This window comes from Capricornis sumatraensis, chromosome 6 (assembly GCF_032405125.1).
Source record: "Capricornis sumatraensis isolate serow.1 chromosome 6, serow.2, whole genome shotgun sequence".
NCBI classification, from domain to species: domain Eukaryota; kingdom Metazoa; phylum Chordata; class Mammalia; order Artiodactyla; family Bovidae; genus Capricornis; species Capricornis sumatraensis.
Window position 1 is genome coordinate 17,529,623 of NC_091074.1, and position 224,073 is coordinate 17,753,695.

The 224,073-nt window shown below is 43.7% G+C and overlaps 1 protein-coding gene and 1 non-coding gene across 2 annotated transcripts; both read left to right on the forward strand.

Annotated features, from left to right (window-relative positions):
- Nucleotides 1–18,226: 18,226 nt before the first annotated feature.
- KIF13B (kinesin family member 13B) lies at nucleotides 18,227–205,916 on the forward strand. Its single transcript, XM_068974383.1, has 40 exons — nucleotides 18,227–18,353; nucleotides 24,510–24,603; nucleotides 75,925–75,937; nucleotides 81,532–81,592; nucleotides 83,213–83,305; nucleotides 84,522–84,702; nucleotides 88,881–88,968; nucleotides 91,120–91,254; nucleotides 93,165–93,277; nucleotides 94,413–94,524; nucleotides 101,813–102,025; nucleotides 103,568–103,678; nucleotides 109,287–109,421; nucleotides 116,987–117,117; nucleotides 121,675–121,761; nucleotides 124,037–124,227; nucleotides 124,948–125,158; nucleotides 126,219–126,381; nucleotides 129,830–129,976; nucleotides 131,362–131,511; nucleotides 131,794–131,922; nucleotides 135,880–136,050; nucleotides 137,592–137,749; nucleotides 138,715–138,847; nucleotides 142,935–143,081; nucleotides 143,688–143,717; nucleotides 145,208–145,307; nucleotides 145,865–145,991; nucleotides 146,831–146,886; nucleotides 148,921–149,045; nucleotides 150,503–150,679; nucleotides 153,481–153,573; nucleotides 159,767–159,919; nucleotides 161,172–161,249; nucleotides 162,856–162,909; nucleotides 172,992–173,100; nucleotides 179,626–179,759; nucleotides 198,282–198,344; nucleotides 202,036–202,885; nucleotides 205,630–205,916. The coding sequence occupies exons 1-40, from the start codon at nucleotides 18,227–18,229 to the stop codon at nucleotides 205,914–205,916; spliced, it is 5,730 nt and encodes a 1,909-aa protein (XP_068830484.1).
- TRNAM-CAU (transfer RNA methionine (anticodon CAU)) lies at nucleotides 55,642–55,714 on the forward strand. The gene has a single exon. It is a non-coding gene; the product is annotated as a tRNA-Met (tRNA).
- Nucleotides 205,917–224,073: the final 18,157 nt, after the last annotated feature.

Genomic DNA, 224,073 nt, shown 5'->3' on the forward strand with positions numbered 1-224,073 from the left:
TTTAGAATAAGTAGGTCTGCAAAGGGTCTGGGCAAAAAAACCCGAGGGCCCTTCTTTTCAACACAGCCAAAATTCAACTGTCTTGACTGCAGCATCTACCCCATAAATATCAGTTGAGTTCTTCAGTCCTTGCTTTGCAAGACAACGTCCACAGGAGTGCCTCAGATACAAGTTTTCTCATAGTTCGAAAGAGAGAAACCTGGACTTTCCCTCTCTCCTGGAGGGAGTCTGAGACAGCACTCTCAGCCAGGTGAGGGGAGCTCTCAGGTTACCTGGTGTGAAAGCCCCCAGGGTCTGGGCTGGGCAGCAGGTTGCAACTTGCATCTTAGTCTTTCTCTCTATCTCGGGAAACTTTCCCTGATAAGATAAAGGCATTCCTAGTCTCTGGCACTTGCCTCACCTTTATTGCAGAAGTCAAAAGAGGGAGATGAGTGTGAAATAGAGGTCAAAAGGAAGTGTAGCTCATAGAGGTGTTTCTCTCCAGTCCCTTGGGAAGCTTCTGTCATTTCTTCCAATCAAATGTTTCAGGACAATTCAAATGGTTTTGGAACTTTAGAGAGAGTCCTCACCTCTGCCTTGTTATATTCCCCCAGCTCTTCAATTCCTCAGGGGCTATATCCTCTTGGAAATTTGAGCTTAAATTGAAATACAGTGTTTCTGCAGAAACTGGAAGACTTCTCTTTTTCTGCCTTCCTTGTTTCTGTTCAAAAAGCTAGATTCAAGTTGTCATCAGAACTGGCCTTTTAAAAAGAAAATTTATGAGTTGATCATTTCAGCTCAGTTCAGTTGCTCAGTTGTGTCCAACTGTTTGCAACACCATGGACTGCACCACGCCGGGCTTCCCTGTCCATCACCAACTCCCGGAGCTTTATCAAACTCATGTCCATCGAGTTGGTGATGCCATCTAACCATCTCATCCTCTGTCCTCCCCTTCTCCTCCTGCCTTCGATCTTTCCCAGCATCAGGGTCTTTTCCAATGAGTCAGTTCTTTGCATCAGGTGGCCAAAGTATTGGAGTTTCAGCTTCAACATCAGTCCTTCCAGTGAATATTCAGGATTGATTTCCTTTAGGATGGACTGGTTGGATGTCCTTGCAGTCCAAGGGACTCTCAAGAGTCTTCTCCAACACCACAGTTCAAAAGCATCATCTTGGCACTCAGCTTTCTTTATAGTCCAATTCTCACATACATACGTGACTACTGGAAAAACCATAGCTTTGATTAGGTGGACTTTTGTTGGCAAAGTAATGTCTCTGCTTTTGAATATGCTATCTAGGTTGGTCATAACTTTTCTTCCAAGGAGCAAGCGTCTTTTAATTTCATGGCTACAATCACCATCTGCGGTGATTTTGGAGCCCAAGAAAATAACATCTGTCACTGTTTCTATTGTTTCCCCATCTATTTGCCATGAAGTGATGGGAGCAGATGCCATGATCTTAGTTTTCTGAATGTTGAGTTTTAAGCCAACTTTTTCACTTTCCTCTTTCACTTTCATTAAGAGGCTCTTTAATTCTTCTTCACTTTCTGCTATAAGTGTCATCTGCATATCTGAGGTTATTGACATTTCTCCTGGCAATCTTGATTCTAGCTTGTGCTTCATCCAGTCCAGCATTTCTCATGATGTACTCTGCATATAAGTTAAATAAGCAGGGTGACAATATACAGCCTTGACGTACTTCTTTCCTGATTTGGAACCAGTCTGTTGTTCCACGTCCAACAAGATGGTAGGCGCTAGAGTGGCAGTCAAGCAGGAAATGGCAAGAGTGAACATCGACATTTTAGGAATCAGTGAACTAAAATGGACTGGAATGGGTGAATTTAACTCAGATGACCATTTTATCTACTACTGTGGGCAGGCAAGAATCCCTTAGAAGAAATGGAGTAGCTCTCCATAGTCAACAAGAGTCCGAAATGCAGTACTTGGATGCAATCTCAAAAATGACAGAGTGATCTCTGTTCGTTTCCAAGACAAACCATTCAATATCAAAGTAATCCAGGTCTATGCCCCAACTGGTAATGCTGAAGAAGATGAAGTTGAATGGTTCTATGAAGACCTACAAGACCTTCTATAACACTGAAAAAAGATGTCCTTTTCATCATGGGGGACTGGAATGCAAAAGAAGGAAGTCAAGAAATACCTGGAGTAACAGGCAAATTTGGCCTTGGAGTACAGAATGAAGCAGGGCAAAGGCTAATAGAGTTTTGCCAAGAGAACTCACTGGTCATAGCAAACACCCTCTTCCAACAACCCAAAAGAAGACTCTACACATGGACATCACCAGATGGTTAATACCGAAATCAGATTGATTATATTCCTTGCAGCCAAAGATGGAGAAGCTCTATACAGTAGCAAAAACAAGACTGGGAGCTGACTATGACTCAGATCATGAGCTCCTTATTGCGAAATTCAGACTTAAATTGAAGAAAGTAGGGAAAATCATTAGATATTTCAGTTATGACTTAAATCAAGTCCCTTATGATTATACAGTGGAAGTGACAAATAGTTTCAAGGGATTAGATCTCATAGAGTGCCTGAAGAACTAGGGATGGAGGTTTGTGGCATTGTATAGGAATCAGTGATCATGACCATCCCCAAGAAAAAGAAATGCAAAAAGGCAAAATAGTTCTCTGAGGAGGCCTTACAAATAGCTGTGAGGGGAAGAGAAATGAAAGGCAAACGAGAAAAGGAAAGATATACCCATCTGAATGCAGAGTTCCAAACAATAGCAAGGAGAGATCAGAAAGCCGTCTTCAATGATCAGTGTAAAGATATAGAGGAAAATAACAGAATGGTAAAGACTAGAGATCTCTTCAAGAAAATTAGAGATACCGAGGGAACATTTCATGCAAAGGTGGGCACAATAAATAACAGAAATGGTATGGACCTGACAGAAGCAGAAATATTAAGAAGAAGTGGCAAGAATACACAGAACTTTATTAAAAAGATCTTCACAACCCAGATAATCACAAAGGTGTGATCACTCACCTAGAGCGAGACATCCTGGAATGGAAAGTCAAGTGTGCCGTAGGAAGCATCACTATGAACAAAGCTAGTGGAGGTGATGGAATTCCAGTTGAGCTATTTCAAATCCTGGAAGATGATGCTGTGAAAGCGCTGCACGCAATATGCCAGCAAATTTGGAACACTCAACAGTGTCCATAGGACTGGAAAACGTCAGTTTTTACTCCAATCCCAAAGAAAGGCAGTGCCAAAGAATGCTCTAACTACTGCACAATTGCACTCATGTCACACGCTAACAAAGTAATTCTCAAAATTCTCCAAGTTAGGCTTCAACAGTATGTGAACCATGAACTTCAAGATGTTCAAGCTGATTTAGAAAAGGCAGAGGAACCAGAGATCAAATTGCCACCATCTGCTGGATCATCTAAAAAGCGAGAGTTCCAGAAAAACATCTATTTCTGCTTTATTGACTATGCGAAAGCCTTTGTGTGGATCACAACAGACTGTGAAAGATTCTTAAACAGATGGGAATACCACACCACGAGGTGATAAACGAGATATCAAGTGAACAGTGGATGCCCGGGAACCTCGGCACATTTCAAACCTTTATTTGTTATAACTTGCATATTGTGAGGTGGTTAATAGGAAATATGTTTCAGTCCAGAATAAACTCTGGTAATCAGTCTAAGGGCCACAACAATGTGTTTTCAGTGTTCCTCTGTCCATGGGTTTCTCAGGAAAGAATATTCGAGTGGGTTGCCATTTCTTCCTCCAGGGGATCTTCCTGACCCAGAGTTTGAACCTGCATTGGCAGGCAGATTTCTTTACCACTGAGCCACCTGGGAAGCTGTTTTCAATGCCAAATAAGGACAAAAGGGTAGGAGTGAGGTTTTTTAAGCCAGGAAATGATTTCAATATAAAAATACATTCTATGTGAACTTTTTTTTTTTAAAGAATGATACTGATAGTAAAGAGCAATTTGTTGGTCCATTAATTTTTAAAGAATTTACTTAGTAAAATTGAAAAGCTGGAAAATCTAAATTGGTTCTCCTTATTTGTTTACTGGGCTGTGAAAATCCAAAGATTTTGTCCAACACCTACTGCTTCTCCAGCTGAGAAGATCCTCTGAAATCTCAGAGGCAATGCCCCTAAGAAAGAAATTCCCTACCTGTAAAGAGTGCCTCTGGGGTTCCATTTTCTATTTTTAATCTTTTTCCATCCTTATTTTTAAATTGAGGTATAATTAACATATTAGTTTCAGGTGTAGAATATACTGATTTACTTTTTTTAGTTGTGGTAAAACATACATAACAAATGTACCGTTTTAACCATTTGCAGGTGTTCAGTTGAATGGCATAAAATACACTCATTCTTATGCAGCTATCACCACCATCCATCTCTAGAAACTTCTCTGTTTTTTTGGCCATGCTGCATGGCATGTGGGATCCTAGCTCCCCAACCAAGGACGGAACCTGTGTCCCTTGCCTTGGAAACTCGGAATCTTAATCACTGGATCTGTAGGGAAGCCCCTGTTGCTGCCGTCGTTCAGCCATTCAGTTGTGTCTGACTCTTTGCGACCTCCATGGACAGTAGCAAGCCAGGCCTTGTGATCCTTCACCATCTCCCAGAGTTTGCTCAAACCCACGTCCATTCAGTCGTTGATGAACCTTTCTAATCTTCCCAAACAGAAACTCCAACTTCCTATTCCCCTTCCTCTCAGCCCCTAGCAACCCCCATTCTACCTTCAGTCTCTGAATCATGATTTTAGGTACCGCATATAAGCGCAATCATACACTGCTTTCTTTTTTGTATCAGGCTCATTTCATGTTGTGTTAATTTCTGCTGTACAGCGAAGTCAACCAGTCCTATATATTTATTCTTTTCCGTGATGGTTTATCATAGGATACTGAACATGGTTCCTCCTACTATACATCTCTTTATTATACTAAACATCTCTCAGAGGTGTTTTTAAACTTTTGGACAACTCTTACTTGTACTGAAGCGCTTTCAAAAATAGGACGGCTGGCCCAAGGGTAAATCTTGCCAGCTTTCTGTGTTTATTCACCTGTAAAACTGTTCTGAGTTCTACTCTATCATTTAAACACATCCAAGCAGATCTGCCTCTTATAAAGGCGGCCACTGCTACTCAGGTTCTATCAGTATTCCTAATATGTAGCGTAGGCCCAACATTGCATGTAAAAACTTCCCAATTTTCATGCATTGGCCAGTTCCCTTGGGCCAGATGTGGCACATTTGTAGGCCCCATCTTGCCCACAGGCTACCAGGTAGCATCTCTGCTAGAGCTTAACAAACACCACATTTTAGTGTGACTTCATTGATTCACTGATGTAATAAATGTTTACTGAGTCTCTACTACAGGCTAGGTTACACATATAACATATAGTTTTTAAAATACAAAATAGGAGAGACCGTGTTGCAGCATAAATATTACAACTGAGCAAAACAATGACTTTTATTAAGCACATATGTGCCGGAAAGTTTTAAGAGCTTCATCTATATTAACTCATTGAACCTGACTAAGAACCTATAAAGCAGGCACTCTCATTGTCTTCATTTTAAATATGCAAAAGACAAGCATAGAGTGGTCAAGTTGCTTGTCTGGTCACACAGCTGGAAACTTAAGGATGGATTTGAACCCAGGTTGATGCCTGAGTGCAAGGTCTTGACTGGTCCAGGGAGTGGCTGGTATAGGATAACCTGTGGATTTATGAAGCTCTCTGGAAGAGGTAACTTTTGATTTGTCTTCAAGGGTGATTTCAGCAAACAAGGTGGGGAGGGCAATCCAGGCAGAGGAAATAATTTGAGCCTGGGATCAAACAGAAGATTGGCAGGAAATGAGTCTGAAAGAGGTAGCAAGGTCGCCAATGCCATTTTTCAACTGTTTGTTTTCAGGTGAGGTATCAGCTCATCGACAGCTTATGTCTCAGTACTAATCGCAAGGGGGAGGATGGTGTTGAAGCAGAAGGGCATTTACAAGCTCCAGAGACGGAAGCGCGCCCGAAGCTCTGCCGGCCTACCCAAGACCACCGACAGGGACTACAAGTCCCGTCATGCAGCTGGGGCGCGCCGGGAGCCCCGGGCCAGCCCCGCCCCTCCATAGGCCCCGCCCTGGCCCCGCCCCTCTCGCCCGTAGCCCCCTCCCGCCCGGTCAGCTCCAAAGAGTTTCCCGGTGGCCGCGGCAGACGGAAGCCGAGCGAGAACCTCGGCGGCGGCAGAATGGGAGACTCCAAAGTGAAAGTGGCCGTCCGGATCCGGCCCATGAACCGAAGAGGTGAGAGCCCAGATCGCCCGGGGCCGCCGCGGCGGAGGCGGCAGGTGCCTGGCGCGCCTTTCCCTTGGCCCCGGCCGCCGTGTGGGGTCCGGCCGGCCCCGCCCCTGAAACCCGCGTCTGGGCGAGGGGGGCGGCCGGCGCGCCCCGAAACCTCGTCCCCCGCTCCCGCCCCGCCTGCGCGGGACGCCCCTCCCTCGCCGACACCGAGTCCCTGGGTGCCGCGGGCCCCACGTCCCATCCCGCTGCCCTTCCGCCGGTGCTCCCGCCCCGCTGCCCTTTCGCCCTCCCGTCTCCCTGCCCTTCCAGGAGGGCGCCCGCATCCAGCGCCCCGGGCTCGCTTCCTCCTTCCCCACCCGGCCCCGGGTCCCGTGCCCCGCGCGCCCCCGCTCGCGGCCCTCCAGCTGTCAGAGCGGCCCCGCCCCGGGGGTCCTCGCCCTCCGGCCTGGCCGGGACAGCGGGGGACCCCCAGGCCTCACGTCGGTGGCCCAGGCGTCCAGACCCCGCACACCCGTGCCTCGCGGCAGGAAGAAGAGCAGGGAGTTGGGGTTACTCCTGAGAAAGTGCTCTAGAGAAAAACTCCTTCCTCTTGGTGTTTCACTTTAATGTCCCTTTTAACCTGGACGGTCAGAAAGACTTGTAAATACTTTGATTGAACTTGGGGAGAGGAGTTGCCCGTCCCTACCCCACCCCCCCCCCCGCTTTTTTTTTTTTTTTTTGACTGTTGAGAAAGTTTTGCTTTTGCTTGAAGTCATATTCGTCATCTCTCAACAATAAATAGCTTAGGTGCCAAGATTCTTGTGAAATTGTATCTTTCAGGCATTCTCTCAATTCTGCAGGGAGGGTAGAGAAAGCAGATAAACCGAGTACATTTTAAATTCTCTTTAGAGAGTCAGATGGAGCAGAGAAAACCTGACTCAAGTCAGAAGAGGTGGGCTGGGCCTTGGCGTTAATGCTTAACTAGGCTTGTGACGGGACAAGTTACTTTAAATGAGATATTGAAAACACCTCCTAAACCAGGTAATACTAGTGGGGATCATTAGAGTCCCAGGAGATGACTTTTCAATTGGTAAGGCTCTCAGTGCGAATCATTCGTGTAAGTAACAGAATCATTAAGTCGTTTTCACAACTTATTTGTTCATAGTTCAGTGTGGTTTAGGTCTGTGTAGAAATTGGTTTGCTTTCTAGTTGTCTTTGCTGTATGTTAAGACACACAGATCCAACAGGTTGACGTACTGGCTTTTTTTTTTTTTTTTTTTTGCGTTGGTGATTCCTCTTGTCCTTGCTTGGTTGGCTAAAGGATGTCAGATGACACACAAGACTTTTCCCCTAAGAACTTAATTACTTTACCTTCTCAAAGAGGGCATGTTTTGGGTCTTCAGTCTTGGCCTCACCAGCTCCACACTCTGACAAAATGAAAGAACTTAGATGAACTATGGAAGTTTCCTAAAGCTTCTGGTCTTAAAGCAGTTCGGGCAGCTTTATTTCAGTTCATTTCAAGTATATTACCATCACAGTGATTTAGAAACAAAACAGAACACTAAGCCACAGAAAAGGCAAAGTAGCTGGGATTTGATTCTGAAAGGGTGATTTCAGCACATTAAAAAAATTTCCTGTTCACAGAAAACTTGGGAAATGTCAGTGCTAAAAAGAGGCAGCTAACTCTCAGTTAAAATTCTTCATTCTTCCCCTCCCCCTGCTTTGAATTTCAGTTTTCCAGGGAAAGTACTATCCTTTTTACTTATACCTAGTCATTGATTAGATTGTAAGTGTCAGTATTAGAGTTTCAAGGGATGCATAGAGTAATACAGTTTTAGAGTAGATGTTAGCTATTCTTTTGAACTCATTTTAAAATTAAGGTGTATGCATAGTTCCTTTACCCTTTAAATAGAAGTGCGTTATTTGTGGTAAACTGCCTCTTTGATTTAGTGCCATCTCTTATAGCTCCTGAGTGCATGTGGACTTTTTTTTTAAGTGATTGCTATAGATAATTAAAAGTGGTTTTATTTCTGTTTTGTCCTAAAGGAGTCATTTACATACATCTCGAAGATCTAGTGGAATACAATGGAGTGGAATTCTAAAGCCAGTGATTTTTAAACTGCTGTTTAGAGTTTGCTTAAAAAGGCTAAAACCAAGCCATATTCCTTTCCAGTAATTTTGAAAAAAATGATTTGACCAATTATTACTTCTGGGAAAACTAATGTATTAAGTAATAGTATATAATTATGATGAATGGTAAACTTTTCGTCATAATTGTTTCTCCCTTGGCAGGTTAGTGCAGGAAGCAATCTCAGAAATGACTCTTCACCAGCGAGAATGAGATGAGAATGGGTTCCTGTGATGATGTAGTTTTACTCTATAAAGACTTACTTATTTTTGTGTAATATTTTTCTCTTTTATAATTCTTCTATTTAAAAAAATATATTTTTAATTGGAAGATAATTGCTTTACAATATTGTGTTGGTTTCTGCCACGTATCATTCTGAATGATTCTTGGAATCCCATTAGCTCCCTGTTGAGGAAAATCTTAAATTGGCACGAAGTTTCTAGTGTACCATTAAGTTCTTCATGCGATTCAGTATCTGACTGGGCTTAGGTATTAAGGTGGATGGGTGATTTCTTTGCATTTGCTAAACTTGATGTGGGCTCGGGGAACTTAGTTATTTGAACATTCAGCTTTAGGTCTACTTGAGTAACAGCAAGAATTGTAATGATTAATGAATATGCATTTGTCAGGAATATTTTTCTTGTTATACATTTTAGCATTATTCTAAGAAAACAAAAAATAAAGAGGAAAAAGTCTCCAACATTCCTTCGCCATAACAATTCACACTCATTTTCTTATTTTCATTCCAGTTTGTATTCACATGCCTGTGTAATTCTACATAGTTTTAATACTACGACTTTTTTTTTCCTTCTCTTCCTCTGAAGTTTGAACTTGAACAGCTGAAGTCAAAGGGGTTAAGCTTGTTTTGTCATGAGATCTGGGAGTTCTGTTTGCAGTTCTATTTGTTTGTCTTTTCATGTCATCTCTGAGACGTGTATAGCTCACCAAGGAACCTGGCTGTGTTCTGTGTACTGTAAGGAACACCTGTTCATACATTATTAACCAATCTAATTATTAAATGAGCCAAAGTTTTACACGAATAACTGATGGCACTAGTTAGGTCAGCGACATCTCCTGTTCAGCAATTTGATGTTTTATAGCTTTAGATGGCTTAAAAAATATTTAATATTCATTGAATGCCTGCCAGGTGTCCACCTTATATTAGATACTATGGGATTTTATTTCCTTCCCTCAAGGGACTTTCTGTGGCTTAAATATGTGTGAGATTAACTATCAAAATAAATCTAGGTAAAAAAACTGTTTGGGAAATATATTTGCGGTCTACCTAACCTGAGGTGTGATGAAACCAAAAATTATATTAGAAATTTAGCTAGAAAGAAGAAAAAATGGTGAAACGGGTTATTTTGGGTGTTAGGAAGCATGGTCAGTACTTTTATTTTAGCAGGGATTTCTCAAGGGTTTGGTTTGCATTTCAGTACTTGATGCAGTGACAGTCACAGAGAAGAATCATCATTATGGTGAAAGACACAAAGACTAATGTAATGTCAAGTAGAAGTCAGTGCTTAAGTGAATTGCAGTCCAATATCCCAGTGGATAAGATGTTTATAGACGTTAAAAGTTATGAAAATCAAAACCATTTAACAAGGGAGACTTCCTATTTTAGAAAAAGCAGAATGTAAAACAGTATGTGTAACTGTATGGTTGGACCTACTATTATGATACTACTATGTAAAAATACCAACAGGAACAGGCAAGGGCTAGAAAGAAATGTGAAAAAATGAGATTGGTGGTTCTTGTTGGGGGAATTTTATTTCCTAAACACTTTTCCTTACTGTTGGCTGCTATTAGAGCATTCATATTTTTAAAGTGTGCTTTACAGGGGGGCTTCCTGGGTGGTTCAGTTGTTAGGACTCCGGGCTTCCTCTGCTGTGGGCACAAGTTTGATTCCTGGTCAGGGAACTAAGATCTTGCATGCTGCACGGCATGGCCAAGACAAACGAAATAAATAAAGTGCACTTGATGTTGTATTGCTCATGAGGAAATGACTGTGCTATGAAAAGATAGGATTAAAAGGTAAAAACACCTGTAGCAGATTGCTAGTGCCTAAATGCCAAGTGTATGAGAGGGAGATGTGGGAATTTAGAAAGATCCCTCAAAGCCTGGTGATTAGGGAAGTCTTCTCTGTGGAGGGAGGGAGCTTATGGTTGGAATAGGTTTCCCGTGGGAGGAGAGAGGCGTAGGGGGAAATTGGTTCTTTGAGAAGGAAGTACGGCCTGAGAGCAAAGGCACAAGGGTAGGAGTGAGCCAGGCAAGTTTAGGCTCAGAGTTGAGATAAGCCTGCCAGGGAGGAGGGTTCTGTCAAGGGGACAGGAGACGGGTGAGATTAGAAAGGTTAGGCGAAGCTGCAGGGGGCCCAAAAGTCTAGCTTCAGGGTGGCCGGTCTGTGTGCCCCGGTCAGCTTTTTATTAATAGAGCTTTGTATGGGTCTCAAGACACAAGCATGATGAGAAAGATCGCCAGATCCCAGGGCAGGCTGCAAAGCCTGGGTAAGATAAACTGATTCAGGGCAACATTGGGCAACGTGGTGAAAAACGAAGCCACCTGAAGAGGAAGAGGAAGAGGAAGGAGACCAGTCAACACCAAGTGAGCAGGCGTGAATCCGAAGACAGGTGAGGGAGGGGGGTTCAAAAGGGAGAGGACATATGTATATCATATGATTCATGTTGAGGTTTGACAGAAGGCAGCAAAATCCTGTAAAGGAATTATCCTTCAATAGAAAAAAAAAAAAAAAAAGGCGAAACTGGGACTGTAGGAGGACCCTGGTGGAAGGACTGATGGAAGACCCTGGTGGTCAGTGAGGAAGAACAGGGGGTCCCGGGGAAGTCAAGGTGCAGTGTGGGGCGGGAGAATCTGTTTGAAACAGGAAGGTATTTTTTGACTCGGAACCCACTGCTGGTTCTTAAGCCTTCTCAGAGAGAGATAACTGGTGTTGGAGTTAGGGATTAGGGGTGACTGTGGATGGAAATTTCTGATATATTTTCTGAAACAGAAGATTCTTGTTCTGTTAACATCTGCTCGATATGCTAATAGAGGACGAGACGCGTCTATCACAACATTCTTCTTTTTCTACTGTCAACTCAGTGACTGAAAATGGGATTTATACTCATTGGACCAGAGGCTTTCGGGGAAGAAAGTACAAGTTTATCAAATCAAAATCCGTTTGAATTGGCATTTATGTTCACCCCTCCCCACTGCTCCATTCCGCCTACCCCCTGCCTCTACTCGCACCTCCATAAAACAGTGACTGGTGTCAACTTTTCCATTTCTTAAGTTCTGAAGATGGAAGAAACCACCGGCAAAACCATTGGTTAAGCAGATGAATTGAGCTGCTTACTGGGTGGAAATGGACTTGTTATTGATCTCTGTGCTCGCTGATCAGTTTCCCTTTGTGTTCAAAAGAGCATGTTCTTAAAGCTTGGCAGGCAGAAGCAGTGTAATCATTAGGAAAGTGTGTGAAACTGGCTGGTGTAAGGGACACGCAGTCCACAATGTAACTGGTACTGGGCTTTAACTCTCAGAAGCTGTTGGTATCTTTAAAAGCTGGTATTGGCTCAGAAGGTAAAGAATCTGCCTGCAGTGTAGGAGACCCGGTTCAATCCTAGGGTCAGGAAGATCCCCTGGAGGAGGAAATGGCTACCCACTCCACTTTTCTTGCATGGAGAATTCCACGGACAGAGGAGCCTGGCAGGCTACAGTCCGTGGGGTCACAAAGAATCTGAGACTGAGTGACTAATAGCCACAAGCATTAATGAATTAGCCTATTCAATTTAACATGTGTTGATTGGAGGAAAAAATAATCGCTACTTTTTGAGAGTTTTCTATTTGTGAGCTGCAGAGTTCATTCCTTTTTATACATTATTCTTGAAACAAGTTTGAAAGGTGGTTATAGAATTTCTATTGAACACAATCTCAGAGAAGTTAGGTAACTTGCCCAGAATTACAAAACCCGGATTTTGGAGCCTGAATTTCTCCTGTTTTGCCATTAAAGCTTGTGCTTTTACTACTATATCAGACATGATGATCTTCGGAGGGATGCTGCCTTCCTGAGTTTGCGTAATTTTCAAAGATGTGCACCATATATGAGAAGCATAAGTCATGATCTTTGACCGACAGAACTTACTGTCTGGTTGGTAATAAGAGGTACACAAGGTGAGTCAGTTATAGAGATACAGTACATGCGTGCTATATGCTAAGTTGCTTCAGCTGTGTCCAACTCTTCTCGACTCTATGGACTGTGGCCTGCCAGGCTCTTCTGTCTATGGGATTCTCTAGACAAGGATACTGGAGTGGGTTGCTGTGCCCTCCTCCAGAGGATCTTCCCGACCCAGGGATCCCACCTGAGTCTTTTATGTCTCCTTCACTGGCAGGTGGGTTCACACAGACAGACATGAGAATATAGTACACAAGTCAGCAATAGTGCTTTTTTTTTTTTGGCCGTGCCACATGGCATGTGGAATCTTAGTTCCCTGACCAGGGTTTGAACCTCTGCCCCCTGCACTTGAAGCATGGAGCGCCAGGGAAGTCCCAACAGTGCCTTATGAATTAAAGAAATGGGGGTAGGCCTTGAGAATGATGAGGAATGGGCTGAAGGCAGTTGACCAGGAGGAAGACAAGGCAAGTGGGGTGCATAGCATGAGGTGTTGAACTTAGCAAAAGGTGGATGCAGGAATTAGCCAGATACTTGCAAGAACAGTGGGAAAGTTAGCTGTAAAAATTCAAACAGCAGGAAGCAGACAGTATCTGTGTAAATAACAGTTTAAAAGAGTGCTGAACTAGATTATTTTGGTCAATCTTTCCAAAAATGCTAGGAGAATTTGTACGATAACTCATTTTGCAGACAAGAAAATGGAAACGTAGAGTTTCCTACTTGCACCAAATCACATGCTTATCAGGTAGAGGAACAGAGGATTGGAACCTGGGCAGTTCAGCTCTGGAGCCACAGCCCTTAAATTCTGTGCTTTCCTGGAAAAGCTGGAAGAATGTGGCGAGTAGGGGATGAGAGGAGTGATGGGAGGTGGCTTCACTGAATTCGAGAGTTTTGTGGGGAGCAGAGCAGAATGAAGTTACTGAAGTGAGGTTCAGGCAGATTCAGGGGGGATCTCGGACAGGATAAGGGGTGCAGTGACTGTAGATTTGTTGTAGGTAAAATTGGTATGTAACATATTACTTCCAGGTGTACAGCTTAACTCTTAAAAAGTGATCACTACAGTAAGTCTAGTAACCATGTCACCAGACAATTAGTGACATTTTCCTTCACCCATTTTGCCAGCCTCCAGCCCTCTTCTCCTGTATAACCACTGGTGTCCTCTGTGTCTGTGAGTTTTGTTTTGTTTTATATTCTTCATATTTAAATTTTTTATACAAATGAAATCATACCGTGTTTGATTTGCTTAGTACAGTACATTCCTCGGAGTCCATCTGCGTTGCCGCAAATGTCTAGGTTTTTAAAAGGGGCAGTGGCACTGTTACACAGATGCTCTTGGAAGAGAAATTAAGGTCTGCGTCTTTACCTTGCTCACAAGCTGGTACGTGAGCTTGTTACTGTTAGACGGATGCTGGTGAAAGACGCAGGACTTTGGGGTCAGATTTCGCCTGCAAATCCCACAGGAGTGACGTGGAGGGTCCAGACGGATGCTGTGCCAGCAGTGGGTTGGGGTTGCGACTGAGGAGCACTGAGCTGGGGAACCCCATTGCTCTTAAGCGGTGAGCAAACCTGATGTTTGTCCTGAAGGTAGCTGGCTGGGACCGCATTCCTGAGAGGTGGGCGAGGCAAAGTGCCTTTGAGGCCTTGCATTTCAAGGTGGTGTGAAAGCAGCCAAGATTTAGGAAATATAGTGAAAGTTGCTCAGTCATGTCCAACTCTTTGCGACCCCATGGACTATACCATCCATGGAATTCTCTAAGCTAGAATGCTGGAGTGGGTAGCCTTTCCCTTCCCCAGGGGATCTTCCCAATCCAGGGATCGAACCCAGGCCTCCCGCATTGCAGGCAGATTCTTTACCAACTGAGCCACAAGGGAAGCCCTAGGCAATGTAGGATGACTGCAGCGCTTCCAGTTTAGACGACTATGTGAACGAGTGCTGGTGTCACCCTGAGATCAGAAATGCGGGAGAAGCAGGTTTTAAGGTAGAGGTATGGGCAGTTATGAGCTCTATTGTTGGACATTCAACAGTATTTGGTCGGCGCTTATCACATGCCTCCCACTGCACCTACAACTTCAGATAAGATGTAGTGTATGCCTGGGAGAAACGTAACAGACTTGTTGAGTTTTAGGTTCTGAAGTGGAGCCAATGGGTGGATCGAGAAAACTGGTGTACAGGAGGCTGAAAATAAGGGACTGGAGATTTGGGTAGATTTGGAAGTTGTTACTATATTTAGAAGATCTTATAGAACACCAAGGAGATGGCGCCCCACTCCAGAATTCTTGCCTGGAGAATCCCATGGACAGAGGAGCCTGGTGGGCTACAGTCCATGGGGTTGCAAAGAGTGGGACATGACTGAGCGACTTCACACACACACACACACACACCACCCCCCCCCCCCCCTCCACATCAAGGCATGTTCCTGAAGGAGGAGGTCACAGAGGCTGAGAAGACAGGCATAAGGAAAAGCAGGTGAAAGTAATGTGGTGGCCCAGGGTGAAGAACGGCAGAAGAATTTTGACTGAATGAATGAATTGCTGTTGGTGTGTTGGTAGTGGGCCGAGAAATCAGTGTGTGTGCTTATATGGAGGCAGTGAATATATGTGAGTTTTCTTTCAAGAAATGCCATATAGAAAGGCATGGCAAAGAATGGTCTTCTGGAGATGAGCAACAGGCCTCCCCCGCTCCCTGCCAACCCAAGTCTGGGAGTTGTTTGAGCCTTTTTATCAATAGAGAGGAATAGTCAATAGAGTGGGGAATTTTTGAAATATAGAGGGAAGAGGATAATTATACAATGGGGAAGCCCTAGAGTGTTTGATTTTCTTGATGAGCTAGAATGTGAGGTTATTAATTGTGAGAATTGGGCTGGTTGGCTTTTTCAAAGCAGTGATTATTTAGAAGTGTGGTTGAGGGACTTGAACTATAGTGTACATCCATTGATGGTAGTGGGACCATTCCTTCTGAGCTATTTTTGAGATGTAATTCACCTATCCAAAGTGTATAATTCAGTGGCCTTTAGTGTATTTGCAGAGTTGTGCAATGATTGCCACTATTGGATTCCAGAACATTTTTTATCATCCCTACAAGAGACACTCTCTGGTTAGTGGTTACTCTCCATCCAGCCCACTCCCATCCCCTCCTCTCTCCCCACAGCCCTTAATTTACTTCTTGTCTCTGTGGATTTCCCTATTCTGGACATCCATATAAATGGAATCACATGATTTATGGACTTTTGTATCTGACTCCTTTCCCTTGGCATAAGTCCTTTAAGACTTATCCATGTTGTAGCATGAATCAATACTTCATTCCTTTTTAAGGCTGAATAATATTCTGTGGGGCTTACCTGATGGCTCAGATGGTAAAGAATCCGCCTGGAATGTGGGAGACCTGGGTCCAATCCCTGGGTTGGGAAGATCCCCTGGAGGAGGGCATGGATACCCACTCCAGTATCCTTGCCTGGGGAATCCCCAAGGACTGAGGAGCCTGGCAGACTGCAGTCCACGGGGTCACAGAGAATCAGACTGAGTGACTAAGCACAACACAGCAGTATTCGGTGACATGGCCATGCTGCACTTTGATGCCCATTCTCAGTTGGTAGGCATCTGGCTTGTTTCCATTTTTTGGCTATTTATGAATCATGAACATTTGTGTAATGTAATAATAAGTTATTGTGTGTTTTCATTTCTCTTGAGTATGTATACAAGTGGAATTACTGGGTCATGTAGTAACTCTAACTTCTGTGGAACTGCTCGATGGTCTTCCAGAGTTGCTGCACTGTTTTACATTGCCCCCAACGATGTGTGAGGGTTTCAGTTTCTACATGTCTTCCCCATCAGTTTTATTGTCCTTCTCTTTGATCGCTGTCCTAATGGATGTGAAGTGGAGTCTCACTATGATTTTTGATTTGCTTGTCGCCAATGTCTAATAATGTTAATTAAGCATATTTTCATGTGCGTGTTGGCCATTTGCATATATTTTCAGAGATCTCTATTCAAACCCTATTCTTATTTTTAAAGTTGGATTATCTTTTTTTTTTTTTTTAATTATTGTAGAATTCTTAGAGCTCTTTATATGTTCTGGATGCCAATCCTGCAACAGATATGAGGTTTGCAGATATTTTCTTGAGCATGTGGGTTGCCTTTTCATTCTTTCAGTGGTGTCCTTTGAAGCACAAAAGTTTTTCATTTTGATGTGGTCCAATTTATCTGTTTTTTTTTCTTTTGTTGCTTGTGCTTTTGATTTGGTCTCTAAGAAACCAGCGCCTAACTCGCAGTCATGTGGATTTAGTGTGTATATTTTCTAAGAGTTTTATAGTTTTAGCTCATGCATTTACTTAGGTCTTTGATTTGTTTGGAGTTAGTTTTTAAAATTTATTTTTGTTGGCTGTGTGGCTTATGGGATGTCGGTTCCTGACCAGGGATTGAATCTGGACCCTTGGCTGCAGAAGCCCGGAATCCTAGCCATTAGGACACCAGGAAACCCCTGGAATTAATTTTTGAATGAGGAGTGAGGCAGAAATCAATTTCATCTTTCTGCATGTAGATACCCAATTATCCTAACACCATTTGTTGAAATGACTATATTTTCCCCATTGGATTGTCTTGGCACCCTTGTTGAAAATTAGTTGACCGTAAATGTGAAAGCATATCTCTGGATTCTCAGTTCTATTCCATTGATTTATATGTCTGTTCTTAGGTTAGTACCCCACTGTCTGATTAGTGTAGCTTTGCAGTAAGTTTGAAACTGGTGACACTGGTCTTTCTGCTTTGTTCTTCTTTCTTCAAGATAAACTTGTTTATTCTGGTTTTGCCTTACAAGTTTTTAAAGACCAACTTCCTATCCCTGTGAAGTTGATTAGTTTCTTGAAAATAGACTCAAGAGTATTTCAGTTGTTTTGGTATTATCATCTCTCTTCCCCTTACCAGGCGTCTTGTCTAGGATTTTCCCTCAGTCTTCAGTTATTCCTTTAGCCGTATTAGAACTCAGTTATATTTTATCTTTTGTTTATTGAATAGACTCTCATGTTCAGTGGTAAAAACATAGAAGTAGGTGATTAGGACATTTTATATAATCTCTTACTAGAAAGCAGACTACTTCTTTGTTTTTTTTTTTCCTGTGTGGCATCACATCCCTTTTTTCTCCCTGGGTCATTGTTTGTGTCCTGTTGTGCCCAGCTCTTTGTGACCTTGTGGACTGCAGCTCGCCAGGCCTCCCTGGCATCACATCCCTTTTTTCTGCTTGGGTCAGTGGGCCTCAAAAGGGTCCCAAGCCACTTGTAGTTATAGGAAAGAACTGTAAGTCTTATCTCCTATTCTAATAAGACTACTACATTCCCTTTGGGAAAACAAGCACTTCATATATGAAATATTAGTTATGAATATTATGAGCATACACAGACATGTAAAAATGCTAAGTTTATGACACAGATTATTGCAAATAGAACCATATAAAGCATGCAAAATTTGCAATCTAAGATGTGACTCTTACAGATATCAATAATTTACTATCTTCCTTTTAAAAATGGACACTTGTGAATTTAACAGTAAGTTATAGATAGGTAAAGGGAGGTTTATTTGTATTTCTGAGTAGTAGGTGTGGTCTGAAAATTATTATTAATTTTCTGGAGAATTTGAAAGGCAGATTACTGAAAGGACAACTCAGAATTATTTTGTCCACTCTGAGAATGATGCATCTCCCCAGACAGAACATGAGTTATGTAAAGGGAGTCTCCCAGGCCCTGCCCATCTTTGACTATGATGTCATTGGAGACAGGGCCATCGCTGATTTATGCATTGAAGAAAGACTCATTTCAAATTATTGTTCACTTTTACAAGGTGACTAATTTGCTGGCTGAGTAAACTGAATTGTCAGCTGTTAATATTGTATTCATCTTAAGGAACTTAACCTAGAAAAAGATCCTGTTTGGAAAATAATATGGAATCTTCAATGTCAGTGGAGTAAATTTCTATCTGTCTGTCTTTTTCTAAGGACCATGGATACATCAAAGCATTCATGGTTCTGAGTACTGTAAAACTTGATTAGTCATAATATAAACTTACAGCACTACTTAACTCTCATTTTTTATTGGTTTTCAGACATAGTGCTGATTAAATACCAATCTTATTATTTTATGCTTCCCTGGGAGTAAGCTGTTGTCCATGTGTTACTTATTATACTAATGATGAGTATTTAGTGCTGTTTATTTATTGTGGTAAGATAGATAAAAAATTGACCATCTTAAACCACTTTTAAGTGTACAGTACAGTGGCATTAAGTACATTAACATCGTTATGGAACTATCACCACCATCCATCTCTAGAACTTTTTTATCTTGCAGAACTGAAACTCCATACCCGAGAAATACTAACTCCCTGTGGACCCTTTAGCCCCACCCCTTTCAGCTACCGTCACACTTTTTGTCTCTGACTTTGACTACTCTAAGTGTCTCATACAAGTGGAATCCTGCAAAACTTATCCTTTGTGACTGGTTTATTTTTCTTAGTACAGTGTCTTCAAGGTCTACATGTTTTAGCAGAATTTCATTCTTTTTAAAGATTGAATCATTTTCCATTGGGAAAAAATATCTATACATATACATATACACACACCACATTCTGTGTATCCATCCATCCACTGATGGAAAGTTGGGTTGCTTCCTCCTTTTAGCTGTTGTGAATAATGCTGCTGTGCACATGGGTGTTCGTGTGCGTTCTTGTTCACTTTCATGCTATTAGAGCATAACAGCTAGATTTTTATCTTTTTAACCAAAGTGTTGTTCCAGACTAAGAGGAAGGTGTTTATCTTTTGGATTTTTGGTAGGTGTTTAAATTTTTTTCTTTTTTTAAATCCAGCTTAAATTTGAGGCCTAAATTTGGCATTGCAATTTAATCATGGCTTTGCTTTCTAAGGGGCTTCCCTGGTGGCTCAGACGGTAAAGGGTCTGCCTGCAATGCAGGAGACCCGGGTTTGATCCCTGGGTTGGGAATATCCCCCGGAGAAGGAAATAGCAATCCATTACAGTACTCTTGCCTGGAAAATCCTGTGGATGGAGGAGCCTGGTAGGCTACAGTCCATGTGTGGCAAAAGAGTTGGACACGACTTCACTTTCACTTTCTTTGCTTTCTGAGAAGTATAGAGCAAGAAGTTTTCCGTGGAGAAGGTGTCATAATTAGAATTTTGAAGCAGTATAATTTATTCAAGCATTGATGACATTTAGATGTAAAATGCTTTTCATATATTTGACCCTTAATTTTTTGTTTATGTTAGTCGCTCAGTCATGTCTGACTGCGACCCCATGGACTATAGCCCACCAAGCTCCTCTGTCCATGGAGTTCTCCAGGATACTAGAGAAGAATACTAGAGTGGGTTGCCATTCCCTTCTCCAGGGGGTCTTCACGACTCAGGGATCGAACCCCTGTCTCCTACATTGGAGGCGGATTCTTTACCATCTGAGCGACCAGAGAATCTGACCCTTAAACTCTCTTCACTGCTCTTATTTGCTTGGGTGTGTGTCCTGGATGTTCCACCCATATTCTAAACAGTCTTGTGAAAAACCTTCTTGTAACAGCACTGGGGTGGAATTTTATTTGATAATAAAAACTGAGCAATAAAAAAGTGAAGATAGTTATTTATAATTTTAAAGGCCACCTCCAGAGGGTTAAATGTATAGACTTTTGTTAGGGTTGCCCTCTTTAGGACAAAATGAGCTTAGGTTGACTATATTAGCTGTTGGATAGTTCTTTGAATTATAAAGGATTTTCTGGGAATTGGTTCCTTAATCATGCCATTAAATGTTTTCAAATTATTAATGTATCTAGTGAAGTCTATGAGGGGTAAGATGGAGGAGCTGTGAAGAGTATAGGAGAAAAGCCTACAAATATTGAAGGAAACTGAATCCTCTCTCAATTCCAGATCATGTGAAATGAAGGCAAAACTCTGGTGGGGTGGGGGAAGTATTTGCTTTACAGCTTTGCAGGCATGCATTTTAGATGTGCACTCCTGATACAGAACTATACATGCAGCTCCTTTGCTCAGACCAGACGTTCTTGCAAGAAACTAATATCTGACTTTGTGGTGAGTGGTGAGATAGCAGATTCTGAGTCAGTACAATTTCCGGAGGCTTGATAATGCATTTGTGTATAATATACACATATGGGGCTGGCAGTACAGCATGTCAGAGGTCATAAAGGGGTGGTATTAACAAAGTACGATGTGTGCAAACTTTTCTTGAGCTCTGGGCCTAAGGAATGTCATGTGCATGCTTAGTCGTGTCCAACTGTTTTGTGACCCCATGGACGACTGTAGCCTGCCAGACTCCTCTGGCCATGGGATTTCCCGGGCAAAAATCCTGCAGTGGGTTGCTAATTTCTTCTCCAGGGGATCTTCCCAACCCAGGGACTGAACCTGTGTCTCGTGCATTGACAGGCAGATTCTTTACCTGGGGACCTCCTGGGAAGCCTGGGCCTAAGGAAAGGAAGAAGTAATAAGGGCTTGGAAAGTTTCTTCATCATGACTAAGGCTTTCTTGCAGCATTTCTGTGACAATATAGAGTGGATTTAAACTCAAGTATTAGAAATAGACTTTACTACTAGTTGAAATACAGGCCTTCAGGGGTTAGTCTTCCACACCTGGATAAAACATAGGTCTGTTTTCTTTTCACTTCTCATTGCCTAAAAACTGTATTGGCTAAAAGCCCGACCACTAAATTTTTCGTACTTATAGATTATGTCTTTGCAAACGAATGTATTGATAAAATAACTGATCTGAGAAAAGTTGAGTTGTGGTAGGACGGGAAAGGAAATTTTTGTTTTGTTTGTTTTCCATTCGTCTCAGTTACGTAACTGAAAGCAATCAAACAAAGCAATAAATCCTCTTTCCTGGCAGTGGGAATACTCTAAAGTTGTAATGAGTTTGACATTGACATTTGGGCAAGGTTCTTAGAAAAATACAAAATGACTCCAGTGGAGCGCAGTTTCTTTCGTCAGAGCATATCTTTGCGTAGTAGAGATAAGGCAAACAGAAACTGTTGCATACTTTGGGTCAGAAATGTAGAGGAATATGAAAATAAGAGAACACGATGTGGCCTATATACATTAAAAAAAACCCACAAAACTTTAAGATACAGTTCACATTTCATACAGTTCAGCCGCATCAGTCGTGTTTACTGCACTCATGCAGTTGTGAAAACCATCAGCACAATTTTAGAACATCTTCATCACCCCCAGTAGAAACCTATACCCGCTGGCAGTCACGCCTCAGCTATAGGTAGTAGCTAGTCTGTTTCCCGTCTCTATTTGCCTGTTCTGAATGTTAGAAATAAGTAAAATCTTACACTGTATGGTCTTTTGTGACTGGCTTCTTTCAGTTAGCACAGACTTCATTTGTGTTTTAGTATGTATCAGTTCAGTTCAGTTGCTCAGTCATGTCCAACTCTTTGCGACCCCATAGACTGCTGCACGCCAGGCCTCCTGGTCCATCACCAACACCCGGAGCTTAATCAAACTCATGTCCATTGAGTCAGTGATGCCATCCAACCATCTCATCCCCTGTCACCCCCTTCTCCTGCCTTCTATCTTTCCCAGCATCAGGGTCTTTTCCAATGAGTCAGCTCTTCGCATGACGTGGCCAAAGTATTGGACTTTCAGCTTCAGCATCAGTCCTTCCAACGAATATTCAGGACTGATTTCCTTTAGGATGGACTGGTTGGATCTCCTTGCAGTCCAAGGGATGCTCAAGAGTCTTCTCCAACACCACAGTTCAAAAGCATCAATTCTTTGGCGCTCAGCCTTCTTCACAGTCCAACTCTCACATCCATACATGACTACTGGAAAAACCATAGCCTTGACTAGACGGACCTTAGTCGGCAAAGTAATGTCTCTGCTTTTGAATATGCTATCTAGGTTGGTCATAACTTTTCTTCCAAGGAGCAAGCGTCTTTTAATTTCAAGGCTGCAGTCACCATCTGCAGTGATTTTGGAGCCAAAAAAATAAAGTCTGCCACTGTATGTATCAGTACCTACTTAATTGCTAAGTAGTGTTCTGTTTTATGGATATACCACGTTTGTCTATCGAAGGACACTTGAGTTGTTTCCACTTTTTAGCTGTTATGAATAGCCAAATAACACTGCTATGAACTTCTGTATATAAACTTTTGTAGAGACATAGGCTTCTCTTGGGTATATCTCTATGAGTGGGAGTTGTTGGGTCATATGCTAATTCTATGCGTAACCATTGGGAACTGCCAGACTGTTTTCTAAAGTGACTGCACCATTTTCTATTCCCACCAGTACTGTATATAGGTTCCAGTTTTTCCATGTCCTCACCTATACTTACCTGGCTTGTTTTGGACATGATCCAATTTACATTTGTATTATTTCTTCTTTTTTTAATTGCAATATCACTGACAGTGTTTATATTAGTTATATGTCATTTTGCTTAGTTATGCTAGTGGGTATGAAGTGGTATCTCGTGGTTTTCATTTGCATTTCCCCATTGTGTAATGATGTTGAGCATCTTTTCTTGTAGTCATTGGCCATTTTTGTATTTTTGTTTTTTTGGAGAGGTGTCTGTTCAAATCTTTGCCCATTTTATTTTCTTATTTTGACTGTTCCATGTGGCATATGAGATCTTAGTTCCCCAGCCTGGGATTGAACCCGTGCCTCCTGGAAGCATGGAGTTTTAATTACTGGACTACCAGGGAAGTCTCAGTCTTTGCCCATTTTAAAATTATTGAGTTGTGCGTGTTCTTTATATTTTCTGATGCAAGTCCCTTATTAGATATATGATTCACAAATATTTTCTCAATTCCGTAGATTATCTTTTTACTCCCTTGATGGTATCGTTTGAAGCACAGAAGTTTTTCTTTTTTTTTTTTGAAGTTTTTCATTTTGATGAGGCTGTGCTAGCACCATTTGTTGAAATGACTGTACTTACCCCATTGGATTTTTTTGGCACTGTTGTCATTTGGCCATAAATCTGACTGTAATTTTGGACTCTCTGTTTCATTGATCCATGTATCTGTCCTTCTTTTATTAGTACCATGATAACTGTAGTTGTGTAGTAAGTTTAGAATTGACAAATGCAGTCTTTGTATTTTGTTCTTCAAGGTTTTTTGGGTATTCTAGGTCTCGTGCATTTCTACATAGAATCAGCTTGTTAACTTTTGAAAAAAAAAAAGTTGGCTGGGATTTTAATAGGGATTCATTGAGTTTTTGTATTGGGGAGTTACTGCTATCCTAACAGTATTAAGTCTTTTACTTCATGAATATAATTTCCTTCTATTTTAAGTGTTTAATTTCTTTCAACAATATTTTGGAATCTTCAGTGTCTATGTTTTGCACTTCTTTTAAGATTTTACCTAAGCATTTAAGTCTTTTTGAATAAATGAATCAAAAATGTTATAAATGAAATTTTCTTAACTTCATTTCTGGTTTTTTTATTGCTGGTGTATGGAAACAACTGATCTTTGTGTATTGATTGCATATCCTACAACTTTGCAAAACCTGTTTATTCTAGTAGCTTTTTAGTGGATTTGTTAGGATTTTCTATATATAAGATCCTATCTTGTGCAAATAAAGGTAGTTTTATTCTTTTCAGTTGGGATGCCTTATGTTAGTTTTTCTTGCTTAACTGCGCTGACCAGAAATTCTGGTACAACCTTGAATAGGCTCAGTAGTAGACATCCTTGTCTTCTTTTTTTTAATTGGTATATAGGTGATCTAAAATGTTGTGTTTCAGGTGTAGATATCCTTGTCTTATTTCTGATGTTAGTAGGTAGGCTGTTCAGTCTTTTACCATTAAGTGTGACGTTAGCTGCAAGTTTTTTAGATGCCCTTTATCAGGTCAATTGAGGAAGTTCCTGTGTATTTCTAGTTCGTTGAATGTTTCTGTTTTGAAAGAGTGTTGGATTTTTTTTTTTGGTCAAATGCTTTTTCTGACATATGTTGCTTCAGAAATGACTCATTTTTTGTTTTTCTTTTTTCAATCTGCAGAAATTGACTTGCACACCAAATGTGTGGTGGATGTAGATGCAAACAAGGTTATTCTCAATCCTGTAAATACCAACCTTTCCAAAGGTGATGCCCGGTAAGTTAAGAACCAGTGTTATGATCAGTGGGTTTTTAAAAGACAGAAGGCACCAGTGTCTGCTGAACTGAATTCAGTTGAACAAATGTTGAGTGCTTTCTGTGTGGAGACATATTGCTGCCAGCTCGGTGAGATGAGGTTTGTTATTATAATACGGAAGGACCGAGTGCCTGATCGAGCGTCATGGGTGGCACAGTGATGGTATTAGAAGCGCGGAGAAGAGAATGTTGGTGAAGTACCTGAGGAGGTCTTCCTGAAGGAGACGATATTGGCTGGAGGCTTAGCTGAGATGTAAATGGGAAGAAGTAGGGAGAAAGGGAAGGCTTTTCAGTGGCTCCTCATCATGGGGGGTTTTTACTTCTGCCAGTTCCTATCCTAGCCTATCAGTCAGAACGCATTTCAAGTGTTCTTTTCTTCCTGAAGACTTTCTTGCAGCCCTTAGTAGATTCCTTTCCTTAAAGTCCCTGTGAGCTATAATCTGTGCCACCTAATTTAATTGTGGTGTCTTGTTTTGAATTATTAATTATAGCTCAACAGTAAATTTTAAGGTCTTGGAAGGAAGGGACTCTCTGTCAGGAGTTGGGGATGAAATACTTGAGCCCCACTTCTGGGTTTGAGTGATCATATGAACCAAAGGGAGAGCAAGAGAGTATAAAGAAAACGAACGTGGACAGGAAGGAAGAGATTAATTCAGTTTTTCTTAGCAAGTGCAGGGAAATTACCAGGTAAGTTAGAGTCAGTTTACAGAACGCTTTGGAAGCAGATGAGATTTGGCCTCTCTTTTTATGGGAAGTTGTCATCTTAGACAGTTTTTGAATTGTTGTGATTAAGGAAGTGGATTAGGAAGATTGTTGGATGGCGGTGTCAGGAGTGGATCAGAATGGGGAAAGACTGGCTTTGTGTAGAGATCAGCTATCAGAGATGTTTTTGTGCCATTCCTGAGAGTGGAGAACGCATGGTGCCCACCATGATGCTTTGTGCCAAGTAGATGCTTCAGAATACTTGCAGAGACAGTGTTGTTTGCAAAAGTACACCCAAAGGCACTCCATGAAAGTTCTTTTGAGTTGAATTAAGTTGAAAAGAGCACTTGATGTGGAGTCAGAAAATATGAAATCGAATCCCTACTTATCTTATTGTAGGTGGTTTGTTGTTGTTTAGTTGCTCAGTTGTGTCCCACTCTTTTGTGACCCCATGATTTGTAGCCCACCAGACTCCTCTATCCATGGGATTTCCCAGGCAAGATTACTGGAATGGGTTGCTATTTCCTACTTCAGGGGATCTTCCTGGCCCAGGGATTGAACCTGCATCTCCTGCATTGGCAGGCAGATTTCTTTACCACTGAGCCACCATCCTAAGGGATGATGCTGTGAAAGTGCTGCACTCAATAGCCCAGCAAATTTGGAAAACTCTGCAGTGGCCACAGGACTGGAAAAGGTCAGTTTTCATTCCAATCCCAAAGAAAGGCAATGCCAAAGAATGCTCAAACTACCACACAGTTGCACTCATCTCACATGCTAGTAAAGTAATGCTCAAAATTCTCCAAGCCAGGCTCAACAATATGTGAACCATGAACTTCCAGATGTTCAAACTGGTGTTAGAAAAGGCAGAGGAACCAGAGATCAAATTGCCAACATCCGCTGGATCATGGAAAAAGCAAGAGAGTTCCAGAAAAACATCTATTTCTGCTTTATTGACTATGCCAATGCGTTTCACTGTGTGGATCACAATAAACTGTGGAAAATTCTGAAAGAGATGGGAATACCAGACCACCTGACCTGCCTCTTGAGAAACCTGTATGCAGGTCAGGAAGCAACAGCTAGAACTGGACATGGAACAACAGGCTGGTTCCAAATAGGAAAAGGAGTACGTCAAGGCTGTATATTGTTACCCTGGTTGTTTAACTTCTATGCAGAGTACATCAAGAGAAATGCTGGGCTGGAAGAAGCACAAGCTGGAATCAAGATTGCCAGGAGAAATATCAATAGCCTCAGATATGCAGATGACACCACCCTTATGGCAGAAAGCGAAGAGGAACTAAAAAGCCTCTTGATGAAAGTATAAGAGGAGAGTGAAAAAGTTGGCTTAAAGCTCAACATTCAGAAAACTAAAATCATGGCATTTGGTCCCATCACTTCATGCCAAATAGATGGGGAAACAGTGAAAACAGTGTCAGACTTTTTTTGGCTCCAAAATCACTACAGATGGTGACTGCAACCATGAAATTAAAAGACGCTTGCTCCTTGGAAGAAAAGTTATGACCAACCTAGACAGCATATTCAAAAGCAGAGACATTACTTGGTCAACAAAGGCCTGTCTAGTCAAGGCTACAATTTTTCCAATAGTCATGTATGGATGTGAGAGTTGGACTATAAAGAAAGCTGAGTGCCAAAGAATTGATGCTTTTGAACTGTGGTGTTGGAGAAGACTCCTGAGAGTCTCTTCGACTGCAAGGAGATCCAACCAGTCCATCCTAAAGGAAATCAGTCCTGAATATTCATTGGAAGGGCTGATGTTGAAGCTAAAACTCCAGTATTTTGGCCACCTGGTGCTAAGAACTGACTCATTGGAAAAGACCCTGATACTGGGAAAGATTGAAGGCAGGTGAAGGGGACGACAGAGGATGAGATGCCATCCACTCAGTGGGCATGAGTCTGAGTGAACTCCGGGGGATGGTGATGGACAGGGTGGCCTGGCGGGCTGCAGGCCATGGCATCGCAAAGAGTCGGACACAACTGAGCAATTGAACTGAACTGAGCTGGCAGGGAAGCCCTGTAGTTAGTTATTTTTACCTTTTTTGAGCCTTGTCTGTATGATACCTGCCTTATCTGTTTCATAGGGGGGTTTCCTGAAGATCAAATTAGTAATCCTTAAAGTGCTTTGTGAAGTGTTCTGTAAATGTTGAGGTTTATTATTGACGTAGTGATGTTTCTTAAGCATCTCTAGGATATGCTGTTACTAGGGTGGGAAAGATATGAGTCAGAGGTGCAGGGATTTTGAGCCTGCTAATGTAATGACCTACTGTCCTGAGTGTTAACTGAAAACACTAATTTGGGGGAGTATATATTGCTCTTAGAGCTTTCAGTCTGAGTACTGTTGTTTTCTTTGGAAATATGGGCAACTCTGAGCAAACTTGGAGGCAATACCCTTTGGTAGAAAAAAATTTGGGGTTTGTGTACGGACTGACGATTCAAATTCTGCCTTTGCCACTTGCTGGCATGGTTATCTCCCTGTGTGTTTTATTTGTAAAGTGTTTCCGTTTTCTATTGCTGTATAACAAATAAATGATCTCAAAAGCTTCGTGACGTAAAGCAGCAGTAACCATGTACGTTTTTTAAGGTTTATTTATTTTTGGCTGTGCTGGGTCTCTGCTGCGGTGCGTGGGCTTCTCATTGTGGTGGCTTCCCCTGTTGCAGTGCACAGGCTGTAGGGTGCACAGGCTTCTGTAGCTGCAGGGCGTGGGCTCAGTGGTGGCACCTGGGCTTCGTTGCCCTGCGGCATGTGGAGTCTTCCTGGATCAGGGATCACGCCCGTGTCCCCTGCATTGGGAGGGGGATTCTCAGCCACTGGACCACCGTGGAAGCCCAGTGATCATTATTATCTCACGGTTAGTGTGGCTCAGGAATTCAGGTAGGGCTTGGGGGGATGGCTTGGATGAGTCCATGCTGATGAGGGTTCACCGGGAAGACTTGAAGGCGAGGGCCCGCAATCAGAAAGCTCACCAGGTCACTTGGGTTGGGTGGTTGATGCTGCCTGTTAGCTGGAGATGTCGCTGGGGCTGCAAGCAGAACGTTGCTTCCAGTCTGGTGGCGGGTTCCAAAGGCAAGTGTCCTGAGAGCGTGAGAAAGCGAGGTGGGAGCAGTATTGTGTTTTGTTTTTTTAAAAAATTGGAGTGGAATTGCTTTACAGTGTTGTTTCTGCTTTACAACAGAGTGAATCAGCTATATGTATACATATATGCCCTCTCTCTTGAGCGTCCCTCCTTCCCCATCCTTGACGTTGTAACCTTGGCAGTCACACAGTTCTGTCACATATTCATGCTGAAGGCTGGTGCAACCAGAGGAAACATAGACCCATCCGTCTATGAGTGGAGAAACACGAGCGTCGCCTAAGGGAAGCATTTTTGGTGGGAAGTATATTGTTGTGGCTCCATCCACAAGTGTGTAATGTCTTAACTGATGAAGTAATTGTGAGAATAAAAAGAGCACATAGAATATAAAATAAATGTTTTCTTTCCTTTAGAGATCTTTAAGTCTCAGGGGTTTGTGAAAGAATTAAATAGCACTTTTTGGTTCCACAAAGTATCTTAGATGACTCTTTTACATGTGCTGAAAATACAGATTGAATGTTAACTCAGTACTATAGAGTGCTGTCTGATTTAAAGAAGACTTAGAAGTGATAGCTGTCAAAAAGAAACAGGTGACATCCGTCAAAGCTGGTATGTCATGGCTTTCGGTGGGATAAAGTTAGGAAGCACCACTTCTTAGAAAACAACTCTTTATTGAAGTATAAACTATATGCACAGAAAATTATATATAGCTTGATGAATTTCCATAAGTTGAGCACAGTCCTGTAACTGGTGCCCAGATAAAAAACAAGAACATTACTAGTATGACAGAAGACCACCTCAGGAGAAGTACTTTTTCTTTTAAATGTCAAGGTGAAAAGAGAAAATGAAAATTTGGGAACGTAGCAGTTCGGTAGTATATGTTGACTTCATTAAAAGAAAGAAATAGTAAGGAAAGCACAAATTACAAAGTTAAGATTAATTACAGTCTAGTTTGGAGAATGACTAACCCATAAACCAAGTTACAGTTTTATAGGAGCTATACTTGTTGCTGAAGCGCCAGGGATTTGAAACTAACATAAAAGAAGTGGTTGGAGTCAGTTTCAGTCAATAGTCAGAAAGACTCAAATTAATATTTTTCCTTTAAAAGCTGCAATATCCTTCTTTTAAAAATAGTGTCCACCAATCTTATTAATCTAAAACTGTGATTAATTTTACATGTGTACTTAATAACCTATGTTAGTATACTTTGAAAGTGAATATGTATACTTTTAAAACAATAGTTGTATATTTTTCTGATTAATTTTGCATTAACTTCTGAAAATTTCGTGGTTTCATATTTATGCTTATTAAAGGCGATAGGAGCCATTTAAAAATGAATAGGTAGACAATTTTCAGCTTAACAGCTTAATCATGGGTATTTGGGAAACATTGGTATGTGGAATTTCAAAATTGTTTTGGAAAATAAGATGCTTAAAATTGAGAAAATTGATAGTACACAGCTAACCGGAGATTAAAAAATGCTGACTTTGGAGACAGACTGAGTCTCAGCTCTGCTGCTGTTATTGTTGAGTCGCTTAGTAGTGTTTTACCCTTTGTAACCTCATGGACCACACAGAGCCCGATAGCCTCCTCTGTTCATAGGATTTCCCAGGCAAGAATGCTGGAGTGGGTTGCCATTTCCTTCTCCAGGGCGTCTTCCTGACCCAGGGATCGAACCCAGGTCTCCTGCCTTGGCAAGTGGATTCTCTGCTGCTGAGCCACCTGGGAAGCTCCAGCTTTACTGTAGGGTTGGCCAAAAGGTTCGTTCAGATTTTCCCATATGGTGTAACAGAAAAACCCGAACAAAACTTTTTCACAACCCACTACTTAACATGTGTGGTGTGAAGCAAGTTGCTTAATTGTCCTCTGTCTCAGTGAAGTGGAGATTATAGAAGTACCTACCTATCGGTTGTTATGAGGAATAAGTGAGTTAAAATATGCAGAGTGTCAGTGCCTGATGTGCAGTAAGTCTTATATAAAAGGTAGCTATTTGATTCTTACCGATTCTGTTACTCAGTTCAGTCCAGTCGCTCAGTCGTGTCCGACTCTTTGCGACCCCATGGACTGCAGCATACCTGCAGACTGTCCATCACCAACTCCCGGAGTTCACCCAAACTCATGTCCATTGAGTCACCGATGGCATCCAACCGTCTTATCCTCTGTCGTCCCCCTTTCCTCCTGCCCTCAATCTTTCCCAGCATCAGCGTCTTTTCAAATGAGTCAACTCTTCGCATCAGGTGGCCAAAGTATTGGAGTTTCAGCTTCAGCATCAGTCCTTCCAATGAACACCCAGGACTGATCTCCTTTAGGATGGACTGGTTGGATCTCCTTGCAGTCCAAGGGACTCTCAAGAGTCTTCTCCAACATCACAGTTCAAAAGCATCAGTTCTTCTGCGCTCAGCTTTCTTTATAGTCCAACTCTCACATCCATACATGACTACTGGAAAAACCATAGCCTTGACTAGATGGACCTTTGTTGACAAAGTAATGTCTCTGCTTTTGAATACACTGTCTAGGTTGGTCATAACTTTCCTTCCAAGAAGTAAGCATCTTTTAATTTCATGGCTGCATTCACCATCTGCAGTGATTTTGGAGCCCCCCAAAAATAAAGTCAGCCACTGTTTCCGCGTCTATTTGGCATGAAGTGATGGGACCGGATGCCATGATCTTAGTTTTCTGAATGTTGAGCTTTAAACCAGCTTTTTCACTCTCCTCTTTCACTTTCATCAAGAGGCTCTTTAGTTTGTCTTTACTTTCTGCCATGAGGGTGGTGTCATCTGCATATCTGAGGTTATTGATGTTATTATGGCCTGTATTTTGAGGTGTGTCCAGGGATGGGAGAGCCTGGTGGACTGCCATCTATGGGGTCACATAGAGTTGGATACGACTGAAGTGACTTAGCAGCCGCAGCAGCATGGTATGTTATGAACTATATTATAACTTCATAAAGAAAGTAAAAAATTTTGAAAACAAAATATATTCAGTACTTGAGTCTATATGCCTATCAAGAAATCACTTAGTTCTAGAAAAATTTCAACTTTGCCAAGGCAGAAACTTTATCTAGTTTGCCCAGAGTTCATGGGGCTCATAGGGACTCACATGCCATCAAAGAGACTGACCCCTGGATTTTATGTTTAGAGTGAACAAAATATTAATCCCTGTCATCTGGGCTTCTCCTTAGCCTCAACTATAGTGCTTGCGAAGCCAGGTCAAAACTTTGCCTGTGAACATAGAGAGGGATGTTTTACTAAATACAGAGAAGATTTTCTATTCCACAGCACTCAAACACCCTAGTGACTGAAATGCTTGTGTCCTCCAGCGTGGTCTTCTTTTTCTCTGTGTAGTACGGAATACACATGGATGGATTTGATCTTTTTTATTTTCTCTGGCAGAGCCATACTGCCTAGATTACTAGTGCAGTAAGTGTGTTTTTGGAATTACACTTTTGCACTAAATCATTTTAGTTTTCTGGACTGGTCCTTGGGGTTTCCCAAATCTTCAGCAGCGTATTTGCAAGTCATCTTTTAGGGCTAATAAGTGACTAATTCATTATCTATTCTTAGTAGATTTCTGCAAGTGTAGTTCTCAGTGTGTGATCTTTAGCATTTAGGAGCACTTTAAGTCCCTTTTATCACAGTTAGAATAGTCCTCCTTTAACAAAATCTTTAAGCCTTATTTTGTTTGAATTGTCTTAAAACCTAATAGACTTTTATCTTATAATAAAATGCTAATGATAGTGCTTGTCACCATGGTAGGGCAAAATAGTTTCTTAGGCTGTTTTATATTCTGTCTTTTGCCTCCTTCCCTTCTGAAGCAACAGTTAGAACTGGACATGGAACAACAGACTGGTTCCAAATAGGAAAAGGAGTACGTCAAGGCTGTATATTGTCACCCTGATTATTTAACTTCTATGCAGAGTACATCATGAGAAATGCTGGGCTGGAAGAAGCACAAACTGGAATCAAGATTTGCAGGAGAAATATCAATAACCTCAGATATGCAGAGGACACCACCCTTATGGCGGAAAGTGCGGAGGAACTAAAAAGCCTCTTGATGAAAGTGAAAGAGGAGAGTGAAAAAGTTGGCTTAAAGCTCAACATTCAGAAAACTAAGATCATGGCATCTGGTCCCATCACTTCATGGGAAATCAATGGGGAAACAGTGGAAACAGTGGCTGACTTTATTTTGGGGGGCTCCAAAATCACTGCAGATGGTGACTGCAACCATGAAATTAAAAGATGATTACTCCTTGAAAGGAAAGTTATGACCAACCTAGATAGCATATTCAAAAGCAGAGACATTACTTGGTCAACAAAGGTCTGTCTAGTCAAGGCTATGGTTTTTCCAGTGGTCGTGTATGGATGTGAGAGTTGGACTGAGAAGGAAGCTGAGCGCTGAAGAATTGATGCTTTTGAACTGTGGTGTTGGAGAAGACTCTGAGAGTTCCTTGGACTGCAAGGAGATCCAAGCAGTCCATCTTAAAGGAGATCAGTCCTGGGTGTTCATTGGAAGGACTGATGTTGAAGCTAAAACTCCAATACTTTGGCCACCTCATGTGAAGAGTTGACTCATTGGAAAAGACTCTGATGCTGGGAGGGATTGGGGGCAGGAGGAGAAGGGGACGACAGAGGATGAGATGGCTGGATGGCATCACCAACTCGATGGACATGAGTTTGGGTAAACTCTGGGTGTTGGTGATGGACAGGGAGGCCTGGCGTGCTGCGATTCATGGGGTCGCAGAGTAGGACACGACTGAGCAACTGAACTGAACTGAACTCCTTTACCCACCAGACTGGACTTTACTGATCCCTCTGGCTAAAAAATGTTTTCAAAGGGAATGAGGTGTGATTTCCCATGGAGAGTGGCCGCTTTCACTTTATGAAACAGTTGTGTTATGAGAGTTTTGTTTCTTTGACTTTGGAAATGGGAATGCATTTTCCTAGAGGAACTGACAGTTGTTTCTAGTAGAAATGCTAGTCTGTTAAAACAAAATGGCCAGTTTGGCCCACAATTCATACAGTAAAGTTTGTTTTTGCTGTGAGTAGGTGAGATAAAGAATACATTGACTGTAAGTAACCTGTATAATTTGGTGTCACTGAGCCAAAGGTGCCAGCAGTTTTGTTGGTTTTTTTAAACTTTTTATTTTGTTTTGGAGAATAGCCAATTAACAGCAGAGGGACTCAGCCATACATACATATGTATCCATTCTCCCCCCAACTCCCCTCCCATCCAGGCTGCTGCATAACACTGAGCAGAGTTCCGTGTGCTGTACAGTAAGTCCTTGTTGGTTACCCGTTTTAAAAATAGCAGTGTGTACATGACCATCCCAAACTCCCTAACTATCTGCCGTCATTTTTGCACCATCAGTACAAATATCAACACAGTGAAAAGGGCACATGTCTTAGGATTTTATGAAAATAGTCTTGACCGCAGACCCACTGATAAGTTCTAGGAAACGCTGGGGAGTCCTCAGACCACAGTTATAGAACTGAAGTTAGACTGAACGGATGTCTTTGGTTTATTTTTAAACTACTTGCCATATGATAAGCACATCATATGATTCACCCCTTTAAGGTGAACAGCTCAGTGATTTTCATTATATTTGCCAGCACCATTATCTACTGTTATGACATTCTTATCACCTTGTTAATATACGTCTGTCTCTACATTGTCTCTACAATATGCATCTGTCTCTACGTTGCCTCTTCTAACTCCCGGAGTTTACTCAGACTCATGTCCATTGGGTCAGCGATGCCATCCAACCATCTCATCCTCTGTCGTTCCCTTCTCCTCCTGCCTTCAGTCTTTCCCAGCATCAGGGTCTTTTCAAATGGGTCAACTCTTCGGATCAGGTGGCCGAATATTGCAGTTTCAGGTTCCACATCCGTCCTTCTAATGAATAGTCAGGACTGATTTCCTTTAGGATCGACTGGTTGGATCTCCTTGCTGTCCTCTGTGATTGGCTTCTGTTTACTTAGGTTCATGTTTCTGAGGTTTGTCCGTGTTATAGTATCTATCAGTACTATTCCTTTTCACGGGGGGATACTTCTTCATCGTACTCTGTTTTGTTTATCCATTCATCAGTTGATGGATATTTGGGTTTTTTTCCCACTTCTGGGCTTTTATGAACAATGCTGCTGTGAACAGCAGTTGTTTAGGTCTGTCAGTGGGCCATGTTTCCCTTCCTCTTAGGTAGATGTCTAGGAGTGGAGTTGCTGGGCCATACGGTACCTCTGTGCTTATCATTTTGAGGAATTGTCAGACTTCTCTAAAGCGGCTGCAGCCTTTTACATTATGAGGATTCCAGTTTCTTTGGCTTTCAAAGAACTCTCCTTCACTGTAAGGAAAATGGGGGTGACTCTGGCTAATTGGTGAGTGCATGCCTTGCCTGAAGGCATTCGGATTACAATTAAAAAGCAAAACAAAACATCGTGCTGTCCAAACTAACAGTCTTGGCTGGATTCAGCTCTTGGCTACTGATTGGGAACCTCAGACTCCAGCGTATTTTTCTGTTGAGTAGTACTTCTTCATTAGGTTTTAAAGAAATTGAGCAAAGTTTTAAAAAATGTGTTAAAAGTTGAAAGATTAAAACACTTTTATGTACCTGTCATTCAGCTTAACAAAGCATCATTACCAGTACAATTTAAGCCTTTTGTGAATACCCTCCAGTTTGAATGCCTTTCTTATCCACCACAGTTAACAACTTTTCCTGAATTTGTTTTTTTCTCTTTCCCTTGTATTTCTTTACATTTTCACTATGTGTTTGGAAGTTGTTTGTACAGTACTGTCTCCATAAATGCCTTTTTCTAGTCAAAAGTCAGAGAGATATGTGACTCAGAAAAGATTGACTACTCATAAAGCATAATGCCTGAGTTTTAAAGGCAAAAAAAATTGTATTAAGAGGAGCCAAAAATAATATCACAGGTTTAGCGTGGAGAGGAAAGCTAATTGTTCCTATTTTATCAAATACCCTGTTCCTCCTTTTTTCCTCTTAAAAAACCGAAATAAAAAAAAGGCTCCCTCTCCATCTATTGTTTGCAGTGAATTCTAAGCAAAAGTGGCAGGAGAATTGTTTTAGTGGACTTCCAACTCTGAGAGACTGAATCAGTGAGTTCTGCCTGTTCAGAGGTGCTGTTTTAAACAACAGAACTGAAAGGGAATAACCAGTTTAAATTTAAACCAGTTTAAATTTGTGTGTGTGTGTGTGTGTATTTGTATGTAGACTTTCTTTTATAATTCTTTATTATCCTGTCCCACCAAGTGTAAGATTTTATTATTATTATTATTGGTCGGGTGGCCTGACCATGGCCAGAACTCGTGCCCACGGCAATGAAAGCGCAGAGCCCCAGCCACGAGGCAACCAGGGAATTCCGCAAAGTGTAAGGTTTTTAAGACCAGAATTCCCTGAAGTAGAAAACATTTGGGGAGTGAGACCTCAAGATCATCATGAACCTGAGCGCTGATTCCTGTGGTGGTTTGTGAAATTACCTGTTCTTTAGTACATGTTGGAGAGACGTTCCAACATGGATGGAGTTAGCTGTAGATGACATATAGATATACAGATTTTTTTGTGTTCTTGTAGAACTATGGGGCTTTCCTGTTTGGGTATGCTTAACCTAATAATAAATTGATAGTTTGAAGGTTATAATGGCCAGTCCAGTGAAAAGTATGTCTGAGATGTTGCTCTTAACCAGTTCTTGTCAGAAAGGTCATTAAAACATTTTTATTCCTTCTGATTGTTTACCAGACACCAGATCTTAAGTTATGATTATTAGATAATTAAGGAGTACCTAATATAAGCAGAATATATCCAGTCCTTCTTTGGAGGTTCAGAGTACTCTGTTCCTGGTAGATGAAAGAACATATGCAGAATAAATATGTATCAGATAGATGCAGAATTATGTGGAGTCGACCTGCACATTTCTCTGACAAATGTATTGTGTAATATTACTGAAGGGAGGGCCTAATGCCAGTAATTACTTTGAAATATATGAAGTCATTTTCAGACTAATTTCTTGTTAGTAGAAGTCATCGTTAGGTCATATTAGATAATGAGTTTTAAAATTTCTCTGCCTCTGTATGGATGCTAATTTAAGTAAAGATTTTAACTGAAGAAAGTCATGCAAAATGTAATTATGGTATATACAATAGACCTGCTTGTTCTCTCTGCTGTGAAATGACTTGAGAGAGGCTAATAATCCTGCCCAAATAGAATTTATTCCTCTGGAGAATAGTATGTGGTATGTTTTAATTTCATAAAGAGGCTCTTCCTGGGGGAGTCTGTCCACCCTGATTATGTCAGTAAAGTGGGGAGAACAGTGTTCTACATACTCAGAAATTTCAGAGGATTCTTCCCCCTCTTTTTTAAAAAAAATACTGCAGACATTGAGTGTACTACTTTGGAATATAGTTGTGAAAATGAATCAGGAACACTCTTAAAAGCTAAAAAGGTAATAAAGTATGTGTGGTTCAATTCATGTCGCTGCATAGTTAATAGAGGCAGATAATCAAATAGCAGTAGACCCAGATTTTTCACAATTTTACCAGCAAAAGCTTGGGTTGCTAAAATGAACTGTTTGATAGCTGATTAGTAAACTTAACAAGAATTAGACTGTTCCGGTAGAATTTATAAAATCTTAGCCTTGTCATTGGTTATATAAGTATCTTGTTCCAAAAATAAGGAATACTTTTTTTTTTTTGTTAATTCAAGAAAAGAGAGTCATTATACCTGTGGTTGAAATACTGCTTAGCTACTAATATTGGATATAATGACGACGCAGAGTTTTGTGTGTGTGGCTACTAATTAGGTTGAAGTGAAGTGAAGTCGCTCAGTCGTGTCCGACTCTCTGCGACCCCATGGACTATAGCCTACCGGGCTCCTCTGTCCATGGGGTTTTCCAGGCAATAGTCCTGGAGTGGATTGCCATTTCCTTCTCCACTGATTAGATTAAGTTATAGCTAATAGGAATTAAATGTGTTGAATTTCCCCAGAATTCTGGATTTAGCATAAAATTATCTGATCCCATATGATATAATAGATAAGATATCTAATTACAAATAAGACTTAGGTAAAACTACCAAGTCTCACTATTGATGTTTTTAAAATTTGTCTTTATTTGGCAATACTTTTTTTTTTTAAGGATTCTCTTTCTAAGTCATCAGTGTAGGAGTTGTTGCTAATAAAACACATATTGTGTAAGAATCTAGATTTACATTCTAAAGATGGAGGTAGAGGTAATCTCTGAGGAAATGTGACATGAGAAACCATTCTATCTAAAAGGTTGCTGTATCATAATATCACAATATCTTAGGAATCTTTCTGATCCATTTAGCAGCTGAACATCAACTCTTTGCCAAGTATCAAGCTAAAAATTTAGGAAAATCTTTATTTAGTCTTAGTTCCTTTAAATTGTGGTTAAATTATTTTTAGCACGTAATTTGTCTGTAAACCTACTAGTAAAACAAAAAGCAAAGCAAAACAGAAAAGAAGAAAGAGAAGGTGAATTATTGTGGACTTTGTAAGCCTAGAGTTTTGTGGGCTCAGATTTGAAATGATTCCATTGTTTAATTCTGGTCATTGTGCATGTTCTTATGAGAATGATATTTAGCTAAAAGGAAAAGTGGTTTCTTTTGCAAATTAATAGTGTAGTGTTCTGGAGCCTTTATCCTATTTCCTTAGAATTTGTTAAAGAAGAAATCTTGTGTAATGGTGAGTTTTACTTTTTATTAAATCTAATTTTGTGTATGCATAATTTAAAAAATCCTATAGAATGGGTAATAATTAAGAGTGACAATAATCTTTGTGTATTGACCCACAGATGAGAAAAATCTGTAATGTTTTTGTTCCACTTTTAGGAAAACTGAAGTAGAATTTACATAAGTAGGTTAAAGTGGTATTCGCCATTAATTTTTAAAAATGTTTTGTTACAGAGAATTTAAAAGATAGGCCCCAGTAGCCATAATAGTATACTGAAGCTCCACGAGCCTGTTCCTCAGCCTCCAGAGCCATCAGCCCATGGCTAATCCTTTCCTGTCCACTCCTTCAACTCTTCCTTTTCCCCATATTATTTTGAAGTAAATCCCATTTACCCACAGATATTTTAATATATCTTTACTATTTTTTAACATAGCAAAATGCCATTATTACACCTTAAAAATTAACAGTAGTCATGTAGTAGCATCACAGTTTCAGTCAGTGTTCACATGTCCAATTGTTTCATAAAGATTTTTCCTCAGTTTGATTTGAAGGGCATCCAAATATGGTCTACTCGTTGAGATTGGGTTATGTCTTTTAATATATTGGTTCCTTGGTTGTTGAAGAAGTGGGATCATTCCTTCTGTTGATGGGTTAATAAGTGTACTTATTTAGTCAGATGGCAAATATGGATTTTTCCAGCAGATATTTTTCTTTTTTAAATTATTTTTTTAATTGAAGGATAATTGCTTTACCGAATCTTGTTGTTTTCTGTCAAACCTCCACGTGATCAGCCATAGGCATCCATACATCCTCTCCGTCTTGAAACTGTCTCCCATCTCCCTCCGCATTGCACCCCTCTAGGTGGATACAGAGCCCCTGTTTGAGTGTCCTGATTTATACAGCAAATTCCCGTTGGCTATCTGTTTTATATATGGTAATGTAAGTTTCCATGTTACTCTTTGCATGCGTCTCGCCCTCTCCTCCCCTGTCTCCATGTCCATAAGTCTACTCTCTATGTCTGTTTCTCTATTGCTGCCCTGTAAGTAAATTCTTCAGTACCATTTTTCCAGATTCCGTATATATGCATTCATATGCATTCCGTATATGTGCATATGCCTGTCAAGAGGCAGGTCAGGTGGTCTGGTGTTCCTATGTCTTTCAGAATTTTCCACAGTTTATTGTGATCTGCATAGTCAAAGGCTTTGGCATCGTCAAGAAAGCAGAAATAGATGTTTTTCTGTAACTCTCTTGCTTTTTCCATGATCCAGCAGATGTTGGCAATTTGATCTCTGGTTCCTCTGCCTTTTCTAAAACCAGCTTGAACACCTGGAAGTTCACGGTTCACGTATTGCTGAAGCCTAGCTTGAAGAATTTTGAGCATTACTTTACTGGCGTGTGAGATGGGTGCAATTGTGCGGTAGTTTGAGCATTCTTTGGCATTGCCTTTCTTTGGGATTGGAATGACAACTGACCTCTTCCAGTCCTGTGGCCACTGCTGAGTTTTCCAAACTTGCTGGCATATTGAGTGCAGCACTTTCACAGCATCATCTTTCAGGATTTGAAACAGCTCAACTGGAATTCCATCACCTCCACTTGCTTTGTTCGTAGTGATGCTTTCTAAGGCCCACTTGACTTCACATTCCAGGATGTCTGGCTCTAGGTGAGTGATCACAGCATCATGATTATCTGGGTCGTGAAGTTCTTTTTTGTACAGCTCTTCTATGTATTCTTGCCACGTCTTCTTAATATCTTCTGCTTCTGTTAGGTCCATACCATTTATGTCCTTTATCGAGCCCATCTTGCATGAAGTGTTCCCTTGGTATCTCTAGTTTTCTTGAAGAGATCTCTAGAATACAATATTTATCTTTCTCTTTCTGACTTACTTCACTCTGTATAATAGGTTCTAGGTTCATCCATCTCATTAGAACTGACTCAGGTGCTTTGCTTTTGATGGCTGAGTAATATTCCATGGTGTATATGTACCACAACTTCTTTATCCATTCATCTGTCAGTGGACATCTAGGTGGCTTCCATGTCCTAGCTATTGTAAATAGTGTTGCAACGAACAGTGGGATACATGTGTCTTTCTCAGTTTTGGTTTCCTCAGGGTATATGCCTAGGAGTCAGATTCCTGGGTAATACGGTGGTTTCATTCCTAGTTTTTTTAAGGATTCTCCATACCATCTTCCATACTGGCTGTATCCGTTTACATTCCCACCAACAGCTCTTGCAGATATTTTTACCCTGACATGCCTCTCTGTTCTGTCTGAGGTTACCCTAGTTGGGACCATAATTGCCTTCTAGCTGGTTTCTGGAACCTTCCTTCAAGCTTGCTCATGCATCCTATAATCTGTCTTTTGAATTTGGAGCATTTATTATTTCTACTAATTAAGAAGTGTCAGTGTCTGGGAGATGTCTTTTATATGTTCATCTCTTCTTTTTTTTTTTAATATTTATTTTTTATTTGGCTGTGCTGGATCTTAGTTGCAGTACGTGGGATCTAGTTCCCAGACCAGGGATTGAACCCAGGCCCCCTGCATTGGGAGCGTGGAGTCTTACCCACTGGACCACCAGGCAAGTCCCTCTCCTTGTTTTCTAACTCTTGCACTGTTTTGCTGTTCTGCTTGTATTTTGGGTCCCCCACCCCTTTGAAGCTGTGACCTGGGGTCACTTAAACTCTGCGCCTCATGTGGTGCTCTGCAGGCAGGAGTGCTCCGTGAACGTCTCTTGACTGGTGGTGGTCCTGCAGCGCTTGTTCTCTGAAGCTCCCTATCCTCTCATTAGCCCCAGTTAGTAGCTGGAAAGGTGGTTTGCGAGTCTGGGAGTTAGATGTTATGGAGACTATTTCTCAGGACAATGGTAGGACCCGATGAGGCATCTGAAACCCACCCCACCACGCAGGGTGCTCCTTTCTGGAAAGAGATTCCTGTCCAGTAGGTCCGATTGCCTGTTAACTCTCATGACACTGTATTGCTTTTTTTGCTTTTCATGTTTTGGTAACAACCTTCTGTTCCAGTGCTGTTTCATTGATTATATCTTAAGTATGCTGCTTCCTGGGGATCTTAGGACCATCTGTGGGATAAATTTCCTTGGGAGGAATTTTCAAAGATTCAGTTCAGTTCAGTTCAGTCGCTCAGTCGTGTCCGACTCTTTGCGACCCCATGAATCACAGCACACCAGGCCTCCCTGTCCATCACCAGCTCCCGGAGTTCACTCAGACTCATGGCCATCGAGTCCGTGATGCCATCCAGCCATCTCATCCTCTGTCGTCCCCTTCTCCTCCTGCCCCCAATCCCTCCCAACATCAGAGTCTTTTCCAGTGAGTCAACTCTTCGCATGAGGTGGCCAAAGGACTGGAGTTTCAGCTTTAGCATCATTCTCTCCAAAGAAATCCCAGGGCTGATCTTCAGAATGGACTGGTTGGATCTCCTTGCAGTCCAAGGGACTCTCAAGAGTCTTCTCCAACACCACAGTTCAAAAGCATCAATTCTTCGGCGCTCAGCCTTCTTCACAGTCCAACTCTCACATCCATACGTGATCACAGGATTAAACAGTTCTGTTTGTGACATACAGGTGTTGCAGACTGGGGGTGTTGCAGGCTCCATTTACATATAGATGTTTATTTGGCCTGCAGTTTCAATACCTAAAAATCAAAGAGTTTCACATAAAAATTCACATTTGTAGTTTTTCCTAAACAACTTGAAAATCTGGCATCACTGAGCTCTGTCTCCCTGATAAGGTCATGAGCTGTTTAGGTCCCCAGCTGGTGGGTGCAGATAAATAACACTTATGTTACTTGCCTAGTCCCTGTAGACCTTTCCATGTAATCCTTGGTGTAGATCCTTACCAGCTTCTGTCACCAAACATGTCCTTTCCTGACCTGGGCCCCAGGGTAGGGGCCTTTTTGAAACTCTTAACCTCTGTACTGGTACTGAAAATGTTATGTTCTCAATTTTTCTTTAGTTTATTGTTTGCGTGCGTGCTCAGTCATGTCTGACTCTTTGTGACCCCAGGGGCTGTAGCCCACTAGGCTCAATTAAAATAATGCTATTTTCAAAAACAAAAATACATAAATATAAACATATATTTACTGAAGAGGAGCATCATTTTATATTTTTGCAAATCAATGAGTTACATTGAACACTTGATAATTTATAAAGTCATATCAACAGTTAGAGAATTTGCATGGTTGATTTATTTTTTAGTCATGCGAACTCAATAATTATTGATATGACTTTATAAATTATCATAGCATAACACATTGATTTGCAAAATGTAAAATGATACTCCTCTTCAGTAAATATCTTTATATATTTTTTCTTTTAAGAATAGTATTTTTCTTAAATATGTTATTTATGTAATAAATCTTGCCATTTTAAATGAATTGATAACATACTTAAGAGTTTTTCAGCTTTGATTTCTAATTAACATTTTTTTCTCTAGGCTATAACCCATGTAAAAAGAAGCATTTTAGGGTCCTCAGTTGTTGAAGAGTGTAAAAGAGTCCTGATACCAAAAAGTTTGAGAATTATCTGATCCTAAAAGACAATGTGTTAGCCCAGGTCAATCAGAATTGTTTAAGGTACTCACCAAAATTTTAGAACATAATTACTTTTTCTGTCAAAAGCAATAGCATATGAATCAACACTAGGTCCCTGCAAACGTCTTTTGAACCCATGATATTTCTGAAGTGTATAATGCTGTTTAGCTAAGACATTTAGGCAAATGATTCTGTGAATTTGGACTTCTAACTTAGAATGCCAAGAAATTTAACCCTGTATCTTTTGGGGTCGGAGGCCAGGGATTCCCTGGTTCTATTAATTAAGCCTTTCTGGTTGTTCTCTTACTCATGGTAGAGAGAGTTTGTTGTATAAACAGTGGGAAGAGCATTTGAAGATCTGAGATGGAATTTTGTTGTGACTGGAGATTTTAGTGGGGAGACTTTCAAACAAGACTCAGATGCTAGAGGGCTAAAAGCATGAGCAGTTATTGAGAAGAAAACTGGGGTTACTTGGAGGTTAGAGGGACATGAAGTAGTCTCACCTGCTTCCCTTTGTGGGGGAACAACCTGGAAAAGCAGGTTCCTGCAGACATCCCCTCTCCCAGTTGTATCTTTTCATCCATCCACCTTTTACTGGCCCCTGAAACAAGGAGGGGATCCTTTTCCTTTCTCTCTGTACTTTGGCTTGCTCTGTGTTGTCATAGAGTCTTCACCTTCCATTACTGGAGTAATTGAACAGTTAAAGCAAGATATGGGTAGAGAAGAGGAACCGTTTTGCTGTGGTGACATGGAAAGAGGCGGATGGATAGGCAGGATGGAGAGAAATTCCCAGCAGCCATAGCGAGGGCAGGGGATTCCTGGACCAGATCGGTTGGGCAGCTGTTCAAGTAACAGTATGTGTAGCTAGGACACACGGCTCTCTCTTGTTCTCTAGTTGCAAATACCTATCTTGTCTCTCCAACTATTTTTTAAATCACTTTGGTTTAGAAGTTGAATCCTATCTAATTACCCTTCCGATTTAAAGGATTTGTAGGATAGAGTGTGTGTGTGTGTAGGATCTAGCAGAGGCTTAGGCTCCAAGGTGCTCCAGCAATATTTTTAGACTGGAAAACACAATGTATATCACCAGGTATGTTGTCCTGTTGCCCTACGAGGAGAGAGGAGAGCCCTTAGCATGCGTCTCATGAAGTGCTGTAGCACTGGAGCAGGCTCTGAAAGTCCTGCTAGAGTTTATGCAGAGAAGATAAGATTAGATGAGATTCTGACTGTAGTTAAACCGGTTTACCTTACTGTTGGAGGGGCTTTGGCCTCAGTCTTCACTGCCTGAGGGGAGCTGGTTCTGATGGTTGTCTTGGTCTCTGCTCTGCCTTTCCAGAAGGAGCTCCTAGGACTTCCCCGGTGGCCCAGTGGTTAGGACTTTGTCTTCCAGTGCAGAGGTTGTGGGTTCGATTCCTGGTCAGGGAGCTAAGATCCCACATGGCTCTCGGCTGAACAAAAAGACTTTAAGAATGATTTGCATCAATAACATCTTAAAAAAAAAAAAAAGAAGGAACTTCTCTGGGTGTTAGACTGCCAGGGTAGGTCTGTTCTCCATAAGGTAGGTTGTGTGACACTTCTGTGTCTACCAGGATATTTAAAGGAGACAGAAAAGGCAGGAAAGGAGTATGTATTTTTAAAAAAAGTGTATATTTCTGTACATGGATAACCAAATGACTTTCCTGTACATCTGAAACTAACACAACATTGTAAATCAACTGTATTTCAAAAAATTTTAAGAATTGATCTGAAAAAAGCAAGAAATCTTCAACAAAGCAAATATCTGGTTACTGTCAACAAGGTGGGCTTGCTTGATTATAAATTTATATGTCAAAAACTTTAATAAAGTTTAAAAATATTCCTAAGTAAAAAGATAATTGTCAAGATTTTAGACATTAGCAGAAAGTAGTCACTGTGAGGGAAAAAAGGAATGCAAGACTAATTTTATTTTTATTTTTACTCAAAAGTACAGTAATTCAAATTTCAGGATACCTGTCAGTTTTTATGTAGCTGGCAGGTCTTTGGAAGTTGACTTTGTAATGCATAAGCAGTTTTTACTGGAGTTCCTTGTTTTGCAAACTGGGATTTTTATAGCAGTTTTATGCAATAGTTCATATATATCTAAGTCTGCATTAAAGCAGATCTTTTTCTCTTTATTTTTTAGATGAAATGAACACTTAAATAATTATTGTTATGTAAAAATTTATTTTTTTATTGAAGAGTAGTTGAATTACTATATGTTAATTACTGCCATACAGCAAAATGACTCAGTTATATATATGTGTGTGTATGTGTGTGTGTATACACATTCTTTTTCATATTCTTTTCCATTATGGCTTATGACAGGATATATATATATATATATGTAGATACACACACACTGTGCTATACGGTAGAACCTTGTTTATCCATTTGAACATTTTAAAAAATAAATTTTACCCTATGAAATGAAAACCACCGTGAGAATCGGTACATAGTAGCTTATAATTGCACTTTATTGTTTTGTCAGACTTAATATATTCCTCTATGTAGAAAACTGGGCGACTTGATGTTTTGGTCATGTGTCACAGACTTCCTTGCTCAACTTTATTCTCATCAGATGTTACCACAACAGAAACCCCATATGTAAGCAAGATCTTTGTTCAGTTTTTACTTCCATTTAGTCACTAGTCTAGTTGGCCGCCCTTGCAACCTGCTGTGTTCTTCAGGGGCTTGGAAACTACCTTGTAATGGGAGGAACCAGACATTGAGTATACATTTGGTACAGTTTCACATGAGTCATTCTAATTAAGTTATGTAAGTGGTACAGGAAAACCCTATTGTATGAATGTCCTTTCTCTGAAAGTTAGATTTAATAGGACTGGGCACACGTGCTCATGTTTTTATCTGCTCATATCAGGAAGGATGCTTAAAAGTAGGGTGTTGGGACAGAGACTGGTTGAGTCAGACCTTGGCACTGAACTTGGACTTTGTGCCTTGCCATTTCCATAGGCTTTCCTTAAGTTTTCTGACATTGATTTCATCTTTATCCTCTGTATCAGACACCTCTTCTATGCCACTTCAGAACCTCTTGGCCTCACTCTCCCCAGAGCCTCTAATCACTCTTCACCTCTGGCTGCTGCCAACTCAAGCTGGACCCAGACCAGCTTGACAAGGACACAACCTGACGCCTCCTGCCTCAGTCCCCTGGCCCCTCTTCCCTGGGGCCACAATCCATGACAAGCCTGAGGCTTTGGTCTCTGAGGAATCCACGCTAAGAACATCCTTTTTATGTGCCCTTGGTCTGTATACTAAACGAGTTCTCTGTATTACATTACGGTTGGTCTGTTGTATTTTAACCTGACTCTGAATTTAAAAATTAGGAACAGGTTAGGTCTGTTCTTCACAGTGGGGATTAATTTTTAAATCTGTCCACCTCAGAAGCATTAAATAGGATCTAGGACTGCGGTGCTATCCGTGGGATTAGCTGTCGTCACTGCTTGTAAGGGTAAGAGAAGGCAAGAGTTGGCTGAAGGGCATCAGAGGAGGACGACTCAGGCTAAGGTTTGCATTCTGGATTTCCCATTACCAGTGGTGTGCCTTCGGGAGTTTTCATGATTTCCCTGAGCTTCAGTTTCCTTTTCTGTAAAATCGAGGTGAGGACACCATTATATGGATCTTGTCAGATCGCTGTTGGCGTAAATGAGTTATTTATGTTGAATGCCTGTTACATGGTTAGGTACTTAGTAGGTGGTAAGTGCTATTATTCCTTGATTTGTTTGTTCTGATCATTTTTCATTATAAAAATTTTATTCGTTGAAATCCATCATATTTTAAGTAATTTTTTCACAGGCAACATTGGTCCATACTTATTGGCCAGGTTAGACTAATAACCATGCCCTCCTCCAGGGGATCTTCCAATCCAGTGGTCGAACCCAGGACTCCCACATTGCAGGCGGATTCTTTATCATCTGAGCCACCAGGGAAGCCCAGGCTAACAACAGCAATAACAAATCATGCCCTTTTGCTTCTTAACTGGCAGTGATAATTGGCAGTTATCTTAGGTGACTTAAGCTATAACTGTAAGTGTGGTTTATTAACCCTCCAGATAGCAAGTACAAGATGTTTATTTCAGGCATTGTGGGTTTCCTCTAAAGAGCATCAATTTGCATAATATTGCTCAGAGTTGGTTTCCTTGTTCTGAGGAAAGAGCTATTATTATCATAGTCAAAGCAACTTCGTGGTCAAGGTCTTTGAACACTTAGAAGGTGTAAATAATGCAGAGACAGCTAGGATAGTGTTCTTGGAAGTACAAGAAGTGAACAGAGAATTTAGTTCTGGGATCTTCTCGTTGATGATAAATAGCATTTGTAGGCATTATTATTTCTTGTAGTGTGTTGGGTCCTTTGCCAGTGGTTTTACCTACAAGTTCAGTAAAAGCACTTAAAACAGAAAATATAGGCACCGTGATTATCTCAGGTTTTTCAGAAGAGGAATGAGGCAGGAAGTTGTTATATCACATAGTAAGCGGCAGAAGTAGGACTTGAACTCGGGTCTGCATGAGCTCATCTCTCCAAAGCCACCTATACTCACTGCCTCTTACTGCTTTGTGGGATTTCACAGAAGAGCCTCTTCTTGATCTTCAGACGTATGAAAAATGTAATTGCTTTTAGAAAAGTAAAAAAAAAAAGAAAAATATAGTTGCTAAATTCAGATTAGAGCAGAACTGTGGGCATTCAACAATTATTGATTGGTATCTAATATATGGTGCCCTGGCAAGTGCCTGAGAAGAGAAAGATAACTATGACCTGCTCTTTTTTTTTTTTTTTTAAGTATTTCGTTATGTTGTTCAGTCACCAGGTTCTGTCTGACTCTTTGTGACCCCTTGGACTGCAGCATGCCAGGCTTCCTTGTCCTTCACTATCTTCCAGAGTTTGCTCAAACTCATTGTCCATTGAGATGGTGGTGCCATTCAATCATCTCATCTTCTACTGCCCACTTCTCTTGCCTTCAATCTTTTCCAGCATCAGGGTCTTTTCCGGTGAGTGAGCTCTTTGCATCAGGTGGCCAAAGCATTAGAACTTAAGCATCAGTCCTTCCAGTGAATATTCAGTGTTGATTTCCTTTAGGTTTGATCTCTTAGCAGTCCAAGGGACTCTCAAGAGTTCTCTAGCACCACAGTTCGAAAGCATCAATTTTTTTGATGCTGAGCCTTCTTTATGGTCCCTCTCTCACATCCATACTTGACTACTGGAAAAACCATAGCTTTGACTAGATGGACCTTGGTTGGCAAGTGATGTCTCTGCCTTTCAGCATGCTGTCTGGGTTCGTCATAACTTTTCTATAAGTGTATATACTTGGCTAAGCTGACTCTTAGTTGTGTCATGTGGGATCTGGTTCCCTGACCAGGAATTGAACCCAGGCCCCCTGCAGGGAGCTGGGAGTCTTAGCCACTGGACCACCAGGGAAGTCCAGACTTGCTTTTTTTTTCTTATTCTTTTAAAGGAATTACATTCGGGAGTTCAGGAAACACATACACAGCTAAGGATATTACATTTGTTAATGCATTCAACAACTATTTGCTGAATGCCCTGTAAGTGTGTCAGTATAGTACTGACCCTTAGAAAACGATGACACATAAAAGGAAATTTGGTCCCAGGCTTCATGGAGCGTCTTAGTCTATCACGGGTATTACAAACTGGTCTAAGACATTTGGGTCATTTATAATCAGACATTAGCAACCTCCAACGATGAGAGCTGGGGCTTTCCCAGGTGGCACAGTCATAAAGAATCCACCTCCCAATGCAGGAGATGTGGGGTTCGATTCATGGATCAGGAAGATCCCCCGGAGGAGGGCAAGGCAGCCAACTCTAGTATTCTTGCCTGGGAGATCCCAGGGACAGAGGAGCCTGATGGGCTAGTCTATGGGGTCGCACAGAGGCGAGCACAACTAAGTGACTGAGTGTGTGCACACAGACACACACACAGTATGTCAGCCATGAAGTTCTGATGAACACACACACACACACACACACACACACATGGTATGTCAGCCATGACGATCTGACGAATGCTATCTCTCTGTCTCTCACACACAGTATGTCAGCCACGAAGTTCTGATGAACACATGCGTGCACACACACGCAGTATGTCAGCCATGATCATCTGACGGATTCCCTCTCAAAGGTAGTAGCAGGTGCAGCCTTAGTCATACAGCCTGTTCTGTGAGCTCTGTGAAGTCACAGCTCTCAGACAGATACCTTGCCCAAAAGCTTCCCATGAGACCAGTGTAGCAGGATTCAGGACCCTCTGTTAGAATTACGTGGCAGAGTCTGAATTCAGGTCTGCCTAGAGTCCTAAGCAGAGAACCCCGGATCAGTGGCACAAGATGCCAGGGTTGCTAGGGTCTTAAATTTTGTCTCTCAAGAATGGAGGTACCTGTGTGAGATTTCTAGTCAGCGTGCAGAGTTTTAACATGGCATATTTTACTAGTTAAAAATTATTTCTGATGTTCTGTGTGCTGATTAATGAACCCTGGAGTGTTGTTCAGAAGAAAAGATAGCCGGACCTGTTTTTGCATGAACCCATTTGGCTATCTGATGAAGTCTGTAGACCTTTCTCAGCATAATCTTTCAAAAGCATAAAATGCAAAGGATTACAAAAGAAGCCAAATATAATGAAATACAGTTTCCAGAATATTTTTAAAGATGCGTAGTGCAGTAATCTGTGCTTCTTTATTACTGTATTGACTATGAAGATCTAGTGTTGGGAGTAATTCATTTCAAAGTTGTGATGAATATAAATACAACAGTTGTAATGATAAAATAGCTGTAATGTTTGTTGGTGACAAAATCACTGCCAATTCTGTAATTTATTGCCTATATTAATAGTTGAGGGTAATGGTTAAATTGCTGTTAGATAGTAAAACATGAAAGTGTAACTTTTTCCCCCAACCATTTTTGCAGATGCCCATTCATTCTATCAGGGTTAAGAAGCGCTACTCTAGAGAGTACATTTTAAAAATAATTATTTATTTTTAATTGATGGTTATAGTATTGGTTTGATTTCTGTCATGCATCAGCATGAATTAACCATAGGTGTACATATGTCCCCTCCCTCTGGAGTATGCATTTTTGATTAGAATCTTCTGTCACCTGATGAAGCCTGGAGTGTGTATTTGTGATTAGGATACCAAATGTCAAGAAATTACCCCTACATGTGGATTAAAACTTAACACTTGCCTTTATTGCTATTTTTTCTTTTAAAAAATCATTAGTAGGGATAATGAGACTGTACAAATAACAAATTCAGTGTGTGAAAGTTCCCTAGGAGAGAGCTATGAAGTGCTGTGGGACTTTTCAGAAGTATCTTCAAATAAAGGCAGGAGAATCTTAATAAAGGCAACATGATAAGACGATTTAGATGGACATGAATGCAGTGTCAGGAAGAAGTTGGGAGGAGGAGTGAAAGTTGCAAGTACTGTAATTTATGAAGGTAGAAAAAGACATTGCAGAAAAACATGATTAGGACTTTCTTCTGTCTGGCTCAAAAATAAAGATATTTCAGATACAAAGAATAGCATGATGGTTGGCATGGACGGTGGGAGAGCCTGGAAGGTTCTTCCACACATGAGTGACATAATTGTCCAGTCATGGTTTCAAGCACTTTATACATGTTATGTAATCCTCACAGCAGTCTTATTATTATTTGCGTTTTTTTGCGGATGGAGAAACAGGCATGGAGAGATTAAGAATCTCGCTCAGAGTCAAAACTAGGGCTTGTCTGGCTCCACTGGACTCAGAATGACTCAGTATGAGATTACACTGATGACTGTGGAGGGTAGATTAGGCAGGAATGCAAGGGGAGATTGGAAAATCAGGTCAGAGATGATTAAAATGATGTGGCAAGAGATGCTAAAGGTGGCCTGAACACTGAGTGTTGAGAACCGATTAAAAGAGTTTTCGTCTTGGAAATCTGCACATTGATGTTTTCCAGTGAGACGACACCCACAAAATAGGAAATGAAAGTCTAGTGTTTCTGAGTGGAGATTTTCCCCAGCCAGTTTAAATATGTACTTGGCTGAATGAATGCTTGAGTTACCAGTTCTCTCCCGAGTGCAGAATATTCATTACTGGCAGGATTTTACTATAATCACCAGTTAGCATTTACAGTGAGCACCCCCGTAGCCACTTGCCTACCTAGGATCACCAGGGGAACAGTTTGCCAGTATTAAGCTTACAGGTGTAAAAGGTACCAAGGCCTTGTCAGAGCAGAGGAAACATTCAGAACCTGGCTTATTTGCTAACATTTCAAGAAAACTCAGAGAAGTGGGAGGAAAAGCTTTAGATCAAGGGCTGACTAACCACTCATTCAGGGTATGGAGTAGGGTTGTTTCATCTTTGAGGTGAAATACAGCAAACACCCCCTCAGTCCTGACTTTGCTAAACCCTGCAAAAGAGGTTTCTGGCAGCTTAATGAGTTCTCCATTAAACAGATTCAAGAGGGCTCCAAAAATGTGAACTTCCATGGATAAATAACCAGGGTCCATAGTTCTCCACGTAATAGATCATCAGAGCTATCTGAGAGTTTATAAAACATAACTAATCCACGTTCAGCATTTACAGAGAGGCGGAGTCCATTGGTTCCTGGACTCAAAGCTTTCCATTGGCCGAGTCCATATTCAGCTCCTCACTGATTGGACAGACGTTCCCTAGGAGCCTGTGGGCGGGCTTCCTTCACCCACACAATCCTTCTAGCCCTTTCTTCTTCACTTTTGCAGGCCCAGGAGATATCTTTAACTTCAACTCCCTGATATTTTTGGTCAGGAATATCGTTGATTTGTTTTTATTCTGCCGCAAAGCAATGAGAATTTTCGGGTCATTCAATATGAAGTGTTAACACTTTCAGCCTCATAGTCACTCAAATATGCGCTCTTCTCCATTCCCATTTTTTGTTTCCATATTTTTATTTTTCACTTTCCAGTTGACAGACTAATGGTGTGATTTAAGCTAAGGTTTCTTAATATAGAACTTCTGTTCAATTGTTAATTGTAGTTATCAAATTATAGGTTTCCAGGCTGGAAAATAGAAACAGTTCTTTTTTATTCTTAATACTCATCCCTAGGACAAGGCATTCATTGGAAGGCAAAGTACTTTCAAAACAGCCAAAGCAGGCAAATGGGAATATTTTCTTTTCAGGATGCAGTGGCTAAATGCACAGATACAATTTTTATGCCATTTTCTCTCCTTATTGAATCTTTATTGAGTAAGGTAGCTGAAATCTGCTTGTTAAACTGAAGTATAATTGATGTCCAGTGTAATGTTAATCTCTGCTCTGCAGCAGAGTGACTCGGTTATACATGTGTATGCATTCTTTTAACGTTTGTTCCATTATGGTTTATCCCTGTACATTGACTTATAGTTTCCTGTGCTGCACAGGACGATCTTGTTTATCCGATCTGTACATGATAGTTTGCATTTACTAACCCCCAAATTCCAAGTCTGTGCCTGCCCTCCTCTCCTCCCCCCGACAGTCACAAGTCTGGTTCTGTGTCGGTGAATCTGTTCCTGTTCCATAGATAGATCCATCTGTGTCGTTTTAGATGCCACGTACAAGTGATACCATAACGATATGTCTTTCTCTTTCTGACTTAGTTCACTTCGTATGGTAATCTCTGTGTCCATCCATGTTTCTGCACATGGCATTATTTCGTTCTTTTCTTTTGAGTCAGTAGTGTTCCATTGAAGGTAATAGCACCCCACTCCAGTGCTCTTGCCTGGAAAATCCCACGGGCAGAGGAGCCTGGTGGGCTGCAGTCCATGGGGTCTCGAAGAGTCGGACACGACTGAGCGACTTCACTTTCACTTTTCCCTTTCATGCATGGGAGAAGGAAATGGCAACCCACTCCAGTGTTCTTGCCTGGAGAATCCCAGGGACGGCGGAGCAGCAGCAGCAGCAGCAGCAGCAGTGTTCCATTGTATTTATGTATCCATTCAACTGGTGATGGACATTTAGGTTGTTTCCATGTCTTGGTTGTTTTGAATAGTGCTATGACCAGAAATCTGTGAGTCAAATCATAGCTTCATGCTGCGAACATAGGAGTGCATGTATCTTTTTGAATTATAGTTTTGTCTGGATTGATGCCCAGGAGTAGAATTTCTGGATCATATGGTAGCTATTTTTAGTTTTCTGAGGAACCTCCATGCTGTTTTCCATTGTGGCTTCCCACCAGTGGTGTGGGAAGGTTCCCTTTTCTCCACATCCCCTCCAGCATTTGTTATTTATAGACTTTTCAGCGGTGTCCATTCTGACCAGTGTGAGACGGTGGTGGCGGTTCAGTCGCCAGGTCGTGTCCAGCTCTTCACGACTGCACGGACTGCAGCACACCAGGCTCCCTTGTCCATCACCATCTCTTGGAGTTTGCTGTTTCATGTCCTTTGCATCGGCGATGCCATCCAGCTATCCTATCCTCTGTCGCCCTCTTCTCCTCTGCCTTTAGTCTTTCCCAGCAGTCAGTTCTTCACTTCAGGTGGCCAAAGTACTGGAGCTTCAGCTTCAGTCCTTCCAATGAATATTCAGGGTTGATTTCCTTTAGGCGTGACTGGTTTGATCTTGCAGTCCAAGGAGTCTCCTCCAACACCACAGTTCAAAAGCATCGATTCTTTTGGCGCTCAGCTTTCTTTATAGTCCAGCTCTCACAACCATCCATGAGTACTGGAAAGACCATATCCTTGACTGTATATAGACCTTTGTCGGCAAAGTGATGTCTTTGCTTTTTAACACACTGTCTAGGTTTGTCATAGCTTTTCCTGCATTTCTCTAATAATTAGCAAATTGAGCATCCTCAGAGTTTAGTATGGGGGTGTTCTGTAACCCCACATGTACCAAGGGATGACTGCACTCTTCTGTTTCATTAAATATGTCGGAAAAGTCAGATCTTGATTTTATAAGGTTAATGGACTTTTTTCTCATTCTTATGTAAGTATTAAAAGAAAGCTTAATATACCAATTTAATATACATGTTAATCCACGAATACCATTTCATCATACTCCTTGTTTTGTAAATAATTTCTAGTTTTAGTTACACATTAAATTTTATTACAGATCAATTAATGAGAAGCAACGTATTGATCCATCTTTTATCTGTTTTAAATTACTAGATGTATATAATTTAAATACTTGTTTAATTACTTTCAGTAATCTAGCTTACAAAATGTATTCTGTAATATAGGCTTCCTTGAAATGAATGCTAACACTTTTATTAGAATTAAAAAATGAAGTCAGGTTGTTTTGTATGGAAAATGTGTTTGACTTACCTGATTAATTTGATAATAAGATAATCAAGATTTGATAAGAAATGTAAGATACTGGTTTAATAACTAAGTCCCATTCTAGTTATAGTGCAAACTTTTCCATAAATTGAATCAGCTAAATGTGTAGCTTCAGTGTTTTGATGACAATATATTGAAAGCACATTGTAAGATGAAATAATTTTGCCAAATAATATTCTTTTGTCAGAGGTATAATGAAGTTAACAAGATTTTATTTGTTTCAATCCTTTCTGAGTTTTAGAGGTTAAGCGAAGTTCTGATAAGTGAAACAATAGCAGGTGTGATTAACTTGAGAGGTTATGGTAAAGTCTTTGGCCTCTGTCCAAGAAACTGAGAAAATGAATGCTCTGTGACCTGGGCTACAATTCCTTTTGCCAGTCGGGTAGTTTCCAGTTTTTGCTTTCAGGAGACCTAATTGATTCATTAGCTTATAGATCCTTAAAAATAATGTTTGATATGAGATCATTCTGTGTGTTTTTTTTTTTTTTTTGCTGTGTATCACGGCAGGAGTGTGAAGATTTGAGTGATGTTTCTGTAGCAAACCTCCTTCCAGTTCAGTCCTCTTCCGTATTTCGGCAGGGTTCTCAGCGCTTTGCGTCTGTGCTCAGTCTCCTCTGACTCTGACCCCATGGACTGTAGCCCACCAGGCTCCTCTGTCTGTGGGGTTTCCCAGGCAAAAATGCCATTTCCTACTGCAGGGGATCTTCGACCCAGCAAGCAAACCCGCGTCTCTTGTTTTCTCCTGCATTGGCAGGCAGCTTCTTTACCACTGGCGCCATCTGGGAAGCCCTTTCAGTGCTTTACTTCTGTACAAAAGAAAGTAGGAGTACCATTAATGCTCAATGCCAACTCATTTCAGTAGTAAGTTATAGTGATCCCATGGACTTGTTTCATTGTAAGATGCTTTTCCATTACAGTTTTTACTTTATTGTGTTTATCAAAATTTGTAATATACTTATTTTGCTCTAGTCAATTATGTGTTACTAATAATTGTATTGATAGCTCAATGCAGAAGAAGAGTAACCAGAGAAATTTAAAGTTTTAATTTATATAGATATTTTTGCAGAAATGCATGATAGAGGGTTAACAGGGTTTACATTAGGATAAAATGTTTTGTGCAAACTATCAGTAGAATGGAATTTGGAGACCAAGTGTTTCTTTTTCATTGCCTTCAAAATTTCAGATCAGTTCAGATGTTGGGTAGATGACTTCACATCACTGGGTGACTTGATGGGAAAGAAGTAAAGGTATGAAATTATTGGCTATTAAAGAAAAGAGTTTTTTCATTAAAAAAACAGTGGATTGTATCAACAATAAAATATCATTATTTAAATTTATATAAATTTATGGTACTTGGATTCCAGTGGATAAATTTAGGAAATTCTATTTAAAATTTAAAAATTCAGGAATTCTTTGCAACTATTTAAACCCATTTTTGAATGACTTTATATGCCAATTTAAATGTACGAGGAGTGTTTTTTTGGGGGGGTGCATGATCAAAAAAATTTTTGAAAACTATTCTAGGTATGTGGATACCTAGATTTATTAATCTTAGGCATATATTCATTGACTCCCTGAAGAAGATTTTAGCTTAAGATGTACCAGCTTTTTACCTCTTCTCCTACTGTTTAATTTTTATATTTAATTTCTTCTACCACCATTTCAGGCTGCCTGGCTAGCTCAATTGGTAGAGCATGGGACTCATAATCCCAGGGTCATGGGTTCGAGCCCCTCCTTGGGCGTATGCCCAAAGAATCTGCCTGCAATGCAGGAGACCTGGGTTCAGTCCTTGGGTCGGGAGGATCCCCTGAAGAAGGAAATGGCTATTTCCTTCAGTATTTCAGGAAATACTTCAGGAGTGAAGTATTTCCTTCACTCCAGTATTTTTGCCTGGCAAATTGCATGGACAGAGGAGCCTGGTGGGCTACAGTCCATGGGGTTGCAAAGAGCTGGACACAACTGAGTGACTAACACTTTCACCCTTTCGTAGTCATTTCTGTGGTGTTTTTACAGAATCTATTAACTTGTACTTTGAATGTTGTCTCTTCATTCCTTGTTTACCAAGAAGAGATCCTGCCCTTCCCCTTTCTATGTCCTCTTATAGCCCACTTGCTTTATCCATAAGTTGGCATTATTATATACATATATATGTGTGTATCCATCCATCCTTCCATCCATCTGCTCTTTCACTGGCTTCTCTGCCCATCCATCCACCCGTCTATCCCTCTGTCTCAGTGCTAGACCAAATGATATGTTAGACTTCCTGTCCTTCTCTGGGATTATCACAACTGGTTCATAGGCCATTTGATAGAGTTGTTCTAGCATAAAATTAAAACAAATTTCTCTTTTTCTTAAATTCAGTCAATTGCATCGGATTGTACCACATTTTAAACCATTACTCACTTGAGTAAGCTTTTTATTTTTCCTGCGGTTTTGTTTACTTTTTAACTCTGTCTTTGGTGATTTAGTCGCTAAGTTGTGTCAGTTCTTGTGATCCCATGGACTGTAGCCTGCTAGGCTCCTCTGTCTGTGGAGTGAGTTGCCATTTCCTTCTCCAGGGGATCTTCTGACCTAGGTATCAAACCCAAGTCTCTTGCATTGCAGGTGGATTCTTTTACCCCTGAGCCACCAGGGAAACCCAATTCTGTCTTCAGCATATTCTTAAATTTCTCCCCTTCAGATCCTTAGCTATCTGATTCTATTAATTTCCTCCAAAGGTCTTTGTCTCTGAGCCTTCTGTCTTAGTTACTCCCTAGATAACCTGAAATTCAGTGGGGAAGAATGAACATTTTCAGGCTCTTTTACATTTTTAGATCATGGTTTCTTAAGAAAACTGTAGTGTAGAGTCTGATGTGAAACAGTAAAGGAAGGACAAACGTTGACAGACAGTCTGCATAGGAAAAGTAGTGTCTGGAGATGTGAGGAGAGGCCTTGAAAAGTGAGAGTGGAGTCGCTCAGTCGTGTCCGACTCCTTGCGACACTGTGGACTGTAGCCCACCGGGCTCCTCCGTCCAGGATTTTCCAGGCAAGAATACTGGAGTGGGTTGCCATTTCCTTCTCCAGGGGATCTTCCTGACCCAGGGATTGAACTCAGATCTCCTGCATTGCAGACAGGCTCTTTACCATCTGAGCCACCAGGGAATCCCTGGAGAGGGATTATTTATCAGGAGAGATTTTATTTTAGGTAGGATATAGTGATGGTTAACCTAACTCCTAGTCTGTCATTTCAGTAGACATTCATTGGATGCCTACAATCTGGAAGGGCTAAATTTAAGCATTGAGACGCAAAGATGAAGGAGCTGGGGTGGAGGCTGGGGTGGAGGCCTCCGGCTACTGGTGTACCTGTAAACAGTTCATACAGTGTAGTGCCTTTTATAAGGAAGCATATTCAAGGAATTCTGGGAACCTTGTGTTTTCATCTTTAATTTCTGTAATTCTCTTATGCCTTCCGATAAGCATGATATAACTGTGCTCATAATATCCGAAGACACAAGGGTGTTTTAGATAGGAAACAGGTTTCTGAACATCAATGGGGACTCAGTTGTTACCCATAAGAGAGAGGGAGTAGGAAGAGATGGTTTTAAAAAATGCCACCAAACTTTACCATCTAGTTTTAATGAATGATAGATTCGAATAATATAGCAAAGTACGATGAACCGTCTTGGGGGGAATGTGTCTTGACAGCCCTCCGCCCTGGGGGAAAAAAAAATCATACTATTGCAGGTGAATTTTTGATAGATGGAAGATCTTAAAACTAGGCACTCTTAGTGCCTTATCGCCTCTGGACCAGCTCTTACTCTGGAGTTTTTTCCAAACTAGTTCACCGAGGAGAAGAATAAGACCTTTGCACCATCTTGCCTCCGTAGCCGAAAGGCATTCATCATCTCCTACTTTTGAGATCTCTCTGTTGAGATTTTAGGAAATCCATACACAATATCCCCTCTTCACTTGGTACTTATTCTGTGCCAGGTCCCGTTCTAATCCCCATAGCGATCCCTGACATCAGTTCTCTTATTGTCTGCATTTTACAGATAAGGGAAACTGGAGCACAGACTGGTTGGCTAAGTTTCTCAAGTCACATAGTAAATGGTGCAGTCGGGATTCAAAATCGAGCAGTTTGATTCCCGAGCCCAGTCTCTTTACCACTGTAAACTATGAAAGGTATGAAGAAATACTGACTTAAACTTGTAGAATGCTTAAAAATTTTTTGGCAGTTTCAGCAGTTCTCCACAAGCACATTTCTGAGGCAAGTCTCTCTTTCAGCTCTCTGGGAAATGGAAATACCGATTAATATTTGGACATATTGTCTGGTATTGCTGACACACTTGCGTATGTGGGTGAGTGTACAAAACGAATGTGCAGGCATCCCTCCGGTACACAGTGCCTGTTACTGTGGTGTGCAGAGTGAATTTTAAACTTCAGTTCGTATCCTCATTTACTATTTTATTTCCAAGAGTCTAAATTTGCATTCAGAAGCTTCCAGCGCTTTTTTCTTTGTCCTTCAAACTAGTGCATTCTAAGATTGCCACTGCTTTCTTTAAGACAGTTTAGTTCAGTTAAGAATACCCTAAATTCTGAAGCCATACTGCTTCTTAAGAGTTAGTTGGTTATATCTTAGAATATGAGATAACCAAAGGATATAGCTGTTTTCTTTTCTAAGCCATTTCCCATGTTGTGAGTCATCCTTCTACCCCACTCTGTGTTGTACAAAAAGTGCTGTATTTTGCCTGTTTGTTAGGTAGGCTTGACAAGTCTTCTCTCCCTGCACCCCCTTGCAAATGTACAACTCAGTCTCCTGGGACTACAATGTATTCCTTAAGGTTTGTTTGCCTCTTCAGGAAACCAGACTTCATGAAGGAGAGAACAACAGAAACAAAGCCTTGAAAAAATAATGCGGAGAAGGTTGAGCCATGAAAGAAGGTTCAGGATTGATCTCACGTGACCTACATGTTTTTGGTTGTGTCACTTCAGCAGAGTATTGCTTCTGCCTTGGTTTGAATCTTTAATTGTTGACTTGAGCAAGCAGCTTGATCTTGCTGAGCCTCAGTTTCCTCACTTGTAGAATGAGGATAATGGAATCTATTCTTTAGGGTTGTTGTGTGGAGATTAAAGAAAATAATACATGGAATGCAGTGTGGACCTGATAAGAGCACAAAGCTGTATTGAATCTAGGTCTGAACCCCCGTCTGTCTAGTTCCCAAGCCACGTTTTTTCCATACCACACAGGGTATTGCACGGTGGCCTGAAGCAGGTTACATGGGTGATTGCCTGGTTTCTGAAGCAGCAGAGAGGTTTGATGAGGTTTGATGCGCTTGTTGGTGGCACTGTGCAGCGTGCAGCATTTTACTTCCCCGACCAAGGATGGAACCCACGCCCCTGAAGTGGAAGCAGAGTCCTAGCCACTGGACCACCAGGGAATTCCCAAACCTGGGCATGCCGTGAGGTTCACCGTCTTGTTAAAGAAAGGTTTAAGTGACCGCTGGGATCACAAAGCTAAAGCAGGGCAGAGTGAAAACTGAACGAAGGGTTTCTGCTTGTTAGTGTAAAGCACTTTTCCTTACAGCGTCATGCCGTGGAGACAGCGTCTTCAACATGATCTGTTATCTTATCAACTGTATCGCAAGCTTCTTAGGGGTTTCAGCTCTGAAGTCCTTGGTGCCATCCAGTTATAGGCCTGGAGTAGTTAGACGCTCAAGGCTTCATGCAGTAAGGGTGACTTGGGCATGATGACTGCAGCGTATGTTTTGAATCACTCAGTGTGGGCATTAGAAATTAAATAAAATTTACTAAAATTTTTACATACTGAGCTTGATCCAAAAAAGATAGACCTAAATTTCAGATGGGCAGTTTTGCACATATGGGTCATAAAGCAGACAGTACATATGAAGTTAAATTGATGCTGAGCATATGACCCCGCAGTTTTACTCTTAGGCGTCCGAGAGAGAAGAATTAACGTCTCCACGAAAACTATGAAGAAAATCAAACGTGGTTAAAGAGGTAAAAGCCGTGAATGGAGTAATAATTAGAAATGGTGCAGAGGAAGAGGCATGAATGAAAAGGAAACTGTGTGTATTTGACCAGGAGTTTGTCAGTTCTTAGACTAGTCTAAAAACAGGGATAGAGACTGGATTGTGAGGATTTTTCTGTTCTTTTGAGTGAAATAGAAACACATGTTTCGACTGTCAACCTGTTTGGTCATTGTGGACATACAAATGAATATCAGCAGGATGCCACATCACATGCACTTGAATGGCTGTAAATGTGAAGCAGACGCTGCCAAGAGATGGTGAAGGTGTGGGCACCTGCGGCTCTGACTTGCTGCTGGTGGGCATGTAACCTGCCGCACACATTTAGGAAAAAGGCTCCATTGCTTCCTGTAAAGATAGATACACACTTGCCCTGCAGTGCAACAGTTCTTTGGTTAGGTGTCTATATTTGCATCGATTTGTAGAAATGAAAATAAACGTCTGTACAAAGACTTGTTCTTGAATGTTCATAGCAGCTCTGTTCATCGTAGCCCCAAACTGGAAACAATCTAAAATGCCTGTCAACTACCAGGAATAAAAAGGAACAGGGAACTGATAACAAGATGGTGAACCTCACAGCATGCCCGGGTTTGGGAATTCCCTGGTGGTCTAGTGGCTAGGACTGTGCTTCCACTGCAGGGGCCGTGGGTTGCATCCTTGGTCGGGGAAGTGAAACGCTGCATGCTGCACAGCGCCACCAGCGAGCACATGAACAGAACCATGCCTGAGGGATAGACAGCAGATGCAAAAAACACATACTGTGTAATTTCATTTATAAGAAATGTCCACAAAAGAAGGACTGAAAGCAGATGTAATTGCCAAGTGGTTGCTTTGGGCTGGGAGAAGGACCTGGGATTGAGTACAGCCAGGCTTGAGGAAACTTTCCAGAGTGACAGAGTTGTTCTTAAACTAAATTGGGGTAGGGGGCTCACAAGCCTGTACATTTCCTAAGTCAGTGAATTGTTCCCTTAGAATGGATGACTTTATGGTATATAAATTATGATGTCAATAAAACTGTTAAGACTACATAGATATGTAGAATATATTAGGTAATTTAGATCTTAAAAACTGTTGCATTTTTAAAAGACGCCAGAATTGGTAACTCTTAAATGCCAAGGTTTAACTGAACTCTCCCTTCTCTGCCATTTATTAGTACTTAACAACTCATCCAATCTTCCTTCAGCCACCAGTTGAGAGCCAATTTCTGCTACTGTTAACCAGCTGGCTAGTTCAAGAAACCCGGGTTACTGTGCTGATGCATGTGGTTTAAGGAGTTCTTGCTGTCTAATGGGATTTCTGGCTTTTGCTGGTCCAGGCATATTTGGTTCCTCAAAATATCTATGTCTACAGCTTCTTTTCTTGAGCTGTGCTGTGCGACATGTGGGATCATATTTTCCCAACCAGGGATCGAACCCAACACCCCCTGCATTGGAAGCACAAAGTCTTAACCACTGGGCCACCGGGGAAGGCCCATACAGCTTCCTTCTTAGGCTGTCAAATGTTAGCACTGTATGCTAGTGGCCTCTACTTACGCTTTAATTCTTAATTCTTTTGCTGTTTCCACATCCTCACCCTTTTCTTCAAGATCAAGGCTTTTGTTAATTCATTTTACCTTCCCTATTATTCCTTTGCCTATTAAAATCAGCAGTGACAAACATGGAAATGATGGAAGCATGGTTTATTTTGGGTGACATAAAGCATTTCTTTGGGGAAATGTTAAGAGGTAAACACAATTCCTGCTTCCAAAAAAAAGCAAAAGGCTACATAATCGTACACCGAGGAATAGGTGTCTTTTTTTCCTTTGAATTTCAGGCTTTACTTTTAGTAAAAAAAAAAAAAAGGTAGACTATTTGTATCTGTGATATGGAGCAGTTAAAGTCAAGTTAGTTTTGGGAGAAGAGATGACTATTAATACTGTAATTAAACTTGATTGAAAATACAGTTTCAAATTTGACTTGAAATCTTACGGTGAAAGTGCTCTATTCATCCTGTGACGTTTACTTTTGTAATTTTCTAAGTTACAGCCAAATACCGTATTTCTTATTGCTTTGTTCTCTGACATTTAGCATTATTTTAATATTTAATACTGTTTTCAGCACTTCCCTCCTAGGGTGCCCTGCATGAAGTTTCTTTTAATGTAGAGCAGGAGTGTTGTGGTTCGTTAGTGATGTTCGCTGTGTGCTTGACCTGGGAAAGTGGCTGGTTGAGTGCCTTGAATTTGCCACCAGCACCTTGAATGTGTGCTTTGAAGCAGGCAGACACCAGTTTGAATCTTAATTCCAACTTCCACCAGCTGTGTTAATTTCTGAATGCTGAGTAACTCACATGTATCATGAGGATGTCTTATAGGATTGCTGTGATGAAAATGAAGTACTTAATGTAGGGCTTGGCGCTCAGTTATCATTCCATGAGAAGAAACTCTGTGAGGCTTGTGTCTACCTGATTCCATGTCCGAACAGTCCAAATTCACACTTCTTGTTGGTGTGAGCGAGACCTTGGAAGCTCCTTGTGAGTTATTTACCCCTGGATCAGTTGGATCTTGGCTTGCTGCTGAGCTTTGTTAGATCGGGGCCAGAAGAGCCTTTATTGTAGGGCAAGTGTAGCACTCCCCCTCAACCGTGACCTTTCTGGGCTCTAGACCCAGCCCCTCCTGGTGTTCAGGGAGATCTTTCCATTGTGGCTGGTTGTGCCTCTCGTCTGAGCCCTGAAGACTGTTCAGTGTACAGCAGCTCCTCCCGCAGTAGTTCTTTCCTGGATGGTTTGTATGGCCTTTTGGGGCCTTACCCTGGCATGTGCCATTCAGCACCGAGTCAGACATGGGAGGAAACTCCTTGCAGATCCCTAGAGCGCTTCCTCTGGGTTGCCTTCTTCTCTCTGGCCAGCAGATCCCCACCGCCTGAGCTCCTCAGTCTCCACCGTCCCGCTCAGGCCGCCACGTCCTGCCTTGGGCTTCCTCCTGGTGTCTCAAGCGTCCGTAGGTAGGAAGCCTGGGCAGCTGCAGGCCCAGCTCACTTGCTTTCCTTCTCTCTGAGTTCTTCCCCCACACTGCCTCTTATCCATTGTCTGAAAGCATTTGCTCCATGTCTTTTGTGCAGTTTTCTTGTTTATGGCATGAAAGCTAGAGCCAGTTATTCTGTCAAGGCTAGAGTTTTGGACTACATCGAGCGCTGATCCTATAGCAGACAGCTTGGTGGCTCAGATGGGAAGGAGTCCGCCTGCAGTGCAGGAGACCTGGGTTCAATTCCTGGGTCAGGAAGATCCCCTGAGAAGGGAATGGCCACCCGCTCCAGTATTCTTGCCTGGAGAATTCCATGGACAGAGGAGCCTGGTGGGCTACAGTCCCTGGGATCGCAAAGACACGACTGAGAACAAGCAAAAAGGTCACTTGTATTATTTTATTTTGAATCACCATTGTAAGAAAAAGTCTCAGGGATCCATTTTAATAAATATCTTAAGACCAAATGTTTTCCTTTTCAGTTCTCAGTTGTTTAGTGGCTAAGTCATGTCTGACTCTTGGGATTCCCATGGATTGTAGCCCCCCAGGCTCCTCTGTCCATGGGATTTCCCAGGCAACAGTACTGGAGTGGTTTGCCATTTCTGACTCAGGGATCAAACTCAAATCTGTTGTGTCTCCTGGATTGGCAGGTCGATTCTTTACTACTGTGCCTACTGGGAAGTGCATTACTCCTCTTTGTAAAAATTGAGATGTAATTGATTTTTACCATTATATTAAGTTTCAGAACATTATATTAAGTTTCATCATCATTTGATGTTTGTATATGTTGCAAATTGATCACCACAGTAAGTCATTAAAACTACATCCATCAGCACACATAGTTACAATTTTGCGTGTGTGTGTGTGTGTGTGTGTGTGTGTGAGATGAGAACTTTTAAGATCTATTCTTTTAGCAAATTTCAACTATATAATACTCTGTGTCTTAATTACACTTCTTATTCATTCCTTGGTCCACTGTAGTCTGAGATACTGATGCCACTGCTGCCTGGCTCTCACAGGGTAGGTCAGTGATCCTTTGAGTGCTGACCCTGGATCCTTCTCAGCTCCCCCAGCTAAGACACAGAGCAGACATGAGGCTCATCACCCAGATACCTGCCCAAAGCTTATACCTCATCTTGTTGATGAGCTGTAAGGGAGCAGATCAGCCCTGGGATTTCTTTGGAGGAATGATGCTGAAGCTGAAACTCCTGTACTTTGGCCACCTGATGCGAAGAGTTGACTCATTGGAAAAGACTCTGATGCTGGGGGGTACTGGGGGCAGGAGGAGAAGGGGATGACAGAGGATGAGATGGCTGGATGGCATCACTGACTCGATGGACGTGAGTCTGAGTGAACTCCGGGAGTTGGTGATGGACAGGGCGGCCTGGTGTGCTGCGATTCATGGGGTCGCAGAGAGTCGGATATGACTGAGCAGCTGAACTGAACTGAACTGAAGGGAAAGAAGTGACATAGGGTATCTTGTGAGTTGTATTATATCCCACTTGGGGTTTCCTCTGTTGTTGTTGTTCAGTTGCCAAGTCCTGTCCAACTCTTCTTGACCCCATGAAGTGCAGCACACCAAGCTTCCCTGTCCCTCACCATCTTCTGGACTTTGCCCAAGTTCATGTCCATGGAGTCTGTGATGCCATCCAATCATCTCATCGTCTGTCGTCCCCTTCTCTTCCTACTTTCAATCTTTCCCAGCATCAGGATCTTTTCCAATGTGTTGACTCTTCACATCAGGTGGCCAAAGTACTGAAGCTTCAGCATCAGTCCTTTCAATGAATATTTAGGGTTGATAATCACAATGGTGTGGTCACTCATCTGAGCCAGACATCCTGGAATGGTCAAGTGGGCCTTAGGAAGCATCACTATGAACAAAGTTAGTGGAGGTGATGGCATTCCAGTTGAGCTGTTTCAAATCCTAAAAAATGATGCTGTGAAAGTGCTACACTCAATATGCCAGCAAATTTGGAAAACTCAGCAGTGGCCACAGGACTGGAAAAGGTCAGTCTTCATTCCAGTCCCAAAGAAAGGCAATGCCAAAGAATGCTCAAACTACTGCACAATTGCACTCATCTCACACGCTAGTAAAGTAATGCTCAAAATTCTCCAAGTTAGGCTTCAACAATACATGAACCGTGAACTTCCAAATGTTCAAGCTGGATTTAGAAAAGGCAGAGGAACCAGAGATCACATTGCCAACATCCGTTGGATCATTGAAAAAGCAGGAGAGTTCCAGAAAAACATCTACTTCTGTTTTATTGACTATGCCAAAGCCTTTGACTGTGGATCACAACACACTGAGCCACCTGGCAGCCCTCATAACTGTGCATCACAGTTACAGTATTAGGTCTGGAGGCTCTAGTCTCGTGTGTGGAGAGAAGCTCGGCTTCTCTTGTGTTCTGTTTCTAGAAGCACTTTTGCTTTTGTTTCAGGTATATTCTGAATAGTTGCTGTGTGTGTATGTTAGTCGCTCAGTCATGTCCCACTCATAGTGACCCCATGGGGTATATAGCCCACCAGGCTCCTCTGTCCATGGAGTTCTCCAGGCAAGAATACTAGAGTGGGTTGCCATTCCCTTCTCCAGGGATCTTCCAGACCCAGGGATTGAACCCTGGTCTCCTGCATTGGAGGCAGATTCTTTACTGTCTGAGCCACCAGCGAATCTGGTGCTAAATGGAATTCTGATTACTAGTCTAAAAGGTATATTACTGTATATATCTAATAGTTAAGACTTTTTGGGTGAGTGTCAGGAATTACAGAGAGGCTGGGACAGGGTAAATCAGGAGCTAACTTAGCTACTGAGCAATTGAGACAAGCTCATCACGTCTTGGTAAATTCCAGCAAGCGCTGTGGAGTGCCTACTTCACATCAGGTGCTGGGGAAATGGAGGAGAATGAAACTGCTCTTTGCTCTCTGGAGCTCACAGTCCACGAGGAGGCAACACAGCTGCAGTACTTGCTGAGAAAAAGAAGGCCTAAGGGATGTGATAGTTCCTAAAAGAGGACAGAGAAGGTGAATGTTTTCTGAAGGACAAGAAGGTTATCACTAGGGCAAAAAGTGGGAGAGGTACACAGGTAACCAAAAGCACAAACGTCACTACGCCTGCAGGACCGACAGCTATAAGTGTGTGTGAAGCATGAGGTCTTGGGGGAGGAGGACAGGTGGGAAAAGGTGACATTGTGAAGAGCTTTTCTTCCTTACAGCTTTCTCCCCCTTTTTCACTTTATTTTTTTCATAGCACTTATTACACATTCATTCATTCATTCTGTTGTAAAATAATTTAAGCTCTTAGCATTAAAAAAAATTAATTAGCTTTAATTGGAGGCCAATTACTTTACAATATTGTGGTGGTTTTTGCCCTGCATTGACATGAATCAGCCACGGGTGCATGTCCCGCTCCCCACCTCCCCCTCTATTCTTCTTGTCTGGGTTGTCCCAGAGCCTATTTTACAGAGTGAAAGAAGTCAGAAAGAGAAACACCAACACGGTATATTAACGCAAATGTATGGAATTTAGAAAGACGGCAACGATGACCCCTATATGTAGGACAGCAAAAGAAGCACAGATGCAAAGAAAAAGCTCTTGGGATTTTTAAAAAAGCCTCTTGGCCCCTGTGTGTGGGATCTTAGTTCCCCGATCAGAGATTGAGCCTGCACCCCCTACATTGGCAGTGTGCAGTCTTAACCATTGGGCTCCCAGGGAAGTCCTGCTCTTAGGATTTTGTGCAGCGCAGTTTCTCTAGCACCGCAATTAGCATCCGGCTTTTGGCAGGTACTCAGTAAATATTGCTGAGTGAAAGAGTGAATTTGAGAAGGAAAGGGGATGGGTTGGAGAGACATTTCACAGATGAAAACCATATCCTCAGGAAAGTGGTAAACTGCAGTCTTCAGTTAGTTAACCAAGCAGTTTAGACCTTTGTGAGTAGTTGAAGTATTTAGCTGGAGAATGCTTGGAAATTGAATTTCCACATAAGGAAGTTAAAGAAGTCTATAAGGAAGTTAAAGAAATCTTTGCTAAGCAGTGAGTTTGGGGAGTAATTATAGTAATGGGTTAGAAATCTTACTTTTTCTCAACCCTCTGGCTGACTTGAACCTCAGATTAACATTGAATCGTGGACAACCTCCCAGTAATGACGTGTCTAACATTCTTGATGCAGGAACGTAGGTGCACGAGTATTTTGTGTTTGCTTTTCCCCCCTTGAAGCCCCCAGGCTTTCCAACCTAAGTCTGAATTGTAGACCTGCCTCTGCTTATAGTGAGGACAAGAACTTCACCTTTAGCTCTGCTGCTGCTGCTAAGTCGCTTCAGTCGTGTTCGACTCTGTGCGACCCCATAGACGGCAGGCCACTAGGCTCCTCTGTCCGTGGGGTTCTCCAGGCAAGAGTACTGGAGTGGGTTGCCATTTCCTTCTCCAATGCATGAAAGTGAAAAGTGAAAGGGAAGTCGCTCAGTCGTGCCCGACTCTTAGTGACCCCATGGACTGCAGCCTATCAGGCTCCTCCGTCCATGGGATTTTCCAGGCAAGAGGACTGGAGTGGGGTGCCATTTGGCTCAGTGGTAAAGAATCCACCTGCCAATGCAGGAGACGTGGGTTTGATCCCTGGGTTGAAAAGATTCCCTGGAGAGGGAATGGCAGCCCACTCCAGTATTCTTGCCTGGGAAGTCCCATGGACGGAGGGGCCTGGCGGGCTACAATCCATGGGTCACAATGAGTCAGACATGACTTAGTGACTAAACAGCAACAATTCTAATGACATTACTGTTCCAAGTGACCTTTGTGTTTAGGATTCCTTTTGGGGATTTGATACTTAGGATTCTTTGTTGGGATATTAAAGGGGTCTGTATTCTTCACTGGACTTTCCTGATGGCTCAGACGGTAAAGCATCTGTCTACAATGCGGGAGACCCCAGTTCAATCCCTGGGTTGGGAAGATCCCCTGGAGAAGGAAATGGCAATTCACTCCAGTACTACTGCCTGGAAAATCCCATGGACAAAGGAGCCTGGTAGGCTACAGTCCATGGGGTCGCAAAGAGTCGGACATGACTGAATGATGAGAAGATCTCCTGGAGAGGGAATGGCAGCCCACTCCAGTATTCTTGCCTGGAAAATCCCTGGCTGGCTACAATCCATGGGTCACAATGAGTCTGACACGACTTAGTGACTAAACAGCAGCAATCCTAATGACATTACTGTTCCAAGTGACAGTTGCATTTAGGATTCCTTTTTGCAATTTGATACTTAGGATTCTTTGTTGGGATATTAAAGGGGACTGTATTCTTTACTAGGGTGGGGAGAATCTGTAGGGTAGTCCTGATCAGATTGTGGTGGCCCTTGATTTTAGGTTCTTGGAATTAGATTTGGAAACATTGTCTTTATTGGTATGACTTGGTAGATCTGTTTTCTTTGAGTGTGAAGAAAACCCTCTTCTGCTTTCTTCATAGCAGGAACTTAAAACTCAGCCACCTGCCTACCAGCAAATCATGTGGAAGGCGCAGCAGTGCAGGTCTAGCCGGGGTCTGCACGTGCACATTTAGGCCTAGCATTTCCACATCTTCTGAATTTTCAAGAGGATTCCAGTGTGAAATCTTCTGATTTTCTGTTTTTGGTCAATATTGTGAGGATTAAGCAAAATACGGCTGTGTTTGCCTGTGAACACTGAGTATGTGCCCTCTGGTTTGGAGCCTGACATATGGATCTGGGTCTGAAAGGGTAAGAGAACTGGAGAGTTAATTTCATACTCAGTAAAAAAAAAAAAAAAAAAAAATTTCCAGAGAAATCTAATCACATTAATCCATTCAGGGAAACTGGAGAAATATAGACTCATAAAACTGAAAACCAGTGATAACCAAAAATACCGAAAGAAGTAAAAATTTATAAGCATTTTCTTGGAATGAGTGCTTCAATAATCTAGCCTAATCTCTGTGTACACCTTGATGTTATCTTCACACCTAATTTTTACAATAACTGTGTATTTCTTTGTTAACGTAGCATGTGAAATGTATTTTATTAAACCCACAAATGAATCAAGATTAATATAATTCTTTGGTTAGATTTTAAACTTTCTTGTAGTAAAAGTGGACAGTGAATTAAAACTTACTCTGCTTGTGTGTTTAACAGATGAGAGGAAGCAGGTGATTTGCAAACGATTAATTAATAGTGTATTCTTTGGTGCAGTTTCAATATATGGTAATTTGAAATTATGGAATTTATTAACTGGAGTTTTCCTCTTTCTAAAGTTCTGTGATTGGGAAATATGCCAGTTGTGGTTCAGTGACTGTGTTCTTGGAATGTCCCTCTGTTCTCAACCAAGTATCGTTTGTGTGGGTAGAAGATTTTAATAGAGAATAGTCAAAACTGTCTTTTCTCTAGATTTAAAGACGTTCTCTGAGGATGTATATAAGAGGTTGTGACTTGAATGCGCTTCCTGTTTCTTAGGTGCCCCCCTCCTCCACCTTCTGGGATGCTCAGCGCCACTCATTTCTGAACTTTCCTCCTCTTCAGTGAATGTGTTTTCTGTGTCTTTGTGTTATAGGTTTCATGTATAATTATCTCCTAATTTCATTGAAGATAGAATTCGTATTTGTTTCTTGTTTCCTTTATTGTTTGGGGGATGATTTTAGGGAGCCTGGATGGTGGTGAAAATGTTTTTATTCTATCAGGAGTATTGTGATTGAGAGTAACATGAGTGACTTAGGTCGACTTAGATTGGATGTTTAGGAAAGATACATGTAGAGAAATAATTAGCTAAGAAATGACAAATGAGTTTAGTCTCAAGATTTCAAGGTCAAAAAAAACCCATGAGAGAAAGCCCGTAGACCAGAAAACTTGTGCACCCTGGGCCGATTAGAAGAAGGCCAGTGAGGGTGAATGGAAGATGGACCAAGATGTGGTTGAGATAGAAGGCGAGGCCAGGTCACCAAAGGATTGTAAACAACATTCACCAAATAAGCAGAAAACCTTGTGTTGGACACTGATAAACCCTGGAAGACACACTCTGTCCTTCAGAAGCTTATAGTCTAGTTGGGGAGATAATCCATTTATATTAATATTAGAAAGTTAATATCATGTGACATTGATAGGTAACACATGATCTGTAGGGAGTTTTTGCTAATAGAAATGGGGGAAGGCAGACTCACTTTTGCTTGGGGTTCTTGTGGAGGGAATCTTGAGGGAGATGTAATTTGATCTGAGCTGTTCCCGCAGGAGGAGGAGTTGTCAGAGGGAGTGGCTTTGCCTGAATGCAGGCATGTGGGATGCAGGAAGATACTATCTCGCTGGAGAGGTGGGACCTTCTAAGGGAGTTGCGTGGGAGGTGTTGCTCGAGCTATAGCTCTGATGTGCTGATGCTCTGCACCGTGCCCCTGATAGAAATACTGAAATATAACTTGTCGAATGCCTGATGCTGATGTTGGCTTTCTCATTGTAAACACAGAGCTGTACAGATAATCCAGTGTAGCTTCTCATTCCTTCTTCAGCATCCTCATCAGGTGCTTTCCTGCTCTCTCTGCAGATAACTCCGCTACTGGTGAGCTGGCAGGTTAACACAGCGCTGATCACTCTTCTGTTGAAGAGCCCTCCCTTTTTTCTTTTCACCTTTCTTCCTCGGATTCTACCTGAGGTGGCAGCCTGTCGTCTTTCAGTCCTCCCTGGTCCAGGCTACGGACTTTTATTCTTTGATTTATCCTTTCACTGGCATCCTTTTTAAAACCCCTCTACATCCAAATACTGTTCTCCAGAAAACTTTATCAATCATGCTTTTAAAGTTCATTCTTCACAACTGAATGTAGTACTCCAGATTTTGAGGAAACAATGACTAGGGCTTTTAATTGTCCACCTTGACGTTAGCCAGATAAGCAGAGATTGATAAGCGTCCTCTATGAATCTTGTCAATGTCTGAATTTTCAGTCAGACATTTATTCCTGACGTGAAAAAGACTGACAGTGGGGGAGGGGCGACAAAGAAAAACGAATGATCGTCACACAGATTGTTGTTTGGTTGCTGGTACTGCCAGCTTAAGTCCAGAAAGGAAACAATATCATTACGTACTATGGCCGTGTTAGAATAAACTCTTTGTGATGTAACATAGCTGTTATAGAGTGGATTGGAGAGGGATCTTATTAAAACAGATTCCAGATGTCGCAAATTGTGAGAGTTTCAGAAACTTAAATCTTTAAAATTAATAGAGTCAATGGGATCTGGATGTCATGTTTGATTTTGGTAGTTGATAGGAGTAATTGATTTATAACTTATCATGCTGGTATAGCTTGTTTTACACAAAACACAGTACTGTCTGGCTTATTTTTGGGCTCAAAATTTATTTTTTCCATGGTCAGAAGTTTTAATAAAAATTTCCAAATTCATATAAAGTCATCAGTAAGTTTCTTCTTCATACTGTGGCAGTCTAAGTTTAGGACTATAATTCAGTTTGATTTTATGGTGTACTTCATTATTAAAAAGAAAAGTGAGCATAAGCCCCTAACCCAGGCCAGTAGAAAGAAGGAGGTGTGTGGCTTATTCATAGGAACAGTTCTGTCCAAAATATATTATCAAATCATTTGCTGTTTCCCAAGCCACCCTCTCTCTAAAAAACATGTCTTCGTATGTTGCTTCACCTGGACTGTTAACATCTTAGTGACTAGACCGCATTTGGGGAACAGTAATTGTATGCAAGATTCATCAATGGTCACTGAAAAAAGCTACAGTGGGAAACTAGTAATGTTACACTGGAAAGGTGGATACAAGTGTACCATGATTAGAGTTACCATCATCAGTAGTGAGATCTGGATATCATCACGTGCCTTCTGGTATTTTTTAAAAATTGAAATGTTGATTTACAGTATTTCAGGTGTACAGCCAAGTGACTCTTTTCCATTATAGGCTGTTAACAAGACACTGAATATAGTTCCCTGTACTGTACAGTAGGACTTTGTTGTTTATTTTGTATATAGTAGTATATATTTGTTGGAGAAGGGAGTGGCAACCCACTCCAGTATTCTTGCCTGGAGAAACCCATGGATAGAAGAGTCTGGCTATAGTCCATAGGGTCGCATAGAGTTGGACACAACTGAAGCGATTTAGCAGTGTTTATTTGTTAATCCCAGATTCTTATTTGTACACCCCTCTTCACTTTTGGTAACCACAGTTTGTTATCTGTGCCTGTGAGTCTCTTTCTGTTTTGGAAGTACACTCATTTGTGTCATTTTTAAAGGTTCCACATATAAGTGATACCATATGGTATTTGTCTTTCTCCTTCTGACTTAGTTCACTTAGTATGAGAGTCTCCAGGTCCACCCATGTTGCTGCACAGGCACTACTTAATTCTTTCTTATGGCTGGGTAACATTCCTCTGTATGCATGCACCACGTCGTCTTTATCCGTTCATCCGTTGATGGACATTGAGGTTGCTTCCGTACGTTGGCTGTTGGAAATAGTGCTGCCGGGAACATGGGGCGCGTGCATCTTTTCAGGTTAGAGTTTCTCTCTTGTCTGGCTGTATGCCCAGGGACTGGGAGTGCTGGACCATATTTTAGTTGTTAAGAAAGCTCCGTACTGCCCTCCATAGTGATGGCCCCTCCATAGTGATGGCCTTCTGTTACTGATGTACTTAGAAGGGCTTCTGTGGTGCCTGCCACAATGCCTAACCTGAATTTAGTCTGGAGGAAGCATTAGACAGACCTGTAGTGAGCACATTCTACAGGATAACTGCCCGGAACCCTTCAGGTGTCAGCGTTATTAGGGACACCCCGCCCCCAGTTGGAGGAGGCATGGCAACTCTATGAATGTGTGACCCCAAATCAGAAAAAGGACATCAGTGAGGGCGGTTGGGAAGAAATTTATATGAGGTTTGCTCTAGATTCTTTCATAAATCTTGTGTTGATGGATAATTTCCTGGTTTTGATCACTGAAACTGCAGTTTTAATAAGACGTTATCATTTGGGTGATAGGGTGAAGGGTACACAGGAGTTCTTTGTACCGTTTTTGGAACTTTTTGTAAGCGTGGAAGTTCAAAATGAATTTAACAACAACAGAAACTCAGAAATTCAGACTCTCCTCCTTCTACTTTATGCCATCTTTTCTGGTCAAGGGACTGGTTTTCTTTGCTTCCTAAATCTCCACTGTGATCTGGATAGCTGAGGTTTCTAAATAAGGGATTTTGAAATAGTGAGGCATTGCCTTATCGGATTGCAGATACAAGTTGGAAGGTTTTGTTTAATTAATTAATTTACTTGTTTATTTTTGTACAGAGCTGTAATTACATCTTTGGGTTTCCAGTGACTCCAGGTTATTTGAGCATTGCTCTTGTAGCCACCAGGAGCCATAGCTGGAAACTTAGCTCTGTAATTAATTTACTGGTTTGTTTCTCTTTTTATTATCATGTTCTGGATTCAGGTTATCCCCACAGATTCTTCTGCCGTGTGTCATATATTGTTGAATTTCGTATTTGTCAGTTGTCTTTTAGGAAGAGCTGGTTTTTGTATAAAAATATTTTACCTAAAATGGAAATATCACACTGAACATCTTATTCTTCCTCCCAGCAAAGATTGTCTGGAGTTTTTATAAATATAATGAATAAGTAAACTTACACTGGCATAAGCACCGCCTTTTATTGGGTAATAATTAGAATGGAGGAAATTAACACATTGGGAAATGTTTCTGTTACTGGTAGCAGTTGTTAATGTATGACTCACGGATTCTTAAGTCTAGGAGCAACTTGATGAGGCTGTTTTGACCAGTGTGGCGGAAGAAGAAGATTCCCGACTCGGGAATCTGAAGACCTACTTTCGAATCCCAGATCTGTCACTGTTTATTATTGTGAGTTGGACAGGGCATTTGACTCTTCGGAGCCTTCAGTTTCTCATCTGTAAAAGTGGAATGATAATAGCACCTTTCAGAGTTACTGTGAAGATTCAGTGAAGTAGCTTGCACCATACTGGGCCAACCCAATACCTGACCTCACAGGCATCTCATATATGCTGGTTCTGTTCTTACCTCCAGCTGGGTTTATAACTGGGCCTTCTGAAATTGATGAGGTTCTGCTTTGCTTATAAAGACCTATGAAAAGGTGGTAGCGTGTGTCGGTCACCTCTGCTGGTGTTTCCCAAGTGTTTTTGTTGGGAAGTTTCCCCATATCTCTCATCCCAGAGAAGTTATTTTCTATCATGTGCTAGTCACATTGGCTGTTACTCCAAAATCTGTTAGACAAGGGTCACTCATTTGCTGCTTTCCTTGGCGTTCTAGTGTTCAGACCCGAAATCTTTCCATACAAATGAATATTAAATTTAAAAGGAAATCTTACGCAACAAAGGCACAAGGTGTCCAGACAGTTGAAAGGAAGCGTTTCCGTGCACCATTTTCTTTCAAGTTGCAGGTCTGACTTGGCTTTTTGATCCTCTGAAAGACCAGTTGTTCCTGTGGTTGTGGAATGAACATCATTGTTTTTCTGAGTTAACATGAAAATGTTTAGGGCTGAGGGAGCATGTCTGTACCTTACCCTCAGGGTGTGTGTGTGTGTACCTTACCCTCAGGGTGTGTGTGTGTGTGTGTGTCCGTGTCCCTTCCCCTCAGGGTTGTGTGTGTGTGTGTCTCTGAACAAGAGGGGGGAGGAGGAGGGGGAGAAGGACCCAGCAGCTGTGACTGTGTTAACCGTTGGTGAGCTCGGGTGAAGGGAGCTCTTTGTGCCTCTCTCACAGCTTTTCTCTAAGTTTGTTGTTGTTTAGTCTGTAAGTTGTGTCCAACTGTTTTGTGATCCCATGAACTGCAGCCCACCAGGCTCCTCTGTCCATGGGATCGCCCAGGCAGGAATACTGGAGTGGGGTGCCATTCCCTTCTCCAGAGGACCTTCCCTACCCAGGGATGGAACCTGAGTCTCCTACATCTTCCACGTTGGCAGCTGGGTTCTTTACCACTGAGCCACCAGGGAGCCCTTCTCTGAGTTTAACTATCTCAAAATTACACTGGATTAAGTTACATAATTGATGCTTTTGAACTGCGGTGTTGGAGAAGACTCTTGAGAGTCCCTTGGAGTGCAAGGAGATCCAACCAGTCCATCCTAAAGGAGATTAGTCCTGGGTGTTCTTCAGAAGGAATGATGCTGAAGCTGAAACTCCAGTACTTTGGCCACCTGATGCGAAGGGTTGACTCATTGGAAAAGACTCTGATGCTGGGAGGGATTGGGGGCAGGAGGAGAAGGGGACGACAGAGGATGAGATGGCTGGATGGCATCACTGACTCGATGGACAAGAGTTTGGGTGAACTCCGGGAGTCGGTGATAGACAGGGAGGCCTGGTGTGCTGCAGTTCATGGGGTTGCAAAGAGTTGGACACGACTGAGCGACTGAACTGAAGTTATATGTAAACCCAGTCGCATTTTCAGAGGAAGGGAGGTTGGAGGCACCTGAGTCAGCACAGAGGAATAAGCAGTGAGTAATTCAGTTAGTAGTCACTCAGTCACTGGCAAAAAATTAGTTCCTTTAACCTTTTTTTCCTTAGAACAGAACTTTTTTTTATAGAAAGTCCTCTATAGAGAGAGAAAGCTGTGGCTTTATCAAAGTAAAGGAAACTACTTGGAAGTGAAATCATATGCTAAGAAGTAAAGAATATTTTTATAAGTCATAACAAGGATAAGCAAAATGTAGAAGGCAGAAATATTAGGACTTTAAAAATTATCTAGTGCTCAGACAATCTTTCTTCTACCTGAAAGATACAAGTTTCTTCTCTATAATTAGCATTCTATCTTACTAGTTAGTAGACATTAATTATCCTTTATTTCAAGTTGCTGTTTGATTTCAAAGTTAATATTTTGTGTTCTTAATAAATATCAAATAAATATTTATTATCATTTTACCCTTCAAAAGGCATCTTCTAACTAAAAATATTTTTAAACTCTTTTCTTTCATGTCACCGATGACACCTCTTTTGGGAACTCAGAAGCCAACCAAAGGTAAGAGATTTGGTTTATTACAGGATACTTGTTCGAGTTGTATGTGTGTATTTTTTTATACTGGTATTTTCTTCTGAAAAATAAAAATATTCTCTGTCACTTTTAAAGTAAAAAAAAAATAATGGAAGCTGTCAGCCTATTCATAAATCCAAAGCCATTTATTGGCGTAAGAAGGACTGGAGGTTTATGGAAAAGCTGTTTTTGTACTTTGACCAACTCTGGCCAGTCTCCTGGCAGCTACAACACAGATTCCTTTTGTGCCCTGCTGGTCACCACAGATTGGCTGGGAACTTCTCGTTCCAAACTGCGGTCAGAACCAATACTAGGCAGACTCATCCATGGTGCTCCTGGGACAGCTGGGGACACACTCTCAGGCCAACAGAAACCTGCCCTGGCCCGCAGCTTCCTCAGGGAAATGTGCTTTCATCCTAGCTTTGAGCCCAGATTCTCAAGAAACCTTGGTTCCCGTGTCTCCTAGGAATGCAGTTGTGCCAGAGTAGGGGCAAGGACTGTGTTTTTGTATTGATCATTCTTGGGATCTTTCCAGGAAATTTATATTTTTATCTGCCTTCTTGGAGTTTTGTTTTAGAATCTGTGGTGGAACAGTAATCCCATTCAATATTACTGTTGCTGAAGTATGTATAGACTTGGCTACTGGGACTCTGAATTAGTAAAAAAAAAAAGTTTAATATGGCACTGACTTCTTCATACATAATAGAACTAATTTTATAGTTTTATCTTTTGTGTGAAAAGATGGCTGGATTATCTTTGTTTTCTTTCTTTCTGATGGAGCAGAGGTTGGATATTGCAGTAATGATGTGAAGAAACATTACGTGACTGTTTTGAAAATATTCGTGTTTTACTTAATTCAACTCTGTCTTACTGTTTAGAGAAAATGTGTTGATGTCAAAGATGTGGAAGGGCCAACACTACATTCTTAACAGTGGTTCCCTCTAAGGAGAAATATGTTTGGTGAATGGGAGACCTTTATCCTTTACGCTTCTGTGTTATTTGCCTTGCTGTAATGAATGTGTGTTTCTTCTCTGTTACTTGAAAAGAAATTTTCTAAAAAAATAAGGAAAAATGTTTATTTAGGGGAAAAAAAGGGAGCTTGTCTGCTTTAGGAAATCCATGGCTGGAAGATACCTGTAATAATTTACAAAACAGCTGAAACTTAAAGAGGACCATTCAGTGTTGTTAGTAAACAAGACCTTAGCATTCCTAGTTCCCGCCTTTGTACCAGGCTCTGGCGCCTTCCTGTTGCTGAGGAGGAGAGCTCAGCCACTCTGTGATGAATGGCCTGGTGGGGAGCAGCGTGGGTCCTAAGTCGCTCAGTCATGTCCAACTCCTTGTGACCTTATGGACTGTAGCCCTCCAGGCTCCTCTGTCCATAGAATTCTCCAGGCAAGAGTGCTGGAGTGGGTTGCCATGCTCTCCTCCAGGGGATCTTCCCAACCCAGGGATCGGACCATGGTTCTGAAGTCTCCTGCAGGCGGGTTCTTTACCACGGGCGCCACCTAGGAAGCCCAGGTGGGGAGCAGACATGGGCTCCAAGGCCGAGTTCAGCTGCCAGCTCCCCCACACCGTTAGCCACTAGGTCCTTGACTTCTTTGCATCCTAGGGCCTCCTGCGTAATGTTAGCTGTTGCCATTACTTCTCTGCTGGAATTGAGAGTAAGAATTGTTAAAGAAATCCCTAAATTTAAAAAAGAAAAGAAAAACCTGTAGTAATAGGGAGAAGAGAGCAATGTAGAGCCTGATCTCTGAGAAGTGCACTCGGGTGGTTCTAGTGTGAGCTAAGCTTATAAGCAAGCAAAGACTTGGGATGGTCTCTACTTAACATTGGTAAGAGCAGAATCAAAAAAAGTGATAAGACATGAGAGCTGAAAGCTGGAGCAGAAGAAACTTAATCTGAGCTTCACATTGTATTTAATCTCACCCTGCTGACCGATGTACTTTAAAAAGCAACTCCCACCGGAAGTTTTGATCCACAGTCCTTTGGGACCATCTTCCTTCTTTCTTTCCTCTCTCTATTGTTGTTCAGTCGCTAAATCATCTCTGACTCTGTGACCCCATGGACTGCAGCATGCCAGGCTTCTCTGTCCTCTGCTGTCTCCCAGAGTTGCTCGACGTGAGTCGATTGAATAGGTGATGCCATCCGACCATCTCATCCTCTGTTGCCCACCTCTCCTGCCCTCAGTCTTCCCCAGCATCAGGGTCTTTTCTAGTGAGGCAGCTCTTCACTTCAGGTGGCCAAAGTATTGGAGCTTCAGCTTCAGCATCAGTGCTTCCAATGAATAAGTCAGGATTTCCTTTAGGATTGACAGGTTTATCTCCTTGCAGTCCAAGGGACTCTCAAGAATCTTCTCCAGCACCACAGTTCAAAAGCATCAATTCTTCGGTGCTCTCACATCCATACATGACTACTGGAAAAACCATAGCTTTGACTGTATGGACCTTTGTTGGCAAAGTGTTCTGTGTTTTAATATGCTCAGTTTGTCATAGCTTTTCTTCCAAGGAGGAAGCATCTTTTAATTTTATGGCTGCAATCACCATCTGCAGTGATTTTGGAGCCCAAGAAAATAAAAACTGTCACTGTTTCCACTTTTCCCCATCTATTTGCCATGAGGTCATGGGATTGGATGCCATGATCTTAGTTTTTTTGAATGTTGAGTTTTTAAGCCAGCTTTTTCACTCTCCTCTTTCACCCTTATCAAGAAACTCTTTAGTTTCTCTTCATTTTCTGCCAGTGGGGTGGTATCATCTATATATCTGAGCTTGTTGATATTTCTCCTGGCAGTCTTGATTCCCGCTTGTGCTTCATCCAGCCCGGCATTTCACATGATGTACTCTATGTATAAGTTAAATTAGCAGGGTGAGAATATACAGCCTTGATGTACTCCTCTCCCTGTTGGGGAATTGCTGACGTAGTGAGCCTCGACTGCTGATAGACACATGGTCAGCTCCGGGGAAATGTTGAGGATTGGTAATGTATGATGTAGTGCTGAGGCTGGGTGGTAGTTGCCGGACCCCAGGCCTCCCACCTCTTTGCAGGTGCTGTCAGATACTGAACTTCTGTAACCCCTTTTATCCTTGCTCTGGCATCACTGTCCCACCCTAGGGAACAAATGCCTGGTGTCACTGTTTTGCACAGATGTGGGTGTTCTGATCCTTCCTTGCTCTAAAGGTGTTTCTAGCCAGTCACCCAGTTGGTTGCCCCCAGGGCTGCGACCACTCATCTGACTTTCCCCTGGCTTCCTCCCGGAGCTGCTCTCGGCTTTGCAGCCATCTCCTCCCGCAGCTATTTATTTGCCCTGTGCTCTCTCCACGGTCCCCACCCCACTCTACCTGCCATCCGTCTCATTGCAGCTGTTTTTCAGGGGTTCTCAATTTCTGGTCCACTTTCAAAAACTTGCTCTCCTTGCCTCCTTTCTTTCCCTTTTTGGCTCTTTCCCTCACTCCTGCCATCATTTTGAATTAATTTCGGGTGGAGGTGGATATAGATAGGCATGCATACTTCATTTACCAACCTAATCTAATTTCCTTATTTAAAAACCTTAACTTTTAGATTTAGGGTCCAGATAGCCTTGTGAGTTCACCTAGAAACATTCTTCTGCCAACTCCAAACTCAGAGCAGGGACAGATAACATATTTAAAAATATTAAAAATCATGTCCTTGTATTCAGAAACAACACATGTCACTTCGAGGGCTTGCAGAAGGCTGGGACTGAATTAGTGTGTTTCCTGGGCCGTGAGATCAGACCCAGGTCCTCAGAGGTGCAGCCCTTGCAGACTAGAGGGGACCCTGATGTGTGGTCGAGGACCTGAGAAGTTCATCCATGTGAAAACTGATTTGGGTGAGGCTCCATCATGAAAGAAGGCTTAAAAAAGGCTTTTGGCCACCACCACTGAACTAATTGGACTTCCCTGGTGGTTCAGATGGTAAAGAATCTTGTCTTCAATGCAAGAGACCCAGGTTCGATCTCTGAATTGGGAAGATCCCCTGGAGAAGGGAATGGCAACCCACTTCAGTATTCCTCCCTGGAGAATTCCATGGACAGAGGAGCCTGGCAGGCTACAGTTCGTGCGGTCACAGAGTCGGACACAACTGGCCATGCACACATATGCATACTGAGCTAATTTCTGTATACATAGGAGGGAATAGAGACACTGGGCTTTGAAAAGACCCAGACCTGGGCTTCAGTAGCTAGGAGTGGCAGTGTAAAGGTGGCCAAAGGAAGAGGAAAGAAACAGGCAATCACGTAAACCATAAAACAGGCTCCCAATTCAGATGTGCTTGCAAACTAATCTATAAAGCCAAGAGGAAAACTGCCATCAGGACGTGAGGGAGCACACTCCAAGTGGAAGGGTTTGAAGGGCAAACTGAAATGAATTGAAAAGCAACTTACCCTTAAAACTTTTTAAAGACTAAATTATTGAACCTGAAATCCAAAAAAATTAAACTATAATCAGTGAAAAAGACTTAAAAGATCACTTTAAAAAAGAGCATATTTTAGAAAGTAATAAGCATAAAAGGTCAAGGCAAATCATTTGTGGTATCTCACAAAGTAGCATTATGTATTACCAGTACGTCCATTGTATAGTCTTCCTACTTTTGATACCTGTCGATTTTTGTACAAAGATGGGATCTTGGTCCAGACTTTTTCGTGTGCTGTGCTTAGTTGCTCAGTCGTGCCTCACTCTTGGCGACCCCCTGGACTGTAACCCTCCAGGTTCCTCTGTCCATGGGATTCTCCAGGTGAGAATACTGGAGTTGGTTACCATGCCCTCCTCCAGGAGAACTTCCCAACTCAGGGATCAAACCCAGGTCTCTTGCATCCCAGGTGGATTCTTTACTGTCTGAGCCACCAGGGAAGCCCCTCTTCTGTGTTCTTAAAGCTACATAGTATATTGACTATGGGTGTGCTATAGTTTATTTAAAGAATCTGCATTTGCAGTATGCTGTGGTAATCATCTTTACATTTTTAAAAAAATTTGTCTTCTCTGAGGAATAGTAAGACTGTAGAGAATACATAAAAACATAAGGAAACAAAGATATCAGTAATCTTACCACACATTAATGAACTTTATATATGCAACTCTGTGTGTTTAATGGCCATCATATTATACATATTGCTTCGTGACCTCCTCCCTTTTCACATCACATTGTAAAGAGTTTTCTGTGTGAATTCAAGATCTATATTATGTACAGGGTGCTTTGTCTTTGTAAGACTGTCCTGTAAATAACTAACCTCCATTGTAAGAGTGAGTTGTTTTTGTTTCAGTATTATGAACCATGTTATCAGAGTTATGCCATTGTTATAACATCATGAGTATGTTACAGTTTTCCTAAAAAATATTTATTTTAATTGATTGGTTTACACTATGGGTTTCCTTTCTGTCATATGTCGACATGAATTAACCATAGGTGCACGTGCGTCCCCTCCCCCCTGAATCTCCCTCCAGCCTCCCGCCCATTCCCACCCGTCTAGGTTGTTACAGAGCCCCAGTGTGAGTTCCCTGAGTCATGCAGCAAACTCCCATTGGCTGCATTTTGTTTTTAACACGTACTTCATTATTTTTATTTTTCAACAGGTATTTGCATATGATCACTGTTTCTGGTCTATGGATGAGTCTGTCAGAGACAAGTACGCAGGTAAGAGCCCAACATCCTGTTAACTCCTGATAATATAGATGGGTGTTTTAAGATGTTTTCTGTGCAGTTTCATAGTAGTATGATTTTAGAAACTATACAGCGACCGTGCTCCAGTCTTTGCTGTTGGAGTGTTTACCCTAATTGGGAAATGGGAGATTAACAGTGCACTGTTGATGGTGTAAGATGATAAAGTTAGATGAACAGGGCTCACAGTTGAGGTTTTCTTAAGCGCAGGCCGGGCCTTACGTGGGACCATAGCAGTCCGTAGCCCCGTCGCTTCCCTTAGATGTTGGCGATGTGGTCAAGAGAGCCAGCTTGGTGAAATGAAAGAACTCTAGCCAAGAAGGAAAGGAAACCCTGAGTTTAATCCAAGCTCCAGTCCTGACTGTCTCTTTGAATAAATCACTTAGGCTTTCAGTGTTCCTATTTCCTCTTCAGTGGAGAGGAATATGCCATATTCCCTCTAAATTTGTTCTGGGATTCTGTTCTTTTATTCTCCGCAGTGATGACTGTCTCAGGCCCCTTTTCACTACAAGTTTAAGACTATAGCAACTGCCAAATTAAAAAAAAAAAAATCTAAAAAAGACTAAGTGGCAGCCTTATATTTTCTTTATTCCTAATTGCTTGTGACACCTGTTTCCTAAGAAATTTTTTAAATATTGAGTGTCTTATTGACCTTTATCGTGAGAAACAGTTCATTCTATAGCTGTTTCAAAAAGTTGAGGTTAATTTGGGCTGGCTGAGCCCAGTGATGACTTTAAGGATTGCTTCAGGGAATTCCCTGGTACTCCAGTGGTTAGGATTCCATACTTTCACTGTTGAAGGCCCTGGTTTGATTGCGGATCACTATAATCCCACAAGCCATGCGGCATGGCCTGGGAAAAAAAAGATTGCTTCAGTATCAGAGTTGTGGTGATGCACTAACCTGGTAAATTAATTAGGAAATGAGGCATAATGGAATGCTATTTATAGCATGCAAAATATAACAAACATAACAGCATCCAATTTTTCCATATTTTTTTCAAGACTCAAAGAAGTTGAATCATTTGTCAAGGTCACTTGGTTATTGACACATTTAATTTAGCCTGTGAAGGCGATCTGACCGTACTCTTTATGTTCATGATTGAAAGCTAGAAGAAATGTCCCAGACCTTCCTCCCTCTCCCAGCTGATCTGTAATTAAACATTATCCTTGAGGGAAAAAGAGAGGGAATTTGACACATACCATTGTTTTGAACTTCAGCACACGCTCAGGAGAGGCATTGTCTGAGTGGTCCATAGTTGAATTCAGGTCCACCGAGGTCCTAAGCATATATATCAGATTCTTTATAAAATAGAAGTTCAAAAATAAAATAAAATAAAATAGAAGTTCATTGGTCTACTTTTTTGGCCAGTGTTTATTCAAGTTTATATCATCAGGAACTTTTCACTCATTTTCTGACATATGCTAACTAGAAATGACTGCTTCCAAAGAAGCATTCATCAAGTTTAAAAAATCTTGTTTGGTAGATAAACAAACTGAAAAAACAAAAGGTACATTTTTGAGGGTTTGTTTGTTTTTAATTGTTCATGTGTGGTTTTGGCTTAAAACATCTGTTTTCTCTGTGTTTTTCTCTTTCAGGTCAAGATGATGTTTTCAAGTGCCTTGGTGAGAATATCCTGCAGAATGCTTTTGATGGCTACAATGCATGTATCTTTGCCTATGGACAGACTGGTAATTGTTAAATAATCTGGTGTTTTTTTTTTCTTTTAAGCTTTAACAATCCTAACAAAGAAAATACCAAAAAGAATACCTATCGCTAGCGTCTTAGCAGTTATGATTGATAAAGGAGTCTTTTGACTTCTGTACCTTTGTGGCCAACAAGAAAGGAAGAGGACAGTTAGGGAGTTTGGGATGGACATATACACACTTCTGTATTTAAAATGAATAACCAGTAAGAACCTACTAATGGCACAGGGAACTCTGCTCAATGATATGTGGCAGCCTTGATGGGAGCGGAGTTTGGGGGAGATGGATACATGTGTGTGTATGGCTGAGTCCCTTTTCTGTTCCCCTGAAACCATCAGCACTGTTAACAGGCCATATACCTCAATACAAAAAAAAAAAATTTTTTTTAAATTAAAATAATAAAGTGAAGGAGTCATTTTTATCTGGAGAAGGAAATGGCAACACACTCCAGTATTCCTGCCTGGAGAATCCCTTGGACACAGGAGCCTGGTGGGCTGCAGTTCATGGTGTTGCAGAGTTGGACTGAGCGACACACACAAAAAAGATTTTATCAGGATTTATTGTATAGCTTGTCCAGTTGAAAATTGTTCTTCAAGAGAAACATGCCTGTGATATATTCAAGACTTAAAATTCTTTTTAGCACTATGAGTGATTTAATTTTTTCCTTTCTGTTTTCTCATGTTTTGTAAATGTTCTCAAATGAATACGTATTTTTGGTGCAATGGAGAAAATAAATTTGTACTAGGAAAAAAATGTCTCTGATTTCTATGCCGTTGCCAGAGCGTAGTGGTAGAGAGTTAATTTGCTCTGGGGCCTGCGGAGACGGCATATATGTTTTTTGTGCTATGATTAGTGGTTGGGAGCAAGCACATAGCATTCATCATATGGATCTTTCCAGTTCAATTTTAGAGAACTGTTCAGACCTCACAATTTTTTAGTCATTGTAGGTAATTTTGTTTTTTTAGTATAAGGGTGGTTAAAGAAGGTTTTTGTTTTTCTTCCTAAAGAATGTGTACCAGTGACTTTTACATGTACAACTAGGAAAGCTAGTCTGCTTATGAGTGTCATCATGGCATTTGGGTACATTCCTTATTTTGGGCATTTTGCTAAGTGCTAGGGCTTTATTATGAGCAATGGAAAGAGGGCTGTGTATTTAAACTTCTCAAGGAGACAGTAATAACTATGATTTCCACTTTTTTAGGATCTGGAAAATCTTACACCATGATGGGCACGGCTGACCAACCTGGATTAATCCCAAGACTCTGCAGTGGGCTCTTTGAGCGAACCCAGAAAGAGGAAAATGAAGAGCAGAGTTTTAAAGTAGAAGTGTCCTACATGGAAATTTATAACGAAAAAGTTAGAGACCTTCTTGATCCCAAAGGGTAAATGACTTTGAGGTTTGAATGTTATGATATTAGAGACTAAAACAGACTTCGTGAATTGGGTTAAGTGAAATGCTTTATACTGAACTTTGGTAGAGTTATTTATCTAGTTCCTGTCTTTGGGATTTGTTTTTGATTCTATTAAGTGGCTTCCTGCAGCCAGTTCTGGGCTTGTGAACTTGGGCTGAGTTGGGCTGGGAAGCATGGCTGAGCTGCATCTGTTTGAGCTGTATACTGCCTCTCTCAGACATATTCAGAGCCACAGAGAAAAAATATGTAATGATAGTTAACGTACTGCATATCAGGATAACTGGTATCCTTAATCAAGTAGGGTGTTTCTTTGTTTTAAAACGAGAAGTTTTGGATGGAATTCATCCATTTGTTTGCAGGCTGTGAAGTGAGGGAGAGGCATAATCAGAAACAGTGAAACCTGGACTTTTATAGGGTTCGTTTCAATGATTCTCAGAAGAAGAGACTGTCCCATTTCATGGCCTCGACTTTGGTTTCTTTCCTTATGTATTTAAATTGGTTTTATTTAATACAACAGCGCTAACCTCATAGCCCTAACATTGTGATTTGTACTAAGGACTTTTGACCCTCATCATTTTTGTGGCATAGACTTTGAAAGAAGTGGCTTCAAAGTGTTAGAAAGCCTTCGAAAATGATGGCTTCACTCTGCAGTCATAACTGAAGCTAATGAGGAAGATAAGGGGCTATCTGAGGAAAGTTGCTCATTGCACAGAGTTCTCAGAGTTCAGATTTTCAGGAAGTGCAACAATGGAGAGAGAGAAACAGATACTAACCGCAGCTTGTGGCTTATTGCTGTAAGAACAGCATTGGGGAGGTCAGAGAGCCATGTGAGCTGAGGCTTACAGAAAGTGTGGAGGATGCCTAGGGCACATCTAGTTATGTTTGGGTGAAAAAGATGATCAAGGAAAGCTGGTCTTAGAAGCGGTGAAGTCAGTGGCCTTCCATCAGGAGAAAACCAAACTGATCAACTCCTCACTGGCCTCTTGATTTCTTTAACAAAGATAACCATCTGCAGGCCTTTCTGAATGAGACTGAATTGGTACTTAGTGTTTCTTTTTTTTTTTTTTTTTTGGCTTCACCACGTGGCTTGTGGGATCTTAGTTCCTCAGCCAGATATATAATAGAACCTTGGCCCCTGCACTGCCACGGAATCCTTGGCACTTAGGTTTCTATTCAAAACCTTACATAACATTGATCGAGCAGCCCCTGGATGCCAGGCACCATGCAGTCACAGACGAAGAGCTCACAGTGGGCAGAATGGGAGTTTTCCCTTTTTTTCAGACTTTAAACTTGTTGTTTTGTATTGGGGTATAGCCGATTAATGGCGTTGTGGTAGTTTCAGGTGAACAGTGAAGGGACTCAGCCGTACATACACATGTATCCATTCTGCCCCAAACCCCGCTCCCATCAGGCTGCCACATAACATTGAGCAGAGTTCCATATTCTGCACAGTAGGTCCTTGTTGGTTATCCATTTTGAATATAGCAGTGTGTACATGACCTTCCCAAACCTCCTAGTGATCCCTTCCCCCTGCAGCAACTGTAAGTTTGTTTTCTGAGTCTGTGAGTCTCTTTCTATTTTGTAAGTTCATTTGTAAAATTTCTTTTTAGATTCCACATGTAAGGGATGTCATATAATATTTCTCCTTCTCTGTCTGACTTACTTCATTCAGTATGACACTCTCTGGGTCCATCCATGTTTGTGCAAATGGTATTATTTCATTCTTTTTAATGGCTGAGTAATATTCCATTGTATATATGCACCACGTCGTCTTTATCCAGTCAGATTGGGAGTTCTGGAAACAAATAGTTATGTAATCAATGCAGTAAGGCTTTTACATTGTAAAGGAGGCTTACATAAAATACGTGAGAGCAAAGAGGGACTGACTGACTGTCTTTGCCCAGGAGAGAAGGGACGATTTCACTGAGAGTGCTTGATGAATTTTGTGCTGAGTAGGAGTTTGTTACTGAGAAGCTGGGTGAGAATAATTCAGGCATAGAGGACAGCTGTGCCCGAGCGTGGAGTTATGGAGAAGTCAGGGATTTGAAAAGGGACCCAGCTGTTCAGTGGACTGGACGACAGATGTACAGATGTCAAAACAGGAAACCAGAGTCCAGAGGGAGGAAAACCATGGCCTGGGTACCCACATTTGCTAAATACCGTGCCCCATACTTTTCCTGTTCTGCCTTCAGTACTTTTTCTTGCACCTTCATCTCTGAAGAGCATCACTTTCCTTGAGACCCTAGACCTACTCTTTCCAGAAGTTCTTAGCTGACTTCATTCTCATGTTTTATACTCCACAGTGCTTGTGTGAATAGCTTGAACTTTGCGTGCATGCATGCTTAGTTGCGTCTAACTCTTGGAATCCCATGGACTGTATCCCACCAGGCCCCTCTTCCATGGCGTTTCCCAGGCAAGAATACTGGAGTGGGTTGCCATTTTCCTGCGCTAGGGAATCTTCCCAACCCAGGGATCAAACTCCAGTCTCCTGCATTGGCAGGTGGATTCTTTACCACTGAGCCACCTGGGAAGCCCTAACTTGAGCTTCACTATCTACAATTTGCTAAGTCTTTAATAATATATGCTTGTCTTGTGTATAGTGTAGTAATTAACTGCATGGGCTTTGGAATCACCTGGCACTGGATCCCGGTCTTCTACTTGTTACCTGTTGAGCAGGTTCCTTATGCTTTCTAGACCTCATTTGTCCAGAAGGGGTGATAACATTACATAATATCTCAGAGGGCTGTCGTGAAGATAGACTGAGATCTTAGAATATTTACTGGCTCGTAGTAAGTGCTCAATAAGTGTTAGCTGTGGTTGTTTCCTTCATGAAAATTTCTCGAGAATTTCTGTAGTGTTTCTGAAGAGCCAAAGTGAGTGAAGTAAAAGCTCTATGATTCCTTTTCAATGAAGGATTGTTTGAGAGAACCTCGTTACTTGACTCAAGTACTGACTTTATTGATTCACCATGTACTGTGTGTTGTGATGTAGTTATATTTTACTCAAGAGATAAGGCAGTATGCATTATCTTTAAGAAATAGGGAAAAATGAAAGGAAAAATGTTGTAATACAGTATGTATCCAGAGATCAGAACTAAGGTGAATACTCTTTATGCACTTTTATATACAGTTTTATAGTAGTAAGTTTTGGTGATTGATCCTAGGATACTGTAGATTCTAAATTATTAGAAAATAATGATTTACATAGAACAAGACTCATTTCTAAACTTATCATCAGTAGTCTTTTTAAAAATTGCAGTGTTTAGGAAATTCCTTGGTGGTCAAGTGGTTAGAACTTGACCCTTTAAGTGCTGGGGCTTAGGTTCGGTCCCTGGTTGGGGAGCTAAGATCACAAAAGATGCATGGTACAGCCCCCCAAGAAAAGTAATGTTTACACTTTGTGACGAGCTTTTTCGCATAGAGTTAGTCAGTGACACATATCCTTATTATTTCTTGGTTGATGCCATTAAGTACACTGTGAGCTGCAGGGTTTTGGCAGGTTCCCTTTACTGGTTTTATCAGTTCCTTGTTCGTAAGGTTTATTTATTTATTGTTTAACTCATGAGTATTTAATTTTACTGAATCACTTTTCAGTTTATTGAAATCACTTATGGAAATGGTATTTTTTTTTCCTCTTTAGTCTTATCATTTTGATAAAAGACGTGAATCTTTTCTCAATATTGAAACCACCTCGCAGTCCCGGGCAGTCCAGTTTTATGGTTTTAACTCGCTGTTCTATTCACCCTGCTGTCTTTGTCTTTGTCTGTGTTTGTCTTTATTCACGATCGAGACTGGTCTGTCGCTTTCTTTCTGGCGCAGTTTACTTTTATCTAGTTTTCTGCTCTCTGTGCTGCATTCTGTGATGTGACAAGCAGATTGTTTGTATTTATTCAACTCTGCATTCTTTGTGGTAGTGGACATCCCACAGTGTACCCTTTTGAATTATGTGATATTTTGCCCCATTATGAAGTTTTTCTTACTAGTCAAGAATCTTAAGTTTTGGTTTAAATTCTTCTGGGATCAAGTCTGTTTGTTCTGTTTATTTGGGATCTTTATTGAATTCAGTCTGTATTTTTATGGAGCCGTGGTTGAGTCCTTTCCTAAACAGGTTATTGTTTGAAAATTGTTTCTTTTGTTTTTAACGAGCAGAAGCCGTCAGACGTTAAAAGTCAGAGAACACAGTGTGTTGGGACCCTATGTGGATGGACTGTCTAAACTGGCTGTCACAAGCTACAAGGTAACAGCATCCTTTATGTCAACTACTAAGATTCACGGTAGCAAATTTTGTTGTTGCTAAATTTGTGACCTTTTTTTTTTTGCAATAGAAAAAGTTATAGCATCACTTTAATAAGTCAACGTTTTAACAGAGCTCTTTATTAAAAAGCTATATATGGTTATTAAGTCGGTTTAATTTTAAGAGAAGGTATACATGTTTGCAAGGCATACCTGTTCATCTGTTGTGAGACATTTTTTCCATATTTTTTGAGCTCTGAAACTGATATTCCTTACGGTTATATCTTAAAATGATAAATAGCAGAATTTTTTTCTTCCATAGTAGTACATAAAATAATGATGTTGCTTATGATTTTGGTGATTTAATGAAATTAAATATGAGTTGAATAGTTGGAATTCAAAGCCTGTTTCTAATTTGAGAGAATCTCTCAGTGGCCTTTAGTTACTAGTTCTCTTCATTTTCAGACGTCACAGTTATGCTTTGTGTGAACCTGTCAGGCTTCCCTCTTTGGGGAAACGGGGGTGGCGTGAGCCGTGATGTAATAGACACTGAATTGAAAGTCAGAGACTTGATTTGGTGACAGTCCTCTCACGTGACTCCTGTATGACTCTGGAACGTTTACTCCATCTCACCAAGCGTCTCTGTCCTAATTTTTAGAATGGAAGTTAGTTTTATTGTCTTGACTATCTTTCGAAGTAGAGTCAGTAGTTCCTTTGTTCATGAAGCAAATTCTGTCATTTGGTCAATGATACTTCATTTAGTAAACACTTATTGAACACCTCTCCTGTGCCAGACATTGTGCTAAGTGCTGAAGAAATAATAAATGAATGAGGTCTGTTCCCTCAAGATGCTTACAGATGTTTTAAAGGTATTATAAAAAAAAACATGATTTTAAGTGCAGTGCGAAATGTGTGTTTCAGATTCATGGTAGTTTGAATGTGGAGTTCCTAACTTAAATGGATATGTAGATATCTGGGGAGAGCAGTATCCAGGAAGGCTTCCTGGAAGAGAGCAGATGAGTTGATGCATGTGAAAAGTCCTCAAAAACTCTAGGGTATCATATAAGTGTTAGGTACTATTAGGTAAATTGTCTCGTTTGCAACGGCCTCTGAGAAGCGCAGTCTCTTGGTTCCACTGCAGTGTGCTCAGCTAAAGATGGGGTTCCTTTACTGGAAAGTACAGGAGACTGGATAAAAGGAAGCACTTAGTAGGCTCTCTCACAAGTGTATCTTTCTTGTTTCTCATTAAATCCCTGGAAGGTAGATGATGGTATAGCTGTGTTGTTACTTGTGTGCTTGCTAAGTCACTTCAGTTGTGTCGGACTCTTTGTGACCCTATGGATTGTAGCCCACCGGACTCTGTCCATGGGATCCTCCAGGCAAGAATACTGGAGTGGGTTGCCATTTCCTTCTCCAGGGGATATCTTTGACTGAGGGGTCAAACCCACATCTCTTAAGTCTCCTGCATTGGCAGGCAGGCTATTTACCACTAGTGCCACCTGGGAAGCCCCACTGTGATGAAACTTGTTTCAGGTTGCTTAAATAAATTTTTTAGAGCCTTTAACATTTTTTAAAAAATGAAGATCCCATAATCTTTCCAGTATATTATGCTGTCTCTGTTTTAGCTATAATGGTAAAGAAGTTTAGTAAATCCATGCAGAAAATTAGTCTGGTTCTCATTTTTAAAAACAGGTCTGGTAAGATATACACTAATTTAGTGATCCACTGCTATGCCTGCAGGGAGGGGTTACAAATTATTTTTGTTTGCTGTTTAGTCATACAGTCTAATTTGATTTAATAACTTCTACCGCTATAACTAAATAAGCTAAAGATTTCCTAATTTCTAGGTGAGATGAGGATTGGCAAGGCATGTTTGTCCATCCTGTGGGACTTTGACATGCAGCTTCTACTCTTTTCTAACTCTTGGTCAGAGCTGACACTTTATTCTACACCTACAGTAAATGTATTTTCTTTGTGTTTTCAGAGATAGTATCGGTTCTTATACGCTATGGGGCTTCATGTTCATTGGAAAACAGAATATAAACTCCAGCTGTGGCCGACTAAGCAGTGAAAATTGACATGCATTTCGTAGCATAGCAGAGTTTTCATATTTATTAGATAATAAGGTGTGTGTCTGTGATTTGTTTCCATGTAGGATATTGAGTCTTTGATGTCTGAGGGTAACAAATCCCGTACAGTTGCTGCAACCAACATGAATGAGGAGAGCAGCCGATCACACGCAGTGTTCAAAATCACCCTCACACACACTTTATACGATGTGAAGTCTGGGGTAGGTATTCAGATGCATGACTTTTTTTTTTTTTTCCAATTTCTAAAGTGAATTATGGTTTATCTTATTCCTTCTGGTGTTAGATGATTTAAAGTTGTAACCAGACATGTGCATCAGTTAGGACTCAGGACAAGAAATAGAAGCCGCTCTAGGTAAGCAGAAAGGATTGAATGGAGGGAATTGGATGATGATATTGTTGATATACCTTCTGAGAAGTGGTTTCTGAACTCAGTCTCTAGAAATAATCTCCAGAACAGTGCAGATCTCATCCAGTGAGGATAGTACTACCTCTGTGGCTACCCCCAGACCTGTGAGTTCCAGGCACATCCCAGAGCTGTGACCCAAGATACAGGAGTCAGTGAGGCTGCCCTCTTGGAGCCCTGGAAGTTGGAGAATGTGAGCTGGGACACTGTTTGGAAAACTCATATACCCATGCTCCTGCTTGCCCGTGGAAAAAGCCAGAATGTGCTTGACCTCTACTGTGTTTCTGCTTTTTAAATTTGAAGCAAGAATATCTGATTGACAGAGTCTAAATCACATCCTGAACACTGGCTGCAAGGGAGTCTGAGAAATGTAGGTTTTAGCTCTCTACTCTCTTCACCTGAAGGAAGTTGGAACAGAAGCTATACCAACTGATGGCCTATAGTCTCTGCCACAGCATTTTTTGAACGTTAAACTCTGATGGCAAATTGTGTAAGGTAATAACACCCTAGCTGATATAGTGAGATTTCCTTTGAAGTGTTACCTTATGCTAAAAAGCTGAGTGTTAGAAGGAGTAAGTTTTACTGGAGAACTTGTAGTCTAAGATTCTAGATTCATAGAATCATTTTTGAGCATTTGGCCTTAACTTATGAAGATCAACAGAACCAGAGATATGTGCTTCTACCACACTGAAAACTTCTTGTTGACTCATACATTTGTGTTTTCCTTCTTAGTTTGTATGTGAATTTTTCCATATTTTATTATTACCCTGCAGTGAATCCGTTTCAAGTACCAGAAGCTAAAATGATCACCCAGGCAAAGTGCTGTATTTTGGCAAGATTTTCATTTGCTGAGAGCATAGTTTTCTTCTTTTACCATCACAGCAAGATCAGTGTAATGACAGAAAGTTCTTTGTTTTCTACTTCCTTTTCAGCATAAAACAAAAAACATTCTGACATTTTTTTTCCAAACCAAAAGTACTTTTGATTTGGGAAGCTGAATTCCTTTTTGTTAGTAACATGTTTACTTATGGAAATAAATATAAATGTATATTTTAAAAGAAAGTTTTAAAAAATGATCCAGAAATGCAGTTTCTCACATTTCTTATATTTGCTGCTAAAGTACAAAATATCAGTTATGTCTGTGATTTGATAATAGAATATTTTTGATAAAGGAAAATGTCAGCATATATAAATACCTTAACTAGGAAAATATGTAAATTATGGAAAAGAGAATTATTATATGAACAATATGAAAACATTTTACAATGCATTAGGTTTTTGAGGGATCTTTCTGTTGGATAAAGTCAATTTCTTTTTTAATATCATAAGAAATGCAAATATTTTCCCTCGAGATTATTAGTCTAGATGAAATTTTAGGCACAGTTTCATATATTAAAATTTACACTTGTAATGCTCTTATGTATTTCGCTGTGAAAGTTTTGTTAGGTTCCCTTCAAAATGTACCATTTTGGAGTCACAGTGGTTTTTTGTGGAGATAGTTTCCTCTCTGGGTTAGTAGCTGTGTACAATTTTATATGTCTCTCCCACTAGGCTGTATAGTTTTCTTACATTGATTTATAGCAGTGCAAATTAATTTTAAAATGAAAAATACACTTTAATAAAGGATTCAGACAGTAAATTCATTTGGTAGAAATGTACCACTTTCTGTGTTCTTAAACTTTGAGTATTTGTCGATTTGCTCCCTAGACTTCTGGAGAGAAAGTGGGCAAGCTGAGCTTGGTCGATTTGGCTGGCAGCGAGCGAGCGACGAAGACGGGAGCGGCAGGTGACCGGCTGAAAGAGGGCAGCAACATCAACAAGTACGTTGTCCGGAAGCCCGCCGCACTGCTTCAGTGACTTAGTAGCCCCAAAAGGGACTGGTATAGTTTTTTAAAGAATAGGGTTCTGGAATGAATGAGGCTATAAAGAATAACTAGAACTTTTTTCATAGTATTTTTTAAGGGCCGAGCCTGTTCTGTGTTTTATTGAAGTGTCTGCTGAGGCCCAGGAACACAGCCTCAGTCAAGTCAAAGGTTCCCCAAGGGCAGCCCTACTGAGGTTCCAGCCCGGGAACTCTTTGTCCAGGGGGCAGTCCTGTGCCTGGTAGCATGCCCCTGACCTCTGCTCACTAGGTGGCGCTGGTACCTGCCGCCCCAGCCCCGGGTTGTGCCAACCTGGGTTATCTACAGATATTGCCCGTTGCTCCCTGTGGAGACACAGTCACCCTCGAGTTGTGAGCCGCTGATCTGAGCTATAGACGAGAACAAGCATAAGCGGAGTGTCAGACTCTTGGCATGAGTGTGTCTGAGCAAACAACAGCATGGGTACTGACCACGCTGGACTTTTCCTTTTATGACAGCCGTGGTCCTTATTTATACTAAGATTTTACTTTACCAAGTAATATTTGGTGCATCAAGTCCTACGTATGGTTACATATTTTCTTACCTTAAGCTAAATTGCGAGCCTGTGTTAGTGGGCAGGAATCTTTTCCATCTTTGTGGCTCCCAGAAGGACATAGCGAGACAGTCATCAGTAACCAACTGAATATCATAGAACAGCATCGTCCAGATGCTATGCTGTTATGTATTATATACGTAGAAAGGTTTTTGCCTTGTGCTATGTTTTAGTTAATTACATTGTGTTCTTGGCATCCTTTCTTAAAGATATATGGCATTTGTGCCATTATTTTGCCCTAGTGGTTTACAGCTTACATTTTCTTTATACAAAAATGAAAAAAAAAAAATTGAACCAAGCGATTTTATAGCTTACAGTAGTAGTATTAGAGGGCTGTCAGCTTTTAGAGTTTGTGTGTTCTTAACCTGAGCAGCACAATGCTGACAGAAGTGCTGTTCTCAGGGTGGCACAAAGGCATCTTGATGTTCAATCTTTGTGCTTAAATGTGACATTTGATATACTCAGGTTTTTACAGTTATTACGGTTTGTTGCACCATGCAGGTCCCTCACAACCCTTGGTCTGGTTATCTCAGCCCTAGCAGATCAGGGTGCTGGCAAAAGCAAGAATAAATTTGTTCCATACCGCGATTCCGTTCTCACTTGGCTGCTCAAAGTAAGTTGTCTTCAACCCCCTTTCTGGGATTCTCTTGGTGGTTGGTAAAAAAAAGAATAATAAAGAGTAGACTCTTGATTTCTCCTGATTATAATTTTCTACATCAGTGTTCAAATTGATAATCATTAGACTCTTACATGGTAGTTATAATTTTAATGGATTAAGCATAGATTTCTTCCTGATTTCACCTGAACCTGGAAGCAGTGGGGTTTGGGGCACATGGAATCAATTGCACTATCACCTCTAAAACTTGGGGACCAGAACAAAGAGCTAGTGCTAGTCTCACAACTGAGTGAGTCCTAAGAAAGGGGTTTCCACCGCCTTCCAGGCTCAGCCGGACTGCTCCAGCCTTCTTACTGACCCCTTTTGTCTGATGTACTTTTTGGACCTTGTTTTCCTGTTTAACTTCCAGACTACTCATGATCATTTTAATTTGCTTTTGGCTTCTTAAAGGTGTTAAAGGGTAGAGAGTAGAGCACACAGTCATTCACTGGTTAACTGATTCAGCGTGAATGAGAGAGATGGAAATGAGGAAAGAAAAAAAAATTGTATGAAGTGCTCTGAGGAGGATATAAGGAAATGCTGGACACTTCTTGTCCTGTAATCCCTCAGAGTCTAGTAAGGGAGAGATGTGTGCACAGAACACTATACCACGAGTTGGTGATTCCATGGGAGAGACGGAAATGACATGTAATAGGAGTGTGAAGGTTTCTTCTAGTCTTCAGGGTTCCCTTTTGTCTTGATAGAGTCGTCATGATGGACTGCGTATTGAACTGGAAGTTACAGGATATAAAATCTAGTGACAGTTTAACTCCTTATAAAGTTGCCAACCCAGAAGAAGATATTTTACCTCAATGCTCTTTTTTTTGGTTTGTTTTCAAGGAAGTCTTTTTAGCATTTTTATTTTAAAATTTTCTTGGCTGTGCCACATGGCATGTGGAAATTCAGTGTCCCAACCTGAGCTTGAACCCACGCCCCTTGCACTGGAAGTCTGGACCACCTGGGAAGTCCTGTACCTAATGCTCTTTAAAAAAATGTTTTTAAAATTGAAAAATAATTCTGTAAGCCCTGTTTAGCTTTATGTTGGCCTGTTCTCTTGATTTTCTTGGTCAGGAATTTATTGAATACCTGTTTCTGTACTAGCAGTTGAGCATGTAAAGATGAGCTGAGTGCAATCAGCATGGTAAAGCCCACAGCTTCTGAGTTACTCTTGACATGTTTAGAGAACTGTGCTTATGAAGGAAGAAGGATGTCCTCCTAGTTTCTACATCCTCTCAAAGGCTTGCTTAATGTTCAGCTTTGCTTTCTAAAACTCTTAACACCATTTGAGCATGCCTCATTAAGTGAAATTTGCCACAGTAGAAAATCAGGTAGATTACTTCTTTTGGCCAAAATGCAGTAAAAATAGACATTAAAAACAAAAGGATAAACAAAATTTGATATTGAAACCACTTGTAGGCTGATTCACATTGACGTATGGCAGACCAACACAATATTGTAAAGCAGTTATCCTCCAAATAAAAAAATTAAAAAAAACACTTGTAAATAACTCTTGAATTAAAACCATATGGTATAATATAAAATACTTAATTACTGAGGAAATAATTGTCTGGTCTTCCTGTGTTAGCAGTTTATCTTGAAATCTCATTTGTTTCATTTCCAGAAGAAATTCTCAATGAAATACTTCTTCCTCACACTTTTGATAGAAACATCTGAACATTTATGATAATTTCTGGATGTGCCTGATTTAAAAGAATATTCATTGCTGTGTTGTTCTGATGTTGCTACTTCAGTCCATTTAACCTAACAATAAGAAAAATCTTCAGTCAATTGACATAGTTAACATGGCCTAGGTTAATTATTGAGTGTCCATCCCATTGATAGGCTGGAAGTCAGGAGAGTTTGGGTCAGGAGAATCATGTACCATGCCTCCTTGGAAGGCAGGTAATAGTGTTCCCATTTTACAGATGCGGCAGCATATGCAGAGCCAGCAAGTGAGGGAACCGAGACTGGGATCCAAGATTGCTGCCCATCTGCTGTTGCCTAGGCTGTGCTCTTCTTACCAAAGGTTTCTTTTTATTAGAAAGAGAAGCACTTTTTTTTTTTTTTACCAAATGTGGTAGAAACTGTTGAATATAATTGAACTTGAGCAAAACTAAACACTTCTTTTTTTTTTTTTTTTTTTAAAAGCTCAATTTATCTTTGATAAAATTAGGCTGTAATTGTAACTTTTATTGTGTAATTTTATCTGTTTACTTTTGGGTTGTTGCTCTATGGGCTTTTCCCAAGTTGTGGTGAGCAAGGGCTACGCTCTCGTTGCGGCGCACAGGCTCCTCATCGCAGTGGCTTCTCTTCCTGCAGAGCACGGGCTCTGGGCGCACAGGCTTCAGTGGCTGAGGCATGGGGGCTCAGGAGTTGCAGCTCCGGGACTCTAGAGCATAGGCTGAGTAGCTGTGGTGCGTGGGCTTGGTTGCTCCACAGCACGTGGGATCTTCCCAGGTCAAGGGTGAAACCCATGTGTGTTGCGTGGGCAGGCAGATTCTTTACCACTGAGCCACCAGGGAAGCCCTGTAATTGTACGTTCTATATGTTCATCCGTGGGCTAAAAAAAATGCATAGTTTCCTTGATTGTTGGCATATCTTTTCTAAAAAACTACATGATTTTTTTTCAATAAAGGCATAAGTAGCGCATTTATGTAAAGATATACCAGGGTTTAAATGGTTTTCCCCATAGCCTCTTAGAACCCACTGATACACATATCATTCTCCTTTGAAGTGCCTTCTATGTCCCTGTTGATTTTTCCTTCTTTAATTCTTAATTAGTCAAACTCTCCTTCATCCTTGTTTAACTGGTACAATTCTACTTTTCTCTAACGTAACTTCCATGGGACTCATAAAATTGCTTATCCTTTATAAGGTTTGCAACTTCTTTTTTTTTTTGCATTGTATATGCATTATAATTATGTTGTGCTCTCCATGTTATAGCATCTTAGAAACCGATCACACTTGGTGATTTGAGGGGGGTTGATGGATGTGATTGCTTTTTCTCACAGGTGTGTTTGAATGCTTACTCATTCGGTCAGTGGTCACTAGAGAACCATTTCGTATTAAGATGATTTTTGCTTATCTCTGCAACTTTCTACATATTTCTCTTTAACATCAAATAACTTCTGGTAATGAATGCGCCAGTAATGAATATCTTTCAAATTCATCTACTTTTAAAAGATTATTTATTGTTAAAATTATTTATGTATTTACTCGGCTGCGTCGGGTCTTGGTTGCAGCCTGTGGGATCTTCGTTGTGTCATGCGGGATCTCTCACTGCTGGGGCACGGACTCTCCGGTTGTGGCACGTGGGCTCAGTAGCTGTGGTGCATGGTCTTAGTTGCTCAGAGACACGTGGGATCTTAGTTCCCTGACCAGGGATGGAGCCACTGTCCCCTGCATTACAAGGCAGATTCTTAACCACTGGACCACCAGGGGGAAGTCCTTCAAATTCATCTGTTTTTGCATCCTTACTGCCACTTCCCTAATGAATAATGAAGGGTTTTTTCTCTCTCCTGGATGATTGAAACTCCTTTCCTGAGTTTTCCTAGTCCATCCTGTTCTTTAGTGAGGTTGCTGTCTTTCAAAATCAATGTTCTTCTTTTTTTTTTTAATCAGTGCTCTTCTTAAACTTAAATCTCTTCAGTAACTCTCCAGAGGGCCTTATGTTAGTCCAAATTCTTTAAAGACTTGTGGTTTACTCGGCTCCTCCCGACTTCTCATTGTTCAGCTTTTGCTTCTTGACGTGATCAAGTCTAGCTGAGTGATGAAGACTTTGCTCTAACTCTGCCGGGCACATCCTTCCTCCTCTCTTCCACCCCACTTCATACTTTCCTCTCCATCCCCTTTACCCCAGTGATGCTTATTCATATTTAGGTGTCAGATGTCACTGTCTCTGGGAGTCTTTCCTAACCTTTGAAGACTGTGCTTTCTGCTCTTTCTCTGTTTTCCCGGACCATATTGTATTCATCCTTACTTTAGTTCGTAGCCGATAGTATTTGCTCACCAGCATCACCCTCTAGATGATAAACTCCACGAAGAGCTGAATGAATGACTTCAGCTCTTCTCTGCGCTAGCATTATGACCTTTGGTAAGTCTGTAAATCTTCCTGAGTCTCAATTTCTCATCTGTAAAATGAAAAAATTTGATTAGGTGACTTCAGAGAGTTCTCTCAGCTTTACAAAATTGCGACTTGCCCAAATCAGATTTCTTTCTTAGGTCCATTTAATTTGCCATTGCTGAAACAAAGCTCATCTGATTTGCCTAATTAAACAATTAAAGAGTAAACAAGAGGCATTCCACTTTCTTCTTGAACGCGTGCCAGTTCTTCTGTTGCTGTTTCCTTTTTGCTGGTGGCGTGAGGCCATTTTTGAATATAAGCATATTGTTCCTCGGGCACAAGCTCTTTTAAAATATCAAATATTTGTCCTTTGCCAGGTTTCCTTTCCTCAGCACAAACTGAAGCACAATACACATGCTTTTCTCCTGTGGTAGTCATTGTTAGCAATCTGCTTTTCCCCAGTAGCATTTGCTACTGGTGTGGGCTGAGAGAATGCAGTGCTTCTAGAAGGGCAGTCTTACATGGTGCTGCTTGTGGACTGAATTCCAACCAGAGATGTAATTCCTGTGATCTTGGTATATAATATTTGAACTGCATTACCATGCATGGGATTCTTCTTGACATTTTTTCTGCAAATTGCCAGGATGGCACCGGCAGTGCGTGGTCAGTGTCTAGAAGAGGAGTGAAGCAAGCGGTTCCATCCAGACTTTGTAGAAACTGCCTTTGCTTCCTAAAGCCCAGATTACTTTTATTTCCTTCCTTTTCATGCACTGAAGAGTACTTTCTTCAAAGATGTAATTATCTTAGCTATGTTTCCTGTGGAAAACCAAAATCTTAGTAATGGATGAATAAGTGGACATATTGTTAGTGATTATATTGAACCATTAGCAATATGTTGGGAGTTATTTTGTTTCTGGCACTAGGACAGAACAGTTTGGAAAGGTTTCAGGTCTGAACTCTGTGTTGCCAAGGGTTGTTTTGTTTTTGTGCTGTTGTGGGCAGCTAGAGGGGGATAGAAATCATAATGGGTTGGAAGGTAGAGTACAACTGGGCTGGAATATTTTCTGTTTGCTAGTTCTGGATCTATAGGCCGGCTGTTTAGCCTCCTTTGTCACAACGAACCTCTGGTTCTTCATCAGTAAAATGGGGATAATAATTAATTCACACAAGGCTGAGGACTAACTCATCTACGGGCAGAGTTTTATAAATCACAGGTTGTTCAAACAAATTTTAGGTATGTTGATACTGGAAAAAAATTCCTGTCTTCAAAAGTGAGAATTTGGGAGACCTCCCTGGTCTGGTGGTCCAGTGGTTAAGACCCCATGCTCCCAATGCACAGAGCACAGATATGATCCCTGGTCGGGAAACGGAGACCCTCCATGCCGCACGGCTTGGCCAGAAAAAAAAAAAAAAAGAATTTTATATTGGTTGATGCTGCCCGAAGAGAGGGTTGGCTTTCTTATGTCCTAATGAATTCTTCTTAACTGGGCTATTTAAATGTTCTCTGTAATATTGTAAGTCTGTAATTCAGTGATACTTCACTGGTGAAAGGGGGGTTATTGAATGAAGTCTTCTGGGTAGCTCTCATCCAGGGCTGGTGTATACCTATAGCTGTGTAATACCCCCAAGACTTAGCAGCTGAGGACAGCCATCATCTGTTATCTCAGTTCCTCTGGGCAAGATTCCGGGTGCCCCCCAAGTATTCTGGCCGGGGTGTCTCCCGTGGCTGCAGTCCTTGCCAGGCTGCTGGGGTTGGATCTGCTCACCTGAGTGCTTGTGGACAGGCTTCAGAAGACGTGTTCCCAAACACCGCCGTGGTGTCTTTCTGGGGCTGCCTCACATCATGGCAATGGTTTCTTTCAGGGTGAAAAACACGCACGAAAGAAGCCAGCCTGTTTTTGTTTTAAATTATTTAATTTACTTTTTACTGCACTGGGTCTTCGTCACTGTGTGCAGGGTTTCTCTAGTTGTGGCAAGCGAGGGCTTCTTGGCAGGACGCGGGCTTCTCACTGTGGTGGCTTCTCTTGGTGTGGAGCACGGGCTCCAGGCTCACAGGCTCTGTAGTTGTGGTCCACAGGCTTAGTCGCCCCATGGCATGTGGGACCTTCCCAGACCAGGGATGGAACCCGTGTCCCCCTGCATTGGCAGGCGGATGCTTTATCACCGGACCATCAGGGAAGTGCCGAGAAGCCAGTCTTTTGTAACCTAGTCTCAGACATGGCAGGCCATCACTTTTGTGTTCTCTTTCTCAGAGGCAGATCAGCAAGTCCTGCCCACACTTCGGGGAAGGGGAGACCCTGGGGTGTGAATTCCAGGAAGCGAGATCTCTGGGGGTCATTTTTGAGGCCGCCTCCTGCAGTTGGAGTTCATGTAGCCTTTATGTGGTAAAGTGGCGTGGGGTAGATCTGACTTTCCAAGTCTCATTTTGTAATGCCAAATTATATCTAGTTATTTTTAATGCTGTCAAGGGAAAGTCGGTTTTTGAATTGGTTGCAGCCCATTCTAAAGCTTATTTATTTAGTTAGCAGTTTTGTATAATGGAGATGAATGTCTTTTTTTTTTTTTTTTTTTAGCACCCTTGTCTGAACTCTAGCAGCGGTTGTACAGAACTTGAGGCCTGTTTTAAGTAGTGTTTGAAGTGCTGTCAGAGGGAATAAGTTGTAGTACCTTCAGTGTATCTTTTGTTTAATAAGACCGTAATTGTTCCTTATGGCTTAAGACACTCCAGCTACGTGGTGTTATGGAATAGATTGTAGGTAATCACTCTTTGATCAAATGCTATTAGGGTTGTTCAGTTCTTCTCAGGGAGATTTTGCAGGTATCTAAGGAAGCATCCTTTTCTATTCTGAGCAGTCTGCTGACCTATGGTATCATGTTGCCTGTTAAAAGATGACAAATTTACTTAGAATGAATTTTTATTAAACTGAAATAAAAGGGGGCTTCTTTGTATTACCATTCCCTCTGTTCTTTCTCAAAAACCAAAGCTCCTTTTTGCAGACAAGTGGCTTGCCAGAGAAGAAAAAGCAAGGAACTGAGAGTCAGTTCACCTGTATTTAAGTCCTGGCTTTGCCCTTAAATCTGTGTTTGACCTGGGGACATTATCTCACCATTTCTGACTTCAGCATTCCCATATGATGCTTTCTTCCAACTTGTAAAAGCTATTCAGTTTCTCTTCTCCTCCAGGACAGCCTTGGGGGTAACAGCAAGACCGCCATGGTAGCTACGGTGAGCCCCGCAGCTGACAACTACGACGAAACCCTTTCAACCTTACGGTATGCAGATCGTGCCAAGCACATCGTGAACCACGCTGTGGTGAATGAGGATCCCAACGCACGAATTATCCGGGATCTCCGGGAAGAAGTAGAAAAACTCCGTGAGCAGCTAACCAAAGCGGAGGTATAAGGCCTAGCTGAGCCATGCCTGTGGGTCTAGGGAAGTCTAGTAAAGCTAGAACTGGAATTGTCTTCCCCTTGGGGCCTAAATGATGAATATTACTCAAAATGTTTGGATTTCCTATAGGAAGAGAGGTTTGAGATGAGTAATAAAGGAAGACGGATAAATTGTCATGCTTGAAATTTAGATAGTTTTTACAGGTGTTAAGGATTGACTAGAAGGAGAGAGTAAAGGTAACTGAGAAAATGTTTCTTTGCACTGAACAGGCGACAGACAAGAGGGAAGAGGTAGAATAGGGGAGAGAAAGAGAGGCGCTTGAAACAAAAACAGATACAACTTAATATTAGTGCAGCAAATGGTGGCCAGTGGGCATAGGCTAATTAGAAGAGGAATCAAATAGGTTTTTGTAGAACCATATGCTTGCAGGTTGAAGTCCAAACAGAAATACTATGGTCTTGCACAATATAATAATCTAGCCTTTTCATGTTATGGGTTAATTATGTTCATAAGAAAAAATATTCTAGAGCAGAAGTAGCCGTCTTTTTCATAGTGCTCTATGTCACTATCCTTTGTGTTGAAACATGCTATAGTAAATAGTTTTGTTACTGAATTTGAAGCCTACACAATTCTAATCACCGATCTGTTTTAGTTTTTGAAAGTCTGTTGAAGTATAGCGTGTCTACAGTGCTGTGTTAATTTCTGCTGTCCAGCATAGTGATTTAGTTATATGTGTTCTTTCCCACACTCTCTTCCATTATGGTTTGTCATCGGATATAGTTCCCTGTGTTCGACAGTGGGACCTTGTTATTTATCCATCCTGTATATAATAGTTTCAAATGCTTTTTATCAAAAGTGGGATAAAATGTCAGATTCAGGATCCCTACTTTAATTAGCGTTTCTGTTCCTATGATTTCTGAGCACTGTGGAATTCTTTCCTGGACCTGGGACCATAGCCTCTTCTTTCTCATGACCATCAGTAAATTATGTGGTCAAAATAATTATCTTGATTGTATTTTTTGCCTGTTGAATCTTACTCTGTTTTTATAGGAATAATTTTACAATTCATCAAGATGCTTTGAAACTTTGTCTGTCTTCCTGGTATAATAATGCCATCCAGTTTGTAGCATGTACGTGTTTAGGCTGTGTATCCTTGAATACATACCCAAAGTCATCAGTGAAGACTAGGATGAATCATGTGTCTTGAGTCTAGACCTACTGGGATTAAAAAAAAAAAGTCCTTGATAGTTTGAACTCTTTATCTCCCTGATTGTAGTTAGACCTCAAAGTAGCAATAGGTTAGAGGAAAAGGAAAAAGTTAAGTCTTCCTTCAAGCCCACTGGATAACTGGATGAGTCTGTGGGACCCTCGTAGTCTGGATGCTGTGGGTGAGTGACAGTCCTTGTGTCTTAGGTGGGACGGGAGCCTCAGCGAGCTGTAGAGCTTCGAGGAGGCACATTGTTCCTCTTGTCCTCTTGGGTTTAGTGAAGATGTCCTTTTTCCAGGACCTCGTACACACATTTCATGAAATAAACATTTTGCTTGTAGGCAATGAAATCTCCAGAGCTGAAAGACCGACTGGAAGAGTCAGAGAAGCTAATCCAGGAAATGACTGTGACCTGGGAGGAGAAACTAAGGAAAACCGAGGAGATTGCCCAGGTTCGTGATTCCTCCTTAAGGGGAGAGCAGCCTTGTGGCAGCTTGCGCAGTGCAGTGCTGAGCATATTTCTGGTTCCCTTTTAAAAAATGTTTATTTATTTTTAATTGAAGGATAATTGCTTTTCAGTATCGTGTTGGTTTCTGCCAAACATCAGCATCAATCAGCCATAGGTATACATATGTCCCCTCCCTCTTAAACCTCCCTCCCATCTGCCTCCTCATCTCACCCCTCTGGGTTGTTACAGAGCATCAGGCTTGAGTTCCCTGAATCATACAGTGAATTCCCATTGGCTATCTATTTTATATATGGTAATGTATGTTTGACTTTTAGCTTTGAATGTAGCAAATCTAGCAATTCAGATTTGTTTATTAAAAAAAAAGAGCTGTTTGGCTTCGCTGAGTTTTTGTGGCAGCATGCAGGATCTTTAGTTGTGGCTTGTAGAATGTAGTTCCCTGACCAGGGGTTGAAACCACGTCCCCTGTATTGGGAGGGCAGAGTCTTAGCCACTGGATCACCAAGGAAGTCCCAGATTGATTTAAATAAGACCTAAATCCAGGAGTCTGTACTTTAACAGAGTTAATTTGAAGTTTAAGGAAAACATAACTATAGTTAGTTGAGTATTCATTATGTAAGAAATACATTTGTAGGGCCATAAAATTTTTTAAATGATATAACTAGCCACTGGCTGTGAACACCCAATTCTGTTAAATGCTTTGCAAACCTCAGAAACTTACCCAGCTACAAAATTATTAGTAGCGGATATTTAGGCTGTGAGCCTCTTGCTTCCTTCCATATGACAAGTCAGTAAAAAGTAACAATGAAGTACCTAAGTCCCAAGTGACTGTGTCTCACTTTTAGACCATTTAATATAGAGCTGTGAAATATCTCAGTGGGAATATTAGTGTTTGGAGAAGATCCTAAAATGTCCAAGTCTCTGCTTAGTAAAGATTTGCTCTATGGCTTTCCTGTTAGAGGCTTATTTAGCCTGTTTAAAAAATATTAATATATATGATAATGTGGAACACAGTACTACATTGGACAATCATTTCATGGTTGGGCAACTCTGATAATAGTAGCTATTTAACCGAAATCTTGTATTCTTCCATTTTTGCTCACTGGCCTTAGTTTGTTCTTCCAAAGCTAAGAGAATAAGCCCACTTAGGCACAGTAACTAATAATAGCAATAATAACCAGCACTTATTGAGTACACTTACATGTTGCACCTGACACTAAGCACTTAAAATCTTTTTTTTTTTAATTTTGTATTGGGGTGTAGTCGATTAATAATGTTGACTAAGCACTCTTAAATACAGTATTTTATTTAATCCTCCCAATAGCCCTGCAAAATAGGGCCTGTTATTACCTAGATATTTAAAGTCACCCCTGCCTCCTCCCTTCCTTTTCTAAAGTTGGAGAATCTCTAGTGTTCACTGTTCCTGGTATTCATGCATGTGTAGAACTGCTGCTCCTTTCATTACGCAGTAAATCCCATCTCTCAGGGTGCTCTCCAGAATCAATGGATAGATTAGATGTTGTAGGACAGCACTGCTATTATGTAGCATACAGAGGATGTTAGATTTGTATTAGTGCACACTAGGATTTAAGTTGATTTTTAAACATTTTTGTTACAGTCCTTTTCAAAACAGATGAAAACATGAGTAGAACAAACCCACACATAGCCATTACCCAGTTTCATTGAAGGCCAACATATGACCAGTCTTGTTTTATCTGTATCCCTGCACTGGGTTATTGGAAAGCACATCCCTCACATTACCCAGAGAATACACCAGTGTCTGAGCTTTATTTCTCATTACATGTTTGACTTTGTTTGTCATAGGTTAAGGTCATTCTGATAATTGTCCGATTTGGGACTAATGGATGCGAGCCATTTTGAGCTCCTCTGGAAGTAAGACCTTGACTCTGAAGTGCTGTCGTACTTGGGTTGCCTGCTCTGACACACAGCAGAGTGGGTCTAAGTGACAGGGCGGTGGGGGGCAGCTTTCCTGTGGCATCTTTCCTTCCCTGAGTGTCCTCTCCCACTGTCAGATGCCCCTTTTGCAGACCGCCTGGTTTTTATCGAACACCGCATTCAACACCTCATCTTGCCTGGCTTCAGTGCTTCCAGCTGTCTTCTCTCTGTCACTGGTTTATTGGTCAGCAACCTCTTTGCTGTACAGACTAGCTTTCCCTAAAATGTATTTCTGGCAGCATATCCACCGGCTGTTAATACATCTTTGGAGGAGAAAAGAAGTGGTGCACGGTCAGGTAACTTTGGGGAAATCTGGGTGAACTGAGTCAAACGGACTTCTCTTGGTAAGAACTTTCTGGGAGTCTGTTCCAAGCCAGCCTCTGTGCTCTGGGGCCTCTGCGTCTGGCATGCCAGCCCCCAGAGCTTAATCCTGACATCGAATCCTGTGGAACCTAGCTGTACTCTCTTGACTCTTGAGTCATGTGATGCTTTATTTACTGTTCAGTTTTTTGTGGGTATACTTTTATTACCTAATGAGTTTATAAAGTTCTCAAGGAAAAAAGCCATATCTTTTCATTTTTTCCTTTTAATATTTATATTCATTTATTTGGCTCAGCCGGGTCTTAGTTGCAGCACACGGGATCCTTAGTAGTAGACGTGGGGTCTAGTTCCCCAGCCAGGGATTGAACCTGGGTCCCCTGCACTGGAAGCACCGAGCCTAGTCACGGGACCACCAAAGAAGTCCTCCTCCTAGTTTTGAAAGTATGTGCTCAGTAATGTTTTTGATTAAATAATTTGAACTCAGAGTTGACTAATTTCTCAGCTCAGTGCCATATCTGTGGTACCACATTCTTTAATTTCCGTCTTTTCTGTTCTCAGTAAAGAAGTGTGCACTTAAGTGAGACAGATCAGGGGCTAGGAAACTAAGCCCTCGGGCAAAACCTGGCCTGTCCCTTCTCTCCGTAACTGGTTTTATTGGAATGGGCCATGCTTATTTGTTTTAGTATTTTTTATGGCGTTAGCAGAGCTGAATAGTTATGACAGAGACCACTGGACCCAGATGACTAAAAGATTTAGTGTTTGACATTTTATAGAAAAAGTTAACTAGTCTCTGATATCAGAAGCAATACATAGTAAATGTCACTATATTTGATCATATAATACTTGTTTATTCTTGGAACTGACTCTTAGATGTTGCAAACTTTTATAGTTTATTAATAATTAAAAACCTAGAGTCTGTTTTTTGGTGGTAGATGTAACAAGTGAATTGATGGGTTTTCAATGTTGTGCCCTTCAGTTTAAACAAAAATTGTATAGTATTTCTACTGTTATAAAGTCTCAAAAGATAGGAAAATGCTTAAGGAAGTAGGGTAAAGCAGTAGTTTACTCAATTATCTCATTTAAGTCCTGTCTTTTCTCTTACTCTTGAGTGACTTTATTTTTGTTAAGTCGTACATTCTTTTTCTGGCTTACCTTTGCCTCTCTATGAATGAAAATTTTGCTACTAGATGACAGTAATGAAATTTCTTCTAAATTTATAATTATTTCCATAGTGAAAATTGCTAGAGTCTGCTGGGAACTCAGGGCTTGCCTTGTGGCTCAGCTGGTAAAGAATCTGCCTGCAGTGTGGGGACCTGGCTTCGATCCCTGGGTTGGGAAGATCCCCAGGAGAAGGGAAAGGCTACCCACTCCAGTATCCTGGCCTGGAGAATTCCGTGGACTGTTTAGTCCATGGGGTCACAAAGAGTTGGACACGACTGAGTGACTTTCAGGGAAGTCAAACCAGAGTTCTCTCAACCTAGAGGGGAGGGATGTGGAGGGGAGATGGCACTGAGGTTTAAGAAGAGGGGACATATGTATACCTATGGCTGATTCATGTTGATGTTTGGCAGAAACCGATACAATACTGTAAAGCAATTATCCTCCAATTAAAAAATAAATAAATTTAAAATTAAATGACTAGAGTCCTAAGAAGAATGTAAGTAAAAGGAACTGTTGTGTTGCAAAAGTAGTATTTACTTATAGAAAATACAGAAAGATTATGAAGAAAGTTTAACTGATTCAGTCATCCAGAGAAAGGTACTGTTAATATCTTTGTGGTTTCTTCCAGTGCATAGATCGATGTACTAGTTATACCCTGCATTTTAAATTTAATGTTAGTTCATGACTGTCTACCTACTTCATTTGTAGTTTACAAAAAGATATTTTTACAAAGAAATGTTTCTTCTCATTATTGGAATTATTTTTTAATCACACAGATATCCTCATGTATTTAAAAGAAGTATCCCTCAGAAGGGACTATACAAGCTATATTAGATTTGCTTTCTTCGCTTTAGGAACATGGTTCTTTATCAAGAATAATAATTTCTTTGGATAGAGTGATGAAAACTAATGGCTAGTGTTAAATGACTCAGAACTTCTGAAAGAACCCAATAATGTTTTTTTTGTTAGAAAAGAGACTCAATTCAAAGACCCAGAACCAAAATAGCCCATTCCCTACCTTTGCAGTAGTATTCTAGGAGAGATTGTTTGGGTTGCAGTGGCTGTATAAATTAGGAGGTTGTGCCTAGAATAGGAAAATTCTAAGCCTGCAGTTTAATCATCCCGCAGCCTTACTGTGTGGCACTAGTTAAATAACACAGCTTGCCTTGCCTTTTGTCAGAATCAGAGGCTCTTAATGACTTATCCCTATTGCTGTGTACGCGCAGTCGGACACCCTGCCCTGCCCTGGTCTGTGTGCGTTCACAACAGCCTCGGTTGCAGGAGGCACACGTATCTCCCGATGTGCATACATGCATGTTGTGTGAATTCAGAGACATGCAGGCACAGAAAGGAAAGGTCCATGTTTTTTTGCAAATAGGGCTTTCCTGAATATGCAGATTTTATTTTGAAAAATTCACAACACTGGCGATTTGAGTGCTCTTGTGTGTTATGCACTGTGCGAGGTGCTAGGAATCCCCAGTGGGGATTCAGAGTCCCTGCCCTCACAGAGAAATGGAGTAAGAAGTTACCAGGTTTGAGAACAGATGTGCTTCAGCTAGGAGGAATAGGTGTAAAACCCCTTAAGCTAGGGAGAGCGTTGTTGAGACTTTAGGGTCCTGGAAGATGCCCCATTAAGTACGTATAGTCGAGGGGTGACCGGACATGACAGTGGAGTCAGTGGGTCAGACTGAGGGGCCTGTGGCTTTGAGGGAGTTCGGCCTTCATCCTCGCTGGGGACCTGCCAAGTGTATTAAATACTTGGCTTTTTAGGAAGATCACAGTTGAATAGAAAACACTTACATTTGCTCATATATAAAGAATTGAATGAGAAAGGTGAATTCAGGATGTTAGCTATTTTCAAGAATGAAAAGTGAGAGCTTAGTATATTTGGTGGTGATTTGTAATGGCTTTACTTTTGAAATTAATAAGAGTTTTCCTTAACAAAGCAACATTAGAGTTTGTTCTCATTCTCAGCTATAGAGTTTATATAGGTTAGAAAGAGGGCAAATGCAGTCATCTATATGATACCAAGTCCTAAGAAAACATATTTGAGTTATAAAGTTATTTAATAATTTAATAATTACCGTCATATATAAAGTTTTATAGCTTGCTGCCTCAATAGCTTTGGAATTAATACTTCTCTAATGTGTTTACAGGAGCGACAGAAACAGCTTGAGAGTCTTGGAATATCTCTTCAGTCATCTGGAATTAAAGTTGGGGATGATAAATGTTTCCTCGTTAATCTGAATGCTGATCCTGCTCTGAATGAACTTCTGGTTTATTACTTAAAGGTGAAGTTGTAGGCTTGTCTGCTGTTTTCCGCCGTGAAATGGAGCAGTATTTCCCAGTATCCTTTCTTTACACTTGGAGAGACATGCATATTCAAAGAGAAGGAGTTAGCAAACTGTTTTTGTTTGCTTCAGCTGGTGTGTAGAAAAATCCTGGGTTTCTGAGACCAGTCTCTTTTTCGTCTTTGAGTGATGTAAATATATTTTTCAACCTAGTAAATGTGAAAAATGGTATTCTGATGTTAACTCCAACAAATTAGGTAGCTTGACTTCTGTCCTTTAGTGTGATTAAAGCGAGGAGTTAAGTAGCTAGCTTGAGCTTGCAGAGCGACCTGTAGGCTAGATGGTTTCATCGGCGCTAAAGCTCTGTGGTTTCTGTGCAGCACACCTTTTGGTGAGTGGTCCTGGTTTGTGAGAGGAAATGTTCTTCAATACAGTATTGTAAGTAAAATAAAGTAAAAAAAAAAAAAAAGTCGTTAGGACCACTTGACTTGAAATTCTGTTTCCAGTAACTCTTAGGAAAGTTAAAAATTAACTCTTAGGAAAGTTAAACATTTTGGATTGTCAGTTTACAAAAAGAAGAGTAAGTCACTTAGAGGCTGAGAGGGTCAGAGCCTGGAGCAGAAGAAACCAAATATACATTGAAATCTATATACATTCTATATATGTATATAGTCATATACATTGAAAGCTATATAGGTTGTTGGACATAGCAGGAAGATGAGACAGCTTCAGGTTAAACATGAATCAGACACTATAGAAATTATGAGGTGTTCACCAAAATTGCCAAGCCCAGAAGATAGATGAGTTACTCTGACATGCAGTTAATAAATACTAGGTGGAGAATTTTCCTCTCCTAATACAGGAACTATCTCTGAGGGTTTAACTGAGTTAGTGACTGGGACAGCAAAGATATGAGCTGGTACAGTTGGAAGCACTGTGAGAGTTAGAGATTTGTGTCCTTTCATTTCTAAAGAGACTGAAGAATTCATGATACGTTGGCTGGTTTCCCAGTTTTTATCAGACATACCTGGGGTAATTGCTTTGTAGTGTTTTGATAAGGCCCTGCTATTCTTAAGTAACTTGTATCAGGCTTTATTACTCTGTGCATTAAATTGTGTCTCTAATGCATACGCTCACGTGAGCGTGCTCAGGTGCTGTGGGCAGTGGGTCAGAGCAGGGGTGGGAGGGAGACGCACCGAGTTTCTGCTCCAGCACTTCTTGCTTGACGGATGTTTTTCTCTCAAGGCCTTTACCCCCACAGTCTACAGATTCCTCCTCTATAAATGGAAGTTTTCTCTGTCTGGCTACCTCACAGACTTCTTGGAGGCTTAAATGGGAGTTGACCTATAGAAGCATTTTATAAATGGAAGCCCTACTGACATATACATTATCCCACATACCAGTTTCTCACTTGACCGTCTGGTACTTTGTTATATTACCCTTGTCCTTTGGGAAAGAAGGACGGGTTAGCACATCTCTCGCTATGCTTCTAACAGTGTTGGCAGCTTTTTGTGTTAGAATTTCAGCTGGGGATACTCAGGCTTCAGGAGAGATGCAGTATTCGTATGGGACTTAAGTATTTTGCCCTTTAGATCTTCAGAACTGTGAGTTCTTTTTCTCTTCTGACGTGATGAAGTTCAAATTAGAACACACAAACACGTACACTCAATATGAAAAAAAAAAACCCAATTCCTATCTGTTTCTTCACTAAAAAAATTACACAAAGAAACTATTTAAAGACTGTTGGAGGGCAGTCAAAATATTTCTGGCCATCTTGTGAAGAGGTGTTGGGACTCTCTGATTCAGACTGTGCGGTCAACCCTGCTTTGGCAAAGTCTGAGGCAGTGTTGGTTTCTTACTGCCCAGGCTGAACTCATGATGAGAGTATATTCATGACAAAGCACATTCAAAAGGATGACCTCCATCCAAGAACAGTTCTGCTTCAGTAGAGTGACACCACGATGTGGGAGAGGAATTCAGAGGCCGAGTGGTTTTTGTTTCTCTGCTGTCACATTCCCATGTCAGTGTAGATGCTGGGCAGATGACTTCACATCACTGGGTGACTTTGAGCGCCCCGTCTGTAAAGTGAGGCCACTGGATTAAATTACCTCTAACATTCTTTCTACTTCCAAGTTGAATGGTTCTCTTCCAGAATAGAATCCTCTGTTTTTCTGTTCTGTCTAGAACTGGCAGAAGCAAGGTATGGTGGCCAGACTCTAAGCAGAACGTAACTCATGGGGTCTTTTTGCATCTTAGTTGTATAGACAGGCAGCTCTTGTGTGGCATGGTTCCAGCCTTCACAAATTCCAGCTGACTCGATTTAAGAAATAATGTTGACACTGCGGTCATTCATGCGATTCTAGATGCGCAGCCAGAGGAAGTTAGCGAAGGTGAACTTACGGATGTAAATGAGGAAAGTGGTTGTGACGAGAAGAATGCAGATGTCGCGAAGGGTTAGGCTTAAACCAAAGAGCACGTCACGTGAGAGGAACTCTTGGAGATACTTCGCAACATTGAAAGCTCAAAGGATAAAGTGATAGAGGCATGAAGGAGTATGGTGGTTCACCAAGGTGTGGAAAGTATCCTCACTCCATGTTGTCAGTTATATGTTGAAAAGGAAAAGGCAAGCACTATTCCAGCTACACTCAGTAAGCCTTATATGTGTGTATATATATATAGGTGGTTGTTGTTGGTTTGTCTGCTCACTCTTGGCTGTACTGGGCCATTGCTGCTGGGCTCTTTTCTCTAGTTGCAGCGGGCAGGAGCTGCCCTCTGGCTGGGGCACACTGGCTTTCGTTGTGCCGGCTTCTTTTGTCGCAGTGCGTGGACTCTAGAGCACGGGCTCAGTAGTTGCGGCTCATGGGCTTAGTTGCTCCCAGGCATGTGGGATCTTCTTAGATCAGGGATCAGACCTGTGTCTCCTGCATTGGCAGGTGGACGCTTTACCACTGAGCCACCAGGGAGGCCCTCGATCAGCGTTTAACAAAGAAATAAAATGCTTTCAATTTTAGTGTTTCTAATATTCTAAGTGACACGTACTAAATAAATATTAGTTTCATTGTTTTTTCATTTCCCTCTTCATTATAGCAGTAAGAGAATTCTGCATGTTTTTACAGTTTTAATTGTCACAGAATGATTGCCGTTTTCCCCATGGATGCTTAAGATCGCCTTGCTCACTTATTTTTCACAGTCCTGCCTTTTTCTGCAAAGCGAGGCCTGCCTGATAAGGCTGAGCGACCGTACAGAGCGTCCATGTGCTGTTCTTCCAGCTCACGGGGTGGGAAGAGCCTTCCTGTGAAGTATGTCACTCTCTGCCTCTCTCTCTTCAGACTTCGTTGATCAAAGGGATTGTGACCTCAAATGAGACACTTAAGTCGGCATTTATAATGTAAACTGTATATCTGGGATCATGCATGTCTTTTATCTCTAGTGGCACAATGCCTACCTAAATGTAATATTTGTTGAAAAAAGAAATAGTTTTCCTTCTAGAATTTGGATTAGACCATTGCTGTTTGGGGGCTTCCCTGGTGGCTCACTGGTAAAGATTCTGCCTGAAGTGCAGGAGACCCGGGTTCCGTCCCTGGGTTGGGAAGATCCCCTGGAAAAGGAAATGACAACCCACTCCAGTATTCTTGCCTGGAGAATCCCATGGACGGGAGCTTGGCAGGCTATGTCCATGGAGTTGCAAAGAGTCAGACACGACTGAAGCAACCTAGCACAACAGCTTTGCTATTTAGTATTTCACCTCTGATAGTTTTTGTTTTTAATTCAGTTTATCGCCTGACACTTAGCAGCATCCCCTGTGTATCATGGGCTATGCTTGTTGTTGAAGATGCAGGAGTCCTGTATAGGTTGCTGCCTAAATAGCAGGAAAACAACACTTATATGATAGTAAATTGAGGTGCTATCTCTAGATGTAGCTGGGGGTTCAGAGAAGGGAGAAGTCAGTGTACGCTACTAGTGAAACCTGTGAGGAGAGGAAGAGGTCAGAAGTAAGTACTGAAGGTATTAAAGAGAGCATTTTGGCAAAGAGAACAAAAGCAGGGGCAGAGACATGCGCGTGAACCCGAGTGCAGTCTAGGAGTGTGGCAGTTGGAGGTGGTTCTACTGCACACTGCAGTCTAGGGGGTAGTTCAGAGCTTTCTCTGCATTTCAACCCCCAAGGACGAAAAGGCTTCCACAGTCACAGTTAGGATTCCTGCTGGGATTTCTCATGGGAGGAGGAAAGGGATTGTATGTATAAATAGCCTTTGGGTCTTTGGAAAAGACTGGTGCTGGGAGGCATTGGGGGCAGGAGAAGAAGGGGATGGCAGAGGATGAGATGGATGGATGGCATCACTGACTCGATGGACATAAGTTTGGGTGAACTCTGGGAGTTGGTGGTGGACAGGGAGGCCTGGCGTGCTGCAATTCATGGGGTCGCAAAGAGTCGACACGACTGAGCGACTGACTGAAGGGCTTTGCCAGGGGTGGGGTGGGGTCTTTGTTTTTTCAGGCGATCCTGGGCTCTTTTGCTCTTTGGACTCTCTTTGTTTCTCCCTTTGGAACTTCTCTCCACCTTGTAGTGGGTGTGTTAAGACAGAGAGGAAAGATGGGAGATGGGTGTGGAACGGATTCCTTTGGCCTGCTACTGAACGTCACTAAAGCATTCCTCGTAGTTGACACCTGGTCAAGCCCCGGTCTCTGGATTAGGAGACCAGGGATTAGCCCCAGCCAAAATCGAGGAGTAGACATTGGCCGGGAGTGTCCCTGTGTTTCTCATACATATTCCCTGAGGACTGAACCAGATACCAGAATGCAATTCTGATCCCAGCTCTTTGTTTCCTTGGAAACCCCATTGCAGTGCACTTGAGAGAAGAAACCCCCAGAAGAGGGAAAGTGAAAATAATGGAAGGGAAGAGGCCTTTTTATTAGACTGGGATCCCAGAAGAGATGGGAAGAATTGGAACCAAGAGTGTAATTAGCGGGCTGTGGACAAAGGAGGAGAGAATCACTTTCCTCTGAATCCGAGGGGAATGCTAAGGGAAATGGTTGTTCATTTATCTTTCTTTTGTTTTTACTTAATGGCTCAGTGTAGCAGGCCTGTGTTACATGCTTGGAATATAGTGGTGAGGCGGTAGGTTGCAGGACAGGCTGCCCTCTGCTGTCTCAGCGTCTCCATGCTAGCTGTGGAGATGGACAGTAAACCCACAGTCAGTGCTATGTAAGGAAGTCAGGCATGAGAGTAAGATGGTGGTTCTTTCTCATTGTGCTCCGTATACACCTCTCTGAGGATGTGCCCTTAAAAGCTGAGGTAGAAATGATCAGAAATTACCAATATGACGATCAGGGGAGGAACTGTTCAGGCAGAGGAAGTGGTCAGTGTGCTCAAAGAATGGTGAAAGGGCTGTGTGGGTGGGTCATGCTCCAGGAGAGGCAGTGCCGGGACCTGGGGTAGAAGTAGCAGCTAGGGGCCAGATCGCAGAAGGTTTGTAGCCTGGGTGAGAATTTGAACTTCGTACAAGTTCAAAGGGAAGCCACTAGATGATTCTCAGTAGGGGGATTGTGTGATCAGCTCTTGATGGTGGAAGTAGGTGGGCTGCGATGGGAAGGAAGTGGAGAAGCAATAGAAGGCCTGGGCTTCCCTGGTGGCTCAGCAGCAAAGAATTTGCCTGTCAGTGCAAGAGACTCAGGTTTCACCCCTGAGTCGAGACGGTCCCCTGGAGAAGGAAGTATGAACCAACGCCAGTATTCTTGCCTGGGAAATCTCACGGACAGAGGAGCCTGGCAGGCTACCATCCGTGTCGCCAAGACTTAGACACAACTTAGCGACTCAACAACAACAGCACGATATTCACCCAGGCCAGAGACTAGGATGTGATAGTGGAGGTGGGAAGGGAGCTGAGTCTTGATACGTGTCAGAGGGAGCGTCTGAGAGGATTTTGTGATTGACTTGGGGCTGGAAGTAGGCTGGTAAGACAGAAGACTGCAGGACACCATCTGAGCTTTTTCACTTGAGCAGCTGGGTGGTGGTCGGGCCCTTGGTATTGGGGAAGGGAATACACTCAATGGAGTGGGGAGGGGTGGAAGCAAAAGTTCTGCTTTGGCCCTTTAACTTTGAAATTTCGTTAGACATCCAAATTGTACCAAGTGGGCAAGAAATAATGGTGCCTGCGACTAGGACAGAGGTGGTGGAGGTGGGAAAATGGTGGAACTAAAGTCTGTAGTTCCTGGGTGGTGGTTTTGGATAGATAGGCAGAGACATTGATATGTATTTAAAGCCTGTTGGGCTGGATGAGATCATTGTGGCCAGTGGTTAGCAACTTACTTCCATGGGTTAAATCTTGCCCCCTGCTTGTTTTCTTATGACTCAGGAGCCACGAGTAGTGTTTGCATTTTTTAAACGGTTGGGGGAAAAAATCAAAAGAGTCATAACATTCTGGACATGTGAAAACTGTATGACATTCAGATTTCAGTGCTCATAGGTAAATTTTTGGGGAAATAGCCATACGTGTGCTTTTGTGTATTGCCTGGCTGCTTTCACACTATGTGACAGAATTGAGTGATTGTGTATGACTCACAGAGCCTAAAATATTTCACGTCTGACCCCTGAGTAGATGTGTAGGAGCAGTGGGCTTAGGAACAGATCCCAGTCATATCAGCATTTAAGTGCAGTCAAAAGTTGAAGCACAGAAGAGGGGGCTCGATTTTTATGTCCGTTTTTTTTTTTCAGTTACTTGCCAAAAAGTGACCCTGGTGGTTGGGGCTTAGAGAATTGAGAAGTTGGGGGTATTCGGTAAGAAGAACGCATCTGCCGTCTGCCGTATCTTTTATGAGGTCTTGGGAGACCATGTGATTTTAAAAAATAATTCAAACTTTATTTGAATAGCTTTGAATAGCTCTTTATCTTTGTCGATTCATCTTGATTGGGACCAGGTAGGTGATGTACAACTTGGGTAACTGTAGTCTTCAGATCTGTAGTTTTGGTACCTCATTGACACATCCTTTGTCATCTCCTCCTCCTGCGTTCAATCTTTCCAAGCATCAGGGTCTTCTCCAGTGAGTCAGGTCTTCACATGAGGTGGTCAAAGTACTAGAGCTTCGGCTTCAGTATCCCTGACTCAGTGGACATGAATTTGAGCAAGCTCTGGAAGTTGGTGATGGACAGGGAAGCCTGGCGTGCTCTAGTTCAAGGGGTTGCAAAGAGTCAAACACGACTGAGGAACTGCATTGAATTGATACTTGGTTCAGGCTTTGAAGTAGGATAGAATATTTTGAATCAAGATTGCAGTGGAAAATAAAGAATATAGTATAGCCATTAACATAAGCCTGTAGTTTTTAGGTTTAAAAGTTATGTAACTCAATTCAGTGCCTTATTCCTTATAAGGAAATGCAACTTGTATAATAAATTTAAGAGAAAGCCAGGAATTCCCCCTACTATTCTATTTGCTTTAAAAATCTTTTAGCTAAGGTCATGGGTAGAGAGCTGAGAGTTTAAGGTAATATACTAGAGCTGAGAGTAGACAGTTTCAGTTTGTGTACGTGCAAGAATGCAGTATTAATCAGTGAATTTGATTCTTTTATAGGAACATACACTGATAGGTTCAGCAAATTCCCAAGATATCCAGCTGTGTGGCATGGGAATTCTTCCTGAACATTGTATCATAGACATCACACCAGAAGGCCAGGTTATGCTGACTCCTCAGAAGAACACCAGGTAATGTACTTTATTTAGTGTTAATGTCACAGTAATTTTTAAGATGAAGAAAGTACACTAACTGAGGGTGGTATAAGGTCGTTTGGCCTTGTTTTTGGCTTTTACGTCCACTTAATGAAGATAGTTAGTTACCAAGTCCTTAATAGTTAACTTTTCGTTTCTTTTTTCACATTTATTTTTAACTGGAGAAAAATTGCTTTACAGTGTTGTGTGGGTTTCTGCCATACAACAAGGTGAATCAGCCATAAGTATACATATGTCCACTCCTCCTTGAGCTTTCTGCGTGCGCCCTACCCCAGCCCGCCCCTCTCGGCTGTCATGGGCCGTGGAGCTGAGCTCCCCATGTTCCGCAGCAGCTGCCCACTAGTGGTCTGTTTTACACGTGGTAATGTGTGTGTTTCAACGCTACTCTCTCAGTTTGGCCCTCCTCTCCTTCCCACGCTGTGGCCACAAGCCTGTTTGCTGTCTGTGTCTCCACTGCCGCCCTGCAAATAGGTTCATCAGTACCATTTTTCTAGATTCCATACATGTGTGTTAATGTGCAGTATTTGTTTTTCTGACATGCTTCACTCTGTGTAACAGGCTCTAGGTTAACTTTCTAATATCGGTTAAACCCATCCTTCCTCTCTGTAGATACCAACGTCACCTCATTTAAATGAGGCCTCCATCATCAAATCTTGTTTTTTTTTTTTTGCCATGCTGTGTGTGATTTGTGGTATCCTGATTTACCGATAAGGGATCGAACCGAGGCCCCAGGAAGTGGAAGTGCAGAGTCCTAACCATTAGACCATCAGGGAATTCCTCCCTGCCCCCCAGTCAAATCCTGATTGGAATCCCTGCCAGCAGCCTGGTCTTCTTTCTGGTCCATGCTGCGTGCAGCCAGATGGCTTCTGGGTCTTCTTGATACAAAGGCCTTTACGCCCCTCCTGTTTATCTCCGCTTCTCTGCACCTGCCGTTCCTCTGGCCAGCTAACTCCTGTTTGACCTTCCAGGTTAAGCTCTGTCATTATCTACTTGAGTCTGAAATAAGGGCCCCCCAGCGTGCGTTCCTAGGGCACCCTGTGCTTCCTGTCCTGTTAGCACTTCACGCAGTGTTCTTGTGAGCTGCTCGCCGCTGTTACCACATGGGGCTGGGGGTCCTTTGAGGACGAGGACCTTTGTTTTTTGGTTTTCTACCCTTATCACGTAATGTCAGACTAATATTAGAGGGCGAAACGGCAACCTACTCCAGTATTCTTGCCTGAAAAATTCCATGGATAGAGGAGCCTGGTGGGCTATATAGTCCATGGGGTTGAACACTATTGAGCACACGCACCAGACTGATAATACAAGCACTTAATAAGTAATGAAAAGGCATAACATTATACAGACTAAGTATCTGTCGGTTTGTCTCCTTCAGCTTTAAGATTGTTATTGTCCTGTTGTGTAACTGTCTACATAACTATTATACATGATGGTTAGTTGATATACTGATCTTCTGAATGCTGATTCATCATCATATAAAAAAATCATTAATATCATCACTGATTTCACCCATAAAGTCTTTAAATGTTTGGAAGCTATCAAGCTCATGGTGAAGGATGCAAATGAGGAAGAAAAAAAAGAGCATAACCTGGCTTGGCACAGGCATGCTATTCTCCCATTAAATAATCTCACAGACACCAACCCCAGGGAAGGTTACTCTGAGGCTGTGACAGAATAAGATGAAACAGGTCATATAATAATTTTGTCTCAGCAGAGACAAAAACCAAGGTCACTGTGTGCTCACTCAGTCATGTCTCTCTCTTTGCGACCCCATGGACTATATCCCTCCAGGTTCCTCTTGTTCATAGAATTTTCTAGGCAAGAGTACTAGAGCAGGTTGCCATTTCTTCCTGCAGGTTATCTTTCTGACCCAGGGACTGAGCTCGTGTCTTTTTGCGTCCCCTGCATTGGCAGGAAGATTCTTTATCACTAGAGTCCCCTGGGAAGCCCACGGTCACTATGCCACACCCAAAATACCAGACACCTTCTCTCAGTCAATGTGAGTGACTGTTTCTTTACCAATTACAACTTCATTTTCGTCTCCCTCTGTGAATAAGATTTTTGACAAACCCAACCATAGAATTAGTCCTGCTCTCCGACAGCATCCAATATATACAGGACTCCCACCTCCTCAGACCATCGCCTAGGTTGTCCAGCTGAAGCCCATTCCTTGCAGCAACACCCCCCCATCCCCATTTTCCCTTTGCTGACACCCCCAGGCTTCCTGTGGTGACTTCTCCCTTGGTATGAGTGATAAACCTAACTGTCTCAACTACGGGAGTGTTCCTGGTGGTCTTTGGTTGGAGGACATTGACACAAATTTCCCGAAACTCTAATTTTCACTTGAAAGCTTGACAACAAATACTGTCAATTACTGTGGTCAAAGTGACAGGCTGCCTTTGTTCATTTTCAAGAAAATGTGCCAGAAAATCACTTTGTGTGTGTCTTTGCTCAGGACAGTTGTCATACTTTGGTATGCTTTAGCACAGCACTTCGTATGCTTCTCATGTCGTCACCGCGAATGTTTTAAGAAGTTATGTACTACTCAAGGGTCAAGATTTACCAAAAGTAGTAATTTAAAAATTTTATCTTCATAAATTTACTTTTACTTTTTAATTAAAAAAATTTTTTGTTGGAGTACAGTTGATTTTTACTCCTTCATCAGGGACCTTTTCAAATGAAACATTTTTAAAAACTGTGAATGCACAGCAGTGAGTAACCCAGTGGCTGCTAATAAGGGTTTGATGCCACTGCCTTGATCTGTGCAAAAACACCAATAGTTTTATTCTCTGCCAACGCAAATGACAACGCAGTGGAAAATGGCAGGTTAGTGTTGTTACGCAAGTAAATTTGATCTTTGGGACCTCCTGCAGACCGCACTTTGAGAACTGTTATTATAGTCATGCTTTTATTTATTAACTGCTGGAGCTTTAGAAAATAAGCCTGTATATGTGTTTGCCTTTAATTAAACTCCTCACTGTATTTAAGGAATTTGTGTTATACAGGCTAAAATCTGCTAATTTCAGTAGGCCCCCTCTTGTCATAACCCTATTTTTTGAGCTCATGCTTTGAATAAATCAGACTATAGGAACATAGAGACCAATTGCCTTTAGTGTTTAAAGCCCACATGGAGCTTTCCTGGTAGCTCAGTGGTAGAGAATCCACCTGCCAATGCAGGAGACACAGGTTCGATCCCTGGTCTGGGAAGATTCCACATCCCACGTGGCAGCTGAGCCCGTGTGCCACAGCCACTGAGCCTGTGCTCTAGAGTCTGGGAGGTGCAACTGCTGAGCCCCCATGCTGCACCTGCCGAAGCCCTCACAGCCTGTGCTCCACAGCAAGAGAAGCCGCCCCGAGGAGAAGCCCACGCACAGAACAGAGTAGTCCCTGCCCACCACAACCAGAGAAAGCCCTCGCAGCAGTGGGGACCCAGCACAGCAGAAACCAATATTCAAAAGCTGTCACAAGCCCACGTGGTGAGCGGAGTCTAGATGGAGAGTAAGGTTCTGTGTCTGTGCATGTACGTTAAAAATAACTGTCTGTGCAAAGCCAGATGAATGCTCTAGGAATTTAAAGATTTTACGGTGATATAGGCTGGAGTGACCGAGGAAGTGGAAATCAAACTGGGCTTTGGACAAATCAAACAGCTTTTTGAGGAATCAAACTGAGTTGAGACTCAGGGGGATGAAGAGGAGCAGGAGCCCTCTTCCCAGTTATAGCAGTGGGACAGCCCTCACTTTGGAGGAAAGGAAAATCATTGTTCAGGGGACAGAGCGTAACACCCTCCCCCCATTTTTGATTTTTCTGAGGTTGAGAATTCACTGGAACAGGGAAAGAAGGAGATTAAGAGGGTTTCCTTTTGCACGGCCTTTAATGTCAAGTTAAAGACCTTTATCCTCTAAGCAGATGAGTCATTCGGGGGAGAGACGTGACGACAGAGATATTCCTGTAATGCCAGCCTTATAGTGGTATATGTGGTTTTCTATTTAGTTCCCACCCCTCTGAAGTTTTCCCTTGATAATCTTCTACCCACCGTTTCTGTGTTGAACCCCATTGTCAGGGCGAGCAGTCCGGTGGACCTTACAACTCTTCTGTATTGATAGGATATGGGCATTTTTCTGTGCTCTGGGAAGTTAAGAATTGAGCAGCTCCCATTTCTTATTACTGCCCCTGTAGGTAGTTCTGAGTTTAGTTGGTTGACGGGCTTTTTCTGTCTGTGTAGCTTGGACATGCTTGCCCTAGCTGTCGGGTACCCTGCCACTGTCTCTCTATCATCAGCTGCAATGGTTCCATGTTTACTCCTTAATATGCTGTGCAACAAATTTAGAACTTTGAAAAATAGAGGTTAATAATCTACAGCACTTGGTACCATAGGCATCTTAGGTAAATCAGCAAAGAAGGAAATAAAAAGATTAATTCTCCAAGGGCGCTTTATTTTGGGGGAGTTGGTTATTTTGCCTTTCCTGTATTGGAGAAATTGAAGGAGAGGCTGTGATAATCATTGTTCACACGTTTGGCCTCTTCTCTCCGCAGAACATTTGTAAATGGCTCCTCTGTATCCAGTCCTGTTCAGCTGCACCACGGGGACAGGATACTGTGGGGGAACAACCACTTCTTCAGGTACGACGGTCATGCTCTTACGGAGGGAGGTGCGCTGTAGCAGAGGGCTGCACATCAAAAAGCAAACCTCAGGCCGTAAAGATATGTGTTGTTTTGTGCACACATGTATGTTGACATTTATTCAGTATACACATGCTTGTTCCCTATACGGCTTGAGCCTGAGGGACACGTGAACAGTGGGCTCAGAAGAAATACTGATTCAGTTACACATTTTTAAACTCTGTTTCCCAGTGGAAGATGATTGTTTTGCCATCTGGCCTAAGAATTCATTAATTATTTTTCTGACATGCTTATTTTTTTATTTTTGAAAAGTAGTGGTTTTAGTTTCCTTGTCTATGAAAGGAGCCCCATGTTTTATTTAGGAATACTCTCAGCTGCATCCAGTGGCAGATTTGACTCTGGGTTACACAGTTCCTTTCTCTGACAAAATGGGAACCCCCAAGGAGGATGGTTATTAGCATTGGGTCAGGCTCTCGAAAGAGTCAGGGCAGAAGTCTTGGCATTGTCTTGCCTCTTCCCTGTGGCCTAAAGAGGACCACAGGGAAGCATCAAAGCAGCACTCAGACACCCCGAAGAAGGCAAGGTTGAGGGGTGGTGGGACTAGCCTTGACTCTCCTGAGCAGAAGAAGCAGGAGTCTCCCTGGAGTCCCCAGTGACCTTCCTCTGACCCCTCACTTACTAGAATTTGCCTCTCAGCTACAAGGGAGGCTGAGAAAGTCTGAGCTGGCACTGGACATCTTTTCCCATACAAAACTGCTGTTGTGCTGGTGAGGACCAGCGGGCTGGATGGAGGATAAAATTTAAGCCTTGGTCTCTTCCCCTGCCTGTCACTGGCACTTGTGTTTCAGATATCCAGCTCGGTCCTTTGCTGGTGGGCCAGCTGCTATCGTGATTATTTCTGAGAGAGTAGAGGGCTACAGAGTGTGTGGAAAATGTTGTGTATCTTTTTCTTCTCAAATTAAATCAAGCATAGATTGCTTGGCTTAGTGTACAGAGCCTTCATAGTTTGGATTAGGTTGATTTTTCTATCATTCTCTCTCACAACTTTTGCTGTACAGATTTTGTATGTCTCTATGTTTTATTTATCATTTCTCCAGAGGCTGTGAGGGTTTCCATTTTGCCTCTGTCCTAACGCCCTGCTTTCTCTTTACCCCGTAAGGCTCAGCTCAGATGAGTTCCTATTCTTTCATCCCTGCCTCTCCTATTTGACTGTGAGGTTATTGTTCAGTCACTAAGTTGTGTCTGATTCTGTGACCCCATAGGCTACAGCACACCAGGCTCCTCTGTCCTCCACTGTCTCCTGGAGTTTGCTCAGATTCATGTCCATTGAGTTGGTGATGCTATCTAACCATCTCATCCTCTGTCGCCCCCTTCTCCATTTGCCTTCAATCTTTGCCAGCATCAGGGTCTTTTCCAGTGAGTTGGCTGTTCACATCAGGTGGCCAAAGTACTGGAGCTTCCGCATCAGTCCTTCCAATGAATATCCAGGGCCGATTTCCTTTAGGATGGACTGGTTGGATCTCGTTGCAGTCTAAGGGACTCTCAAGAATCTTCTCCAGCACCAAAGTACAAAAGCATCAGTTCTTCATCACTCAGCCTTCGTTATGGTCCAACTCTTGCATCCGTACATGACTTCTGGAAAAACCATAGCTTTGACTGTATGGACTGTTGTCGCCAAGTGATATCTCTGCCTTTTAATACGCAGTCTAGGTTTGTCGTAGCTTTTATTCCAGGGAGCAAGCGTCTTTTATTTTCATGGCTGCAGTCACCGTCCATAGTGATTTTGGAGCCCAAGAACATAAAATCTGTCACCGTTTCCACTTTTTCCCCTTCTATTTGCCATGAAGTGATGGGACTGGATGCTATGATCTTCGTTTTATGCATATGGCATTTTAAGCTAGCTTTTTTACTCTTTTTATTGGCACATGTGTCTGTGTGTTTTATTTCTACTACTGAAATATGAACTTCTGAGTGTAGTGAAAAGTGAAAGTCAGTCAGTCGTGTCTGACTCTTTGTGACCCCATGGACTATACAGTCAATGGAATTTTCCAGGTCAGAATATTGGAGTGGGTAGTGGCTTTCTTCTCCAGGGGATCTTCCCAACCCAGGGACTGAACCCAGGTCTCCTGCATTGCAAGCGGATTCTTTTACCAACTGAGCAATTGCCTTCTGTTTATAGTATCCCCTTGGCATCTAGCAGATGCCACTATTTAATGACTGGAATGAACAAATGCATATCTTTCTTTAAAAGATAATACTCTTTTTTCCTCTCAAGACTTAATTTGCCTAAAAAGAAAAAGAAAGCAGATCGAGACGATGAGGAGCCAGACATATCCGTGAAGAACGACACCAGTTCTGAGCAGCTGGATGTTGACGGAGACTCGTCCAGTGAGGTGTCCAGTGAGATCAACTTCAATTATGAGTACGCCCAGATGGAGGTGACCATGAAGGCACTGGGCAGTAACGGTGAGCAGACCGGTTTTGCTTTTTAGAATCTTTCAGAGTTGCTGGGCTGGTTAGAGGCATTTACATTGGACGCTTTTTAAACATCAGCAAAAAGACATCTTCATGCTGTTCCTCTGTCCTCTTCTTTTGTGGCTTTGGCCTAAGTGTATTATGAAAGCTTACTCTTTCTGCCCTGATACATCACGTCAAACTGTTCTCGTTGGTAGAACCTCTCAGGTCTGAGACTTGACTGTCCCTGGCTCATTACTGTAGTGGATTTCTGGGGCGTTGCCTCTGTCTTAGGTTATGTGTAGACCTGCTTCTTCTATACAGAAGATAGTTTAGCAAGTATCTGACAGAATAGATAATACGGTTAGCAACTGGGAGTCAGGAAAGCTAACTGTCTTTAAGAATCTTACGTTATTGGTTTGTCTCTTTCTGACTGAGCTCACTCTTGATGACAGAATCAGGCTTCATCCACATCTCTACAAATGACCCAGTTTTGAGCCAGGCTCAAGAGTGAGGGGATATATGTATGCTTATGACTGATTCACATTGTTGTACAGCAGAAACTAACACAACATTGTAAAGCAGTTATGCTCCAATTAAAAAAAAAATTTAACAACTCACATTATAATTGTTTGTGACAAACAACAGTATAGAGCAGCATTTGATGTATATTGTGTTGCGCAGTTAACCTTTTGTTTGTTATTTGCCTTAAAAAAAAACAATCTTGTTTAGATCCCATGCAGTCAATACTGAACAGCCTGGAACAACAGCATGAAGAGGAGAAACGGTCTGCATTGGAGCGCCAGAGGCTCATGTATGAACATGAGCTGGAGCAGCTCCGGAGACGGCTGTCCCCCGAGAAACAGAACTGTCGTAGTTCAGACAGGTTTTCTTTCCACTCCCCCAGCGCTCAGCAGCGACTGCGGCAGTGGACGGAAGAGAGGTAGGTGGATGGTAGGGCCCTTGCTACCCGTCACCTTTAACCCACCTGCGTAACATACAGGGGGAAAAATCTAGACCTTAATTTAAACATGAATTATACTGTAAGTGTTACAGCTAAGAACCACTTGACCTTGTCTTTTTTTGCCCCCATTTTGAGGGGACAAAAAGGGGGAATTACCCATTTATATTGAAGTATTTAAAGCCACCCCTCTGAGGTGCCACCTCATTTTCAGTGGGTGTAAATAGCTTTTGGATTTGAATAAACCAGTGTGTGTACTCAGAAGTTATACTTTATCGTTGTATTATACTTTAGGTTCTGAGGCGTGGGTAGATGGTTTTTTAAAAAAGGACAGAAAGAGAGGTGATAGACCAGGTAGGTAAAGCAGGGTGCCAGTAAGATTCAGATTGCAAGCTTGATCTTTATATGGGCTGATGAGCATTGCGCTGAATGTCTTCGCCATGGTTACAGAGTGGACTTAACTAACCTCCTGCTCTTCAGGGTTTGGTTGGCAGACAGGCAGCATCTCTGTCACCTGGAGATTGACAGAAATGTAGCATTTCAGGTCTCCCACCCCAGATACAGGCTTTCCAGGTGGGTCAGCGGTAAACAACCCACCTACCAACGCAGGAAATGTGGGTTTGATCTGTGGGTCAGGAAGATCCCCTGGAGAAGAAAATAGCAACCCACTCTAGTTTTCTTGCCTGGGAAATCACATGGACAGAGGAGCCTGATGGGCTATAGTCAGTCCATGGAGTTGCAAAGAGTTGGACTCAGGGACTGAGGATGCAAATATATTTAGTCAAAATCTTCAGTTTCTCAAGATTCCCAGGTGATTTGTATACACAGTCAAGTTTGCCAAGCCAGCCTCTGGAGCGTGTGCCAGCACTTGTAACGTGGCCCACATTTGGGTGCATGCACAGGGCAGTGCCGCTGATGTATTCCCTGTGTGCAAAAGATAGTCGTGAAGCTTGGTGCGCAGTTTGGCCTCCATGTTTTCTGTGCTATGTAATATTTCCATGTGTGGCTCTAATGGTTATCCCCTCCCCATTTTATTTTAAAGAGAAGCAACGCTGAATAACAGCCTGATGCGGCTGAGGGAACAAATTGTGAAAGCCAATCTGCTGGTGAGAGAAGCTAGTTACATCGCGGAAGAACTGGATAAACGAACGGAATATAAAGTAACCCTCCAGATTCCTGCCTCCAGCCTTGATGCCAACAGGAAGGTGAGGCTGCTGTTAATGAAACGACCAAAGATACCATTGTATAAAACAGCTTCCTGTTTCACCAGGGCTGTTTAAACCCTGGGAGCGGGGAGCTTGCCCTCATCCCCCCACTATCATCCACAGTCTAGGTGGTTGGGACCTGTCTGCCTCTCCTGAACAGAGTTACTTCCATATAATTCTCTTTGTGCATAAATGGTTTTATCTACTAGAAACATCCTCTTCCACCCCCATCCCCAGCTCTACCAACTTCATTTTTTTTTTCTTTTAAAATTTGGCTGTGCTGGGTCTTTGTTGTGGTGGGCGAGTCTCTCTGGTTGTGGCTTGGGGACTTAGTTGTCCTCGGACATGTGTGGGATCTTAGTCCCCTGACCAGAGATTGAACCCATGTCCCCTGCCTTGGAAGGAAAATTCTCAACCACTAGACCACCAGGGAAGTCCCTGTAGCAATTTCTTTTACTTAACTTCTAGTTTCAGGTTTGTTTAAGTTATTTCTGAGAAGTCTTCCCTGATGCTGGTTCAATCCCTGGGTCGGGAAGATCCCCCAGAGAAGGAAATAGCAACCCACTTCAGTATTCTTGCATGGAGAATTCCAAGGACAGAGGAGCCTGGTGGGCCCTAGTCCAGTCCATGGGGTTGCAAAGAGTCGGATGCGACTGAGCGACTAACACTTTGACTTTCACATTTTACCAGTAGAATGTTATCTTCTACTTGTCAATAGATGACATGGAAAAAATGTTCACTAGTGGTTCATGTGAGTGTCCAAGGTCACAGATTTGGTTTTTTTTATAATGTTGAGTCACCGAGTCATGTCTGACCCTTTGCGACCCCATGGACTGTAGCCCACCAGGCTCCTTTGTCCGTAGGATTTCTCAGGCCAGAACACCCGCATGGGTTGCCCTCTCCTTCTCCGGAGGACCTTCCCAGCCCAGAGGCTGAGCTCAGGTCTGCCGCCTTGGCAGCAGATTCTGTTCTTCTTCCCTTCCTTCTGCTCCTCTGCCATCCTTTCCTACCCTGCCCAAGTGTTCACTCTACCTATAGAATGTCATCTTCCACTTGTCAGTAGGTGGCATGGCAAAACTGTTCACTAGTTTCATGTAAATATTCAAGATCACAAAATTTTTTTTTGTATAACGTAAGAAGTCTAATAAACGTATGGGGGAAGTTCAGTTCAGTCGCTCAGTCGTGTCCGACTCTGCGACCCCATGGACTGCAGCACGCCAGGCCTCCCTGTCCACCACCGACTCCCGGAGCCTCCTCATACTCATGTCCATCGCGTTGGTGATGCCATCTCATCTTCTGTCATCCCTTTGTCCTTCCGCCTTCAATCTTTCCCAGCATCAGGGTCTTTTCTAATGAGTTGGTTCTTCGCATCAGGTGGCCAGAGTGTTGGAGTTTCAGTTCAGTATCAGCCCTTCCAACAAGATCTCTCCTTGCCATTCAGATGTATCTTTCTTACGTGGGTTTCTTTTGACAGTTCTCGATCATGTTAGTACATAATTTTTGGTGAATTAGGTAGGATTTTGTATTCAGATATTCATTCCCTAGCTGGCTGAATATAAGGTAGAAGGGCCTTTACCATATGTGAGAGTTTGGTAATTCTTGAACTTCACAGTTCTAAAATCCTTTCTTCATTATGTAAATGCTGTTTCTTTGGAACTAATAATAGGCCAGATGTTAAGGCAACATTGAGTGTCAAAATTCTCTAAAGTTCTAAGCAGACAGAAGAGCTTTTTAAAAATTCTAATAAATCTCGATTGATTAGTGATCCGCTAGATCCGTCTCTCTGGGGGAGATATACAGAGGCATGTTTACTTTCCGCTCTGTGGTTTCCAGAAGTTTAATTTTTTTTCCTACATAAAAGCACATTGTTGGGACTACCCTGATGGTCTGGTGGCTAAGATTCCACGCTCCGAGTGCAGGGGGCCTGGGGTTCAAACCTTGGTCAGGGAACTAGATCCCATGTGCCACAATTAATCTGTCATACCACAACAAAGAGCCAGTATAGCCAGATAAATTAATAAATATTTTAAAAAGCAGTAGAACCGTATTATATTTTTAAAAAAGCATGTTGCTTTTCTAAGCTGGGAAAATTCACAGAGTACTGTTTCTTTTTCTCTGAGATGACGTTCACATTGCATCAAATTAATATTTTAATGGGAACAATTCAGTGTCATGTAGTGTGTTCACAATATTGTATACAACCAGCATCTCTAGCTGGTTCTGTACTTTTCCATTTTATTTTTAAAATATTTTTTGTTTGTTCATTTATTTTTGGCTATTGTGGCTGTTCGGCTGTCCTCGTCGCTGCACAGCTGTTCTCTAGTTGCAGTCAGCTGAGACTGCTCTCTGGTTGCAGCGTGAGGGCCTCTCACCGCAGTGCCTGCTCTTGCGGCAGAGCTCAGGCTCCGTAGCTGTGGTGCACGGGCTCAGCTGATTGCAGCTGAGGGCCTCTCACTCCAGCGCCTGCTCTTGTGGCAGAGCTCAGGCTTCCTAGTTGTGGTGCACGGGCTCAGCTGATTGCAGCGTGAGGGCCTCTCGCTGCAGCGCCTGCTCTTGTTGCAGCGCCTGCTCTTGTTGCAGAGCTTGGCTCCGTAGCTGTGGTGCATGGGCTCAGCTGCTCCACGGCACGTGGGATCTTCCCAAATCAGAGATTGAACCTGTATCTCCTGCACTGGAGGTGGATTCTTTACCACTGAGCTACCAGGGAAGCCCTTTAACTTTTTAATAATGAATACAAACTCTATGTATTTGGCAGTTGGTATAATTTGTTGCGTGCAGATGAGTAAACAGGACACTTTCCACAATTTACTCTTTTAATCACTTGTGTTTGGTACTGCATTAAGATACTAGCCGTTCAAAAAAACTGTCATTCAAACTTTTGAAAGATTCTTAACCATTCCTTCCAGAAAACTTGCCCTTCTCATTCACTGCTTAGGACCCTCTTCCTCCCCACTGGCTCTCTTTGGTCATCTGATGGTCCGATTAAGACACTTCTGTTTTGGGCCACACCTCATGGAGTGAGGGGTCTTGGTTCCTCCACCAGGGATCGAACTCACGTCCCCTCAGTGGAAGCACAGAGTCCTAACCACCGGACCCCCAGGGAAGTCCCCCAGTTAAGACATTTTTGACTTTCCGTTAAACGTGGTCTACTTTTCTGGGATTTAAACTTATATTTATTCTTAAAATTTGACTGCAGTTAGAGAGAAAGGATTATATTCAGCTTGTAAGATTTCTGGAAAGTTTCGCACTGAACAGATTAGAGAACGATACGGTTTCCGGTTCAGCTGCTGACCTTTGACCAGTGGGTGTATTAGTAGGATGTCGTGGTTGATGCCCATGTTGCTGCTGACCTTTGACCGGAGGGTGTGCTAGGAGGATGTCAGGGTTGATGCCCTTGTTGTGCCAGTTTTCTCTGTGTTTCACCAAGTCATTCTCACTCTCTTCCCAGCGAGGCTCTCTCCTCAGTGAACCTGCCATCCAGGTGAGAAGAAAAGGAAAAGGGAAGCAGATCTGGTCTTTGGAAAAACTGGACAACAGGTTACTGGATATGAGAGACCTTTATCAGGAGTGGAAGGAATGTGAAGAAGACACCCCGGTAGGTTATTTGACAAAAGTTACTGAGCTGATCGTCACAGAAGGAACCATGCAGGGATGAGTCTTATCCATTTTAGGGAAGAACTGTTCAGTTTTCCAAAATACAGTTTTATAAGTAAAATATTTATTTTAATCCTGTAAATTATTTAGCCAGTCAAGAATTTTAATAACCTATTTTTCTGGCATCCTCTTTTGTTTTCTCCTCATTGGTGGTGTCTGGATTTCTAGTAGAATCCTCTGTGTTCTTTCTGGCTTCTGTTCATATTATGCACTTTTGAGTCCCATGGTTTTATTCAGGACAGAGGCTGTCTTATTCTCTCTTTTCCCATTTCTCAGCACATTTAACCTTGCAAATAATAAACCTACGACATCTGTATTTTTAATCGAACATCCATGGTGCCTTAATATTTATACTGTGAGGAACATTTTTTGAACATGATTTGATCCTAAAGTAGGTGCTGTAGATCTGAATTCTGGAACTCTCCCCTCAAATTGTAGGTCTGCTCCTTTAGGTCAGCCATGAGCTTATATCTATTTAAAATAGAAATATGAATTATTAGTATATTTTCAGTGCTGCTGGTCTCAGTGCCCCATAGAGTTGTTCATTTCCTTAGCCTCTTGTTTTGTAAAAGAAAGTGAAAGTGAAGTCGTTCAGTCGTGTCCGACTCTTTGCGACCTGTGGACTGTAGCCCACCAAGCTCCTCCATCCATGGGATTTTCCAGGCAAGAATACTGGAGTGGGTTGCCGTTTCCTTCTCCAGGGGATCTTCCCGACCCAGGGATCAAACCCGGGTCTCCCATATTGCAGGCAGACACGTTAACCTCTGCGCCACCAGGGAAGAGTGTTCGTTAATAAAAATGACTTCTTATAGTTAGGTGGCATTTTTTTAAAATTTCTTTTGTACTCCTCTCCTGTTTCAGCTCAGAAATGAAACCATATTACCAACAAATAATAAAACACAAACCACGCTTCTGTAAAGAGGTCACCTCTCATTAACAGCATCGTGTCTAATGTCTTGGTGGGAACAAGCAGAATAGATGTGAATGAGACATGAAGACTGGTTTCATTCACTCTGCTGTGTTTATAGTCAGTGTGTGTGTTGTCTATTTTCACAGCAAGGCTTCCTCATAAGGGAAAAGAAATGAAGTAATGAGGTGTTATTGGTATCGCTGTCTCATGCATGAAGGGTGCTGACCGTCATTCTGAGTGGGAATAAGAAAGTGTGTGTGTGTGTGTGTGTGTTTGTGCGTGCATGCGTGTATGTCTGCATGTATAACACAGGGCTGTACTTCATCTAAGTTATCAGACTGTATCAAAAAGTGATGGGTTGAATTCTTCTGTTTTAAGTGGTCTTCTGAAGTTGTATGTTTCATATCTCCTCAAAGGTGATACGGTCTTACTTCAGGCGTGCAGATCCATTCTATGACGAGCAGGAAAACCACAGTCTCATCGGGGTGGCCAACGTCTTCCTGGAGTCCCTCTTCTATGATGTGAAGTTGCAGTATGCCGTGCCGATCATCAACCAGAAGGGAGAGGTTGGTTCCCTCCTCGTGCCTTGTGTCCTGCAGAGGGCAGTTCAGGAGCACCCAGGGTGGCGACAGCAAACTGTCGTTAGCAATTTCCCGTCAGCAGCGAGCGCTGTCTGTGTGTTTTCAATGCCCGTGTTCGCATACCGCTTGACGGTGATTATTCCAAGTGCTTGGAGGAAGAGTCACCGTTAGAGCCTGTTGTGTCGTCGAGCTGCCCTCTGCGTGCCTCTTAAACAGGTGAAGGCCGAAATGCAGAGCAAGGACCTTCTTTTGCTCTCACTGCTGTAGGTGGCCGGCCGGCTGCACGTGGAGGTGATGCGCCTCAGTGGGGACGTCGGGGAGAGGATTGCCGGAGGGGACGAGTCCGTGGAGGCCTCCTCGGATAAGGAGCCCCAGGAGAACAGGCTGGTGTGCATGGTGAGTCCTCGTCCCATTCAGCAGTAGTACATGATTTCAGAATGTTCCCTGTGAGGTTATGCAGTTATCAGAGATGGAAGCATAGCCTTGCTGACTGCATCTGTAATAGCCCACTGTAAAGAGATGGACCAGACATGCCACCCTGCGAAAGACGAGTGCTTGGCAGTTACCGTTAGTGAAGCAGCATAGGAGAATACGGTCTTCCTCGGAAAGTGGATTTCTGTCACTGGGTAACTTAAACTTAAAAAGGAAAGTAACAGTAAAGAGATCAAACATACAGAAAACTAGTGAGCAGAGTGTCACTGACCCGCACTCATCCTCCTCCGGCAGCCATCAGCTCCTGCTCAGCCTTGTTGTGCTCATGTATACACGCGGCTTCTCCACTGTCCCCTTCCCCTGGATTGTTTTGCAGCATCCCAGACATCATATTTCATCAAGAATAGTTTCATATGCGTCTCCAGAAGAAAATTTGCCAAAAAAACCCCAGCTTAGCCAGGATATACCGTACGCAAAAATTAATCCTTTCTTGACACTGTGAAATGACCATCTCCCTTGCTTGTCTCGGTTGATGTGTCCCTCATCTGTTCTGTGGCTTACTCGTCAGGCTCTGGCCCTTGTGCTTGCTCCCTCCTCTGCGTGTGTCCACCTTCTCTCTCATCTTACGCTTTGCTTAGTGTAGAAACTGGGTTGTCATCTCGCGTGGTCTCGTAGTGTGGGTTTCGCTAATTCTTTACTGGGTTAGGACGTGCTTGCTGTGAACTGGGAGCTAGATAGAAAGGTGACATGGAGAAGAGGAGTCAGGATGACATTTCACAGGGAGAATGAGGTGTCTGCTTTCATCAGGAGGCACGTCGTGCCTGGTTTTCTTTGGGGAGTGTTTGCTGTCATGGATGGTTATCACCTAGATATTTCATTAGGAGTTAGCAAAGAACAACACTGTGATTCCATCATCCCTTCATTTATTAGCTGGAATTGTGCTACAGAGTGCGTCTTTCTGTCCAGTATCGTGCTGTTCACAGATAGTTTTTATCAGAGAGGCAGGATGAATACACCATTGTCTCCCTTTATTGACTACTTTTAAAAATAAATGGTTTTCCTTCTAATATCCAAAACTGACAAGCGAGGGTTTTTTTGGTTTGGGTCTTCTTACCATTATATAAACTCTTGGGTTTAAATATGCTTGATATGCTGTGATCTCTTGTATTTATTACCTATGTCGAGGCTCGAACAACCCCATCTTCAGCCTAGGGGAGCCTCTTCAGTGGGCTCCCGGGCCCTTTGACGCGACCCTAACCCGAGGCCGTGCCAGCCTTCTTGCCCTGGCCTCATGCAGCCCACACGTTTTCCACCCCAGACCTGGAACCAGCCGTTTCTCCAAGCAACTGGATTCCTTGCAAAAGGAGGTGGTTTTTAGAGACCATAGTCTGACGCGTAATAGCTTTTTGCGTAAAAGGAAGACAGATGAACGATGTGACAATAAAATATTTGTGGACAGAAACGAAAGAAACCCGTTTGGGGACACTGAAGGTATCACAGATGAGGCATTCCCGGGTGGCCGGTGGGAAAGACTGCGCCTTCCAGTGCAGGGTGTGTGGGCTTGATCCTGGCCAGAGAACATGTTTTGGGGCCAAAAACCAAAACGTAAAACAGAAGCAATATTGTAACAGATTCAGCAAAGACTTAAAAATGGTCCACATCAAAAAATCATAAAAGATCACAGGTGTGAGTATTATTGGCCCTTAAAAGAAGACTAGATTTATTGTTCTGTGATAAAACGTATGTACATATTAACATATTGATCATTTTAGTTGTATTAAATAAAATCAGTATATTTGAAACTTCAGACAACTTCATTGTCTATCTCCCGACGTTTCTGGACTGTACATTTGGAGCAGCAGCAAGTCGAAGTCTGGTTTTCTGCCACCTGGTGGTAGTTTAGGTTTCTGCATGCAAGACCTTGAACCTGTGTTCTAGATAATCATTCCTGGTTTTGTTTATTCCCAGTACTCTTTATTCCTGGCAGTCTCATTCTGAGAAGTTGCCTGTGGAGGAGAGTTTAGCATATGAAATCTTGCTTTGTTATTCATTTCCATCTTGAGATTGATTTCTAAGAAGGAAAATTAGCTTTCAGATGGAATTCAATCACAAAGAAGTTTGTATTGAACATCCATCCAGTCAATGCCTGGTAGCGTTTTCAGCCATTGTGTTTCATTGGTATGGTTAGTTCTCACATATCTGTCATTAGGCAGCTATCCTGTTTTGTACAGAATGAAAACTCAGCCTAAGAAAACTAAGGATTTAAGTAATTTGTTTAAAAACAGAACTTAAGAAATGGCAGAGATTTATAATTAGATCTGTGTCCTCCAGAATCTTGCAGTCTTCCCAAATACCACATTGCCTCAACGTAAAGAATATAATAAGTATTTTAAACACTTAATGAGAAGGGGACGGTTTTTAAATGAAAATTTTAACGAAAAATTAATACCAATCACTCTATTTGGTTTGGACAAATCGAATGTGTTGGTTGATCATCTTCCAGAGCCTGGGGATTGCCCTCTAGATGTTTCACAGTCTTGTTGCCATCATAGGGAAACTGAATAATAAGAATCCTCATCCGTTGCTTACCTATCACGTGCCTGGTAGAGAAGAAAATAATCATTTGCTTTGCATGGTTTTCTGTGTCATTATTGATACTTTCTGAAACAGTAAGACTTATATTTGTGGTTATGAAACTATGTAAACCTCTGCCACATATTCAAATCTGTTTTTGTTGAATTTACTCACGGAAGGTTTAGAGTGTATCATACAGCGTGCAGGAAGTAACCAAGTGAAGGGTGTGAGTAAATGCTCAGTGCGCAGTCTCATGGAGGTTGGCCTCATTGATTATAAAGTCAGAATTCAGTTTGGCTTAGTTAATTTTAGGATTTAGTTTCCTTTATAGTTGGAAGAGTTTTATACTGTCACAGCTTATCACAAAAACTCCCACTTAAATATCGACCTGCTGCTGCCTGCCGAAAGAAGCATGTAGACTGCTGGCTGCTTTAAAACCTATTCTGGGAATTTCTCCTGGTCTGGTTTTGTTTGGGGCCGATTAAACACATATTCTAGTTTTATGTAGCTGTCACAAAACCCTACACCCCTGCAGCCCAGGGCATGTTTCCTTTGACCCAGCTCTCCTCTCTGAATCTGCACGGAAAACACATCAGCAGTTGTTGGTGCAAGAGAGTGGTTAGTGGGCGCGATCTTTCTTCTTCTCCATTCACTCTGCAGGTCTTCAAAGCATACGTTCCTGATGCTTCAGATTTTCCAAAAATGCTTTGGTAGCAAGTAACATTCCAGTTGAGAACCTTACTCCTTTTCATACACTAAAATATCAGATAAATATTTTTCTGCATATTTACTGCTTAATAGTGTGCCCACTGTTTTCATTCTTCATTCATCTTTCTTAACAATCCTGTGTCCTTGTGCTGTATCCATAGTTGGCCAGGTTTATATGGTTAACTGGTGTTGATATTTGAGAACTTTCTTCTTAAGATGATGATATAAGAAACAAGAATTTTAAATGTTATTCTTCAGCCTGTAAAAGCTTTAAAATGTCCACTTGTATACAGTCTAGATCATTGCTATCTTAGGTCTGCTGCTGCTAAGTCACTTCAGTCATGTCCGACTCTGTGCGACCCCATAGACGGCAGCCCACCAGGCTCCCCCGCCCCTGGGATTCTCCAGGCCAGAACGCTGGAGTGGGTTGCCATTTCCTTCTCCAGCTGTCTTAGGTCTACCTCTTGCTAAATCTGGCATTTCACAGATGCCGAAATACAGCCCCGATTGAAAGGGACTGGGATGTGATCAACAAAAGCCAGCTGTTAAGGGCATAGTCAGGACTGGAACCTGTGTCTCTGGCTCAGAGTACTTCTTGGAATGATCTGGGTTAAAAACAGAGCCTTCCTTTTTCTTCAGGTGAAAATACTTCAAGCCACTGGGTTGCCACAGCATCTGTCCCACTTCGTGTTCTGCAAATACGACTTCTGGGATCAACAGGAGCCAGTCATGGTTGCCCCTGAGGTGGACACCTCGTCTTCTCCCATCAGCAAGGAGCCTCAGTGCATGGTGGTCTTTGATCACTGCAGTGTGAGTGTGTTTTCCAGACCTGGTCAGCATTTAATTAGTCAGGTCAAAGCAAAATAAAAATAACCCATATTTTATTGAGTAATTTGGTACCTATGTATGTCTTGGATCAGTTTCTTCAAGTGGTGAGAAAGAGAAAATGTTAGCCACTCAGTCGTGTCCGACTCTTTGCGACCCCATGGACTATAGCCCATCAGGCTCCTCTGTCCATTGAATTCTCCAGGTCAGAATACTGGAGTGGGTTGCCATATCCTTCTCCAGAGGATCTTCCCCACCCGGGGATTGAACCCAGGTCTCCTGCATTGCAGGCAAATTTTTTACTTTCTGAGCCGCAAGGGAAGCCTTTGGAGTCAAAAGACTAAAGTGGCATCGATGCACGGTATGTACAGCTCAGACTCACGCAGCATCGATGCACGGTATGTACAGCTCAAACTCACACAGCGCTGTCAGTTATGTCTCAGTAACACAGTCCATGGGGTTGCGAAAGAGTCGGACATGACTTAGTGACTGAACACAATAACAACTGCTGGGGGAAAACCCAAACTATAGTGTCCATGCACGTAACTCCTCCACCACCAGAAGTTAACTTTTGTGTGACTGTATATGTATATATGGCACCTGTCTCCAAAAAGAAATCCGTGTTTTGTATGAGTTACTGGAGAAAGTGTCATCTGGGAAGGTTAAGAAACTATTGTTTTAGAGAAAATAAAGATAGAAGAGAGACAAGAACAAACATTTTAGAGCTCCTTATGCTCTGTTCAGCAGTTTCTTGATCTTTCCCATAGTGCTATTTGATGACAGTGTTTTTTATTAAAAAAAAAAAAAAAACAGAGGAAGCCAGTTCAGAGGTCATTTTGCCCACTGCTAATAACTAGCAGAGCTGAGACTGTCAGATTCTGGATTCTTTTTTTCTACTTTGTCTCACTTGAGCTATCTCATTTTTTTTCAAGCGAGAGAGGTCTCTTTCTAATCTATTTAGCACATCAAAAGTCTTTGTGTTTTAAAGATTGAGAAAGAGGAGATTCTATGACATTTAAAAGTAAATTATTTAAAAACTTAATCCTGATTATTACTAGAGAGTGTTTTATATCTATCTTACAAAGATGGACAGATTTTTAAAAATTAGTTGAATTTTTTGCACCATGATAGTCATTCTTTCTATCAGAGAGCATTAACTTCCTAAAAACTAGGAAAAATTGTTTGTCCATCACTGTAATAACTTTTATATCAAGACATTGTAGATCAGTGTTGTCATTCTTCATATAATTATTTATGCTTTCAGAATATTGCTCTCAGAATAGAATACAGTGCTGGTCTTTCACAATAGATTTTTCAAGGTGTAGAGCTTTAAGAAAAGTTGGAGTGAAAGTTAAGGACCTCGGGCCGTCTGAGCATTCACTATGGGCATTGGATGACAGTTTTGTGCTGTAACTAAAACGTTCTCTTCTGTTTCTCTTCTCCATGATGGAGTGAGGATATGATGCGAGGTGTAAGTAATCAGGTCACTGGAAGGTGTCTCTTATTCTGTGCTTATTTCCTTTTAGGAGTTTTCTGTTAGCGTCACTGAAGACTTTATTGAGCATCTTTCAGAAGGGGCACTGGCAATCGAAGTCTATGGCCATAAGATGAATGACCCTCGGAAAAACCCAGCCCTGTGGGATTTGGGGATTATCCAAGCAAAAACACGCAGTCTTCGGGACAGGTGAATTTGAGATATCCATCCATCTGATACCATTTATAATTTTAAAAAAACTGGTAGAGATTAATGTTTCCATTTATAAAGATTACCACTTTCTGAACATTTACCAGTATTCCAAGCGAAGGTGATGTTATGTTCATGGTATTAATAGCACAGTTAGACTTCCTTAGAGGAGTGAACTTTTGAAGACTGATGGGAAAAAGTTAAGAAATCGGTAGTTAAGAATAAAGAGTAAAATGAATTTTTGGAGAATATGTTGCTTATTATTATGAAATAACTTCTAGTTAATCAACTGTAGAGAAGATGAATCAGGATATTCTGTGGAATTCAGAATTTTTTATTTTTAGCTTTAGCTCAGAGTTCTTTTAAAGTTGCATCAATCATGGAAGGAGGAAGGCTTACTTGTTGACCAGTATTTGAAACAGAAGAGTTAAAAGGAAAAGACTAAAAGAGCATATATTTGTACTGCCTCTCATTAATGATGAGAACCAGATATTCTTCCTTCTGTTTTTTTTTTCCGTTTAAAAATTTTAGCAAATACTAAATTAGACACAGGTTTATTTTTCCTTGATTCTCTTACCTCAGTGGAGGTACTTGTCAAGCTGCCAGAGCATACAGTGCTACCCCTGTCTATGAAAAGATCATCCCTGTGAATTGCTACTGTACTACTGATAACAATGCTTAAATTTTTGAATAACCACACTGATATAGTTTGTAATTATCACGCCTGTATGAATGAAATAAAGGCATCATCTTTTAGTTCGGATACTGTCTGTTGAACTTTACTTTGAATCACATTTGCTAGCGTGTACTTGTGTATTCCTCATTGAACTACAGGTTACTCTAATAATAACAGAGTTATTCTGTTTGGAGGTCATTTTCATTGTTAATTCTCATGTGTAGGGTCCTAAGCTGCTTGTACTGAAATAGAAATGTATGATTTTCCAAGAACTTCAACTATTTCCTAGGTGGAGTGAAGTCACCAGGAAAGTGGAGTTTTGGGTCCAAATCTTGGAACAGAATGAGAATGGCGAGTACTGCCCTGTAGAGGTGATTCCTGCAAAGGACGTGCCGACAGGCGGGATCTTCCAGCTCCGGCAGGTAATGAGATTGTGAATGTTAGCACTGAATTCTTTGGTGCCGTAAAGGTTAATATTGGATTCCTTTTAGTGGAAACATCAGTGACGATGAAATCTAGACTGGCCAAGATCATTTCTTCTGTTAAAGTCGTCTCTCACTTCATGTGTGTTTTCTTTCATTTAAAAAAAAAAAAAAAACTGCTATCTTTAGTATTTAAAACCAACTTCTGTTAAGTTGAAGTAAGAAAAAGATAAGCTTTCAAGTGACTTAGAATTGAATTGTTGGAAGTAAAGCGAGCATATCGAGCAGCATTAGAGCATCTATAAAGATGCAGAGAGGCCGTGTGACATGGCAGCGAGAACAAGCGCTGTGGAGTCTAACATGCCAGGGCTCGGTTCCGGCTCTCCCATGGCCTCGCTGTGTATCTGTGGGCAAGTTCATCACCTTCTGGAATCTTGCCTCAGGTGTGATGTGGAGGGGATAACACTAGCCTTGTAGGGTTAGTGTGAGGGTTAGAAACTAATTTCTCACGGGTGTGCAGAGCCCATTGCTAGAGACTGGGGGAGCGAGAAGTAGGGAGGCCAGAAGTCCCCCAGTTCTCCACTTCTCCATAGACATCAATAGGGTGTCGTAGAAGTCAATTCCACATGGACCCTAACCCACCCAGAGTGAGCATCACGCCACAGACAAGGGCTCAGACTGAAGCGCATGGCCGCCTTCACTTCAGATGCCAGCTGGGGCCCCAGGCCACCCACCTTTCTGTCTGACTTGGCTGTAATTGAGGGTTCCTGCAACTCAGGTGGCACGATTTGCTGGTGTGTGTGCGCACGCTCAGTCGTGTCTGACTCTGCAATCCCATAGACTGTGGCCCGCCAGGCTCCTCTGTCCGTGGGGTTCTCCAGTCGAGAATACTGGAGCGCATTGCATTTCCTTTTGGGGGATCTTCCTGACCCAGGGGTCGAACTTGTGTCTCTTGCATTGCAGGCAGGTTCTTTACCGAGCCCCTGGGAAAGCCCTAACAACGGACATGTGAAATTAGGGCAGCTGGGTAGATGTGAATACCCGCCAGCAAGAAACCAGTATCGCAAGCGTGTGAGGATTGCCATTTAACTCCAGACAGATGCAATCTATAGTATCTGTGCTGCAAATGAAAGATGAGAGAGAACATCTTAATAGAATTTACATGTGAGATTTACAAACACTTTTTTTGCTATTCTTTACATGAAGTCAATGTTAAGTAGATTATTATAGCCTATGATAGTTTACATACTTTAAAACAGTAGTAAAATATTAGAATGGCTCAAGAAAATAAACATTGAAATCATTCGAAGCAAAATGTAAGGTTAAAGGGAAAAGAAGGTTTGCTCAAATATTTCAGTTTCTGGATGTCTTGGGAGGAGGAAAATGATAAGCACTTGTTTTCTGACCCTAGTAAGTGACTTGCAGCACATTCATTCATGTGTGGACAAGGCACTAAAAGCAAAAGGAAATTAGCGTAAATTATAGTGTGAGATACATACATAAAATAGGATTCAGAAAGGCATGAAGAACATCTTCTCCTGAACATCTGCTGAAACTATATATATCTTCTTTGGATGCCATAGAGATTCATCTCCTGGAAGGCAAGACCAGATAATATTCTGTGGTTTGGTTTAAATTAAATATTTAAGTGTTTGTCACACTTCTGGCAGCCTTTATTGAAAGTGACCAAAGGTATTTTGAACTTATCAGAAAAGGCTTTTTTGAAGGATGTGTGTCTTGACTTGGATGGTGAAAGAATCATAACAAGCTGGAAAGGTTCTTCATATATAAATGGCAGAAATAGAGATAGAGGGTGGACTGGGCACATTTGTGTAGAAAGTAATATATCAAAAGACCTGGAAAGCAGTAACAGAAGGGGTTATATAGGCTTGTGGGCTTCCCTGGTGGCTTAGTGGTAAAGATTCTGCCTGCCAATGCAGGAGACGTGGGTTTGATCCCTGGTTTGGGAAGATCCCCTGGAGGAGAAAATGCCTGGGAAATCCCATGGACAGAGAAGCCTGGCAGGAGTCTCAAAAGAGTCGGACAGGTGTTGGTGATTAAACAACATCAATAGGAGGCTTATGGCAGCTCGTTAATTCATGGAGGGCCTTGGATGATAGGCATATTAGAATTTAATATTTTGGGTTGGCCAAAATATTAAGAAGAGAAGGCAATGGCACCCCGCTCCAGTACTCTTGCCTGGAAAATCCCATGGACAGAGGAGCCTAGTGGGCTGCAGTCCATGAGGTCACTAAGAGTCGGACACAACTGAGCAACTTCACTTTCACTTTTCACTGTCATGTATTGGAGAAGGAAATGGCAACCCACTGCAGTGTTCTTGCCTGGAAAATCCCAGGGACAGAGGAGCCTGGTGGGCTGCCGTCTACGGGGTCGCACAGAGTCGGACACGACTGAAGCGACTTAGCAGCAGCAGCAGCAAAAGGTTCGTTCAGGTTTTTCTATAACATCGTATGGAAAAACTCAAACATTTTGGCCAACCCAATATTTCACAGTTGGAACCTACTTGTTCTTGAATGGGAAAGTTCCAGAGGAGAACCTAGGAGATTAACCATATGCACTTGCTGGTTTTGTAGTTTAAAAATGGTGAAATAGCAGCAGTTACAAAAAATTCCGTAGGTTACATGTTCTGTTCAAGGCTTCTCTATGGAACATTAAGCCATTCCTGGATCTTTTCCCGCATTGCCCCTCTCCTTTTCCTGTATCGTTCCCCAAAGTGTAGATACCCTTCACATTGGGGTACACATTCAGAGCAGATCACTTTCTGTCTCAGCAAAGTAAAAACAAAGGTAACCATTTGTCTGTCTAAACTATTTTAGACAATTAAAATGGTTTTTGAATTACTTCACAAAATATCTGATACATAGTCCTTGGAAAATATTAAATCAAAGACATCTGCAACCCATCTTTTTAAATCTAGCTTGATAGGATCAATCATTGCCTAAGTTGATTTTCCTGATGATGCAAAACTCTTGGGAATTAAAATCCAATGAAAGAGGGGAAGAGTGACTCAAAATTACATATTCTGGTTCTGTTTTTCAAATTCTATTTGACATTCCTAAAATTTACAAGCCAGCTTTGAAGTCAGTGATTGGGGGTACTGGGAACTTTCTTTTGAAATGCTACTTCATTGTAAATGTTCAAAATCATGTAGTATTTATTGTGAAAATGTGCTTAAAGAAGGAACAGTCGTCTTTCTGATCTGTTGTTTATTTTCAAACTTGGTTTGAAATTATTTTACTTGGGCATTAGAACAGTGTAGTCAGGATAATATAATTCTTATTAGTCTGATCACTTACTTTTTAAAGTGGATCTTTATATACTGAGTTTGGTAATTGGCTTTTTTAAAAAGGAAGTCTATCTGCCATCATACTATAACTTATATATCATGTATGTTTTTCTATAGCAATATTTTAATGTTTACAGTATATCTTTCACTAATATACTATAGATAGTTTATATTTCATTAATATACTAGAGCTTGTGTTATGAATATTGTACATTTAATTTACACCTAGTTTTTTGTTCTTCTTCATAGTGCTGTAAGATTCTTTATGTGCATGTATGATTATTAAAACAGATTCCTAGAAAGTTGAATAGCTGAGTCAAGTGAAACTTATTTTTTAAGGCAAATTGCCCTTCAGAAAGCTTTACCAATGTATATTCCCACCCACAGTGTATGTAATTGCCTTTTTCATAAACTTTGGGCAATATTATAAATTGCCTTCCTAAACAATAATTACTAGCTTAGTGAGAGTAAAGGTATTTCATGCTTATTTTAATTATTAGTTTAACATTTTATATTATTTTGTCGATTAGTAAATTGAACATTTTGTATTATCTAGCATTTTGCATTTCCTTGGTTAGAATGTTTTCTTCTAATTTTTTTTTTCCAAAAAATATGTAAACTATAGATTTGTTCTTGATTAGTTTTTACTACTAAATGTGAAGAAACAGTACCTTGAAAGCTAAATGCTTTTCTCGACATTCGCCTGTAGGGGTCTCTCTAAACCCAAATTTTGGAGCTTAGACCCAGTTTCAGAAACTTAAAAAATTGTGTGTGGTGCAGGGGCAGTCCCGGCGAGTCCAGGTGGAAGTGAAGTCTGTGCAGGAATCTGGGACTCTGCCGCTGATGGAGGAGCGTATCCTGTCGGTCGGCATCGGGTGTGTGAGAGTCAGGGCGCCACGGTCACCGAAGACCCACGAGACTGTCCATGTGAGTCTCGGGACAGCCAACCGGCCAGTCTCCGGGAACCTGTCAGAAAACTGCCTTCCGTGAACAGTTCTTTTCAGTATTTTGTTTCCTTTGATATCTCTTTTTCTTTTCATCCTCTTTTTTTAAAACTGTATTGCATTTGCATAGAATCTCTGTCTCAGGCTGTTGGTTGTCCCTGGTCCACGGCAAGCTGAGGGTTAAAACATCTCCGCCTCCGGAACTCCTCAGTGCCTGCTTGCTAGTCATTAACCCCCTCCCCACCGTCACCCACATCTCCCCGGAAACCCCCTACTGGCTGATGAAGACTCTTTGCCAGCAGGTGTTTGATTTCCCCTGGGGAGTAGGACTATAAACCCAGCAGGAAAAGTATTGTACTGGCTCCTGAAAAGGTCAAATGAATGTTCTTCACTTTCCCATGAGGAGCTCAAGGTTTCACTCCAACTCCCTGAAAACTGTAAAGTGAGGGTGGAAGCTGGTGGGAGCTGAACAGGCATATTCATAAAATTAGAAAATATAAACTATAGGGCTAGATTTGGGTTGTTTAGTATAGCCTGATTCTTGGATAAATGCTGGTTTCGGCTCTGCATAACATGTTTTTCCTTTTAGGAGGAAGAGGAGGACATGGACAGCTACCAGGTAATGAAGCATGGGTTAGCCTCATCAAATTAGCTTGATTAAAGTACTCAATTACAGGTTCTCGAGTCTTGCCATCCTGTCGCTTAATAATTACACAATTAGCTTTGATTCAAGTACTGCTTTTTCTCAAGTTTTAAAACAGAGTCGAGAACCACCCTTTGTGACTGTTTCTCCTTTTCCAAACCTGGGGCTCCCGATCCAGGCCCTTACAGACCCATTTCTTCAGATACTTTTCCTGTTGCCCCAAGAAGAGTGGTCTCAGACTGGGCTCCAGTGAAGCTACACCCCCATAGGCGTCTTCAAGCCACGCCCCTAGGTGTCTTCCACACTTTAAGCCAGGCCACCTTTTCCCATTTCTTGGAGTTGTGCAGATATTCTTTCAATTTCTCCCTCGCTTCATTCCATACTGTCCTGCAAGATTTTGTTTGTCTTGTAAGTTTTATTTTGCCAGTCTGGTTAGTCATCATCTAGGACTGTCAGAGCTCTTTGGATCCTGAATATGTCATCTAGTGTCGTCACCCTCATGATTTGGCCTCATTCTAATTGGATAAAAATGTCTGCCTTCCTATAAGTCACTGATAAAAGCCTTGCATCGGAGAGGGTTAAACACAGAGTCCTGTGGCACGACCGTACAGGCTTCTTTTAAGCTGATGTTATTCCATGAATCACCGTCCTTTGGATGTGATATTTCATTTGTCCGTAATTTCGCCCAAGTAGACCCATAGCACGTTTCTCCGTCTTGTCCACAAGAATGTCAGGAGTTATTTGGTTAAGTGCCTTAGTGAAACCCAGATACGCCCAGTCTGCTCAGCATTCCCCTGATCTACCCGTCTCGTAACTTTATTACAGAAGGAAGTGAGGTAAGACGGGCGTGTAGTCAGGTGTTGACTGGTAGAGGTTAGTCTGTTGATAACACTCCCCACAGAAACAAGGAGAGAGGCGTTTACGTGATGTACAGAGACTGGTGGAACATGTTGAAGACTGTAGTTAAGAAAGTTGAAAAGATCTAATGGTGGTTCTAGAGGAAATAAATGTGAGGATTGTCAAATAGTATTTGTGATTTTTGTGGGATCTTAGTTCACCAGCCAGGGATCGAACGTGCATTTCCTCCATTGGAAGGTGGAATCTTAACCACCAGACCACTGGGAAGTCCCAGCATTTGGGACTTTTATCAGCAAAAGAGACCTTGTAGACGAGCTCTGTTGTACAAATGCTTGAAGTTCTGTTCTATCCTTTGAGCCAACAGAAGTACAACTGGTTCTGGATATCAGAGAATGCCCTTTCAGCAATGGTCTTATTATAGGACACAAATGCTTTAATTTCTGAAAGTTTCTGTTCTTAATAATGGCTGAAGTCAACTTACAGTGACAACAAAAATGTTAGGGTGTAATACTTTATGTTTTTGAAGCCTATTAGAGTAAGGTAAGATAGAGTTTCAGATGTACTGTCTTGATGACATATTTACTCTAAGTTCCTCTGTTCACTTCCAGGATCGGGATTTAGAGAGACTCCGTAGAAAATGGCTAAATGCATTAACAAAACGTCAGGAGTATTTAGATCAACAACTGCAGAAGCTTGTCAGTAAACATGGTACGAAAAGCAACTGGAACGTTTCCCTTCCCCCACATGAGAGTGCGGTGTATCCCCATTGGCCGTCACAGAAAGGAAAAGTAGACGAACTCGCCCATCACGGGAACCGCGAGAGCATAGAAACGGTGCTGATTCGTGTCCTGTCCTTTCAGAAGGACGATTACCGGGTTCTAACGATGTCTTTGCATAGGTCTCCCTTGCCCCTCAACGACGAGGAGACAGAGTATGTGCAGTAAGTGCTGTCCGCAGACATAACCACGGGAGAGGCCAGCATTTCTTGGCTTCTGGTCTAGAAGCCCCTGAACCGTCTGACTCTCAAGATCATTTCTGTTCTGTTCCTCTGTGGCCTTTGATGAACTGAAGGTGGCCCCTCAGTGAGAGCACACCAGCCCCGCTAGCCGGTAGTCAGTGTTCATTCATGAGCAAATTTTCATCAGGAGTTGGGGAAGTCTTAAGTTGCTGGTGAACCCTCATCACCCAGTTCCCGGCATATACAGAGCGTACACAGAAGGAGGAAGTGGGCCACCTGTGTTTGATCCTGATTCCTAACGTTCTAGATAAGACAGAGGATGATGCCGACCGTGAAGCTCAGCTCCTAGAGATGAGGCTGACTCTGACGGAGGAGAGGAACGCAGTCATGGTCCCTTCGGCCGGCAGCGGGATCCCAGGGGCCCCGGCAGAATGGTATGGTGCAGCTATCTGTCTTCCAGCGTTCTCTGTGTTCCCAGGGCTGCCTACTTCTGCTGTGAATGTTGCCTCTGCTTTGATTAATGGATGAGTCATAGCGTATGGAAAAAAAATTGTCTGAATTAGAGGAAGTGTTAAATTATTTTCATGAGTTGGAATAACTGTGCCCTAAAACTGTGTTTTATTAAGTAATATTGTTATTGGCCCAAGTAATTAAGATTTCTGAGAATCTAAATCAATATTTAGTACCATCACACTTAGCATTAAAAAAAAAATAGTTAATATGTTAATTACTTGGGTCATTCCCTTAAAAGACTATTCACTCCTAATAAAATTGCATCTCCAGGAGTTTTTGATTTTGGTGCTGGCCTAAACTTAACTGTCAGCAGATGTTCTGTGCCACTTTATAGAAATTAAAAATATTGAATTAAGCCACATGGGGCCCTTAGAGATATAACTTTGTAAGAAGGTATGTTTAAACAAGGAAGCTTCAACTTCAGTTTTAAACAGGGACATGTGTCTCCTGAGTTCTGGTATCAGAGTGTATGATAATTTATATGAGAGCACTGAAGAAAAGAAGCAGTGATGATAGTCAAGTCTTTGTGGCACCTCTGGTGTGAAATTACAGCAAACGCAGTACCCAGCATTATTATCGGTTGACCTCTAATAGCTCTTAGTATATGAAAGCTGAGATACAAAGCATTGAGTTGGCCAAAAAGTTACTTTGGGTTTGTTATAACATCTTATGAAAACCCAAACGAACTTTTTGGCCAAGCCAATACATGCCACTGAGAAAGGCTGCTTTATTTGAGATGCTGCTGTTGATTATGTTTTAGGACCCCAGTTCCTGGGATGGAAACACACATTCCTGTCATATTCCTTGACTTAAATGGTAAGTGAGGAGGTCCCTTCTGAAGGCTTTCCTCTGAAAACTTAATGTCTGAGTAGCACCTGTTGTTGTTCAGTCACTAAGTTGTGTCCAACTCTTTAGCAACCCCATGGACTGCAGCCCGCCAGGCTCCTCTGTCCGTGGGATTTCCCAGGCCAGAACACTGGAGTGGTTTGCCATTTCCTTCTCCAGGGAATCTTGCCAGACCAGGGATCGAATCCGTGTCTCCTGCATTGACAGGCAGGTTCTTTACCACTGAGCCTCTTGGGAAGCCCAAGTAACATTTAGATTCTAACCAGGTATGCAGATAGGCAGTTCTGCAGGCCTGAGGTTCAGGTCCATTTTATGTGTGCAAAAAGACTCTAATACCTAACAGAGAATGAATTTCCTGTAAGCATAATGTTTTTATAACAGTGATAGGTATGTTTCGTCATGACGTGGTCTCACATTTCATTCTCCAGCCCGTATTGCCCTGTGTGCTCCATTCTCCCTTCAATTTAGGATGGTAGTAATGTTTTCCTGCACTTAATTCTCAGGAAGAGACCTCTGTCCGGAAATGACTAACAACTAGTGATGCTCGTGTAGCGCATTTCTTTTGTCTGGTGTCATCTTAGCGTTACCTAATGCATTTGCCCCTTTTTCTGTGAGTTCTTGTGCCATCCATCCATGCATCACTCCCCCTGCCCCCGCACCTTTTAAAAATTACTGTCTTTTTTTCGCTCTCGTGAAATATTTTGGATACAGCTACATTTTACATATATTCTGTCTGAGGAGAGAAACTGAAAATGAGAAGGTAAGATTAAAGAGCTAAAAATAATTTAAAAGTCAGCATTTAAATGCCAAAGACATCTGCAGAAGAACCGTGTATTAAAAATGAACTGTCCTAAACAGACAAGCGTGGATGCCCTCCTAGTTTTCTTTCACCCTGAGAGTGCGTTTCAGCATCTGAGGTATTTAGCATCCTGTACCATTTGGCTTGGACTTACCTGGTGACTCAGCAGTAAAGAACCCACCTGCCAGTATGGAAACCCAGGTTCGATCCCTGGGTCGGGACAATCTCCTAGAGGAGGAAACAACAACCCACTCCAGTATTCTTCCCTTGAAAATCCCATGGACAGATGAACTTGGCGGGCTGCAGTCCATGGGGTCACAGAGAGTCTGATGGCCTAGCAACTGAGCACGCATGCACCGTTTGGCTTACTTGGATGTGTGGGCGATGTTTACATATGCAGGGAGTCAGAGAAGAACACTTAGCCGCTTGCATTGTCTGTCCACCTGTCGGGGCTTTAAGGTCTTGCCACGGTGCTCTATCCTGCCTTGTTCTCTCAAGCCTTGGAGACTGAAGGCAGCTCTGTTCTGTCCTTACATTAGGTTCCTAGGTGGGTGAGGGGTGTGTGCGTGTGTGCAGGAGGGCTATAAAGTGGGAAAGAACAAGCTTAAAGAAGACCTAGCAGTATGGATATTCCAAGACAGGAGCAGCACCCTGTTCAGCCTTATGCCTGTTCTTGGTCCATGAAGCCCACGTCCTAGAAAAGAGACTTTTGATGCTCACCCCCAAGCTTAGATGGATGGGGAATTGGGAGGGCCAGGCTTGGACATGAATAATCAGAGCACCATTCCATTTCCAGCTCAGGTAGCCAGTAGATTTGGTTTGTTAAATTTACCTGTCAGATCATTGGAATCACTCTCATTGTCATGTCTTCAGTGCCCTGAAAGACAGGGAATTGGGGTTATAATCCTCCTTAACATTTATGGGTTGACCTTGAGTAACCTCTTGGGTTTCTTGGCTTCCATCACCTTCCATGCAAAATAAGGCACGGAGGCAGGCGATTGGATTGAGATAATTTCTTGCGGTGTCTCCCATCTCAGATGTGTGAACTGTTTAATGGTCATCCTCTGTGTCATGTAAGATTTCAGGGCCAAAAGCAAATGAAATTTGAGGCAGGAGAATTCTGCTACTAAGCACATTGAAATGTAGCTGTTAGGGGTTATCCTTTAAAGTGATCTCCGTATTTAATGGAATTCCTCCGCTTTTAGCTGATGATTTCAGCTCTCAGGATAATCTTGATGACCCCGAAGCTGGTGGATGGGATGCTACCCTCGCTGGGGAAGAGGAGGACGAGTTCTTTGAGCTGCAGATTGTCAAACAGCATGATGGAGAGGTAAATAAAGTGTAACTCGGGAAGGTTGGGTGGAAAGTAGTTCCGTTAACCTTTCCCCAGGCCTTTGGAAACAATCAGCAAAGTTATCATTTCAGTGCCTCCATTTCTCAAGAAATAAAAATGAAAATCTTAATTGTGATTTCCGCGAAGAACGGAACCAGTTCCAGAAGGAAAGGGCCAATCAGATTATGCCCATTCACTGTGGCACTGCTCTTCCTGGTAAAGGATCTCTGTTAGTATTAGCAGTTCAGATCAGCAGTGGTCCACTCTCTGGGGAAATGCTCCTGATGTACATGGAGGCAAAACAGCATGATATTTGGCACTGACTTTGAAATGCTTTAGTAAAGACTTGTGAATAAGGGGGAAAAGGACTAGATGAAGCCAGATGAAAATGTTTCAGTCTGCGTGATTAAGTGGGGCTTAAGTGGTGCTTAATTTCTAATTTTGAGTATATTGGAAAAATGATGAAAGATTTTAAGGAAGGAAAGCCAGTGCAATACTTAGAAGGACATACCAACACTTAGTGTTATTCAAAGATGCAAAGCTTGATCTGGGGTGTGTTCTGTAAAAATAGTAAAACATTCTGTAAAACAGTGGGCCTGCACCCTTCTTTAATAAGCCAGTGTCATGAATGGCAAAGAAAGGCTAGGAACCAGCCTAGATAAAAGTGGGCTAAAAGGACAGGACAGCTAAATGTAGTCTGAGATACCAGATCAGAACTGCTGAAACATCTGAGTATGGACTCTGTATTATATAACGGTATTATTTTGGTGTTACATTTCCTGAATATGATCATTGTTCTGTGGTTAAGTCAGAGGAGGTCCTTGCTCTAAAAAGATACTTGCTGGGACTTCCCTGATGGTCCAGTGGTTCAGATCTTGCCTTCCAATGCAAAGGGTGGAGGTTTGGTCCCTGGTCGTGGAACTAAGATCCCACATGTCTTGGGGCCAAAAATCCAAAACATCAAACACGTGTAATATTGTAACAGATTCAGTAAAGACTTTAAAATTGGCCCACATCAAAAAATCTTAAAAAAAAGAAAAAAGATACTTGCTGAAGTGTTCAGGGATAAAGACACATCTGTAACTTACTCTAAAGTAATTCAGAAAAAAAACACCCCAAAACAACAGCAATACTGAGTGTGTATATGTAAGAGGAAATAAGGGAAGATATTCACAGTTGATGAATCTGTAGGGGAGAAACACAGGAGTTCATTATACTAAATTTATAGCTTTCCATTTGAGTATTTTTTGAAATAAATCCATTTTCGCTGCCAACCAGGAACATCCTGCTCTGTACCCCCCAGGTAGGTACCTGAGGCCACATCCCCGGGTACCTGCAGGCAGCACTGCCCTCGTGACTGGTCTGCTCGCCTTCGGCCAAGTCAAGACGTTTCCTTGTGAGGGTCTGTGTCTTAGGAGGAGGAGGTGACTCTGTCCTTTCCGTCTTCTCCGCAGGTGAAAGCGGAAGCCTCCTGGGACTCAGCCGTGCACGGCTGCCCTCAGCTGAGTAAAGGCACGCCCGTGGACGAGCGGGTGTTCCTCATCGTCCGGGTGACAGTCCAGCTCAGCCATCCAGCCGACATGCAGCTGGTATTGCGCAAGCGCATTTGTGTTAATGTTCACGGCCGGCAGGTGGGTCCCTGATGCTCATTGAAGAAGTGACTTTGGGTCTGACATAAGGGTGGGGCAGTGGAAACATCGCTCTGGCCTCTGACCCCACAGGCTCTGGGGCCCTCTGAGCTTTTGTCCACCAGGCGACTGTGGCCGTCCCGTGCCCGTGCTTGCTTCAGTCCCGGAGCCCTTCAGCCTGACCGCCTCCTGGATGGCACTGCACTGCTCCCCTGCATCTTCCTGACTCCGCAGCCACAGCTCTCAGCCCTGCTTGGGGGCGCCATGGAGCCCTGTCAAGGCGACGCTCACTGTTTTGTCTTTGCCTTTCCATCTGGTTCTGATAAGATGAGAAGGTCACTGCCAATGAGCTGCTGTTTGTGCTCCTCACCCTTGGTTTTCCATGCTTTCCTTTCCTTTCTGCTGGTTCACTGATTCATATATTTGGAGAGAGTCCTCTGCCAAGCTTTGGGGTAAAAAGATGAATGAGAAGTAGCCTGCATCCTGAAAGAGCCCGTGTCCATTGGCCTGCGAGCGTGTATAAACGGGCCGGTCTTCTGTGTGGTGACACCGCCGTGCAGGTGCTCGCCGGGGCAGCGGTGCGAGAGCAGTCAGGGAGGAGGGGAGGGGGACAGGGGCGGTTGGCAGGAGAGGAGGGCTCGTTGGCTGCTCCCCAGAGAGGAGGGAATGCACGTGCAGATGGTGAGGGAGGAGCGGGCGTGGCAGGCTTGGGGACCATGAGAAGCATAGTCTGATGGTCAGAGTATTCTGCAGGGGCCATGACCGTGCCTGTCCACACAGCTGCAGCGAGATTATGAAGGACCTGGTGCCGTATGAACCGGTTTAGTAGAAAACTTCTAGATAAGAATAGAAAGCACTTCTCATATTGGTTTTGCAAAGATAGGATTTGAGAGGTTGAGTCTAGGGATTCTTCTCAATATACTGGCTAAAACCAGACAGATGAAAGTAAATCTTCTCATTTAGAAGAGTACAGTCATGGTTGACAGAGTTCTAGATGTAATCTCTACCCCTAAAAATTAATCTTTAGTTCTAAATGTCACACTGATATCAATCTTTGAATGACGACGGGCTGTAATGCTGTTAAAATTCAGCTCTTCGGCTTGGCGCTCCAGCATCAGGACATATAGGTCAGGGGGTAGCTGCCGATGTACGTGCTGTGTCTCCCATTCACTCTTTTCTGAGAAGTCTCTGAGGAATTGGAAAAAGACACGTTGCTCTTGGGGAGCACTTTGAAGAGTTACTTGCCATTTCAGAGCTAGGGGTTCTGGCTGCCAGGCGCTGAGACTGACCTGGTTCAACCACCAGCCCCCACAGAAATTTTAATAGAAAGGAGTGTTGTGAAGTCACCAGGTTTCTTCTGTTTTTTTTTTTTTTTCTTTTTTTAAATTAATTTTTAAAATTTGAACATGTGAGAAGTTGCTGCACTCTCCCCTGGTTAAAATGATTTGATATCAAACTGAAATTCAGATGGTTCATTAACTTAAATTTGCTTCTCTGTAGTGAGAGCAGGGACTTCCTCATGACCCTAATACATGCAGGTTAGCTTCAGCAATTCCGTACAGTTGGTAGGTGCCGGGGGATGGGGTGGGGAGTCGGGGTGGGTCTTAGTGTTTAATGGGGACAGAGTCTCAGCTTAGGAAGATGAAAAATTAGGGAGATGGATGATGGTAAGATACGGAACAGTGCCGCTGAACTGTGCAGTTAAATATGGTTAAAGTAGCACGTTTTATGTAACTTTTACCACAATTAAAAACATTTAATAAAATAATAATTTCATACAAATAGAAAACAGAAAAGTAAGATGACAGCGGCCCCCTCACCTCCTCCCACCACCCATTAAAGGAAAACAAACTGTAGCTGTACTTTGACCAGTGTAATTGGCAATGGTTCAGCCTTGCAAGGCTGGAGTTAAGAGTGAAGGGATGAAATATATGCATTCTAACAGGCCCTTGCATTCTTAGATGCTAAAATGTTTTTAGAAATTAACTAAAGATCACTTAATTATTATTAAATAAGTTTGTGAAAATACACACCTCTGAGACCAAACAGCTTTTTGTCTGTTCTGTTTGGGTTTTTTGTGGTTTTTGAAAAACCTGTATCCTACTTTGCTTTTGCATGTGGAAAGAGGTTCAGTGTTGGTTTAATATTCTCTCTCCTTCTTATCTTTATTCACCAATTGTATTCTGCCCTCATCCCTGCTCTCTTCAACCTCTACAGGATGTTCAGTCTTAGCAGCATCTTCAAATGAGTCATCTATGCATTAATTCAACAGTTCAATTCAAAGCGTGCAGAGAGCGCAGTCAGCATAAACAGTGACCAAGCACTCTTAAATCATTCTCCGTAACGACCCTGCTTTGGTCAAGAATTTAATGCCTGAACTTGTCAATATTCATAGTGCAAGATGTCCATCGTGCTGGGAAAAAAAAGATTAAGAGTCACCAGCCTTTCTTTACATTTTAGTTAGAAGGTCATTTTATTGTGTAGAAGTCAACAGTCTTATTTCTGTAGCTTTTTTTAAAGCAGAGTTAAACCAGATGCCTAACGTGGTTCCAGAGTTTAGGATCTGCACTTTCAATGTATTCGGTCTGGTAAATGGCAAGCATCATATAAATGGGTTTGTTTGTGGGCACTCAGAACAAGTTGAGGAACCTGTATGTAGTGATTTGGGTTTTGACTTGCATTGCAAATAATGTTCTTTTCCTTTTTGGCTAGCGTGAATATGGTGTCTTTTATGCTGCCTCTTTGTTAATGAAAACTCAGTTTTTGAGATGGGAAGCCATATCTTCTCTTTTGTTTTTCTCTAGGGTTTTGCTCAGAGTCTCCTCAAAAAGATGTCACATCGAAGTTCTATTCCAAGCTGTGGAGTAACTTTTGAAATTGTCTCCAATATTCCAGAGGTGAAGGATCATATGAAATTTGAATTTACTAAGAATAAACATGTAACAAGAGCTAACACCTTGAGAAGTCACCTACCTAAGAAATACGTATCAGATGAAAATGTGCATATACAAAAATGCTGTAGGCTTGTAGAGGAATTTTGTAATCGTAACTTGATTCATAGTATAATGTGTGTGCATATGTAATACTTCTGCGGGCTTAAAGGTTCTGGTTTTAATCTTTTGTTAAAGAAGAGTCTTTTGAAAAGCAAATCAGCACCATTTTACTCATAGAAGAGGATATAACCCTTAGAGGGAGACACCACAGCATAATACAGAGTCCCAGGGTATCACATTGGAATCAGACAGAAATCTTGTTTCTGCCACCTCTTAGTGAAGTGACCTTGGGTAAGTCACTTTGAGCCTAAGTTTTTTCATTTATCAAACTGGGTTAGTAATGCCTCCTATACAGACTTATTTTTTAAGGATTAAATGAGACAATATACACAAATTTTACACATGTTAAAGAGTAAATTGTAATTGCTGTTATAGTTAGCAATAGTATTACTATTAAATACTAATGGGGTAGTATTTTTTACATTTTTAATTATTAATTACCATTAAATACTAATAAGTTAGTATTTATTACTGTTTTTATTTTTGAGCTAATTGAGATGTGCTTAGAAATCAAACAAACGGAGCTGAAAATATCCATGACAGGCGCTTGCTAGAGAATGTAGTTTATATGCTTCCTAGTGCTTATTCCCTGATTTAGACAGATTTGTTCCCCCGGTTGTTGGCACAGCTAGTAACCAGGCCTTCCTTACCAGGATAGGAAAAATGAAAGGCCTAAGGAAAGGACTCTGACAAAGTGAGGAAGAGTGGTTCCCTCCGCCACGCTGACTGCAGACGATCGGGGAGCGAGTGGGGAGGTCCAGGCCGTGTTGCCCTTGGAGGTGGAAAATGGGAGTGGGACCCTGGGGTGAGGACCCCCACCCACGCACACTGTCTGCTGTGCCTTCATCCTCTTCATCCAGGGGCTCAGTGTCTGTCGGTCGATTCTGTTGAGTATTTGAACAGTAGATGGACAGTATATATTTGAAGACAGATCAGGTTTTGGAAGACTGAGAAGATTACACAGTACTTGGGCTTCGTTTTAGAGTTCTTTTATTGCAGAATACTTTTGCTCTCAAATAATGTCAAATACTAACTGAATTCTTCCCTGGCTCTTCAAAGTATTAAGCTTACAAGGCAAATATTAACTGTTTGATTGTTTAATTTTGAACCTGCTGAAACTTTAAAAATTGAACCCCTTTTCAAGTTAGACTAGCTGCAAAATCTTGGATCTGTAATAGATTGCTCTTTGTATGCTTGGAGGAGCCTGGTAGGCTGCAGTCCATGGGGTCGCTGAGGGTTGGACACGACTGAGCAACTTCACTTTCACTTTTCACTTTGATGCATTGGAGAAGGAAATGGCAACCCACTCCAGTGTTCTTGCCTGGAGAATCCCAGGGACGGGGGAGCCTGGTGGGCTGCTGTCTCTGGGGTCGCACTACTGAAGTGATTTAGCAGCAGCAGGAGCCAAAGGTTTACTGTTTATTCTTTGTATCTGAATGCTTTCTCTCTTTTTCCAGTGTTTCGGATCTTAACTCTATAAATGGTTTGAATGCAGTTGAGAAACACAACTGCAATGAACCATCCTTTTCTCCCTTCATCCCTCCTTCCTTCTCATTTGCAGTTTTTCTTTTTCTCTTTAACAGGGCTTTTATTCTTCAGGTGACACGGTTTTCAAAAGGCAGAAGTGTGCAGTAATCAGCGGAAAGATAAACAGCCTCACGTGATGGGGCTACCTGTTAATAATTCACTAAATGACTAAGTTGGCAAGTGTTAGGGTCACATTATCAATTCCTGATGATAAAAAGGAAAAACGAGACTTAAAGCCTACAGTGTAAGCATTTGTTTTTTATTTCAAAATAAGCTTCTTAAAAGCTGTGTTTCATCGTGAAGAAGCCTGGAGAAGTTCTTTGTGTTTCATGTTGCAAAGGCCATGAGGACTCAGCAGCAGAAAGAAGTGGTCATAGACCAGAGAGCAACAGGAGATGGTTTTCCCTTTCTTTTTCTTCTGCCCTTTTTGTTTTTGTTAAAAGCAGCTAGAATGCTTTCACTGCTAATGGGGGTATAAAATGATACATTCACTGGCAGTTTATTATCAAGTTAAAGAGACATCTACCCCATCACCCAGTAATTCCACTTATAGGCCCTTACCCAAGAGAAATGAAAACATATATCTATAAAGATTTACATAAGAATATTCAAAGCTGCTTAATTCAAAACAACCTAAAACTGGAAGCAACCCTAACATCCATCAGCAGAGGAATGGGTAAATAAATTATGGCTTATCCATACTGTGGAATATTATTCAACCATGCAAAGTAATGAACTACGTGATGACCAAATCTCTGAGTCACTATGTTAAGTGAGCAACCAGATGCAGAACTTCTGAAACAGGCAGAACTAACCTGTGGAGAAAGACCTGATCTTTCCTTAGGGGAGGGAAGGAGTTGAACTTTGTGAAGTAATGGGAATGTGTTATATCTTGAGAGGGATGTGGATAACATGGGTAAACATGTTTCTTTAAAACTCAGATATCTCCTCTCTCAGAAAACCAAGATACGTCTGTTCCCATCAGATACCAGAAAGGATTCCGTGTCTAGTGGGGAAAAGAACACTCCCATCAGGAGTCAGGAGACCTAAGTTCTGGTCGTGCCTCTCTTGCTGATTATGTGGCCTTCCTCTTTCCTTGTCTGTAAAACAAGGGTGATTCCTAGGCCCAAATGAATTCCTGTAGGAGACAAAAGTTCTGTGAACTTAAGCTGGCTTCTGAATTTTTCCATGTTTTATCTGTTCTAAGGCTTATGTTAATTAAAAACAAATACTCTTGAAGTTAGACCGTGTCTTAAAATTGATGTTGTCTTAAAGTTAATTGGCTGAGTTTTTCTTTTTTTTTTTTCCTCCTTAGTAATATACAAAATGATTTTATCTTAAAGTTGATGGCATCTTAAGATGCAGTGGCATTTGGATACATTCAGTTCAGTTGCAGTCGCTCAGTTGTGTTCGACTCTTTGCGACCCCATGGACGGCAGCACGCCAGGCTTTCCTGTCTATCACCAACTCCTGGAGCTTCCTCAGACTCATGTCCATTGAGTCAGTGATGCCATCCAACCATCTCATCTTCTATTATCCCCTTCTCCTCCTGCCTTCAATCTTTCCCAGCATCAGGGTCTTTTCCAATTAGTCAGTTCTTTCCGTTAGGTGGCCAAGGTATTGGAGTTTCAGCTTCAGCATTAGTCCTTCCAATGAATATTCAGGGCTGATTTCCTTTAGGATTGACTGGTTTGCTCTCCTTGCAGTCCAAGGGACTCTCAAATGAGTCTTCTCCAACACCACAGTTCAAAAGCATCAATTCTTCTGTGCTCAGCTTTCTTTGTGGTCCACCTCTCACATCCATACATGATTACTGGAAAAGCCATAGCTTTGACTAGATGGTCCTTTGTTGGCAAAGTAACGTCTCTACTTTTGAATACGCTGTCTAGGTTGGTCATATCTTTTCTTCCAAGGAGCAAGTGCCTTTCAATTTCATGGCTGCAGTCACCATCTGCAGTGATTTTGGAGCCCTCCAGATCAAGTCTGTCACTGTTTCCACTGTTTCCCCATCTATTTACCTTGAAGTGATGGGACCAGATGCCATGATCTTAGTTTTCTGAATGTTGAGTTTTAAGCCAACTTTTCACTCTTCTCTTTCATTTTCATCAAGAGGCTCTTTAGTTCTTCTTTGCTTTTTGCCATAAGGGTGGTGTCATCTGCATATCTGAGGTTATTGATATTTCTCCTGGCAATCTTGATTCCAGCTGGTTCTCCATCCAGCCCAGTGTTTCTCATGATGTACTCTGCATATAAGTTAAACAAGCAGGGTGACAATATACAGCCTTGACGTACTCCTTTCCTGATTTGGAACCAGTCTGTTGTTCTTTGTCCAGTTCTAAGTTTTGCTTTTTGACCTGGATACAGATTTCTCAGGAAGCAGTCAGGTGGTCTGGTATTCCCATCTCTTTAAGAATTTTCCAGTTTGTTGTGATCCACACAGTCAAATGCTGTATTGTAGTCAATAAAGCAGAAATAGATATTTTTCTGGAACTCGCTTGCTTTTTCGATGGTCCAACAGATGTTGGCAATTTGATCTCTGGTTCCTCTGCCTTTTCTAAATCCAGTTTGAACATCTGGGAGTTCTTGGATCACATACTGTTGAAGCCTGGCTTAGAGAATTTCGAGAATTACTTTGCTAGCATGTGAGATGAGTGCAATTATGCAATATTTTGATCATTTTTTGGTATTGCCTTTCTTTGGGATTGGAATGAAAACTGACCTTTTCCAGTCCCGCGACCACTGCTGAATTTTACAAATTTTCTGGCCTATTGAGTGTAGCACTTTCACAGCATCATCTTTGAGGACTTGAAAGAGCTCAACTGGAATTCCATCACCTCCACTAGTTTTGTTCATAGTGATGCTTCCTAAGGCCCACTTGACTTCACATTCCAGAATATCTGGCTCCAGGTGATTGATCATACCATCGTGGATATCTGGGTCATGAAGATCTTTTTTGTATAGTTTTTCTCTTGCCACCTCTTCTTAATATCTTCTGTTAGGTCCGTACCATTTCTGTCCTTTATTGTGCCCATCTTTGCATGAAGTGTTCCCTTGGTATCTATAATTTTCTTGAAGAGATCTCTAGTCTTTCCCATTCTGTTGTTTTCCTCTATTTCTTTGCATTGATCACTGAGGAAGGCTTTCTTATCTCTCCTTGCTATTCTTTGGAACTCTGCATTCAAATGGGTATATCTTTCCTTTTCCCCTTTGCCTTTTGCTTCTCTTCTTTTCACATCTATTTGTAAAGTCTCATCAGACAACCATTTTGCCTTTTTGCATTTCTTTTTCTTGGGGATGGTGTTGATCCCTGTCTCCTGTACAATGTCACAAACTTCCGTCCATAGTTCTTTAGGCACTCTGTCTATCAGATCTAATTCCTTGGGTCTATTTGTCACTTCCACTGTATAATTGTAAGGGATTTGATTTAGGTCATACCTGAATGGTCTAGTGGTTTTCCCTACTTTCTTCAATTTACGTCTTAATTTTGTAATAAAGTGTTACGGATCTGAGCCACAGTCAGCTCCCAGTCTTGTTTTTGCTGACTGTATAGAACTTCTCCTTCTTTGGCTGCAAAGAATATAATCAGTATGATTTCAGTATTGACCATCTGGTGATGTCCATGTGTAGAGTCTTCTTTTGTGTCGTTGAAAGAGGGTGTTTGCTATGACTAGTGGATTGGACAAAATGTTCAGTTTTACCATATGATGGTATGTAAAACCCTGAGCAAACTTTTTGGCCAGCCCAGTGTATTTTGCAGTTTTTGATGTTGTTATAACAAAATTCACAAGGATCTGATTTTTCCCAAGAAGAGTGCTTTGTTATGAGCCACATGAGCTTGAGAGATCTCATTAATTATATTAACAAAATCCCTCCTGTGACATGCAAATATCCCATTTATATGCCTGGACCAGCTGTGTCCATGGAGCTGGGCAAGGGAGAATATGCCTGGAGGCTTCTCTGCTTGGTCGGCTTCTAGTCTTGGGCCTCTGTCTGCAGAGTTGGGGATTGGACTGTGTGGAGAGTCCATGGGAGGCTGCTTATTGAAAGGATTGGAATCTCGCCCTTCTTCCCGCTCTTACCCTTCATCCCTATGTCTGCCTCCTGCGAGGGTGGTTTGGGTCCCACATGGGTCCAGCTGTCACCTCAGCTCCTTAGTCCTCCCTCTGGCCCCTCAAGATGTGTTCCTAAAGTACGGTTGTGGTCAGGTTTCCAGCTTGTCCCCCAGATCCTTTCTAACCAGGAATGTCTGGGTTCGCAATGGAAGTGCAGGAGAGGACAGTTTTGTTGAAAATGTGCCGTGTTTCAGCTGCTCTGTGTTTAGGCTTTCGAGTGACCCCAGCCGCCACGTATACCATGATTTCTGTGGGAAAATGCATTTTGAGTTCGAAGAGCTGACTTTAAAATGGAACCTGGTTCGGTAGGCTTTGTGGATTCGTATAGATCAAGCTGCCTCTGTAGCATTTTCTTCTGCAAGGTAGTTAATTTTAACATATAACTTTCCATTCTTCAGGACGCTCAGGGAGCAGAGGAACGAGAAACGTTAGCAAGGATGGCAGCTAACGTGGAAAACACGGCGTCTGCCGACTCGGAAGCGTACATCGAGAAATACCTCAGGAGCGTGCTGGCGGTGGAGAATCTCCTCACGTTAGACCGCCTTCGCCAGGTCAGCTGATGGGGACAGGGCAGGGGCCAGCCCAGCTCAACCCAGGGTTTGACTTTCCGCGATTCACAGTGTTGTGACGTCTAAAATTTTGAAACCTCTCAAGTGGAGCATATTAATTTACATTAAACTTGCTGGGTGAGTCTTCGAAGATAGAAAAATGAGATTTGGAAGTTACTTTTTCCAAGCCCCTAAATGGTAGCTAGTTGCCTGGGTAGAGCTGTGCTGTGTGCATTGGTCGCATCTGACTCTGCGACCGCAGGGACTGTGGCCGCCAGGGTCCTCTGCCCATGGGGATTCTCCAGGCAAGAATGCTGGTGTGGGTTGCCATGCCCGCCTCCAGGGGATCGTCCCAACCCAGGGATCGAACCCAGGTCTCCCGCAGTGCAGGCGGATTCTTTACTGACTGAGCCAGTAGTGGAAGGAAATATATCACTCTTGCTGGTTAAGAAGTATTTTACAAATTCCTTGACGCTGGACAGTTGCCAAAGAAAAATGTAGCCCTGAGGCAGAATGTTGTGTCCTTTCTTGGCCTCCTCAGCCTCAGAGTGGATCTCTAAGAGGGAAAACAGTGGTGCCAGCCATAAACCCAAGGCTCAGAGAAACTCTAAACGTTAGTTTACGTAGCTGTGTTGAAACTTTAAAAAAAATTTTAAAGTTATTTATTTAGGGTGTGCCAGGTCTTAGTTGTGGCCTGTGGGTCTAGTTCCCTGACCAGGGATCGAACCTGGACCCCTGCTCTGGGAGCGCAGAGTCTTAGACACTGTGGACTACCAGGGAAGTCCCCAAACTTTTCTCTTTTTTTTAATAAAAATACTAATGAAACATAAAAGTGAATGGTCTGCTTTTCACAACCTTTCCCCTGGGACTCACTTGTGGCCAGCTTCAAGGGAGCCATCAGTAGATAAGGAAAGGAATGAACCACATAACCTGTCAGCTGCTTAATTAACTTTGAATATTCCACAGTGACAGTAATTGGGTCATTCTGTTGTGTGAAGTAACAGCTGTCATTTAAAGAACTAGGGGACCTCCCTGGCAGTCCAGTGGTTAGGACTATGCGCTTCCGCTACAGGGGGCATGGGTTTGATCCCTGGTCGGGGAGCTAAGATCCCACAGGCTGTGTGGCATGACCACGCCACTCCAGTAAGTAAAGAGCTTGGAATATGTCCATAGCTCAAAGCCTGCTTTAGACTCTGTTGCTCTGGAAGCGTGTGTCTCATGCGTGCTTTTCCTCTGTGTTCTCTCTGACCCACAGGAAGTTGCCGTGAAGGAACAGTTGACGGGCAAAGGGAAGCTGAGCAGGAGGAGTATCAGCTCTCCTAATGTGAACAGAGTGAGTGCGTGGGACCCCAGCCTATGCTCGGCCCGGGGTCTGCTTTTGCTCCTCTTCTTTCCTTGGACAACTCCTTTCCATCCTTCAAGTCTCATCTCGGGCATCGTTTCCTCCTCTGCACTGACTGAAGTTCCCACTTCTCTACCCCGTAGCATCGTTGCAGCCCTCCATCTCTGACCTTCCTAATGTTACACGGAAAGCATCCGTGTAAGTCTCCCTGGATTTGCTTCTCATTTATCTTCATACCTCCAGTGCCTGGCACAGTGACTCTGTTAGGCAAGCATGTGTTGAACTAAGGCAAATCTAGCGTAGTGCCTGGGGAAAGCCGTTTGGATTTTCTAGGCTGAACTTGAGTACTTTCAGGTTGAGGAGAGGTCTGGCTCATGTGTATAAACTCAGTTGCTCAGGGGCCACCCAGGGGGCATCAGGGAGTCAAGTCAGCTAGGTGTGTTTTGTCACAGTGTTGCGAGTGTGTTGTTGTGTTTTAAAACATGGATAAAATTTATATGAATATGAAGCTTACAGATAATTCTTTGCATGAATATGAAGCTTACAAATAATTCTTCACAAAGAAATAATGCTTGGAGCCCTGTGATTTATCTCTACTTTCCTTTTGATAAAGAGGTGGATGTGAGAAATAGTACACTGTTGTCTGAGCTTACACCAAGAGAAACCACAGTATAAATTTTGAAATAAAGAACAGCTGACCCTTAACCCTGGTGTTGCAGAGATCCCAGTGAGGGACAGGACAGGATGGGTGTCAGGCTGGAGGGCACAGGTGGCTCCCTGAGACTGGGTGATGTGACTGGTGATCTCAGATGGAAAGATGGGGAACATTCTCAGACAGTAAAAAAAAAAACCCTCCCTTTAACTCAGCATAACTATCTTCTCACTCCTTCAGAAAATGAAGTACTAAAATGCACTGAAAGATGTACTAAAATCTCTGTATGTGCAGAGATTTTGTACTTAGAATCCTGTGATTTAAAACAAATAGCTTCTGTGTATACACTTACTGCAGTACCCAGAGAAAGGAGTCGTCAGATCAGGATGCAATAAGGTGGCCAGTGGTAAAGGACCTGCCTGCCAATCAGGAGACCCGGGTTCAGTCCCTGCGTGGGGAAGATCCCCTGGAGAAGGAAATGGCAACCCACTCCAGTAATCTTGCCTGGGAAATCCCATGGACAGAGGAGTCTGGCGGGCTACAATCCATGGGGTTGCAAGAGTTGTACATGACTTTGCAACTAAACAACAGCAACAACAAGGAAACTAGTAGCCTGGTATCCTTTACATAGAAGTGGATAAACAAATCAAGTGTCCCTTACTTGGGCCCAGTTGGCTGTTACCGCTATGTAAGCTGGACATCTGATCTTACACAAACCTGCCTTGTTAAAAATGTTAATTCAATGAAAAACAAAACCAGAAACCATGCCTAACAGGGTACCAAAGGCCAGGAGTCTAGTTTGCAGCTTGGTCTTGGCAGCCTCTCTCATACCATCCGGCTTTAACATTCTGTCGATTTGGTTTTCTAAGCGTTGTATTTCCAGGATCATGGATGTGTGTGCTTTTGCACACAAAGGGCTAATTCTCCTCTCCGTTCCCTCTTCAGTTGTCTGGCAGCCGCCAGGATCTTATTCCACCCTCCAGTCTGGGTAGCAACAAGGTGAGTGCTCAGAACTATTTCCTGTCAGTCTTAGACCTGTTTCCCATCCAACTTTTCCTCCTCTCAAGTATCACACGCTCGTCGTGCGTGCCAAAATTTCTTCCACTTTTCAGTACTATGTGAAGTTTACTGGAAAGTGTTTAGAGTTCATTTCTTTTTATCTGCCAGTTAAAATAATGTTACTGAAACCTTATTGTTACTCTGCTTTTTAAGGGTTAAACAATTTAGTTGCTTGAGTTCCTATTCCCGTTGAAAATATATTCTTCCCATTTGTGTCAGAAAAGGAACTTCATTTCAGATTTTTGATAGTTAAAATATGGATGAAGTAATTGAAAATTTGTGAAGAATAAGGTTATGTTTAAAAGTTAATATTATATGTTAGAAGAAAGAAAAATAAGGGAACAGAAATTTTATTAGCTGGGATGTATTCATGTACTTGTTAATATAGCTTTCCCCAATTTAACAGAGTTTTAAGCATAGATAATTCGTTATCATTTACTTAAAGGGATCACACTCAAAACAGACATAGGTGGATGGTCGGATACAACTGAGAATGCACTGGTTCATCAATTCATTGGCCACTTACCATGAGTCTGAAAGTGTGCTAGAGTTTAGCACTTCCTGATGCAGGTCCGCTGATAGGTGTGATTGGCATAGCATAGTTGTAATCACCTAAACAAAGCAGTGTTTGGAAAACTGTCATTATTGATTATAAATCACATTATTGATATAATAAATAATTTTAAGGAAAGTATAAGAAAAACCATGACTTTTTTTTAATCCATCTAACCCAAATCCTCTATCATAAATTCACTGAAAAAAATGGCCAAAAGATTTTCAGCTTTTTTCTCTTGCTGTTTCTTTATGTTTAAATGGAAAGAAAAAAAATACAAAACAGAATATCTTCTTGAAAGAAAATTATAGTCTCATCTACGTTCAAATAGAATAAAGGAATACAGATGCTATAATAGAAGTATGCCTAGGTAGAGTAGGAACCCAGAGGAGGAGTGGACACTTTTATAGGTATTATTCAAGGACCAGGAAAGGCTCCAAAGAGGGGAACCCCCCTCCCCCAGCCGTAAGCTTCATGCTGAAGGATGATAAGATCCACCCAAGTGGAAGGGATTGAAGCAAGAGTGTGAACAGAAACATGGAGGGAGAAGGAAGCCCGAGTCAGGCCGAGCATGCAGTGCAGGGCAGACCCCAGAGAAAGGGCCTCGTTTCAGAAGTTCCTGTGTGATGTACTGGGGAGCTTGGGGGAGCTGGGCCACTTTTAGGCAGTCTCCTCGACCCCACTCATGTTCCTGGCCGTTGTCCATAAAATTACGTTAGAATAATGTATATAGTAGAAATGTGTACTGTTATCAACACACAAGTGAGGGTGGACGGAGCAGGTGCGGGGAGGGGTCTCGGCAGTGGGAGGGGAGGGAGGAGAGTCAGGACCTGCTCAGGAGAATGGAGCCTCTAGAGCTCTGGGGACGTGAGGGTCCGGGTGGAGCTAGGGGGAGCCTGGCTGACATGGGTTCTGGGGACATAGTAGAGAGAAGAATGTGAGGAGGCAGGTTTGAGGAAGAAAATGATTTCGTTCAACTTTGGACAGAAGGTGTGTCAGCCAGTTGAGGGGTCTGGAAGCCCGAGCTGAACACAGATTGGGGAGCTCAGGGCCTGGTTGGAGCAGCCAGGGGTTCACCCGAGTCTCCTGAATTGGCCCTAAGAGGTTCAGACAGGGAGGCGAGGTCGTGTGGGGTGATGGTGACGCTGAAGGGCTTGTGCAGGGTGACAGACGGGAGTCCTCAGAGACGAGAGGTGGTGGGGAGAGCAGCTGGGAGCCTGGAGGAACTCCTTTTGGATGCTTCAGAGACTGCAGTGACTGAAGAGACAGTTCTGGGTGTGAGAGCGAAGATTATTGGAGGCCTTTTCCCAGGGCAGTCTCTGTGGAGGGCTGGGGAGAAGCTGGACATGGGTTTTGGGTGGTTGTTTTGGTTTTTGTGGCTGCAGTATACAGAATCTTAGTGCCCCAACCAATGATAGCACCTCTGCAGGAGACACTAGTTCGATCCCTGGGTCGGGAAGAGCCCCTGGAGGGCAGGTCATGGCGACCCCCTCCAGTATTCTTGCCTGGAGAATCCCACGGACAGAGGAGCCTGCGGGCGGCAGTCCACAGGGTCACAAAGAGCTGGACGTGACTGAAACAGCCGAGCACACTTGGACCCCTGCATGAAAGCATGAAGTCCTAACCACTGGACCGCCAGGGAGTTTCCAGCAGGATGTATTAAATGAGTAAATAATGTTGCACATTTCTTGTTACTCTGCCAAGACCTTCCCCGTTTCAGTCATCTTGATGTCCTGGGGTCCCGGGGTTAGGGATAGGAAACTTAGTGAAGATGAGGGAAGTCTGATTCCCACCCTCTCAGGCTGTACCGATGTCCTGGCGCTGCCCCAGCAGCAAAGGGCTGGCTCTGCCTGCTCTGTGTCAGCGTGTTTTCCGTTGTCGTCAGACACCTCCAACAGTGAAGGACACTTTTCTCCCGCTGCAGCAGTTTGGAGCCTTCTATCTCACCCCTCTGCATGGACAGTGTCCCTGGGCTCTGACGGACAGTGGCAGTCTTGTCAGGGAAAGCAGAGGCGCCAGCCTCCCATTCCTCACTGTGCTCCCAGGTCAGCCGTGGAGCCATCTCTTCATCTTCCTGTAGGCTGTGGGCCCCCTCGGGTCCTGAACAGTTGCCAGGTACAGCCGGGCTTCCCTCCACCTCGTCACTGTCACCCCAGATCCCTTGACTTCCTGCTGTGTCCATATCAGCAGGCTATATGAATGTCCATGTGTCTAAATCGGAGACCTTTTGCTTGTCACTAGGGGAGAGGTAGGGGAAAGCTGCCCTAAGACAGGTTTCGTGGATGGACCTGTTGAATGAGTAAGGACGTTCAGGTGACAGAGGGCCACAACTGATGCCAGGAAGCAAAGCCATGAAACACTCTGCAGGATTTGATTCCAGGCTCACTTCAGCAGGGAGCACGGAGCGGCTTCCCCATTGGTGGATGAGGGGCTCTCACTAGTTTTATCATCTGAAGCAGAGCGTCTTAAAAGGTTTTTAGAGAGAAAAATATTCTTGTGTTTTCTTCCTAGAGAGTAAAGAAATATTCCCCTCCACCAGTAGCAGCAAGGAACAGAAGAGTCCTCCCTTTGGCCTTTTAAAAGAAACAGTGGTGAACTGCGTCCAGAATGGCATTGCCTTGAATTCAGAATTGTTACAATGCTGCCTGTAATAGAATTCCTCAGGCTGGGGTAGTGTTTAAACTAGTTGATGTAAGAATCATTTAGATCCTATTAAAACCCCTTTATACAGCAGCAGTGCTTATAGTGGGCTTCCCTTGTGGCTGAGCTGGTAAAGAATCTGCCTGCAATGCGAGAGACCTGGGTTCGATTCCTGGGTTGGAAAGATCCCCTGGAGAAGGGAAAGGCTACCCACTCCAGTATTCTGGCCTGGAGATTTCCATGGACTGTGTAGTCCATGGAATCGCAAAGAGTCGGACACGACTGAGCGACTTCCGCTTTCACTTCACAGCGCTTGTAGAGGTAAGAAATGACATGTACGTGAGGGCCATCTCCATGTTGTTTATAATGGCAGAGATTGGAAACAAGTTACATGTCTGTTGCTTTGACCTAGTTAAATATGTTTTATCTGTGTTCATGTGTGCATACACACACACACACACACACAAATGGATACTATGCAGCTATAAAAAGTATTAGGAACCCCTCCAGGTAGTAATATGGAGAGAGCACCAGGATACACTTAGTGATTGAAAACGCACTGCAGCACAGTATGTTGCTGTTTGTGCAGGAGCGGGGAGCTCAAGAGGAGTGTGTGTGGCTCTCGCTAGGTGTACACGCGCGTGCAGGAACCCTGTAAGGATGCATCCTAAACAGATGCCGCTACTTCCTGTCTAGGGAGAGGGCGAGCGTGTGTGGGACCCAAAGCAGGAGGCTTCTCATGGTGTGCCTTCTTATGTAACTTGGTTTTTAGATCATGGGAACAAATTACCTATTGAAAGAATTAAAAGGAAAAAATGTTGCTCTCTACCCTTTGTGGTAGGTAGATTTTATTCTCCTATAAGTGGTGGTTTGAGACACTCTCCATTTGCTTTATCTATAATAATTTTCACACAAAATCCTCAAGGAGAGATTACTGAAGAAATTGTTTTGGAAAACCTCAGAGACTCATGTATTTTTCTTTTCTTTTGGGGACTTCCTGCATTCTTCAGTTTTCAGAGATCCAGGGAGAGGTAATTAATCCATTAGGTTTTTCTTAATGAGTGGGATACATGTGTTATCCTCATATTGAAAGCATGCTTGCTTTTACCTTGAGAATGCGAATGCATTTTTAAATGTAGTTTTTATAAGACAACTGCATTTGATACTGTACTAGTATTTTTTTTGGCTCTTACCCTTTTGTAAAAATAACTTTGGAAGTCAGGATATACAGTTCTTCATTCCCTGGGACTATGAAAATATCTGTCAGAAGATGCCAGGAATGAAGGCATCTGATGGAGTGTAGGAGGCTCTGGGATGTGAGGGGGTCTAGTTAATTCATTAATGAAGCCGATGGTACAGCAAATGTTTGAGAATTTGTAAGACATCCTTTTCTCAAGCATGGGATGCAGGGGGAGAGGAGCAAAGGAGGAGCGGAAGTGCCTTGGGCCTTCCTTCAGCACCGCAGAACATAGCTCAGTGGTTCCATCTCGGCTTCTTTGCATGGAAGTACTTAATACACAATGGAATTGAGTGAGAAATACAATTTTAACCTGAAATCACTGCCTAAAACGCTAGAAACTGTATTTTAAAATAATTGAAAATCATAGTGTCGATAGCTGCATCTACCTTGCACTCATGGGGACTTACCTCTGGGCTCTCTGTTCCATTATCTATGTCTGTCCCTCTTTCCTTGATTATCAAATCAGAGCTTTGGGCCAGAGAACCTGGTGTGCTCTGTTGCCTGCCACGTAAATAACACAACAGTAAAGTTAGTTCACTTTATGTAGACAAGCGCGGAGAGGCCGCCCGAGGAGGCTCAGGTCTGCCTTCCCTGCCAATTTGCATTAACATCTCGGCAGAGTTGGTAGGAGCAACGCAATACTGAAAGCTGTGGCTGGGAGGCAAGAGCAGAGCTCACTGGGATCAGGGCTTCTGGGGAGGCGAGAGCAAGTGGTAAGGTACTAAAACCTTCTCACACGTTGGCCTCTAACACTTGGACTTCGGCCAGCCATATTTTGCCTGCCCTCATTCACTGATGCTCCATACCTATGAAAATTGGAATTGTTTACTGAGCTCCACCAAGACGGAATGGATGAGCTAATTAATCTTAGAAAGATACATTGAATTTTTATTAGCTACCCTTAACTTTTAATTTCACCTTATGGCCTAAAAGAAATCACTCTTGATAAGCTTTTCAATTAAAAATATAAAATATTCCTAATTGCAGTGATCCTTTTATTTATTGTTGCTGGCTCTTTCATCATTATTGTTAGGCAGGTTTTTTAAATTAGATATAACAAAAACTTAGCAAACTTGTTATGACCAGTCTACCAGACTAGACTCATAGTTTAGTTGCAGAATTAGTTCCAACAGATTGTTTTTCCATTTAAACAATGGCTGTGTGTTGAGACTGTTTGAGATTTAAGAAACTCTGTCAAGAAAAAATAACTGATATTACTTACTAAAGCCATTTTAAATGGAATCATATATTTTTAAATAAGTTAGTGAGATGTTTGTCATCTTCCAAATGGAGTTTTCAATGCAACTAAAAGTAGCCGGGGACGTCCCTGGTGGTCCAGTGGTTAGGACTCCGTGCTCCCAGTGCAGAGGTCCTGGGTTTGACCCCTGGTCAGGAAAGTAGATCCTGGATGCCACAATTAAGACTCAATGCAGCCAAATAAATATTAAAAAAAAATTTAGCCAAAAATCTGAATGACTATGCAGTTAACAAAGCTGAGTTGTATGTTTTGGCTCCATCACTTTCCTGAAAACTGCTATTATTCAGCCCGACACTGGTGATGGTTGGTGCCAAAGGTGAGTCACCTCTCCTTGAGTTGTGTTAGTAGCCACCTCTGGGCCTGGAGTGTCACTGGCACTTCGTCTGCCTCCTTGTCACTTTCTTGATCCAAGCCAGACCTCTGTAGAGAACACCCAAAGCTTTTGTGTCTTTCTGGAGAGCAGCAGCAGGAGAGTTGGAGGTCCCTGCAGGGACCAGCCACGTCCTCAAGCCAGCGGACAGCCTTCCGCATGTTTTCCTGGGACCAGCCACGTCCTCAAGCCGGCGGACAGCCTTCCGCATGTTTTCCTGTTGGGTTTTGCCTTTAAGCATAATTGTTATCTTGAATAGGGTTTTATATCTTTGAATTCAGCCTGTTAGCACAAATAATTCCTACTAATTATGAAGCTAGTTTAGGGACCCAAAGCGAAGCCAGAATTTCCGCTCTCACATCCTCCCTTCACGGCCGATCCTGAAGGCTGATAGAGGTAAAAAAAAATGTCAGAAACATCTCAGAATTATCTTTCCAAGAGTTCTGTAATGGAGCATAGGTTATGGGGGTAGAAGTGAAAGAAAAAAAAGCCATACTGAGAAGCTGAGCCCATATGATGGCGGAAAGGTCCAGTGTCTGGCCAAGGCCTTTTGATTAATTATCTTGAGTTCATCTCTGAAGTACCTTTAACTAGGGTGCTTCCTTTTTTCCCCCCAACATTTCAGTAGTAGGAGAATCACTCTGGAGTGGCCAAGGGTATACAAGTTATTGTTGTTCTTGTTGTTTAGCTGCTCAGTCGTGTCCAACTCTTTGTGACCCCGTGGACTGTAGCCCACCAGGCTCCTCTGTCCATGGGGTTTCCCAGGGAAGAACACTGGAGTGGGTTGCCATTTCCGTCTCCAGGGGATCTTCCTGACCCAGGAATTGAACTTGGGTATTCTGCATTGGCCGGTGCACTCTTTACCACTGAGTCACCTGGGAAGCCCTGTAAAATTTATTGGAAAGACACTAATTGCCTTGTCCCTGGGCCCAGTGTGTGTTGCTAGACCCTGAACCACAGATTCTGCTTCTGGCAAGAGAATGGATGTGCGCTGCCGGAGAAGAATCTAGTGAGCGATGTCAGTGGAGTGTCTCCCTAGAGATCTACGGGGGTCGAAAAGAGGAGGGGGCAGTGGTATCATCCAAATTTGTTGTTCCCTCGGAAGCAGAGCCTGTTCTGTCCCAGAGCGATTTGAGATACTCTGTGTCCCCGTCTCTAGTCGGCAAGACTGTGAGATTTCTCAAGGTTAAGATGACGGTTAAGGGAGATGGATGAATGAAATGTCTCCGTTTTTCATTCTCCAACAGAGTTAGCAGTATGGCTGAGGCACTGTGTAAGTACGGTGAGCATCCTTTCAGAGGTTCTCACTTGAGATATCTGAATATACGAGACAGTAAGAGTTATTGCCTCTGTTCAGATTCGGGAGTAACACTGTGTGTGGGAGTGCCAGCTGGGAAAAATTACCCGGGAAGCTAGCAGAGCCCTGAGTGTGCCTTGGGGAAGAGGTGACACCTCTGTTATTTGTCATTGGACGCACACCGCACAGCTGAGGGGCTGACTTCAAATTAGCTGCTTGGTTTTCCTAAGGGCCAGAGTGCTACTGTGTCAGCTGCCAAACAAGGAAGACAAATCTAAAGTATGGAAACAAATTTATCCTCAAATTGAGTAAGTTGTCTTCAGAACAGCCAGGCATGAACCTACTTCCGTGAACGCAGCATGAAGCTTTACATCCCCTGAGAGATTCCAAAGTGTTGACCTCACTGTTCCGACACCCGGTTACGATGTCCCAGGGCACACAGAGCTGCAGCTTCCCAGACCGATGATTGAATTCAAAGGCAGAAAACATTAATGAAACAAAGTATGTAAATCAGCCTGTGGTTCATAGTAACACAGACACTCCTACAGTGGCGCTCAGAGTTCACCGTCCTTGTCAGCTCTCCATGTGTCTTTTGCTCCCTTGCTTCCTAATGATGAGCATCCTACCACATTTTAAAGTATAAAGCGCTGGGTTTCCCCGGTGGCTCAGTGGTAAAGACTTCACCTGCCAGGACAGGAGACACGTGTTCGCTGTCTGGTCTGGGAAGATCCCACAGGCCACGTGACAGCCGAGCTGGTGCTCTAGAGCCCGGGATGGAAGCTGCTGAGCTCACATGCCACAGCGGCTACAGCCTGCACTCTGGAGCCAGTGCCCCACAGGGAGAGGAGCCCCCCAACGAGAGGAGCCCCCACAGCGAGAGGAGCTCGAGCACCGCAACCAGAGAAGAGCCCAGTCAGCAACGGAGACCCGGCAGAGTCCAAAATACACAAACATGGGAAAAAGAGTTTCAAGTGCTGAGAGAGTTCCCTCAGAAAGTGGCTTTCTCTAAGTAAACAGGATCCGAATCACTTAGGGCTTATTGATTTTATGATCGGTACTTAGGTTGCCGCTAAAAGCAAATAGGTTTCCAATACATGTTGGCAACCTAAGAGGGCTTTCTACCTCCATCCATCTTCAGGAGCAGCAAAGAGCTTACTTTGCAGGCAATTTACTAATAAAGACACAAGTTGATCGTCAGGGTCACTCATCTGGGGAGTAGTAGCTTAATCTAACAGAAAATACTGTTTTTTTTAACTGGGCTGGAAAAGAAGAGTGACTGTCAAAGGACCTAAAGAGGCTGTACAGCTTTGAAAAGCTTTGCATCTCCTGTCCATTACTGGTTTCTATGCTGGTACCGTGGGCGGAGGTTTATTTCTTTACTGGGTGGGACTGATGTTCAGAGTGCTTTGGTGTGATGACCATTTTTATGGCTCACCACAAGTTCTAGAAAAGTAAATTACTCCATCACCTGACGGGCATTGTTCTTGTATTATGGAACAAAATCTCTTTCATGGGAGTTTATAAGACAAGTTAAAGTCAAGCTTAAAGGAAATCAGTCCTGAGTATTCATTGGAAGGACTGATGCTGAAGCTCCAATACTTTGGCCACCTCATGCGAAGAGCTGACTCATTAGAAAAGACCCTGATGCTGGGAAAGATTGAAGGCAGAAGGAGAAGGGGACGACAGAGGAAGAGGTGGTTGGATGGCGTCACTGACTCGATGGACATGAGTTTGAGCAAGCTCCGAGAGTTGGTGATGGACAGGGAAGCCTGGCCTCCTGAAGTCCATGGGGTCGCTAAGAGTCAGACGTTACTGAGCGACTGAGGGACAGCAAGACACACTGAAAGAACAATCAGATTTGTTAATTCAGAGACCTGTGTTGCTGGGAGCTTGATGACTCCTTGGTTTGGGCTTAACTAGAACGCATTTTTAGTATCTGTTAAGAATGAGAGGCTTGGTAATAGGCTGTTCTGGAGTGTTTCTTTCATGAATGGTATGTTAGTGGAGGAGAAGAAACCTGAGCAGTATTAGAGTGGCTCCTGGGTTTCAGTCTAGTGTCTGAAGAGAAAGAAGGTATCTTGAGACTTCCGCAGTGGGCCCAGTAGTTAAGGCTCTGCACTTCCACTTCAGGGGCGTGGGCTCGATCCCTGGTGGGGGAACTAAAATCCCACATGCCATGTGATGTGGCCGATAAATTTAAAAAATTTTTTAATAATTTTAAATTAAAAAAATTTTAAATAATTTTAATTTAAAATTAAATTTTAAAAAATTTAAATAAAAACATTCCTTTGGGGGAAAAAAGTGTATCTTGAGGCACAAGAGCAGAAAGGGCCTAAGGAGCAAGCAGAAGGAGCATTTCAAAAAATATCTCACTATGTCCATGTTTTGTGAGACACAGTATGATACAGGAGAAAGAGTATTAGGAGACTGTAAATTATAACTGAAGGGGATATCCAAGTGGGAAGTAGTATTATTAGCGAGATCAATTCTGTAAAGAGGAGGAGGAGTATTATGCTGTTAACAGTAATGTGCTCAGGTAATCAGATTTTTCATGTCTTCAACAAGGATAAAGCTTTAGCAATGTGTAACATTTTTGTCTTCAATATCTTTAAAATTTTAAAGAATTGATTGGTAAGTCAGAATGACTGATTTTGTCCTTAATAGGGCCGGTGGGAAAGTCAACAGGACGTATCACAGATTGCAGTTTCCAAAGGAATCGCACCAGCTGCCCCAGCCCTCCGTTCTCCCCAAAGTAACCATTCTCCTGATCCAGGTCAGTTATGCTTTTGTTTTTCAGTCACTCTCGTGAAATACGAGTATCTTTCAGAAATAGTTTAAAAATGTTTAAAAGTCATTTAAATCAGGATTTTCTGCAAGTCCTGCTAGTTGATGCCTGTTTGAGTCTCCCCCCTTTTTCCTGTACCGTTGCTGGCTGACTTGTCTTTGGCTGTCCTGGGTCTTCGTTGCTGCGCGGGTTTTCTCTAGTTGCGGTGCATGATAGCGCCTCTCTAGCTGCTGTGCTCGGGCCTCTCGCTGTGGAGCGCAGGCTCGAGACTGCACCAGCTTCAGGAGTTGCGGCTCCTGGGCGCTAGGGCACAGGCTCAGTAGCTGCACGAGCTTTGTTACACCGAGGCTCGTGGGATCTTCCTGGCTCAGGGACCAAACCCACGTCTCTCCTGCATTGACACGTGGGTTCTTTACACTGAGCCACCAGGGAAGCCCCTCCCTTTCTTATCATAATGTGTTGAGTCCCATTGTTTTAAATGCTGACTGTATCTTGCATTCCTGTGAGAAACGATGTGTTGTTCTTCATATTTGTTTGATTCTGTTTGCTAATATTTTGCTTAGAGTTTCATGTATGTGTCCTACGGTGAATATATATACCTTTTTCATTACAATGTCTTTGTTTAGGGTTTTGGTATCATGACTATATTGATTTCATAAAGTGATGTGAAAGATTGAGGGCAGGAGAGAAAGGGGCGACAGAGGATGAGATGGTTGGATGGCATCACCGACTCGATGGACATGAGTTTGAGCAAATTCCAGGAGATAGTGAAGGACAGGGCTGGCATGCTGAACTCCATGCAGTCACAAGGAGGTGGACACAACTTAGCAACTGAACACAAAATGATGAGAAAAATTTCATCATCTTTTATGACGAAGTTCCTGAGCTTATGTGAACTTGGTCTTACTACTTCCTTAAACGTTAGATAAGATTCACCAGGGACACTCTCTGGGTCTGGTATTTTCACTGTGGGAAGATTTGAGATCATGACTTCAGTTTCTTTCAAGTTTAACTTTTTCTGTTTCTTTGTAAGTAAGTTTTCAAAGATTGTGGTTTTTAGAGAAGTTTCTGTTTCATCAGATTACTTAATTTGATGTTACTTAATCATAAATGTTACAGTTTCCTTTACTTGTCTGGTGGCTCAGATGGTAAAGCATCTATGCGGGAGACCCAGATTCGATCCCTGGGTTGGGAAGGTACCCTGAAGAAGGAAATGGCAACCCACTCCAGTACTCTTGCCTGGAAAATCTCATGGACGGAGGAGTGTTGTAGGCTACAGTCACTTTCACTTTCACTTTATTGATCTTTTAATGTTTATAGAATCTGTTAGGCTCCTTCTTTTTATTCTGAATAGGTAATTTTTATTTTCTGTTGTTCTTTAATACACTTGAGACTGGTTTATCAGTTTTCTTAATCTTCCCACAGAGCCAAATTTGATTCTCTTTTCTGTTTTGTTGATGTCTGTTATTTCTTCATTTCACAAATTTGGGCATGATGTGCTTTTATTATCATTATATTCCAGATATTTTAATTTCTCTGTGATTTATTCTTTCACCTGTGAATTACTGGGTGCCATGTTCATTCAATTTTTATATATCTTGAAGGTATATTATTATTATTATTGATTTCCTTTTAAATTCCATAATGTGCAGACTCTTCAAAATTTCAATCTTTTAAAATTTTTTGAGACTATATTCTATCTTGGTGAACGTTCTGTGTATACTTGGAAAGGTCTTTTCTATTTTGGGGCACAGTGTCCTCTGTATGTCAGTTAGGTCTAGGTGGTTGATGTCCTTGTTCAAATCTGCTGTAACTTTACTGACTTTTCCCCCATATTTGTTCTATCGATCATTGAGAAAAGGCATTGAATATCTATATATGATCGTGAAATTATCTGTTTTTTTCCTATAATTATATCAGTTTCTGCATGATTAATTTAGAATCTCTGTTACTGGGTATACACACATTGGGGTTGTTATTTCTTTTTGCTGATAAAGTGATGTTTCTCCTTATGAAATGTCCCCTTACCTTTCTGGTAATGCTCTGGCTTTGAAATCTGTCTTGATGTTAGTATCGCCACACCAGTCTTCTTTTGCTGATTGCTTGCACGGTGTATCTTTTCTTCAGTCTTTAAAATTTTAGCCTATGTGTATCTGTAAGAGTGATTATCTTATAGACAGCATATTTAGGTATAGAGTTTCTTTTTTAATCTTGTCTGACAATTTCTGGTTTTTAATTGGAATGTTTAGTTCTTTTACATAAAATATTATGTCTGCCATGTTGCTATTGGTTTCTATTTGGGCTTTTTATTTATTTCCACTATAATCTCTTTTGTTTTGTGTTAATTGGGAAATATTTTGTAGTATTTTATTTTATCTTTGGCTTTTTTCATACCTGTATCTACTTATCAGGGCTTCTCTGGTGGCTTAGTGGTAAAGAATCTGCCTCCAACGCAGGAGACATGGGCTCAGTCCCTGGGTCAGGAAGATCCCCTGGAGGAGGAAAGGGCACCCCACTCCAGTATTTTTGCCTGGGAAATCCCATGGACAGAGGAGCCTGGCAGGCTACAGTCCATGGGGTCACAAAGAGTCAGACGTGCAGAGACTTAGTGACTGAAAACAACAAACAACATTTATTTATTAATATCTTTGGTAAAGAATTCCAGTAGGTACCCTTAACTTTACCACAGTCTTCTTAGAGTTAATAATCTGTCGTTTCACACTGCGTAATTATAAGAATCTTGCATCAGTACAGTTCCATTTTCCTGTTCCTCCAGCCCCCTTATTTCATATTATTGTTGTATCTTTTGCTTTCACAATTGTTAGGAACTCACCTTACAATGGTATAATGTTTTTTGTGTTTTTTTTTTGCTTTAAAACAGCTATTTGTCCTTGAAGGAAATTAAGAGACTATAGATAATCTTTTATATTTTCCTTCCTATTTATTATTTCTGCCACTGTCTACTCCTTTCTGAAGAATTGTATATTCATCTGATACGGTTCCTCTTTAGCCTGATGAATATCTTGTATTATTTCTTATTGTACAGTTTTCCTTGTGCAGGAAGATCTCTCCTTTTGAGAATGTCTGTATTTCATTTTTTTTTTTGACAGATATTTTCACTGGATAGAGAATTCTTAGTTGATAGCTTGTCTTCTTTTAGCACTTCAGAGACACTGTATCATCTGTTAGACCTCTTTTCTGATGAGAACTCAGCCATCATGTATGTCACTTTCCCCCTACATGAAATATGTCTTTGTTTAGTTTGCTTTCCAATTTTTCTCTTTATTTTTCTTCTCAGCAGTTGGGTAATGATGTTCTTAGGTGTAGTGTTTTTAGTGTTTATCTTACTTGGATTTCACCAATGTCCCTGGGTCTCTACACTGGGATTTCCCTAACAGTTTGGGGAAACATTCAGCTGTTAGTTCATTACATCTTTTCCTCTGTGCTTTTCTCTCTTTCTACTCCATTTGAAAACCTAATTGCACATGTTGTATTGCTTAATATTGCCCTATGAGTCGCAGAAACTCTATTCTGTTTTTCCACCTTTTTACCTTATTCTTGCTTCTTCTGATTGGATAATTTCTACTGCCATTTATAGTCTTATTAAGCACAAGCAAGAATTTTAAAATTTCAGTTATTATTCTTTTTAGTTTCTAGAATTTCCATTTGCTTCTTTTTAAAATAGTTTTAACTTCTCTGCTGATATTTCTTTCCTTTTTATATAGTAAGGCTATATTACTCTTTCAGTCCTTGTACCTATGTATAAAAAGCGCTTTTAAAATACCTATCTGCTCAGTCTAGCATCAGGACCAATTTCACAGTCTGCTTCTGGCTGCATTTTTCTTGACTATGAGTCATACCTAATGAGTTTTGACAAATTTATTTACTCATGTAACTTACACCACAGTCAAGCTACGGAAGATTGTGTGACTCCAGTTACTTGGCACAATCGGTCAGTGTTCGGATCTCACTGTTTTGCCTGTTCTTCAGTTTCATTAAATGGAATCATATTGTATGTACTCTTTTGTGTTGGGCTTGTTTTGCTCAGCATATCTGTTGAAGTCATCCGTACCTTTGCACGTATCAGCAGTTTATTCTTTTTTACTGTTGAGAGAGACTTCACTATCACAGTGGAGTTTATCACAGTTTTAACCAGCTCTCCTGTTTATCCACATTTGGTTTGTTCCCACTTTTCCGTTACTGTGACTAAAGCTTGTTTGTGTATCAGTGTTTTAGTAACATTTCTGTCCAGTAAATACCCAGGGTGAAATTATTTGGTCATAGACTACTACTTTGCTTTAAAATTCCAGAAATTAAAAAAATTCTAGTGACTGTTTATTCGGTCCATGTGTTTACTGCTTTGTTCTGCTCGTCGCTGCTTCTTACTCCTCTTCGCTGCGTTCTTCTGAGTTTAGTCTCTTTTTTAGGCATATATCCATCATTATTGGTTTTAGCAGTGACCTTTTTCTTTTTAGTGACAAACTCTTTCTTTTGTACGTTTAAAGTTTTTATTTTGCTCTCCCTCTGAAGAATCCTTCTACTGTGGAAAATATCAGGCATATAGAGTAGGAAGAGTGACATGAGGTGCCCTCAAGTGCCCCGTGCTGATTCCAGGATGATCAGACTACCACCAGGCTCACCTGTGCCCCCACCACCTCTCCACAGCTGCTCAGGGTGACTCCGAAGCAAACCTCAGACACTGTCTCATCTGTAAATGTCTGTACATATATTTCTAAAGGAATACCCGAAGCGACATTCCAAGAAGAAAAATTAAAAATAATCACAAAATATTATTAAACATCTAGCCAGTGTTTAGAGTTCCCCAGGTGTATTTCTTAGTTATTTTGAATGAAAATTCAAGTAAAGTTCACATACTGTGGTTAGTTGATATTTCTTGGGGCTTCCCTGGTGGCTCGGATGGTGAAGAATCTGCCTGCAGTGCAGGAGACCTAGTTTCGATCCCCAGGTTAAGAAGATCCCCTGGAGAAGGGAATGGCTACCGACTCCAGTATTTTGCCTGGGAAATCTCACGGACAGAGGAACCTGGCAGGCTGCAGTCCATGAGGTCACAAAGAGTCGGCATGACTGAGCACACACGCACGTAAATTGTGTGATATTTTTGAACTCAGTTTTGATATTTCTCGTGGCAGATAGCTGTCTCTTTGGTTTATATTTTTAGTGACTGTTCTCATGATTGCAAAATAACCTTATGTAACTTTTCATAGTTTTTAGAGATAACATACTGAATTAAGGAAAACGTGAAACCTTCCAACCGTACAGGTTCACGTACCAGCTGTGTTGCTGATGAACTCGCATCATCTCAGGCTGTTGGGGAGTGGAGGTGGGGCAGTCGTGTGCGTCTCTTAAGGCAGCCTCTCATACAGATGCCTCAAGTTGACTGGCTTCTTCTTTTTAAAGTATTAATTAGGGTACCGTTTTTTTAATCACTTATGTCTTGGATTAGATTGTCCCGAAAATTGTCTTCACTAAAGGGCAAAAGAAGTCTCCTAATATCCTAGGTGTCATCTGCGTGTCTGACCCTAGCTGTTGGTATTAAGAGCAGGTAAGAGCAGGGCTGGTTCAAGACATGTCCCTCACTTGTAAACACAACCCAAATACCACTGTCTTCCTGAAAGGTCAGTTTCATCATCTTCATTCAGTAAGCAGCATGAAAAATTAAAGTTGGGTAAGATACAGTCCTTGACTTTATAAAGCGGTTAAAGTCTGGCTGCAGAACTAATGCGTGTGTCTCTGGCTGTATGATCTAAAAGCAAAAAGTCCCGCTTCATTCTAGGGCATAAGTTAGTACTTGGCCAGTTAGTGACAAGGCCTGCGGTCGGATGACACTTGGGATTTAATAGGATCGCTGGATATTAGAGCATTTTAGAAATACCCCAACTGCTGCTGTTTAATTGGAAAAGGAAACATCGTTGTTTCTGAGAGTAAGAGAAGGCAATGGCACCCCACTCCAGTCCTCTTGCCTGGAAAATCCCATGGACGGAGGAGCATGGTAGGCTACAGTCCATTGAGTCGCAAAGAGTCCGACACAACTGGGCGACTTCACTTTCACTTTTCACTTTCATGCATTGGAGAAGGAAATGGCAACCCACTCCAGTGTTCTTGCCTGGAGAATCCCAGGAACGGGGGAGCCTGGTGGGCTGCCGTCTATGGGGTCGCACAGAGTCGGACACGACTGAAGCGACTTAGCCACAGCACCAGCATAGGTCCCCTGGAGAAGGAAATGGCAGCCCCCTCCAGTATTCTGGCCTGGGAAATCCCATGGACAGAGGAGCCTGGTAGGCTGCAGTCCGTGGAGTCGCAGAGTTGGACAAGACCGAGTGAGCACACGGTACGCGTAATGCTATTAAGTTTTTCTAGTATTTTTCCAGTATGCCTTTAAAATTCTTTTATTGTTTGTTTTGCTTACAAACAATGCTTGGCCAGTTTACAGTACGGAGAGCATCTCTGTAATCATTTTTGCCTTATCTCTTTTCCTTTCAATATTTTCGACAGGAGTCAGTAGCCTCGCGGCCTCCTACTTGAACCCGGTGAAATCTTTGGTGCCGCAGATGCCGAAGCTGCTAAAGTCTCTCTTCCCTGTCCGTGACGAGAAAAGGGGCAAACAGCTGTCTCCCCTCGCGCATCAGGTAAAAGCATCAGAGAGCGCACGAGTGCCCGACGGGGCGCTGGCCCAGCCTTGCTCCACGCCGCCCTGAAGCTGGAGCGGGGAGGGGAGCAGCCGTGGGGGTGTCAGAGCTGGGCTTTCAGACCTGGTGAAAGCTCTGATAATTTCTCTTCCACTCTCGTCAAAGAGAACAGAGCTGTTTAAGCGTATTGACACTCTCAATCCTTTCTGCTTTTAAAAAATGCCAAGCACGCTCCTAATGTGATTTATGGTAATATCACTTAGAGCAACAATAGTGAAATTTATGAAGTGCACTTAGGGTTGTTTGTATATTGCCAAACAGAAAATGTAATTCTATTTTTAATTCTTGATTTCATTTCTAATTTCAAACAATTTTACATCATCCCCATCCTTGCCGCTCAACCTTTTTCCTCTACTGTGGCTTACCTGTTCTTTCACTTAAATATGAAAAGGGATCACTTGTCTTAGGCCCCTTTTTCTTGAAACTCTCTACCCAGCCTCAGAAGAAGTTTCAGAGAAGATGTGAAAGGGTTTTCCAGATCATCAGGAAACTGCTCGTATGTGATGGTGCATGGGAAGCCTGTTGGAAATGCAGGTTCTAGCCTCCTCTAGGTGTGGATTCAGCAGAAAATGATGAATGAGGGTTTATTTATACTCATTCAAAAACACATACAGTGCAAGTTCAGTTGTTGAAATAGGTCTTTTGACATCAGCTTCTCCACATTCACTGAAACGTTCAAGTTGCGGAAGTGCAGGCGAGTCCTTGCCTGAGACCTTAACTCTTTAAAAGAATTTTCTAGGTTCATGAGTGTATATTCAAGGTAATAGGTTTGTGAGGCTGCTGTGCAGGTATTTTTTTCAAGCTAGCAGTCTATGGGCATATTATATCAGCGTAGATTTCATATTGGATGAAAAAGATAAACTTTGAGATTTTGGAAATGTTTAAATTTAACTGGGCACATAAAGGGTGCTTAACTGTTTTCAGGATGAATCTGAGATGGTGAGAGCTAAAAGAAATAGCCAACCTGATACTTGGTGGGGGTTAGGGTAGGGAAAAAGGATTTTTCCAGAGCTTGTCACTGCGCACCTTATTCTGTTCTAAACTGCTGTGTTGTTGTTTCACAAAGTATGATTCATGGACTGTTTATGCCAGAATTTCCATGGTAGCTTTTTTAAAAGGTAACTTAAAAATATGGCCTGATCTTATAACCCATGCCTCACCTTGGGGCACTTAATAATCTGCGTTTGTAAGTACACAATGGAGGAGGAAATGGCAACCCACTCCAGTATTCTTGCCTGGAAAATCCCATGGACAGAGGAGCCTGGCGGATTACAGTCCGTGGGGTAACAGAAAGATGGAGACAACTTAGCAACTAAACAACAACGTAAGTCAGTTCAGTTCAGTCGCTCAGTCGTGTCCGACTCTTTGTGACCCCGTGAACCACAGCATGCCAGTCCAACTCCCGGAGTCCACACAGACCCGTGTCCATTGAGTTGGTGATGCCATCCAACCGTCTCGTCCTCTGTCCACAAGGTGATTTTCGGGGCTTCCCAGGTGGCACTAGTGGTAAAGAATCCATCTGCTAATGCAGAAGATGTGGATTCAATCCCTGTGTTGGGAAGATGCCCTGGTGTAGGAAATGGCAGCCCCCTCCAGGATTCTTGCCTGGAAAATCCCATGGACAGAGGAGCCTGGCGGGCTACAGTCCAGTCCATGGGGTTGCAAAGAGACACGACTGTGCACACACACACGAGGTAAGGTGGTTTTCATTCACATTAAAGTTTGATATGCACTGTTTTTCAATTGCTGATGGGGAAGACAAAGTTACATAAGCTAAAGGAAATTGGAATCGCATTAGAAGTCAGTGACTCAGACGACTGGAGTTACAGTTATTCTTCTGAAGTTGCTTCAAGGTTTTGATGTAAGTCAGAGCACCTGTTACGATAAGAAGTAACCTTTCCTCTCTTGCCAGTGAGCGATTGGTTCTTCCGGGTATGAGAGGAAGAGCAGTGGTTTAGAAAGCAGTCTAGTGGTTGGTGGAAACTGCAGTGTGCAGTGTCCAGGTTAAGAGAGGTAACCTTGAAATACTTTGAAGATACCTTAAGTAATATTCATTCAGTTTATTTTATTTGAGCATACATGTGCAAAGGCCTTCCCAGATGGTGTTAGTGGTAACCCCCCTGCCAGTGCAGGAGATGTAAGAGACCCGGGTTCAAGCCCTGGGTCAGGAAGATCCCCTAGAGGAGGGCTTGGCAACCCAGTCCATTGTTCTTGCCTGGAGAATCCCATGGACAGAGGAGCCTGGTGGGGTACAGTCCACGGGGTCACGGAGAGTCGGACACGACTGAAGCAACTTAGCACGCACACGCAAAGGTGTTGGAGAAAGTGGCCCCCAGTGCTTCATATTTCATAAATAAATGAAAACGTAAATACAAAAGTAGCCTTCATGAAGGTGCCCCGTGGTGGATCTGAATTGTTCCCAGCTTGTTTATGAAAGCACAGTCCCTTGAAGGACCCTTGCTCAAGGTCACCAGAGCTGCATCTCTCTCGCCGCGCTTCTCAGTCTTCCTCTGACTTGACAGTCATGCAGGAAACGTTTTCATCTCTGGACTTCAGCACTGATCCCTTCGCCTGGCTTCCCTTGTTGACTGCTCTGTCTTTCTGTTTCTGCCTGTTCTGGGCCTCTTTGTTCCGTCAAGCTGCTGACATTCAGGGGTTCCAGAGCACCCTCCTGGGTGACCTCATCCAGCTCTGTGGCTTAGACTGTGTATGCGCTGATGATGCTCACATTTCTGTCTCCAGCCCAGGCTTCGCCCCTGAGCTCTGGCCTCGTGGAGCTAACTGCCCGTTCAGCTTTTCCACTTACAAATCAACTGGATATTCACATTTTACAAGTCCATATCACTGCTGTCGGTTTCAGCTCACAAGTCTGTTTACTTCCAGCATACAGAATACTTCTGAAGTATTAATATATGCCCATCTCAGTGTATAGCACAGATGCCTACCTTGCTGCTTCACCTCACAAATAGACCGTCAGTAAAATTTTATAGGTACCACTTTCAGTGTGATGACTCCTTTTTCTCATCACTCATCCAAGCCGTCGTCTCTGGCCCTGATTGTGCAGCAGGCTACCAGCTGATCGACTGATGCTTTTTGCCTCACTAAGTCTGTTATTCACAGAGAAGCCAGAGTGAGCTCCCAAGGCCTTATATTAGTTCATGGCTTGAAACCTTCCATTGCTTCTCACTGAAGCTGAATAAAATCTAAATTCCTTACTGTGGTTTACAGTGTCCTATGTGATCTAGCCCCCTGACCTTTCATCTTTATTCTCTTTATTTTCTTCTTTGTGTACCATGCTGCTGCTAAGCCGCTTCAGTCATGTCCGACTCTGTGTGACCCCATAGACGGCAGCCCACCAGGCTCCCCTGTCCCTGGGATTCTCCAGGGAAGAACACTGGAGTGGGTTGCCATTTCCTTCTCCAATGCATGAAAGTGAAAGGTGAAAGGGAAGTCGCTCAGTTGTGTCCGACTCTTAGCGACCCCATGGACTGCAGCCCAGCAGGCTCCTCTGTGCATGGGATTTTCCAGGCGAGAGCACTGGAGTGGGGTGCCATTGTGCACCATGCTAGGCCATATTGATCGGCCTTTTTGTTGTTTGTTGATCTCATGAACACATGAAGCTCCTTTCAGTCTCAAGTTTTCTTACTTGCATTTCCTTCTACTTGGAATGCTCTTCCCCAAAGTCTTTGTGCGGTTAGTAAGTCTCTAGTAGACTGGTCTGCTACTGTAAGGATCAAGAAAGGCCACATAAACAAATATGCTTGAATTTAGAGTGCATTGGACCAACCAAACTAAAACAGCAGCCTCTACCGTACATAATACAGTGTATTCCCTTGTTTAATTTTTTGTTAAGAGTGACATTTATATGTTTACTGGTTATTTCTTCTACAGTGTAATCCTTGAAGGCAGGGGCAGATTTGATGGAAAGTGTATGTTGGTTGACCACGGATGTATGTACAGATGTTAGTATTAGATGGTTGGAACATACCCAGTGTAAAGGACTGTGGTTAATGTTAAGAGGCGAGAGAATTGCACCCAAGTGGGGATTTGAGATATCAAGGCTTATTCAGGAAGTTTCTTTCTCAGACTGATGCAAGTTCCACTGAAGAACTGTTCTTAAAGTTGTTTAACTGTTCTCAGTTGATCAGAGATGCTTCTATTCTTCTCATCTTTGCTATCTTTGCTAAAGCTTTTAGAGAAGTAAATTATAATTTTCACTATCAGTATGGAATCTAGAGAAACACAGAGACAGTATCAATATAGAGGTTTCCCTTACTATGGCCACTTTAAATATGCTTTAAGTCATTACCACCTAAATGATGTTTCATCCTTGGAAATGGGGCACTTTTGCAACAACGGAATCTCAAAATAACACCCAGTACATTGCTGTACCGACTAGACTGTTTTTTTAGTGTTTCCCAGTTTTTCACAGTAATCATCACTATAATGGCAGCCTATTCACTTGGAAATCAGACTTGATACCCAAAAGTTGAACTTTTTTCTCTCCCTGTGGACCCTCTGAGTCCTTCAGGAAAAAAGTTGGCTTATTGCCACCCAGTCCTTGCCTCCGCTTTTTTTTTGCTGTCGCCCAGAAGTTAAAGATTCTTTAATCTCCTCGGCTTTCTCGAGACCTAACAGCTAAAGATGTCAACTGTGTCTCTTATAATAAATGCCTCATCATTCTTCAGTGGTCTTGCCAGGGTCTTGCTGAAGTGGGGAGCCCAGAAGTGATACTATAATCCCTTTGCTTGAAAATAGTGCACCTTTTATCTTTCTTCCGACTAATGTACTTCTACCAAAGCGGCACATGCTAGCACTTTTGGTTTTTTTTAAGGCAAGTTTTAGTTCATTGTGCTTCTCGTCAGGTAATGTTCCCCCTTTTCTCATTTGCTTACACTCTGGCCAGTGCACTTCTCTTTTTATTATCACATTGATTTCCCTAGTGGTGGCTCAGACGGCAGAGCGTCTGCCTACAGTGCGGGAGACCTGGGTTCGATCCCTGGGATGGGAAGATCCCCTGGAGAAGGAAAGGGCGATCCTGCCCAGTACTCTTGCTTGGAGAATCCCGTGGACGGAGGAGCCCGGTTGGCTGCAGCCCACTGTCCCAAAGAGCTGGACATGACAGAGTGACTTCACTTCACCTGTTGTTCAGTCGCTAAGTCATGTCCGACTCTTTTGTGGCCCCATAGACTGTAGCCCACCAGGCTGCTCTGTCTCCCAGGCAAGAATACTGCAATGGGTTGCCATTTTATTATCCAGTGAACCCAAGTCTCCTGCTTGGCAGGCGGGTTCCTTACCCCCGAGCCACCAGAGAAGCCCCTTCACTGAAGCATAAAAATACTTCAATAAGAATCTTCAGGTTCATTCCTAAAAGTTTTCAGTTCAATTTTGTTGCAGCATTCCTAGGTTAGCAAGATATTCTTTGAATCATTATTTTAAAGATACATTTGTTCTTATTAGCATCTGCAAACTTTTGAAGGGCATACTCTGCATCTGAGTCACAAACAAAATATGGAACATTAAGCGTGAGAGAGAGCTCTGTCATATGTGACTGGAGCTCACTCCCCAAGCCACAGAGTGGCTGGTGGACGTGTTTCAGCTCTGCCTGTTCAGTAACTCCTACCCCCGTTTTCCCCTCGTCTACCGGGGAGATTATAGGAGGTTTTGTTAGATGCATTATGGAAACAGATGCATTATGGAAGCCATGCCTTCCTCTGTATCACTAATCTAGTAATACTAAGATAAAATTTATGCTGATGAACATTCGCCACCACCCTGCCCGCTGCCTGGCTTTGCTGTACCCCAGTGTGAGGTGTCTGGTGTATCAAAGAAATATACATATACCTCCACGTTTGCTCTCTATTTTGATTTTGGTTTTTATTTGCTGCTAGTGACTTGTTAGTACATTAATTTCAATGGCCAATATAAATAGTCATTAAATAATTAATACCACACTAAAAAAACTTAACAGATTTTAGAATAATGTGTAAGATAGAACCCAGAAAAATAGAAATCAGTGCATATGCCTAAGAGAAAACTGGATCAATTCTCCCAATACAGGAAGGGATAAATTTTGATACGAACATTGCATAAAACTTAGAGACAGTAGAGAGTAACACTGCTTAAGATTTGTAATGTGAGATGGTACAAAAAACTAAATGGGGAGCTTCCCTGGTGGCCTCTGTGGTAAAGAATCTGCCTGCCAGTGAAGGAGACACGGGTTCATTCCCTGGGTTGAGAAGATCCCACATACTGAGGAGCGACTGTGCTCTGGAGCCTGGCTTCTGCAACTATCAAAGCCTGAACGCCCTCATGCCCGTGCTTCCCAACAAGAGAAGCAATCAGGAGCCCGGTCACTGCAGCTGGAGAAAAGCCCGCACGCAGCAGTGAAGATCGGGCACAGCCGAAACAATCAAGAAATACAATTTAAAACTAAACAGAAATCCCCTAAAATCCACTCAGCAGTGGAAGTACAGAGACAGCACAGAGTAACCCAGCAGGCCAGAGCGTAAGCAGGCACACTCCTTTCTCTTTTCATCATTTAAGCCATCTCTCTCTCTGTTTCCCACCTAACTGTGATGAAAGATCTTAAAGCTTCTTGCTTTTTCTGTTTCTGTCCCAAGTTAGTTTGGAGACTTAACCTCCTTCTCTGGAAGAGTCACACTGGCATGGACACAGCAGCCCGCCTAAACACACGCCTGGATTCTCTCTGGCCTCATCAGAGGACACTTAGATCACTGCACATAGTTCTGGGTACCTTACTACTGGATGTCCGTTGACCAACTGGAATTATTTCAGAGAATAACATCAGAAATGATTTATGAGGAAGAATTAAAGGAGTTATTTATAGCTTGACTGAACAATGACTAAGAGAGCTGACTGTATAAGCATTCAAGGGATCGCAACCCAGAAGGCGGGGAAGAATTGTATAAGGATGGTTCCAGGAAAATAGCAGAATGAAAGGCGCAGAACGGTGAAGTGATATTAACGAAGAGAAGGCAATAACCGTGAACGAGTACAGTGATTTATAGATAGCAGCGTCCTCTCTCAACATCTCCATGGATTTCTGTCACTTCTGTTTTTAAAAAATAAGATTTTGAAAATGTAAAAATATTCCCAGTAAGAACTGAGGAATGAAATAGGTCCTGTTTCTACCAGTCATATTTCCTCTTTTGTTTGTTAGATTAGATGGTAGAGACGCAGAAGTAATGAAGGAATGATTATTAACAAAAAAGTACTTTTAATCAGAGTGTCCTTGACATTTTCAAACAAGAATGTTCAGTTCCGTCCCTCATGCAAAGATATAGACAGAAACTCGCTAATGAAAAGATTAGTGTTTATTAACTTGTTCTTTGGAAACAGCAGGTTCTCAGATCAAGATTCTATTATTTGCGGGGGGGGGCATATTTCAGTATTTGAGAAGATGCGTGGATCTTTTAAGATCGAAGTTAACAATTCATCCTGAGGAATAAATAAATTTATAAAGAAAGAAAATAATGATTTTAAGGAAGTCTTTAAAGACAAAGTTTCTCATATTTTACAAAATCATCTGGCTTGAACATATTTATAAAACTTATGTTTCTCATTTTTATGGAGATTTGTTTTTTGTTTGTAATCAGTTTCTGTCTGAGTTCCAGAAATGCAAAGGGTACAAGCACCGAAAGAGGTGGCAGCTGACAAAATTGCTGTCTTTGACCTTCTGAAGCAAGTTTAGTAACGAATCTGGAAAATAATGAACTGCAATTAATGAAATCTGCACTCACATTCAAGTGTGTTTCTCAGACAGCACATAAAATAATTGAAAGAACTTCCTGCTCTCTAATTAGTTAGATTGAATTAATTTGGCATAATAGCTTTTTTCATGTGTCTAGAAGTTGGTGTTCAGATGAAGCTATTTATGTACTTCCAACTTCTGAATTCCAAATGGCATCTTTGGTTCATTTGGGGAATTAAGGAGTTAATGAAAGAAAAAAGTGCAAGTATCAGTCGCTCAGTCGTGTCGACTCTTTGCTGCTCCATGGACTGTGGCCCACCAGGCTCCTCTGTCCATGGAATTCTCTAGGCAAGAGCACTGGAGTGGGTTACCGTTCCCTTTTTCAGGGGCTCTTCCTGACCCAGGGAGTGAACCCAGGTCTCCCACGTCGCAGGCAGATTCTTTACCATCTGAGTTAATGCTCACATTTAATTTCCACCGTCAGAAACACAGCCCCGTTTCTGGCCTGTCCTTGCTCTACTGTCAGCTCCTCTCCAGTGTCCTGGGCTTTGCTTAGGCCTACCCTGCTGACCGCAAGGATTTCTGTCTCCAGTTTCAATACGGCTTCCAGTGTGGTAGGTGGACAGGGCCTTGAGTAGAGACAGCAGTGCCCTGCACATCTCTGACCCAGCTGGAGAGATGCTTAGGTAGGCCTTTCAGCTCTCATGTGAGTGAGTGCTCCATGTGCAAAATGGGGAGAAACAGACACAGCTGCCGGTGCTGCCCTTGTGCACTAGATGCTGTTTCAGACTTCATTACTCAGGCTCCTCTGATGAAACAGGCTGCATGAATGCTTGCTGTGGTGTCTGTAGGGTTTGTCGTCTTTTTTTTTTTTTTCTTAAGTTCTATTTCAGTTGGTTGAGGTGTAGGAATTTGTCTTGAAGGAAGCTGCTGTTTAAAAACAAAATTATTTATTTGACTGCTCCAGGCTTAAGTTGTGGCATGCGGGATCTAGTTCCCTGACCAGGGATTGAACCCAGGCACCCTGCATTGGGAGCCCGGAGTCTTAACCACTGGACAACCAGGTTAGTACCAAGGGTTCATCATCATAACTAACTAAAAATAAGAAAAAGGATCCAGACCTTGTTTTCTAGCCTTGAGTTTTACTTAAGTATTCAGGTTGTTTTTAAAGGTTCTTTCCCCCTGTAGTTTATATTTGGATATGTTATGCTATATTGCTTGTTCTTGTGTTAATAAAGGGAAGTTTGTACAGACCTTTTGAAATACAGACTTTGGAAAAACTTCAAGGAAAATGATTTCTGTTCAGTTGCTTTGTGGATGAATTCTTAGGCAATTCTTACTGCTTTACGAAATGAGACTCTTATCTCTGTTTTGTTTTCCAAGATCATAACATCTTACCATCTGTCTTTGCCCCAGAAATGTATGGATATTGACATACTTAGACACTAAGTTGCCTTCAGAGGCAACTTAGAGTTGGCTTCAGAGTCACGGTTAGTAGCTAATCTGTAGAATAATGAAAAGAAGATAGTTTCTGAGGCAGGATAGGAGTTGATTTGAAGAGGCCTCATCTTCCACTTATTTTTCAGAAATAGGCCTTGTGTACTTTTGTATGAGTCTGTAGACCCAGGGTTGGCAGGCTTTTTTGGTCAGGAGCCAGATAGTTTTATTTTAGGCTCATTTTAGGCTTTGCTGGCAGAACTGGCAGAACTGGCTACAGACAAGGCTAAACAATGGGTCTGGTTTTAATCCAATAAAACTTTATTTAGAACCCTGAAATTTGAATTTCATATAATTTTTACATGTCACAAAGTATTCTTTTATTGATGTTTTAATAATTTCAAAGTGTAGTAACCATTCTTAGCTTGTAGGATATACCGAGCTGGGGACAGTCTAGATTTAGACTCTGTTTTTAAGTTTTTAGATTAACAACCATTCTGTTGACTCAGCTGGTAAAGAATCTGCCTGCAATGCGGGAGACCTGGGTTCAGTCCCTGGAGTGGGAAGACCCCCTGGAGAAGGGAAAGGCTACCCACTCCAGTATTCTGGCTCAGAGAATTCCATGGACTGTATAGTCCATGGGGTCGCAAATAGTCGGACAGGACTGAGCAGCTTTCCCTCCACTATGTTTCATGAATTATCCTTCATTCTTCATGGATACTTGAAAACCTGAGTAGATAGAGTGACTTATTACACCCTATTTTTTAAGAAGAGAAATCTTTTCCCACATAAATACTTAAGTTTTACCAATTATCACGTAGAAGTTTAAAAAGTAAACTAGCTAAACCCTAATATATAAGAAACTGCCTCTTTCCTGACAACTTCGGAAATATCAGTGTTTAAAATTTTCCATATGTAGGATGTCAAGTATGTTGAGCTAACACACACATTGTTGTTCAGTCGCTAAGTCCTGTCCAATGCTTTGTGGCCCCATGGACCGTAGCACGCCAGGCTTCCCTGTTGCTTAGCATCTCACGGAGTTTGCTCAAACTCATGTCCATTGGCTCAGTGATGCCATCCAGCCATGAAGTCTGTTAGGACAGGCTCATTCACTTTTATCAACTGATAAATAAGTTACTTGTTGACAGAAGTGTGCCTTTTAGTTTTGGGTTTTTTTTTTTTAAAGATTCATTTATTTTTGCCTGTGCTGGGTCTTTGTTGCTGTGGGCTTTCCCTAGTGGTGGCGAGCCGGGGCCACTCCAGCTGCGGTGTGAAGGCTTCTCACTGTGGGGGCTCCTCTTGTTTGGAGCGCAGGCCAGAGGGCATGCGGGCTTCGGTAGTGGCAGCACGTGGGCTCAGCAGTCGTGGCCCACGGGCTTAGTTGTCCCGCAGCATGTGGCTCTCCCTGGACCAGGGATCACACGCGTGTCCCTGCATTGTCAGGTGGATTCTTAGCCACTGGACCATCAGGGCAGCCCTTTTAGTTGTGTTATGTAATTGAAATTAAATAGGAATATCAGGGATTAGACCCTGAGTGCCTGTTTCTGAAGAGGAGGACTGTGTGCATGTTTGATTTTGCACATATTGTATCCTCAACTCCTGACACAACCTTTAGAATATAGAAGGCTACCTGGAGCCTGGCAGGCTACAGTCCGTGGGGGTCACAGAGTCCAACGCGACTGAGTGACTCAGCACCTGGTACTTGTTTTACTTAGATCTAGAGAAGTACCTTGGAAGACAGTGCATGAAATTCCAGTAACTAGGGTTACCATGGCGCTTTAGACATGTACTGGGTGCGTACTGTGCCAGGGGTTGTATATACATCAGCTCAGCAGCAGTGCTGTCTGATGAAAATATAATATGAGCCATGTGTGCCATTAAAAATGTCTAGTAGTCACACTTGAAAAAGTAAAAAGAAACAGGTTGAATTAAATAATTTACGTAACCCAGTATATTCATAATATCGTCATTTCAACCTGTCATCAGTATAGAAAACAATCTGAGATCTCTTCCTCTCTTTGTTTCTTTCTGTAGAGTCTTCAGAATCAGGTGTGCAGTTTACGTTTCTAGCACATCTCGATTCAGACAGTAAATTTTCCTTGGAAATAACTTGATCTGCATCCAGAGTTCATGGAATTGAAAAAATAAATGCGCATGCCCAAGACGTTACAAAAACATACTAAAAGGCACTTTAATTTTTAAATTTATATGTTATTAATTAAAATTAAGTAAAATAAAAAATCCACTTCCTCAGTCACACCAGCTGCATCTCAAGTGCTCAGAAGCCACCTGGCTGTTGGCTGCCATGCTGGACGCACAGAGTTAAAGGGTAATGTTAGGCGCTGACTTAGAGGTGAGGATGAGTCTCAGGTAGGTAACGCCATGTCTAAGGTCACAGTGTGCAGTGAGGGGCAGAACTGAGACACAGTCAAGAAACAGAATTTAATGCACGGTTGTTATCTGAAGAGATTTCACTGGATTTGATTAAAAACAGCAGGTGATAATATTTATAGAATCAATCCATAGAGTATTTGAAGGAGGAGTTAGTCATGCTGTGGAAAAACACTGGATAGAATCTATCTTCGGGTTTTTTGGCCCATTTCTTTCTAAAAACAATTATTTCTGGGCATTGACAACATAAAGCAGGAAAGTGACATGGTCAAATTTGTGTCTCAGGAAGCTCCTCTCACTGCAGTTGCAAGGTGGATTTGGAAGCAGATAGAAGGAGGAATCTACTCAAGTGAATGTACAAACTTCATGAGGGATTATAATATTGGTCAGAGAAGGGAAGTCACCATCCCATGCTGACACGTGGATGCTTGCTGCTGGCCGGAAGGAGCGTGTGGCAAGTAGGGTAACAGTGTCTCTGGCAAGGACCAGCTGGTGGCCACCCACCGTCCTCCCTCTGACATTGCTCAGAGAATTCCTGTGGACCGGATTGCCACTTCCAGAGGTGAAACCCAGAGGCACAACCCAGAGGCGATCAGGTTTACCCAAAGAACTGAGGGAGTGATTAGAATGAGAGTTACTTAAACTGGGAACTCTGACTGCTGGGTGGAGACGAGGGCTGGTGTCGTCCGCGGCCAGCAAGGTCTCAGCCGGATCCTCCTGGAAAGCCACAGTGCAGATCGTGAGGTTGATCGTGGACCCCTGGCAGAGGGGGTGGGGGTTCTGGCTGTGTGAGCCGGGGTGGTTCTGAGAGGTGCCTCCCCCACCCCCACAGTGGCTGCAGCCGCCGGTCCCTGCACGGTTACTGGGGGCACTGCCAGCTCTCCCTGTCACTGTGGGCTCAGCGCCCTGCCTCTCTGATTAACATAACCTTTCAAAATCTGTTTATATTGATTAAGCTATTGCTGATTCTTGATCTTTAGGTAATTGTACATGTCTGATTTTGTCTAATGTTTGTTACTTTTACCAAAACATATTCAAAGATGAGGTGTTCAGCTTGGTAGTGTTCTTTATGTTTTTCTCACTTTATCAGCCTGAAAATCAAAGGTTGGCTATTGAGTATTTATGGCAAGAATAAATCTTACATCTCGTGTTGTATTTTCCTAGGCTTGGATTAAAGTGATTGGTTAGAGTTAAAAAAAAAAAAGATTTAGAGGATCATATTTACTTAGGAACCATTAGAACATGACTTTTAAAGAATTTATCAAATTCATGGTAAGGGGTGATTATTAGGAAAGGTTCGTTTTCAGACAAGAAAAAAAAGGTATCAGAAAATTCAGTGTTTCTGAACAAAGTGTTAATTAAGTTGCTTCAACAGACATCTTTTCTCCCCTCTACCTACTCCTGTGCTCAAAATTTGGAATTTGATAAGATTTTTCCAAATCCTAAGTGTATGATTCAGCCTTTATATCACATAAGTCATTCATTCACTTATTTACTTGTTCAGTCAGCAGACATTAAGTTCTTTTATGGATGACATGAATGAGACATAATCCTTACCCTGCAGGGAGCTTGCAGTTGAGAATGATCCCCATCAAGACGGACTGACAGATAATTAGGTTATATATATAAATCGATTATAGGTGGTGTGTTGAGGTTATAGGTGAAGGTGCGGGGAGGGGGTGCATTTTACCTGCAGTTTCAGGAAGAGTATCATGCTCCAGCTAAGACTTAACAATGGCTAGGTCTTCACCAGGAGGGCAATGAGTCCCTCAGGGAAGGGACAGCGCAGGGAAGTCTCTGGATAAGAAGCATGCTCAGCCTCATGAGAGGTGATGTGCTTTCATATCATGTCAAGGAGTTAAGACTTCATTCCAGGCAAATTAGCTCTTATGCCTAGTTAGGACATCCTGAGCTCTGGTTTCATTCAGGTGGCATATGAAAATCAGAGTTTAAAAATGACGAGATAGGGTCTGAGAAGTGACTGTCACCTTGTCCCCACAGCACTTCCATGCCACCCTGTGCCTCTCATGTGCTGGTCCACTAGACCTGAGCCACACTCAGGAAAGCGCCCTGGTGTAGCCGTCCAGCCTTTAACCGTTAGGTGAATGCCTCTGAGCCTCGCTTTCTGAAGTGTGAAATGTAGATAATTATACTTACATTCACACTCCTCATGGGACTTCTTAATATTTATAGCTGCAAAATACTTTGCAGTCATTTTTATTAATAGTTACCAGATGTGTCGTACGGATTAATGAACTTATGATCTGAAATGTTTTGAGCTCTTGAAATAGGCAGCCGCCTGCATGGGGGGTATGCAGAGGAGCATTAAAATGCAAACAGTACCATTTGGAAATGTGAGCCCTTCTGTGTGAAGGACAGATCGCACGCTGGAGAGTTCAGCACACTTTGTAGGTATTTTTGGTGCCCGTAGTAAGGTTGCTGAATTCACCGGAGGCCGTCGCCCGCCTGACACAGAAAGCTGGTGCGCCCTCCCGCTGGGGCACGCGCCCCGCTCGCGCTGTCGCCCGCTCTTCCCGGCGCCGCCTCTCACTCTCGCCCCTGGCTGTCTCCAGGTGTTTGTTTGCTGGCCGCCTTCACATCTCCGAATCCTCCTTTCTCTCTCCTTTTCCTCTTATCGTCCAAGTTCAGGCTCTCACATTTCTGGTGCTCTGCCGAACCGCTGACGCAACTGCTTAATGGATTTCTCCAAATTTCCTGTCTCCTCCTTTAGGGATGATCTTCTGTAAGCCTAGTTCTTAGCACCGCTTCATTCAGTTCCTTTGGTAGCTCTTCGTTGCCTGTGAAAATCCACCCCAAGCTTACAGGGCCTTCTCCGCACAGCCTGACCTCCCTTTCCCTCTGCCCAGCTCTGGTCACTCCAGATCCTTCCCTCTCTTGAAGACCTCCTGGAAGGTTGGGAAGCTTTCCCCGGGCAGGGGAGTGAGAGGAGGGAGCCTCCAGACAGAAAGGGCAGCCTGCCCTTGTCGCGGCACTCTTCATGGGTCGCCTGGCCCCCCCAGGGAGCCGTTGTGTCTTCAGGGTCTGTCTCCAGGTGCAGTCACCCCCATGGAGGTGTTCTCCGTCTGGTCCCCGGATAACCCCTTCCTCCTCCGCACTTTCTCTGCCTGGAAACTTTCATTCCGACGCCTGTCATCTTCCTTGATGTTTCCGCTTTTTGCATACGCGTCCTTCCCCCAGACTGGATTGCTGCCCTGTTAAGAGGGATCCTGTATCCTTCTGGTCTTCGTATTCCCACAGCACTGTTGCAACACTTTGTGCACCTGAGACCTGAGTCCGTCCTTCTTCTGTTTTAAGTATTTAAAATATTTTAGAGTTATTTACTTATTTTCTGGGGGGAGGCTGTGCTGGATCTCCAGTGCTATGTTCGGGCCTCCTCGAGTTCCGGTGACTGGGAGCTGCTCTCTGGTCATGGGGCACGGGCTTCTCACTGGCGCATCTTCTCTTGTCGCAGAGTGCAGGCTTGGCAGTGTGGTACACCAGCTCAGTTGCTCCGAGGCACATGGCACCTTCCTGGACCAGGGACTGAACACATGTCCCCTGCATTAGCAGGTGGATTCTTAACCACTGGACCACCAGCGAAGTCCCTGAGTCCTTGTTGAGATGAAGGAGAGCCCCACTAAGGCAGAGCCCCAGTGGAGTTTGTCAGGCAGGGCAGTATTGTGGGAAAATTTGAAATACACAAAAACAGAGTGAATACTGTGATGGATCCCTATGCATTTGTCACACAGCTTCCATGAAAACTAGTCTGCGGCCAGTCCTGTGGTCCGTGTGTCTGTGCCGCCACCCTCTTGAGCATGTACTCTGCTGGAGAACACTCTACCGTGATGCTCTGCCACCCAGAGCTGCTGTCTGGCCGCCATTCCTAGGAGGGGGCACCATGAAGTGCCTAGTGTGTGAAGCGGAGAAGTAGGTGTGACTGGAGTACCTGAGTTTACCCTCAGGACCCACTCAGACCTGATGTGATCTTACTGTTGACATAGGTTCCAGCCATTTCAGGTGTATCTAGGGGTTGGGCGGATGTCTCTACAGAGCAGATCTGTTGCCTGATCAAGAAGTTTAAGTGTTAGTTGCTCAGTCATGTCTGACTCTCTCTGACCCCATGGGCTATATAGCCCGCCAGGCTGCTCTGTCCGTGGACTTCTCCAGGCAAGAATACTGGAGTCGGTTGCCATGTCCTTCTCCAGGGGAATCTTCCTGACTCAGGGATCGAACCCAGGTCTCCTGCATTGTGGGCAGATTCATTACTGTTTGAGCTACTCAGGAAGAAGTGGTTGTGGCGGGGGGTGGGGGAGGGTTGTGGAAAGAAGTGGTTGTGGAGAATGAGGGACAGTGAGGGGAAGCGTGAGGTCTTCAGCATAGAAGCCTGGAGCCACGAAACTGGGGCCTTGTCCCTCAGGAAGCCCTGTGCCTCTGCTGGATTCCAGTATTGCATCCCAGTCAAGCAGATACTTTCCCAAGCATTTACTGGATGTTTTAAAAATTATTCTGAATCATAAAGAAAAGTATATTTTTCTGTTACCCCATTTAGGAGGACATAGAAAAGGTTTCATCCTGGGTGGCTGTAGCTCCATCTTGGTGGGATTTTTACGTTTTTGTGCTTTAAAGGAGAATGTTTCATCTGACTCTTGTCTGTTTTAATAAGATATAACTGAAGAATGTAAGTATTTTGGGGTTCTAGCTTAACAAACTTTTCTGCCCTTACTGAGAGATATGGTCTGAACACCTTTCCATTCGTGGGGGGCTTCGGACACAATGGGGAAGATAAAAATGAAGGTGCTAGCCCCTGCACTGAAGGGACCGTAAGACAGACTGGAGGGTACGTGCTCGAAACGGAGAATCCCTGAAAGGAGGCCTGGGGCAGGCAAGATGTGTGACGGGAGCTGGGTGGGAGGCATGGGGGTCTTTCCTGGTCAGGGAGTCGAGGGAGAGGCTGGGGGGTTCAGGCCTGGTTCTGAACGTTCCATTGTCTTTCTTAAACCCATGTCTGACCCTGGCTCTCCCGGGCCTTCACCCCGAGGTGCCCCCCAGTGTCTGCAGGGTAGAGCGTGTCTTCCCTTAGTTTATCCCCACATCTGCACAGCTGTGTGGCTATATCTCCTGCCATGGCCCACTTCACTGTCTCTGGGCCTTTTTCTCAGATGCTGCTGCTGTTCCCGTACCCCTAGCAGAATTAATCGCTTCTCGCACCTTTCTCCCAGAGGCTGTCCCAGGGCACAATGGGCTGTAGCAGTACCTTTGCTAAAACGCAGCTGTTTGGTGTATGAATGTAGGTCGACACTCTTCTCTGTGGGCTGTTTCGTTCCAGATGGACTTTTCTCCCTTCAGTTAAGAGTCTGGGCTGCTAGGAAGGAAGCAAGACTTGGGGCGTCAGCCTTCATGCCTGCAGACTCTTGGGGAGGCATGACATCAGAGGAGCCCTGGCACCCAGACACACCTGGGACCTGGGAGGAACCGGATGCTCCGGGCTGGAGGAAGGGACTTGAAAAGGGTCCCAGGCCAGGCAGACTAGACAGATCAGGGTCCCAGGCCAGGCAGACTAGACAGATCAAGGTACTGCGTGGCAACAAACCCCGTCACCCAGCTTTGACACCTCCTGTGAAATGGGTTTGAGGGTAGGTGTTTGGCCCGGACGGAGCCCTCTTAGAGCCGAGCTCTCTGAGGTGACCTCCAGACCTGCGCTTCAGAGCAGGCAGGCCCAGGAAGGGGCCAGACCTTGGTCGGGGAAATAAATGCAGAGCGTGGCAGGCCCCAGGGTTCTCCAAGGTGGTTGCGTCTGCTCTGTGCCCACCTGCCGTTGTGAACGCAGCAGCTGCCGACTCCTTCAGGGTTACCAGATCCTCCTCCCGACTTTTCTTTCTTCTGGGGCTAGTGTTTGTGTGGTTTTCAGCTCTGTTTTAAAAAGCTGTTCCTTGACACACGTCCGTAAGGAACCGGCTCCACTCGTGTGATACCACTTGTGCGCATCAGTTCAGGCTCTTATCCCGTCAGCCCTGCTCTGTTGTTGGCGCCTGTCGCTTGCCCGCCTCACTCTTGCACTGTTTCTGCAGCCAGTCTGCCTTCCACCGGCAGGTTGGTCTTCTTCACGCTCTGCCCGCTCTGCCCAGGAGCTCTGGGGGTCCTCGCCGTTGCCCAGGAGCTTGGCTCAGACCCCAGAGCCTCTGCTCGCATGCCTGTCCCTCTGCTCCAGCCACACTGGCGTCCGTCCTCATCCCCCTCGCTGCCTGTGACGGCTTGGCCTGCGCTCCTCTGGACCGGGAGTCTCCCTGGCTGGGCAAGGCTGGGTTTGTGCTCCACCTCCCCTGAAGCCTTTCCCGATCTTCTGTCCTGTCGCATCTCTCTGTCAGGTCCTGAATGCTCCCAAGTACAGATAATAAGTGATACTCATGTGTGCTCAGTCGTGTCCAACTCTGCGACCCCAGGGACTGTAGCCCGCCAGGCTCCTCTGTCCCTGGGATTTCCCAGGCAAGAATATTGGAGTGGATTCCCATTTCCTTCACTAGGGGATTTTCCCAACCCAGGGCTCAAACCCATGTCTCCTGCATTGATAGGTGGGTTCTTTACCACTGAGCCACCCGGAGAGCTCCAGGTACAGATACAGCCCCTGGCTAACACGTGCCATGCGCAAGCGAAGAGAGCACCTCCAACTCCTTACTGTCTTTAGCCCGTGTCCAGTGTCGCTGGGCCACTGACTCTGCTCCTGGCTTTGTATATTTCCAGCACAGCACCCCTGCCCAGCCCCTGGCAGCCCTGCCAGGCAGTGACTTGTCAGAATCCCTACAAGCTGTAGAAGTTCCCTCTGGGTGGGTCCTCCTGACAGCTCTCCCGTCTGTTCAGAGGAAGGCTTCTCTGGTTCTGTCTGCCCTGCTCCCCCGAGCCCACTCGCTCCCTTGTTTCCTCAGCCCGTGCCCCGAATCATGGTGCAGTCGGCCCTTCCGGACGTCGGGTCGCCCAGGATGGCTGAGGTGAGTTGGTCGGGCCGGGTGGTGCCTTCTCTGTGGCTGTCCCACATACGGTGGGTGGTGCCAGTGCTGTAACTGTGGAGTCCACACCCGTGGCTTTTAATTTCAGCATTCCCGTCTCGATAATGAACCGTAATGTAGGTCACTGTCTTCTCCCTCTCTGTTTTGCTTGTTATACTTTTCTATTTTCAACTTGTTAATCATATGATTGCTAAACTCTTAGGTGCTTGACTGCTAATGTAGTCTGCTGTTTTAATAGCCCACTGCTAGGCAGAGGCGATTTCTATAAACAGAACCATCTCCTTATCCCAAGTGTTGGCTTAATTCTCAGTTTTACATTTTATTCTGATTCATGATATCAGCGTGAAAAGACTGACGCTAAGCTGGGGGAGAAAATCATCTCTTATGATCTCCCACAGATGAACAGCACTTCTCATCTTATGAATAGCAAATCTATTTTCTCCCACTGTGCCATTCATCCTCTGAGGAGATGCTGTGTCTTCCATAGGAAGTTTTTTATTTATTAAAACAGGAGCTGCTGCTGCTGCTGCTAAGTCACTTCAGTCGTGTCTAACTCTGTGCGACCCCATAGACGGCAGCCTACCAGGCTCCCCTGTCCCTGGGATTCTCCAGGGAAGAACACTAGAGTGGGTTGCCATTTCCTTCTCCAGTGCATGAAAGTGAAAAGTGAAAGTTAAGTCGTTTAGTCGTGTCTGACTCTTAGCGACCCCATGGACCAAAGCCTACCAGGCTCCTCCGTCCATGGGATTTTCCAGGCAAGAGGACTGGAGTGGGTTGCCATTGCCTTCTCTGAAAACAGGAGCAAAAGAGGCCAAATAATTTGAAAGATAATTCAGATGTCCAAGAGTTCACTCCTTTCTGCATGGCCCATTTCAATCTTAGGTGTTCACGAATTTAACCAAAGGTAGAGCTGCCCCCGCCCCAGCCCCCATGAGTCGGGTTAATGATTTCTCAAGGCAGAACTGGGGCTCCCAGGCCAGTGGGGCAAAGGCAGACCCTTACACGAGGGAGCTTCCCTGAGGGTTTGCTCAGATCCAGGCTTTCCGGCAGCCTTAGGAATGTCTGTGCTAAACTGTGACCCAGAGAGGTAGGGAGATTCCCACTCACATAGCAACTCCAATTGAGTGGGAACCCACAGTGCCAAAGCGGAAGGATCAGAGCTGCGCTTGGCTCAGCGGAAAAGAACCAAGAACCGGGGTAATCAGCGTTCACCTTCCAGCCCCCCGCCCCCGCCGTCTCCTCTTTCCTGTCACTGTGGATCTGACCTCTGATCCCCGGCTTTTCCCTTACTGGAGGCTTTGGGTGAATAGCCTCTCTGGGCCTTGTAAAGTAAGTCCTTCCTGGCCCGCATCAGAGGACACAGTGAAACCTGATGGGGTAGAAGCTGATGGGGCTCTGAGGCACTGTCCCTGAGCTGTCCACTCCTCAGGACTAAGTCTTTCCTTCAGCAGATCCTGCAACTGGGGGATGGCCTTATCCCCAGGGAGCAGGTAACTGCGGACTATGTCAGAACCATGGTTACTGTTCAGACTTCAGAGTCTCCTAAATTTTGCTGTGTATTCTTCCCTGCCTGGTCAGTGAGACTAAAAATAGAATGGAAAAGGATAAATAAAACATGTACAAGTTGCGAAAGAAAAATGATTGAAGGATTGCCTCGTCTTTTAGAGTATTTATGCTGGTGACAGTTATTGATCTACTGGATTTAGTAAATTTTGCAGCCCAGAGATCCATCACAAAAATGGGTTGTTAATCTCAAGAGGTGCCGTTAATTTCGTACCCTGAGAGTGTGCCTTGTGGGGGAAGGAGGGCCTCCAGAGACAGGAATATAAATGACAATTCACGTGAAAATGCATGATTTATCAAACTGCTGAGTTAAGCCAAGTAACTGTAAGAGACTTATAGATCTCAGCTGTTTCCCAGTTCAAATAAATCCTGTATTTCAAATGGAAAATGGCCATTCCTGTAAGATAAATAATCTTTCCGTAAATATTGAGAACATATTTCTTTTTCTGAGCAGCACCCTTCTCGCCCCACAGCCCGCTTCCCACTCCGTCTCCCATTCCCTGTCATGGTGCATCAGGAACAGAAAGATAATCTGCCGCCGCCTCCGGTGGCTGCAGTTACCACGGCAGGAACACCCGAGAGCGGCAGGGCCCGTGGAGCTCTGCTGGAGTGAGTCAGACCCAGGGCTGAGAGCCGGGGAGCCCAGCGCAGCTCCGGCCTCACTCAGCCCTGCTCGCCGGGCTGGCTGCTCCTCGGCCCACGAGTCTCCAGGATCGGTGACCCTGACGCGGGCCGTGGGACCAGCCTTGAGCAGCGTCTCGAAAGACAGCCTCTCAGGGGAAGGGTACAGCCTGCAGGCAGCCTCTGTCCCTCCTCTTGCCCTGCCTCCTGGCCCCGCAGGCCTCAGGGTTGTTGCTTCCTGCCGAGCTGTGCTCTGGCATGTCTGGATCCCTTGCGGAGGCCACCATTTCAGTTCTGCAGGAGCAGCGTGCTCTGCTGGCCTCCAGCTATCCTCTCAGCGTCCCCAGGAAGTTGGTGCTGGTTGGGGGGTCCGTTCCTAAGAGAGCGGAGCTCCGGGCCTGAGTGCAGGAGGTGTAAGAGGGAGTCGGGTGTTCACATGTGCCGTGTTTTATGTGAAGGCTCTCCTGCCCATCTTGTACCACACTGCCCAGCTGCCGCCCCACGTCATCATTCCCACCACCAGGCAGGGGTGTCCCACAGTTAACTCCGCCCCCACCCTGTCTACCTGGTGACAGCATCCGATCCCCGCAGCTTGAGGGCTCCGCCCCACAAGACTGCCCCCACTTCAGAACCAGGTCCCACGGGCTCCAGACCAGAGGATCCCCTGATCCCTCCCTCAGGTTCAGTGAATTTGCTGGAGCGGACCCAAGAGAAGCATTTTACTTACTAGACTATCAGTTTATTAGACAGGGATGTAACATAGGAGCAGCCAGGTGGGAGAGACCTGCAGGGGAGGGCACGGCGCTCTGCCCCCATCGCCACGTGTTCTCCTGCCCAGAAGCTCTCCAAACCCTGTTCTTATGGGGGTTTTGTGGAGGTCATTACATAGGCATGGTTGATTAAAGCGTTGGCCACTGGTGAGTGAGTCAGCCTCCAGCCCCTTCCCAGAGGTCAGGGATGGGATGGAAACGTACACCCTTCTAGTCATGTGATTGGTCCCCTTGGCAACCAGCCCCTCCCTTGGGGGTTTTCCAAAAGTCACCCCCCTTAACATAAACTTAGATGTGGTCGTAAGGTGCTTGTTATGAGTATCAGGAAACCTTCATAGCATTTGGGAAACCCCAGGTGTTTTAGGAGTTCTCTACCAAGAAACAAGACATTTCAGACCAAATGTGTAATTCTTAACTAGAAACCATACTATCATAGGCAGCTATAGGAGCTGTGCTTTATGGAAGGGGGCGGCAATGAGGGGCACTCGGGGGTGCCTTGCTCAGCCCGGGTCAGGGCAGGGAGGGGCAGCAGTGGCTTGCAGCCTGTTGGCGTCTGTTATCCGTGCTCAGAGGTCGCACGGAGAGCTGATGTGGGAACCTTCCGCCCTGCTGCAAGACCACTCGAGTTCCACCATCAGAGCTGTCTGTCTCCACCGACAGCAGGATTGGCCTTGAGCCTTTCGGGAGGAATGCCTAACTTTGAACTCTCCCCTTTCCAGGCTCAGCGGGAGAACGGGGGGCCGCACGTGGCCCCCAGCATGCCTGTGGCCCCGCCAGCCACCCCTGCGCCCAAGACCTGTGATGGACCCCCGAGAGTGACACCCACCTCCCCGGCCCCCGAGGGTGGGGATGGGCCCCCCAGCCCCCTGAGCGAAGCATCCAGTGGCTACTTCTCGCACAGCGTCTCCACCGCCACCCTGTCGGATGCCTGTGGCCCGGGTCTGGATGCCATGGCCTCGACCCCTCCGGGCCCCGGCCTGGCCACCCTCGAGCCCCCGGCCGCCTCGGTGGAGGGAAAGACACCAGGCAGCGGTGCAGCCCTGGCTCCAGCCGGGGTGTCTGCAGAGAAGCAGAACCAGCCAGCAGGCCCGCCACCACCACCCAACCAGGCGAGCAGGAGCTACCCTGCCGCCTCCCAGAAGCCAGAGGACACCCAGCCCCAGGGGAGACCAGTCCCCAGCCCAGAGCCTGATGTCTCCAGGCCACCGCCGCCCTCAGACCCCCGGTTCCAGCCGCCCGCTCCCGCCTCTCCGTTCAGGATCCAGAAGGTGCGGACCTCGGAGCTGAAGTCGTTCACGCGCATGCTTGGCGGGGACCCCGGCGGGCCCTCGGGGACAGCGGAGGACCCACCGGCCTCGGCGGACCTGGGGGATGGCAGCGCTGGGGTTCAGGCCCTGGGAAAGCTGGAAGTCTCCTCGGATTCTGAAGAAGCCAGTGAGGTCCCAGAGTGGCTCAAGGAAGGAGAATATGTGACGGTGGGCACCAGCAAGACGGGCATCGTGAGATACGTGGGGCCCACCGACTTCCAGGAGGGCACCTGGGTTGGAGTGGAGCTGGACTTACCTTCAGGTGAGTGATGCTAGTTTGGGACAGGTGCCTGCCCCCGTGCCCACTGCAGTCTAGCTGAGAAGTGTGGGCGCTGCCTAGCACCTGCTGTATGCCCTTGGGCACATCGTTGACCTCTCTGAGCCCCGCAGTTAACACTTCTCAAAATCAGGAATTTTCACTAGATAAGGCTCTCCTAAGTGTTTTAAGAGTCACATTCTCTCTCTTTTTATAACTTGCAGAGATTTGTCAGAAGCTTAAGACATTCATTGAAAGCTACTAAATATTAATTCAATAATGAATTTAAATCCTGGGGTTTAGGTTTTAGTCCCAGAAACAGCTGCGTCTGAACTGCCATAGCAGCTCTGTGTGCTGTGCTAGCTCAGGTTGCGAAGTCTGACGCCTGCGTGGAGGCTCAGATGCCTCAGGTGTTCCCCAGACACCCCCAGGCTCCTGGGCCCCCAGCAGGAGGATGGAAGGAGAGGTGAGTCTCCTGTATAGAACGGCTCACCTCCAAGCCAAGACATCATGATTTGCAGAAAAACTGAGGGCAGGGCTTAAAGAATTACTTTCCTGTTGTTTTTTAAAAACTGAGATACAGTTGATTTACAGTATTAGTTTCCAGTGTACAAACTGGTGATACAAAATTTTTATAGATTATACTCCATTTAAAGTTATTATAAAACACTGGCTGTGTTCCAGGTGCCATATGATGTATGCTTGTAGCCTATTTTACACACAGTAGCTCGTGCCTCTTAATCCCCGACGTCTGTCTTGGCCCTCCCGCTTCCCTCTTTCCAGCTGGTAACCTCGGTTTGTTCTCTGCACCTGCGAGTCTGCTTCTGTTTTGTTTTAGTCCTTTGTTTTATTTTTTCAGTTCCACACTTAAGAGATAACATGCAGTATTTGTCTTTCTCTATCTGACTTATTTCACTTAGCATAATGCCCTCTAGGTCTAGCTACATTGTATATAGCAAATGAACTGCAGGTTTTTTTTGTTTTTTGGAAATAGTTTTATTGTGATGCAGTTCACATAACAAAAAATCCAGAAGTTTAAAGGGTACAGTTCAGCAGTTCGTACTATATTTCCAGAGTTGTGCAACCTGATTTTACAATGGGTTTTCAGTTCAGTTCAGTCGCTCAGTCGTGTCCGACTCTTTGCAACCCCATGAATCGCAGCACGCCAGGCCGCCCTGTCCATCACCAACTCCCGGAGTTCACTCAGACTCACGTGCATTGAGTTGGTGATGCCATCCAGCCATCTCATCCTCTGTCGTCCCCTTCTCCTCCTGCCCCTAATCCCTCCCAGCATCAGACTCTTTTCCAATGAGTCAACTCTTCGCATGAGGTGGCCAAAGGACTGGAGTTTCAGCTTTAGCATCATTCCTTCCAAAGAAATCCCAGGGCTGATCTCCTTCAGAATGGACTGGTTGGATCTCCTTGCATTCCAAGGGACTCTCAGGAGTCTTCTCCAACACCACAGTTCAAACACATCAATTCTTTGGCGCTCAGCCTTCTTCACAGTCCAACTCTCACATCCATACATGACCACTGGAAACACCATAGCCTTGACTAGATGGACCTACAATGGATTTATCCCCCCCTCAAAAGAAGCTGTATGTCGATTAGCAAGACACTCCCCTCCCCAAGCCCCAGGTAAACCATGAATCTATACTGTTTGTCAAAATTGATATGAAAGGTCCTAATCTGGACTTCGATACTCGTGGAGTCACAGAGGCCCTAGCTTCCGTGGCTGGCTTATTTCACCTCTCGAGCGCCCCAGGCTCAGCTGGTTGCGGCCTGTCAGCACTTGCTCCTTTTCATGGCCCATGCGATCCCACTGTAAGGATGCCCCGTGGTGTTCATCCACTTGTCAGTTGGTAGACATTTGGGTTGCTTCCACTTTTTGGCCGTTGCGAGTGAGGCAGCGGGGAGTACTCATCCAAGTTTTGTGTGGACGTACTTTCTCTTGAGGAGACACAGGGGGCTCTCTGCGTCCAACACACTGAGCTCCGCCGGCCTGATTGCCTTTCTCCCTCTTGCCAGTGTGTCCCAGGGCAGGGCAGCTGTTCCCTGAGTGGAAGCTTGGTGGGCACGTAGGGATCAGGGACCCAGTCCTCATCCCCCGCCCTGTGCTGTGCTTCACCTAAAGCGTTTTCTGTTTGCTTGTATGAAGGAAACGTCTCCGTGCCTTGGCACACCAGGGTGGCAGCTCACTAGCCGCTGCTCTCTAGTTTCTCAGCTGGGTCCTACTGTCTGCCGCCCCGTGGGCTGTAGCTGCCTGGCTCCTCTGTCCGTGGGAGTCTCCAGGCAAGAACCCTGGAGTGGGTTGCCGTTCCTCCTCCAGGGTATCTTCCTGACCCAGGGGTCAAACCCGAGTCTCCTGCATGGCAGGTGGATTTACCACTGAGCCACCAGGAAGCGCATCTCTCTAGCTTCAGTTTGGTAATCTGCCAGTTTCCATCCAATAGATTTAGAAAAAATAATCATTCTACCTCACAACCTCCTTGCTTGGTTTGCATTTTGACTGTCCAGATTGAAAACGGTCAGTGCCGAGGGGGAAGAGCGGGCTCTGCTTTGGCACGTGGGCATCAGAAGTGGCCAGGCCTTGACCGTGTCTGAGGCCGCTGAGATCTGTCTGCAGTGACCACCGGTGCTGCTGGGAGGCACTGCCCAGGCCCCACGCCTTCCACGGGGCACAGCTCCTCGGGCACATGGGGGTCCCTTGGGTCTGGGAACCGCTTCCACATCGTCCTCTCTTTCTGCAGGTAAGAACGACGGCTCCATCGGCGGGAGGCAGTACTTCAAGTGCAACCCCGGCTACGGGTTGCTGGTGAGGCCGGGCCGCGTGCGCAGGGCAGCAGGCGCGGGGCGGAGGCGCAGCGCCGGGCTCCGTCTGCAGGGCGCCCCCGAGCCCCGCAGGAGTGGCCTGCTCTCCGGCTCCGCCACCAACCTGGCCTCGCTGACGGCAGCGCTGGCCAAGACCGAGGGCACGGCACTGCGGGCCGAGCGTGGCCACGGAAACCCCGAGAACCGCAAGTCCTGGGCCAGCTGAGTGGCGGGGCAGTTGCCTCCCATCCTTCCGGGGTGATGGGCAGAGGGCGCCGGGCCCCTCCAAGCCTTTGTGGGGACAGTCCTGGGGGGCCCTCCAGCTGCTCTCCCTGGAGACAGGCCAGGAATGCTTTTTGCACGGTGACATGGGGCTGGTGACCACCCACCCCTCCCACCCCGCCCCGTTTCGCCCTCTCCCTGGGGGTGAGGGCGCATCTCAGCTGGACCTCAGGTGGAAGGTTTCAGGAGCCCAGGGTGAGGTCCCCGTGGTCTCCCTGGGCCTGGGGCCGCCCACTCACGGCTGCTGTTGCTCTTTGTTCTATTCTGGTGACCCCGTTAACCTCTTAATTTAAAACATAATTGTTAACTAGTGCCTTTTCACTTCTATGGAGGTGGCCCCCAGCGCCTCAAGTCCTGGCTTGCACCCCAGTTACCCCCAACACCCCCAAGTGCCGGCTCCTCTAAGTGCCTGGGCCCCGGGCCTGCCCCTTCTTTCCCTCTTTCTTTCCATGGGGTTTCTTAGAGGTGTCTTTGTGGGTGTTTCAGCGTCTTTATACCTGGAAAGTTTTCTCTCTTTGCCATTTATTCCCTTCACAGAGTTCCTGGAATATATTTATTTATATTTATTTTTTCAAAATCTAAAATTGTTCGCGAGCCACAATCGTCCGCTCAGTACTGGTGCCCAGGGCCCACCTTGCACATCACCAGCCTCCGTGACCGCTGCGGAACGGCCAGCCTGCTGCCTCAGATGGGGGTTCCTGGAGGGGCCAGAGGACACTCACCTCCTCCCTGTGTCTTAAACACAGATGCACAAGTGGCCTTACTCTCCGCTGACAGCAAAAACGGGAGGAGGTGGTGGTTGTGCTTCTGCGTTCAGAGGCGTCACGGCCTTCCTTGGTGCAGTTCGGGGTCTGGGAGGGTCCTTAGACAAGTTGAGCTTCATGGCAGTTCTGTGCCCTGATGCCCCGCTCAGCCCAGGGCTGCAGCCTGGCGGGGTTCACCCCCGGGGACCTCTAGGAGCCATGGGCCAGTCAGCCCTGGCCCTGAGCCCTTTTTCCATCAGTGCTTCTCGAATTACCAAGGTGGTGGTCAGTGGCCTGGTGACGAACATCCGGCTGCCTCCCTGCCTGTCATCACGGGAGCCACTGGGCCTGTGCTGTGAGCAAGATTTGGGGACACCGTATAGTCGGGGGTGGAAGCTTGGAGCTGGAGTTTGCATACAGCATTCTAGGCTGCCTCTTCAGTTCTCGTGTTTAGACTCTTAAAAATGATAGCCAGAAAGCTTGAAAAAAAAGAACAACGAAACTCGGTTCTCTAGCAACATGAAGCCCCTCACTTGAAGGCGGCCCGCGTGCTCCTCCTGTGCCTCCGGGACCGCGGGACAGGATGGAGCCGCGTGCAGGCTCTGCCGGCTATGGGCTCGCCCGCCCAGAACAAGAGCTCACCACCCCAAGCTGTCCTGGCCCGATTTAGAACGGGGGACAGGCCCGGGAGTCTAAGATCGCACCCTTTGTCTCAACAAGTACTCCGAGCTTGGGAACTGGAAGGGTTCTCACAGTGAACAGGCTGAAACCAAGGAGAGTTACTGGTTTTTCCAGTGTGTGGGAGCCCCAGCCTCTGATTCCCCGTCCCAGCTCTTTCTGTGTCCCCGAGAAGCGGCTCCCAGCCCACCTAGACCTCCGTGCGCCCAGGGCACAGCAGCCCGGCACGGAGTCTGCAGGTTTTAGTGACCTGGCCCGGTGTGCCCTTGCTCCCATCTGCTGCCCCAGCGGATAGCTGGCCGGGGGCTCTGGGGAGGGGTGGGGGGCTCCCCCATGACAGGTGCCCTGACCCGGGCAGAAGGCATCTTCCTCATTCCCCGGGTGCAGCTTCCAGGCTGGTGGTTTGCCCTCCGCCACAAGAAGCCTGTCTCCTTCCTTCAGGGCCAGGGCTGCCAGAGCCCCAGGTCTGCAGGGGGCCGGGGGTCGCACCCCTGGCACTCCCTTCTGTCCTCCACTGGTCTGCTGGGGGAACCCCTGCCAGGCAAGGCGTGTGCCTGAACTCAGTGCTCTTAATTCTGTGTCAGCTTTTCTATGCAACATCCTTCCCAACATAGACATTCTCCTTCAGATCTGTTTCCAGTGTGAGATCCTCCTTTGTGGACACCCTCCTGTCCCTGGGAGGGCGGCCCTTGCTCCCAGTCTCCGTGAGCTGCCCAGGGGCAGAAAGTTGTGCACCCCACACTTGCAGAGACAATGTGGGGAACCAGAAAGTGGTTGGGGTGTTTGTGATCCTCATGGACGGAGCCCAGTACTTGCTGGGGCACATCTGCCCCGCGACGGGCGTCACAGCCTCTCAGAACTGGCCTGGTGTGGACAGCTGGGGGATGAGAGGCTGCACTTTTTGTTGTTGGTTGAGCTAAAGTGGGTGAGACGACAGCAGGGCCACTGCCCTGAGCAGGTTTTTGGCTGGAGCTTGCGGAGGCTGAGAGGAGCCTTGGGTGATGTGGGTCAGCTCCTTCCAGCCCTGTTGTCCCTGGAGGCCTCACCCCTCTTTCTCCCGGGGCCTGCCTTTCAAACATTCCCAGTTCCCTCTGCCTGAGCGTCTCCTACCAGCCCTGCCCCGCACTCACTGGGGCTTGGTGTCCCTACCCAGTGAGGCAGCATCTCCTTAGAGCCCTTGGCCTTGTGCCGTTGGGACTGGGGGCCAGTGGCCAGGGCCCCTGTGTGCAGAGGTGGTCCTTCCTCCCGCAAGGAGAACTCTGTTGCTGCTCCCAAGTCTGTAGCCCCCGGCTCTCCTGGGGTTTTCTCAGAATGAAGCGAGTCTGGGCCCATGCTTGTGCTAGGAAGGCCACGTCACTGGTCCTCCTGGTGAGCTGTCCCCATGGCCAGGGCAACACGCAGGCCGCCCCAGGCACCCTCATCCATCAGCGCCGCCAGCAGGGCAGTGGCCTGAGGGTTTTGGGGGTAGGGTGTGGCTGGAGAGTGTTTGGGCGGGAGGGAGGGGCTCCCCCTTCCCTCTGTCTTGTGTCCTCGACTCGCTGACAGACCTGCTTAAATGTCAGCCAGTCAGGCTCTGGGATTCAGTAAGACAGCAGGAGTGTCGGGGCCCCCAGGCTGCCTGAGGACAGGTCAAGGCTGGGCGGGGCCTGCCTGCTTTGCAGACCCCAGGGGACCGTGGGGGGCGGCTGATGCCCAGAGGGAGCAGGAGGGTGAGAAAGCCCAGCTGCGGGGCTGAGTCGGGCCGGCGAGGCCGGCAGGAAGGGCCCTGTGTGCTTAGTGAGCTGTGAATGGCCCCTGAGGAGTCTGAAAGGCTTAGGAGCACCCCTGCCCCTTCCTTCCTCTCCCTCCTCTTGGATTACTCCCTTGTCTATGAAACCATTGGGAGGTTTTCTGGGCTAAGATGAGCCGCCCTTGACAGAGGCCTGCCTGCTCTCACACCTCCTAGCTCCCAGGGTCGCCGCTCCATCTGTCTGTCTGTCACTCCTCACCTCCAGGACAGGTTGTGCAGCCTGAGACCCCAACCCCCTTGTCCCTGTGTGCACCCTTCTTGGAGGAACCCTTCGTGCCTTCTGCGTGCTGCTCATTAATCGTGTTGGGGGCGTTTTGGAGCCTCTGTGTGGAGTTCTGTAAATATGACAGGTTCACACAAGGAAGTGATTTTGATTGGGGGATTGTTGATTTCCTACATGTGAAATGGGAGTTAAGGAAAATCCAAAGACTCTGTAATGACCTGTAAAGACTTAATGATCTGTACTGTATAGTGAACTAAACGTCTGTAATTTTGTACCTTATATGCCTTCCCACCGTATGACCAACAGCCTCTAAATAAAGCCAGATGATCTCCTGCCTACGCCTGTGGTCCTCCTGGTGCTTTCCCCTCCCCCACCAAGGCGGGGGTGTTTGAGCTCATCCCAGACTGTCCCCCAGGGGCCGGGGTGGCCTGGTTCTGAGTGATGGGGCGGGGCTTTTCAGCATGGAGACTGGAAGAGGGGAGGCTCAGGGCAGGAGCAGGTCCCCTGAGCACATACCCCCGGGCCCGGCAGTCTTGGTCACGGATGTGGTTTTGTGGCGGGTCAGTTGAGATATCTTTCAGGAGCCAAGGACCAACAGAAACTTGCTGATGACCTTAGACTTGGAGCTTCTGGGCTAACTCAGTGGAAGGCCACTTTTCTGGAGCAGGCATGTCGCGGCTCTGGGCCTCAGCTTCCATGTCCCCCTGGATCTGCGTGCCGTGCCCCATGTCAGACGCCGCAGTCAGGGAGCAGGGCTTCCTTGCACTGCCGCACAGGTGAGCAGACCTTCAAAGCCTCTGCAGCAAGGGGTTCGGGGGAGGAGGATTAAGGCTGTGGGTGCCAGCAGGTCCCATCTCCACAGGTTGTGGAAACTGATGGCAGAAGTTTTGGGTCCTGCTTGCCTCAAGCGCCAGCATCCTCAGGACGTGGCACCCAGCGAGGACCCAAACAGCACTGGGGAGGGGAGCAGGCCTTCTGAGGTGGCCCCAGGGTCCCACCCTCCCCGCGAGGACGTGGTCAGCCCAGCATGCTGGTGGCCCCACATCGGTGAGTCACTGCCAGCACCTTGCCTGAGATACAATGTACTTGCAAATGTAAGGACCACAGCCGCCAGGAGGGCTGATGGGGAGGTGGCCAGCAGTCAGCACGTCCTGGCGGGACTTGTTTATATTCATAAGTGCCCAGGACTTGTTCTCAGAGATAAGCACTGCCAAATAATGACAGACATTTGGCAGCCAGGAGCTGTCCTGCTCCGAGGCAAGCATCTCAGATGGATCTAGCTCCTAGGATGAATCTCGTTTTTTGAGCGGCTGCTTACCCTCTTGCAACGCAATGAGACCCCCTTTGCCTGAGGCTGTGGGGTTTCCAGTCGCTCAGACCCTAAGATGGTGCCAGTGGGGGGGTCACATTGTGTCCCTTCGCTCCCTGGCTGGATCACTCGGAACAGCTGCGCGCCGTCCTGCACTGGGCTTCATGTTGCCGGCCGAGCCCCGTGGTTGTGATCTAGAGCGCAGTGCCCACCAGCTGGGGGCCCTGGAGCTCTGGGGGGTGGAGGAGGTTCCCTCCAGGCAAGCGTGTTTGGAGGACTCTAGATGAGGCGCAGGGATGGTATGCTGTGGGCACAGCCGGAAGGAGCAGTTCTGGCCCAAACAGGAGCAGCATGGGGTGGTGATGGCCTGGGCATCCCGCCTCTGCAGACCTGCTCGTCTCTCTACTGGCAGCCTAAAGCTTGGAGACAGCTCAAAGCTTGAAGACACCATGTGTGAGAAAACAAACCCCAGCTCCGTTTTCTCTGAGGAGTTGGTAAACCTGTCAGGTGAGATGGGAGCTTGGGCACCTGGTCCTTCGGTCCTGCTTAAGAATTTGCTCCCAACCATTTGCCTTAAAGAAACGCAGAGAACAAAGCTTCAGCTTTCTCTCACGTTGTTACTGACTGCTGAAGGAAGGTGAAGCCCCAGGAAAGAGGGCTTCCGTAGGAAAGTGAGGTGCTGAGGGTGCAGCTCGGCAAAGCAAGGGCTGTGGGCCTTGTGGGCGGCCAGCATCCTAGTGATTTCAAGACATGGGCACGGGGCCTGTGGTGAGGGGACCACGGAGGGGAAGCTACGGGAAGGCACAGCTTCTCCTGGGGAATTCAGGCAGACACGAAGGGAGCGCAGACTGGAGGCAGCAGGGGCCAGATTCCTGGCAGACATTCCCTCAAACAGGAGATGCCTGATCATCCCCTGAACCCCTTCCCAGCGATCTCCTGTCTCTGGGACGCTAGACTGTTCTTAAAGCACGAAGGGACGGATGTTCAAAACAGAAAGGTTGGGCACTTCCCGAATGACTGTGGTTACTCAAAAGAAATCCCGGCCAGCCTTTGTTCAGTTATACATTTTATTCTCTAATAGGTACAATACTAAAATAAACACAAATTAAAAAAAAGTTTTATTAAAACAAAACTGTACAAAAAAGCAGTATACTACATTTTAATTACAGAACAGTCTACTGTCCAAAAGGCACTAATCCAGAATAGGAGATACAAGGATACAGGACTCATTGGAACTATTTTAATCAATACAAGAGAGCGCTTGTTTCTCGGACCATGTGCATCCAGAAACAAGGGCTGTTTGCTACAGTCATCACACACTGTTATAAATATGAGTCCCACAGGCGAAGGTGCAGTATCGCTCTCCCTAGAGAAGGTTCACATCGGGGTTGGGGGGGGGACGCTGGCTGGTGGGAGCACGCTGAGAGGTGGGCGGGAGCAGGGGGCAGGCCCAGGCCTGGGGCTTCTGTCGGGGGAAGGCCGGCTGTCCGGGGCATGCAGAGCCAGTCTGATGCTCATTTCCGGCTGCTGCTGGCAGCTGCACTGCCTTTTATGTGTTAGCACCGGGAAGGTGGGTTCTGAGACCCTCCAGGGAGCTGGGGCTGGAAGCCTGGGGGAATGAAGCGCCAGCAGCTCGGCAGAGGGGAGGCATTTTGTAACCTGATCTGAAAAAGGCGGCAACTATGTGGAAGAGGGGCCAGAGCCCAGGGAGCCAGGCTGGCTTTCTGGGAGACCTTCTGGCCCTCGTGCGCCCCCCTCCTGGTGGGGAGTCTGCCTTAGCGCTGACAGTCTTGTTTTGGAAGCTGATTTCTAGAAAGGGAAGTTCTGGTTCCCTTAGTCCCACCTCAGGGCCTCCAGTGGCACCCGGGCAACCTGGGCCACTGCCCCAAGTCCGGTGCCCAGGACGGCTCTTTCCACCCCAGGTTTCATTCTCTAGAGGACACTGGCCCTAAGGAAGAGAGATACTGCAGATTTCCAAACAGTGTCATACACGTGAGACAAAGACAGGCATCTGATGTTAACAAAAATAAGTAACAAAGAAACAGGGTTAAACCGAATCTCTTCTCACAGCATCCTATACTACACCCTCCTTCTGCTTAGCAGAAAATTGTACGTACACAAAAATACAAATACACAGTTTTGTAGAACAGTCTGATTTTAATATATTTATATATATTTATATTTATACGAGTGGCAGGTTAGTTCATTATATAGAGCTTTTTGCACTTTTGGCTCATATGCAACAAGGCTTATAAATTCAGCTTTAGCTTTCATTCAGGTTTTATAGCTTTTGAACAATTGTTTTCACATTTAAAGCAGCATCCAATTTGCACTAGGAGTTTGTGGTGACAGAGGAAGAGATGGGGTCAGGAGGGTAACTGACGAAGGCGGGCCGGGGCCGGGGCAGATATACATTCCAGTGTGTGTGGCGACGTTGGAAGGACTGCTGTGGGACAGAGCTGACCATGACGACCCCTTGAGGTAGACTGAACACCTTACAGCAGACTCGAGACACAGGTGCGACTCCCCCCAGGGACGCATGGCGCACAGACGGGGACAGAGACCCAGAGACGGCAGAGGGAGACACAGACTAAGACGTGGCGGTGGGGGCAGAGGGGTGGCGCGCCCCACAACACTCGCCCCCGCCCGGGCACAGGTACTCGACTATTTGGTGGATGCTAAATGCTTTCGGGCAGTCCCGAGGCATCTGATCACATGACCATCGTCAACTCACTTTCCACTTCAGAATTCGCTGCACTAGTTAGCTCCCATCCCCGCAACGAATGCCCAGGAAGACGGAGCAAACCATCACCCAGTGCCCGGCGGCCCGGAGCCCATATCCAGGTGAGCTGAGAGAAACCAGCCTCTCCCCCCAATTCAGCCTCGCCACAGCTACAACCCAGGGAGCCGACCGGCGCTGGTGGAACCTGGACCCAGCACCTGGAGAACCAGGGGTCTGCGTGTGGCCGCCCCACGGCACACTTGCCCACCCCACTGCCTCCGTCAACCCCCTCCATGCCACCTGCTCACAGTTCCTCCGGCAAACGCCGTACATGTTAAATGGGAAGGCCCAGCATGTGGGTTATTCCACTGTCTGAACAAAAAGCCTGGATTACTCATGAAAATAAAGTGCCTGGGTATGGATTGTTCCATTCTGCAAAACCTTGGAGCGCATCAGCCCCCATTCGAGCACAGCTCAGTGCGTTGGTGCCAACAGCGCGGTCCCAGGAGAACCCTCGTCTATCTGCCACGTGGCCAAGGCCCCGAATTCAGGTCAGACTCCATGTACTTTAAAAGAGAAGCAAACGAATAGTCTCACACTCATCTTCAAAGGCGCACTTCTGATCTCATTTCCCCCTACTGATGACGGCTTTGTGGGCAGACACCCGATCCCACAGACTGAAGAACAGGATAAGCCAGGCAGCCAGGGTTCCCGTGACTGGCAGGTGGGTCATCCTGGTCTTAACTCTGGATTCTTTGCCCTCGGGTTGGATGCACCTGCGGCGGCTGCCCCACGTCCACTTTGCTCACTCGCTAGCTAAGCAGGCGCCTTCAGTCTGTGATCATGACCGCAGCGGTGCAGCCAAGAGTGACACAGCCAGCCTCGAATGCCGCGCCCCGCGCTCCCCTTGGGAGTTGTCCTGCCTGTGGAGCCCGGGGGCCCTGGCGGGGGTCAGCTGCCAACAGACCCCCAGGGGCCCAGTGCAGGGTCAGGGAGAGAGGGGCAGGGCACAGGCCGACCCTCTGGGAGGGCCCAGAGGTCTGCACCTTGTGCAGGCACTTAAAAAACAAAGAGAAACTGGTCCTCGGAAGGTACTGCGTACCCAGAGTGACCGTGGCCGTGGGAGGGAGGGGAGCCCAGGGGGTCAGAGAAGGCTGTGGGCTCTTCCTGGGAGGCGGCGAGGATGTCCTTGGCATCTGGTGGGGACAGCGGGTGAACCCAAGGTGGGGAGAACACATGCAGGGGCAGCCCGGGGGCCCGGGGACCAGGGGGAGGCGTGGGCTGCACAGGCTGGCCTTCTGTGACCAGTGTGAGAAAACCCATTAGGAAGAGGAGAGACTCTTCTGAGAGGAGCGTCCGAGGAGAGCCAGTGCGCCATCGAGAGCAGCCTTACCAGAGCGCCCACCACCCCCAGGAACTTTGGTTTTGTGGTGCCCGTTTTCAGAGATGTGCGATTAAGGGGTTCACTGACTAGCAATACTGAGGCGTGTTTCTCAAGGCAGATGACGGCTACCACACCTGCTCCTGAAAGCAGCGCATGCCCGAGCTCTCTCACCTCCGTTCAGTCCATCGCTGAGCAAGTCCATGCACTGCCCGCCTCCCATGGACCTGGCGTTAAAAACTTAAGAGACTTCAGGCTGATGCCACTAGATGGGCTGCTGTTTACATTAACACAGCACTAATGTTCTATTTCCAGTTTAATTGCTTCAATGAATGATGAATTGGAAAAATCACCCTCACCACTTTTTGCAGGGCTCATGGTTCTAGTAAAGCAGGAGGTGTCCGTGCTCCACGGAAGCCTGACTGACGTCAGACCCGACCTGGAAGCGCCGGGACGTTAGGAAGGACCCTGTGTGCTGTGCCCAGCTCAGCGTGCACGCCGGTGAGTCACACTCGCCTTCCTCGGGGAGGGTCCACGTCTCCCTTTTCACTGGCCCCCCCCACCCCCAGAGATGTCAAGTCACGATCAGTACCTTCTTCCATTCACTCTAAGGGTGGGTTAACTTGGCGGGGAGTCATGACCCAGCTAGTGAAACAAGGTGCCAATCACAGGGGCCACCGAGCCCTCTTGTCAACCTGGAGACCCTCTCCCAGGGCCACTCCCAATGAGGCATTGCTCCTGGCGTGGTTTCTACTCTCGGGGGCTTCAATAATGCATGAAAGTGCTAGTTACTCAGTCATGTCCGACTCTGTGCAACCCCATGGACTGTGCCCACCAAGCTCCTCTATCCATGGGATTCTCCAAGCAAGAATACTGAAGTGGGTTGCTATTTCCTTCTCCAGGGGATCTTTCCCGACCCAGGGATTGAACCTATGTCTCTCACATCTCCTGAGGATGGGACTAAGAGGTTGGAAGTGAGAGAGGTGACAGAGCTGGCCCCTGGAGAACCATCCACTTTTGGAGGCAAAGAGCTGGAGCAGAGGGGAGGGAGGGACATGAATTTTAGTCAAGTTGAAGTCCTCAGGTCACCTTAGAGCCCAGGTCCCTGACAACAGTTACTGAGGTACACACGAGCATCCAGGCAGCGGCCCCCTGGGCTCGCTCTGGTTGCCGGAGAGCCCACGGCGGAGCAGACACTGGCCCAGCACTGGCCCAGCCCCACTACCTCTTGTGACTCTGATGGAGGGCACAGCAGAGTGAGTTGGAATGGCTTAGCGAAACTCCCGAACACAGGCACTGAAGAGATGCTCAAACAGAGAGGGAACAGGGAGAGTGACCTTTGATACTCTCTGCCTCCACAAAGTGCAGCCACACCCGAGAGCTGGGACATTCAGGTTCCCCCCCAGAACTCAGAGACAGAGCCAAGACCCAGGAAAGGGCAAGACCTTCACATTCGCCTCCTAGAGGAGGAGATGGGACAGCAGACTTGAAACGAGGGCTCAGGTCACAGGTGCCAAGTGTCACTGTGTGCCCGTCACCACGAGTGGCAGAGGAGAGGTGCCAAGGAGAACCAAGGAGAAGGGGTGACCTGGTGTCTAGATCATCATGGTAACACTGGCCCCGTGTTGGCAAAGAAATGATGGCAACAGAGGGGACCAGCCTGCACTGCCCGCGAGAGAGGAGCAGGTGGAGTAGGGAGACTTCACTCAGCGAGGCCAGGTGGACATCCTGCTACGTTCCTACTAAAGTGAAAGCAGCACCTAGGGCTTTTGCTTGACTCCACACGGGCGGTACTACTCAAGAATAAACGAACAGTGAACACTCAGCAAGCGCCAGGCACCTGGGGCAGGACAGGCTAGCGCATGGCAGCAGCTACTACGCACTTCGGATGCTCGGGCGGCCTGAGCATTTATGACAGTTTAGGATGGCGGCTTGTACTCTGGTCACTTCTGGTGTTTTATTCCCAAAAAATACATATTCAGGGATAAGCACTATCTGTTTTCACTGATTTTGGTAAGTTGGCTTTACTTTCTTTTTAGTAGGGGCTGTGGTGGTGAAGGGTTTCCTGAATCACCAGAGTGGCTTCTAGAAGCATCTGGGGAGGGAAATGTCTCACCAGCTCCAGTTCTCTTTTAAGTAGACCCATCCTTTAAGCAGCACATCTAAGACTTTGATCCCTAAAATAGTAAGACTGTGCTGGAAGGCTTTAACTGCAGTGATAGTTCTGTTTTCTTTGAATGTAAGCACATAATCAGAATGTTCTGCTCGCTGGCTGAATGCGTGGCTCACAAATCACAGACTCAGCTGGTCAGTTTTCTGAATCGCTAATCTTAAAACGGATTCTCTGTTCTAATGGAGACACTTATCTTTTAGCAGTTGGGAAGACAAGATGTGATACTCTGGTCTTCGTGAACCCACAACCATTCCAACCGTCAGAAGACTGGCAGGCATCCCCAGAGAGGCTCCATGGCTGTGCATGGGTGGGGAAGCAGGGGCCAGTTGCCTCTGATCCTGTAGGAGCAGCAGCTCTGAGGAAGAGCCTCTCATGGCACTGTCTTCCCTGACTGCTGTACACTGGACCGTAAGTGTTTTGAGGGGGAAATAAAAAGAACCCAAGGCAGCAACTATCCTGACTGTGTGCATCTGTGTTTGGGGATGAAGGGGCAGGACGGTTATGAAGCAGCAGCCTACCTCAGCACGTTCATGGAGCTGACATTTAATGTTTGGAGTAGGAGTCCCTCTGCTATGTGGAGGGGGCAAGGCTGCTGCACTGCACGAGGGTCAGCAGCAAAGTGTGAACAAAAACAAGAGCTGTATTTTCTCTAGGGTGGCTGCTGCCCCGCCCTGGAGTGTCCAGGCCTGAAGAAGAAAGGGCTTAGGGGCCAGGCTCACCAGCGCAGTCAGGAGCCTCAGGTGCAGCAGCTTGTGAGGGGAACCTGGCACTCTGCTCGAGCTGCTATTCACGTAGACTCACTCTGCATCATACAACTGAAGTGACGGGGAAACCAAAGGAGGCCTGTTCCAGAGAGCAAGGCGGCAGCTCCCGTCCAGCCTGGGGCTTCCAGGTGAGAATGCGGGCTCCGTGGGGCAGGAAGCCGGGTACAGTGTCAAGACCCCATGGTGTTCAAAGGGACAAGGTGGGAGGGAGGGAACATGGATGGGGAAGGGCCGGGGGACAACCCCACTGACATGGCAGTACAAGGGGGAAAAGTTCGAGAACCAGAGGCTGCTGACATGAGGAAGCTGGGAACTGCCAGTGATGTGAGCAGACCTGGGTGAAACTCAGACAGGTCCTACCCTGCCGGCAATGGTGGGACACTGCAGATACCAGCATCCACTCAGGCCGCATCCATCTTTATGTTTTGGTTCCTTCAAGTGTGTTCATGTCATGTCTCCTGCCCTAGGTTATGAAAATCTCATTTAGCTGAAGTGCAAGCTCTTGTCTGGAAAAACAGGTTATGATGGTGACAGCAATGGAGACCTCAAGTGACCAAGGAGAAATGGAGAATTCTGCAGAGTCTGTTAAGCAGGAAGCCTCAGGTAAGGCCAACGCGGCACCCGAGCTGGTCAGCACATGGGGCAGAGTGACCTGGAGGCGCTGCAGTGGTGGGCTCTGTTTGGCAGAAACTTGAGTCAGAATCCCCAAAGATGGAGCAGGCTGAGACCGGATGTGAGGGAGAGGTTTAGTGCAACTTAGAAGTCAACTGGGGAGCACTAATCAAAGGCTTCTATTTGGGAGCTGAAATCACTCCAAATCCTTTCCTTTCACTTCGGCCTGGACGCAAACACTCTGTCATTATTTCAGTTTACTGAGTTGCTGTTCCAGACGTTCTAGGAGCATTAGTGCTCCAAGGGAACAGGGAATGGGAGACCTGCCATCTCCAGTCACATAAAGGACAGAAATCCTTTTAATTACGACCATGCCGATCTACGTCTTGCTAAAACAGCTAATTACATGTCAGGAGGACACTCAGTCATTCAGAACAATTGTCATTATATTTTTATATATTCATTCTGTTCTACCCCCCTCAATTACCATGGTTACACTTTGAAAGGATTCAGGCAAACCTTCATTTGATCACAGCACACCAATGTGAATTTGAGAGTTAATTATGGCTGTAGAAAGCCATTTTTATTTAAGAGAGAGAAAATGAGAATGGAGTCAAGGGAGCCAGCGTCCCGAGGTGTCTGAAGCGCCAGTCGAGGCTGGCGTCCCCGGCCCACTGCTGCCCCCACACCCACTGGCGGGGCACAACAGTGCTGTCCAGTCGGGGGCAAATGGCTCCCAGAACTTTCCAAGTAAACGGGATGTCAGGAGAGAAAGGCAGAGGCCCCCGCCAAAGTGTCCTTCTGCTTGGTGTTTGGGAGCTGGCTACTGAGTTGATGGGTGTGAAATGTGGGTAGTAAACTGTTGGGGATATAAAAATGCTAGTTAGAGTTCACTTGAATGGAATGAACGGGATTTAGTTCCGCTTGCTGCTTGGCCCCAGGTGTCAGGGAAAGAACAAGGAAACTAAGTCCAGGACGGACATACCTGTACTCCCAGGGTGCCTACCATGTCCTAGAGGTCTCTGGGTGAGCACAGGACATAAGATCCTCGGGTGCAGCCAGATCTTCCCTCTTCTCTCCTACATTTATTCCCTTCGTGATTAGAAAAGAAAAGCACTCTTATAGGAAACTAGATTTCTCAGGTTGTTAGCTTTCCTTCTGCTGCTGTTTTTCCTCCCCACTAAAGAGGAAGAATGCAGCTGATATGGAAAGTTCCCAATTTATAAGCATGTAGTGAGTCAGCCTCTGAGACGGCAAGATGAGCAGCTGGCACGGACAGTCAGTGAACATGAAGAAACGGCCTCTTATATGACTGGTTTGTGAGGGGGTTTCTGTGGGGGAAGATGGGCTTATGGGCTTGATGTGTTGGGTTCGCAGTTTCTCTTAAGAGGGATAAGGAGATCTTTTCTCTAAAGTGATTAGCATCTTTTGGGAAGAGGAGCATATAGTGAAGGAGACAGCAGGACTGGAGAAGGAAAGGCCCCCTCAGCTCTGGGGAAACTTTCCCTCAGGAGAGCCTGGGCACTCACGGCTGCCTCACAGGTAAACCCTTCTGCTCTTGGTGTGGTGTAATACCTCTCAACCGAGTAACTTAGGTATTAGTGGGTAATGGTCAGCTAGACAGTATGGAGATCAGCAAACAGAAGAGGGTTTCCAGAGCGCACAACTCAGTTTGCCAAATATAATGTGGCTAACATCACTTCATGGGAAATAGATGGGGAAACAGTGGCTGACTTTATTTTTCTGAGCCCCAAAATCACTGCAGACAGTGATTGCAGCCATGAAATTAAAAGACGCTTACTCCTTGGAAGGAAAGTTATGACCAACCTAGATAGCATATTCAAAAGCAGAGACATTAGTTTGTCAACAAAGGTCCATCTAGTCAAGGCAATGATTTTTCCAGTGGTCATGTATGGATGTGAGAATTGGACTGTGAAGGAAGCTGAGCGCCGAAGAATTGATGCTTTTGAACTGTGGTGTTGAGAGTCCCTTGGACTGCAAGGCGATCCAACCAGTCCATTCTAAAGGAGGTCAGCCCTGGTGTTCTTTGGAAGGAATGATGCTAAAGCTGAAACTCCAGTACTTTGGCCACCTCATGCGAAGAGCTGACTCACTGGGAAAGACTGATGCTGGGAGGGATTGGGGGCAGGAGGAGAAGGGGACAGCAGAGGATGAGATGGCTGGATGGCATCACCGACTTGATGGACAAGAGTCTGAGTGAACTCCGGGAGTTGGTGATGGACAGGGAGGCCTGGCGTGCTGCGATTCATGGGGTCGCAGAGTTGGACACGACTAAGTGACTGAACTGAACGAACAACTGATCCCCAAATCCTGAGCACACACCCTTCTTATTTATAGAACACACAAAAAGGAATGTTTTCTGTCACTCCTCCCCACCACCCCGCATCCCACCCCTAAACAGATACCACCAGCAGGAGCTGGTCAGTGCACCCAACTTTCACTTGGGAAATCCTGACAAACAAATGCGGCTCAGTAAAGCTATAAATGGATCTGGCTGGTCTCAATGCAGCCCCAATGAATACAGTAGTAAAACACTAACGTAATCACAACAACAAAATGACAGACTCTATCACCACTCTGATGTAAGATTTAAATCACAGACAGGTTAGCACAGAAAACCAACACACAAGTAGAGGGTCAGGCTATTCAATGCAGAGCGCGCGCGACGGTGCACAAAGTCATCAGTAAGAGAAATTATTGCCTAAGAATCTGTTGAGACTCACTGGGGAAAAAAATCCTCTGGTGGTTCTCTGACAACAACAAAAAGAAAAAGCAATTTTAAAAGGCAGAGCCACAGTTGCATGGGAAGACCGCTTCTACCCAAACTGTTCTTAAGACCAAAGAGAGAGAAGGACTTGATATTCACATTTTTAGGATGGGAGTCGGGGCTCATTTATGAAAAAAAGGGATTATTCCCCCTGGGTGGGCAGAGAGAATGGCTGGTCACTGGAATAAGTAGCTAGTCAAAAAGCAGAGCTGCAAGACAGGAAGGAGTGTTTGTGTGACAAGATGGACCACACCCCCTACTCTGCCTGCTGCAGAAGATGAGAAAATTCCAGCAGGAAGTCAGCTCAAGAGGAGGACTTGGTTTGGAGCCCAAAGAGAAGAGGAGTTAACCATAGACAGAGAGGATGTGCCTGTAGATTTCTGATGAAATGAAAGACGATTTTCTTATACCTTCTAGTTGAAATTGTACAAAGGCCAAACAGGGAGAATTGAAGCAACTCTATCGCCAGCTCTTCATGAGTTGTCCCTTTTGAGGTAAAGATATACCTGGACATCTGGGTAGAGGAGCTGCTGGTCACAAACTGCTGCAACCTTATAGGCCTGGGTGTGGACCCTCCCATCTCCTCGATTAGACTTAAGTGGTTTTCCTGTGAAGGACAATGGGGATGTGGGGAGGACCCAACCCTGCCAAACGCCAGACTGTGGGAACTGTACAGACCCCAAAGGTGGGAGAAGCTAGCCACACTCCTCCAACACTCAAACATTATGAAGAAAACTGCCTTAAGCTTTACTCCAACTGTTTACTTGGTACCGACTGGCCTTCATCTGGTGTTAAGGTTCTCATTTAATACAAAAATGGCATTAGGATGGTCCATCTTTAAAAGGTCCTTCTGTAAGGCTCTGTTTTAAGAAGGGGAGGAAGTTTACACATGTGACTGCAGTAATTCAATGAACGTGTCTTAAAAAAATAAATTACCTGGAACTGCTTGCAAGGGTTCCTCACTTGGGAAGCAGCAGCCCCTGAAACAGTCCTCTGGGGCCTGAAAAATGTACAGCAGGAAGTGAGAAAAGAGGACAGAAAAACCACAAGCACACAGTGGGATTGTTTTCAAAGAATCTATCTTCCCTTCAGAGAGCAACGTAGGGTTTCTATTTTAGTACCACCCCTTAAACCTGAAAAAGCTGAAGAAAAAAATTTACTCCCCAAAGACATTACTCATCAGTGGCAACTCCACATGCCATGGTAAGAACTAAGGTAGCTCGGAGAAGACAGCGGAGTTACATCTGATGACCGAAAACCCACAGCAGATTTAAACTGAAACCCAAAGAGCTGAATGTGCACGCTTGGTGAGAAAGCCCAAGTTAGACACACGGCAGTGGCAGTTAAGAGCAGACCGGCAGTTGTCTTTAATGAGAGGGGTGAAGGCGCCTTCCTCTTGCTCCTACTGAACCCAAGGTGCTGCTACCCTGCCTGGCAAACACATTCTTTTCACTTTTTCCAGATTTCTGGGTAGCAGCTGGTACTCCCTTCATGGATACTCACCTTTATTCTCTGAAGCTTTTTTTCCTTCCTGAAAGGTCTTAAAACATTGAAACCTTTTGGCTCTTCTCTGGCAATCACTCTGTTTCTTTAGAAACTGCAGCTGCCTTTATAGTTTGAGTCTGTTTCTTTAAAAGGAACCAGCAAGAACAGATGATACTACCAATCCCATCATAAAGAAGCTATCAATTATAATAATCTCCTTACAATAAATCATGGATGCAGCTTGTCAGACAGTATATTTTCCTCTCTCCTTTTCTTTCGGATTTAACTGAATGTAAGTAGACAAAAATTCCACCGAGATGGAAAGATAGATACGTTATATTTTTTTCTAAATAATATCAAAGGAAAGAAAGCTAACATAGTCTAATTGCAAGAAAAAGTCAAACACACCAAGAAAGAAGATGAATGGCGGGGGGTGGGGAGGAGGGAGGGTCATTCCTGAGAACAAATGCTACTCTTGAATTTGTTGGTTCAAGTAATACAGTGAAACAGAAAAAGACTACTCCATTTTACTTCAATTCTGGGAAGCTGGAAAAAAATATATACATTTTCCCCCTGAAATCCTAGGACAAGAGCAGGTCCTGCCTGTAGCTCTACAAAGTCATGGACCCACAGAGGCAGCACCTCCATGCCTCCCAAAGGCCCCCTCACACTGACGTAAGCGGGGTGCACAGACGCGGAGGCGAGCGCATCAGCAGGTGCCTTAGGTGGAGCGAGACCAGCTAGAAGATGGCAGATACTCAGAATCTCACTGATGAGGAAGGGAAAACAGGAAGGCCAGTCATTCTCTCTCTCAATGGTTTTAAGTTGAAAACATTTGGTGGGTGAGGAAGGGTGAAGAGGTCAGGAGATAGCCCCCTCCTTCAATCTTACAAATCATTTTCAGGTGATGGACAGACGAACCCTTGCTTAAGAGCCAGCCCTCTCCATATTCCCCTTTAAACAAGGTTTTGTCGCACACAGAGGTGGAGCGAGGCAGGAAATAGAGAGCAGTCGTGCCTCTTTCAGACGCACCCTACACTGGAGGCGGTTCCTCTTACGCACCGTGACACCGTGTCCTTTAATCGAGATGCCCAGAGACCATTTTCATACGAGGCCGGCAGATGTAATATTCTTGGATGCATGAGCAGTTCATCATTTCGCTACTGGATGACAAGGTGATCACAGGGTGACTTTTCTAACGCAAGTTCACTGTTTGGTATTTTGAGTTCTCAAAATGAAAAAAAGATTTATCAAATATAAATATCTTTAAAAAGTAACAAAAGTGCTACATATGTGATCAAGGAAAAAAATTCCATTAGTTACTGCTGCTTAAAGTAGATTAAACTTTACAAATATTACCACATCCATTATCAATATGGCTTCCAATTATTAAATAAATTGCCTGTAGCAATATAGCTTTTCACACCTCTACAA

Bases quoted from the DNA above. Each gene is read 5' to 3' on its own strand.
- KIF13B (XM_068974383.1), top strand. From the start codon at position 18,227: ATGAGTTATGTAAAGGGAGTCTCCCAGGCCCTGCCCATCTTTGACTAT. The intron at 83,306-84,521 runs GTAATTGTTAAA...CCACTTTTTTAG, and splicing joins CTTTGCCTATGGACAGACTG to GATCTGGAAAATCTTACACC. The intron at 91,255-93,164 runs GTAGGTATTCAG...TTTGCTCCCTAG, and splicing joins TATACGATGTGAAGTCTGGG to ACTTCTGGAGAGAAAGTGGG.